This window comes from Chiloscyllium plagiosum, unplaced genomic scaffold (genome assembly GCF_037043375.1).
Source record: "Chiloscyllium plagiosum isolate Xiang-an unplaced genomic scaffold, Cpla_swu_hap1 HiC_scaffold_36, whole genome shotgun sequence".
Taxonomy (NCBI): Eukaryota; Metazoa; Chordata; class Chondrichthyes; order Orectolobiformes; family Hemiscylliidae; genus Chiloscyllium; species Chiloscyllium plagiosum.
In genome coordinates, this window is record NW_028270174.1 from 47,104,597 (window position 1) to 47,392,954 (window position 288,358).

Below are 288,358 nucleotides of genomic sequence, written 5' to 3' on the forward strand. Positions count from 1 at the left end.
TTATAAATCAGATGGGTTTTGTAAAATAAGGTCATAGATGTGCCCAAGCACCACAATGTGAAATCCTCCAAAAACCTTACTTATATTTAGTAAAATAAATTATGATTCAGCCCTTGACCTATCAAGGCAGGTTTCATTCAGGAATCTGACTTGTGCAGTGTTACCATTGGATGGGATCAGAGGGCTGGCTGGAATGTCATGCAGCTAGCAGATATAGATGCTAATCAAGAGTAATCATAGAATCCCTACTGAGCGGAGACAGGCCATTTGGCCCAGCAAATCTAAACAGACCCTCTGAAGAGTAACCCCCCAGTCCCATTCCCCGACTAATGCACCTGACTTACAAATCCCTGAACACTATGGACAGTTTAGCATGGCCAATTCACCTAAGCTGTACACCTTTGGACTTATGGGAGGAAACCCATGTAGACACAGGGAGCATGTGCAAATTACACACAGACCATAACCCAAGGCTGGAATCGAGCCCAGGTCCCTTGCAACGTAAGGCAGCAGTGCTAACCATTGAGCCACTGATGATTCTGATGAAGTACACTACACAGTACCATACAACAGGTCAGTTATACTACTTCGACTGTGCTATCATTTGTGTTAGGCTAACTATTATTTTTGTTTTGATTTCTACTGGTATTTTTGGTGATTCACCCCAAACCTGTTTTTCCCATAAGCTCCATTATTTTATTGTACGATTTTCTATAAAACGGTGTCACACAGGAACATAACTATGGCACTATTGGAGAACTACCTGTAGATTAACTCAGCGATTTATCTAGTGAGACGTTGCCATATACGAGTCGTCCGTCAATTTCACCTAGATAACAAAATTGCCTGTAAGAACGCTTTGGAACTATTATGTTTTTAACTTATGTCATAGACATTTTTTGTTCATGATTTCTTCACAATGAACTGTGTCTTTGCTTGGCCCAAGAGTTGAACAATTGAGAGCAAACTCAGAGTTGAAATAAGGAATTCTCCTCACTCTATTCTTGATTAGTAACTCTGTTATGTTTGTTGTGCCTAGATTCAAAGTGAGCTAAGTCTGATGGCATGGCCCATGTTGCAGGTCCGTTGAATCACTGTAACATAACCTCATATCACTGAAAGTTCTTTGAAAGCTATTTTCTGAGAGTTTATGACACTGGCAGAGTTTCCTAGGCAGTGAGTGGTTTAATAGAAAATTGCAAAGGCCCTGCCTGCAGATACACAATGTTGGCACTTCAGGTTGAAGCAGAGCTAGTATTTATTAATACTTTGAAAACTTCACCAGGGAAAAAGAAATTTAAATTGTAGCTCCAACTCAAATTAAGCTTGTCAAACATATATTCAAAATGCATGGCATACTTACATTTAAATTGAGTGAGATGGTTTTCCCGTTGATATTTCTTACAGATATAATAATGTAGGTTTGCATTTGTAGGCTTTAAGTGTAATGTATCCTTTCGCTGGAATGCAGAGAGGATTACCATGTTACCATAACAGACATCTTCTAATTTTTCTTCCTTTCTTTTAAGTGATAATGAATCATTTAAACTTGAAGAATACCAGTTGCCTTTCCTGCAGAAATTGCTGTGAGCTATCACTGTTGAATTGATAAATCAGACTTAGTTTCTAGTGCACTTCTGGTAGGAGCGTTATTGTAAAATTAGTTCGACATTACAATGTAAACAAACACAATCTGGAGAGATGCTCAAGCTGTTACAACTCACTAGGACAGTGTTCTGTACAATGAACCCCACTGGAGTTGTACCAATTTTTTTTTAAAAATTAAGATATGCACAGTACTTGAGGTCCAGACCATGGTTGATAGAAAGCACTGACTAGATTTGTGTACTAACCAAAGCTTATTAATTATTAGAAGTAATTAAACTGTAGCTACAAGTAAATAGATATAAACCATTGGCATATGATGTCACTAATTAAAACTCTAATCCTCTTGCACACACAAACAGAGAAAATAGATAATTGGTGGAGGCAAGGAAAAACTGGAAAGTCAGTTCTGTGATCTTTGCTTCACGATTCTGCTGTTGAGATGATCCTATTACAGTCTTCCAGGTTTTGGATATTCAGTTGTCTTTCTCTGGAAGCTTACCTTGATTTGTATGGAGTACAGAGTAATTGATTTACTCGAACAATGTTTCTGATTTATCAATTCAACAGTGACAGCTCACAGCAATTTCTGCAGGAAAGGCAACTAGTATTCTTCAAGTTTAAACTGAGTAGTTTTACAGCTGTGGAGAACAATAGCGCACCCTTTTATGTCTTCCTGTCCACATAAGTCTGTACCTCTGTAACTTGTTTCTACTTCCAACCTGATCAGTAATTTGGAAACCAATCAGCTTCAGTTGTAAACAGCCTCTTGCTGATCTGTGGGCCAGATCTTCAAAATTTCTCTGCTCCTGAGATTTCGAGTATTCTGGCAGTCATCGAGACTTCCTTGTTTTGTCACCTCTTCTGTCGTGCATCACTTCATACTTATCAGGGTTAAATTACATCTACCAACGATCTGTTCATGCAACTAATCCAACCTTCTTTATATCTAAGACCTTCTTCCTCTCTGTCAACTACCTAGCCAATTTTGTGACATTTGCAAATTTACTTATTATCCCCCACATTTTATTCCATATCATTTATACACATTCCAAGCAATAAGGGACCCAGCACATATACCGCCAAACATCAAATCCAGGCAGACAAAAAGCCTTCTAGCCCCATCCTCTGTTTTTACCACTAAGTCAGTTTTGGATCGAATTTGCTCAGTTACTTTGGATTCTATGAACTTTGACCTTCTATACCAGCCTGCCATGTGGAACCTTGGCTTTGTTGAAATCCTTATAAAGTACGCAACCTGCACTACCCTCAGTCTACATACCTGCTCAGTCTACAGACCTGCTCAAAAGATTCAATCAAATTTGTTAGACATGACCACCTTCTGATAAAGGATTCTGGATCAGTGGTGCTGGAAGAGCACAGCAATTCAGGCAGCATCCGAAAAGCTTCAAAATCGACGTTTCGGGCAAAAGCCCTTCATCAGGAATAAAGACAGAGAGCCTGAAGCGTGGAGAGATAAGCTAGAGGAGGGTGGGGGTGGGGATAGAGTAGCATAGAGTACAATAGGTCAGTGGGGGAGGAGATGAAGGTGATAGGTCAGGGAGGAGAGGGTGGAGTGGATAGGTGGAAAAGGAGCTGGGCAGGTCGGACAAGTCCGGACAAGTCAAGGGGATCATGTTGCTGGAGGTTAGAAACTAGGATGAGGTGGGGGAAGGGGAAATGAGGAAGCTGTTGAAATCCACATTGATGCCCTGGGGTTGATTCTGGTAAAATGATCATACCCAATAGATAAGGGTTATAGTGTGCTAACACTTCTGGCATGATGAAGAGCTGCTTGATTTATTAAACACTTTTCTTGTGGTTGATATTCCAATATTAATTTTGATTCAGTAACGTTGCTTGATGGTGGAAACAGTCTTAATGTTATGAGGGTTCCATTGTGATTCCACTAGCTTGAATTGTGTATCCAAGACACATCCAAGTGACAGGCAAACTATCACAAAAGTGAATAAAGAGCATGAATCTCAGAGTCAACGAATAGTTAAGATTGGAATTTACAAAGAGAGCAAAAGGATAAACCAAAATGCTCTGTATTTGAATGCAGTCAGCATTTGATATAAATCAGATGAATTGAGAGTGCAAATAAAAATGAATAAGAATGATCTGGAGCCATAGCAGAGACATGGCTGCAGGATGGCATGGATTGAACCCTGTATTCAAGGCTCAGGACATTTAGGAATAACAGGAAAGCAGGAAAGTAAGGTACCTTTGTTGGTTAATGATGTCATTGAGACCAAAGTTTAGAAAATCAAAATGTGAAAGTAATTTGGGGAGAAATGCTAAAGGTGAAAGTCCATTGTGGGATTGCCATATAACAGTAACCACACAGTTAGGTGAAGTATAAAGGGAGAAATAATGAGAGCCTGTCAGAAAGATATATGATAATCATGGAATATTTTTAATCTACGCACTGATTGGGAAAGTCAAATGGGCAAAAGAATTCATTGAAAATGTTCAGGATAGTTTCTGAGAACAGGATGTTCTGAGGTTAATGAATTAGCAGGTTGTACCAGATCCAGTATTGTGCAAAAAAAGGATTAATAAATGATCTCGTTGTGTAACCATACCTAGGTAGCAGCGACTATAATATGATTGAACTTTACATTCAGTTTGAGGGAGATAGTAGTGGGTCTGAGACTATTTTTGAAAATTTTAATAGGGGAAATTATGGAGCCGTGGAGGCCAAAATGGCTGAAGTGAGTTTGCAAATTATGTTAAAGGATAGGTCAATAGGGATACTAAGGCAGACATTTAAGTGAATAATTCAGAATGTACAGAATTGTGTCACAAAGCTAGTCCCTTTTTTTTCTAAAAGCTGCTCATTGGCTCAAGGAGACTCTATCCTTGTTTTTTTTCAGAGGGGTAATAAACTAGGCCGGGCTCCGATCAGTCTGGTTTGATACAGAGATGAAAAGGATTTTGAGAAGCCTTTTGTTTATATGTAAACCGACGAGACTTCAGGCCAAAGTGGTCATGGTTTAGAAGTGACCTGTATAATGAAAGGGGAGAGGTCAGCTCTCTAGTTGAGCAGGACAGTTTTAGTTCAGTCTTGAACTGGGAAGTTCAACAGTAGGCTATATGGAAACTTTCTCTCTCTCTCTTTCTGCCCTTCAAATGCAACCCTGTAAGCATGTGTTCCATTTATACTGGGTTTTAAAGGAAGTTTGCTTATTGGGACTTATTGCGTATATTCGGAATTGCATAATGAAGTCTAGTTGGATAGGTTGAGTTCTGTAAGGGTTCTTTGTTTTGTTCTTCGTGTTTCATTGTGTAATGTGAATACATTTTTGTCTGTTTTAAAATCTAGTAGTCAACCTCACTAACTTAATCCGGGTAATTTTCACTGTACACTCACCAAAACAAATTGCAAAGTTATGGCCTGAGCTGCCTGCTTACGAATGTTTTGAGTGGTCTGGCTTTGTCCATAACAACTGATACATTTCAATGAATGACAATCCAGGATATAAACCCACTATCCGTGATTTAGTACAAATGCAACAGTAGGGATCAAACTATAACAAAAAAAACATAAATTGTGCAAAGAAGGTGGCAGGTCAGAACATTGGACAAAATATCAAAAGAAATATCAACTTTGAATAGGTTCATATTACTAGTATTCTCATGAAGTAATCATTGTAACAATTGGTACTACAGAACTGGTCTTGGAGCTGAACTGGCTACCTCCTCCTAGTGGAGAAAGTGAGGTCTGCAGATGCTGGAGATCAGAGCTGGAAATGTGTTGCTGGAAAAGCGCAGCAGGTCAGGCAGCATCCAGGGAACAGGAGAATCGACGTTTCGGGCATAAGCCCTTCTTCAGGAAGAAGGGCTTATGCCCGAAACGTCGATTCTCTGTTCCCTGGATGCTGCCTGACCTGCTGCGCTTTTCCAGCAACACATTTCCAGCTCTACCTCCTCCTAGTTCTTTATATCATGATAGGTGGAGTTTATCTGATGATCTCAATTAACTTGTTCAGTTACTAACTATTTTAACCAACAAAATTCATTTGTGAATGAATTCATGCTTTTCCAGTCCTCTGCTTTCTTTGATTATAATTTATATGTTCTTTTGTTAAATTTCTCCTCATGCTGAAGTATACCTCATATGATGCAGTATTTTCATTTATGTCGTCTCTTACAAATACAGGTTTCAAGATGGTCCCCACAGTGCCCAGAAATATACTTAACTGGTCTTGAAGCCTGAATCTGGTTTTTACTCTATAAATCCTCTAAGAGTCGTAGAGTCATAGAGATGTACAGCATGGAAACAGACCCTTTGGGCCAACCCGTCCATGCCGACCAGATATCCCAACACAATATAGTCCCACCTGCTAGCACTCGGCCCATATCCCTCCAAACCCTTCCTATTCAAACACCCATCCAAATGCCTCTTAAATGTTGCAATTGTACCAGCCTCCACCACTTCCTGTGGCAGCTCATTCCATACACGTACCACCCTCTGCGTGAAAAAGTTGCTTAGGTCTCTTTTATAACTTTCCCCTCGCACCCTAAACCTATGCCCTCTAGTTCTGGACTCCCCGACCCCAGGGAAAAGACTTTGTCTATTTACCCGATCCATGCCTCTCATAATTTTGTAAACCTCTATAAGGTCACCCTCAGCCTCTGATGCTCCAGGGCAAACAACCCCAGCCTGTTCAGCCTCTCCCTGTAGCTCAAATCCTCCAACCCTGGCAACATCCTTGTAAACCTTATCTGAACCCTTTCAAGTTTCACAACATCTTTCCGATAGGAAGGAGACCAGAATTGCACGCAATATTCTAACAGTAGCCTAACCAATGTCCTGCACAGCCGCAACATGACCTCCCAACTCCTACACTCAATACTCTGACCAATAAAGGAAAGCATACCAAACACCTTCTTCACTATCCTATATATCTGTGACTCCTCTTGCAAACATCTCATTCCTAAGTCCTCTTGGAACTATTGATTTGAACAGATTTGGAGTGGCAGATTAACTGCCATGCCTGTTTGAGCTCTGGAGCTGCTCCTTCAACTATGGCTGTGGTTGTCCCACTGTTTACTGCATCAGGTGAGTGCTCACTGCCTTCTGGTCTCTAAGTCCATTCTTCCGCAAGGTCTGCCCAGGTAATGGTAACTTGTGCAAATGTTTTATTTATTTTCTCTGTGACACAAGGTTCACTTCAAAATTTACATCTGATGCCTATTGTAATATTTTGCTGCCTTTTCTACAATCACCATGTTTAATCATGTCTGCGGGGCTAACTGCAAAAAGGTTAGGGTTAGGCTCACAACTACTGCTTCTTAAGTCCTAAATTCTTTCCATAAAATAAAACCTCTTTATTTACAAAATAGTAGATGCACATATTCTGTTCAAAACCTGGGAGGCTCCCTTCCAATTCTCTCAACATAATCACATACAATTACATTATATCATTAAACATCATCGTCACTATATATTCTAGTGTAACCTTATTATTTCTAGTATAATGCTTCACTTCACCGATGACAAAGTCTTCACTGGATTAGAGCTAACTTACAGAGCCTGCAGGAAACTTTTCAACTACCATCACCTTCAAACCAAAACCAAAACCATCCTATTCAATGTCATCAAGCTGCAGTACGCAGATGATGTTTGCTTTTGTGCAGTCTCAGAGGATGTATTCCAGACCATCGTCAGCACTTTTATGGAGGCATATCAGAGCAAGGGTCTCACCATGAAAATCGCAAGATGTAGGTCCTCCATCAACCTAATCTGGCATTGTGGAGTGGACCCCCAATCATCAAGATCCACAGGGGGGCCTTAGAGAACGCTGACTGCTTCCATTAACTCAGCCATGTCCTTTCAGCCAAAGCAGCTATTGATGAGGAGATCCAGCACCACCTCCAGTTTGCTAGCACAGGCTTCAGCTGCCTGCACTAAAGGATGCTCAAGGGCAATGACATCAGATCTGACTCCAAGATGATGATTTAGAGAGCTGTGATGGTTCTCACCTTCTTATATGGCTCTGAGATGTGGACTGTTTACAGCAGGGATCTCAAGGCACTGGAGAGGTACCACCAATGCTGCCACACAAGATACTGCAAATCTGCTGGGAAGAAATATGCACTTCACCAGCATTCTTGACCAGGCTAACATCCCTAACATCAAGGCACTGACCACCTTTGATCAGCTGCAAAGGGCTGGACATGTCGTCGGCGTGACCAACATGAGACCCCCAAGCAGGTGAGACTCCCAGCTTTGAAACAGCAGGCAAGCCCCAGGTGGATGAAGGAAGCACTTTAGGGATATCCTCAGGGCCTCACAGGCGAGGTGCGGCATCCCCACAGACACCTGGCAATCACTTCTCCAAAACAGAGGAGCAGAGCATCTGGGAAGACAGTGAGCACTTTGAGACTTGCGTCAGCAAAAAAGCAAAATCCTGGCGAAAATAGCAAAAGGAGTGTGCTACCACACCAATGCCCCAGCCACCCCTTCCTGTGACCACCTTCTATTCCAAGCATAGCAGAGTGGCCTCACGCTGAGCGTAGATGAGAATTATCCTCACTGCCAATGAATGAATGAATGATTATTTCACTTACCTTTTAGACTTCTGCCAACCTGCACATTAAGATGTTTCTCTGTTTCTCTTCACTTCTCAGAATCTTTCCATTAATTATGTTGCTGCTTGCCATGTTTGCCCAATTTGAATGTAATATCCCACACAACTTGGGGTTCAATTCCATGTTGAAAAATGTGTTGCTGGAAAAGCGCAGCAGGTCAGGCAGCATCCAAGGAGCAGGAGAATCGACTTTTCGGGCATAAGCCCTTCTTCAGGAATGTGTTCAATTCCATGTGACAATATTCTCCCTGCCTGAACAGTCAAGTGATTGCTTTCTATGGTTTATCGCCTCCTTCTTCACTATCAAACACATGGTTGTTTTTTGGATCTTTGGAAAACTTCTCAACCGTACTTCCTACATTTAAATCCAAAATATTTGCATGTATGTCACATAAAGAAAGCAACCTGAACCTGAAACCTGCAAAACCTACTGGAAATGACTTTTCACAATTTTGCTTCCTTCACTGAGACTATTTGGAATTCAATTGTTCACTTTCTCTTGGATCCCATAGGCTCTTACATTTCTGATCAGTTTATCATGTGGGGGGCTTGTTAAAAGCCTCGCTAAAAATCCATGGAGACTTTATCAAATGTGCTACCTTTGTTAATGCTCCTTGTTATCGATACAAGAATTCAATTAACTTAGTCAGAGATAACTTTCCCTTCACAAAACATTGATTAAATAGTGTATTTCTATCAGACATTGAAGTTCCCTTCCGAATTTTCTCCAGTGATTTTCCCATTGCTATGATGAGGCTGACTGGACTTTAGTCACATTAATGAATTAATTAATTATAGCAGATCAGCAATCCTCAGGCACCACATTTACAGGCAAAGAGGTTGGGCACTTTATAGTGATTTGCTATATTTTCCACATTTTTTTTCTCTTTGCAGCTTGGGATATATTTTATACAATGATTTGTCAGATTTTAAAGATGCTAAACCTGTGAATATTTGTTATCTCACTGTGTTAATTCCATCCAGTGTTTAACCATTAACCACATGATCTGCATTATACCCCCCTCTTTTTTGACCATAGACACAAAACATTCATTAGGAAGTCTGTCAATGTAGTTTATCATTTCTTTTACTCCCTAATTTGCTTGGTTATTAGATTAGATTAGATTACTTACAGCGTGGAAACAGGCCCTTCGGCCCAATAAGTCCACACCGACCCGCCGAAGCGCAACCCACCCATACCCCTGCATTTACCCCTTACCTAACACTACGGCAGTTTAGCATGGCCAATTCACATGACCTGCACATCTTTGGACTGTGGGAGGAAACCAGAGCACCCGGAGGAAACCCACGCAGACACGGGGAGAATGTGCAAACTCCACACAGTCAGTCGCCTGAGGCGGGAATTGAACCCGGGTCTCTGGCGCTGTGAGGCAGCAGTGTTAACCATTATAGAGATATGCAAATTATTCAATGGGCTTTGCATGTCCAGCATCATAACAGCTGATGGAGTGCTTGTGTAGGTTCCCTTTTCATGAGGGGACACTGTACAGGTTCTCCAGGAAGATCTGCAGCATAGAAGCAGGCCTTTCAACCCAACTTGCCCAGGCCGCCCAGCCTTCACAATTCAAACTGGGTCCCATTTGCCTGCAAACGGTCCATATGTCTCCAAACCTATCCCATCCCTGTACCTGTCTAAATTGTTCTTAAATGATGAAATTGTATTCACCTCCACCACTACCTCTGGCAGCCAATTTCAGACACTCACCACCCTCTGTGTGACAAAATTGCCCCTCTGCACACTTTTGTATTTCTCCCCTCTCACCTTAAACCTATGCCCTTTAGTTTTAGACTCCCTTGCTAAGGGGAAAATGGCTATATACATTATCAATGCCTCTCATGATTTTACAGATCCCTATAAGGTCACCCCTCAGTCTCCTAGGCTCTGGTGAAAAAATTTCCAGCCTATCCACCTCTCCTATTAATTCAAACCTTCCAGTCCAGGCAGCATCCTTTTCTGTACTCTTTCTAGTTCAATAATATCCTTTCTACAATAGGATGACCAGAAGTGCATGCAATACTCCAAATGTAGCCTCACCAACATCTTGTACAGCTGCAATAAGATGTCCCAACTCCTATACTCAGTGCTCTGACCGATGAAAGCTAGCATGCCAAAAGCCTTCTTCACGGCTGTGTCTACTGTTCAAGGAGTTATAGACCTGTACCCCTCGATCTCTTTGTTCTATAACACTCCCCAATGCCCTAAATTTGACTGTGGAATTTGCCTTTTCAAAATGCAACACCTTGAATTTATCTAAATGAAACTCCATCTGTCACTCCTCAGCCCATTGTCTTTGTGTTGATATGGCACTGATGCCTTTGCTAATCTCAAAGGATGCAATGAAACTCCAGTCCGAGTCCAAGAATTCACCTTGAGAAACACTCTAAGATGCTTCTAAATGCTTGCATAAGCTATTAAAACTACTTTAGCTCTCAGCTGGATGCCTGTCTCATTAAGTCAAATTGGTGTGGAGCCCATTTTGTCGTACAACTCCTGATGTTTATAGAGATATGCAAATTGTTCAATGGGCTTTGTGATTCAATTGAAGATGTCCAGCATTAAAACAGCTGATGGAGTGCCTGCCGAGATGCCCTTTTCATGAAGGTTGACTGTATAGGTTCTTCCGAAAGTGACTAGTAGTTGGAGGATGCATATCCAGCACAGGGCAAGATTTAAGAAGGAAGAACAAATTTGCATTCACTATGTTTCCATATCAATCTAATGCTAAAATATTAATAACACTTTACTATACATCACAGACTAGTAGATCCCACTGCATATAACTGAAATGTGATTAGCCTTGGTTTGTCGCTGACAGTCCCATTAGGACCATTTGTTGTACGCGTGGATTATAATCATGGAATTGATTCCTGAGAAATACTTCACCTGAATATTAAACTGTCAATCTCAGATATGGTAAATTAATGACTACAGCATTACCATCCATGAAGCCCGCAACAGTGTATCAATTCTGTCATTTTCTGAAAAAAATGGAAAGATCTCCTTAAAGGAATGGTGGAGCAAAACAACAGGGAATTAATAATAATTCTCGGAGATTTCAAACTCCAGATAGATGGTGTAACCTGAAGGGATGGGGACATTGATTGCTCTAAAGGTTGTATAGTTGTTATAGATAAAAGAGCAGCACGGTATTTTACCAAAATTATAATTCAGAAACTTGTGTTTAAAGAATAATCACGCTTGTGAGTATATTGCTGTAATATAACAAATATCTGTTTTGAAATAAATATCAATCTAATAATTACAGAGTAAAGGAGTGTAATTTAATTGTCAAACTGAGTCTTTCTCTTGCTCCAGTCAGACATCAGCTTGGGGGAATTGGCAATCAACATTATGCAACCACTTATCCGTTTAGTTCAACTATTGATTCCTGACACTTGCTTTCAATTACTGCTACACAGGCAGCTTTTAAGATACGTGCTACATTTTTTGATTGTCACCAAGGAGGAATAATCAATCCATTAAAGTGAAGCCAAGGGAAATGTGAAGAAGAAATGTCATTCCAAAAAGATCACTTAACACAGACAATAATCAAGCAACACAGTGGTTAAAAAAAGAACTGTATGCTGGAAATCTGACATTAAAATGGAAAGCACTGTAAATGTTAAGCAGCTGATAAATTAATGATTTCAGCTTGTTTCTCCCCCTCAGAACTGGTTACTTTCTGTCTAAACTGTGCCTTTGCCCCTCCTTGATGACTTCTTCTCATTCATAGAATCCCTATAGTGTAGAAAAAGGCTATTCAGCTCAATGAGTAGCCTCTGAAGAGCATCCCACCCAGACCCATCCCGTACCCTAGTTCTGTAACCATGCACGTCCCATGGCTAACTCACCTAGCCTGCACATCCCTGATCACTATAGGACAATTTAACATGTCCAATCCACAAAATCTGCACATCTTTGGACTGTGGGAGGAAACTGGAGCAGCCGGAGGAAACCCATGCAGACACGGGGAGAATGTGCAAGTTCCGCAAAGACTGTCACCTGAGAGTAGACTCTAACCGGGGTCCCTGGTGCTGTGAGGCAGCAGTGCTAACTGCTATGCACTAACCTTTAAATACTCTCCACAACTTTAACAGTTTACATTTTCTTGACCCAAAGAGTCTCTTTTTCACCGTGGACATCTAATCTTCCTGGATCTCGACTCAACCAGAATGACCTAGAGCTCCTTACTTCTTCCTTGAATGGAGGTCAACCAGTCCCCATCCACCAGTAACCTTCAGCACCTGGTTGAACTCATTCTCACATGGGCCAGCTTTCTATTCCGCTCCAAAACCTTCAAATAGAAACCATTCTCATAGAAACTCTTATGAGTCCAGTCTTATTGTGAGATATGCAAACCATTTCTTTCCAGTCCTCGTTCCAGGCTTTTACTTGAGTATCCACCATTACATTATTTGTATCATTTCCTGCTCTTGCCGTGAATTAGGAAATTTCAACAACTTTGCTTCTAATTCCAGTTCTGTCTTGCTTTCACGTGTGCCACCTCCGAACTCTTCAGTTCCTTCCCTTGACATTTTAGTTTTCACTTCTGGGGATAGGCAGTCAACTTCTTTTTCAATAAGTCTACAAATGCCCATATCTGTTTGGACTATTCTTCCTCCAACCTGCTGTACTGTATCTGTAGAAGTTTCCAATTAAACCAGTGGAAATTTCTGGAAATCTCTTGTTGGTTAATTTAACATATGGAAGTTGGAGTGTAAAACACATACAAGCCCCCCCACAGGATCTTGTCTCAAAACTTACCTGAGGAGCTCATTAACTCTGGATAAGTAGGGTAAATTTATCCTATCTAGTTCACTGGCCTCAGGAATAATTGGAGTTCCTTTAGATTAGATTAGATTACTTACAGTGTGGAAACAGGCCCTTCGGCCCAACAAGTCCACACCGACCCGCCGAAGCGTAACCCACCCATACCCCTACATTTACCCCTTTACCTAACACTACGGGCAATTTAGCATGGCCAATTCACCTGACTTGCACATCTTTGGAGTGTGGGAGGAAACCGGAGCACCCGGAGGAAACCCACGCAGACACGGGGAGAATGTGCAAACTCCACACAGTCAGTCGCCTGAGGCAGGAATCGAACCCGGGTCTCTGGCGCTGCGAGGCAGCAGTGCTACCCACTGTGCCACCGTGCCGCCCATGAATATTTTCCGTAATATTCTTGGCTATCTGAAATGACCTGATGGATTTTCTTACAGTCATAGAGTCATAGAGATGTACAGCATGGAAACAGACCCTTCCGTCCAACCCATCCATGCCGACCAGATATCCCAACACAATCTAGTCCCACCTGCCAGCACCTGGCCCATATCCCTCCAAACCCTTCCTATTCAAATGCCTCTTAAATGTTGCAATTGTACCAGCCTCCACCACATCCTCTGGCAGCTCATTTCATACACATACCACCCTCTGCGTGAAAAGTTTGCCTCTTAGGTCTCTTTTATATCTTTCTCCTCTCACCCTAAACCTATGCCCTCTAGTTCTGGACTCCCCAATCCCAGGGAAAAGACTTTGTCTATTTATCCGATCATGCCCCTCATAATTTTTCAAACCTCTATAAGGTCACCCCTCAGCCTCCGACGCTCCAGGGAAAACAGCCCCAGCCTGTACAGCCTCTCCCTGTAGCTCAGATCCTCCAACCCTGGCACCATCCTTGTAGATCTTTTCTGAACCTTTTCAAGTTTCACAACATCTTTCCGATAGGAAGGAGACCAGAATTGCACACAATATTCCAACAGTGGCCTAACCAATGTCCTGTACAGCCACAACATGATCTCCCAACTCCTACACTCAATACTCTGACCAATAAAGGAAAGCATACCAAACACCTTATTCACTATCATATCTACCTGTGACTCCACTTTCAAGGAACTATGAACCTGCACTCCAAGGTCTCTTTGTTCAGCAACACTCCCTAGGACCTTACCATTAAGTGTATAAGTCCTGCTAAGATTTGCTTTCCCAAAGTGTAGCACCTCGCATTTATCTGAATTAAACTCCATCTGCCACTTCTCAGCCATTGGACCATCTGGTCCAGATCCTGTTGTAATCTGAGGTAACCCTCTTCGCTGTCCACTACACCTTCAATTTTGGTGTCATCTGCAAGCTTACTAACTGTACCTCTTATGCTCGTATCCAAATTATTTATGTAAATGACGAAAAGTAGAGGGCCCAGCACCGATCCTTGTGGCACTCCACTGGTCACAGACCTCCAGTCTGAAAAACAACCCTCCACCACCACCCTCTGTCTTCTACCTATGAGTCAGTTCTGTATCCAAATGGCTAGTTCTCTCTGTATTCCATGAGATCTAACCTTGCTAATCAGTCTCCCATGGGGAACCTTGTCGAACTCCTTACTGAAGTCCATATAGATCACATCTACTGCTCTGCCCTCATCAATCTTCTTTGTTACTTCTTCAAAAAACTCATTCAAGTTTGTGAGACATGATTTCCCACGCACAAAGCCATGTTGACTATCCCGAATCAGTCCTTGCCTTTCCAAATACATGTACATCCTGTCCCTCAGGATTCCCTCTAACAACTTGCCCACCACCGAGGTCAGGCTCACCAGTCTATAGTTCCCTGGCTTGTCTTTGCCGCCCTTCTTAAACAGTGACAACCTCCAGTCTTCCGTCACCTCACCTGTGACTATCGATGATACTAATACCTCAGCAAAAGGCCCAGCAATCACTTCTCTAGCTTCCCACAGAGTTCTGGGGTACACCTGATCAGGTCCTGGGGATTTATCCACTTTTAACCGTTTCAAGACATCGAGCACTTCCTCCTGTGTAATCTGGACATTTTGCAAGATGTCACCATCTATTTCCCTACAGTCAATATCTTCCATATCCTTTTCCACAGTAAATACTGATGTTCTCTGACAGGAAGACTGCTGTTGCCTTTGGGGGCAAGTCTCAAGATAGTGCTCACACCTACACACACTTACACACACCTACACACACCTACTCACACCTACACACACACACACACCTACACACACTTACACACACACCTACACACACTTACACACACACCTACACACACACCTACACACACCAACACACACTTACACACACACACACACCTACACACCCCTACACACACACCTACACACACACACACCTACACACACTTACAGACACACCTACACACACACACACATCTTTTTGACAAATTCCCACTCTGCCCTGTACAGGATAATGTTGAACAGATTATCTGGGGAAGGGGGTTTTAGGGTACACCCCGTATAGAACGGCAGGAAAAGTTTTGGGGGAGAGAGAGGGAGGGCGATCAGTCATTTGGAGACAGTGCCTGGGTACCCATCGATGTCCAGGACTGTTCTCGGCAGTATTTCAGTAAGCCAAGTTCATTTTTAATCATTTGTAAACAAAAGACACAATCAGTGTTGGAAACACCTCTTTGATGTAACGTTTCTATCGGGAGCTTGAGACCTTCTTCAGATAATCCGAAATTTGGATAATTGATATTCAGATAATTGAGGTTCCTGTGTATACTGGCCACTGCAACGAATAACGAACTGGCAACCGGAAACAGCAGGAACGAAACCGAATGAATTCCAAAAGACACAGTACAGCCGTGCTTCACAGGAGGATCCGAAGCACTGAGGGTGTCACCTAAATAGGGTCTCTGTGTGGAGTTTGCAATTCTCCCCGTGTCTGCATGGGTTTCCTCTGAGTGCTTCAGTTTCCTCCCACAATCCAAAGATGTGCAGGTCAGGTGAATTGGCCATGCTAAATTGCCCATAGTGTTCAAGGGCGTGTTGGTTAGGTGATTTGGTTAGGTGTAAATGTAGAGTAATAAGGAGGGGAATGGGTCTGGGTGGATTACTCTTTGGAGGGTCGGTGTGGGCGTGTTGGGCCAAATGGCTTGTTTCCTCACTGTAGGGATTCAATGATTCTTAGATAGCAGAACTGGTGAAAGACTTGATTTCAAAAATATACTGTACTCATACTTTACTCAAATCCTGTCTTTGTATGTATACATAATCAAAAACTGCAGTTCAGTTCTATATAGTATCATATCAAAGAAACAAGCAAACATTAGAGTTTCATGTAATCCAAACAAACCAAAGACCTCTCTTATACAGCACATACAAGACCATCTTTACACGCATTTTAGATTAGATTATTTAGATTTTAGATTAGATTACATTACAGCGTGGAAACAGGCCCTTCGGCCCAACAAGTCCACACCGACCCGCCGAAGCGCAACCCACCCATACCCCTAACCTAACACTACAGGCAATTTAGCACGGCCAATTCACCTGACCTGCACATCTTTGGACTGTGGGAGAAAACTGGAGCACCCGGAGGAAACCCACGCAGATACGGGGAGAACGTGCAAACTCCACACAATCAGTCGCCTGAGACGGGAATTGAACCCGGGTCTCAGGCGCTGTGAGGCAGCAGTGCTAACCACTGTGCCACCGTGCCGACCTAGTGCTGCATTTGAAGCACTAGCAGTTTCGTTAACTGAATGGACCCCCAATTAACTTCAGCAGGAAGACTTCAGACAGTGGTCTTTCCCAACTGTGCCTTGGTGGCAGCTGCCTCAAGCTTTAGTGCTTCCCTCCAGACGTAATCCTGGACCTTGGAATGTGTCAACAAGCTTTCGGCAGGCCAAAGAGCATCATTTACTGAGTTGGTGGTCCTCCAGGCACAGTCGATATTTGTCTCAGTGTGCATCCCAGGGAACAGACCCAGGGAAGACCACAGAGTCCTACACTCACAGAGCTGCTTGGGACAACTCCTAACAAAAATCACTCCCCCTTTCTCCAGACTTCATTTCAAAGGCACAATCCAGCAGGAGATGTGTGACAATCTTTGCAGCAGCTTTGAGGGCAGTGCGCGACAGGGCAGACTGACCCAGCATACATAAGAGACCTCACAGGTAGTGCCTTTCCTACCACCAGCCAAGCTTGTTGGGAAGTTCTGGTGATCAGGCATTCTGCCAAATGATTTTGATTGTCTGCTCAGAGAATCACGTGATAGGATCTAGGCTCTCCTTTGCCCTCAGGGTCTCGAGGAATCTACGTGCTGACCCCTTCCTGATGGACCTGTGGTCAAAGATGTTTTTCTTTGCAAATTTCTCCACAAAGGACAGGTGATATAGAATGGTCCAACTACTTGGACTGTTCCGCGACAATGAGGCCATCCCATCCTTCGCAACCATGGACTGGAAGAACCTTAGTACTGAGTGACACTTGGTGATGGTATACTGAGGACAAACTGGAACTTATGGAACAAACCTAAAGCATCAGAAGAATCATGAATGTCAGCACTTTTCATATTTATTTCACCAGTCTGGCCAAGGTAAATAAAAACAACTGCTCAAGTAAATATTTCTAGTAATGTTGGTAGCAAGACTGCTAGTCACAACTTCCAGGATCATGTGAAGGGCTTGAATAAGAGGTGTTAGTCACAAAAAAAAACCCTAACCACGACAAGAAAATTCCAGATAAAATTTCTTTTGTCTATTATTATAACCATGTGAGGTGGGGTTTCTCGGTTCCCACTTTGCAAACTCTTTGAACTTCTAGCATGTAGCTCACTTGAAGAAAAATGTAACTAACCAATTCACCAGCAACACTAAAGAGTGATTCCTTAAGAGAAAGAAGAGCAATAGTAGAAAATAGTAGAATCATAGGCTAGTCTTGCCAAGAGCAAATTTCTTCAACTTCAAGAGTAAGATTGGGATCCCATTTCTGATTAACACCTAGCCATTCGTGTTGTGATGTACAGAGCACATGTTGGGTTCAGCTTCGGTATTATGAGATGAATTCTGTAAATATCTGTAATAGAATATATATTTCTTTTGTACTGATTTGTGGGGATGTTGGCATTGCTGGCTGGTCAGCATCTATTGTCCATCCCCAGTTGCCCTTGAGAAGGTGGTGGTGAGTTGCCTTTTTGAACTGCTGCAGTCCACCTGCTGTATGTTGACCCACAATATCATTCGGAAGTGAATTCCAGGATATAGTTGCAAGTCAGGATGGTGCATGGCTTGAAGGGGAACTTGAAGGTGGTAGTGTTCCCATTTATCTGCTGCCCTTGTCCTTCTAGATGGAAATGGTTATAGCACAATTTATTAGCTAAGTGCAATAGTCTTAGAACATAGAACTATACAGTACTTGAACATGTTACAACATTGTTCAGCCCATAATGTTGTGCCAAATATGACGCCAAATGAAACTAATCCCTTCTGCCAGCCCTTGGTCCATATCCCTCCATTCTTTGCATATTCATGTGCTTATCCAGAAGTCCCCTAAATGACCTTATCTATCTGCCTCCATCCCCACCCTGGCAGTGCATTCCAAACTCCTACCACTCTCTGTGTAAAACACCTGCCCCTCACATTTCCTTTGAATTCCTCCTCTTACCCGAAGTACGTGCCCCCTGGTATTACACATTTCAACTCTGGGAAAAAGATTCTGATCGTTAACAATACCTATGCACCTCATAATGTTATAAACTTGGATCAAGTCTGCCCTCAGCATCTGCCGCTCAAGAGAAAACAAGATGAGTTTTTCTAGCCTCTCCTGATAGCTCATACCCTCTAATCCAGGCAGCATCCTGGTAAACGTCTTCTGCACCCTACCCAAAGCTTCCACATCCTTCCTGTAATGTGGCGACCAGAATTGAATACAATCCTCTGTGTGGCCTAACCAAAGTCTTATAAAGCTGCAACATGACATCCTGACTCTTGTATTTAATTCCCCCACCAATAAATGCAAGCATACCATACACCTTCTTTATCATTCTATCCACTTGCATGGCCACTTTTCAGGGATATTTTGCTTATAAGTAACAGATGCCATGGATATTAGCATCTGAGTGGGCCTGTGTAATAACAGCAAGACATTTGTTTTGGCTAAAGTTTTCAATTGTTATAGCTTTCAGTTATGGAGCTTCACTTGTTCTTCGATTTTGAATAACTTCCATGCATGAAAACTTGCCAAATTACTTTGTAGGGAATTAGTTGACACAGTAAAACTGTTCTAAAAATCATTGAATTTTGATTTCAGTTTTATCTGTGCCACTCCTGAAGTTGCTGATTTGCATCGAGATTGAATTCCCTGGGTGTTAGCCACACTTCTTTGTCTTTTAAAAATTATTGTACATAGTGGGCCTTTGTACATTTGTTAGGCTTTTTGATTGTGAATGGTATTACTGTAGAATCTGCAGCATATCTTCGCATGATGTTGGGTCTCTGAATGGTCCATGATATTTTATGTTCAGGCAAGCTTCCTAACTAAGTGCATTATAGTAGAACTAACCTTAAATTAAAGGGGGGTGGGGGGGTGGGGGTTGCATAATGGTGTTGTCACAGAGCAAATAATCCAGAACGCCAATCCAGTGTTTGAATCCTGTCATGGCAGATAATAAAATTTGAATTCATTAAAAACAATCTGAAATAAAGAGCTTACCTAGAAAGAAAATTTACTGTCCTAATCCAGTTGTCTTATATGTGACTCCAGACTCACAGGAAAATATTTATTTTAAACTATCCTCTAGGCAATAAAAGTTAACATACCCAGCAACACCCACATTCTGTGAGCATTTGGTGGCATGGTGGCTCAGTGGTTAGTGCTGCTGCCTTATAGCACCAGGGACCTGGGTTCAATTCTAGCCTTGGCAACTGTCTGTTTGCACATTCTCCCTGTCTGTGTGGGTTCCCTCCTACAGTCCAAAGATGTGCAGGTTAGGTGAATTGGCCATGCTAAATTTCCAAAGCTTTTATGGACGTGGAGGGTGGGTGCATTAGTCAGGATAGTAGGGAAATGGGTCTGGGTGGGTTACTCTTTGGAGGGTTGGTGGGGCTTGTTGGGCTGAAGGGCCTGTTTCCACAGTGTAGGGATTCTAGTCTATGTTATTTTTTCAAATTCAAACTAGACTACATTAAGGACAAAGGAATATCATATTGATCCTTATATGGTCATAAACAATAATTTTATCTCTTTACCTGTAATTGTTCTTCAGCAAATGCATCAAAAAACAGCTATCCTATTTCATAAGATTCATTTATATCCACTCTTCAATGTTATGAAAACAAGAAGCTAATTACCTTGTGACTGCAACACCTAACATTGATTTTTATGTTGACAATTGAGTTCTTAATTCAATCTCCAAACTTTTCTTGAAGATCAAAATCTCCTACTTCAACTTTGAAGAAAATGTATTAATGTTGCCAAGAGTATCTGAAGAGCAAACAAAGCTCAGGAAAACATGGATTATCAAAGGAACGTAAATAATTAATTCACAACAAGATGTTTGTGAGAAGGAATCTAAGAGAACTGAGGTCAAGTTGAAAAAATAGATGCAAGCTTTCAAAAATGATGCACAAATCCATAGACTGTAGAACAGAATTAAATAATGAATGTGCCTGGTAAAGCATAAAGAAATCATATTACACATCTTCACCAGGCCAAATTAACTTGTAATATCTTGTCAATCGTGTAAGGAAAGGAAACATTCAAAGGGAATTCTTGGGATCATTTTAACCTATCAAAGAGTATGCATTTGGGTGTGGATCAATAAGAAAACTGGGAAAAATGTGAGCATGTTGTAAAGCAATCTCCAGCTCTTGATATCTGGAATTGTTCTATAATTCTAGTTGGGGATGAGAACATCTCGGGCAAGGCCAGCTCTAATTGTTCTTTGGAATGAATTGCCTTGTTGAATCATTGAAAGCCATTGGGTATAAGCATATCCACAGAGCTATTAGGAAGGAAATTCCAAGAGTTTTGACTCACTCTTTGAAATGGTCAATGGGTGCTGGTGAAGTGGGCTAACTTTCCCTGAATGTGTTTTTTAAGGCAGTGTCTGCAACTGCACCGTTCCATATCCACGATGTCATGGCGTCATGTCCAAAGGCAGCATGTGTAGAGAAAAAATCCAATATTGAAATGGGATTCAGCACGGGGCAGTGAGGATATGGAATGCCAGGACAAGTGTAAGTCCCCTGGACAGCGCTTTCCAAACGTTCAACTTCTACCATCTAGAAATACATTACTGTTCCTTCACTGTCACTGGGTCAAAATCCTCCCTAACCTTCTCCCAAATAGCACTGTGGGTGTACCTACAGAACATGGAATACAGAGGTTCAAAAAGGCAGGCCACAACTTCTCAAGGGCCATTTGGATGGGCAGTTAAGGCAGACGTAACCTGAGATGCTCATATTTCATGACTGAATTATCAATCGCATCTATTGTGGTGGTCTGTAGTACACTACCCAACTTGGCACTAGATCATGATGTCACCTCCAAAGATTAGAATGGAGAAGATATAGTGCACTGTCACTTTCTTGAATATTTCTGCTCTTCTGTCTTTTCATTCATGATGGAAAGCAGGTGGAAATCTCCCTTAAGTAGATGTTGAGTCCCTTTCAATAATACTCTACAGCTTTGTCACTGATGCATCCACAATGGCACATGAGAGAATGGGCCTTAGACTAAACACCTAGAGGACAAATGTCCTCTACAAGCCTGATCTCTCTGCACAACACTGCCCTGTGAGGTCAAGATCCATGGCAAGATCACTTGACAATATAGATCAATTCCCATAGCTTGGGAGCCTGCTGTCAATGAAGGCAGATGTTGATGATTCAAGGGTATGATTAGGAGAAGAATTAGATCATTTGCCCTTATAAACTTACTTTGTCATTCAATATGATCATGTCACTAACAACATAGGCAAGGCTAGAAAGGAGGACCTGTTTGGGGATTATCAAGCACTAGGAAAGAAATTGAAGAACAGGTCCTCAAGGGTCATGATCTCTGGATTACTGCCCGTGCCATGTGCTAATTGGCATAGGGATAAGAAAATTAGGGAAGTAAACATGCGGCTAAGAGATTGGTGTGAGAAAGAGGGATTCATTTTCATGGGACATTGGCATCGGTTTTGGAACCGGAGAGATCTGTACCGATGGGATGGTCTCCACCTGAACTGATCTGGAACCAGAGTTCTGATGAAAAGGATAAACAGGGTGGTCACTAGGAATTTAAACTTGTGAGTGGGGGAAAGGAAAAGGGAAAGCAACGGGGAGTATGGAGCCAAGTAGAAAGATAAGCAGCAGGTTAACATGTGTGCAGGGTTTAAATTCAAGGCGGGCTAGGAATAAAGCAAAAAGGAAGGATAACTCAGGGGATATTACTAGAGGTGATGGAAATCATGAGGATAAGAAAATTAGCGTTAAGGCGCTTTATCTAAATGCTCGTAGTATTCGTAACAAAGTAGATAAATTAACGGCACAAATCATCGTGAATGATTATGATGTGGTAGGCATAACAGAGAGGTGATTGCAGGGGATTCAGGACTGGCAGTTAAACATTCAAAGATTTACAACTTATCGAAAAGACAGGGAGGTGAGCAGAAGGGGTGGGGTTGCCTTGTTAGTTAGGAATGAGACTAAATCTATGGCACTGAATGACATAGTGTCAGATGATGTGGAGTCTGTGTGGATGAAGTTAAGGAGCCACAAAAAACCATAATTGGAGTTATGTACAGACCTTCCAGTAGTGGTCAGGACCAGGGACTCAAGATGAACCAAGAAATAGATAGGGCATGTCAGAAAGGCAAGGTCACAGTGATCATGGGGGACTTCAATATGCTAATGGCCTGGGTGAATAATGTTGCCAGTGGATCCAAAGAAAAGGAATTCATGGAATGCTTACAGGATGGCTTTTTGGAACAGCTTGTGATGGAGCCCACAAGGGAGCAGGCTAAACTGGACTTAGTTCTATGTAATGAGCCTGACTTTATAAAAGATCTTAAAGTAAGGGAACACTTAGGAGGCAACGATCATAATATGGTAGAGTTCAGTCTGTAGTTTGCAAGAGAGAAGGGAAAATTGGATGTAATGGTGTCTCAGTTAAATAAAGGTAATTACAGGGGCATGTGAGAGGAACTGACGAAAATTGACTGGAAGCAGACCCTAGCAGGGAAGACAGTAGAGCAACAATGGCAGAAGTTTCTGGGTGTAATTGAGGACAGAGTACAGAGGTTCATCCCAAAGAAAAGAAACATTATCCAGAGTGTGTGAGGGGGGGGGGGGGGGGGGTTGGATTAGACAGCCATGGCTAACGAAGGAAGTCAGGAAATGTATCAAAGAAAAAGAGACAGCCTATAAAGTAGGTAAGAGCACAGGGAAATCAGAAGATTAGGAAGACTACAAAAATAAACAGAGGACAACAAAGAAAGAAATAAGGAGGAGTGGATCAATTATGAAGGTAAGCTCGCCAGTAATATTAGAAATGATAGTAAAAGTTTCTTTCAATACATAGGAAATAAACGAAAGGCAAAAGTAGAAATTGGGCCGATACTGGAAGTCTAGTGCTGGGAGATAAGGAAATAGCTGAAGAACTTAATAAATACTTTGTGTCAGTCTTCACAGTGGAAGACATGAGTAATATCTCAACAATTAAGGAGAGTCAGGAGGCAGAGTTGAGTATGGTAGCCATTACAAAAGAGAAAGTGCTAGTAAAGCTAAAAGGTCTAAAAAATCGATAAATCTCCCAGCCCCAACGGGCCAAATCCTAGAGTTCTGAGAGAGGTGGCTGAGGAAAGAGTGGAGGTATTGACTATGATCTTTCAAAAATCTCTGGAGTCAGAGAAAGTCCCAGATGATTAGAAAATTGCTGTTGTAACCCCCTTGTTCAAGAGAGGATTAAGACAAAAGATGGAAAATTATAGGCCAATTAGCCTAACCTTGGTTGGAGGCTAAATTCTAGAATCCATAATTAAGGATGAGATTTCTAAATTCTTGGAAGTTCAGGTTCGGATTAGAACAAGTCAGCATGGATTTAGTAAGAGAGATCATGCCTGACAAACCTGTTAGAATTCTTTGAAGAGGTAACAAACAGGTTAGTCCAGGTAAACCCAGTGGAGGTAATCTATTTAGACTTCCAAAAGACCTTTAATAAGGTGCCTCAGAGGAGGCTGCTGAGTAAGGTGAGGGCCCATGGTGTTTTAAGTGAGCTCCTGGCATGGATTGAGGATTGGCTGTCTGACAGAAGGCAGAGGTTGGGATAAAAGGTTCTTTTTCAGAATGGCAGCCGGCGACAAGTGGTGTCCCACAGGGTTCAGTGTTGGGGCCACAGCGGTTCACTTTATATATCAATGATCTGGATGAAGGTACTGGGGGCATTCTGGCAAAATTCACTGATGATACAACGTTAGACGGACAAGCAGGTCGTACTGAGGAGGTGGGGAGGTTACAGAAAGATTTAGACAGTTTAGGAGAGTGGTCCAGGAAATGGCTGATGAACTTCAATGTGAGCAAGTGCGAGGTCTTGCACATTGGAAAAAAGAATACTGGTATGGACTATTTTTTAAATGGTGAGAAAATTCATAAAGCCAAACTGCAAAAGGATCTGGCAGTGCTAGTCCAGGATTCTCTAAAGGTTCATTTGCAGGTTGAGTCCATGATTAAGAAAGCAAATGTAATGATGTTGTCATCTATCTCAAAAGGGTTGAAATATAAAAGCAGCGATTGCTTCTGAGACTTTATAAAGCTCAAGTTAGGCCCCATTTAGAATACTGTGTCCAATTTTGGGCTCCACACCCCAGGAAGGACATACTGGAGTGTGTCCAGCAGAGATTCACACGGATGATGCTTGGAATAGTAGGCCGAACATATGATGATTGGCTGAGGATCCTGGGACTGTCTTCGTTAGAGTTTAGAAAGTTGAGGGGAGATCTAATAGAAACTTACAAGATAATGCATGGCTTAGAAAGGGTGGATGCTGGGAAGTTGTTTCCATTAGGCATGGGGACTAGGACCATTAAGCACAACCTTAGAATTAGACGGGGTCAATTTAGAAAGGAAATGAGGAGACATATACCCTATGTCTTATGGTCTTATGGTCATATTCCAAATTCTAAATTCTCATCAATAACATTAGATTCCTTTGCCTAACAAGAACGTATCTACCTTTGTCAAGATCTATTTTGACCTTGACTCCAGACTCCATCATCTCCTGAAGCAGGGAACTCTAAAACTGCACAGTCACCCGACAGAAGAAAAATTATGATGTTTAATTTCGCCTCCAGTGAGTCAGCAAAGCTTTTGACCATCTGAGAAACAGGATATTTTATAACATATATTCTGCTCCATGGTACAGAAAACAGTAATGTTACCAGTTCTCCCTAGTGTTTCAGAGACAAATGTACAGCCGACATTTCAAATCTTCTGAGAAAAATCACAAACAATGCCTCTGGAAAATTCTGCAAATCCAGTATCCCCTCTTGGACCAACATCCCCAATATGGAAACATCACTTATGGTCAATCAGCTACGTCATATTTTCCACATCCCTGTTACAAGAATTCCAAAACATACTCTCTACTCTGAGTTCTATCATGTCGAATGGTTACTAGCAAGGCTTCAAGGATAGCTTCAAAGCCTCCATGAAAAAAAACATTTTCACCAATTCATGTGAATCCTGAGACTGTTATACCCAAAGTGGCAAGACACATCTGCAAAGGTGTCAAAATCTTTCAGCATCTCCGATAGACCCAGATGCACACCAAGGACAAACAGCAGAAGGGGGGCGTGTGAAAATATCGTAACTAGCCACTTAAATAAGCATCATCATCTGCTCCACCTATGGCAGGGGTTGTGGATTCAATATTTTGGCTATTTAATCATTTCATGACCCACAACCTGAGAATAGAAGAAAGTCATCTTTGATCTCAAGGAACTGCCGAATTAGAGAAGGCTCCTTTTCAGATAATTGACAACCTCAGAGATTGTTGATAGCTTCTTGACAGTAAATTTATCTTCTCTCAGCAGACACAGTCTTATGACTGGATCTTTTATTCCTATGATAATCCCATCTCAGTTCCCCAAATTTATGCCATTCAGCTGGACATCTCAGTGACACCACATACTGATCAATGTTCTCCCCCTCTTCCACAACCCTAATATTAAAAACATTTTGTCCAAAAATAGCATCAGTAGGGACTTGAAAAATTGGTTTTCAAGGCCTTCAATATTTCTCCAGTCTGTCTTTTCTGCTTCTTAATGAGGCCTAGGATGCAATATAGCTTGTGGTATGTTTTCACTCCTGCACTGATAACTGCGTTGTCACTCTTCTTTTTCAGGTTTTCAACTCTGGGACTAGCTTATAATTTTACTATTGAGACTGGGAGAAGTTGCAATTATGCCTTTCATCTCCACAGGAGCACAGCCTAGAAAATTCAAAGGGATCTTGACTCAACCAGTAGCAGTATGTTGCAGATGAAGTGCTAATTATTCCCTGTTGTTCCTTACAATTGCAGGTTTCCCTACAGCTCAAAATCCACACAATTTCAGCTGCACACTTCTGATATCATGTGTTGGTTTTTTACTTCTAAACTGACATTAACTACTTCCAAGGTCACATGATTATGCAGCTCACACGTACTGTGTGCAAATGCATTTCTCTACGCAGCCTACAAAGCAATGTTTGAGCTTCCATTAAAGCTAATAAGGCTTTGAACATTGACTCTTGTTGTCATGGTAATGCTGCAACATTGGAAGAGGTGGTCACATTTCTAAGGAAGACTGCAGAATATTACTACCGTGAAAGATTGGTGCTGAAACTCCTTGGCTTTCTTTCCAATAGCTACATTCTGCACCCCCCCAACCCCAGTGCACTTTCAGCAGAAGTGTTGTTGGACAGTGCTAAAAGTCCTGGGGCTTTTCGGTTTTAGTAGTAACTAATCCATTTCAATGAATATTGGCTTTTAGTTAAACCTCTGTGGAAATGGGCAGCCGGAGGATTTTTTCTATCATTTGCCACAGTTAATTTATGTTATCCAGTGCTTAATTTATTTACAGCTTTTCACACAATGAATAATCATAAGTTGAATGCAGCATTGCAATATTTGAATGATACATTTGATAATTAGAAACATGAATTGCAACCTTGATATATCTGAAAAAGTAAATCACAGGCAGAATTACATTTCTCTGTCCTCAGCAACATTGTGGGCTGTATTTTACCAAACATCAGCTACCTGTCAATTCCAGAAGCTTTCACGGACCGTTTGTCTGAATGAGGTCTAGCGTGTTTTCTCAAACAACTGTCTGCTGCCCACCTTATTACATACAAACCACATCTGCATGGCCCTGCTTTCACACTACCTTGTGCTCACCAGCTGCAGAAGAACTTGCCATTGCTAGAACCTTCCAGGATTTGAATCTCCAGTGGCATAAAATATCATAACTTTTACAGTCAATTTAGAATGTAAGTATTGAATAAAGATTTTAATGGGAAAAGTAAACAGCAGACATCAATTAATGAATCTTTACCAGGTTGTAACAACTCAGAAAGTCCAACCGGAAGGGAACATTATTTATTGTTGAATACCAAAATACAGCCAAAACTCATGGCATACATGTGCGAGTCACAGGCCGGGGCAGTCAGTTCTGCAGGCCATCTCTGGGTCTGCTCTTTTTTGCACATCCAGAAGTGCTCTTAAATATAGCCAAAGAGTTTTTTTCCATCATCAAATAATGGTGACTTTTTTTTGTTTTTAATTACTAACCACCACCAATAAATCACCTGTATAGCCAACTGGATATTTACTTGCAAAGCCCGTTACAGGAAATGCAAACTATTAGAATGTCGGGGGAAGTAGGGGGAAGGGGTTCTAAATCAAAATGGAGTTGGAGGGGGAAATCAAGTGCTCTATTCCTTGCGGTGCCCACCTCTCACTGAAGGTTTTGAGAGTATTGGTGGACACTGTGTTCTCCTTGTCCAAAGACACCCAGACACAAACGTAGTCATGGAAGACGGCAGGCAGTCAGCTGAAATAAGCCCCTCCACAGCCGCTTAATAGCCAACTTGGCCAGGCCCGAGAACAGACCCACAAGGAGGTCCTCCAATTTACATCCACCTTGCTGCATTGGATGACCAAAGGATTGAAGTGGGGCTGAAGTGCAACCAAACACAATATAAGAAATTGCAAATAATGAAAAGGGAAGCTGCAATGCCCTAGGTCTGGTTAACTTATTTTTTCTTTCTATTTCTATCCCAGAAGTGCTCTTATGCACAACTGTTGTTTTATCCCCATCACCAAATTACTGTGACTTTTTGTTTTGTTTTTATCCACCAACCAGCAGCAGTAAATCACCCATGAAGCCAATTGAATATATACATGAAGAGTGTCTCTTCACGAAGAGCTCAGATGATGAGTTCTCGCTTGCAGGCAATTGTCTGTTACCAAGGAAACTCATATTCATCGAGTTCCACAATTAATTACTGAGATCCCACTGATTTTTTAATTAATAAACCTTGGAGGGATTCTCATATACCTTCCCTTCCAAGTCCAAGAGATCCCCCTCACTCCTGTAATGTTAGTGCCTCTAGTGTTATTTTGCCCACAGCTCCATTCTTGTTGTTTTACACATTTGGTCAAGGGCTTATCATAACTAGGCAAATGTCTCTTCCATGAAGGGTGTCCAAGAGACTTGTCCTCGGTCTGTGTCCATCAAAATATTTGCCTCTGTGGAGGATGCTTGCCAGATGTGGTTGACGTGTTTCTTTTGTGACCTTCTCTCTGATTTTGTCAATAGCAATCGTGTTTTTTAAGGATAACTCTCAGGATCCCTGGAGAACTCTCTCTGAAGTTGTTTACATGGACCTATTTTCCCCCTATTAATTTTTGAGGCTGAGCAATAACTTTGACTCTGTTGTATCCTAGGAGTTGGAGCCGCTTTTTATGGTTTTTCTCCTGCTCTTTGACATAGAAACATAGAAGATAGGAGCAGGAGGAGGCCATTTGGCTCTTAGAGCCTGCTCGGCCATTCATCACGATCATGTCTGGTTGTCCAATTCAATAGCTTAATCCTGCTTTCTCACCATAACCTTTGATCCCATTTGCCCCAGTGCTATATCTAGCTGCCTCTTGAACACAGTCAATGTTTAGGCAACAACAATTTCTTGTGGTAATGGATTCCACAGGCTCATCACTGTTTGGGTGAAGAAATAGGTCATGGGCGGCACGGTGGCACAGTGGTTAGCACTGCTGCCTCGCAGCGCCAGAGACCCGGGTTCAATTCCCGACTCAGGCGACTGACTGTGTGGAGTTTGCACGTTCTCCCCGTGTCTGCGTGGGTTTCCTCCGGGGGCTCCGGTTTCCTCCCACAGTCCAAAGATGTGCAAGTCAGGTGAATTGGCCATGCTAAATTGCCCGTAGTGTTAGGTAAAAGGGGTAAATGTAGGGGTAGGGGTATGGGTGGGTTACGCTTCAGCGGGTCGGTGTGGACTGTTTCCACACTGAAATTAATCTAATCTAATCTAATATAATCAAAAATATCTCCTCACCTCCATCCTAAATGGTTCCCCCCGAATCCTCAGATTGTTATCCCTGGTTCTAGACACTCCCACCATTGGGAACATCCTCCCTGCATCTACCCTGTCTAGTCCTATTAAAATTTTACAAATCTCTATGACAGCCCCTCTCATTTGTCTGAACTCAAGCAAAACTAATCCTAACCTCGTCGATCTCTCCTCATACATCAGTCCCGCCATCCCAGAATCAGCCTGGTAAACCTTCACTGCTTTCCCTTGAGAGCAAGAACATCCTTCCTCAGAAAAGGAGACCAAAACTGCACACAATATTCTAGGTGGGGCTCATACAACTGCAACAACACATCCCTGCTCCTGTACACAAAACCTCTCACAGTAAAGGCCAACATCCCATTTGCCTTCTTTATCATTTGTTGCACCTGCACGCTTACCTTCAGCGAGTGGTACAGGAGGAACCCAAGTCCCGCAGTACACTCCCCTCTCCCAATTTACAACCATTCAAGTAGGAATCTGTCTTTTTGTTTTCGTTTCCAAAGTGAATAACCTCACATTTATCCAAATTATACTGCACCTCCCATTGATTTGCCCACTCACTTAGCCTGTCCAGATCATACTGAAGGACCTCTGCATCCTCATCACAGTTCACCCTCCCATCCAAGTTGATAGCATCTGCAAACATTGAGATTTTACATTTTGGCCCCCCATCCAAATCATTAATATATATTGTGAATAGAAGGGGTCCCAGCTCCAATCCCTGTGGCACCCCACTAGTTACTGTCTGCCAATTTGAGAAGGACCCATTAATTCCTACTCTTTGTTTTTGCCTACCACTTTTCTATCCATCTCAATACACTTCACCAATCCAATGTGCTTTAATCTTGCAGAATTATTTCTTATGTGGGACTTTGTCAAACGCTTTCTGAAAGTCCAGTGTACCACATTGACTGGTTCCCTCTTGTCAACTCAGGGAGAAAGTGAGGTCTGCAGATGCTGGAGATCAGAGCTGAAAATGTGTTGCTGGAAAAGCGCAGCAGGTCAGGCAGCATCCAGGGAACAGGAGAATCGACGTTTCGGGCATAAGCCCTTCTTCAGGAAGGCTTGTCAACTCTACTAGTTATGTCTTCATAGAATTCCAACAGATTTGTCAAGCATGATTTCCCTTTCATAAATCCATGCCGACTCTGACGTTGCCACTGCTTTCTTAATGCTCCACTATAAAGTCCTTGCAAATGGATTTGAAAATTTTCTCCACTCTCAATGTTAGTCTGACCGATTTATTAAACTCTGGTTCTCTCTACCTCCCTTTTTGACTACTGGAGAGTCATTAGCTTTCCTCCAATCTGCAGGGACTGTACCAGAGTCAATATAATCCTGGAAGATGATCACTAATACATCCATTATTTCTAGAGCCACTTCCTTAAGTACTCTGGATTGTAGATTATCAGGCCCTGGGGATTTATCCACCTTCAATCCCCTCAATTTTCCCAGCACTATTTCTCCACTTTTATTGATCTCCCTCAGTTCTTCTCTCTCACTAAATCTTACATTCTCCAACATTACTTGCATTTGACCTGTGTCCTCTTTTGTGAAGACAGAACCAGAGTATATATTCAGTTGCTTAGCCATTTCTTCATCCCCTATTATACATTAACCAATTTTCCCTTCTACCTACATTTGTTTTCACCAATCGCTTTCTCTTCACATATCTATAAAACTCTTAGTTTCCCCAACCAACTCTATTTTGATTTAATCCCTGCCCTCCCCGTCTCTGTTTGATCACACATCATTGCCCTTTGATGTGAAGGGCACTGCTTGTCACTGGCCACTCGGGTATTTCCTTTCATCCTGGTGGTGGACATTGAATAAAGATTTGTGCACCTTGTGTCTCTCACTGTGTCTCACACCTGCACACACACAACATGGGGGCTGGGGAAAAAAATAACACTACTGCAGTTAGGCGGTAGTGTGTGAAATATAAAAAAAACAAGAATGTCAGAGGTTTTGTTCACTCTGAGAGCTGGCTCTGAGGGAGTTGGATCAGTGTGTGTGTGTGCAAGAAAAAGGAAAAAGAAAAGAAAAAAGAAAAAAAAACGAACTCTTAGTATCAGTCTTTATGTTCCGTGCAGTTCCCTTGGTCGTTCTTTGCTGAATTCAAAACTGCTCCCAATTGGCTTGGCACTCTCAATATTAGTTTTCTTGGCCCATCTTTATGCCAACATGGTGTAATCCACCCTTGTCAACCCTGTAGCCTTGTGTGCAGGTGTGAGATATTTTCCCTTTTTAGTTGGATGGCAGCCTCAGAAAAATAGCCTAAGACCTCCTCCAAACGCCCCACATGTTTCTTTGCAGTTGTTTCTGAGATTGACAGTCTATCTGGATGACATTTTAATCTGGTCACCCCTCAGAGAATATTCTCCATTACCCTTTGAAAATGGCACAGGCTGACAATACCCTAAAGATTAAGTGAGTGTACTCAGAGTATTTATAGTAACATAATTCCTGGATGACCACTCAAGCTCCAGTTGAAGGTAGGCCGAGCTCATCACATTCAAGTTAAATAATATGTGACACCAGTTTCTATGTATGGCATAGGGTATCTATTTAAGCAGGAAGCTCTGTTGACTGTCAATTTATAAATTCCACAGAGATGAACTGAGTTTTCAGATATTACTAATGAGACTGCGAGTGTGGCCTATGCAGCAAATAGTGCTGGGAGTATGATGTTAGTTTCTCCAGGTGTTCCAATTCAGCCCTTACTCTGGTGCATGGGACATAGGGAACTGGTCTTGTCTTGAAGTATTTAGGTTGGACGTCTGGATATATATAAATCTTGGCACTGGCACCCTTTACCTTCCTCAGGCTCTCTTGAAACCCTTCATAATATTTCTCTATGACTGCATACGGACCACCAGTGTCCATTTCAAAGATCTGTTGCCAATCAAGGCAGATTTTCTATAGTCTCTTCCCAGAAGGTTGAGACCTGGCCTTTACACTACCACTAAAGGAGTCAGGCTAAAGAACAAATAAAGATCAAAGAACAATAAAGTGCAGGAATAGGTCCTTTGGCCCTCCAAGCCTATGCTTTTACCCTTCACCGACAGGATCCCTATCTCTCTATTCCCTTCCTAGTCATGGATTTGACCAGGTGCTTCTAGAATGCTGCTATTGTGTCTGCTTCCACCACCTTCTCTGCAGCGTGTTCCAGTCACTTACCACCTTTTGTGTGAAAAACTTGCCCTGAACATCTCTTTTAAACTCTGCCCCCCACCCACCTCCCACACACCTTGAGAAAAGCCTCATATTTTCAACGATATCCATATCATTTACAATCTTATAATTTTGATCAGGACACACCTCAACCTCCTGCAGCCCAGTGAAAACAAAGCCCTATCTACCTAACCTTCCTTCATAGCTAAAATCCTCCATCCTGAGGCAACATCCTGATAAACTTTTTCTGTACCCTCTCCAAAGTATCCGTCATCTTTCTGGTAGTGTGGTAACCAACATTGTATGCAACATTCCAAGGTGGCCCGAGCTAAAGTTGTATAAAGCTGTAGCATAACTTGTGTATCATTATACTCAATACCCATTCTAATGAAGGAAGCATGCCATAGGCCTTTTTTGCTGTCTTATCCACCTGATCGCCTTCAGTAACCTGTGCACACCCAGATCCCTCTGCATATTAATACTCCAAACGGTTCTGCCATTCACTGTATCATTTCCACCTGTACTTGACCTTCCAAAATGCATCACCTCACATTTGCCTGATTTAAACTCCATCTGCCATTTTTCTGTCCATGCCTCCAACTGATCTATATCCTGCTGTATCTTCTGACAATCTGCTTCATTATCCACAACTCACTAATTAGACCAGCCATGTTTTCCTCCAATTCATTATGTAGTCCACGAACAGCAGAGATCTCAGCACTGATCATCGTAGAACACTTCTAGTCACAACCCTTCATTCTGAAAAGCATCCTTCTATCCCTACCCTCTGTCTCCTATGACTGTGCCCATCTTGCCAGCTCACCCTTGATACCCTGTGACTTTACCATTTGACTGTGTGTGTGTCCCTGCCTAACTCGGGTTACAATAGTCCCAATAGCATGTCAAGACTCCCCAGTGCATGCAGCCAATGTAGCTTTGGGTCTCGCAGGTTTAAAGGCAAATACCCCATCAGAATTTCCTAAAGGTTTTGCCCTCCAACAATAAGTACAACAGTACCTGTATAGGGGGAGGCCATTTACTCAGAGTTTTATCTTAACTGGGGCTATTTTGGGAGCAGTGATGTAATTTTAGCTGTATCAATTCTTCAGCCCTGAACTGATTTATTTGCGAAGCCCTGTCTTGAGGTTATTTCATCCTTTAGCCTGGATGGTGCACACTTACCCTGTTTTGATAGCTTTGTCTGGAGCAGAGCCCATGACTACAATGCAATATTCTTGCTCCTCACTGTATTGTGGATAAACTTCCCATCCAATTCTGCAACATTACAGTCATTACATTCAAATTGCCATTCCTTGGCAACCAACGGAAGCTGAGCATTGGGAGTTGGCTGTACAGTATGGGGCTAGCCCAAAGTGGTACAATGGGACTATAAATGGACCCCGAAAGCTCCTGAGACCCTTTTCCTCCATTTTCATGAGGAAGCACCAGTTCTTGAGGTCTAGATCTGCTTTGGTCCAAAGCTTCCTTTGGGTCACAATAGTATTAATTCCTAAACTCAGTAGATTCCTTAACATTCCCCAAAATGCTGACCTGTACTCACAGTGCTCTGCCAATTTCTGCAGTCTTATCAAGAATTCAGGAAGTCTGTTTGCTTTGTTAAACCTGTAATGCTGCAAAATAAATATGGTTTGGCATTGTAGTGGTCCACTAGCATATCTATCAGTTTGCCAAAATGTTTTGACTTTGTGGCTGTCAGCTAAGGTAAACTTTTATGAACCTGAAAGTTAGGGCCCCCACAAGTAGTCAGGAGAATGACTTCCTATTGGTGATCCATTCAATTCTATTTGCCTGAAAAAAAATCTCATTCTATGGCATATTGGGACCAATTCTCTACATCTACAGCATAACGTTCCACTTTCCTAAACAGTAGCATTTCTAAATTTCCCTGTCTCGGTCTTATCCGGTTTGTTTGAAGGCAAGTCTGTCTGAAACTTTTCTTTACTCTCATCGCCAATGTAATAACTCAGGAAGCCGACCAAAAAGGAACATCATTTATTGTTGAACACCAAAATAGAGCCACTGCTTACGGTATGCCTAGGCTACCCACAGGCTGGGACAGACAGTTTTGCACACCCATCTCTGGATCTACTTCATAAAAGTGGTGAATTCTAGCTTGGTAGGCCATTGCCAATTGGCAAGGGAACTCACAGGCAGATTAATTAGTGATTCTCCATGACCCTTGTAGGCATTATTGTACAGATAACTTATTTATCCTAGAGGTTGCTGTCACTAGGACTCTGTGAGAAATCTTGTACAAAAAGAAGTTAATGTTCAAAGAAAATCCGATTGAAGATTTGAAGTCAGAAGAGATTTAGAAATATGGATAGAGCATGGGTAAAAACAACATCTCGGATAAGATTAGCTATTCCCTGACTGGGTGAAGGAGACATTAATGATATTAACCTGTGATTTAAAATGGACATGTGTCTTTTGTTTGCATAAAACAAGACTTGACTTTGGATAATAAGATGCTTATGCAAAAGGGAGATACTATGAAGGTATTCCATTTTTCTGTACTTTTCACCTTACTCTAGTCAAACTGGAATGCTGCTCACCCAGCATCATTTGAATAACATGATCATAAACCTGTACATAGTATCTGGTGTCAATTATTAGAAATTACCACAGCACAACTGTACACATGGTCAAAGACTGCAAGCCAGAAATTGCCATTCACAGTTGTACAATTGAATGGACCTCATTAAGACAGGGACATCAGTACTTGGGGGTCCTGCCAAGTGGGATGGTGGAGAAGAGCACTACCAGAGGAGATCATGTTACCAGACACTTCCAGCCTGGTCTAAACTAATTGCAAACATGGCCAATACAACATCCATGATCCAAAAATATGGTCAGCAATGCCACAAGAAGGTTATTGACCTTCTGCTCTCCACTGGCTTCTCTCTAATACATCACACTCATTCTCATTCTGCTTCTACACCAACCTCCCAATATGGATTATGATCTACCATTCTCACTATAATGAACAGCATCTACCCTCAATTACCCTCAATCTTTAGAACTGCCCCCAAACCCCCAACAACACTAACCCTACGTGCCATCTATGCTTTTTTGCGTACTCATTCAGGATACCTCACCACCTCTCCCCACCTGCCCCTGCACTATCAGCTGTGCCAGCCACTTCCATCTCACTCACTCACTCACTTGGTCTCATTCCAGGAGAAAAATACCCATAAAATGGCAGAGGGAGCCACGACAGGATGCAGGGTGCCCAACATTCATCTCTCCTCCTTCTATGAGGAGAGAATCCTTGCCGTCTTGGGAGAGGATAAAGACAGCTCCTGTGGTGATGCCAAAAACTCTATGCACCAGCAGCCAAGTAAGATTCATTGCAAAGTGCTAACTTGGTCTCTGATGACTAGCACTGTGAATGTATTCCTAACATATCTAAGGTTCCATACTTATTTCACAATCAGTTTCTTTATTATCCTCCTGCAGGCACCAGTGGTATCGCACAGTCTCCACCCTGAATGTCCAGCTCCTCATGATATTATCTCTTCATCTACCTCTGAGGAATAAGCCACAGACTCCTCAAAGGAAGCACCAGCACCTTACCACAACTGGCCGAAGAAGAAATGCCCAAAGTCACTGGCACTCAGATGACAGCCAGAGAGAAGGCACCTACTCAGCAGTAGGCAGGAGAGGACATTATGATGCCAACCATTAATAGCTTCTTCCAAACAGATCAGCAGACCCAGGAGTAGAAGGTACATTTGTTGGAGACACTTAGGAAACTCAACCAAATGTTGGAATATCCGTAATGGTCTCTGTTTCCTGTTAACTCTGGCATGTTTGTATCTGGCTGTCTCCATGAACAGATTAGCAGGTCCCATAGGGAACCCAGGTCCAGCTCACTCACTGTTGGACATGTGCATTGACCTGCCTTCCCTCACTCTGGACAGTTGTGTCCCTTACTATTGGCAAAGGATAAAGGGCATTGAGATCTGTCTTGGTGCCTGTCCTTTACCAAAAGACAAAGCAGTGCCATAGGTATCCAGCCAGAGGAAGCACATAGAAGGCACCCTCTCCTCCACCCCGTGTGCAATCTCTTTGGAAGCTTAACCTGAGGGAAGAGAACCTGCACCTCGCTAGGAAACACTTAAGGTTTTCGGATCCTTTAGCTACAACAACCCCCCCGCTTCTACTTGGGATCACCTGTCCAAAACTCCAAAGCCAACAGGTTCCATTATAAGATAGAGGCTGGGACTTCACCGAGATATAATGGCAAAGAAAAGAAAACAATAAACCTGTGAGACATTGGTGGAACATGTTTCAATATATGTTCACTTCTATCATCAGCTCTGTGAGTTACTGTCTTGGCAGCTGCAACAGCACGGAAACAGACTCTTCAGTCCAACTTGTCCATGCCGGCCAGGTATCCTAAATTAATCTAGCCAGCATTTGACCCATATCACTGTAAACCCTTCCCGTTCACAGACCCATCCAGATGCCTTTTAAATATTTTAGATTAGACTTGATTAGATCCCGTACAGTGTGGAAACAGGCCCTTCAGCCCAACAGGTCCACACCAACCCTCCGAAGAGTAACCCAGCCCCCTCTGCCTAATGCACCTAGCAACTATGGACAATTTAGCCTGGCCAATTCACCTGACCTGCACATCTTTGGAATGTGAGAGGAAACCAGAGTACCCCAAGGAAACCCACACAGACACAGGGAGAATGTGCAATACTCCACACAGACAATCGCCCAAGGCTGGAATTGAAGCTGGGACCCTGGTGCTGTGAGGCAGCAGTGCTAACCACTGAGCCACCGTGCCACCTATTTTAATTGTACCAGTCTCCACTCCTTCTTCTGGCAGCTCATTCCATACATGCATCACCCTTTACTTGAAAAGTTGTCCCTTAGGTCCATTTTAAATCTTTCCTGTCTCACCTTAAACCTATCCCCTCTAGTTTTGGACTCCACCATGCTGGGGAAAAGACCTTGGCTATTCATCCTATCCATGCCCCTTATGATTTTATAAACCTCTATAAGGTCACTCCTCAGCCTCCAATGCTCCAGGGAAAATAACCCCAATGTGTTCAGCATCTCCCTATGTGCAAACCTTGCAACCCTGGCAACATGCTTGTAGATCTTTCCTGAACACTTTCAAGCTTCACAGCATCTCTGCTATGGCAGGGAGACCAGAATTGAACGCAGTATTCCAAAAGTGGCCTAACCAATGTCTTGTACAGCTGAAACATGACCTCCCAACTCCTGATACTCAATGCACTGACCAATAAAGGCAAGTGTACCAAACACCTTCTTCACTACCCTGTCTACCTGTGACTCCACTTTCAAGGAACTATGAACCTGCACCCCGAGTTCTGTTTGTTCAGCAACACTCCCAAGGACCTTACCATTAAGTGTATAAGTCTTACCCTGATTTGCTCTATCAAAATGCAGCATCTCACATTCGTCTAAACTTTTAATAAATGTTAGGAAAAGTATTAAAAAGGTCAAACTGATAAGTTGCATTTGCAGTTGGGATAATACAGGGGGAGTTAACCTCTGCAGCATCAACATATTTACAGTCGAGGATTTCCTGCAAATCAGTTCCATTGATTAACATTCACAAAGTTATACTGCCTATTTTGCTTTGGCAAAGGACTATAGGATGCTGAAGATGCTGTTGAGTTTGAAGAATGTCTTACCTCGTACAATGCTGCAGCTCTCATCATCATCCATTAGATAGCCCTGTTGTGTCATTTAGTTATCTGGAGTAACCAGTGTTTTCTGTATGTGCCAAACAACACCAATTGCCTAGATGGGACCTACATGAGATCTTAATATAGAGAGGCATCTTATCACCTTTGCTGGCCCAGTGGAAGAAGGTGTTACATTGCTGATATGTTATCCATCATGACCAGATGATCTGATCACTACCACCCAGCAGAAGGTAGCACTACTGCCCTTCTCTCCTCTTTAGAGCATTCCATGGATATTAGCAACTGTGAATCTTCTCAACTTCACTGCATCATGAGGCCATCTATGGCAGGAATCTCCATATTAGAAAACTGCCCCACATTAACTGAAGGTTGATTCTGGTACTGGCCTTCCAGACACATGTGTTCCATATGCGTTCCTGTTGATACTTTCAGGCTGCAGAGATGAGAGCTTCTTCTGTGTCTGAGTCCACTAGGAATGATTTCAATCCAAATATTGGGAAATGGAAACCCAATGGAATTCCTCGATATGGACATTAGCCAGATTCAGATGTGTGCTGCTCATGCCTTTTGGCACATAGGTAGAAAGAAATTGTACATTTAGTAGCAAAATTGAGAAATTCACATGGCCCACACCAATCTCCATGTTATCCAAGAAATAACAATATAGCATAAAAGATAATGATATGGACTATAGTTGAAGATGTGAAGTGAGCAGCTACTGGATCTTATGCAACTTTGGAATGTGAGTACAACGTTTGGAACTAAGATGATCATTTACAGCTTGCCTGACATTACTTGTTCCTCATAGCTATCCTGATAATTAATTTATAATATTGAAACGATTTGAGGAATTTTTAGTCAAGACAGTTGGCCAATGCATTATGTCCACCTACAAAATGATGTGATAACAGATGTCTTTATTCTGTGCTATGTCAGTGTTTCTTTAATGGGTTTGAAGGGCTCACATTTCACCCACTCCCTCAGAGAAATAAAACACTTCTTTGTTGTCTGTGTTTTGAACACTTTGACCAGTTTCTACGTAAACTCACTCTACCTGGAGCAAATGCTTATGAAACGAACAAAAGGGGCAGAGTCAACTTGCAATTCAATGCAATTTTGATCAAAAAAAACATAAAGGAAGCTGTAGAGCTAAAATCCTGTTCTTTTGTCACAATCCTTAATCTGAACTATTGCTGGTTACCAGACTGGGATGACCTGTGCAGTTAAACCTGGCGAAGCTGCGTAGTCAGCTCTGATGACCTTGGCAAAGGTTGGTCTCACATATGGTCCTGTTCTATCTATCTAACTATCTACCTCTCTCTGGGGCTGCCCTTGGCATCCATCCATTGATGTGTTAAGGGTGCATCTCCTTCTCCATATATAGTTATAGAGGGAACCCATGCACAATACCCAAATAAGCCAGTTTCCCAGGCCAAGTCCAGGCCTGTCCTTGACTGCCTTTGTCTTGTTTTGATATGCTCCTGTCAGTTCCATTGGGCTTGACTCCTAAAAGGTTGTCAATTCTGGTTTCAGGCCCAGCCATTCAGCTCCTGGGCTATCTGGACACATACTGTACCCACACTGGATCTTGTGGCAGACATCTTTCATCTTGATTGTGCACTTTCCATTTGCATAAGGTTGGAAAGCAACACAAGTCATTCTTCATAGAGTGAATCGCAAGGTCTACCACTCAGCCATCAGTGCTCTTCCCATCAACCCCATCAGCTTTGATCTTCCCCACATTCCCATCCAACTCTTCCATTAAACAGTTCTCCCCATTTTACCCTGAGACCCAGGCATGAGGCTTTGATATGCCAAACATTTTGATGTTCTGACACCTTCCACCTCATCAAAGCCAGGGTGGTGCAGACTGTTTATGATATCCCTCCCAACCCTACAGACCCATTGTTTTCCATGGTCTGTTATCCTTAAATGTTGAGTAGCTTCACAAATATTATCTCCTTAATAGTCCAGCATGTTGCCTCCAATCTCCACTTCTGACTTAGCCAGTGACACCATCACAACACTGGTCTGAGATAGCCCCCTTGAGTTTCAATGAACAGACGCTGACTCAATTAGAAAGACAGCCCCAACTGATGAATAATTACACTCCTGACTGATGTCTATGCAGTTTTCCAACTGGCTTACTGCTGATTAGTTGAACTGGAATTGTAGTGCCATGGCACATTTCCCAGACTATAATGAAAAATGCCCCTAATCTTGATCAACCGGAGCATCCAAATGCTGGTGTCCATGCTCCTGGATAATATTGGGGTGATGTCCTTGACTTACTGTGCCCACTTATCCACTAACTGACAAACGTTCTTCTTGGCTTAACAGAGGATGAGTCCCCTTAGACTTTGAGATGTGGCCATTTGGTTGATGCACATGCAGTGTATTTGTCATCATGCTGGCATGTGCTGCAGGAATAACATTGATGTAGCATAGTGCTACACAAAACCGGTTCATCCTATTGACCGACCATTGTTAATAAACATGATAAGCTGCCTGGCTCTGTATCTGCACTAAAAAGCAAGGCAAGGCAAGGTAAGACAGACGTTTTGTGAGTCTGCATTTTCTGAATGAGGCAATAATGTGTAAAACGTGGAGGCAAAGTAAAGTTTCTGTGAATATCCAAGTAATGAGTGAGCTTGGAGAGAACAAATAAAGAACCATGAGATCACCATTTTCTAATACAAGTGTACAGTGGCCATTACCATGCAAGTTGCCAGTGTGCTCCAAAGTGCTTTATTAAACTGCATTCTGAGAGAGTCAAAGATGAACCATGGTGAACTGATGAGGCTGGTGCTAACTCCCACAGATGAAAGATGCAGACAGTCGTTGCCTATAAAGTGTGCCTGAGATTTTAGGGACTGCTGACCAAGATGGACGCCTGGAGGAACAAGCAGTGAACTGGAATTGTCAGATAGTTACTCCGACCTCCATATAGGGAATTGTTGCTGCCTAGTTTTTCTCCATTGCACTGAAGAATAGCAAATTGCATTTACATAAGGTGAGAGTAGGTTCTAATGAAATGTTAATCTAGGCAAATCGGCCTCCCTGCTCTCACTAATGAGATTTTCATCTTGCTGTTAAAATTTTGGGTGCAAAATTCATCTTTTTTTTTCTTGATGACAAAAATCTTATTTTTCTGATCTAACAATATATTTAATTGACTGGCCATTGCCCACACAGTTCAGCAGCTGGGAAAAGTTGATCCATTGTTTCAGGATTATATTTTCAGAAATTTGTTGTGAATATAGAATTCTTCTAATATAATTAAAAAACAACCATTTATGATTAGACATCTGCGTAGCCGATTTAGCTAATAATTAAACAGTCCGTTGGACACAGAATCTATCACAATTATGGATAGTGGATGCATTTGGTCCCTGCACCACTTTTACTACAGTTTAACAAAAAATAAAAACATTTGTCTGATGAAGTGAAGGAAGAAATTGCATTTTAAATGTTCAATTATATGCTTGGGTTATACTTACTCAAAGGAGATAAAAGGTTACATTTTAAAATCAACCACAGGCTTCCCAAAGCACTTCATAGACAAATAAGTACTTTGGTAGTGTGGTGCACAGCATGGTTCCAAAATCAACAATAAAATAATTGCCAAATGATCTGTTCTAGTGTTGCTTGTTGGGCTATGAACATTGATAATGATATTGACAAGAATGTCCTTGCTCTTTTAGATGTGTCTGTAATATTTTGTGTCCATGTGAACAGTTGGGCGTCAGTTTAACATCTCACCCCAAATTCTGCAAGTCCAAAGGTATAGTACTCCTCAGTAGTGCATAGATACTGCACTTTGTTGTCCAATTTAAATCTACTCTCTGAACAAGTCATTGCTAGTGTTTATACTTCACGGAAAGAATCAATTGCTCATTTATTAGTTTCATGTTTTCCCATCATAATCTTTTTTTTCTTGTTTCTTCCCATAATGATTCTTTGTGTGGTAATCACTAGACTTTTACATAGATATGTCTTACAAAACTTTATCTGTTTGCAACCTGAATCTGGTACATGGATTATGGAACTGGGCAGTGAAGGTTTAAAACTCAGACACGTGTATAGTTTGGGGAACAAGACTGGTTGCAATTATACAGCAGCTCCTGAACCCCAGTTAGAATGAAGACAATGAAAGCAGAATGTTTATATGTTGTCCCAATTTCGGTTAAATTTTCATTGTGACCTTTTTTTTTATAATGTTTATCTTAACCAAGGAGAAAAATTATTCATGTTCCACTCTTGTGATTGAAATGTGTTACAATAAAATTATACTAAAACATGAACGACCAATTTTCAGCTTTCATGATCTTATTTTAAGACCTGGGATATTCAATGACTGACATGGCTTCAGACTGCATCATCCCATCTGGGGCTAGCTGGATAATGCAACAGCAAAGGCACTCACAAAGCAGCAAGTTGGAAGCAGTAATTATATGATCATCAGAGAAAAAAACAAGTTAAGGTTCCATGGAACTACTGCCACTCTCCCAGAGTAACACCTTAGTAATCCTAATGATCTGTTGAAAAGAGATTGATCAACTGTCAATACCCGAAAAGCCACTTTGAATTATGTGATCCAGGATCGTGTTAGCAGCAGTCTCAACTTTGATTGCCGTACATTAATAGAAACTGTCAGTGTCACAATGCAAATTGCCACATCTGCCATCAGCCATTATCTCGCTATGGATGCACTGATGGACATGATAATATCTTGTATATTGAAAAGGATGAACTTCAATTTCATGATGCCACATGGCAAATTGGATCTGACGTCCTCTGGGCTCTGTAATCAGAGGCAGGTTTTCTGATTGATGTTCGAAATTGGGGTCCCTTTAAAACAGATTTTTTTCCCAGTATTCTCCTTGTAGCATCATATCTCTTCTAACTTTGTCACAGAACTATTTCCTTTGCCCAAGCATGAACAATTTCAAATAAACAAGGACAGAAGGAAGATGGCGCTAAGGTCACCAGTAAGGACAACCATAAGTTAATAGACGAGAGTGTGGTGCTGGAAAAGCACAGCAGGTCAGGCAACATCTGAGGAGCAGGAGAATTGACGTTTCGGGCATAAGCCCTTTTTTTAGATTAGATTAGATTACATTACAGTGTGGAAACAGGTCCTTCGGCCCAACAAGTCCACACCGACCCGCCGAAGCGCAACCCACCCATACCCCTACATTTACCCCTTACCCAACACTATGGGCAATTTAGCTTGGCCAATTCACCTAGCCTGCACATCTTTGGACTGTGGGAGGAAACCGGAGCACCCGGAGGAAACCCACGCAGACACGGGGAGAACGTGCAAACTCCACACAGTCAGTCGCCTGAGGCGGGAATTGAACCCCGGTCTCTGGCGCTATGAGGCAGCAGTGCTAACCACTGTGCCACCGTGCCGCCCACAGGAAATCGGGAAAGCTCCTCCTGATGAAGAGCTTATGCCCAAAACATCGATTTGCCTGCTCCTCGGACGCTGAACTTTTCCAGCACCACACTCTCGACTCTGATCTTCTGCATCTGCAGTCCTCACTTTCTCACAGAGAGAAACAGAAGTCTAAATATCACCAGCCTGACAGGAACTGGCTGGGAGACAGAACGACTGGTAAGATAGTAAAAGATTCAAATGTCTTCTCTCTGTCACACCATGTTACAAATAGGAACCATATAGGCAGAGCAATCTACCAGGCAACCAGTAGAGTCATATAAGTGCCAATCATGGGCACTTTACACCCCTATTGGCATTTTGTCTGTGTCAGCAATGGACAGTGCCACATGGTGAGATGTCTGATAAAAGAATGTTGGCCTCCCCATAAGAACATGTACGAGGACCATTGCTTTTTGACTGCTCCACTGCCCCAAAACATTCAAGCAAAACAAAAAAGGACCAAGGGTAGATTATAGTGAAGGAAGAGGAAAAATAAGAAGTGCACTATTTGCATCATCTGAACTTCATTATTATAAGACTGCCAGCTGGGGAAGCATTGGGAACCATTGCTTCATGCTTTACCAGGATGTTGCCTGGTATGATAGAAAGATCGTATGAAGAAAGGCTGAGGCACTTGGGGCTGTTTTCATTGGAGAAAAGAAGGTTTAGGGATGACTTGATAGAGGTGTATAAGATGATTAGGGGTTCAGATAGGGTCGACAGTGAGAATCTTTTTCCACGTATGGAGTCAGCTATTACAAGGGGGCATAGCTTTAAATTAAGGGGGGGTAGGTATAGGACAGATGTTAGGGGTAGGTTCTTTACTCAGCGAGTCGTGAGGTCATGGAATGCCTTGCCAGTAGCAGTGGTGGACTCTCCCTCATTATGTGCATTTAAGTGGGCATTGGATAGGCATATGGAGGATAGTGGACTAGTGTAGGTTAGGTGGGCTTGGATCGGCGCAACATCAAGGGCTGAAGGGCCTGTACAGCGCTGTATCCTTCTATGTTCTATGCTCTATGCTCCAACAGTGACCCATGACCTCAGCAGTGCCATTTCCAGGAAGGGTCAGCAGTTCCTCTGAGACAGGTAAGAAGGGGTAAGATTAAAGAACCTTGGATGAGCAGAACAGAGGAACTTCTTGTCAAAAGGAAGAAGGCAGCTTATGTAAGGTGGAGGAAGCAAGGATCTAGTACAGCTTTAGAGGATTACAGGCTTGCTAGAAAGGAGCTCAGAAATGGACTGAGGAGAGCCAGGAGGGGGCATGAAAAAGGCTTGGTGGGAAGGATTAGGGAGAACCCAAAGGCATTTTACTCATACATGAGGAATAAGAGAATGATCAGGGAGAAGGTGGGGCTGATCAGGGATAGCGGAGGGAGCTTGTGCATGGAGTCTGAGCAGATAGGGGAAGCCCAAAATGAGTTTTTTGCTTCGGTTTTCACTAAGGAAAGGGAACTTGTTGTGAATGAAAACTTAGAGGAGCTGGACCAGATCAAGATTGATGAAGTTGATGTGCTAGAAATTTTGGGAAACATTAAGATTGATAAGTCCCCACGGCCAGACCAGATTTATCTAGGCTGCTCCGGGAAGCGAGAAAGGAGGTTGCTAAGCCACTGGCAAGATCTTTGCCTCCTCACTCTCCACGTGAGTCGTACCGGAGGATTGGAAGGAGGTGAATGTTGTTCCTCTTTTCAAGAAGGGTAATAGGGAAATCCCTGGCAATTACAGACCAGTCAGTCTTACCTCTGTGGTCAGAAAAGCTTTGGAAAGAATTCTGAGGGATAGGTTTTATGACTATTTGGCAAAGCATAGTGTGATTAAAGGCAGTCAGCATGGCTTTGTGAGGGGCAGGTCATGCCTCACAAATCTTATTGAGTTCTTTGAGGAGGTGTCAAGACAGGTCAATGACAGTCGAGCAGTGGATGTGGTGTATATGGACTTCAGCAAGGCATTTGATAGGCTTCCACATTTGATAGCCCTTCCTGAAGAAACGTCGATTCTCCTGCTCCTTGGATGCTGCCTGACCTGCTGCACTTTTCCAGCAACACATTTCCAGCTTCCACATGGTAGGCTCATTCATAAAGTCAGGAAGTATGGGATACAGGGAGATTTGGCTGTCTGGATTCAGAATTGGCCGGCTGACAGCAGGCAGAGAGTGGTTGTAGATGGAAAGTATTCTGCCTGGAGGTCAGTGTTGAGTGGGGTCCCGCAGGGCCTCTGCTCTTTGTAGTTTTTATAAATGACTTGGATGAGGAGGTTGAGGGGTGGGTTAGTAAATTTGCAGATGACACAAAGGTTGGAGGTGTCATCGATAGTATCGAGGGCTACTGTAGGCTGCAGCACGACATAGACAAGATACAGAACAGGGCTGAGAAATGGCAGATGGAGTTCAACCTGGATAAATGCGAAGTGATGCATTTTGGAAGGTCAAACTCAAATGCTGAATATAGGATTAAAGACAGGATTCTTGGCAGTGTGGAGGAACAGAAGGATCTGGGTGTGCAAGTACATCGATCCCTCAAAGTTGTCACCCAAGTGGATAGGGTTGTTAAGAAAGCATTTGGTGTTTTGACTTTCATTAGCAGGGGGGTTGAGTTTAAGAGTCACGAGGTTTTGCTACAGCTCTACAAGTCCCTGATGAGATCACACTTGGAATATTGTGTCCAGTTCTGGTCGCCCTACTATCAGAAAGATACAGAGGCTTTGGAGAGGGTGCAAAGAAGGTTTACCAGGATGCTGCTTGGACTGGATGGTTTGCCTTATGAAGAAAGATTGAATAAGCTTGGATTTTTGTCTCTGGAGAGAAGGAGGAAGAGAGGAGACCTGATCGAGGTATACAAGATAATGAGAGGAATAGATAGAGTCAATAGCCAGAGACTTTTCCCCAGGACAGGATTGACTGGTACGAGAAGTCATAGTTTGAAGATATTAGGAGGAAGGTATAAAGGAGACGTCAAAGGTAGGTTCTTTACACAGAGAGTTGTGAATGCATGAAATGCGTTGCCAGCTGTGGTGGTGGAAGCAGAGTCATTTAAGCGACTGCCGGACATGCACATGGATAGCAGTGAATTGAAGGGTGTGTAGGTTAAGTTATTATATTTAACATTAGGATTAAACCTCAGCACAATATCGTGGGCCAAAGGGCCTGTTCTGTGCTGTACGTTTCTATGTTCTATGTTCTATTGTCTTGTCAGTGCTGTCTTGTGAATGGACATTAAAGCATGCAGACATGTTAATCCTTCTCCATTTCTCCCCAGATGCTGTTCTTGATCACGCTTTCCTCAAAAAGATGGAAGTGTGTCAGTGAATGTCCTGCAGTATGTTTGAGTAATGTGGCTGCCATTGGTGAATAGCTCCACCATATGTGAGTCTTGAGTGTGAGGTCTGCAGCAGTGCAAAATGTGAGAGGATGAAGTCAAGTATAAAAGATTGAATCCTGATTGATAGAGATGTTGGGTGACAACAGTGTGATGACTTGAGCACTGGTTAAGGCTGGTGGTGCAATTGGTAATCATTTGAAAATTAAGTTGACAATACCTGTGAGATCATTGTACTGCACATAGGATAAAAGCAAAACACTGCAGATTCTAAAGATCTGAAGTGAAAACAGAATGTTCTGCAGAAACACAGCAGGTCTGGCTGTATCTGTGAAGACTGAAACAGAGTTAAAGTTTCTAGACCAGTTAATTTGCTTTGGAACTGAAGGGAGCAGTAAAATAATAGATTTTATGCTATTGGCAAAGTGGGTGGACGAGCAAGTGGAACAGATGTGAGGTTGCCAGGGATGAAGAGAGTGCTGATGGTAGTAAAGGAGAAATATAGATGCAAAGTAAGTGTGAGTAGCTGGAATGCTGTAACTGCTGACACTAGGGCATGCATGCAATTCTCTGCTTTTAATCATGCTTGAGCATGCATAATGTTTTGAAAATTATGACCTGCGATCTGAGATGAGGAGACAGCATGGAGGGAGGTTTGAGATCAGGATGGGTGTGGAGGGGTGGGTGTGGGGGATCAATAGGGGACGGGAGGATGGGAGCAGGAACAGTGTCCACACCTGGGAGAGAACCAGTATTGATTGGGGATGGTGGAGGGGAGTGGCAGAAGGGAGCACGTGAGGGATGAGACATGAGAGGGAGACCTTCCTGGGTCCTCCTAATCAAACAACCTACTCCTCCAGGCTTTTTGGCCCTGCCATCATGGACAGAGTGAATCCACAGCATCTTGCATCCAATCTAATCACTTAACCCCATTTCAAAAGTTCATAAGTGTACTTCCCTGTGCATATACATTGCTTCATTTGCATATGACTTAACGTCTAAGTTCTACATGATGGCATTGTTTTTGGAATCTCACATATACACACTCACGTATTCGTGCCCATGTGCTGTTGCCCACTGTTATGGATGCCACTAAATACTACCTAGTCCCAAACAGGTTGCCTTTGCTGAGTACAGCCCCATGCAAACAAGATACTGGCTGGAGGGTCGGGAGCCTAATCAAGGTGGAGAACAACATTTATACTGTGAAGTTGTTGAATTCACCATTGCATACTGAGGACTGCAAAGTGCCTTAGTGGAGAATGAGAAACTGTTGCTGCAGCTTGTGTTGGGCTTTGCTGATGCACTGTAGCAAGCCCAGGATGGAAACATTAACATGACCGAATAGTAGTGTCTTGAAGGTTGTGATCTATGACATTAACCTCTGTCAATTGTGCTTCAGCTGAGTATGTCTGAAGAGCTGCCTGTTACTGTGTCGATAGAGAACACCTCTCCTTCTTTTACTTTTGCTTCTAAGGCTTCCAATTTCTTAGTGAAAAACCCTGGTGCATGTTCGGTCACATATTTAATCATTACTTTTTTTAAGCACCAAAATTCAGTACACAAATTATTCTATCACCATTACAGCAAGAAATGAGTCAGTTGCACTAAGTTACATGAAGTCTTTGCCATAATGGCTGGTTCAGCTGGTATCTTAATTGAGAATGGAGATCAGGAATAACCCACAGGGAATCTCAGGGCCAAGCTCTTCGTGGTTCAGTCTACCTGTATGATGCTTTTGATTTCCTACAATAATTTGATTTGCAAACGTTGAACGTAGTTGATCCAGAGACCTTCAGTACAAAATGATTTGGAGATGCTGGTGTTGGACTGGGGTGTACAAAGTTAAAAATCACTTAATTTAAAAATCATTCAATTCCTGCCAGGCACCACTTGTAACTAATGTGAATGAGACTGTGTTTCCACATCTTGATTAGTTATTTCGATATTATTCTTTCGTATGAAAATTATTTGCTTAGTGTCAGTTTCGCATTGACAGGACTAATAGTGATTGATCATCGTTTATATATTTACTATACCTGATAACCACCTAATGAAGGAGCACCACTCCAAATTAACCCTGCTTCCAATTAAACTGTTGGACTATAATCTGGTGTTGTGTGATTTTTAATTCAGTACAGAAGCTTGAGTTCTATTTCAGGCACCAATATTTGAGTTGTAATTACAGCATTCTTTTCAAAAAAGTTACATCAAATGTTTGCAAATGTGTTTCACGTGTGCTCACCAACTATTATTACATCACGCAGTTTCTGCTAGTGTGAGGAGGAGAGGTGTTCTCTATGTACACAGTGAGCAGGAGGCTCCTGCCATATGGACTGACAAGGACGTCCCAAAGTAGCCATGCCCCTATCAGCAATCCAGAGTAGGGTCAGTCCCTGATGGCAAAGAAAGAGAGAGAGGCAAAGGAGAAAAAGCCATCGAGAGAGCTGGGACCAGCTGGAATGGCCCACGCCTCCAGCTCGGATGTGGCAGTCACGGGATTGGTGATGGCAGAGGCCCGTTTCAGTGACCCAAGTAATGTCAAGCAGCAACTGCAAGAGAAGAGGAGGAGGAACAAAAGGAAAGGGAAAAGATGAGTTGTATTGCAGTAAAATCTTGCCTTATATTCAATGTTTCAAGATGGCACAGAAGCATGGCAACACGTTGCGCATAACACACAAATAAAACACTTTTCATTGTATTTTTACATACATGTAACAATAAATCTAAATATAATCATTTAATTCCTGCCAGGCACCACTTGTAACTAATGTGAAGGAGACTGTATTTCCACATCTTGATTAGTTATTTCGATATTATTCTTTCATATGAAAATTATTTGCTTAGTGTCAGTTTCGCATTGACAGGACTAATAGTGATTAATCATCGTTTATATATTTACTATATCTGATATGCTCTCAAGTTAAATTGCCTCCGTTAAACAGCAGCTATCCTTCCACCATTTCATTGCTCCCTTGATTGTCAATGTAATAACTCCACAGAGGCCAGTATCCCATCACCTTTATTCACACATGGAGCGCCGTTGTCTTTTGAGCCAGCTCTCAGAGTGAACACAACCTCTGATACACCTGTCAGCCAGGCCTCCCTGATTGAACCAGAATAATAGGCCAAATCAGGAAATTCATATTCTATGATGTCCAACTGGCTGACCTAGTTACATTCACTATAGTCATGTGCATACTTGAAAGCCATCTCAGACAAAATCATTTTTAAAAGCTACTGAGACATGTGTGTTGCTTTATTTCTAATTTTGTATTTATAATTGCATAACCATTTCAAATCTACATTTTTTCCAAATGCAATTATAAGAGAGAAAGAAATATCACAATTATAATTCCTTGTGCAGTCTCCTCATGCTATTCCGATGGGCAAAAAAGGATCAGGCAAGGGATTAACATCCTAACAATCAAGGTCCCATCTTAATCCTGTTGTGTTTCTGGCTGCCATAGCAGTAATGAAGGAGATTGCAGCCTTTTGCAAAGCTCCCATGTAATAGCAAATGGGGCTGTCTTAGAAAACTCGATGATAACATCAGCAGCATGTAATCAGCTCCGTGCAAATGCAAGACTTGTTGCTTGGTAATTGTAACAAATTAAGCAAAGATGACTGGCCAGAAGGGAAATATTACCTTCATTTGATTCCTTTGCAAAACAGTCAGAGCAAACCCGATGCATGGAGATACTGAACCTCCCTGGTATCCCCATAATTATCATTCAGGAAGGATAGCCAGTCTGTCCCTCCAACAAGGTGAGAAATGTGATTTGAAATATTATTGTCACATGTACCTACAAACAGTTAAAAGCTTTGTTTTGCATGATACAAAGTGCGTAAGGATAATAGAAGAGTGCGGAATACAGTGTTACTGCTGCAGAGAAGGTGCAAAAGAGCAAGATCAACATTAAATTTAAAATTTGAGAGGTCCATTCAAAATCCTAAGAATTGTGTGGAACAAGCTGTTCTTGGAACAAGCGCGTGTGTTTAAGTTTTTGCCTGATGGAAGACGTTGGAAGAGATTATAACCGGGGTGGGAGGAGTCTTTTATGATGTTGGTTCCTTCCCAAGGCAGCAAGAAGTGTAGATGGAGACAATGGATGGAAGGCTGGCTTGTGTGATGGACTGAGCTGTGTTCACAGCTCTGTAGTTTATTATGGTCCTGGGCAGAGCACTTGCCATACCAAGCCATGGTGCATCCGGAGAGAGTGCTTTCTATGATGCATCTATAAAAATCCTTACAGGCATGCCTAATTTCCTTAGCCTCCTCAGGAAATAGAGGTATTGTTGTGCTTTCTTGACTGTCACATCAACATAGAATGAGCAGGACAGATTGTTAGACATCATCACTCCTAGAAATTTGATGCTCTTGATCATCTCCACCTCAGCACCATTGATGTAGACAGGGGCATGCCGTCCACCTTGCTTCCTGCAATCAAGGAGCAGCTCTTGCATTTTGCTGCTATTCAGGGAGGGATTGTTATCTTTATACCATGCCAGCAAGCATTCTACCTCTTTCCTGTATTCTGTCTTGTCATTGTTTAAGATCCAGTCTGCAACAGTGGTGTCATCAGTGAACTTGTAGATGGAGTTAGGATGAAATTTGGGCATACAGTCATGAATGTACAGATAGTAAGGGGCTGAGGACACAGCCTTTCAGGGCGCAGGTGTTAAGGATAGTCGTGGAGGAGGTGATGTTGCCCATTCTCATTGATTGTGATCTGTGGGTCAGGAAGTCGTGGATTCAGTTGCAGTGGACAGAGCAGAGACCTAGGTCTCAGAGTTTGAAGATTAGTTTGGTTGGAACTATGTGTTGAAGGTGGATTGCAGTCAATAACTAGAAGCCATTTCTAGGTAACTTTGTTATCCAGGTTTTCTAGTGATGAGTATAGGGTCAGGGAGATGGCGTCTGGCATGGACCTGTTGTAACAGGAGGCGAATTGCAAGGGATCAAGGCAGATTGGCAGGCTAGAGCTGCTACAAGCCATGACTAATCTCTTAAAGCATTTCAATAATTATGGAGGTCAGAACAACTGTCTGGTAGTCATTGAGGCATGATGCATGAGTTTTCTTTGGTACCGAGATGATGGTGGTCTTCTTGAAGCAGGTGGGGACTTCAGATCGTAGTAAGAATCTGCTCTACTGATTGACTGCAGTGGACTGTTTCATGACAGTGGCCTCCTACCAACAGTTTCTCACTGCTGACCACTGGCCGAGCAGTTAACCTGATCAGAGTTTCAGGGTGATTCTACAATCTTTTTTAAATAAGACCTTGCCATGAAAACCACTTGGGCCTCCATTTCCTCAGAATTTGTCTTCTCACTTGATCCACAGGATGTTGGTATTACTAGTCAAGTCAACATTTATTCCTCAGAGAACAGTTAAGAGTAAGCTACATTGTTTTGATTGGAGTCACATGTAGGCAAGACTTGGTAGGAACAGCCGTTTCCTCACCCTAAAGGCATGAATAAATCAAATGTTTTTATCCAACAAACAGCAATGGTTTACATGCCGATGGAAGGCATGGTGGCTCAGTGATTAGTACTGCTGTCTCAGAGTGCCAGGTCCTGAGTTTGATTCCAGCCTTGGGTTCCGGTGTGTGTGTGTGGAATTTGCACATTCTTCCTGTGTCTATGTCTGTTTCTGCTGGGTGCTCAGGTTTCTTCCCATGGTCCAAACACCTGCAGGTTGGGTGAATTGACCATGCTAAATTGCCCATAGTGTTCAGGGATGTGTAGGCTAGGTGAATTAGCCAGGGTAAATCTGGGGTTACAGGGATAGAGTTGGTGACTGGGTCTGGGTGGGGTACACTTTGTGGGTCAGTGCATGCTCAGTGGGCCAAATGGCCTCTTTCTGCACTCTGGGGATTCTATGATTTTTCATTGGACTCTTAATTCCAGATTTGATTTTGAATTCCAGATTTTTATTGAATTCAAATTCCACTGTCTTCTGCAGCAGGATTCAAAACCGGGAGCCCAGAACATTATCTGGATCATTGGATTATTGGTTTAGCAATTAATGCACTATGATTAGATTAGATTACTTACAGTGTGGAAACAGGCCCTTCAGCCCAACCAGTCCACACCGACCCTCCGAAGAGTAACCCATCCAGACCCATTTCCTTCTGACTAATGCACCTAACACTATGGGCAATTTAGCATGGCCAATTCACCTGACTGGCACATCTTTGGACTGTGAGAGGAATGGTGACATTAACCGCCTCAACCTGTCGACCCCGCTCCCCAGTCCAACCTCTCACCCTTACAACACGCAGCCCTCCAATCCCTCTGCTCTAATCCCAACTTCACCATTAAGCCAGTGGATAAAGGGGGCGCAGTGGTAGTCTGGCGCACTGACCTCTACACCGCTGAAGCCAAACGCCAACTCGAGGACACCTCTTCCTACCGCCTCCTCGACCATGACCCCACCCCCCCATCACCAAACTATCATCTCCCAGACCATACAGAACCTCATCACCTCAGGAGATCTCCCACCCACAGCTTCCAACCTCATAGTCCGGGAACCCCGCACTGCCCGGTTCTACCTCCTTCCCAAGATCCACAAGCCTGACCACCCTGGCTGACCCATTGTCTCAGCATGCTCCTGCCCCACTGAACTCATCTCTACCTACCTCGACACTGTCCTATCCCCCTAGTCCAGGAACTCCCCACATACGTTCGAGACACCACCCACGCCCTCCACCTTCTCCAAGACTTCCGGTTCCCTGGCCCCCAACGCCTCATCTTCACCATGGATATCCAATCCCTCTACACCTCCATCCGCCATGACCAGGGCCTCCAAGCCCTCCGTTTTTTCCCCTCCAGACGTCCCCAACAGTACCCTTCCACCGACACTCTCATTCATTTGGCTGAACTGGTCCTCACCTTTAACAATTTCTCCTTTGAATCCTCCCGCTTCCTCCAGACCAAAGGGGTAGCCATGGGCACACGTATGGGCCCCAGCTATGCCTGTCTCTTTGTTGGCCACGTAGAACAGTTGATCTTCCGTAATTACACCGGCACCACTCCCCACCTCTTCCTCCGCTACATTGATGACTGCATTGGCGCCACCTCATGCTCCCGCGAGGAGGTTGAGCAATTCATCAACTTCACCAACACATTCCACCCTGACCTTAAATTTACCTGGACCATCTCTGACACCTCCCTCCCCTTCCTGGACCTCTCCATCTCCATTAGTGACGACCGACTTGACACTGACATTTTTTACAAACCCACCGCCTCCCACAGCTACCTGGATTACACCTCTTCCCACCCTATCTCTTGCAAAAATGCCATCCCGTATTCCCAATTCCTCCGCCTCCGCCGGATCTGCTCCCAGGAGGACCAGTTCCACCACAGAACACACCAGATGGCCTCCTTCTTTAGAGACCGCAATTTCCCTTCCCACGTGGTTAAAGATGCCCTCCAATGCATCTCGTCCACATCCCGCACCTCAGCCCTCAGACCCCACCCCTCCAACCGTAACAAGGACAGAACGTCCCTGGTGCTCACCTTCCACCCTACGAACCTCCGCATAAACCAAATCATCCGCCGACATTTCCGCCACCTCCAAAAAGACCCCACCACCAGGGATATATTTCCCTCCCCACCCCTTTCCGCCTTCTGCAAAGACCGCTCCCTCCGTGACTACCTGGTCAGGTCCATGCCCCCCTACGACCCACCCTCCCATCCTGGCACTTTCCCCTGCCACCGCAGGAACTGTAAAACCTGTGCCCACACCTCCTCTCTCACCTCTATCCAAGGCCCTAAAGGAGTTTTCCACATCCATCAAAGTTTTACCTGCACATCCACTAATATCATTTATTGTATCCGTTGCTCCCGATGCGGTCTCCTCTACATTGGGGAGACTGGGCGCCTCCTAGCAGAGGGCTTTAGGGAACATCTCTGAGACACCCGCACAAATCAACCAAACCGCCCCGTGGCCCAACATTTCAACTCCCCCTCCCATTCTGCCGAGGACATGGAGGTCCTGGGCCTCCTTCACCGCCGCTACCTCACCACCAGACGCCTGGAGGAAGAATGCCTCATCTTACGCCTCAGAACACTTCAACCCCAGGGCATCAATGTGGACTTCAACAGCTTCCTCATTTCCCCTTCCCCCACCTCATCCTAGTTTCAAACTTCCAGCTCCACACTGTCCCCTTGACCTGTCCGGACTTGTCCGACCTGCCTGCCACCTATCCACTCCACCCTCTCCTCCCTGACCTATCACCTTCATCTCCTCCCCCACTCACCTATTGTACTCTATGCTACTTTCTCCCCACCCCCACCCTTCTCTAGCTCATCTCTCCATGCTTCAGGCTCTCTGCCTTTATTCCTGATGAAGGGCTTTTGCCAGAAACGTTGATTTTGCTGCTTGTCGGATGCTGCCTGAATTGCTGTGCTCTTCCAGCACCACTGATCCAGAATGTGGGAGGAATGGTGCCATGTCATCGCTTCTTGTGATTCGTGTTGCACCCTTTCAGGCTATTGTCTAACACCTCAAGTATTGAGATCAGATAGGTTAAGCATATAACATGGAGGAGCAGTTTTAATCCATTTGGACCATTGAATCTGCTCTGCCATTTACGAGAGCATGGCTAATCGGAACATGAAAACATAGGAACAGGAGTAGTCCATTCAGCCTGTCACGCCGGTTGTACCATTCAACGAGATCATGGCTGATCTGTGGCCTAACTCCACGTGCCTGTCTTTGGCCCATATCCCTTAATACCTGACCTGACATTCCTCAACTTTACTACCCTATCTTTTCCACATCACATCATTTCATAATTAACTAAACTCTGTCCATCTCAGTCTTGAATATACTTAATAACATAACCTCTGCAGTACTGTGTACTAAAGGATTCCACAGATTCACTACCCTCTGAGGAAGAAATTCCTCAGTATCTCAATATTTGATGAATGAGTTCTTAAATGGTTTCAGATCCTGGACTGTCCCACAAGAGAGACAGCCTCTCTGGGTTTACCCTGTCAAGCCCCCAAAGAATCTTGTATGTTTCATTACAGTCTTTTCTCATTCTTATAAACTCCAATGTATACAATCTACTTATCCTTTCATCAGAGGAATATCATTCCAGACCAAGATCAAATTAGTATACCTTCTCTGGACTGCCTTCAATGCCAAAATATTGTTCCTTAAATAAGGAGACTGAGACTGCTCAGAATAATGTAGGTGTGGTCAAACTAGTGTCCTGTACAGTTTTAGCAGACTTCCCAATTTTTTAATATTCTATTCCATTTGAAATAAAACATTGAGTTGCCTTCCATCATACTTGTTAAACAAGTACACAAGCCTTTCACAATTTATGTATGAGGATCCCCAAATCTCTCTGTTCTGTAGTTTTTTTTCCTATTAACTAATGTTCAGCTCTTCAATTCTTCCTACCAAAGTGCATAACCTCACATCTTGCTCATCTGTCAAAGTTTTGCACACTCAGTTAATGTGTCTAGATCATACTGTGGACTGTTTTTTTCATCCTCACCACTTTATCCAATATATTCATGTGTCATCTGCAAACTTGGGATAACATGGTCACTTTCCTTGCACAAGTCATCATTAAAATATATTATAAATAATTGTCCCAGACACGGACCCCCCCCTGTGGCACTCCTCTGGTTTCAGGCTGTTGCCCTGGAAATGTTCCTCCTCCACCCAAGGAGGAACATTAGTTAGTCATTCCACAATCCGTGCAAACATACTACATCTAACGCGATGGGAATCTTATCTTATTAAGTAGCCCAACATACGATATCTTTATCAAAAATCTTTCTGATATCCAAACATGTTCCATTCACTGCTTTCCATATCCTGCTTTTATCTATTCTGCTTGCTATCTCCTCAAAGAATTCTAATAGTGTTAAGAATGCCACAGTGTTAAGGGTTTAGACGGAGATGAATTTGTTAGGTGTATACAAGAAAACCTTTTGATTCAGAATGTAGATGTACCTACTGGAGAAGGTGCAAAACTTGATCTACTCTTGGGAAATAAGGCAGGGCAGGTGACTGAGGTGTCAATGGGGGAGACATTTGGGGCCAGTGACACCACTTTTTTAAAATAGTGATGGAAAAAAGATAGACTCAATCTAAAAGTTGAAGTTCTAAACTAGAGGAAGGCTAATTTTGATGGTATTAGGCAAAAACTTTCAAAAGCTGATTGGTGGCAAATTTTGCAGGGTGAAGGGACAGCCGGAAAATGGGAAGCTTTCAGAAATAAGATAATGAGAGTCCAGAGACAGTATATTCCTGTCAGGGTGAAAGGCAAGGCTGGTAGATATAGGAAATGCTGGGTGACTAGAGAAATTGAGGGTTTGGTTAAGAAAAAGAAAGAAGCATTTGTCAGGTATAGACAGGATAAATCAAGTGAATCCTTAGACGAGTATAAAGGCAATGAGAGTATACTTAAGATGGAAATCAGGAGGGCAAGTAGGGTTAAGGAGAATCCAAAGGGTTTTTACAAATATATTAAGGACAAAAGGGCAATGAGAGAGAGAATAGGGCCCCTCAAAGATCAGCAAGGTGGCCTTTGTGTGGAGCCGCAGGAGATGGGGGAGATACTAAACGAGTATTTTGCATCAGTGTTTACTGTGGAGAAGGATATGGAAGACATAGAATGTAGGGAAATAGATGGTGACATCTTGAAAAATATCCATTTAACAGAGGAGGACGTGCTGGATGTTTTGAAACACATAAAAGTGGATAAATCCCCAGGACCTGATCAGGTATACCCTAGAACTCTGTGGGAAGCTAGGGAAGTGATTGCTGGGCCCCTCGCTGAGATATTTGTATCATCGATAGTTACAGGTGAGTTGCCAGAAGACTGGAGGTTGGCAAACGTGGTGCCACTGTTTAAGAAAGGTGGTAAGGACAAGCCAGGGAACTATAGACCGGTGAGCCTGACCTCGGTGGTGGGCAAGTTGTTGGAGGGAGTCCTCAGGGACAGGATGTACATGTATTTGGAAAGGCAAGGATTGATTAGGGATAAGAGCTGAAAATGTGTTGCTGGAAAAGCGCAGCAGATCAGGCAGCATCCAAGGAGCAGTACAATCGACGTTTTGGGCATGAGCCCTTCTTCAGGCTCATTAGGGATTGACTGATTCGGGATAGTCAACATGTCTTTGTGTGTGGGAAATCATGTCTCACAAATTTGATTGAGTTTTTTGAAGAAGTATCAAAGAAGATTGATGAGGGCAGAGCAGTAGATGTGATCTATATGACTTCAGTAAAGCGTTCAACAAGGTTTCCCATGGGAGACTGGTTAGCAAGGTTAAATCTCATGGAATACAGGGAGAACTAGCCATTTGGATACAGAACTGGCTCAAAGGTAGAAGACAGAGGATGGTGGTGGAGGGTTGTTTTTCACACTGGAGGCCTGTGACCAGTGGAGTGCCACAAGGTTCGGTACTGGGTCCACTCTTTTCGTCATTTATATAAATGATTTGGATGTGAGCAGAAGAGGTACAGTTAGTAAGTTTGCAGATGACACCAAAATTGGAGGTGGACAGCGAAGAAGGTTACCTCAGATTATAACAGGATTTTGATCAGATTGGCCCATGGGCTGAGAAGTTGCAGATGGAGTTTAATTCAGATAAATGTGAAGTGCTGCATTTTGGAAAAGCAAATCACAGCAGGACTTATACACTTAATGGCAAGGTCCTGGAGCGTGTTGCTGAACAAAGAGACCTTTGAGTGCAGATTCATAGTTCCTTAAAAGTAGAGTTGCAGGTAGATAGGATAGTGAAGAAGGCATTTGTTTGCTTTCCTTTATTGGTCAGAGTATTGAGTTCAGGAGTTGGGAGGTCATGTTGCAGCTGTACAGGACATTGGTTAGGCCACAGTTGGAATATTGCGTGCAATTCTGGTCTCCTTCCTATCGGAAAGATGTTATAAAACTTGAAAGGATTCAGAAAATATTGACAAGGAGGATTGGAGGATTACTAGGGTTAGAGGATTTGAGCTATCGGGAGCGATTGAATATGTTGGGGTTGTTTTCCCTGGAGCAGCAGAGACTGAGGGTTGGCCTTATTGTGATTTATAAAATCATGAGGGGCATGGATAGGATAAATAGACAAAGTCATTTCCCTGGGGTGGGTGGGTGAGTCCAGAACTAGAGGGCATGGGTTTAGCGTGAGAGAGGAAAGATATAAATGAGACACGAGGGGCAACTTTTTCATACAGAGGCTGGTGTGTGTATGGAATGAGCTGCCAGAGGGAGTGGTGGAGGCTGGTTCAATTGCAACATTTAAGAGACATTTGGATGGGTATATAAATAGGAAGGGTTTGGAGGGATATGGGCCGGGTGCTGGCAGGTGGGACTAGGTTGGGTTGGGATATCTGGTCGGCATGGACAGGTTGGACCAAAGGGTCTGTTCCTGTGCTGTACATCTCTATGACTCTATGTCTCTAATAAATTTGTCTGGCATTATTTCTGATTCAGGAAGCCATCCTGACTGCTTGATTATATTATGCACTTCTAAATGCTCTATTATCACATCCTTTGTAATATGCTCTGACATTTTCTGAAGACAAATATATGGCAATCTGAAGAATAGCTACCTGTTCCTTTTTGTATCCTCTTTTTGAATAACTCTGTACTTTTCCAGTTCCCTCTGACTTTCCCAGAAGCTTAGGTTTCCTGAAAAATTCCTACCAGTGTGTCCACGATCTCTGCAGTTATGACATTTAATATCCTATGATGCGTGCCATTGCATCCAGTGAAGACTTATTAGTCTTTAGTCCCATTAGCTTGTCTAGTACAATTTATTCTAGCAACAATTATTGTTTATATATACTCACCCCTTTTGCCTCTCAATTGTTTAGCATTTGTTGAACAATAGCAGTGTCTTTTACTTTGAAAACTGTTGAAAAGTGCCTATGAAACTTACCTGCCATTTCCAGTTCCACACTTTTACTTCCCCAGCGTCATTCTCGAATGGTATATAAAATGCATGGAAAATGCTTTATTGTATCCTGGGAATGTTTTGCAAGTATTTAACATGGAAGTGAAATTAATTCTGTTACATAAATAACCCCAAAGCATTTTAGATTCTGCAAGTCCCATTATCAAGATTAGATTAGATTACAGTGTGGAAACAGGCCCTTCGGCCCAACAAGTCCACACCGACCCGCCGAAGCGAAACCCACCCATACACTTACCCCTTACCTAACACTACGGGCAATTTAGTATGGCCAATTCACCTGACCCTGAACATCTTTGGACTGTGGGAGGAAACCGGAGCACCCGGAGGAAACCCACGCAGACACGGGGAGAACGTGCAAACTCCACACAGTCAGTCGCCTGAGGCGGGAATTGAACCCAGGTCTCTGGCGCTATGAGGCAGCAGTGCTAACCACTGTGCCACCATGCCACCCACTAAAATGCTTTGGGGTTATTTATGTAACAGAATTAATTTCACTTCCATGTTAAATACTTGCAAAACATTCCCAGGATACAATAAAGCATTTTCCATGCATGTTATATACCATTCGAGAATGACGCTGGGGAAGTAAAAGTGTGGAACCGGAATATCAAAATATTAAAGAATGTCCAATTTATGTTTTTAGTTGAATTGGTTATAGTCCAACTGGTTTTGGAGCACTCCTTCTTCCAGTTGAAGTCATCTGATAAAGGAGCAGTGCTCCAAAAGCTTGTGATTTCAAATAAACCTGCTAGACTATAAATCGGTGTCATGTGACTTCTGACTTTGTCCAACACAGCACCTCCACATCTTAGTTGAATTGCTCATGTGAAAAATAGCAGTCTAGGCACCATGTGAACTTCTACTCTGCTTTGATTTTTAACACTCCTCTGGATTTCAGGAGCATATAGCATAGTCTTCAATCTAATAAGATATCTAAAACACAGCAACTCTGTCATTCCCTCAGCCAGGATCTCATTTCTAGGATAATGACTGTATGTAATTTCAGGGAGATGTCAATGAGGACACCATTCAGGTAATATTTCCAAGTGGGTTCACAGCTGAGTGATTGTCTTGGTGTATTTATTTTTAGTTCACACTAATGAACATATATATTAAAAATGACGAGAGAACATTTTTCATGTTGGTTTTCACAATTGCTCCAAAAATAGCATTGGAAGTCTTTCTGTTCTGTATCTGATGTGATGTGAAAATTAAAGCTGCAATAAATCTACAAGCAAATATTAATTTCCAGTTAACCTCAAAAGTCTATGATTATTCTTTGTCTGGATTTGTGACTTTAGAATATCAATCGGCCTGCTTCCAGACAGTATATTACAGAAGAAAACCTCCTAGAGATATTGCAGGCTTGAGACTTAAATGCCTGGATTGCTTCACATTTTCAGTGAGCCTATCTAATATTTTTGCACCTCCATATCTACGTCTAAAAATTCAAAAGGACCAGAGGGAGCTTGACCCATTGTGAAGTGGTTCTGAGACCTCTCCAAAGGTGGACTGACTTCTTCAAATTACTGCAGCTACTTTAGACCTTTTGCTCAAATGTCTAAATCCCCAAAGTCAGTTTTTTTCACCCTCCACCAACTAATGTGGACCTGTTTTAAGGCATCTGTACTTTTAGACGTGTTGCTGCCTCTGTCAAATATGTATGTGAAAACAATAACTCGTCTCTGTTTACAGCCCCAACTCCAATGAAAATTGTGAATGATTGGTTCAAGGATGCCAGATCTGGCATGGGACTCCAGCACCATTTTTTTTAAGATTAATGAAAATATGGGTATACCCATGACGGCCTTGGCTCGAATCTAGTACATTTAGCTCTAGATCAGTCCTTGTAATCTCACTGAGATTGCTGTACTCTCACTTTGACAGGTAAATGTTCATCAGAACTCTGAGAAAATACTCTTGCACCTCAGGCGGAAATAAAAGATCCCATTGAATTATTGAACAACAGGTAAGGTGTTCTCAATGTGGCCTGGTCAATATGTGTCCTTCAAACAATAGTGGTAAAGAAACCAACTGTTCATTATCTAATTTCTTGATGCGGGGCCCTGCTGTATGCAAAATTCATTGCTATGTTGCACTGAATTCAACATCTACTGGAGTCAATTAGTTGAAAATTATTTGGAGGTTGTGACAGACATTCCCAGTATATTTCTGAATTCAAGCCTAAAAGAATAAGGCAGAGGCTGGGTAGCTCTTATTCTCTCAAACCCTCTTCTGAAGTGGAATACTTGCAATTAACTCTGGGTGGGTGTAGCTACAAGAATTTAACGCATTCCAGGGCAGAGTAGTTCGATTGATCTGATCCTCTGCCATTGGACTCGGTTTTTACCTTCACTACCACTGGTGCACTGTATCTGGAGTATGTATAAGATGCACTGCAGCAACTCTGTGGAATCTTGCAGGGACCTGAGCAATGTGAGCAATGATAGGATTTACTATAGAGTTGGACAAAAAGTCCAGCTGACTTATCTTGTCATCAGGATCAAGTCGCTACATCTTCCATATTGCTGAGTAATAAGACAGGCTTATTGCGAAAGCATAACAACTTGCCAACTAATGGGAATTGTTAAATGTCTGGCTAACGAGCCAATTCACTTCATTTATATTGAATTTTCTATCTTGCTGAATGCACCATCAAGCTAGAAGTCAAGGCAGTATCTGTGAGTTTAGCTAACCACTAGCTTCAAGAAGCTTCTATTTCATTCAGCACCAAACAACATCTCTAGGCATGATTCATGGGCACCAGCTGCTTGCACCCTTTGTCCATAGACATTGGCATCTGGCAATTGCCAAACCTTCAAAACCATCAGGGCATCTTTCCAGTCCACTTTTGGGCACAGATTTGAAGGGCACACTGAACTACCAAATAAAGGCAATAGCAGGGACACTCTGCACACACAGACATGTACCCATCCAATATATTAGATCAGGCTGCATCTCAGGACATCTCACTTGCTGTCTTTGTGTTTGCTGACTTTTTGTCTATCTACATACTCGTAGCATCTCTGCCTTGTCTACCATGCCTTACCAGTTAGAAGAATGTCACTTCAGCCAGAGCTAAAGGCTATTTCTATTGCCATTATTGACAAGCTATTTTGCAGAGACACACAAACTGGCTACTTGTCTGTGTGAATCTGTCCAGGGGTGAGGGAGAACATCTTGATAGTGGCACACTGAGACATTGGTCTCACATCTATAGCATGACACTAATAACTGGCTGTGCACTCAATGTCCATCCTGTCTGTCCCCTCCAATACTTGGAAGTTCAGTCTAAGAAGAATTAACTTGCCTCGAGCAAGAAGATCCTCAACATATCTGGCCTACCCAAACAAAACACTACTGGCATCACCCAAGCAAACCTCTTAGGCGATGGCCTCTGATATAGAGAAGGTTCCCTCCACCCAATCTGCAGAAAAGAGTGGTCCAGTATGGCCCATTGGAAGGTGAAGAGGGTAAAACTGCATTGACAGCACATGAGGACAATGATTGACAGTTAAGTATCTAGTTTGATTGATTCATTAACGGCTGTTTTTCAAGATTAATGTAGTTGTACCTGTGTGTGTAGGACATGGCTGCATCATTGCTTCCTGTGGCATCACACCTTGGGAAGTAATGAGGTGCAATAGTTCAAGATCTACCATGAATGTTAATTACATCAAATGGGAGCAGGGAGAGAAACATATGGACATAGCATCGGCTTACGTCGACACCTCAGATCACCCCCCCGCCCCGCTCCCCTCAACACTGTCTGCTTGCACAGAAATGTATATATCAGGCAGTTTCTCAGCAGTGACTGTGCTAGTGAGGTTCTAACAAACAGAGAGATTCAATGCTGTAGGAGATTCACTGTGCATACCTATGTCACTAACATATTATGCATTCAACCCCACTGTTCTTACCTTATGAATGCCCAGTGACTGGGTGCAGATGTAATCACCTAGCTCACACATTAACTCATTTACCTGCTTAGTGAAAGTGCATTCATGGCTATGCTCCTCAACATTCTCTTAAATATTCTCCTGAACATTATGCACTTTTCCTGTCCTTCACGATGGAAATGACCATGAGTGGTTTGCTCCCACTGGTTTTCCACTTTAGTCTTAGTGCGTCACTGAGTCACCCAACTCACTCTCTCCTGCCCATGCCTATTTTGTGAACGCCAAAGGCTTCGCACTTTTTGAGATCACCAGCGAAGCCATGTACATGTACAGACACCTGTCTACCTGCACCCTACAACCACCCTGTCCTTTCTCCTTACTTTCTATAAACTGGGGTTATGAGAATGGCATGACTCACTTCTCGACTTAACCTACCCGTGCTGGGCCAAATCCCTAGCTGCACTAGTCCTGACTACAGCAAATATCTCCCCTAGACTGCCCCCCACGTAGACAACAAACAGACTGTGGCCTGCTCCCTGAAGCACAGAGGTACGGTTGACCCTAATGGATGGGTGTAGGACCATTCGGCGCAGCCACTTTGGTGCGAGCAATTCGGCCCGGCCGGTTTGGCGCAGCCCATTTAGGCGCAGATCTGTTTCAGCGCAGCTCATATTTATTCCTTTTCAGGCTTGGTTAAAAGCATTAATGAAAGCAATAAAAAGAAAAATAATGTTTATCCTCATTAGTAAAAATGTTTAAAAGAAAATAAAAATAAAAAAAAACTTCCATCTACAGTTTCAGCAGCTCACACTTTTATCTTTGAAATGACAGTATTTCTTTCCACCTTAGATGCCGAAGCTGCATGCAAATGTTCATTAATTTGTTTCACTAGGTCACTATTTATAATGTGAATTTGAGTTTTGCAAATGTCCTTCCTCTCACATCTCCAAAACTTTGTTATCTTATCAGCAGCATATCTATCAAATACGTGTTGTATGAGCACTTTTCCTTTCCACCTTTTGACAACAAAATTGTTGATGGCATTTTAATGGGTTATATTTTATTTTAATAATAACTACAATGTACTGAATAACTACACAACAGCGACAAAATGGGTCTGCGCCAAAATGAGCTGCGCCGAATGGTCCCACTCTGCTAATGGACACCTGATGACAGCTGAAACCTGGGAAGAGGCTGTCTTTCACTGACTGCAGGAGACTCCATCGACTAACGGATGCCCCCATGGATCCCACTGCTGATTACGGCCCTCAGACATGTTGCACTGTTTGCTGCAAGTGCAGTGAGTTTGGTATGAATGCTGTTGCCACATGGTACAGCGATCAGACTGATATATGTGCCCTTGACTGAGAACTGCTGCAAAGCAGCTTCCTGGTTGTCTGACTGCACCAATTGGCACTGCACGGTACAGTAGGCATGCTGGTTGACACCAAGTGGATGTGAGTTGAGATTTCAAGGGGGCAGCCCTGGGTGGGCAGCCTGATAATGAGACAAGTTGGGCTATCAGGTTAACAAGTGGTAATTGCCATTGCCATTGCCAGGTGAGAATCTCACCTCCACAAGTGAGTGCTAAGAGGCCAAGTGATGAACCCAGAAATGCAACCTGATCCAGTCAATAAGCTGGGTTCCCTCTCCCTGCCTGCGAAAGTGTCACATATCGCCCCAATAGGCACTCACCTGTCTTCAGCCTATCTGGCTGCTCATGGCATTCCTGCCTTGCTGTGACTTACCTTTATTTTGTGTGCTTTGCTCCCTCAGCCAGTGATACCAGGCAGACAGTACTGTTGTGAATGTGGACTGCATGTGGCCTTTCATTGTGGAGTGTGTCATGAGAGATTGGTGCCTGATGTCCAACACGAAGATTCTTTGGAGCAAGCAGCAAGTTGAAGTCACCAGGTACCAGCTCTGATTTCCATGTCGAGAATTCTCAATACCTAGATTGTTTGGTATATTTTCAAGGTAGTAAATTGCATATTAAAGAGGTGAGATGTGACTTAGCATTCAGTAATCCTCTTAATTGGGAAGTTGTCGCTGCCAAGTGAAAACTCACCTCACCAAATGTATAAAAGAAGCAGTGAGTTGTTCCTTATGTTTGGATAGACCTTGCCAGACCTCTCACATAACTCTGCTGCAAATCCTGCCACAGCAATGTTACTCAGACACCTATTAGGTTCTGCCCATGTGTTCTCAGGCTAACTGATTTTAAAACACTGGATGGAGGAGAGAGTCCCAGAGAGATAGGCCGGGATTGCAGCAACTGTGGCCAGCAGAGGATAAAAAACTGTTTCTTCTCAAAACCACCGAACTCATGGAGATTTAAAGGCACATCAGGTTTGTCCAGGCATGGCCAGAGGAAGGAATCATTGTGGAGTGAGCCATGATGTTTCAGGTTAGTTGAGGACTGAAAATCTAAGTAAAAGACCATTGACAGTCAACGGATATTACTGCTCACCAAAACTTTGAGATACAAATCTTTAGAAGTTTGGAGTAACTTTGATGTGCCTCTTCAAAATAATGCAAGTCTGTAAAGAACAGGCTATATTGTTTGAGTGCAGCATAGGATTTCAAGAATATTAAAACACTAATAAGTTATGTTCTTTCGTAGCTTAATTACTATTAGCCCACTAAGTCATAGTTTATGTTAATTTTAGTTTGATAGTGTAAAACTTTCAAATCTTGAAATCTTTTTGTAAGATTCTTTTATGCTGGTCACTGAGAATTCAAATCTTTTTTAAAAAGTTATCAGTGATCGGAACATTATTGAAACAGAAGCTTCAGAGTTGCTGCAGTGCATCTAAATTGGGTCTGCAACTGCAAATTGGACTTGTTACATCAGGCCCAAATTTATCATTTATTTCTGAGGGACAATGTCACCTGAAAAATGTATGTTTGGCCTCACATATTTCAGAGTTAAAGATGTCTCGTGAGGCTGGCTACCCAGATGAGTTTCCAACCTGGTAAATGTAAACAGCAACAGCTTCACCAGACTCTGCAGTTTCACAATATAAATATACAATCAATACTGACTGTTCTGAGGAAGGTAACAGATGTTGATAACTGTAGATAATGTGCAAGGCAGGATAATCCTGATAAAAATGTCGATTGTCTTATTAAAATATTTCATGATGTATGGTGAACCAAGAAATAATGCAAATCACTGATGTATTTTATGGAGTTACAATTCTTCATGTCAATAATTTTAGTGTAAAAATTAGATTAGATTCCCTACAGTGTGGAAACAGGCCCTTCGGCCCAACAACTCCACACCGACGAGTAACCCACTCAGACCCATTTCCCTCTGACTAATGCATCTAACACTACGGGCAATTTAGCATGGCCAATTCACCTAACCTGCACATTTTTGGACTGTGGGAGGAAACCAGAGCACCCGGAGGAAACCCACGCAGACACGGGGAGAACGTGCAAACTCCACACAGACAGTTGACAGAGGCTAGAGTCGCACCCGGAACCCTGGCACTGTGAGGCAGCAGTGCTAACCACTGAGCCACCAAGCCACCATGAAATTGGTTGGATGGCAAAATGGAAAACCATATTCTGTATTCACATCACTGTTTTACTAAAATTAACCAAAGGATGATTGCCATCCATTCTATTCCTCAAGGGAATGTGTTTAATGTTGAAACAACAAAAAAAGCAAAGTGCTATGTGATATTGATTTTGGCAATAAAAATATTCAGGATTTTCAAATTTTCTGCTTGATGGATTCAGTAAGATTCATTGTCCAATTCACTGTCTGTGATTGAATTTGGAATTATCCTTTAAACCAGTAGTAAAAGTTTAAATTTATACCACACCTAAGTAGCTTGTAAAGTATTTAACTTTACAAATGGATTTCTGTTGAACAAACCTGATTGTTATGAACTAATATGACGCTGCTGTGGACATGTCTGCAAGCTGCTGAATAGAGCCACACTAATAACAGTGCACAAATCCATTCTTATTTTTATGTTTACATTTGGAGATATGTAGTTCAGGCTATATTTTCCATGACAAAGGCCCTGGATCTGTTGGTGTTTTTCTGGCTTCTTTATGCAAATTCACCAATCACATGCGCAGGATTGATACACTAAAAGTAGATTATTTACATCTAGGTGACAATATTTAGATGGGAGAAAGTGAGGACTGCAGATGCTGGAGACCAGAGTTGAAAAGTGTGGTGCTGGCCAGGCAGCATCCGAGGAGCAGGAGAATCGACATTTCGAGCATAAGCCCTTCTTCAGGAATGAGGCTGGTGTGCCAAGCAGGCTGAGATAAAAGGTAGGTGGGGGCGGGGGGAATTTGGGGGAGGGGCGCTGGGAATACGATAGGTGAAGGAGGTGAGGGTGATAGGCCGGAGAGGGGGTGGGGGCGGAGAGGTCGGGAAGAAGATTGCAGGTCAAGGGGGGGGTGCTGAGTCCGGGCGTTGGGACTGAGATAAGGTGGGGGGAGGGGAAATGAGGAAGCTGGAGAAATCTACATTCATCCCGTGTGGTTGGAGGATTCCTAGGCGGAAGATGAGGCGCTCTTCCTCCAGGTGTCGTGTGACCAGGGTCTGGCGATGGAGGAGGCCAAGGACCTGCATATCCTTGGCGGAGTGGGAGGGGGAGTTAAAGTGTTCAGCCACGGGGCTGTTGGGTTGGTTGGTGCGGGTGTCCCAGAGGTGTTCCCTGAAACATTCTGCAAGTAGGTGGCCTGTCTCCCCAATGTAGAGGAGGTCACATCAGTTGCAGCGGATACTGTAAATGATGTGTGTGGAGGTGCAGGTGAATTTGCGATGGATATGGAAGGATCCATTGGGGCCTTGGAGGGACGTGAGGGAGGAGGTATGTGCGCAAGTTTCTTTGATGTTCGAAATGGCTAGGAAAAAAACGTTTGTTCAGTGTATGAATTCTTCTGAGGATGAAGAACAGCAAAGGTCCTTTTCAGGTCTGGGAGAGTACTACAAACCGACCGACTCCCACAGCTACCTAGATTACACCTCCTCCCACCCCTGCCCCCTGTAAAAACTCCATCCCATATTCCCAATTCCTTCGCCTCCGCCGCACCTGCTCCCAGGAAGACCAATTCCAATACCGAACAACCCAGATGACCTCCTTCTTCAAAGACCACAATTTCCCCTCAGACGTGGTCGATGATACTCTCCACCGCATCTCCTCCACTTCCTGCACCTCTGCCCTTGAGCCCCGCCCCTCCAATCGCCACCAGGACAGAACCCCACTGGTCCTCACCTATCACCCCACCAACCTCCATATACATCGTATCATCCGTCGTCATTTCCGCCACCTCCAAACGGACCCCACCACCAGGGATATATTTCCCTCCCCACCCCTATCAGCGTTCCGGAGAGACCACTCCCTCCGCGACTCCTTCATCAGGTCCACACCCCCCACCAACCCAACCTCCACTCCCGGCATCTTCCCCTGCAACCAGAAGAAGTGCAAAACTTGCGCCCACACCTCCCCCCTCACCTCCCTCCAAGGCCCCAATGGATCCTTCCATATCTGCCACAAATTCACCTGCACCTCCACTCACATCATTTACAGTATCCGCTGCACCCGATGTGGTCTCCTCTACATTGGGGAGACAGGCCGTCTATTTGCAGAATGTTTCAGGGTACACCTCTGGGACACCCGCACCAACCAACCCAACCGCCCCGTGGCTGAACACTTTAACTCCCTCTCCCACTCCACCAAGGACATGCAGGTCCTTGGCCTCCTCCATCGCCAGACCATGGCAACATCTTCCGCCTAGGAACCCTCCAACCACACGGGATGAATGTAGATTTCTCCAGCTTCCTCATTTCCCCTCCCCCCACCTTATCTCAGTCCCAACCCCCAGATTCAGCACCGCCTTCTTGACCTGCAATCTTCTTCCCGACCTCTCTGCCACCACCTCCTCTCCAGCCTATCACCCTCACCCTCACCTCCTTCCACCTATCGTATTCCCAGTGCCCCTCCCCCAAATTCCTCCCCCCCACCTTTTATCTCAGCTCGCTTGGCACACCAGCCTCATTCCTGAAGAAGGGCTTATGCCCGAAACGTCGATTCTCCTGTTCCTCGGATGCTGCCTGACCTGCTGTGTTTTTCCAGCACCACACTTTTCAACGACAATATTTAGATGCATTTTACAGGATAGCTCAATAAACACATCCACCACAAGGACTGAGCGACCACCATTATACTCAGCAATAACTACAAGTCGAGCTGCATGAACTGAAAGCTGGTCATATGCTGTTTTTATCCTGGTTGCTATAGGAAATATATTGTGAAATCTGAAAGGGTTCAGAAAAGATTTCCAAGGATGTTGCCAGGATTGGAGGCTTTGAGCCATAGGAGAACCTGAACAGACTGGGGCTATTTTCCCTGGAGCATTGGAGGCTGAGGAGTGACCTTATAGAGGTTGATAAAATCATGACAGGCATGGATAGGGTGAATAGCCAAGGTCTTTTTCTTGTGGAGTCCAAAACTAGAGGGGATAGGTTTAAGGTGAGATGGGAAAGATTTAAAAGTTACTTAAGGGACAACCTTTTCATGCAGAGGGTGATGGATATATGGAATGAGCTGCCAGGGGAAGTGGTAGAGGCTGGTAGAATTATAGCATCTAAAAGGAATCTGGATAGGCAAATAAATAGGAAGGGTTTGGAGAGATATGGGCCAAATGATGACAAATGAGACTAGATTAATGTAGAATATCTGTTCAGCTTGGATGAGTTAGACTGAACATCATTTGCACATTCTCTTGAAGTGGTATTACAACATTGTCAGCACACTATGACAAAATCAAAGAATCATAGAATCCCTACAGTGTGGAAACAGGCCATTTGGCCCATCAAGTCCACACTGACCCTCCAAAGAGTATCCCACCAAGACCCATTCCCCTACCTATTACTTTAACATTTTCTCTAGACTATTGCAACTAGCCTAAACATCCCTGAACACTACAGGCAACTTAGCATGGCCAATTCACGTAACAAAAGCTCACAAAGTCACAGCAACCTCACCAAATATATTTTGATGGAAATAATTTTATACCATAATTGTTACCATAATAAACAGCTACATTTATTATCCACTGGTCAATTAAGTGGGTGATTTCCCTGCCAAATCTGTGATTCTACTAAATTATTCTTGACAACGTTATTGATCAATCTTTAATGTGTTTATAGGAAATGTTTTTGCCTACTTCATGATCTGCTTGAAATAGATGTATAAATATTTATACAAAATACAGGGGACAGAAAAGTGACAATTGCTAAAATTACTGTCAGCAATTTCTAGGCTGAGTATATAACTGTACAATGAAAAATTAAAGTCAAGTAATGTCTATTTTTACTTATGATGGGTCACGTGATTTTCTCTGTTGTCATTGATCCAGGTTATTGAGATTAATAAATTAAGGGGAGAGGTCTTGTATTTTAGTGGATATTATCCCTAAGCCAGAAGTTCAACTCTGGAGATTGGCATTTGAAGGCCAAGGAAAGTTCTTTTGTAACATGACAAAGAAGGTGCTTAGAGTCATACAGCATGGAAACAGACCCATTGGTCTATGCTGAGATATGATTAGATTAGATTCCCTATAGTGTGGGAACAGATCCTTCGGCCCAACAAGTCCACACCGACCTCTGAAGAGTAACCCACCCCGATACATTTCCCTCTGCTAATGCACCTAACACTATGGGCAATTTAGCATGGCCAATTCACCAGACCTGAACATCTTTGGATTGTGGGAGGAAACCAGAGCACCCGGAGGAAGCCCACACAGACACGGGGGGAATGTGCAAATTCCACACAGAGAGTCGCCCAAGGCTGGAATTGAACCTGGATCCCTGGCACTGTGAGGCAGCATTGTTAGCCACTGAGCCACCGTGCCGCCACTAAATTAATCTAACCCCATTTGTCAACATTTGGCCCATATCCCTCTAAACCCTTCCAATTCATATACCTACCCAGATGCCTTTTAAATGTTGTAACTATACCAGCCTCTACCATTTCCTCTGGCAGCTCATCCAATACTCGCACCACCCTCTGCGTGAAAAAGTTGCCCCTTAGGTTCCTTTTAAATCTTTGCCCTCCAGCTTTGTATTCCTCTATCCTTGGGAAAAGACCTTGGCTATTCAACCTATCCATGCATCTCATGATTTTATAAACCTCTATAAGGTTTATAACCTCCGATGCTGCAGGGAAAATAGCCCCGGCCTATTCAGCCTCTCCCTTTAGCTCAAATCCTCCAACTGTGGAAATGTTCTTGTGAATCTTTTCTGAACACTTTCAAGTTCCACAACACCTTTCCTATTGCAGGGAGACCAGCATTGGGTACAACATGACCGCCCAACTCCTGTACTCAAAGCATTGACAAGTAAAGGCAAACATACCAAATGCCTTCTTCACTATCCTGTCTACCTGGACTCCACCTTTTCCTTTGAAGCATGGATATCATGTTATGGAAAAAAATATTGGAGCCTCAATCACCACTATATGTAGCTTCAGGCCACAACATCCATGTGGGAGAGTATGTTGCCAGAACAATGTTTTTTTTATTTCAAAAATAAACTTTATTCATAAAATTATTTGGATCTCTTTACAATTGGTCATGCCATTCTTGTGCACACATTACATTGCTTTACTTACAAACATTGAAATTTATTTTTCCTATATACAAGTCTGTACATTTACTATCCAGCTCTTCTGCTGAGGCATCTGCGGAGCCCAGATGACTGGGTGGGCCCCCTGTTCTTCTTAGGCAGGCAGACGTTACACGGTGGTCTTTCCCCACTGCACCTTGGCGGCAGCTGCCCCAAGCTTCAGCGCGTCCCTCAACACGTAGTCCTGGACCTTAGAATGTGCCAGTCTGCAACACTCAGTCGGGGTCAACTCCTTCAGCTGGAAGATCAACAGGTTTCAGACCGCCCAGAGAGCGTCCTTCACTGAGGTGATGATCCTCCAGGCACAGTTGATGTTCTCGGTGGCCGGGGAACAGGCCGTAGAGCACGGAGTCCCGCGTCACGGCAGTGCTCGGGACGAACCTCGACAAACACCACTGCATTCCCCTCCAGACTTCCTCTGCGTAGGCACATTCCAGAAGGAGGTGTGTGACAGTCTCGTTCCCCCCGCAGCCGCTTCGAGGGCAGAATGCGGTGCGGCAAAGAGTCCGGGCGTGCATAAAGGATCTCACAGGCAGAGCCCTTCTCACCACCAGCCAAGCCATGTCTTGGTGCTTGTTGGAGCGTTCTGACGATGAGTCATTCTGCCAAATGACTTTGACAGTCTGCTCAGGGAACCGCTCGATAGGTTCCGCCCCCCCCTCCTTTTCCCGAAGGGTCTCAATGACACTACGTGCTGACCACTTCCTGATGGACTTGTGGTCAAAGGTGTTTTTCTTCATAAACTTCATTGCCAGAACAATGTAGACTACTTGGGGTAACTGGTTGACTCAGTTCCCTGGACAGCTAGCATGGATCAAATTGGTGCAAACAACATGGAATTCAATCCTTATTCTGATTGTAGTGGATTTGGGGCAAAAACAGAAATTGATGGAAAGCTCAGCAGGTCTGGCAGCATCTGTGAAATCAGAGTTCCCGTTTCAGGTCTGGTGACCCTTTCTCAGAACAGATGGTAGCTAGGAAAATGTTGGTTTTTATGGAGAAGATAGGGTGGAGGGAGAGTGTAAGGAGTAAATGATAGTGGAGATAGAGCTCAAAGAGAGAATGGTTGGACAGACAAGGAGTAGATAATGATCTGGCTTGGAAGGAGAATAGCTGTTAATGGAGACTGTTAGTAGTTCACAATGGGAATTTGGGACCTGTCTCCCTGCAGATGATCGACGTTGTAGCTCCTTAGGCTGACCTGCTCCAGCTAGAGAGCTCAGTCAGAAAATGAGCATATTCATATATCAGAGAAAACATTAATGTATTTGGAAAATGACCATTCCAAAATGTTGGAAACAAACAAATAAATTCCTCAAAGTTTTCAAAATTTACTGAAGCTTTGGGAATGCAAAAAGCCATTTATCCTTGCTTTTCTGTGGTCATCCAGCAAAATTACAGCGACAAGCTAAGAGAACCTCAAGGAATTTCAAGATCAAGGTATCCAAAATCTATATTTTCTTGGAAGACTTTGATGTTAGACTCTTCTTAAAAAAGGGCAAGCTCGATCTAAAGTATATTGTTTTTCAGAAGCCCACACAACACTAAAGCTGATATATATATGAAAGTACATTTCCTTGGAAAATGCAGGAATTTACACAGGAAATTAATATGTTAAAAAAATGGATGAATAGGCCCATTCAGGTCAAGCGATTAAACCTTCAGAAATACATTAAATCGCATACAAGTATTTCTGGTATACTGTGGGTTTCATCAACGCAAATTGGCTAAAGTATGATTGACAAATTGTGGCCATTAGGCGAAAGTGAGGACTGCGGATGCTGGAGATCAGAGTCAAGATTAGAGTGGTGCTGGAAAAGCACAGCAGGTCAGGCAGCATCCAAGGAGCAGGAAAATCAACATTTTGGGCAAAAGCCCTCATCAGGCTCATTCCCGATGAAGGGCTTTTGCCTGAACTGTCAATTTTCCTGCTCTTCGGATGCTGCCTGACCTGCCGTGCTTATCCAGCACCACTCTAATCTTGAAATTGTGGCCATTGTTTGGATAATGCAAACTTTCGACTGTACCGGTATAGCAATTTTCTGTAGCATGATTTTCTGTCGTGTGAGGTTTCACAAGAAGGCATCTAACACGTTTTACCAAAAATACCTATATTACACATTTAAGTTCCATACTCTCTGCCCTTTATCTGCAGCCCTGGAAATTCTTTTCTGTCCACATGCTTAGCTAGTTCACCATTTAAATCTCCATGATTGAATCTGTTCCCAGTGCACACTCAGACAGGACATTCCAGATCTCACTATGTAATAAAGATTTCCCTTACGACACCTCTGGTTCATTTGCTAATCACCTTAAATTGATATTAGAGTCATAGAGTCATACAACATGAAAACAAATTCTTCAGTCCAATTGGTCCGTGCTGACCTTTGAGGGGTGACCTTATAGAAGTTCATAGAATCATGAGGGGCATAGATAAGGTGAATTAGATTAGATTAGATTACGTTACAGTGTAGAAACAGGCCCTTCGGCCCAACAAGTCCACGCCAACCCGCCGAAGCGCAACCCACCCATAATAGCAAAGGACTTTTCCCTAGAGTGGAGGAGTTCAAACTAAGGGACATATTTTTAAGGTGAAAGGAGAAAGATTTAAAAAAGATATGAAGGACAACATTTTTACACCGAGGTTAGTATGTGGAATGAACTGCCAGAGGAAGAGGGGATGCAGCTACACTTACAAAGTTTAAAAGACATTTGGATAAGTACGTGAATAAGAGAAGTTTTGGGGATATGGGCCAAATGCAGGCAAATGTTCTCTGATTCTTGGGAATAGTTACTGCTCATCCACTCTATCCCATTCTCCCAATTCCTCCATCTCTGTCACATGTGCTCTGATGAGGAGACATTCCACTCCCAAGCATCCCAGATATCCTCCTATTCCAAACAATGCATTTTTCCTCCCGGTGTCATCCAGACAACCTTCCAATGCACCTCCTCCATTCCCCACTCCAATACTCTAAACACTGTCCCTTCAAACATGATAATGTCCTCTCTTTCCATGCCACCAGCCTTCACATACAACATATCATCTTCAAACAGTTCTGCCAACTCCAATAAGACCCAACTATACCTTACCCTCCCCAGCCCTCCATGCTTTCTGCAAGGACCATTCCCTTCACCACTCCCTGGTTCGTGCAACATGCCCCGCCAACTCCTCCAACCTCCCCCCCACTCCCAGTATCTACCCTCACCTCCATCCAGGGCCCCAAACAATCCTTCCAGGTGAGACAGAGGTTCACCTGCATTTCTTACAACCTAATCTACAACATCTGGTGATCCCGATATAGTTTTCTCTACATCGGTGAGACCCAATGTATACTCGGTACTGTTTTGCCGGGAATCCTCACTTGGCCCAAAGGCTAGCCTGACCTCTCGGTCACTGCCAATTTCAATACCCTCTTCCATTCCCCCTCCAACATGTCCATCCTCTACCTCCTCTATTGCCGCAGTGAATCAGACCGTAAATCAGAGGAACAACATTGCATCTTCTGCCTGGGCAGCTTTTAGCCCGGAGGAGCTATAATTTCAAATAATCCTCCCACCCATCCCCAGGGTCCCTTTCCAGCCCTGCCTCCTCCCTTCTATTTCACCTACCGACCCTTCCTTCCAGCTACCAACCAGATTCATCCTCCCCATCGACCAACCAGGTCATACCCACTACCTGTATTCACCTATCACTACCTCATCATTCTGCTACCCTCCCCACCCCACTCCCACCCCCGCCTCCACCCCTCACTGTCTTTATCTGTAGCTCCTCTATCCCCACCGCCAGTCCTGAAGAAGGGTTATACCCGAAACATTGACTTCTCCATTACCTGATGCTGCCTGGCTTGCTGTCTACTTCCTGCTTGTCTAACCAGGGAACAGGCTATCCTGTACCTGCTAATAAGTGATGAAGCAGGTTTAATAATTGACCTCCAAATAAAATATCTGCTGAGAAGTAGTTATCTTGACATGATAGAATTCAATAATCAATCTGAGTGTGACAAATTTGGGTCAGAAATCACTATGTTTAACTTAACTGAATAGTATATAATGAAATGAGGATCGAGTTAGCTAAAGTGGACGAGGAAGATAGATTAAAAGCAAATACAGTGGCAAACATTTAAGGAGGTAATTCACAACTCTCAGCAAAAATATATTCCAGTAAGGAGGAAAGGATTCCAAGTGAGGAATAAACCAACCATGGCTAACCATGGAAGTTAAGGAGAGTATGAAGTTGAAAGTAAAAATATATAAGGAGGTAAAAGTCAGTGATTTCCGTGAAGATGGAATAAATTCACTATCCAGCAAAAGAGGACAAGCAAATATAATAAAAAGAGAGAACATAAACTACAATGTCAAACTGGCAAGGAATATAAAAACAGATAGTAAGAGATTCTTCAAATAGTTAAAGAGGAAGAGTCATGTCAAAGTGAACATTGGCTGCTTATGTAATGAATCTGGGGAGATAGTTATAGAATCCCTACAGAGCACATAGAGACCATTCAACCCATTGAATCTGCACCAACTCTCCAAAGAGAATCACAACCCCCACCCTACCCCATAACCACACTTTTACCATAGCCAGCTTATCTAGCCTGCACACTATGGAACAATTTAGATCGGCTAATCCACTGAACCTGCACATCTTTGGACTGCGGGAGGAAAATGGAGCACCTGGAGAAAACCCACACAGAGACGGGGAGGACATGCAAACTCCATACACCCAGTCACCCAACACTGGAAGTGAACCTGGATCTCTAGCCCAGTGAGACAGCAGTACTAACTAAAAAGCCCTGTGGTTATGGGGATAAAGGAAATGGCAGAGGATTAAAACAGATATTTTGCATCAGTCTTTGCAGTAGAAGGTGTTTTGAAAATCCAACTAATACAGTTTTGAATCCCGTGAATATGGATAAGGAATTAAATGGCACCACCATCACCAGAGAATCAATATTAGGCAAACTAATGGAACTAAAGACAGATAAGTCCCCTGGTCCAGATGGTTTGCATTTGAAGATACTAAAAGAAATAGCTGTAGAGATAATGGATGCATTGGTTACAATTTTTCACAAAATCTTGGATTCTGGTGCCAGAAGACTAGAAAACTGCCAATGTGACACCCTTATTTGAAAAGGGAGGGAGGCAAAAATTAGTTAACTATAAGTTGATTAGTCTAACAGCTATCATTGGAATTAATTACGAAGGAAGTAAAAGCACCATATTTGGAAAATCATAATCCAACCATGGGGCGCAACAATCGCCAGACAGGGATGTTCCCTCCCCTTCAAGGAACACTTCAGTGGTCTAGGACATGTGGCCTTGGATCTTTGGGTGACTATCCTCCAAGGAGGACTTCAGGATACGCAACAACGCAGAGTGGCTGAGCAGAGGCTGATAGCCAAGTTCGATACCCCTGGGGATGGCCTCAACCGGGACCTTCAGTTCATGGCACACTACAGGTGACCTCGCTACATTATACTCTGTCTCACACACACACACACAAGCACACATACACAGACATTCTTATATGCTCACACACTCACACAGACCCTCTCTCATACACGCATTCTCTCTCACACACACGCACACACACACATATACGCACACACCCACACTCACAACCATGCACACACCCTCTTACAGGCTTATACACCAACACACTCATACACACACTTTATCAAGCATGCACACATGCAAACACACTCTCTCTCACGTGTACTCACACTCACATGCACATACTCACACAGTCTCTTTCATACACGCACACACACATATAAGTATAAGGGAAGCTAATGCTTCTAAATAAACCTGTTGGACTGTAACCTGGTGTTGTGCAATTTTTAACATAATCTAATCACATTGATTCTCTAGTGATGGCTTCATGAAAGGGAAAACATATCTAACTAAATCATTACAGTTCTCCCAGGAAGTTCCAACATGAGTATATTAGAAGAGAACCAGTGGATGCATTGTATTTGGACAGCCAGAAGATACTCACAAAAGGCTAAGTCATAAGAGTCTATGATGTTAGTAAATTGGCGTGGATTGAGAATCAGTTAATGGACCAGAAACAGCAAATAGAGATAAGGAGCTCTTTATCAGGTTGGCCACCCCCTGTAACTACTAGTGTTCCACAGGGACTAATACTAAGACTGCAACTGTTTACAATATATGTTAATGATATTGGGGAAAGGAATCAAATGTTTTGTAGCCAGATTTGCAGACAACGCAAAATAGGGGGAAAAGCAAGTTGTGAGAGGATACAGACAGATAAGTTAAAAAAGTTGGCAAAATTTGGTAAATGGCGTATAATGGGGAAAATGTGAAGTTATTCATTTTGGACTGGAGAACAAAAAGCAAGTTTTAAAAGAGAAAGTTGCAACAAGCTGCAACACAAATGGATTTGTGCATGAAACACAGAAATGTAGCACATAAGTCAGCATATAATTAGGAAGGCTATTGGAATGTTAACCCTTATTTCAATGGGGTTGGAATATAACAGTATGGAAGTCCTACTGCAAATGTACAAGGTGCTGATACTCTACATTATGATTAGATTCCCTACAGTGTGGAAACAGGCCCTTCGGCCCAACAAGCCCACACAGACTTGATGGACCTTTCTTGTGCTGTAATTCTCTATGACTCTATTAGGTTAGATTCCTTGCATTAATTTGGGGTAAATACAGGGTAGGGGAATGGATCTGAGTGGGTTACTTTTCAGAGGGTTGGTGTGGACTTGTTGGGCTGAAGGGCCTGTTTCCATACTGCACACTTCTTTAGTTGTAGGTGTCCTTCATAACACAAAGTGTTTCGTTGTCAACAATGGTTACAGTATAAGGATGCACATTGTCTGGCATACGCAGCCTAGCCAGTAAGGGAGCCATGGTGACTGATCCCAGCAAACCAGACTGGGCAGGCAGGAGGGACTGAAAACAAAAAGGGTTCAAAACAAAAGGGACACAACAGAAAAGTTACTGATAGGAGTCTAAATATATGGCAGAGAAATAAACTTAAGGTATGTGGTTGTTTGGGGTACCAGAACGTTCCTGGGAAAGAGAAGAAACAGCAAGGCAAAGGGGAGAGTTACAGTGAAAAGACAAGAGTGAGAAGGAAGAGTGAGAGCTTCACACTGAGAGTGGGGCATACACCATTCCTGGGAGAGCAAGACTGATGTATGAAAAGAGACTCAAACAGTTCGGACTATATTCACTCATGTCCAGAACAATGAGGGGAGGATCTCATAGACACCTATAAAATTCAAACTGGATGGCACAGAGTACATACAGGAAGGATGTTCCAGATGACCAGGGAGTCCAGAACCAAGGGTCACAATCTAAGGATACAGAGTAGGCCATTTTGGACTGAGATAAGCAGAAATGTCTTCACCCTCAGACTGATGAGCTTCTGAAATTCTCTGCCGCAGAAAATGTTTGGGGCCAAAACATTGGATATTTTCAAGTAGGCGATATATATATAGATTTTAGGGCTAAAGAAATCAAAGGGTACAGGGAGAAAGAAGGGGCAGGGTACTTATTTGGATGATCAGCCAATGGTACATAGACTCAGCAGTCCGAATGGCTGACTCCTGCTCCTGTTTTCTATGTTTCCAAGTTTCATTGGTGTCATAAGGTGCACCAGCAAAGTTAAAGGAGCAGAAGAACTGAACAAGGGGCAGTGTAAAGTTAAGTGTGGGCATAGGAAACTGAATGTGTCTGGGTTCAGGGGAAGCTCAAGAAGGTCAAGGGAGATCAGATGATGACCACAGCAATAGGGGAGATAGAGGGATGAAAGCAGGGATGTCAAGGGAAAGGAGAGGTCTATCTGCAATGTTGGTGGGGAGTACTGCGGGTCAGAGGAGTGGTGTTAAGGGTGAAAGAATTGAAAGGAAAACTCACACTTGCTATTGTTCTCTTCAGATTGGTGAAAAATATTGATGCACAAGAATGTGCAAATAAAATGGGGTGGCGGGGGTGGGGTGGAAACGAAGCATCTAAGGCTTGTTCCTATACCCGCCCCAGAAAGTGAATCAAAACAGAAACCAAAGGAAAAAAAGGGTCTACAAGTGTGCAGTTAGGGACTTAATGCTGAAATGAAGTACTCACACAGTTAAACGGCTAACAATCTCTCACCACTTATAGCACTAACATGCTAACCCTTTTGCCTAATGCTTTGACCTCTGAACTAAAGGATAACTCAAACTTATCAGGATTGATTGTAGCGGTGATGGGGGTGTTGGTCTATATAAGCTGTGCAGGAATGCTCACTATCCTGGAGTTGAGGTTGCAACAGAACCTGCAAGAGAACATTGCAAAGTAGGAGAACATAAATCCTGGCCAAAGCTTAGAGCCCACATGACTTACCTTGGGGGTTGAGGATACAGTGAGATCTTTGAGGGAGCAGCTGGTGCTGAGTTTGAAACAGAGTGGAAAGCAGAAAAGCTGTAAATTCATTTGTTAGTAAGAAACTTCTGCTAGGAATTGTCTACAAATTGCTGTAAATTAGAAAATCCTATACTTCTTGAAACAATCAGTTTCACTTGTATTTAACTAACAATGTTAGGACCAATATAACAAGGTGATAAAAGTAACAGATGGGAAGAAAAGGTTAGATTTAAAATAAGGTCTCCTAAGTCTTAAGGCAAGGCCTTGCAATACAGCAGGAGCATTCCGAGTTACAGGAGGTGCCCAGCATAATTTTACTTCTTTAAATGGAGTACCTAACAAGCTTAATCTAAAACAAAGTCATCGCAGAGGTACTTGTACCTGTGATAGTCCTTCCTGAGCTATGTGAGGTCATGAACACTTCCTGTGTCCCTAGTCCCTAGTCACCATATTTACAGGAAGTGTGTTCAACTGCATTTACTAGCTAATCACACATCTGAGCTGGTGTGGTGGGTGGTCTCACTGTGGAGCATCTGTGATGCTGAGATTATACTGAGCACAGACAGTGAGATGGTCACACTGCAGGTAAACACTGAATACCCTGTAGACAGAAAGTGACCATTAGGCAGAGTAGAGGAAGACAGGAACTGCAGGCATCTCGTGCTGCAACCCTGTCTTTGTTATAGTGTACAAGATACTTCTAGGAATGGGTATTTGTCAGGGATAATAACAAGTGCCAGGTTCATGCACCACGGGCGGCTCTGGTACACTACAGGGGAGGATAAAGAGTGGCAAGGCTATAGTGATAGGGGATTCATTAATAGGGGGAACTTCAGGTACAAAACTGCAGGAGGTTATGACAGAAATTCATTAATGTTTGTTCAAAAACGCTTTCTGAATTTATGACCTCTTCCACCTAGAAGGGTAAGGACAACAGATACATGGCAACACCATCACATTGTTCTATTTATTCCTCACTCCTCATTGCCTGTGAGAATGTGATGGTGAGCTGCCTTCCTAAGCTGCTGCAGTCCATCTGTTGTAATGTATTCCCACCGTGCTATTTGGGAGTTAGAGGATTTTGATCCAGCCACAGTGAAGGAATGGTGATGTGGTTCCAAATCAGGATGGTGTGTGGCTTGGAAGGGAACTTGCAGCTATCCAAGTAATCTGCTGAAGGACGAATTGCCAGACTGTGGTGAGATTGTGACAAATTCCCCTGAGAACTGTCACCTTGTCATTCAAGTATTGACTATGATGAGATACATTTGGGGAATGTGTTTGCCACACTTCAACAGCTAGTGTTACGTTCAAATTATGACATACGAATGTGGGGATTGCAACCCTGCTATGAGTGTAAGGGTGAGGTCAAGCTATGTATGCAAGACTTGATTCACAATTTCTAAATCTTAGCGAGATGTGAGTGAAAGTCGTCTTGTGAATTAAGTATTGTGTGAAGTTAAGGACACATGAGGATGATTTCACTGATTTTGACCTCATGTAAGGTTGTAAAACCATTTTTGTTGCCATACCTAGACTTTTGAGATTGGTACTACTGACAATGATCACTGCTATCATTTACAGTCTCAGCTTTCTTGGTATGTGCCCGCAGCGTCTACCAGTGCCCTAAAGGAAGAGAGCCTCTCTCTTCCTGTCCACATATTATACCATACCTTCCAGTGCTGCATCAGATAAATTTGGACATTCTCCTTGGCCTGTTGTACTATTTCTTGAGCTTCCACTTGGTCCTCCACTTTTACACACTCTCTTTTTAAGGAACATCCTAGTCTTAAGTTTGTAGGCTGTATTGAAGCGGTGGAAGCTAAGATGCACACTACAATCATCAAAATCAATAGGTAAAGTTTATATGTTGTTTTTAATACAAAGCAATTAACTTGCACATTGGGATTGCCATGCCCAGTTTCTGGAACTCTCCAGTTTAGCTCCTTTTATAATCTCAGTTCTGGTCTCACCCTTATGAATCATTGATGCACCGGAATGCTCTGCTTCTATGTCATATGGAACTCCAGAATTTGCATAATAATTTAAGTGTGGTCCAACTGCTCAATCTTCTGTAAAGTTGAAGTTTCAGTGTTTTAGGGCCCTTCACATCTATCACTGTGTTGCATGGTTGTTATTCTAGTTTTGGAGAGATTACTGAATTGTAATCTGCATGTTCAAACAATAACAATAATAGTTAATTATATCTCAGCAATCTATGTAGAGTTTAACTTCAATATAGCTTACTTTCTGAAGCCATGGTTATTCTCCTCCAAGTTATGTATTTTCTCTCAGTTATGTATTGTCTTATGTTACTATTATGGAAGGTACTATTCACACAGTTCCAGATATTACTCTTTACAATCTTACGATATATCACAATTTTCAATTCTACTCTTCTCGCTGTAGTGCACTGTTTGCATATTTATGGATTTATGAAGCTATCTTGCAAATTTTAGTAACTATTAAAACTATACCTTTCACCTTTTTTCATTACATTTAGACCTTGACAAACCAAATTTCCCACATGATTTCCATCCAAATAGTACTAAAATTTGGAGTTTCAGCAATTTTTTTCTACTTTAAAATCTTTATGCCAGAATTGTCCTCGCATACAAAACCTGCCAAACTCCAACTTGACTGAAAGAAGCTCCCATGAATACTCCCATTTGGGAATGTTTCTCATATTACCCCCAGAATTCTAGTTGCCAAGGTCACTTATGGTCACATTAATGCATTGCTAAAAACCTTCAGCTGTAGTCAATTGATGGTTAATTGATGGCTCAGTCAAGTACTACCATGACACTGTTGTGGCACAGTAGTAGTGTGAAAAAAGAAGTACAGTGCCTCAGAATCCGAATTTAATTCATCCCGGGAGGCTGTTCGGATTACGAAAAGTTCGGATTCCATAGAACATAGAATATAGAACATAGAACATAGAACAGTACAGCACAGAACAGGCCCTTCAGCCCACGATGTTGTGCCAACCACTGATCCTCATGTATGCACCCTCAGATTTCTGTGACCATATGCATGTCCAGTAGTCTCTTAAATGTCCCCAATGACCTTGCTTCCACAACTGCTGCATTCCATGCTCTCACAACTCTCTGTGTAAAGAACCCGCCTCTGACATCCCCTCTATACTTTCCTCCAACCAGCTTAAAACTATGACCCCTCGTGTTAGCCATTTCTGCCCTGGGAAATAGTCTCTGGCTATCTACTCTATCTATGCCTCTCATTATCTTGTATAACTCAATTAGGTCTCCTCTCCTCCTCCTTTTCTTCAATGAAAGAAGTCCGAGCTCAGTCAACCTCTCTTCATAAGATAAGCCCTCCAGTCCAGCCAGCATCCTGGTAAACCTCCTCTGAACCCTCTCCAAAACATCCACATCTTTCCTATAATAGGGCAACCAGAACTGGACGCAGTATTCCAAGTGCGGTCTAACCAAAGTTTTGTAGAGCTGCAACAAGATCACACGGCTCTTAAACTCAATCCCCCTGTTAGTGAAAGCCAAAACACCATATGCTTTCTTAACAACCCTGTCCACTTGGGTGGCCATTTTAAGGGATCTATGTACCTACACACCAAGATCCCACTGTTCCTCCACACTGCCAAGAATCCTATCCTTAATCCTGTACTCAGCTTTCAAATTCGACCTTCCAAAATGCATCACCGAAACTATTTTCCCCATAAGAAATAATGGAAAGTGAATTAATCCATTTCGGGACCCAAAAAAAAAACATTTTCAAGGCACTTTTAACTGCAAATACACATGGTTAAGGTAAAATAAGATGAGTAAATGACCTAAATATCAAGTAATAATAATAAAAGAAATAAATGTAATAACATGGAAATAACTTCATTTACCTTAGTGCTAATGATGAATGCACTTATTTGCTTCACTGCTCTTTTTGGGTGCCATGGTGGTGCAAAAGGGTGATAATTAAAAAAACAGCACAAATCATGGTGGAAACACGAGGTAAACTAGTGATGGACACACGAGAGGTGCTTTCACGACTACCTCCCAGGACGAACTGAACAAACAATGTCCGACCTGAACAGCACGTGGTGTTCGGATTCTGAAAATGTGTTCGGATTTTAGGGCAAAATTTTCTCGAAATAATTGTTCGGATTCCTAGTTGTTCGAACAATAGGGCGCTCAGATTCCGGGGTCACCACTGTACTACCATTAGGAGAACGTCTGTGCCTCAATGGAGTGTGCATTGGACCTTTATGAAGTAGCTGAAGTTGCCATTCAAACGTTAAGGGTTTGAGTCTCACCAGAGACAGGTTTGCCTACTAGTCTGAAAATGTCTGATCTTGGAAGCTAGGCAGACTCAGGATGGTTAGTGCTTGGATGAGTGACTGCCTGGGAATACCAAGAAAGGGCACTATTGAGGTTCAGTGGTAGTGTTCCTATCCCTGGACTGAGAAGCCTTGGTTCATGTCCTACCTGGTCTGGAGAGGTATAATAATATCTCCAAATAGGTTGATTTGGAAAAACAGGTTAAATAAAGAACAGGTACCACCATTGCTTCAAATTCAGGCTAAATTTGTTCAAATTGAGTCAATTGATTTGTCCTTGTTGTATCAGATTTGTGATCTGTTTAACTTCACTGCTTACTTCAACTAATTTTCAGTTTAATTCAGTTATCTTCCGGCCTTATAGGCCAAATACCAGGCAATAATTGATTAAAACTGATAATGGAGATTTTTTTTGTACTGATTCATACAAACCTTTCTATCTTGTGTGATGTTGATGAGTTTGAGAGATTGGTCTTACCGATGGGGAGCAATGCTTAACCTACTTAGGGCAGGAATTTTCCCAGCAGCTGAATTACCTCAGCATTTTCAAGAAAGTTTGAAAAATGCACAAATTTGTGAGATCAATAGAAAGGAGGTATCTAGCAGCTAGACCAAACACTCCCAATCTCCCAACACCACATAGAAACAAGATGGCAACTGTTCCTAACGTAAAATACATAGCAGGAACCTGGCAATTCCAGCTCAATCCTTGATCCTCTGAGCCTCCATTCTGTAGGATTGAGCAAAAGTACACATCATCTAAAATTCTAGACAAGACCCTGCCTTTTCAATCTTTTAAAAGTAAAGGGGACAGCTGGGCTGAGGTCTGGGAAAAATACATAGATACAGAGATGACTGCTTGAAACCACTGTTCAGCCTGAAATTCCAATATACACCTCTTCTCTAACAGAACAATCAACTCAACATAACATTCTAGATTGAGCTAAAAATCATATAACACCAGGTTATAATCCAGGTTTATTTGGAAGCATTAACTTTTGAGGCACTGCCTCTTCATCAGGTCATGGTTTGGAGATGCCGTTGTTGGACTGGGGTGTACAAAGTTAAAAATCACACAACATCAGGTTATAGTCCAACAGGTTTAATTGGAAGCACACTAGCTTTCGGAGCGACAATCACGTGATGAAGGAGCGTCGCTCTGAAAGCTAGTGTGCTTCCAATTAAACCTGTTGGACTATAACCTGGTGTTGTGTGATTTTTATCTTCATCAGGTGGTCGCGAAACAGGTCTATAAGACACAGAATTTAAAGCAAAAAGGTTACAGTGTTATAGAGCTGTAATGATATATTAAACAAATTTAGATTAAGTCTTTCATCTCTTAGAATGGGATATGCTAGTTTCGGCTCTTTAATATGTAAATCCCAGAACTCCTTTTTAAGTTACATTCTCAAAACAGCTTCAGCTTTTCTACCAATAGGTGCCATCTCAGCTCAGACAATGCACTAAAGGTGTGAGGTTAAAGTCTGCCTGTGTCCCAATGTTGAGTCAGACTGGTTCGATTTCTAAAGTGGGGCTTAAATAATCTTACATGGATTCATGCAGTTTTTGAGCAAGACAAAATGTAATTCTGCAAATACAAATTCGTCCCATAAACTTATATGTGTGTGTGCAGGAGAGACAGAGTGTGTGTGAGAGAGAGAGAGAGAGAGATGGGGTATTAGCCTGTGAGAGGGTGCATGCGTGGGTGTGAGTGCAGGGGGTGCATGGTTGTGCGTATGAGAGAGAGCTTGTGTATGAGACAGGGTCTGCGTGAGTGTGTGTGCGCGCACGCGTGCACTGGTGTGTGTGCTCTCATGTGTGTGTAGTGTAGTGGGGTCACCTGTAGTGTGACATGAACCCAAGGTCCCGGCCGAGGCCATTCCCACGGGTACTGAACTTGGCTATCAGCCTCCACTTGGCCACTTTGCGTTGTTGTCTGTCCCAAATTCCACCTTGGAGGATGGTCACCCGAAGGTCCACGGCCAAAATACTCAGACCTCTGAAGTGTTCCCCGACTAGGAGGGAGTATTCCTGGCTGGAGATTGCTGTGCTGTGCCCATTCATCCATTGTTGCAGCCTCTGCTCGGTCTTGCCAATGTACCATTCCTCAGGGCATCCTTGCCTGCAGCGTATAAGATAGACAGTGTTGGCCGAGTCACATGAGCACTGCTGCATACATTGGTGGTGTCCCCAATGGTGGTATCCATGTCGACACTCTGGCATGTCTTGTAGTTCTTATGAGGGCATCCTTCAGGGATCTGTCATGTTCCTCCTCATCTGAGCAGATCCTGTGTGTGTGTAGGGTTTGTCCATAGGGGATGGCTGTTTTAGTATGTTTCAGGTGGAAGCTGGAGAAGTGTAGCATTGTGAGGTTATCATTGATTTTGTGATCGAGTGAGGTGCTGAGGTGCCCATCCTTGATGGAGATGCATGTGTCCAAGAATGAAACAGAAATTAAAGAGTAGTCCATGGTGAGTCTGATGGTGGGATGAAACTTGTTGATATCACTATATAGTTGTTTCAGTGACTCCTCTCCATGGGTTCAGGGGAAGAAAATGTCATCAATGTACCAGGTAGAGTGTTGTTGGAGTCCTGCATAAAGAAGAAGTCTTGTTTGAGCCTGTGCGTGAAAATGTTGGTATATTGGGTGCAAATTTGGTCCCCATGGCTATTCTGTGTCTGGATGAAGAACTGACTGTCAAAGGTGAAAATGTTATGGTTGAGGATAAAGCTGAAGATTTGTAGGATGGTGCTAAGAGATTGGCAATTTTTGGTGTTGAGTATTGAGGCTGACACATCATGGGGTACGCTGGTGTAAAGTGCTGACACATCCATTGTGACGAGGAATGTTCTTGGTTTGACTGGTCTGTGGATGCTGAGTTTCTGTAATAAATCTGTAGTGTTGTGACAGAAGCTGGGGGTCCCCTGTACAATGGGGTCACAGGATGCCTTTGACATAGCTAGAGAGATTCTCACACAGGGTCCCATTGCCGGATATGATGGGATGTCCTGGTGTCGGCTTTGTGTATCTTCGGAAGGCAGTAGAAGTTGCCTACACGAGACGTATGGGATGAGAGTACGTAGGGAACCCTGAAGGACTGGATCCAAAGTCTTGATCAATGTTTTTAGTTCAAGGGTGAGCTCTTTGGTCAGATCAGCAGGTAGTTGCCTGTAATTTTCCTGGTTGTTCAGTTGTCGGTACACTTCCTTGCTGTAAGCTGTTCCTTGCTATGTCAAAGGCAGCTTGAAACTCATTGTACAGGGGACCCCCCCACCCCCAGATTTCTTACAGAAGCTCAGCACCCACAGACCAGTCAATCCGGGAACATTCTTCATCACAATGGACACTTCAGCACTCTACACCAGCATTCCCCACGATGATGGCATCAAAGGAACAGCTTCAGTATTTAACTGCCAATCTCTGAGCACCATCCTACAACTCATCCACTTTATTCTTGACCACATTTTCACCTTTGAAAACCAGTTCTTCATCCAGACACACAGAACAGCCATGGGGACTAAATTTACATCCCAATATGCCAACATTTTCATGCATAGGTTCAAACAAGACTTCTTCTCTACACAGGATCTCCAATCAACACTTACACCAGGTATATTGATAACATTTTCTTCCTCTGGATCAATGCTGAAGAGACATTGAAACAACTACACAGTGATATCAATGAGTTTCATCCCACCATTAGATTTACCACAGACTACTCTTTAATATCTGTCTCATTCTTGGACACATGCATCTCTATCAAGGATGGGCACCTCAACACCTCACTCTACCACAAACCCACGGACAACCTCATGATGCTACACTTCTCTCGCTTCCACCCAAAGCAAACTAAAACAGCCATCCCGTACAGACAAGTCCTGTGCATACAGAGGATCTGTTCCAATGAGGAGGAATGTGACGGACATCTCAAGGTGTTCAAGGATGTCCTCAGAAGAACAGGGTATGATGCTCAACGCATTGACCACCAGTTCCAACATGCTCAAAAACTTCATGAAACCATGTAAGATTATTTAAACCCCACTTTAGAAATCGAACCAGTCTGACTCAACATTGGGACACGGACAGACTTTAACCTCACACCTTTAGTGCATTGTCTGAGTTGAGATGGTGTCTATTGGTAAAAAAGTTGAAGCTGTTTTAAGAACTTAAAAGGAGTTCTGGGATTTACATATTAAAGAAACAAAACTAGTATATCCCATTCTAAGAGATGAAAGAATTAATCTAAATTTGTTTAATGCATCATTACAGCTCCATGCTATAAATACTGTGTCTTATGGTCCTGTTTCACAGCTACCTGATGAAGGAGCAGCGCTCTGAAAGCTGGTACTTCCAATTAAACCTGCTGGACCATAGCCTGGTGTTGTGTGATTTTTAACTTGTCCACCCCAGTCCAATGCCAGCACCTCCAAACCGTTCTGGACTAAAACTAACATTTACACCACGGGTTACCCAGCACAACCTACAGAGATACTGAACATTCAACTTTAATCAAAATCAATTTACACATTCTCTTGTCTATCAGGAATCCAATTGACTTCAGAAGGAAACACAATGGGCAACAAAGATTTGAGAGGAGATAACAGAGCACACAGTCTATATAACTGCCAGCTTGACCTGAACTGAGAAGAGAGCCTTTTTTTCAAAAAGAACCTTCTGCACAAACAGTTTCCCCACAGGCTTCCAGCACCAAAAAACAGCGTCACAACCAAGGAACCACAGACAGAACAGAGAAAGGAACCACGGGGAACCAGAGGGGACCAGAGGGAACCACAGGGGACCAGAGGGAACTACAGGGGACCAGAGAGGACCAGAGGGAACCACAGGGGACCAGAGGGAACTACAGGGGACCAGAGAGGACCAGAGGGAACCAGAGGGGACCAGAGGAAACCAGAGGGGACCAGAGGGAACCAGAGGGAACCACAGGGGACCACAGGGGACCAGAGGAAACCAGAGAGAACCAGAGGGGACCAGAGGGAACCACAGGGGACCAGAGGTAACCAGAGGGGACCAGAGGGGACCACAGGGAACCAGAGGAAACCAGAGGAAACCAGAGGGAACCACAGGGAACCAGAGGGGACCACAGGGGACCAGAGGGGACCAGAGGAAACCAGAGAAAACCGGAGGGGACCAGAGGGAACCAGAGGGGACCACAGGGAACCAGAGAAGACCACAGGGGACCACAGGGGACCAGAGGGAACCACAGAGAACCAGAGAGAACCACAGAGAACCAGAGGGGACCAGAGGAAACCAGAGGGAACCAGAGGGGACCACAGGGAACCAGAGGGGACCACAGGGGACCAGAGGGGACCACAGGGGACCAGAGGGAAACAGAGGGGACCGGAGGGGACCAGCGGGGACCACAGGGAACCAGAGGGAACCAGAGGAAACCAGAGGGGACCACAGGGAACCAGAGGAAACCAGAGGGGACCAGAGGGAACCACAGGGGACCAGAGGGGACCACAGGGGACCACAGGGGACCAGAGGGAACCAGAGGGGACCACAGGAGACCAGAGGGAACCAGAAGGGACCAGATGGGAACCAGAGGGAGCCAGAGGGAACCAGAGGGGACCAGATGAAACTAGAGGGGACCACAGGAGACCAGAAGGAACCAGAGGGGACCACAGGGAACCAGAGGGGACCACAGGGAACCAGAGGAAACCAGAGGGGACCACAGGGGACCAGAGGGAACCAGAGGGGACCACAGGGAACCAGAGGGGACCACGGGGAACCAGAGGGAACCAGAGGAAACCAGAGCGGACCACAGGGGACCAGAGGGGACCACAGGGAACCAGAGGAAACCAGAGGGGACCACAGAGGACCAGAGGGAACCAGAGGGAACCAGAGGGGAACCAGAGGGAACCATAGGGGACCAGAGGGAACCAGAGGGGACCAGAGGGTGCCAGAGGGAACCAGAGGGGACCAGAGGGGAACCAGAGGGAACCAGAGGGGACCAGAGGGGAACCAGAGGGAACCAGTGGGGTCCAGAGGGGACCAGAGGGAACCACAGGGGACCACAGGGGACCAGAGGAAACCAGAGAGAACCAGAGGGGACCAGAGGGAACCACAGGGGACCAGAGGTAACCAGAGGGGACCAGAGGGGAACCAGAGGGAACCACAGGGAACCAGAGGGGAACCAGAGGGAACCATAGGGGACCAGAGGGAACCAGAGGGGACCAGAGGGGACCAGAGGGGAACCAGAGGGAACCACAGAGAACCAGAGGGGACCAGAGGAAACCAGAGGGAACCAGAGGGGACCACAGGGAACCAGAGGGGACCACAGGGGACCAGAGGGGACCACAGGGCCCACAGGGAACCAGAGGGAACCAGAGGGGACCAGAGGCAACCAGAGGGGACCAGAGGGACCACAGGGGACCAGAGGGGACCACAGGGGACCAGAGGGAAACAGAGGGGACCAGAGGGGACCACAGGGAACCAGAGGGAACCAGAGGGAACCAGAGGAAACCAGAGGGGACCACAGGGAACCAGTGGAAACCAGAGGGGACCAGAGTGGACCACAGGGGACCAGAGGATACCAGAGGGGACCACAGGAGACCAGAGGGAACCAGAAGGGACCAGATGGGAACCAGAGGGGACCAGAGGAAACTAGAGGGGACCACAGGAGACCAGAAGGAACCAGAGGGGACCAGCGGGGACCAGAGGGAACCAGAGGGGACCACAGGGAACCAGAGGGGACCACGGGGAACCAGAGGAAACCAGAGCGGACCACAGGGGACCAGAGGGGACCACAGGGGACCAGAGGGAAACAGAGGGGACCGGAGAGGACCAGAGGGGACCACAGGGAACCAGAGGGAACCAGAGGGGACCACAGGGAACCAGAGGAAACCAGAGGGGACCAGAGGGGACCACAGGGGACCACAGGGGACCAGAGGGAACCAGAGGGGACCACAGGAGACCAGAGGGAACCAGAAGGGACCAGATGGGAACCAGAGGGAGCCAGAGGGAACCAGAGGGGACCACAGGAAACTAGAGGGGACCACAGGAGACCAGAAGGAACCAGAGGGGACCAGCGGGGACCAGAGGGAACCAGAGGGGACCACAGGGAACCAGACGGGACCACGGGGAACCAGAGGGAACCAGAGGAAACCAGAGCGGACCACAGGGGACCAGAGGGGACCACAGGGGACCAGAGGAAACCAGAGGGGACCAAAGGGGACCAGAGGGGACCACAGGGGACCAGAGGGAAACAGAGGGGACCGGAGAGGACCAGAGGGGACCACAGGGAACCAGAGGGAACCAGAGGAAACCAGAGGGGACCACAGGGAACCAGAGGAAACCAGAGGGGACCAGAGGGGACCACAGGGGACCAGAGGGAACCAGAGGGAACCAGATGGGAACCAGAGGGAGCCAGAGGGAACCAGAGGGGACCACAGGAAACTAGAGGGGACCACAGGAGACCAGAAGGAACCAGAGGGGACCAGCGGGGACCAGAGGGAACCAGAGGGGACCACAGGGAACCAGAGGGGACCACGGGGAACCAGAGGAAACCAGAGCGGACCACAGGGGACCACAGGGGGCCAGAGGGAACCAGAGGGGACCACAGGGAACCAGACGGGACCACGGGGAACCAGAGGGAACCAGAGGAAACCAGAGCGGACCACAGGGGACCAGAGGGGACCACAGGGGACCAGAGGGGACCACAGGGGACCAGAGGGAACCAGAGGAAACCAGAGGGGACCAAAGGGGACCAGAGGGAACCAGAGGGAACCAGAGGGGAACCAGAGGGAACCATAGGGGACCAGAGGGAACCAGAGGGAGCCAGAGGGAACCAGAGGGAACCAGAGGGGACCAGAGGGGAACCAGAGGGAACCAGAGGGAACCATAGGGGACCAGAGGGAACCAGAGGGGACCAGAGGGCACCAGAGAGGCAGAGCAGAGAATCTGAAATTGGGAAACCAAACCAAGGGCATCATCAGAACAAAAGACATCCAAGAGGGAGAGAAGCCAACCAAGCGCTATCCAAATAAGAGCTTCCAAACACTGGCCTGTTCCAAATCAAGAGAACCAACTGCAAGAACCTCAGCGATTGGAAACACTTTAAAACTGTGTTTCCCTCAGTGGTGAGTGGAAATTTCCAAGGTCCCAAAGTTCCGACCTAACCAGCAGGGAGGGGAAGGTGCGTGGTGACAGTGCATGGAACCCCAAGGGTAGGAAACCTGATTAAAGTTTCTGTGAGTGAAACTGCTGTTTAGTTCTGATAGTGTTTAACCTGTTTAATTTAATAGCATATTTCATTAATGTCCTGTGCTAAATTGATAATATTAATTTCACCTTTTATTGACTTTATCCATATTTCTTGTATTATACTTATCTTTTGTCATTGTAACTGAATGCAGAGATTCTTTTGCCCTTAAAAACTGGTTTACTGCCTTCTTCATTTCAGTGTCTAGTGTCCAGTGTCTAGAACAAGGGATCTGGGGGTGGTTTGAACCACCTAAAATCAGCAAATTACTGAGTGCACACCAGAACCCTACAATCCTGGACACCAAGTACCAGCATCTCAGGGCATACTTCATGGGCATGACCCCAACTCCCTTCCAGCAAGAGGTCATACCGATCACCAGTACTCCAACCTGCACTAAGTTGGAAAAAATGACAAGACAGGAGCCATAACAGTGTGCTGCATAGGTTATCAGGCAGCTTTAGTAATATGGTGTGAGAAAATTCAGTACAGCTCAGTGAAAGAAACCCTCTGTGAAACTTACCAAAATTGATACCTTCGACATTTTCCAGTGGACTCCAATGTTTAAGGCACTTTGTCCCAATCACCCCAGTGCAATCCAGAATAGTCTAATCTAGACTCCAGATTATATTTTTAAATGCACCCTGGAGCATAAACATGTTGACCAGACTTTAGGTAGATCTATGATGGTTGGCAATGGAAAGTCAGGTTGGTCATGTTCTGACTGCTTCCCTTGCTCTTCATAATGCCTGAAAATGGGTGGAAGGATTATAACAGGGTGGTAATCACAAGAATATTTCAAAAGGCAATCCATCAATTACACCATAGTTATGTTGGGTATCTCTTGTCCTCACATCTGAACTGTTAGCTCCCCTCATAACCTCTCCAAATTCATGTGCAGCATCATCTTTATGGATAGCTTTCCATCACTTATCAATAATGTAGCTTTCTCTTTATGCATGCATACTCTGTGTCCCACAGTCAGTGGCATTTATAAAACTCATAGCCTTCTCAGTAGTTGCTTCCAATTCTACACGTATCCATTTTATTATCTGTGTGTCTTTGTATTTTGTTATATAATGCATCCAAGAAACATCATGACGTGTTTTAAACACAATATTTTTGTCATTGAATGCAAGGAATATAATCCATTCTTTGTATTCACAGTTAGTTTTGGCTCACATTGGCATTTAAAGGTTCAAGGGTTGCCATGACTACTATAATTGATCATCGAGCTGCAGATTAAAAAAAATTTACATTTAAGCCATTTTAAGTTTCTGCGAGTACTAATTCCACCAGTTTGTTCCCTTCCACCTCAGGCAGTTGACCTGTTTGAATCACTACTGGGAGGCTACAAAGTTTATTCAGTGCCCATGACCACAAAAAACAAGGGCTGGTGTTACAGTTGGAGTCACAGGGTGAACTAAAATCCCAGCAGTCTGAATTTAGGTCACCCCCTGCAGCCAGAGAGCAAATATTGACTTTTATAACGAGGTAATGTTATCGTACCTTCATGACATTAAGTTGAAGTTTTTCTTCTCATTGAAACAATACATAATACAATACTTTTCATCCTTTATTTTTAGTTTTGCTGCTTTTATTTGATCTACCTACTTAACTCAAGTTGCTCACTATCTGAAATTGGTGATAATAGCATCTCAAAATTAAATACCTTTGTGGAAACAAAATTCAGGGGGTGTGATAAATGAGTAGGCAAGCTAACTCAACCCATTTTACAGTTACTCCAAAGTCAAAATGAATCCCTAGGTGTTTCATCTCAAATGTTTTTGCACGGTTCACATTAAAGTTAATCCATGTGTCAAGACCAGCTGAGTGGAAGGGAATGTGCAACCTCTCACCCCAGGTTTCTCAGCTTTGCACAGATGACCCAGTTAAAGTTAATCAAATTCACCAGATGGAATTCAAAACAGATTGTTACTTTTAACAGGAGTTCAACATTTCAGTGTTATGGTGAGCAGGCAACCTTATTTACACCATCTGTCTTTCAACTTCACTGTTTATCAACTTTTTCATTAATATTTAAGCTCAAGCGTTTTGGTTAGCATGGGTTCGTGAATAAGAAAAAAGTTTGCTCATGTGGAAATAAATTTTTACATTGACTCAAGTCCTTTGAATTTGTTGTTAATGCTTGAAAAACGTTTAACAACTTCAACTAGAGTTAGTGTGACCATTTGACAGCACTCATCTAAGTTAGAATGTTGCCTTAAAGCCCAATGGCAAAATTAATGACATAAACTTGACTGTTTTTTCTATACATTTACTTATGAGTTGTAGTTTGTTGCATCCCCTTTTTCCAAAGCTGAAACTATACTCTTGAATCAAGAATGTCCACAGAGCCACAATTAGGATTTCCACTAAACTGATGTTGAAATTACATCTTTTAAATGGGGTCATTTCTGAGGCCCTGGACACTTATTATTAACAGGAACACAATGCCCTTCAAGACTAAATTGGGAGCCATGTATTCTGTGATTCTGTTCTTCCACTCAGTCACTTTCATCTCCACTTGTAATCCTACCTGTTAAACTTCAGGACTGTATGTCAGTCAACTGCTGGTATTACATATGTGTTCGATCCTGGACAGAATGTTTTTGTTTCCAAACTGATTTCTCGGGACTTGTTTTAGTTTGTTCTTGGGATGGCAGCATCACTGCCTGAGCCAGCAGTTATTGCCCATTCTTATTGCCATTTGAACTGACTGGCTTGCTTAGGCCTGTTCAGAGAGTAGTTAAGACTCAGATGCTTTGCTATGGATCTGGAGCTATGTGTAGGCAAGTCAGATAAAGGATGGCAGATTTCCTTCCTAAAGGACATTAGCAATTCTGTTGGGTTTCTGCAACAATTGATAATGGTTACATGGTCATTATTTGTCCAGCTTTTAGTTAATTCCAGATTTTCAGTGATTCATATTTCACCATTTGCCATAATGGGATTCAAACCCTTTCCTCAGAGTATTAACCTGGGTTCTGGATTACTATCCAGTGACCATACCACAAGATCACTGCCTGTCCAAAACCAAAACTATCCAACCAAAACAGCTTCTAGTTCTATTCCTTCTGATCTGTATAACTGTCATTACATCTCTCTCTCTCTCTCTCTCTGTCTTTGATGCAGTCTGCATTTTTGCTTGATCAAGCTGTTATGAAACATCTTGGGTAATTCTCCCATATTAAAGGTGCTAATTACAAGATTTTCTTGTTATTGGGTCATTGCATCATTGAAGGTGCATATTTCAGGTGAAATGTTGAATTGGTAAAATAGTTATTTAATGCATTCCTCTCATCAAACGAGAATAGAAACTGCCTTATATGGTAATTTGTTGCCCTCTTCTAGTAACCATTCCTGAGTTCTGGTGCTGATTGGACTGTGAAAGCTACCAGCTTATCAGCACTTTTTTTAGCAGTATTTGAGGCTAGTCCTCCCGTCCACTGAAGGGCAGAAGTCAGATCTTGATTTGCTTAAGGCCACCCGTAACATATTAACATTGTGGGACTATCATTTGATACATTATCGACGTTCCTTCTAGCCGGGCCCCATAAAATTCCACCCTTTTTATAAATTTTTTAGACGCTGTTTGAGCCTTGAGCCCCCACAATTCATATCATTACCTCCAGCCAAATGCAATGCCTTTCCATGCCACAATATAACCTCACTCACATGCCACACTCCCGATGCCACCCCATGCCCCGATCACTCCTATATCCTCTCTATCAACATATTCCCTCCATATCAATTTATTCTTCCACCTGTCTCTATTTCACTTATAGCCACATGTCTCTTCAATGTCAAGTTATGCTCACTTTATGTGCCTGCTATTTCACCTCATACCCTCATACCATCTCCACTGTCCTTGACCTTGTGTTCATTATAGACAGTAGCCATGAAAATTAAATTTCAAAGTTCTAATAGTGCTCTTGTTTACTTATGTTCAATATTCAGAAAAGCTCCCATTTACAAATCTGTTCAAAAATGTTAAGTCTCCTTAAGTGTAATATCTGTTACAAAAACAGTTTATTCAGTTACCAGATTGATGGCAGAGTTACAATAGCCATACAGAATGATAACTTCATTAAAATTTTTAAAAATCAGATATTTTATTGATCGCTAAAAGGATGATATGATGACATTTAGTGTTTTACAACTTTTATAAACAAAATACAAGCACTTTTATTGTTGGCAACTTATACTTTAAACTACCAAACAGAGCCTTTCCTTTATGTTCACTTTTCCTGGAACCCTAAAACATTTTATTTTCATTCCTTTCCTTTCTCTGTCTGGTAACTTTAACACCACAACTGCCTTTCATTTTGAGGGATTTCCCTGATGACTTGCTCTCTAGCATAAGCTGTATGAATCTTTCAGATTTATTTCAAGTCCTCATAAACTTAATCTTTCCAATCCAAACATTTGTTTCCATGCACATTCCTGAGCAGTGAACCATGGAAATTTTTATCCTCTAGCTGCTCCCTTACGAGGGGGTAACTAGTTTTGTCTGTGAGTTTCTGGGATGTTTTAGAAACTCTTCCTCTCAAAGCCCATTTTCACGGTACTGTGAATCAGGTAAGCCTTATAACCATGCAGAAATAGATCTGCAGACCGTGACATCTAAACATCAATGCTGCTGTCATTATCTCGAGGTGTGAACAGCTTATTCCTTCTTTCTAGCCCTTCAATCTTTAACAGCGACATCAACCAGACCTGATACCAGGCAGACTTCAGAAAGTCTCATATGAACAGCACAATTAAAGAAAAGCACAATTTTATAAAATCTTATACTTGGAACAATAGTAATCCTTTAATAGCCTCTTTAATATGTCAAAATATGAACTAAACTCCTCTGCTTGAGCTTTTGTAATTCAGCCAAAAATTTATAACAATCTCCACTGCAATAATAGCCCTTGGAAAATATGAACAAAGAACTCTATTGAAATTATTTGAACTGAGGTCATTTTTTTTTCTAAAGTACATGACATTGTCTGACAATCAAAGCAGTCCATCAGAAAATTTTCTTGCTTTCAAACTCTCATTAACTGCTACTTTATAAGATTTTGGATTCCAAAACCTTCAGATCATGACATTTAAATGGGCATCGTCCATCCTTCACAAGCCTTTGCGTCTGCTTCACAAATATTTGATTCCCACACTGAGTTACTACTCTGGATCAGCACAAGGAGGGTTTGATTGAACTCATCACCACTGTCAAATGGCCTTGCTGAGTTGAGACTTCCTGCCAACAATGATTCACACCCCATCTCCCTCTCTTGCCACTATAAAGTGGAGTTTTGTAGGAAATGTCATTAGCTGGGTCTCATTTATCATTTTTAAAGGCCTCTTGAGATGGTCAAGATCTTTAAAAATCCCGAAGTGTCATTTTTACTTGAGTTCGTTGATTGTTAGGTCAGTCTGCTAGATAATAAAAGAAACAAATTTGCATTCTATTTAAGAAAGTTCAATTGACAAACAATTTGCATTCAAATAGGTTCATGTGTTCATTTGCATTTCACAAATTCAATCTTAACATTTCCTACATTCTTAGCCCAGACAGTAGTTGGCAGTGAATGAATGCAATAGTGAGAATTTTAATAAAAATAAGCATAGATTTAAGCACGGAATTGAAAACATTGCTTGAGCAATTAGAATTTTGAGGGGAGAAATTAGGTATCCCAAAACAAGTGTCAGGTTTATAGTGCACAATTATGGAATTGCTGGCAACAGATTTATTTAGTTCTGCTTACTCTTGTAACTGATTAAAGCATACAGCCCATGCTCTCCTGCTGTTCATTCTCTGCATGCATCAACTGGATACCAATACCATGAGTGACTTGAACTGCTTAAAGGCAGTCTGAAATTGTTAAAGGAAAGATGAAGGAACAGTGGGAGTTTTTATGCATGTGATACATTGACCAATGATTGAATATACAAGTAAGGAACACATGGGCGGCACAGTGGTTAGCACTGCTGCCTCACAGCACCAGAGACCCGGGTTCAATTCCTGCCTCAGGCGACTGACTGTGTGGAGTTTGCACATTCTCCCCGTGTCTGTGTGGGTTTCCTCCGGTCCTGTTTCCTCCCACAGTCCAAAGATGTGCAGGTCAGGTGAATTGGCCATGCTAAATTGCCCGTAGTGTTAGGTAAGGGATAAATGTAGGGGTATGGGTGGGTTGTGCTTCGGCAGGTCGGTGTGGACTTGTTGGGCCGAAGGGTCTGTTTCCACACTGTACTGTAATGTAATGTAATGTAATCTAAATGTTTTCAATCAATACACTTGATTCCTTAGTGAGAGAGATGCAAAGAAATGCATCTCTCCTGTATCCACAGTAGTGCAGGATGTCTCCTCAAGCAACTTACTCAAAGGTCAAACTTGACTTTTGTTCCAAGAGCTTGGTTACAGTGCATGACAATTGATAATCCCACATGGGTTGTCAAGGGGAATGAGTTTCACCCAGGATGGGTTTCTGACCTAAAACAAATGCTGGTGAGATGAAAAGTCAGACCATAATTTTGAATCTGTTTGAAGTTATTTCACCCATCTTGGTCTTTGGCTCATCTTGAGCTACCTGCTCTTGAGCGACCTGCCTTTCCTGCCGCACATGCAGCTGTACTTGGATCCCTCAGGAAGAACAGAATGAGCAGCACTGGGAGTACCAATGGCAATAGCAGCACCATTTCTCCATGACACATTGTTGACATGGCAGAGAAGGTGGACTCACTTAACTGTGTGGGAGGTCTTGTGGCTCAGTGGTAATGCCACTGATTCTGAATCAGAAGCTTTGTGTTCAAGCTCTCCTCCAGGACTTGTTGGCCGTAGAAGGAACATTCATGATGCAGTTAAACAGGCTGATAATTAGCCGAACAACATGCTAATTGTTTCAATACCTTTGGCAGATAGTAAGAGTGAGAGACATTCATGGTCAGAATTGATCCATTTGGAATGTTGCACCTTAAGCTTTGAGGACTTGTCTTTCACTCTGAAACACAAAGAGATCTCTTTGTTCTGTATGAGCTGACATTGAATGAATGATACAATTCCTTGTAGAGCATTCAATCTGTAGCCAAGTATAGGAAAAGTCCAAATCAGTACAGTGGCAGTTAGAAGAAATAACACAGGAATGAACTTGTAAATTACTCATAGCACTGACCAAGGGCGGGTAGGTGGTTAGAACACTCTACACCATTTAATGTCAACTCAGCATTGTACACTGATTTCTGTCTCATCTACTTAGACTATACACTGCAAACACTGCAAGCACCCTTTCCTATGATGGTGCCTACTGCACATCTGTCAGTATTCTGCATGTCCTATTTGGAAGCCAATTTGCAGCATATGGAGGTCACCCAGCTCTTGTAAAAAGGGCACCACACAGCCTTATTCACCCTCAATGCCTCCTGACAGTTCCAAATGCCTCTTTCACTGTACGTAAGGCAAGGATCAGACAACGCATAATTTGTTGTAACGAACAGCTAAAATCAGAAATAAAATCTTGCTTTAAAATCCAAGACATCTTTTTTCTTAGCTAAATAATGATCACTGATTGGGTAGCAGCAACCTACTTCATAATAAGGACACTAGCAAAGCAGCCTTGCTAAAAATAACGGTCGCGTGAAGTATTTAGGCCACTCGCCACTAACATCTCAGCTCTTTCACAACTGTCCAAGTAGAATGACAGTAAAGTGTAAATTTTTCCAGAATCTTAAGTGGAATTTAAGGCAGTGTTCTGCAAGAATAAACAACTCATTTATGGATAAAAAGTTTTATCATAATTTCATCATGAAAATACTTAGTTTTACTTACAAATCATATTTGTAAATTAGAGGTTTTTGTCAGGAGTATTATTTTAGATGTTATGCACAAATATGGATAGATCAGCTAAACGTTGGTAGCAACTGTTTTCTGATGATATACTAACTGAGGATGACAATGCTGTATCAATATCACAACTAAACAGTTGATTAGAAATGAACTGGAAAAAAAAGTCAATCGACTAGCTCTAGGCAGTAAGCGTAGGTTGAACTGATGAATAGACAGTTGGTTCAATTTTAACTTGTTACCTTTTGATGCTGGTTTGGGACAAATCAGAACTACTTGGTGAAAGCTAGCATGGACTTAGAGTCATAGAGATGTACAGCATGGAAACCTAAATTAATCTAGTCCCATTTACCAGCACTTAGATTAGATTAGATTCCCTACAGTGTGGAAACAGGCCCTTCAGCCCAACCCAGCCCTCCAAACAGCAACCCACCCAGACCCATTTCCATCTAACACTATGGGCAATTTAGCATGGCCAATTCACCTGGCCTGCACATCTTTGGACTGTGGGAGGAAACCCACACAGACACGGGGAAAATGTGCAAACTCCACATAGACAGTCACCCAAGGCTGGAATCGAACCTGGGAGCACTAGTGCTGTGAGGCAGCAGTGCTAACCATTGAGCCACCAGAGAACACAGGGGGCTAACACCTTCAACATATTGTCTAGCTATCACCATTGTTAACAGCTAACCTGAGAATGCAACTTTAAAAACAAGGTTTTGTGATTTACACATGAAAAAAGTGAAACTATCACTGTATTCTAACAGATGAAAGGCTTAACAGACAATCAATTCTTCAATGTATAATTTCAGTTACATCACACTGCAAATTTTTGCTATAAATTTTGTGTTACGATCGAGCCCTCCACTATCACCTGATGAAGGAGCGTCGCTCTGAAAATAATTGTGCTTCCAATTAAATCCCTGCACATGCACCAGCTCTATGATGCAGCCTAGCACAGGTGACTTTACAGCAGATTGTACCTCAGCATCTGCACAGTTGCTGTCCCAGACCCTGAAAGACAACTTCCCATTATCACTGCCAGGTGGCGTTTCAAAGATGTGCAGAGATAATTGGCAAAATATTCATAACGTCTTCGAATAAAAATCAGTCAAATTCATCTTCAAAAATTTTAATTGGTATCAACAGTCTTTTGAGGGAGAAAGCATCAGAATGTAACTACCTTTTATATTCAAAAATGTTTCTTTAATTTTGAATGGCATCCTTCTAATATTAAGGTTTAGCCACCTTCCTTCTAATTTACCCACCAGAAGAAATAGCTATTCCTGTATAAGGCCTATTGTACCCTATATCATTCATAAATCTTTATTAAATCACATTTCATCCTTCTAAACTGAAACGTGGAAAATAGGAATAGGAATAGGCCATTTGGCCCTTTGTGTCCGCTCTACACCTTCCATATGATTGTGGCTCATCATTCAAATCAGTTCCTTGTTCCCATTTTCACTCCATACCCTTTGGTTCCTTTAACCTTAATAACTATAGGGAAAACACGCAAAAAGCTGACTTCACGATTTAACTCATTAACTTCTAAAATCTAGTTAATCTGCACTGTACTCCTTTTCAATTCAATATAACCTTCTTGGCCTGATTATCAGAATTAGTAGTCTAGAATGGGCCTATCCAGGATATTTTCCAACTGAAGCAAAAAGTCCTCCAGTTTTCATTCAACCCCTGGACACAACATTTCTGCTGTTACTTTGCATAGCTCTGCTGCAACTATAAATGATTCACTTACCAGTTGTTGAATTTAAACATGCAGATGCAGGAGACGATGAAGAATGCAAATGATATGTTAGAATCATAGAATTCCTATAGTGTGGAAGCAGGCCATTTAGCTGATTGAGTTGAAGCCAACTCTCCAAAGAGCATCCCACCCAGACCCACCCCCCCCCCCCCCCCCCCCCCTCCCCTCCCCTCCCTAACCTTGCCCCTGTAACCCTGCATTTCCCAAGTGAAGGCTTCAAGATCTTTTTCCGAGTGTTGAAATGTCTAATACAAGACAGCATGCAGTTAAGGTGAGAGGGAAAAGACCGAAGGAGATGTGAGGGACAAGTTTTTTTTAACACAGAGTGTCATAGGTGCTGAGACACACTGCCAGGGTTAGTGGTAGAAGCAGATACGATCAGGGTATCTAAGGGGTTTTTAGATAAGCATTTAAATAAGCAAGGAATGAAGGGATATGGACCATGGGCTTAGTCTGCATAAAAAAAACTCCAAATCTATTATTGTCTAATCAACTTGTATACCATGATCACTTCAGATTTAATGTGACTGGAATTGATATTGTTTTTGAGTTCTCTGTGTTAAATTTGCACAAACATCAAATTAGAATGCTGGCAAAATTCTCATAATATAAGCTTAAAAGAGAAAGGGAATGGTCAATGATTGTCTCCTACATGGTTTAGTGATTCATTGGACAGCAATGTGAATGCTGTTATTCAACAGTCATACCTCTGGTAATGATAACTTGCAGTCCATTCTAGCAAGGCTTATCCCTGACTGTGAAGCCAGTCTGCACAGTGACAGCTTCAGCATAGTTAGTAGAATATTTGCCTCTAAATTTGAAAGTTGTGAGTTCAGGTCTTATGTAGAAAAACTTAAAGGTAAAATCTAAGTTGACAATGGAGTTTATGACAGAGAGGTGTGCTGTCTTTTGGATGAGATAAACCCTCTCAAACTGATGGAAAAGATCCTTTGGCCCAATTTCAGAGAAGAGCAATAGAGTCCTCCTTCACCAATATTAATTGCTCAAATATCTTCCACAACAGATTATCTGATCATTATGAAATTGAAGTTAATATGTACACACTGGCTGCCACATTTCTTACATTACAATGATTGCTTTTCAAAGGTACTGCATTGGCTGGAAAGGTTTTTGGATGTCTAGAGGTCATGAAAGGCACTGCGTAAACACAAGTCTTGTTTCAATTGAATCTAGCAATAAATTCACTGAAGCTATAAATTTAGTGCTTTAATGAATGGAAGTGAGCCTGCAGGCAAAAGTGACTCTCAATGTTCTGACCATAAAGACCATAAGTTGCTGACTGTAATTAAGTCAACACACAGCCAATTGCCTTCAGAAAAGACCCAATAAAAAAAATTAAATGAAATTATGTATTTGTTGGTCCAAATAAAAATACAACTTATTACAATCCATAAAATATGATAGGATTTAAAGTCAATCTACTGGATTTTCACACTGGTAATGCTCTCCCACATGACCTTCAGGACAGTATAGTTGAGGAGGGACTGGAGACAGGACTGCCACCTCCTGCACCAGCAGAGAAGCGCAAGTGCCCAGAACCAGACCTCAGGTTTGCAGCTCCTGACAACAACAATTGCTGAGGCCAAATGCTGAGTAATCACCTGGTGACTCCTAGCCTGACTTTATTCTCTTCAAGACCTTTTTCCCAGTGTTGAATTGTTTAATAGTAGAAGGCATGCATTTAAGGTGGGAGGGGGAAGTTCGAAGGAGATATGAGGGGCAAGTTTTTCATACAGAGGGTGGTAGGTGCCCAGAACGCACTGCCAGGGTTAGTGGTAGAAATAGATACAATAGGGGCATTTAAGGAGTTTTAGATAAGCACATGAATAAACAAGGAATGGACGGATATGGACCATGGACAAGCAGAAGGAATTAATTTATTTTGGTATCATGTTCATTACAACATCGTGGGCTGAAGGGCCTAGTTATATGCTGTACAGTTCTATGTTCTGTGTTCTATGAGTGTTGACAGATCATTCCACATAATAATGGCACTCATACAGCAATGATGAGTTCATCAAACCTGTACACAGTAGACTCATTATCAGAAAACACAATCCCCTAATGATTGTGTTATTGCTCCCAGCTAATGATGTATCACACACAAGGACAATACACGAAACCACATACTTCAAATATTCCAGTGCAGCAAGTTCTGAAAGCTGAAGGAGAGGCCGGCCACACAACTCCTCACATCAGTGGCCATCACCATGACTTCCTGATGCAGCTGATCAGTGACAGGAGGGATTTATTCTTCTCTGCAGGGCTCAGGTGTCCCTCATCATCACCACGGGAGTATGTGTAGAGTTAGCACGTTTAGGCAGCACCTCGAGGGGAACCAAAGTGAACCCAGGCACAGTGTGACAAATAGTTTAAGTGTTCTGCTGCCTTCAAAACATGTCTCTCCACATCTTTGGAGAAGTGTGTGCCTAATTCACTGATGTAACATTCAGTGCTACGAGGCAAGGTTGACAAAGAATCCTTTTGCCTCATGCATTATAGAACCATCCCATCATCATCTCCCTATTGTCCTCGTAGGAGAAAAAATGACTTCCCCCGCAAGAAGCCCATCTTTTCTCCTCCTTTTGACCTCTTGAACTAACATCTCAGTACAGCATTGAGTGGCCTGAATGTATTTAATCTTGCAGAGGGGTAGACTGCCTTTAGGAAGTGCTATCTAGATCTAAGTTCTGCTAAACCACCACCAACATCCCCCCCCCCCCCCCCCCCCACCACCCCACCCAGCCCAAGCATATAGGCAGCATGTAATGTATTTTGGAATGGACTGCACATTTATTAATTGAAATGAGCAAGAAGGACAACATTCATAAGTTGTCTGCATCACTTCAAGCAGGAATGGGATTATCCTGTATTATGATTTCTGTGCCAGTTTATGGGCAAAATTGAACTTTCTAGCCCTCTCTTTCTCACCCATTGAATGAGAAGCTGACCCAGTTTTGATGAATGTGTTATATTGTTCCCTGCAGTCTTTATCCCCTTCACTGATCAGATACATTTGTATTGCTGTGCTTAGCTGTTGTAGAGCTGCACAACAGTGTCTGGTGTGAATGCTGTTTGGTTTAATATAAGTGTTTGTATCCATGGTAATGTACTGTGCTCCAATAAACCTTTGCTGGTAAATTAAAAACTGCATTTATTTTCTACATTTGCTGGCATATAGCTTAATAGAATATTACACAATAAAACCCCAATTGTTTCAGCTTTCTTGTTGTTATTGATAATTTTTTTAAAAAAAAGATTTAACAGGAATTATTCAGTACAGGAATGTGAGTAACTTGCAGAGTGAGGAAAAGTGAATGATAGAAGAACAGCTCTTTGTTCTACACCCCAGTCGATTTTCAAATATCATTCTGCCAGTTTTCTGTCTGACTGCTATGAAAATTACCCCCATTTTTAAAGACCTTTCCAAAAATATAGAGACCTTGAGATGATATTAAAGAATAATGTGTGAGGCATCTTTGCTGCATCAACACCTGTCACCAAAAAAATTATGTAACCTATTGCAGCCACAATCTGAGCTTCAAAACACATGACATTATTGCCCCTGGTTGTCAAGATAACCTCTTACACCATGGACTCATTCCAAGCTGCAGCAGATGATACTGGTAGCAGCTCTTAGTACCTCATGCATGCTCAATCAGAGAAATTATTGCATCCCAATGAGCAAAGCAAAATAGAATAAGAGCAATATGTTTTGCCTGCATTGCAGGCACCTTGAGGCTTTAAGGTTGTATTTACTGTATCAACATTGTCCTGCATGCTTTCTAAAAACACCTTGGCATCTTTCTTACTGAAAGAGGATCACTAAATCCCTGTTTGTCAACATAGATCTATAGCTGGTCTCCAGGCAATATTCATAATATTGTGTCATCTGCATTCTTAGTAGATCATCAGGTTATGGGATAGTTATAAGCAACAAAAGATGCCTTCTTCAACCAAAGCCCATGTGCCCTGTCAGAAACCTGGGACAACTACAGAATTAGAGCTGAAAATGTGTTGCTGGAACAGCGCAGCAGGTCAGGCAGCATCCAGGAACAAGAGAATCGACGTTTTGGGCATAAGCCCTTCTTCAGGAATGAGGAAAATGTGTTCAGCAGGTTAAGATAAAAGGTAGGGAGGAGGGACTTGGGGGAGGGGCATTGGAAATGCGATAGGTGGAAAGAGGTCAAGGTGAGGGTGATAGGTCAGACTGGGGTGGGGGCGGAGAGGTCAGGAAGAAGATTGCAGGTTAGGAACGCGGTGCTGAGTTCGATGGATTTGACTGAGACAAGGTGGGGTGAGGGGAAATGAGGAAACTGGTGAAATCCGAGTTCATCCCTTGTGGTTGGAGGGTTCCTAGGCGGAAGATGAGGCGCTCTTCCTCCAACCATCGTGTTGTTGTGGTCTGGCGATGGAGGAGTCCAAAGACCTGCATATCCTTGGTGGAGTGGGAGGGGGAGTTGAAGTGTTGAGCCACAGGGTGGTTGGGTTGGTTGGTCCGGGTGTCCCAGAGGTGTTCTCTGAAACACTCCGCAAGTAGGCGGCCTGTCTCCCCAATATAGAGGAGGCCATATCGGGTGCAGAGGATGCAATAGATGATGTGTGTGGAGGTGCAGGTGAATCTGTGGCGGATATGGAAGTTTCCTTTTGGGGCCTTGGAGGGAGGTGAGGGGGGAGGTGTGGATGCAAGTCTTGCACCTCCTGCGGTTACAGGGGAAGGTGCCGGGAGTGAAGGTTGGGTTGGTGGGGGGTGTGGATCTGACGAGGGAGTCATGAAGGGAGTGGTCTTTACGGAATGCTGATAGGGGAGGGGAGGGAAATATATCCCTGGTGATGGGGTCCGTTTGAAGGTGGGAGCAGCAAGTAAAGGAACAGAATAAATAGCAGCAGTAAGAGCATCCAACCAGTGATTCTAGTTTCCACAGCTTTATAACATCAAGTTAACCAAGATGGCTTCACAGAAGTAATCTGTGCCACCCCAATTTAGTCACAATCCTGCAATTACCATTGCCAACATCTTTACCATCAGTTTATGTTTGCATTCCAATGTCATAGATCTTATCCTGAATTTCTTACAAATATGAACACCAAAACAGAATGCAGAAAGCTAATTTTGAGTTAATTCTAAATGAAGAACTGCAGATGCTAGAAATCAGAAACAAAAACAGAAAATGCTGAAATAACCAGCAGATCTGACAGTATCTGTGGAGGTGAAAGATAACTCTGCTTTCACTTCACAGATAGCAGTACTGCTGAGTTTTCCCAGCAATTTCTGTTTTTATTGTTGGTTTAATAACTCACTTTAAATTTGAAAAAAAAATTTAACTGGAATATTTGAAATTCAACTTCACAGAATATTTTTACTGTCAGGCTTGAGTGCGTGCTTAACCAAATTACTACTCCTGTGAAGTGCAACCTAATGTCTTCAAAGCACAAGGTCTCTTTTTGGTGAAATTCTAGGCTACATTGTCAGGAGTAATCTAAATTTAGTGTAACGGATGGTACAATGCAGGTGCAATGAAATCTTTGCAAAAAATAGAACTGGCCATGGGATAGCAAACAATGAGGATACTGAAATATAAGGATAAAAGGGAGTATTGACAGTGAAGGCACCCTGTTTATGTAATCAGGCTAATGATATTCTGTTTATGTCCTCAGGCAGCTCTCTGCAAAGCACCAAACAATTGACATCTGTTAAAAGATGCAGTGCAGCAACACCAGATTCATTCATAAACTTGCAAATTATTGGACCATGATCCAAATATATTAGACCCAGCGATTGCTCTATAGTCAATGTTAGAATCAGAAGCATAGTTAGAAGTATAATATATCCTTTCTGCAGGATGCTACATTTGTAAGTAATGTTTATAAGGAAACAAGACAGTTCCTGGAAATCAATAGAGATAGCGTTACTTGCACCATAATCTGATGGGATCCTTTTCAAACCATTATCAGAAACAATATTTGCTTTCTGTTCAGAAGGACAAAAGGGAAAAGGAAGTGCTATATTTGGATCAAAGGTTAACTCCTTGAGATTTGGCATGATAAAAGAAAGCAGAAAAAAATCAATTGCTGATGGTTTCAACAGTCCTTTCAACCAGTAAACCTATCAACTATATTTTGTGGTCCTGAAAGGCAAACATCATTGACAATAAAACATTCAAGGATTTAATTATATTCTCCACTTACTTTCATTTGGAATAGAAAGATAATATTTCGAACTAAATCTACAAACAATAATGGAGACTGTTTAAAAATTAATTTTAAGAAGGACTATTCACCCCAGCTAAATTGCCTTCATACCTGTTTTTCATTGTATCAGTTTTTCTTTAGCACCATGAAGAAGTGTTCCCCCTGGCTATTCTCCTGATATCCTATAGAGCAAGGGAATGCCAGCAAAATATAGAAGACTGACCACAATCAATAGTCTCCATAATTTCTTTGGAGTTTCATCAGTGTCCTAGCCAAAATAGATAAAGCAAGCATGGATTTTCCAAAATCTTTGTATTTTTCTCTCAGTTTTTCATGTGTTTTGTTTTTCTCTGTGTTATTTCATCGTCCTTTTGGGAAAAAAAAACAATCCTATGTTATTTTATCTTTTCTGTGGAATTTAGCTCAAACTACAAGATTGAACTGCTGATTTAAAGCTACCTGAGCAAAGCCCATCCCTGACACAGCTTAGAACATAGAACATAGAACAGTACAGCACAGAACAGGCCCTTCAGCCCACGATGTTGTGCCAACCACTGATCCTCATGTATGCACCCTCAAATTTCTGTGACCATATGCATGTCCAGTAGGCTCTTAAATGTCCCCAATGACCTTGCTTCCACAACTGCTGCATTCCATGCTCTCACAACTCTCTGTGTAAAGAACCCGCCTCTGACATCCCCTCTATACTTTCCTCCAACCAGCTTAAAACTATGACCCCTCGTGTTAGCCATTTCTGCCCTGGGAAATAGTCTCTAGCTATCGACTCTATCTATGCCTCTCATTATCTTGTATACCTCAATTAGGTCCCCTCTCCTCCTCCTTTTCTCCAATGAAAAAAGTCTGAGCTCAGTCAACCTCTCTTCATAAGATAAGCCCTCCAGTCCAGCCAGCATCCTGGTAAACCTCCTCTGAACCCTCTCCAAAGCATCCACATCTTTCCTATTATAGGGCGACCAGAACTGGACGCAGTATTCCAAGTGTGGTCTAACCAAAGTTTTATAGAGCAGCAACAAGATCTCATGACTCTTAAACTCAATCCCCCTGTTAATGAAAGCCAAAACACCATATGCTTTCTTAACAACCCTGTCCACTTGGGTGGCCATTTTAAGGGATCTATGTACCTGCACACCAAGATCCCTCTGTTCCTCCACACTGCCAAGAATCCTATCCTTAATCCTATACTCAGCTTTCAAATTCGACCTTCCAAAGTGCATCACCTCGCATTTATCCAGGTTGAACGCCATCTGCCACCTCTCAGCCCATCTCTGCATCCTGTCAATGTCCCGCTGCAGCCTACAACAGCCCTCGTTACTGTCAATGACACCTCCAACTGTCAACGACACCTCCAAGCTTATTAGGCATTTTATTGTGCTCTTTTGTGTTTGCTCTGATTGGTTGCTGTTGATTTCCATCCTGCTCTGACTCCTTTGTCCTTGTTGCTGAACAATCTCTGCTTTGCTGTTTTATGCTGGTCTCAGACTCCACCCGTCCTTCAGAATACCTTTGTCTCGCTTTGCTGAATTGAATTGCACAAGCTCAACAAGCCACAACTGCCAATCTGTTCTTGCATACTTTTTGTCCTCTGATGTCAGTTTCTTGGAGAAGTTTCCTTATCTGCTTTGATCATGTAAATTCACTTTTTGCGCTCTTTTCCTTTCACTGCTTTGCGATTCTCTACCAATATATCTGACCTGCTAAGGTTCACTGTTGACCCTGAGGCCACTTCATTTCTTGACTGGCAAAATTAATACCAGGTATCTACTGCAATAAAATCTGTAAATTCAGGAAATACTTGGCAGGTGTACCTTTTGTCAGAACTGGAAAAATGTTTGAATATTGACTGTTTATCACCACAGATGCCGACTGGCTGCTGACAATTTCTGACATTTCTGTTTTGTTTTCAGGTTTCCAACAGCTGCATTTTTGCCTCTTTATTCAGAATTCATTCATTGAATCTTTGTTTTCGACTCAGCTTATTGTTTTTACGAGACAATATTCAGCACTGCGCCCATTGATACCCCACCCTGAAAAACTCCTGGATTTAAAGCTGGGTATTGGTTTGGCAATTCTTTGAGTTGGTATCAATTGTATCCGGCCAGAGGATCGCTTAGCTATAATTTCCTCAACCAATTTTCAGGCCAAGCCTTTCTCCTTATTTCTGCCTTTCTTGTCTACTCTGACTTCCACTCACACACTCATTCTCAAGCTTGTTACTTAGACATCCCCCTTTCTATCAGCCCTCCTGCGCCATGTTTTCATTACCTTAATGTCACGCAGCCATGCAAACTTTCAGTTTTCTACACTTTGGATACAGATGTATTCCTGTTTATTCTGTGCCCCTGGGAATGGTGAATTATGGTTTTATGCCACTTATTTATCCTGCTCAATTATGAATAAATTCTGGAATTCACAGTTCTCCAGTGAGCTCTTTCTATCTAAATCGGTTGACCTAAATGTGGTGATTAAAATTAATTATTTGCATATTTTAGGATTTGAAATTGGAACATTTGATTTATTTTCACTCAAAAGCAACTAAAATCATGCGCGAAAGCACAATTGTTGCCTTGGCAACTGGATTGTTACCATTGGTGACACAAACCAACCAATTAAAATACCCACTACAATCACAGCCATGACAACCAGGATAGAGTCAAAGAAAACTATACAAATTAGCAGCAACTTCTTTAAGGAGACAATAGCACATTGTTCTGTATAAATGTCTCTATTTTAACACTTCTATTTGTCAATTAACGCCTTGACAGACTATTATTTAAAATATTATCAAGCCGTTTTCTGCACCAAGAATATGCTATTGTGACTTCCTTTCAAAAGGAATGGATACATTATTGTATGGTTGAGGAAATTATAGCTAAGCGATCCTCTGGTCGGATACAATTGATACCAACTCAAAGAATTGCCAATACATTGTATGGATACATACAATGAAAGAATTGAAGCATCGTCATACTTTTATCTGTTGTAGGGCATACTGAATTATAAAACTAGATATATGGGTAGAAATAGAATGCGGCATATCGATTCCTGGATTTACTCTGTTTCTAATTTTAGAAAGCAATATCTTCGAACTGATCTGTCCAGGGACATTTCGGTATCAGGCTCTAAGCAGGTGTTAGATCTTTAATCAATCCTCATGCCAAATCAATGTTCTAATACTGTCAGAATACAATCCATACAGTGTGGAAGTAGGCCATTTGGCCCATCAAGTGTACATCAATTATCTGAAGAGTATCCCACCCCTCTATCCCATAACCCTGCATTCTCATAGCTAATCCACCTAGCCTGCACATCCTTTGAACTGTGGGAGAAAACCAGAACATGGGGAAAATATGCAAATACCACACAGGCAGTCGCCCAAGGATAGAATCAAACTCGGGTCCCTGACACTGAGAGACGACAGTACTAATCACTGAGCCATCGTTTCCAATGACAAACAGAAGAAAAATTGATAAGAGTTCAGGCTCCTGCAACTGTACATGCCCGCCTAACCCCATGACAGTTACATGCCCTGCTAACCCTATGTTAGAAACAAAATTCAATAAAATTTAGACAAGACCACCAAAGCTGGAAACAAGACAATTTATTCTACGATCTTGCAAGAAAGGACCCCAATTGCAGAGAGCAATTGAAGTAAATTAGAACTTAGGTTAGTGTACAGTTATACCCTTTGAGCTGAGTGAGGTCATCTCTCCAGACTCCTAATTACCCAATCTCTCTTACTGTGCCAGACCACTGCCCAGCTGTGCTCCACCCTTATTACTTCCCCCTTCCCCAGGTTGGTAACCTTCCTTTCTGTAAGTGCTGACACATACATTTATTTTGTCAACAGTACATCTAGATCTGGTTTAACATTTTGTATCAATTCTGCTGGTACAGTCCATCCTCGGACATTTCATTAACTTGTATAGCTCAAGCATTTCGGCTATCTCAGCTTTTTGCTGAAAGCATAATTTTTGTTATAGTAATTACACACCAAAGTTAGTATTTAATTAACCACAATTATACACTGAAAAGTCCCTAAATACCTGCAGGGTTAATAGTTCTCTTGCTGTACCCCTTTTCTGTATGTTTTTTCTATATCTGCAAAAACAACACTTTACCCCATTTCTAACAATTCCCCCATTTCTTTTCTTAACCATTTGTTGTTTTTACAATCTTATTTTCTGCCCTCTTTTCACCCTATGGTGTCGAGGTTCACAATCTAGTCATTTCTGTCCTTCTAAGTTTGTCTTTTTTTTTCAAACTCTAGGAGTATTCTGTTAGTTTCTCTTTCTTGCGCTTGTGCTACTGTCATGACCATTATTGGTTGTTGTCCTCCCAAAGACATTACTAGCTTAATCATTATCCATTTTAACACATTAAACCCTATCAGTAAACCTACAATTATTAGTAGCACATAAATGCCTAAATACACTAACCATTTTCCCCACCCGGTCAATCTCCGGTTACCCCATTCCCATTCCCATCCTTCATCTTTTTGGAGTTCATCTCCAATTTCTCTTATATTGCTTATCTTTTTCTTTACTATTTCTGCCTTGTCTTCCACTATGGAAGAGGTGTCTGGGATGAAGGTGCAACATTCTTTACCAATCAGAGCACAGGTTCCCCCTTTTTCGGCCAAAAGATAGTCTAAAGCCATTCGATTCTGTAAAGCTGTCAGTCTTGGGGCAATCATTTCGGTGTGGTTATGGCTGATATTTGGGATTAAGTTTCTCCCATCGCGCCAGTGGTATCATTAATTAAATTTTCAAGGGCAGCCGCTAGTTTTCGTATTTCCACCCCTGCCCTTGCAGTGCCATAACTTGGGAGTAGTGTCCACAGCAGACGGTCTCCTTCAGGGACTTCTCGGGTCTTACGCCTTATCTCCCCTTCTTTTCTCAGGTTGGGCTCTTGTTTTTCTATTCGGAGGTGAGGGACTATATAAGCAAGGTAACAGCAACCACTCCAGCCTTTCTTGTTTTGAGGCAACGCTTCATCAATTTCATAACATTGTATTTATTTCCACACATTCGGTCACACGAGCGTACTTTTCCCCCGGGAATAAATGGATAGGCCTTCAGACCACATACCCAATATGTCCTGTTCAATACTTGGGGACTGTTCGTGGCAGTGGCTTGGTTGGTGTAGACGCAAGATGATTTTCCTAATTGGAAGGGTGCCGCGTCATTTTGATTACAGAAACATTTGTATTCGCCACTCCTTTCAGTGGGGAAATTCTGAGGCTATTGATAACACCCTGAGTTTTTGGGGCTGGTCTTGGGAACCATCCCGCATACTTATAGGTGCTTTTTTTAGATTCCTACTTTGTATTATTTGAGTCCGAGTCGTTGTACATCGTACACTTCCTCTTTAGTGAGCGGTATTACCGAGGTGGGGATTCCAGATTCACCATGGTGTGGAATTTCTGCACAGACCCAACAGTCGGCAAGTCCCTTTTGTTTGGCATAATTTTGGCATAGAGTAGTAAAGTGATTTTTCCTGCTTCCTTGAACAGTTAGTACTATTAACGTTATAATACTATACCAGTACCCACCCATCTCTGAACCCTGCTTATCTTAACCTTTTAGGCGCCAGGGAGAGGTGAGTCCACGCAACCCTTACAATCAATACAATATATATCATCAAACATTAAAAGAGTCTTTTGTCTTAGTTCATTCCCTCTTTCTCAGCTTAACTTGCAGAGGGTTGTCTGTAGGATGAGCGTGCCTCTCCGCCAATGGGGCGTTCACAGGACCTTTGACGCGAGTGTGATGACTCCACCCTTTCTCAGCAGTTCAGACAGCTGTCTCAGTAGTCAGGAGGGTAAGGAATGATCCCTCCCAGCTCGGGTGGAGTTTGGTATCTTTCCAGGTCTTGATCAGGACCCAATCACCCGGTCGTATCCAATGTGCTGCGAACTTGAGTGGCGGTGTCTGCACCAGCAGGCCTTTGTTCCTAAGATAAGATAATGAAGAGCCAAGTGCCACAATATAGTTTTTCATAAACTTGTCATTAAACTCAGCTGTAGGCACCTCTCCTTTCCCTCCTAGAAATGGTAGTCCAAACATCATTTCATAAGGAGAAAGGCCGATATCATGTCTTGCGGCAGTCCAAACATGTAATAGCACAATAGGCAAACATTTGGTCCATGGTAATTGAGTTTCTAGGACCAGCTTAGATAATTGTTTCTTTAAGGTCTGATTCATTCGTTCCACCCGTCCAGAGGAGGGTGGGTGCCAAGGGGTGTGGAATTCCCAAGAGATCTCTCATCTTGCCATTACTTCTTGTAGAATCTTGGAAGTAAAATGGCTACCTTGATCTGAATCTATACTTTCCACTATTCCATATCGTGGGATGATATGTTCAAGGAGGGTTTTTACCACTCCTTTTGAGGTGGCTGATGACATTGGGAAAGCTTCCACCCACCCGGTTAAGTGGTCTACTAAGACCATCAAGTACTTCTGTATTCCCACCGGGGGTAGTTCAGTGTAATCCACCTGTATACTTTGGAAAGGTCTCACTCCTGGGTTCCTTCCTCCTTTGAGCTCTTCCTTTATTATTTTCTTATTGATCTTTTGACAAGTTATGCAACCTGCACATATTTGTTTTGCTAACATATATATTCCTTTACATCCATATTTCCTCAATACTATGTCACACATGGCTTGTGAGCCCCAATGGCTGCCTTGGTGTAAGGTGGCCAAAATATATCTCATGACTGATTTACTCAGCAATTCCCTCCCATCAGAGAGAATCCATTTCCCTTCAGTTGTCTTAGTGGCCCTTATTTCTTGGAACTCTTTCTCCTCCTCTTCCGTGTATATGGGGTTGACGGGAGAAGATTCAATTAGGAGTAAAAGAACCTGTATCCTTGTTACTGTACAGTTCATAGCTGCCTCTTTGGCTATTTCATCTGCTAGTCTGTTTCCCTTTGCTTCTAGAGTACTCCCCTTCTGATGTCCAAGTATATGGACTATAGCTATTTCTCGGGGTAATTTCAAACTTTTTAATACTTGTCCTATTAACTCTTCATGTACTAACTCCTTTCCCTGACTATTGATTAGTCCTCATTCTTGCCATATCTTTCCGAAGGTATGGACTACTCCGTAAGCATATTTAGAGTCAGTGTAAATTGTTCCATCCCGATTCTCTAAGTGTTTTAAAGCTTGATTTAATGCGTATAACTCATAGGTCTGGGCTGACCATGTGTTAGGCTGCCGGTCTGCCTCCACTATTTGGTTTTTGTTACCGTCCACTACTGCATATCCATTGTGTCTTTTTCCTTCCACTACTCTCGATGAACTATCTATAAACAATCTATCCCCGTCATGTAAAGGTAGATCTCTCAGGTCCTGTCTAATTTTGGTTTGAGACTCTATGATATCTAAACAGTCATGTTCTAATTCTCGTTTGTCTAGGGGTTCTCCCTTCCATAAGGTTTAGACAGGTGTCTGTTGCTAACACCAGGTCATCTTTTTTCCATCAGGATGGCCTCATATTTTAAAATTCGCGAATCTGTTAACCATCTCCCTGCCTTTTGGTTTAACACAGTTCTGACTTGATGGGGGGTACTAACTACTAGCGCTCCTCCAAAAGTGAGCTTCTGGCTTTCTTCTCCCAATATGGCAGTTGCTGCAACTGCCTGTAGACATTCAGGCCATCCCCTTGAAAAAGGGTCCAGGATTTTGGACAGGAAGGCTATGAGCTGTTTCTTCCCTCCCCCTTTCTGGGTTAACACTCCTAAAGCTGCTCCATAATTTACTGTCACAAAAAGGTGAAATGGTTTCTCTAGGGAAGGAAGGGCCAATACTGGAGCTTGTGTTAAACTACGCTTCAATTCAAGTAACCCTTCCTTTTCTTCTTCTGTGCAATACAGTTTTTCATGTTCTGATTCTGTCAGTTTGTAATATAACCCTTTCATTTTCTGGGCATAGGATTCTATCCATAATCTGCAATAACCCATCAGCCCCAAGAACTTCCGTAATTCTCGTTTGGTGTTTGGGAGGGGCAGTTCTACTATCCCTTGAATTCTTTCGGGGTTAATGCGCATAATTCCCTCACTAATGAGGTGTCCTAAGTATTTTATTTCTTTTTCTACATACTGTAATTTACTTTTGGATACCCTTTAACCCTGTTGCTCTAGGAAATTCAACAATCCATTGGTGGCTGAACTTACATCATTTCTCTTTTGCCCTGACACTAGTAGATCATCCACATATTGTAACAGTGACGTTTCCCGGGGCTTTTTATATTGTTCCAGGACTTCTTCCAGTACTTGCTCAAATAAGTTTGGTGATTCTGTGAATCCCTGGGGAAATACTGTCCATCAGAATTGTTGTTTTCTGCCCATGTATGGGTTTTCCCATTCAAAAGCGAACATGGCGTGGCTCTCTGGGTCTAAAGGACATGCCCAGAACGCATCCTTCAGATCTATTACACTAAATCAGCGGTGGTTACACGATATTCTACTAAAAAGGGTGTATGGGTTGGGCACTACTGGGTACCGTGTCCAGACCAGTTGGGTCACTGATCTGAGATCATGTGCCAGTCGGTAAGTCCCATCTGGCTTCCGGACCAGTAGTATTGGGGTATTAAAGGGCGACATGCATGGTTCCAGTAATCCTTCTTTTACGAGAGAATCTATTATAGGTTGTAAACCCTTGTGCCCCTCTAATGAAACCGGATATTGTTTAAGCCTGATTGTTTTATTCTCTTGGGACAGTATACTTACGATGGGATTGACGTTTAAATGACCCATGTTGCCGGGTCTCGTCCACACATTAGGATTTATCTGTTCTTCATCACTAACCATCAGTTTATTTATTGTCACAGTTATTGAACTATTCTTTACTCCAATCTTTAAATTTAACAAAATTATTAAATCTCTACCCAAAAGATTACTTCCAACATCAGGAATATATAATAGTTGTCCCGTCACTTCTTCATTATTTCCCTTTATCAGGGTCGGCTCAAAAGTGGGTACTAAGAATCCTTCACCCTTTACTCCAGAAACCTTAAGACTTTTATTAGTTAATTTAACACCGTTAGGTTTAAAACTTAGGATGACCGTGCTCTTCCCCTTCAGGTCCCACTTTCAAATTTAACCAGGGTTCCCGGTGAGTCTCGGGAGGAAGGAGCCCCTGACTCACCTATTCTTCATCAAAAGTCATCAATGAAATAGCTTCTCTTTGTTGTCCTAACTTTGGACATTCCCTTTTAAAATGTCCTGTTTTTCCGCAGTTATAATATCCTGCCTGTTGCCTTCTCCCCTTACCATCCATTGCTTTTCTTTCTTGTCCTAACTTTCTATTCGTAATTTCCTCGACCGCTGTGACCATTATCCTAGCTTTCTGTTTTTGGTTTTCATCTTCTCTTTTCACATATACTTTCTGTGCTTCATGTAACAATTCTTCCATCTGTTTTTCACTGACATTTTATCATTTGTTTTTTATCCTTTCCTCGTGTCCGAGGATTGTACTTCCAATCTCTTAACATTTTTCCTAAAGGACTGTCCATTGGGATGTGGTCCTCGGACATCCCTCTCATATCCCCTTCTAAACTTAAATCACTATTTTTATTCCCCATTTCTATGGTCGGCCGTTTCTTCATGTAATTTAGTTAACCTTACTGAGGTCTGTTGTCACCTTCTTCCACACCCACTTCAGGGTCCTGACCTTCGCGTGGGGGATTTCCCCTCTTAACAACCGGTCTAAGGCTGGGTGATCGAATCAGGTAGACACCTTACTCATCAGATTAATCTTAGGCAATTAAACACTTTAATTTAAGAGTTGCCAATTACCCGAAATTCTCGTACATCCCCGACTACCAAGGCAATACTTAAAGGTCCCTTTTCTTACCTTGGTCTGTGCACAAGAGTTAACTGGTCGAATTTGTGCGCCCTTATCCCGCGGCAATACCTCAGATATATCCACCTGGCAACCGTGACAACTGCTACCTACCCTGGTTGATCGGGTTCGCCGAACCCGGTCGCCCAGATATGTGGACGCATCCACCCGGCAGCAAATACCGCTGCCGGTCTTCCGGATATATCCACCTGGCGGCAACTACCGCTACCAACCCCGGTCGACCGGAACCTCGGTTCCCCAGATCCCCAGATATATCCAACTGGCAGCAACTACCGCTGCCAGCCACCCGGATACAACCACCTGGCAACAGTATCAACGGCTATCCACCCTGGCTGACTGGATTAGCCTATTCCAGTCACCAGCACCCCAGTTCCCCGGATCCCCGGATATACCTGAGTGGCAGCAAATACCGCTACCTATCCCGGTCGCCCGGATAAATCTTTTAAGACCTTTCTTACCCGGGTCTTGTGCACACAAGAGTCACCCGACCGAACCCGCCGCGTCTGCCCATCTTGTTTCCAGGGTCTCCTAGTCCAGATCACACTCGCCCAAAGCCGCCTCGGCAACAAGGGGAAACTTGAGATCGCCAAAATCAGCGAGGTGCACCTTCTCCGTTTCTCCAAGAATGCCGAGCGACCAGAGCTTGGGATCCCGGATGAGCCCCCAAATCTGTTAGAAACAAAATTCAATAAAATTTAGACAAGACCACGGATCCCGGATACATCCAACTGGCACCGGATACGTGGACACATCCACCTGGCAGCAAATACCGCTGCCGGTCTCCTGGATGTACCCACCTGGCATCAACTACCGCTACCAACCCCGGTCGCCGGTACCCCGGTTCCCCAGATCCCCAGATATATCCAACTGGCAGCAACTACCGCTGCCAGCCACCCGGATACATCCACCTGGCAACAGTATCAATGGCTACCCCACCCTGGCTGACTGGATTAACCTATTCCAGTCACCAGCACCCCGGTTTCCCGAATCCCCGGATATATCCGAATGGCAGCAAATACCGCTGCCTATCCCGGTCGTCCGGATAAATCTTTTAAGACCTTTCTTACACTGAGAGGCAACAGTACTAATCACTGAGCCATCATTTCCAATGACAAACAGGAGAAAAATTGATAAGAGTTCAGGCTCCTGCAACTGTACATGCCCGCCTAACCCCATGACAGTACATGCCCTGCTAACCCTATGTTAGAAACAAAGTTCAATAAAATTTAGACAAGACCACCAAAGCTGGAAACAAGACAATTTATTCTACGATCTTGCAAGAAAGGACCCCAATTGCAGAGAGCAATTGAAGTAAATTAGAACTTAGGTTAGTGTACAGTTATACCCTTTGAGCTGAGTGAGGTCATCTCTCCAGACTCCTAATTACCCAATCTCTCTTACTGTGCCAGACCACTGCCCAGCTGTGCTCCACCCTTATTACTTCCCCCTTCCCCAGGTTGGTAACCTTCCTTTCTGTAAGTGCTGACACATACATTTATTTTGTCAACAGTACATCTAGATCTGGCTTAACATTTTGTATCAATTCTGCTGGTACAGTCCATCCTCGGACATTTCATTAACTTGTATCATTTTGTATAGCTCAAGCATTTCGGCTATCTCAGCTTTTTGCTGAAAGCATAATTTTACAAAAAGAACTTTTTGTTATAGTACTTACACACCAAAGTTAGTATTTTACTAACCACAATTACACACTGAAAAGTCCCTAATTACCTGCAGGGTTAATAGTTCTCTTGCTGTACCCCTTTTCTGTATGTTTTTTCTATATCTGCAAACACAACACTTTACGCTTTTTCTAACACCCTACCACAGTACATCGGCTGCTAACTCTGTGACTGTACTTAGGCTGCTAACCTTGGTATTACATATAGGAATTCTTGCCCCAGGACTGTAATGAGAATTCCAACCATGAGCTGTACATGGGGATTCCAAGCCCAGTTCTATACATGAGGAATCTAACTATGGCTTTGCACATTCAGTCCTTGTGCCTGGACATGGGGATTCTAATCCTGGATCTACATATGTAGGGATTCTAACTCTGGACCTTTAGATGGGGATTCTAGCCTGCAACTGTACATGGGGTTTCTAACCTAGAGTCTGTTGATAAATATTCCAGGGGCCAAAATAATTTCCTTTCTCTGTGACTTCTCATATGATTTTCTCTAGGGCTACCTTTTGGTTTTTGAGCTCTTTTTCATTCTGGCTAAGTCAGTAATTAGGTGATGTAAACAGAAAGTAACAAAGCTAATGTGTCAACATGTGAGGAATGTAGACTCATGGAGAACCAGAATTAAAAGAATTCATCAATAGTCTCAAAAATAATCAACTCTCCACCAATTGTAAAGGCATAGAATAAAGAAAGTAATAATTTTCGACATGCCACCATATTCAAATTTTTAAAAGCGACAAGCATAATTTAGCAGCAAAGTTTTGTTTTTCAATATAACTGACACACTATCACATACAAAATATTTTCTTCCGCAAAACATTTTCACAGACTGGTGAGGTCACCAGACACAAAGCTGGAACATTTTAACCATGTAGTTCTTACTCTTTTTACTGTACCACAAATCTCAATCTCAGATTTAAGTTGAACAATTAATATTGCAGTTCCCTTCTCCCCACACAGCCCTCTTTTAGGGTTCTTCTTTCCTTCTTGTTTTTGTATTTGTACACAGAGATGTCAACGCTGGGACTGGTCATAGGAATACCCCAATCCTGGTGCTGTCCTCGGTTTGCGTATCTTTTCTTTATGAATTTAGAACTTGGAGAATCACTGCCAACCAACGTTTACCCTCCCCTCTTATTTTTCTCCTTGCCCAAACCACCTGATGGCTACTGCCAGTGTCACAACTGGTCAAAATTGAATATTAGCAAACTAGCAATCAAGCCACTTGATCAGCGTCCACAGTTTCTGGATCAATGTGTTTTGATGCTCCTGTTAGACTTGACAAAAGTGTGGCCCACCTTGTGCAGCAATTGCACTTTGGCTTACTACCCATTTCAAGGCAAAGTCCTACTTCGAGTCTTCAGTATCAAAGGCCGTCCTTACTGCAGGTGATAAGGTAGGACTAATTTTGTTCTCAGTCTCGTTTGGATGTCTGAATGTTTAACTAAATTTGCGCTCATCTTATTCACGACTTGATTAGGGTTGGGTTATCAGTCTGATGGCAGAGAATCAGGAGAGGAGGAGGGAAATTTTGTCAGTATATGTATGGAAGTTCTCATTCTGTTAATTACATTAAAAATGAACAACTTGTAAACCTGTAAAAAGGGGGAATTCAAGGATATAAATGTTTATGAATCCACAAACAGGCAGTATGAACTGTAATAAGTGAGTTGAAAGGAAAATTGTTTTCAAAATAGGGCAAAGTGAGCACAAAATCCAACCTGGCAGCTTCTGTGGTTAGCACTGATGCCTCACAGCGCCAGAGACCCGGGTTCATTTCCTGCTTCAGGCAACTGTCTGTGTGGTGTTTGCACATTCTCCCAGCGTCTGCGTGGGTTTCCTCCGGATGCGTCGGTTTCCCCCCACAGTCCAAAATGTGCAGGTTAGGTGAATTGACCATGCTAAATTGCCCGTAGTGTTAGGTGAAGGAGTAAATGTAGGGGAATGGGTCTGGCTGGGTTGCTCTTCAGAGGGTTGGTATGGTCTTGTTGGGCCGAAGGGCCTGTTTCCACACTGTAAGTAATCTAAATCATCATCTAAATATAAGGTTCTGAAAGATCTGTGTTGGCCATATGATTTGATAAACTCAGTAATTACACTATGAACAATCTTATTGGCTTTCTCCAAACATCCACGTCACTACATTTTTGTAGGCATGATATTTGTTAAAATTGTTTAGTGTTGAGGAAGTTAAATTGGAATAGTATAAGAAATATAGACCATTGGCCAGGTCCCAGTTTCACTTCAGCAGATTTCTGGAGCTAGCTGGGATGACTGCCAAGAATTTTAACATTATTGTCAAGACAAGAGCAAATACTTTAAGAAGTATTGTGATGCAAACTAAATAGAAATAACTATTCAGCAAACAACTTCACTGAAACTGTTCAGTAAAATAAACTCAGAGTGTGCATTGACAGGAAAGAGTGCCATAACGATGTTACCACAAGGCTAAATTGGACCCCATCTTGTTGAATTTGATGTAAAATAGCATTCAAGCAGTTCACCTCCCAACAACATCAAGGCACACTTTAAAAAAATCAAAGCTTTATCTTCAATTTATACATAATATTTTGCTGCTGTGTATTGCCTAATTCTCACCTGCTTAATTTTCATTGCAGCAATTTTTTTAAAAATTTGTTCGCTTCTACAATGAGTTGGCCAATCTCGAACATATTTTACAGGAAGGAGATAACATGTTCCCATAATATGCACGTGCATATTGTTCTTAATATGATAGTGAGAAACAATATCGGTACATGAAAATTTAGGAAAGAAAAATACAACTGAATCGTTCTGCAATGCTCAATTGCCTTTTCTTATCTGTTTGATTATGTTAATCTGGTAACTGATACTTGCACACTTGTAGTTGTTTAGATTTCGAACTGCACTGATGCAAGATAAAATTTACTGCAGCCCAATGAAAGTATAACATATTCCTCCTTGCAAACTAGCAATCCACCCTATCAGATATCTTACCAAATTTAATCAACTGGAACTTCATGTCACAACCTTTCCGCTTGATCCAAAGATAGTCAAGACAACTTACACAGTATTTATCTAGATTTGAACCTGCATAACTCAAGCCAAACACTTCATATTCTAGGACATGATTGATCACTGTTGTCCATTCTGGACTCTACTTTTCATCAATCTGAATTCCATAACACATATTTACCCAGCTGTTGATCGCTTAGAAGCAATCCACTAATAAAACGCTAACTTTTTCTGATTTGGCAGATACAGTTAAAGACACAACATCAGGGATGCTTGGTAATTTTTTTGTGGTTATCATAGCAAGGGACATCACCATTGAGAAATGAAAGGTGCTTTCATTGTGTGAACAACATTCTCAGAGCAAACATGATGTGCTCAAAGGGGCTGAATTTTCAATTGATATTTGGGGACAGAAACAGCTATGCATATGATTTAACAATTGCAATGCTGGAAGGCAGTTCTGGGTTCATCTGCCTTTAGATTGAGATAAATGTTTCCATGGGAAAGTAAAGGATGTGAATGAAAATAGCCATGCCTCTAAATAAACGTCTTTTAAGCTATTATGGAGCTACTTGAAAGGCCTCACTGGCCCAGTTTCAGATTTTCAATTTGCAGCCATGGGAAACACACAGAATACACAGTCTGACAAAGGTCAGGAAGAACCTGCCATGCACTCAGCAGGAAGCTTTCAGGGCTAATAGAGGCATGGGCCAACTCATTTTAAAAAGAGATGGATAATTTTGCTTAAAAGACAGACAATCATACTCAGCTGCTCAACCAGTGGCACAGTATTGCTATTCCTTCTGCTGAAAAGCTTACTATTTCTCAACAATGAGTGATGGAGTCCTGACAGTGGGATTGGTCTGATGGCAATGCCTGGGGAATAGAGGTTGGCAGAAGAAGCCATACCACACAAGCCATTGCGAGCTCACGGAGTGGAGATGAGAACAATATCCAATGACATTGCACTGAGTAGAAGCATCCATCTCATCAGAAGCAGGCCAGAGGAGAACAGAAACTGAATTTAGGTTTGCTTGCTGAGGTGGAAGGCTCATTTCCAGATGTTTTGTCACCTGACTAGGTAATATCTTCAGTCGGCCTCCGGGCAAAGCATAGCTGATGATTTCTGCTTTCTATTTATATGTTTGAGTTTCTTTGGGTTGGTGATGTCATTTCCTGTGGTGTGGAACAGAGACTGGCCACAAAGGGAAGAATGCTCTACCTGGGCATCAGGCATATTGCCTAAGAGTCAGCTCTCAGATGCCTTCAGATGTCAGAAAACTAACACTGGAGAAGATTGTGCTAATGCAAACAGTTGGTCTCACAGACTTGTACTCTTGTCCACAGTGACCTAATGCTATGTAGCCTTCATAACAGCCCCTTACATTTAGTCATCAAGGTCACCATTGTGAGATTTTATGCATTAAGGTTAGTCCAGTGATTAACCTTGGACTTAGTTGACATCTCACAGTCAGTGACTTATTACGCCATCTGGCATGTTCTCTCTCCCAAACATTAGATTCATTTTCAGAGAGATGGGCTAGAGCAGTACAGAGGGCAATAAATCTTTGTGCCATGAATGTCCTTCGCAACTTCCAGGTGGTTATTGAATACACCCACATCACCATTAAGCAGACCAGACAGCTATATCGCTGAGCAGAAAAGGTTTCTACTGACCAAATGTCCCATAGCTCTGTGATGACAGAAGGTACCTCAAAACATTAGCACTCTCTTCCTGAGCAGCAAGATTGTTTTCGCCTGAAAGTGTGACAGGTGGCACAGCTGTCAGGCTAACATCCAGATTCCATGGGTGGATCTGTTCATGCCACTCCTTTTGGTGCCTTGCCTTGTAGTGAGGCTGCGCATTGCGAAGATGGGCTGTTCCGTTGTATCTGCATCCAGCTGAGGTGCTAATGGTTTCTGCCTTCATCTTGGATGTGACCAATGGGGCTTCTTCACAGGTTATTACATTTGGGTGATTCAGATGCAGCCCCTATCATAGGGGCCTTGGATAAGGATTGCTCATGTGTTAGAGGGGCTGAGGAGGTGAAGGAAGACATCTCTTTCCCCTGATAAAAGGTCCCCTCATCAGCCTCTTTGACTGCCTCAGTCTTTTCATGACACCTTTACATTTCATACAAGACCACTTGTTGGTACACAGTTGGCACCCATTTCATGTACATCAGTGTCAGTGCACCAGAAACTGTCCTTCCTTCTGTGCACACTGTTCCTATATACACACAGAGTGGTACTGCCTTTCACTCAGTAAAAGGGTAGCCGATCTCTGAACTGAGCTCATGCACTCAATTCCCTGAGCCACAACAGAACACAAACACATTGGCTTCCTATGGCTCCACAATACTTCGGTGATCTCAAAAATAGAAAACTAATCTGCAGCAAAATGCTCCAGAAAAACTCTCTATTATTGTTGACACCAAAGGCCCAGCACCTTGCAGTAGTGGAGCATGATGGGATTGTCCACACAATCTGCTTTAGTCTGCTCCGCCTGATGGTGTGCAGCTCATCCAGTGCCTCCTGCCTGGAGCCAGATTTTGAACCTACTGAAGCAAGTGTGTCTGTTCTGCTGGGTAACGTGGTGATGCTATTGTGAAGCATCCCCTCTCCATAACAAAAGGCTAGTAATATCTGCATTTTTCTTCTTTGTGGATTGGCCGCTGCCAGCACTGTAGTTAACAGCAGACAGCAGTCAACAACCACAGCTCATATTGTGCACATGTCTCCTTGAGATCTTTCACCTCAGGGTAGATCTTGTATGTTAGTAAGTGATATCCCCTCTTCCTACGTAGAAGCTCTGCATTTAAGTCCCATTCCAGGAGTTGTTGGTCACGAAAGGAGCATTCATCATATAGTTCAACAAATTGATAATTACTGCTAAACCTTCCCATACTTGGTGATGATGCTTTCAAATGACATGTTCTTCTTGGTTCTGGTCTCACTATTGCCAATGATCTGCTATGAAGTCATTTAGCAATTTCAGTGTCACCTCTTTCTTGGCTGTGAGGTGATGCCTGCACCATTTCCTGGATATTGTGAGCTTTCAACTTTCCGTTCATATATTTGTTTTGTGTATATTTTTTATGATGAACTAACTCCCACAAAGTCTCCATTCTTCTGATTTACCTTTGCCAAACAAGTTACATCTACCACGTTGTTCCTTGAGCTAGCCTTCTTTATATACTCATGCAAAGTATAGATATCTGTGTCATAGCACTGGAGTTCTGGGACTATGATAATGGTATGACAATCAAATTGTTCACAGACAGAATTATTAATGACAGTCCTGAAGGGATTTGAAGCTGTAGATTCTTTTGATGTGAGGTGACTGTTGTGCTAAGGGAAATAATCAGAGTCTAGGTTTGTCTTCCTGACATCTTGCCCACTTGTGCTTCAGCTGCTGCCACTCTGTCCTAGTGATCTCTTCTGGTAGTCCCAATCACCCAACTCAGAGGAGAGAATTCTGTCCATGAGTAAAGGCTAACCATCAAGGCATAAGTGCAGACATTCTTCAAAAGAAAAATGGTGGAAGATTGAGCTGAAACATGTTATGGAAAAGAGACTTTAATGGCTTTTTAATTCTAGTGCCTACGGGATTATGGCTTTGAATTCCACATTGTTGTACTGACCTCCCGTTGTTAATTTGGCAGAAGATCAACAGAAGCCTTCATGAAAGTAGATCAGAAGAACCCAGAATGCTCACGGCAGTTATCTTAGTGTATTTTTATCTTATGTGGAGTTTATTTCACTTCTGAGTTTATTTCAATCATGCTAAATGTTTATTTAATATTTGTGAATGGTTTAATCAAAAAAGAAAGAATCACTGAAGGTGAACAGAAATTCATACAAGTTATTTTCATCAGAACTTTCTCTTTTATTTATGAAGAAAAACAGCCTTTTGAGAACAAGGGTAATCTATTCTCACTGCTTCCAATACAAAGCTTGGTTTGCAATCTCCTGACTGAAGTATTTGTGAGTTTCTGCAAGTTTCTCTGCTCCCTGAAGTGAGATGAGCTGGCAGCTCAGAGAATCAGGCTGTGATGCTATACAGCTACATCTGACCTGTACTTGCTTTGACTGCAGGGTTGTGAACCTACCCTGATACATTCTCCCAGTGTGTGGCAAACCGTGTGTCAGAGATGCTGCCAAAATGGAAATTTGAAGAAAGGCCAGATATAACATCCATTAACAATCTTTTTGACACCTCTCGGGTTATAGGTTCCTTTTCCATTTCAAAAGTGCAATTTATGAATACCTATGCCATAGATAAGGAGTGTACTAATTGGTCGATATATGTATATACTATACCAGTGTGAAATTGCATCTTGTCAAATAGCGTTTCCAAATTTTGACTCCAACCCGCACCAGGAATCAAAAGATAGACTTTTAGTCAAGTGGTGGTTATCATGGAGCTTGACAGATCCCTGATAGCTGCATGGACCCTTTAAAATACGCAGTTTTTATGATAGAGAGAGTGACCGAATCAACTATTCACTGAGGCCTAATTCCCTGCTGTGTTGAGAGCCTGTGTGACCAGGTAGGTGTTCATTCTACCTAACCTTTCCCATGAGGAGTATGGAAAGAAGGTAGGAGGTGAAGAGGGAAATGCAATGGGAGATGGGGGCGAAGGGAAGTGGAGATAGACGCACGCTTACCTTATTTCGTCCCCATTGTTACTACTGAAGCGCCCCCACCTAAGCAAAACTTTCACCTGGTATCAATGGGAAGTATGAAAATGTGGTCATACCAAAAGCAATTTGGAAAGCACTGTTACAGAGAATTGAGATCATAAAATCAAACCCTGACTATGCTGAATTAATGCCAACAGCAGGAACAATGGAGTAACGGTCTTCAGGTGGTCCATAATTAGAACATACTGAACAGCTTCCTGACAGAGTCAACAGAGGACCCAAACTGTTTGGAAGGTAAGTCCTCATTAATATAAGGAAAATGGGCTTCAGCTGGTTACACAAGCTGCCAGGAAAATCCATTGCCTCCAAACCATGGATCGACATAATAAGCCTCTGACCATAGGCAATGGCATGTTCAGGTGATGGCCTTGAGTAGCAGCCCAGATAGTTTCTGTGGAGCTCAATGGAGCATTTTTGCTCAACTTCATGTCCATAATCCAATGAAAAAACTGAAATTTTGTGCCCCTCGTGAATTGAACAAACTACTGTTGTCATATGGATCATGGTCAAAGCATTTTCTTACTAGTTTTGAGTGCTAAAATGGCAATTGGAGTCGATGCAAGTCTTTATTGCTAAAGGGTCAAAGTTAAAAACTTCCCATGGTCCTTAGTATGATCTAACTGTGAACAGTTTTGGGCTGCTTTCTTAAAGAAGAAAATAGTTGCCTTGAAGTGGGTACAACAAAGTGTTCGCCAGGTTAATTTCCAGATGATAGTGTTGTCTTCTGAAGAGAGATTGAGTCCAATAAACCTATACCTCCCAGTGTTTAGAATGTAAAAATCTTAAGGTCCTTGTCCAGCTGGATGCTGGCAGGACATTTCCCTGACTAGATGGCTACAACTAGGGCCACAGTCTTGGGATAAGGAATTTGCAATTTACGATTGAACAGATTATAAATTCCTTCACTCAAAGGGGTGTTAATCCTTGGAATGCAAAAAAGGTGTGGATACTCATTTGTTGAGTAAGTTAAAGATATAGATTCATACATTTTTAGTGCTGGGGAAATAAGGGATAGTTAGAAAAGTTGTAGCAGTGGTCAAAGGTAAGCCACAATGTTGTTGATTTGCAGCACAAATAATTAGCGGAATGACCTGCTGCTGCTGCTCAAGGATAGTGGTGAATGGTTCAGAGTTGTGCAGTGGGGTTCACAATAAGTCCTCATGACTTTGATTTCAGTATATAGGGCACAATTTCAAAATTTGCAGATGGCAAATAACTTGAATGTATTGTGAACTCTGAACAGGATAATTATAAATTCCAAGAGTACATTGACATGTGATATGGCTGGCAATGTGGCAGATGAAATTTATTGAAGGTAAGTATAAAGTGATACATTTTAGTAGAAAGAGTGAGGACAAGCAACTTCAAATAAAGGACATAATTTTAAAGAAACTGATCAGCCTGAATAGACAATCATTGAAGATGGTATGCCAGCTTGAGAAAATGATTGAAAATGCAAATGAGATCCTGGGCTTTGCATTTGTATTCTATGCCTTAATTTGCAAACAAGTTATGTGTTATTAAAAAGCACTCTTCAGCCTTGGCTGCTGTTCTGTACCCAATTCTGGACACTGTACTTTGTGAAAGACATAATGTTGATCTCTGAAAGCATGTTGGAGGCAGAGTCAATGATGGCTTTAACAAAAGAATGTGATAAACATTTGAACAGAAAACATTTGCAGGACCATGAAAATAAATATGGAAACGGACGAGCTGTATTGCTGTGGCAGAGAATAATCATGAACACGATGGGCCAAGTGATCTCCTTCCTTTGTAATCAATCTATTATTAAAGGCTTCCAAATTTTTAAAATTCTCATGATTAAGGTTAGAATCCAAGCTCGAAGGTTGGCATCAGAAGTTAGGGCTTAGAATTTGTAGATGGAGGTTAGGATTATGGCTAGGTTTGTTCAGGGCTAGATTTAGGGCTGGGGTTGGTAGATTAAGGTTGAGCATTAGGGTTACAATTATTGCTAGGGTTGAGGTGAGGGTTAGGTTTTGTTTAGGGGTTGATTTAGGAATAGGGCAATGTTTAGAGCAAGGTTAAGTCTAGCTCATTCGGTTGAGCTAGGGTTATGGCTTGGACAACTGTTAGTATTAGGAGGAAAGATTATTATTTGAGTTAAGATTAATGTGACAGTTAGGGATAGAGTTAGGTTTAGTGTTCAGGCTAACACTAGGGGCAGGGATTAGGGTTTAGATTTGAGTGAGTGTTAAGGTTAGGGCTGAAACTATCATTAGCGCTCAGGTTCAGATTACAGTTTACGTTAGAGTTAGGGTTAGGGTTGAGAAAGGCAAGAGGTGACATTAAGATTAGGGTTAGGATTATTCTTAGGTTTAGAGCTAGTGTCATAGGGCTAGGGTTAGTGCTTGGGTTAGGGCTGGTGGTACTGTTAGCACTAGGGCTCAGGTTATGGTTAGGAATGGGGCTAGCATCAGTGGCTAGAATTTGGTTTAGGACTGGGTTTGGGATTATGTTTGGTGTTGGGTTAGGACTCCTGTTATGGTTAGCCTTAAAGTTAGGAATTAAGATTTGGGTAAATTTTAGGATTATGTTTAAAGTTAGAGATGTGATAGGATTATTTTGAGGATTAGATCTAGGGTTAATCTAGGATTTTGGCTAAGTCTATGGTTAGGGCAAGTACAAAAACATGGAACTTAGAACAGAACAACACAGGAACAGGCCATTTGGCCCACCATGTCTGTGCTGCCATGGTGCCATTCTAAACTAATCCCATCTGCCTGAACATGGTCCACGTCCTGTTCATGACGGCATGGTGGCTTAGTGGTTAGCACTACTGCCTCAGAGCTCTGGGGACCCAGGTTTGAACCCTGCCTTGGGTAACTGTCTGTGTGGAGTTTGCACATTCTCCCCGTGTCTGCGTAGGTTTCCTCTGGGTGCTCTGGTTTCCTCCCACAATCCAACGACATGCAGGTTAGGTGAATTGGTCATGCTAAATTGCCCATAGTCAGGAGTGAATATGGGGAATGGGTCTGGGTGGGCTGCTTTTCGGAGGGTCGGTATGGACTTGTTGGGCTGAAGGGCCTGTTTCCATACTGTAGGGAATATAATTTAATGTGTCACTCTAAATGCCTCTTAAATATTGCTATTATATCTTCTCCTACCACCTCCTCTGGCAGCAGCCTCGAGGCACATTTAACCCTTTGCATAAAAATCATGCCTTGCACATCTCCTTTAAACTCTCCCTCTCTCACCTTCAACCTATGCTGCCAGGTATTTGATATTCTCAACCTTGGAAAATCACTCTGACCCTCCACCCTATCCATACCCCCCATAATTTTGTACACTTCTATCAGGTCACCCTTTCGCTTCCAAAGCTCTCATGAAAGCAATCCAAGTTTGTCCCACATCCCTATTTAGTTAAACACTCCAAACCAGGCAACATTCCAGTAAACGTCATTCGCACCCTTTTCAAAAGTGTCCACATTCTTCCCATGGTTTGGTGACTAGAACTGCACACAATACTCCAAACTATCTGGCCTAACTAAAGTTTGACATAGCTACAAAATGACTTTCCAATGTTTACACTCAGTGCCTTGACTGATGAAAACAAGCATGCTGTACACCTTTTTTTACCAGCATGCACCCCGAGATCCCTCTGTATATTAATTCTCCTAAGGGTCCTGCCATTTATTATACATTTTCCTCTTGCATTTCACTTCTGAAAATGCATCACCTCATACCCGTCTGGATTAAATTCATTTGCCATTTCTCCATCCAACTTCCCAACTAGTCTCTGCCCTGCTGTTTCCTTTGACAACCGTCCTCACCATCCACAACTCCACAAATTCATTGTGTCATCTGCAACCCTATTACATAAACTACCCAACTTTTTATCCAAATAACTTATACATATATTAAAACAAACAAAGCTCCTAGCACTGATCCTTGTGGATTACCACTGGTCACAGAGCTCCTGTCTGAAGAACATCACTCCAAAACTATATTTTGTCTTCTATGGCCAACTTAAATTGTATCCTTGTAACATCTCATAGCGGATCCCATGTCACTTAATCCTCTGGACCTGCCTACCATGAGGCCCCTTGACAAATGTTTTAGTGAAGTCCATGTAGACAACATCCAATACTCTACATTCAATCATCTTTGTCATTTCCTCAAAAAACTCAAATCAAGGTGTGAGACAAGATCTAACTGACACAAAGTCATGCTGCTGATAAGTTCACTCTTTTCCAAATGTGAGTAACTCCTGTCCCTGAATATTTTCTCCTATAACTTGCCTACCACTGAGAAAAGGCTCACCGGTCGCAAATTTTCTGGATTACCGGTTTTTGTCTTTGGGTTCAGGTTTGTGCTAGAGTTCGGCCTAGGGCTAGTGTTAGTGCAAGGTGTTCAAGTTAGGTTGTAAATTTGCTCCCTGAGCTGGTAGATTTGTTCTCAGACTTTTTGTCACTATGCTAGGTAACATCATCAATAAGCCTCTAATGAAGCGCTGGTGTTCTGTCCCACTTGTTATTTATTCGTCTTGGTCTGTTGTGGTGGGTGATATCACTTCCGGTTCTTTTTCTGAAAGGTTGGTAAATGGGGTCTGATTTGATATGTTTGTTAATGGAGTTCTGATTTGAATGCCAGGCCTCTAGGAATTCCTGTGTATGTCTTTGCTAAGCCTGTCCCAGGATGAATGTATTGTCCCAGTCGAACTGGTGTACCTCTGCATCTGTGTGTATGGATACTAGTGATAGTTGGTAATGTCTTTTGGTGGCTAGTTGGTGCTCATGTATCTTGGTGGCTAGTTTCCTGCCAGTCTGTCCGGTGTAATGTTTATTGCGGTCCTTGTTGGTGTTTTGTACATGACATTCGTTCTGCTGGTTGTTGGTACGGGGTCCTTTACAGTCATCAGGAGCTGTTCAGGTTAGGGCTGAGGTTATGGCTAGGAATAGCACTAGGTTGAGGGTTAGGGTGAGAGATGGGGCTAGGGTTTTGGCTAGTATTAAGATTAGATCTAGGGTTTGGTGTAGGGGTAAGGCTAGTGCTAGTGTCAGGTTTAGAGTTCTGGTTAGATTTATAGTTAAAGTTGGGTTTGGGCGAAAGTTAGGTCTAAGATTCAGTTTAGTGCTCTGGTTAGGGCTAGGGTTAGGTTTTGGGGTAGGACCTGTATTAAGGTTAGAATTAGGTTCAGAGCTAGGGCCAAGCATTGGGCTAAGTCTAGGGTTACGGTTAGGGTTACAGTTAGGAATGGGTTATGTTTAGGGTTAGGTCTATGGATAAGTTTAGTGCTGGGTTTAGGGCTAGAGTTAGGGTTATGGTTAAGACTGGGTTAACAGCTAGAATTTAGGTAAAGTTTAAGGCAAAGGATTGTGTTAGGATTAGTTTTAGAGCAAGGCTAAGTTAGGATTGGGCCTCAGTTTAGCGTTAAGGTTAGGGATAAATTAAGAATTAGCATTAGGGGAATGAATAATGCTATGGCAAAGATTAATGTGAGTATTAAGTTTTGTTTAGTGCTAAGTTTAAGACTAGGCAAGGTTAAGAGTTAGGGTTAGGTCTTGGCGTATGGATAAGGTTCACATTACAGTAAGGGTTTGGGACTTGGGGGTTATTGTTCAGAAAAGAAGATGGGATCAGGCTTATGTTTAAAGGATGGGTATTAGGAGTTGGTTGTTCATGTTTGAGTTCAGTGTTAAAGTTTGGGGATTAGGGTTCAAGTTATAGGTGTTTCAGCATTAGGGGTAAGGTTAAGGTTAGACTGAGGATTCAAAGATTGGGGATTGAGTTAAGGTTGCAGTTAGGGATTAAGGGTTATTTCATAGATCACACAACCATTGTGTGGAAGCAGGCCATTCGGCCCCTTGAGTCCACACCAACCCTCTAAAGAGCATCCCACCCAGACCTACCCCGCAACCTGTAACCCTGTGTTTACCATGGCTAATCCACCTAATCTACTCATCCCTGGACACTATGGGCAATTTAGCTTGGCACCTAACCTGTACATCTTTGGACTATGGAAGGAAACCAGACCACTTGGGGGTAACCACAGGAGAATGAGCAAATTCCACACAGACAGTCGCCCAAGGGTAGAATTGAACCTGGGCCCTGGTGCTGTGAGGCAGCAGTGCTATACATTGAGCCACTGTGCCAACCAAATTTAAGGTTAGAGTTAGCATTAGGGTTAGAGATATGGGATTTGGGTTAAGGATCAAGGATGGATTAGGGTTAGGGTTAGGGTTGGAGATAAGGAATTTGGGTTCAGGATCAGGGATGGTGATTTGGTTAATGTTTAGGAGTGGCCTTTAAGGTTAGGAATAGGGCTTGGATTTATTGGTGTTCAAGATGGAGGTCAGGGTTAGGGGTTATGGATAAAGATTAAGCTTTAAGTTAGAGTATTGGGGATTGAGTTTAAGAATAAGGATAGGATTACCATTAGGTTAGCACAGATTTGAGGTTCAGCGGTTAAGGTTAGGAATAATGTTAAGCCTTGAGTGGTTAGTGTTAGAGGTTGGAGGTTGGGGCTAGTCGTAAGTGGTCTGGGGCTGGTGTTTGAGATTAGGATTGGAGTTAGGATGATGAGATTGAGGAATGGGGATAGAATTTGCATTGGGTTAGTGTTAGGTCTAGGATTTGGTTAGTGCCAGGGTTAGGATTGAGTTTGGCTGATGGTTAGATTTAGATTTGGGATTGAAGACATAAGTGTGAGGCTGTAGGTTACAGTTAGAGTTAGGCTTAGGTTTCAGTTTAGGGTTAAGTTTGGGGCAAGAAATGGTGTAACGGTTAGAGTCAAGACTAGGCTTAGTTTAGGCTTGGGTTAGTATTCAGGCTAGGGCTGGGGCTAGTGTTATCAGTAGGGTTCAGGGTATGACATGTGATTTTACTAGCATTAAGGTGTGAGCCAGGGTTTAGGTGAGGAATAGTTTTCGGGTTTGGACTAGCATTCAGGTTTGGGCTAGTATTGGATTAGGGCTATGTTAAAAGTTAGATTAATGGTGAAAGTTAGGGTTATGATTAAGATTAGACTGACAGTTTGTCTTATGGTTAGAGCTAAGGTTTGGGCTAAGGTTAGACTTAGGGTTAGGTCTTATGATAGGGTTAAGGAAAAGATTACTGTTCAGGCTAAGGCTATGGTTAGGCTTTGTTTAGTTTTAGCGCTTTGGTTAGGGCTAGGCGTAGGTGTTAGGGATTTGGATTAGATTTCGTGGGCTAGTTTATAGTTCATGGGTTAAAGTGTAGGGTGGGAAAATTCTGCCCAACATCTCTGTTTCTCCCTTCACGGATGCTGTCAAGTGAGGTGCCGGAAGACTGGAGGATAGCGAATGCTATGCTCTTACACAAGAAGGACTGCAAAGAAAACCTGTGGACTATAGTCCAATAAGCTTAACATCTGCATTGGGTAAGTTCCAGAAGATTCTGAGAGATAAGATATACATGCATTTGGAAAGACAGGGTTTGATTAGGAGTAGTCACCATGGCTATGTGTGTAAGAAATCATGTTTCACAAAGTTGTTGGATTCTTTGATGAAGTGACCAGGAAAGTTGACAAGTGCAAGGCAGTAGATGTAGTCTTTATGGGTTTCATTAAGGCCTTTGATAAAGTTCCACATGGTACGTTGCTCTAGAAGGTTAGATAGCATGGAATCCAGGGTGAGCTGGCAAATTGGATACAAAATTAGCTTGTTGGTAGAAAGCAGAGGGTAATCATGGAAGGATGCTTGTTGGACTGGAGTTCTCTGAAAATGGAGGCACAGGTAGACAGGGCAGTGAAGAAGGCTTCATCAGTCAGGGCAAAGAGTATAGAAGTGGGAATGTTTGTTGCAGTTGTACAGGATGTTGGTGAGGCCGCATTTGAAGTACTGTATTCAGTTTTGGTCAGCAAGATATAGGAAGGATATTATCAAACTGGATAGAGTGCAGAAGAAATTTACAAGGATGTTGCCAGGACTCAACGGTCCTGAGTTAGCGGGAGAGGTTGGACAAGAATAAGAATAAAAATAAAAATAAAACTGAATAAAAACAAGGTAAGAATAAAAGGGATCCTGAGGGGCAACATTTTTACACAGCGAGTGGTACGCATGTGTGATGAACTGCCGCAGAAGGGGTTGAGGCAGGTACATTAACAACATTTAAAAGGCATTTGGACAAATATATAGATAAGAAAGGATTAGAAGGATGTGGCCAAGTGCAGGGAAATGGGGTTAGAGTGAATGGCCATTTTGTTTGGCATGAACCAGCTTGGGCCAAAGAGCCCGTTTCCGTGCGGTAGGACTCTATGACTTTACGACTTTATGACTCTATGACCTGTTGAATCTTGCCAGCATGTGCTGTTCTCATAACAACAGCAGAGTTGAGTTAAATGGGTCATTGTTTTTTCAAATTTGCAGACTTAATAATATAGAGGGATCAGTGCTGGGACCTGAGATATTTGCAGACAGCACTGATGACTTGAATGAAATGACTGACTAGCCTGCTTGTTACAAATTTGATATGATACAAAAGTAGAAAAGCAAGGAGGAGGAGAACACATAAATGTTGCAAAAGAATCTAGATAAAGTAAGTGAACAAAAATTAGGCAGATGCGGTATAATTGTGATAATGTGAGGTTGTCCATATTAGCAAGATATGGACAGAAAGATCGGGTATGATTTTTGAACATAGAACATTACGGCGGAGTACAGGCCCTTCGGCCCTCAATGTTGTGCCAACCTGTGGAATCAGGAACCTGTGGAATTTTAAAGGGAGAAAGATTGTAGAACGCTGCAATATAGCAGGATCTAGATGTCCTTGTATTTGAATCATTTAGCATGAGGCACATCAAGGAATTATTAAACGGGAGAGGCTTCAGAAAAGATTTACCAGAATGTTGCCAAGAATGGAGGGTTGGTGAAATAAAAATAGACTGGAAAGTCTGAGACTTTTTTCACTGCAGTGTAGAAAGTTGAGAGGTGAACCTGTTGAGGTTTATAAAATCAGGAGGGCATAGTTAAGGTGAATGATAAGAGTGAGGGAGTTCGAAACTAGGGGCTTATTTTTAAGGTGAGAGGAGAAAGATTTAAAAAGGACACGAGGGACAATCTTTTTACACAGAGAGTAGTTCATGTGTGGAGTTAACTACCAGAGGAAGTGATGAGTGCGGGTATAGTTATATTTAAAAACATTTTAATAAGTTCATGAACAGGAAAGGTTTGGAGAAATGTGGGCAGGTGGGATAGTTGAGTATGGGAACATGGTTGGGGTGGATTTGTTGGACTGAAGTGTCTGTTTCCATGCTGTATGACTCTGTGACTCTATGGCATGTATGATCTGCAACATATTTTAGGGTATATTTTTAGCAGTTAAGGTTAATGACATTGCTGCAGGCCAGACCAATAAAGAAAAGTAGATTTATTTCCCTAAAGGACATTAGTGAAGCTGAATGAGTTTTTTTCCCCCTGAGAATTGACATTGCTTTCATGGTCATCATTAATCTTTAATTCCAGATTTTCATTGAATTCACATTTCCACCATCTGTCATGGCAGAATATAAGCAGGGTCCCCAGAATATTACCTTGGCCACCTGATTAACAATAATATCACTGGACCAATACCGAGATTAGGATTAGAGTGAGGGGGTTGGGAATTAAGAAAAAGGAAAGGGATAGGGTCAGCCTTGGTGTTAGGGTTTGAGTTTGGGTTAAGGTTAGGTTTAGGGTTAGGGTTGGTGTTGGGGCTAGGGTTAGGGCTATGTTTGGGTTAGGGCTACATTTTGGCTTGGGCTGGTAATGACTCAAGCTAGAGATAGTACAATAGTATTAGAGATATAGTTAGGGTGAGGTGGGGTTTGGAGTTAACAGTTTGGGAGTAAGGGTTAGGTGTTGAAGTTTGGCATTTATGTTCTTGTTAAGGGTTGGGTAAATAATTTTTTTGGGTTGGGGCAGGGTTAGGTTTAAGGTTGGGTTTAGATTAATATTAGATTATGGGTTAGGGTGATGCAATATAGGTTTAAGGTTTAGATTAGATTAGATTAAATTAGATTACAGTGTGGAAACAGGCCCTTCAGCCTAACAAGTCCACACCGACCCGCCGAAGCGAAACCCACCCATACCCCTACATTTACCCCTTACCTAACACTACGGGCAATTTAGTATGGCCAATTCACCTGACCCTGCACATCTTTGGACTGTGGGAGGAAACCGGAGCACCCGGAGGAAACCCACGCAGACACGGGGAGAACGTGCAAACTCCACACAGTCAGTCGCCTGAGGCGGGAATTGAACCCGGGTCTCTGGCGCTGTGAGGCAATAGTGCTAATCACTGTGCCACCGTGCCGCCCACTAAGGATAGAGTTAACATTAAGGTTAGGTTAAGGGTTTCACTGTTAGCGTTAGGGAAAAGGGTCGGAGTTTAGTGGGTAGTGTTAGGATTGGAGGTCATGTTTAGTGTTAGAGTTAGGCTTTGTCTTTAGAATTATGGTTAGGCTTAGTGTTAGGGTTACAATTAATGGTTTATCGTTAAGGTTAGGCTTTGTTTCAGGAGAGAGTTGTGACTGGGGCTACTGTTGGGTTAGAGTTGGTGTAGGATTTGGACAACATCTATGTTTAGAGGTAGAGTGAGGATTAAGGTTAAGCTTTGAGCTTGGGCTGGTGGTAAGGAGTATTAATTGTAGATATGTTATTCATGCACAGAATGAAAACATTGTTGGGCCAATATTTAATGCCGATCCCTAACTGCCCAGAGGGTAGTTAAGAGTCAACCACAGTACATAGAACAGAGAACATAGAAGAATACAGCGCAGTACAGGCCCTTTGGCCCTCGATGTTGCGCCGATCCAAGCCCACCTAACCTACACTAGCCCACTATCCTCCATATGCCTATCCAATGCCCGCTTAAATGCCCATAAAGAGGGAGAGTCCACCACTGCTACTGGCAGGGCATTCCATGAACTCACGACTCGCTGAGTAAAGAATCTATCCCCAACATCTGTCCTATACCTACCACCCCTTAATTTAAAGCTATGCCCCCTCGTAATAGCTGACTCCATACGTGGAAAAAGGTTCTCACGGTCAACCCTATCTAAACCCCTAATCATCTTGTACACTTCTATCAAGTCACCCCTAAACCTTCTTTTCTCCAATGAAAACAACCCCAGGTGCCTCAGCCTTTCCTCATAAGATCTTCCTACCATACCAGGCAACATCCTGGTAAACCTCCTCTGCACCCGTTCCAGTGCTTCCACATCCTTCCTATAGTATGGCGACCAAAACTGGACACAATACTCCAGGTGCGGCCACACCAGAGTCTTATACAACTGCAACATGATCTCAGGACTCCGGAACTCAGTTCCTCTACCAATAAAAGCCAGTACGCCATATGCCTTCTTCACCGCACTATTTACCTGGGTGGCAACTTTCAAAGATCTGTGTACATGGACACCAAGATCCCTCTGCTCATCCACACTACCAAGTATCCGACCATTAGCCCAGTACCCCATCTTTTTGTTACTCCAGTACTCCAGTACTGTGGTCCTGGAGTCATATGTGGGTCACCAGGTAAGGGTGGCAGTTTCCTTCTCAAAAGTATATTAGTGAACCAGACAGGCTTTTCTCACAATCAACAATGATGTCATGGTCACGCTTAGACTCTTAATTTCAGATATCGATTAAATTCAAATTCCACCATTGGCCACGACAAGATTCAAACACAGGATCTTGGAACATTACCTGGGTCTCTGGATTAATAGTCCATTAATAAAAGCACTAGGCCATTGCCTCCCATCATGCTCAGGTAAGTGTTAGCATTAGGGTAAGTTTGCAGTTCGCATGAGGTTACAGTTAGATTTAGGAGATTACAGATACACTTACTGTTAGTGGGTTAGCACTATGGTTAGGATTACAACCCATGAGTTAATGCTAGGGTTTGCATAACACTTTATTTAGGGCTAGGGTCATGGCTGGGGCTAGCATTCGGGTTAGGATTAGAATTAGGGTTAGGATTAGGGTTAGGATGAATATTCTATCAGCATTAGCAATAGTGTTAGTGTTGGAGTTAGGTTTATGGTTTGGGCTAAGGCTCAGGTTAGGACAATGGCTGTATTTAGGTTAGTATTAGTTCTAGGGCTAAGGTTGGGCTATTGTTAGGATTAGGATTAAGAGTGAAGGCCAAGGTTGGATCAAGGCTTTGTTTAGGTTTTAGTTTGAAGCTGAGTCTTGGTTTAGATCTAGTATTAGGATTAGTGCAACGTTTAAGGATATGGTTAATAGAGGAGTCTCAGATCAGGGCTATACCTATGCTTAGTGCTAGGATTAGAATCAGGCTTTGAGTTAAGTCAATGGTTTGCACTCAGGCTAGGGTTAGGATTAATGTTAGAATTTCAGCTTGATTTAGGCATAGTATTTGGTCTAGGTCTAGCATTAAGGCTACCGTTAGGACTAGACTTAGGGCTAAGGCTAGTGTAATGGATAGACACGATGTGGAGGTGCCAGTGTTGGACTGAGGTGGATAAAGTTAAAAATCACACAACACCAGGTTATTTGGAATCACTAGCTTTCAAAGTGCTGTTTCTTCATCATATTGTTGTGGAGCAGAATCACAATGCATATGGATAGGGATAGTGTTACGACACAGGTTAGTTCAAATGATTCTGTTAGTGTTTGGGCTGGGTCTAAGGTTAGGTTTAGAATTAGTGTCAGTGTGTGTAGGGTATGGTTAGAGGATTTTGTGTTGAGGTATTAGGGGTTGGAGGCTATGGTTGGGGTTTGAGTTGGGAGATTGGATGTTTGGAGATGGGGCTATGGTTAATGGTTGAGGGTTCGTGGTGGTGGGTAAGGATTAGGGATGGGATTCTGGGTGTGGGGGTTAAGGCTAGATTTAGGACAAGCAGGTAAGGAGTTAGGGTGTTAGGTTTTAGGGTTGTGTTAGGTTTAGGGTTTGGGTGTTATAGTCAGGAATGGGATTTCAGGTGATAGTAGGCTAGGGTGTTGGGGATGTGCGGAATTGGGTTGTTGGAAACTGAGAGTTGGATTTAGGGGTAGCCAGGTTTAGAGCTCGGGCCTGGGGAAAGGGTTAGAGGAAGTATTACTAATTAGTTAGGGAAGAAGGCACCAAAAATAGGAGGCCTCAACTTCTCCATCTATGAATGGCTTTCATGACTTTAAAAAAAATGCAAGGAAAAGTTTATGGTTCAGGGGTCGGGAGTTGGGACTGAGTTTTGGTGGGGGGTGGGGTGGGGGGGTGTGGGGGGGGGATGGATGGGAGTAGTTGGTTGGGATTTGTTGGTTAGTGCTAGGTTTAGAGTAATAGGATCATACAGTATAGAAACTGGCCCTCAGCCCACCATGTCTATGCCAATCAACAAATATCAAACTATGTTAATTCCATTGACTTGCACGTGGTCCCCAGCTTACTCTGCCCTGACATTTTAAGTGCTTGTCCAGATGTTTCTTAAATGTTGTGAGAATATCTGCCTGCACCAGATACTCTCAGGCAGATCATTCTACATTTATAACACATTTCAGGTGAAAAAGTGTTTCCTCAGGTTTCCTCTCAACAACTTACTCCTCATATGACTCTATGTCTCAATATTAAATTTAAGCCATCTGGTCTTAGACACATCTGCCATGGGGAAAAGATTCGCACAATCTTTGTGTGACCAGAACTGCCCACAATAGTCCAATGCTCTGTAAGGTTGCAAGAAGGTTTCTTGCTTCTATATTCTATATCCTGGTTAATGAAGGCAATAATCCCCTTTGCCTTTCTCTACACTATCAGCCTCTGTTGACATCTTCAGGGATCTTTATGTGGACACACAAGGTCTCTTTATTCCTCAGTATTCTTGAGGGACCTATCATTTATTGTGTCTATCATTCCCTTAATTGACCTCCAAAAGTACATCACTTCACACTTATCAGGATTAAATTCCATGAGCCATTGATCTGCCCAATTTACTGGCTGATCAATACCAAACTGTAACCTGAGACCTCCTCACCATCAATAACATTGTCAATTTTTGTGTCATCTGCAAGCTTACTAATTATACCTTCGACATTCATATCCAAGTTGTTAATGCACATAAGAAACAGCAAGAGTCCTAGTATGAATCCATTGCTCGTCACAGGCTTCCAATCACAAAACACAAAACACTGTGGCTTCACAGCACCAGGGACCCAGGTTTGATTCCCGCCTTAGGCAACTATCTGTGTAGAGTTTGCACATTCTCTCCATATCTGCATGGGTTTCCTCCCACAATCCACAGATGTCCTCGTCAGGTGAATTGGCCATGCTAAATTGCCCATAGTGTTAGGAGCATTAGTCCGGGGTAAGTATAGGGTATGGGAATAAGACCATAAGACCATAAGACATAGGAGCGGAAGTAAGGTCATTCGGCCCATCGAGTCCACTCCGCCATTCAATCATGGCTGATGGGCGTTTCAACTCCACTTACCCGCATTCTCCCTGTAGCCCTTAATTCCTTGTGACATCAAGAATTTATCGATTTCTGCCTTGAAGACATTTAGCGTCCCAGCCTCCACTGCACTCTGTGGCAATGAATTTCACAGGCCCACCACTCTCTGGCTGAAGAAATGTCTCCGCATTTCTGTTCTGAATTTACCCCCTCCAATTCTAAGGCTGTGTCCACGGGTCCTAGTCTCCTCGCCTAACGGAAACAATTTCCTAGCGTCCACCCTCTCCAAGCCATGTATTATCTTGTAAGTTTCTATTAGATTTCCCCTTAATCTTCTAAACTCCAATGAATACAATCCCAGGATCCTCAGCCGTTCCTCATATGTTAGACCTACTATTCCAGGGATCATCCGTGTGAATCTCCGCTGGACACGCTCCAGTGCCAGTACGTCCTTCCTGAGGTGTGGGTGGTTTACTGTTCAGAGGGTCTGTGTGGACTTGTTGGGCTGAAGGGTCTGTTACCATACTGTAGGGAATCTAATCAAAAAAAACCCTTCACCATTGCACTTTGCATCTTATTTGCAAGTCAATTTTGGATCCAGTTTGCAAACTGCCCTTGGATTTATGGGCCCTCACCTTTTGACCAAGCTTTCCTGATGGGACCTTGTCAAAGGCCTTACTAAAGTCCATGTAAACCACATCAACTGCATTAACCCAATTAATACATTTGGAAACTTTTACAAAAAGAAATTCAATTAAATTAGTCAGACAGGACGCCAATCCAAAAAAATCTGTGATGACTATTCTTAATTATTCCCAGCCCTTCCAAGTCAGCTATTACGAGGGGGCATAGCTTTAAATTAAGGGTGGTAGGTATAGGACAGATGTTGGGATAGATTCTTTACTCAGCGAGTCGTGAGTTCATGGAATGCCCTGCCAGCAGCAGTGGTGGACTCTCCCTCTTTATGGGCATTTAAACGGGCATTGGATAGGCATATGGAGGATAGTGGGCTAGTGTAGGTTAGGTGGGCTTGGATCGGCGCAACATCAAGGGCCAAAGGGCCTGTACTGCGCTGTATTTTTCTATGTTCTATGTTCTATGTAAGTATTGATTATTCCTGTCCCTCAGAATTATTTCCAATGATTTCCCTATTACTGACTTTGAACTAACTGATCTTTAATTACCTGTAATTACTTCGAACAAAAGAATAGCATTGTTCTCCTCCTGTCATCCACCATTTCACCTGTGGCCAGTGCAGTATTAAATATTTCTGCCAGAGCCCCAGCAATCTCCTCATTTGTCTTCCATAGCATCCTGGGATGTATCTCAGCATAACTTGGGGATCTATGCACCTTTATGCTCACTAAAACACCTCCTTATACCTACGCTTCATTAAACTTAGCATCTAGGGTTAGGCTTAGTGTGTAAGGGGTTAGGGTGTTGAGAGTTGGACGTTACAGGTAGGATTAGGGTTTAGAGTTGTGGGTTGAGAGTTTTGGGTTATTGTTTGGGTTAGGATTGGAGATTTGTGAGTTAGAGTTTTGGGGTTAGGGTTTGGGCATTACAGTTGGGTGCTTGGAGTTGGGTTTAAGATGAGGGTTTGGGCTAGGTTTAGGGTTAGGGTTAGAATAAGGGGTTAGGGAGTTGGGGTTAGAGTTAAGAGTTCAGTGGTTTGGAGTTGAATTTGGGGAAATGGTTTAGAGATCAGATTTGGGGTTTAGCAGTCAAGGCTGGGTTTGGCAGTCAAGGCTAGGTTTAGGTTTAGGGTTTAGGGTAAGGGATTAGGCTGTTAACTCTAACTCCATTTGGTATTCTCCATTAGAGATGAAGTTAGGGTTTGGGAGTTATGGTTATGTTGGTATTAGAGGTTAGGGTGTTAGGGCTTGGGATTTAGGGTGTCAGTGTTTGGGGTTATGGTTAAAGTTAGTTTTGAAGTTTGGAGTTTAAGGTTTGGGGATTAGGATTAAGGTTTGGGGGGTACGGTTGGGTGCTTGGAGTTTGATTTAGGGATTTGGGTGGTTAGTGTTAGGGTTAGGTTTAGGATTAGGGTTAAAGTTAGCGATTGGGGGGTTAGGCAGTTGAGGGGTAGGAGGTTGGTGGTTTGGGATTGAAGTTGGAGTTTGGGGGTTGAGAGTTGTGGGTTAAGGGTTAAGGAATTGGTGGAGTGTTGCCAACAGGTGGGAGGCCTCAACCTTTCCCTCTATGAATAGCTTTCATAGCCTAAAAAATATTACAGGCAATCATCCAAGACTCATCTCTTCTTAAGACTGGAACCTGGAACTACTATGATGCTGCAGCAGTTGAATTGCTTGCAGCTATCACTACCACAGATTACTCATGAAAAATAATTACAAGGGGTATTTCTGCAAGCAGCCCTTGGGCTGCCATTGCCTGTGGAACTGTGCCAAAGTGTGAATCATGCACTGACATGAGGAGACTGAAAAATTAGAGGAGGCATTATGTAAAAATAATATAAATTATGACAAAATTATATACAAATAATTGTGTCCTAATTCATGTAGTAGCTGGTAGAGGAACATTGACGGACTGATGGTAAATACAAAAATGAAAGAGAAATTTTCTTGGGGAACAACTATTATTCAATTGTGAATGAAATACGTACTAATGAAACTAGATGTCACAAGCACCAGTAAACTCATTATCCTTCGTGGAACAAAGATTTGCCATGAGTGTCACATTTAAAAAAGATACGGCTCAATTAGTCAATAATTGAAGCTTTGCAATGAAATTCCACAGCCAATTCCAGACAACAACCTGGTCAGGCTGTTGCATTTTGCTCTACATTTCCAGACTGAGATCAAAAACTGTACCCTTTGTAGGGGAGGATGGAGTCACTTTGCAACCATTGTCTGAAATAATAGTGTTATTGTCAATGGTACAACAAGTAATTTTACAGTGCACATTGCAACAGTTTCGAGAGGAATCTGGTGGAAATGAATCTGAATTATTGAGCAGTTTTCATCTACATCAGTGACATTTGGTCGAGACTCTGCTGCGATTAGACAGTTGAAGAAACAAGAATAGCCAGAAGCAAGAAATGAGAAATAGCATTACAAATTGGACAGTGAAATATTCCTGAGGTTGCTTTGCATCCGAGTGAACCTCTACATTAACTGCTGTTCATTGACTATTTTCTCAACTGGACTAGCTTAAGATTTATTGTAGTATAAAAGCTGGTCAAAGACCAAAAATTCTCTGCAGACTAACTCAAGTTTTAGTTCCCCAAAGTCTCTGTCTTACCCAGAAGACATACATCAAACAACAGAAGTGACATAAAATATTCTCCTCTCGCCTGGATTATGGTGTTCCAGCTTTACTGAAGAGGCTCAGTAGCATTCAGGGCAAAGTGGCTGGCTGCCCATTCACCTCCCTCAGCATTCACTCCATCCACCACAAAGCAGCAGCAGCATGTCTCATACACAACATGTACTAGTGGCTACCAAGCTTCCTTCAAAAGCACCTTTTCAGCTCACAGATTCTGCCATTTGAAAAAGGACAAGGGGAATACCATTCTTTGCATTGAATTGAATTCTATTATTGCTTCATTGTACATGAGAAAAAGGAGCAGAAATAGGTCATTTGGCCCATTGAGGCTGCCCTGTCATTCAAAAGATCATGGTTGTTCTGATAATCTTCAACTCCACTTACCAGTCTTCCCCATAACCCTTGATTCCCTGACTGATTAAAAATCTGTTTCTCAGAATGCACATGTTCAATGATCCAGCCTTGAAAGGCCCTCTGCAGTAAAAAATTCCACAGATTCACTACCTTCTGAGAGAAGTAATTCTTCCCGATCTGTTTTAAATGAGCAACTGCTTACATATTATTCACTCTGGGTTTAGATTCTCCTCCAAGGGTCTCCACATCTACCCTGTCAAGCTCCTTAAGAAATCTATACATTTCAATCAGATTTCCTTTCATTCTTCTTGATGACAAGGCCTGGTGCGTATGGGCGAGGGCAAAGACATGGGAGACGGTGCCTTAAGCCTTAAAATTGTTGGACTCAATATTGAGTCCAGAAGGTTCTAGAGTTCCCAAATGGAAAATGCGGTGCTATTCTTTCAGCTTCAGCTAAGTGCATGGCATTTTCTGTGTAAAAAAAACTTGAGGAAAGGTCACTCAACCTGAAACATTAACTCTGATTTCTCTCTATTGATGCTGCGAGATCTGTTGAGCCTTTCCAGTAATTTCTGTTTTTGATCCTCATTTTCACTAAAATAAAGGTTAATATTTCATTTGACTTCCCCAGTACCAGTTGAATTTGAAGACAGCTGTTTGTGATTCACGTAGGAGAATGCCGAAATTCCTCTGTTTTTCAACTTTCTGCAGTCTTTCTCCATTTAAATAAAGTTCAGCTCTTTTATTCTTCCAGCTAAAATGCATAACCTCCCACTTTCCCACATTATATTCAATTTGCCATGTTTTTGGCCTATTCACTGAATCTATCTATATCCCTCTGTGGATATTTCTGTCATTCACAGTACTTGTCTTCCCACCTACTTTGTGTCATCTGTAAACTTGTAAATTTCCCTTATCCAAATCAATGTATATTATAAATGTTCGTGGTCTCTGCACTTTTCCCTATTGCTGTCCTAACTATTCATTAGGCATCGTTTTTCCATGCCAAATACTAACCCCAACATTAAGCTGCCTTATGTGTGGTATTTTATCAAACATTTTTTTTGATATCCCAACATAATCGATCTATTAGCTGACCTTTATTTATCCTGCTTGTTATCTCCTCAAAGAACTGCAGTCAATTTATCAGACATGATTTTCCTTGCTGAAACCATATTGACTCCACTTAATCAGATGGTGTATTACTAATTGCTGTACTATTACATCCTTTATAATGGACTATAGCATTTTGGCAATGACTCATGTCAAGCCAACTGGCCAATAGTTGCCTGTTTCTTTGTCTCCCTCTCTGTTTGAATAAGGCTGTTACACTGGGAGTTTTCTAATCCTGTAGGACTTTCCTGGAATCCAAGGATTTTGGTAGATTACTACAAACAGATCCAAATCTCCTTTCCGAACACCAAATGGGCCACAGTAGTTCAAGAAGGCAGCACCACCACATTCTCCAGGGCATTTAGGGTTATATAAACAATCCTGGCCTTACCAGTGATGCTCACATCTCATAAATGAATAAAGCAATTGTATTTATGCTAGTCACTGTGGGTGTCAGATCAAGTAATGGTATTCCAATCTCCTCAGTCTGTTCTGTCTTTAAGTCATTAAGTGTCTGTACCATTGCCGAGACCAGTTAACAGTTCTTTTGTATCGGAATAAATAGAGCAGGGCAGAGAAAGAAACGAAAGAGTTTCCTTACTACACCATCATGCATCACAATAGATTAAGGAAAAATATGACATGAAAAAGTCGATGATACTGCTAGTCATGACTTCAGTGATGGTTGGTCCAATTTATTCCAACATTATAACCTCCACAGGTCTCAGCATTGACTGTCCCCCACCACTTCACCTTCCAATAAGAGATGGACATGTTTCCTTTTATGTGGCAGGTTGACACAGTGGTTAGCATGGCTGCCTCACAGCGCGAGGGACACTGGTTCAATTCCACCCTCAGGTGGTGACTGACTGTGTGGAGTTTGCACATTCTCCCTGGCTCTGTGTGGGTTTCCTCTCTGTGCTACAGTTTCTTCCCACAGTCCAAAGATGTGCAAGTTGGGTGGATTGGCCATGCTAAATTACCCTGTAGTGTTCCTGGCCTGCTTAGGTTAAGTGTATTAGCCAAGGGAAATGCAGGGTTACATGAATAGGGTAGGGGATGAGCTTGGGTGGATGCCCTTCAGAGGCCTGGTGTGGACTTGATAGGCCAAATAGTCTGTTTCCACACTGTAGATATTCTATAAAGTTTGGATGATGTGACTGCCACAATAATAGAGTCATAGAGATGCACAGCACAGAAACAGACTCTTTGGTCCAACCCGTCCATGCCGACCAGATATCCCAACCCAATCTAGTCCCACCTGCCAGCACCCGGCCCATATCCCTCCAAACCCTTCCTAATCATATACCCATCCAGATATCTTTTAAATGTTGCAGTTGTACCAGCCTCCACCATTTCGTCTGGCACCTCATTCCATACACGTACCACCCTCTGCATGAAAAAGTTGCCCCGTTGGTCTCTTTTATATCTTTCCCCTCTCGCCCTAAACCTATGCCCTCTAGTTCTGGACTCCCCCACCCCAGGGAAAAGACTTTGTCTATTTATCCTATCCATGCCCCTCATGATTTTATAAACCTCTTTAGGGTCACCCCTCAGCCTCCGACGCTCCAGGGAAAACAGCCCCAGCCTGTTCAGCCTCTCCCTGTAGCTCAAATCCTCCAACCCTGGAAACATCCTTGTAAACCTTTTCTGAACCCTTTCAACTTTTCCAACATCTTTCCAATAGGAAAGAGATCAGAATTGCACGCAATATTTCAACAGTGGCTAACCATTTTAACAGCCACAACATGACCTCCCAACTCTTGTACTCAATACTCTGACCAATAAAGGAAAGCATACCAAATGTCTTCTTCACTATCCTATCTACCTGTGACTCCACTTTCAAGGAGCTATGAACCTGCACTCCAAGGTCTCTTTGTTCAGCAACACTCCTGAGGACCTTGCTTTCCCAAAATGCAGCACCTCATATTTATCTAAGTTAAACTCCAACAGCCACTTCTCAGCCCATTGGTGCATCTGATCAAGATCCCATTGTAGATTAGATTACTTACAGTGTGGAAACAAGCCCTTCAGCCCAACAAGTCCACACTGACACTCCGAAGAGCATTCCACCCAGACCCATTCCCCTACACCTAACAATACAGGCAATTTAGCATGGCCAATTCACCTAACCTGCACATTTTTGGATTGTGGGAGGAAACCGGAGAACCCAAAGGAAACCCACGCAGACACGGGGAGAATGTGCAAACTTCACACAGACAGTTGCCTGAGGCGGGAATTGAACCCAGGTCTCTGGCGCTGTGAGGCAGCAGTGCTAACCACCATGCCGCCCAATGTAATCTGAGGTAACCTTCTTCACTGTCCACTACACCTCCAATTTTGGTGTCATCTGCAAACTTACTAACTGTACCTCTTATGCTCACATCCAAATCATTTATATAAATGATGAAAAGTAGTTGACCCAGCATCAATCCTTGTGGCAATCCACTGGTCACAGGCCTCCAGTCTGAAAAACAACCCTCCACCACCACCCTCTGTCTTCTACCTTTGAGCCAGTTCTGTATCCAAATGGCTAGTTCTCCCTATATTCCATAAGATCTAACCTTGCCAACCAATATGTCATGGGGAACTTTGTCGAACGTCTTACTGAAGTCCATATCGATCACGTCTGCTGCTCTGCCCTCATCAATCCTCTTTGTTACTTCTTCAAAAAACTCAATCAAGTTTGTGAGACATGATTTCCCATGCATGAATCCATGTTTACTATCCCTAATCAGTCCTTGCCTTTCCAAATTCATGTACATCCTGCCCCTCAGGATTCCCTCCAAAAACTTGCCCACCACTGACGTCAGGCTCATTGGTCTATAGTTCCCTGGCTTGTCCTTACCACCCTTCTTAAACAGTGGCACCACGTTAGCCAACCTCCAGTCTTCCGGCACCTCACCTGTGACTATTGATGATACAAGTATCTCAGCAAGAGGCCCAGCAATCACATCTCTAACTTCCCACAGAGTTCTAGGGTACACCTGAACAGGTCCTGGGGATACATCGACTTTTATGCATTTCAAGACATCCAGCACTTCCTCCTCTGTAATCTGGACATTTTTCAAGATGTCACTATCTATTTCCCTACAGTCTATATCTTCTATATCTTTTTCCACAGTAAATATTGATGCAAAATACTCATTTAGTACCTCCCCCATTTTCTGCGGCTCCGCACAAAGACTGCCTTGCTGATCTTTGAGGGGCCCTATTCTCTCCCTAGTTACCTGGGACAACACTACTCTTATAGGACAAGCCAAACAGAGAACAGCCAGGGAATTCCTAGAGGCACGGCACTCATCCACAGATTCAATCAATAAGCACATCGACCAATATACCGGCCACTGCAATGGACAGCCGGAACTGACAACCGGAAGCGGTAGATACAAACCACTATAAATGCTGGAGAAAACATCACAGAAGCACTTCACAGGAGGCTCCCAAGCACTGAGGATGTCACCTAGACAGGGGACAAAACGTCTGCAACTCAAATTCCCAGCTCAGCGAACAGAACCACAACAACGAGCACCCGAGCTACAAATCTTCTCACAAACTTTGAATACCTTTTTGTCCTTAATGTATTTGTAAAAACCATTTGGATTTTCCTTAACTCTATTTGCCAAAGCTATCTCATGTCCCCTGTTTGCCCTCCTGATTTACCTCTTAAATATATTCCTATTGCCTTTATACTCTTCTAAGGATTCACTCAATCTATCGTGTCTATACCTGACATATGCTTCCTTTTTTATCTTAACCAAAACCTTTGAATCAATGCAGTGTGTTAACTGTGATGTATGAATGTGTGGTTGTCAGCAGTGCTAGGCTTGTGAGGAACAGCTGAGACAAGGAAGGTGATGTATAACTAATGTTTGAGAAAGATTTTTGGGAGCATGTGAAGTTTGCTATGGTGAATGGAATAGTGTATGAAGTGAGTTGTGCCATTTGTAGGGTTTGTCATATGAATGTGCATGCATAGACATTAGGTCACTCGTGTGAATTCATTACACCTCTTTTGGCACTGTAAGTCTTCAGGGCTTAAACTCTTACATTGACCATGCCTACCCTCTGTCTTCTCAGGATTATCTAGATGGCTCTCTGAGGGAAGAAGACCCTCCTGCTCCAAGACCTACAAAGCTACATCAACGATCCTGTTACCTGGCCAACATCTCAGTCTCAGGCTTGCTGCAGTGCTCCTGTAAAGGAAGAACAACACCTCAAATTTCCACTTGGGAAGCCTGCAGCTTTCTGGACACAATGTCAAGTTCAATAATTTTAAGGCTCGAATGCTTCTATGTCCTATCTCCAAACCACACACACCAAGTCTTGTTATCACAGAGTTTGCCATAACATACTAGCCATTGTTATCCACTAACAGTCTCCATTTACAGGTATTCACTCTCCTAGCCAGATCGATATCTAGTCCTTTGTCTGTCCAACTGTTTTTTTCTCTCTCTTTGGGCTCTATGGTCACCTATCATTTAATCATTACACCCTCCCCTCACCCAACCTTCTGCATACAAACTGACATTTTCCTCGCTACCATCAGGTCCCTGGAAGAGTCAACAGACCCTTGCTGACCTCTGATTTCTCTTCACAGATGCTGCTAGACATGCTGAGCTTTTCCAGCAATTTCTGTTTTTGTTTCTGAGTTATAGCATCCCACAGTTCTTTCAGATTTTATTTAGCAGAGAGAGGATAGCCCTGCCTGATCAGAAAACGTTCTGAATTCCACCCATTGATCAAGACTGCACACCCAACATTGGTGTAAGCGATTTTTTGAGAAGATTTGTAGCTCAGGTTGTGAGTTTGCTCACTGAGCTGGTCGTGTCCCGGCCTGCTTAGGTTCGGTATATTAGCCATGGGAAATGCAGCATTACGTGGATAGAGTAGGGGGATGGACCTGGGTGGGATGCCCATCAGTGTGGACTTGATGGGCCAAATGGTCTGTTTCCACACTGTAGGGATTCTATAAAGTTTGGATGATGTGACTGTCACAGTTGAATCCATGGCAATGTGCTGACTGTGATATATGAATGTGTAGCTGCCAGCAGTGCTAGGCTTGTGAGGTCAGATCCAATTGTGGATTCCCTCTCCAAAACCCATTTTTGAGAACATGCCCTCATATGGGTGTGCACTTTTCCATTAAAGGTCTTCCTTGGTCCAAGAGGATGAGGCAGGTATCCACACCCCTGTCCTGTGGACCATGAGGTATAGCACAGGTTTGGTCTGTCCCAGACCAGACCTGACCCAGTTAGCAATGACATCTGACAGGATTCTGTCATCTGCATTCAGCAGTGAAATTGATTGCCAATTTCTAATTTCCCCCTTCCACTTTAGATGAGGGCGGTGATGGCTTTCCTCAAGAACTCGCACATGGTATCAGCCAGAAGCATATTGTCATACATCCCCAGCAGCTCACGGCCCATTCAGTCCCATGGAGCTGAATACAACTCTGCCAGTAAGCTGTCACTTCCAGAAGTTTTATTCTTTTCAAAGGACTTGGGAGCCTTGGTCTGGTCCAGCCTTTCCTGTGTACTGCTATCAAACACCTCTGTAACACAAGAATCACTGGGAGGCCTTGCTATCTATGGGCTGCATATCATATCATCTGGCATAAATGGATTTGCTGATCTTCAGGATGTCAGACTGAAGTGACATTATTAAGCCATCTTCTTCCTTTAGGCTGCTGAGCACAGAGATCTCCTTATTGACCTTCTGAAAGAGAAAACATGAGCATGTCCCATCCTGCTCCACGGGGCAGACCTTGGACCAGATAACTATCTTGGAAGCTCCAAGTCAAAGAGCAAGGCTTGCTGGTTCTTCACCCTCTGGAAATCCTCCATGACATTGACCCCCATCGTTTGCAGCAGGAGTCAGTTCTGCATACTTTTCTGGAGTTTGATCTGTTTTCCTCATTGTTCTCTCTTGAAAACATTTGAGGGTAAAGAGCCTCTTGATGTTCCCCTTGAGTGTTTCCTTCCTGTGCCCCTCAAAGAGGAGTTTCATGGTTCTCCAACCTATGTACTCGCTTCTGAGTTCCTCAGCTTTCTGGGATCAACAGTTTCACATTAAGCTTCCACCTTGCCTTGCTGGCCTGCTGGTCATCCTGTAGGTGACAGTCAGTTCTCAGGAAGTAGTGGTCAGAAAGGAACTGGCTTGATATCAATGGATTTGACCAAGAACATTCAGAATCCAGGCAGAAAATCTATTCTTGAGCAGATAAAGCCATCTGGCCATCCGGCATCTATCTGTAGAGGTGCTGAAGATATCATGCAGCTTGGAGAATTAACCATTTCCATTTCTCTCTCACTGTGTTGCACAGAAATCCTCTGCTGATGTGGATGGAGCCTGCTCCAAAGTGAAGCTCATTGATCTTAAAGATTTGTAAGGCAGATCCCAGAGTCAGACCCAAGTTGACATTCCTCACCTGGAACTTGGCAGGGGTAGGAGCCAGCAGGCAACGTAGCCCAGCCACCTCTTCAGTCTCGTGAATGGAGACTATCAAGACTCTTGTGTTTGACTCCTCTTCCAGCTCAATGCCTCCTGGCAACATCTCACCTCTTTATGAGAAATGTGTCAAGGCTCCCTGTCTCATTCTTGCCTTGCCTTTGTCAATGCAGGACCAATGCATGTGACAGAGAGCATGTTAAGGTGATTTTCCAGCAACTTCTGAGGGTGCCAGGCCTATCTCTGGATGGCAATTGCCAACCTGTCCACAAAGATAGATGGATGACTACAGGACTGGCTGCACTACGGCCAGTCTGGATAATAGCATACAGTGTGTCCATAGGCTGCCTGCATTGCTGCAGTGTACAAGCAATCATGAGCAGACTGGCCACATTGTTCCAGCTTCTCCACTGTGAGTATCAGTGTCTCTTGTACGCCTGCTGCTTGTTCCTGTATATCTGAATAAAATCTGAGACCACTGTCCAGCTGGTGGTCCAGTCGTTGCCTGGTATCTGGCAGCCCTCTGAGTTTTTCTCTCAATAAGCTATGGTACTGTCTGTCTGTATAACTCAGCAGCTTGCAAACCCAGACAGTATCCACATATGGAATCTAGTCAGGCCTCATCATCCAAGCTGCTGGGTGGTCCAGGAGGCAGATATTTCCTTTGTTGCCTTGAAACTCCTATCTGGAGAGGTCAAGGACATGTCCTCTGGAGCATATGGACAGGTCCTTGGGATGAGGGGTACATCTGTAAGACACAAGAGGCAGAAGAAATTGCAGCCACACTGACCATCTGGTTAATCCAAGTGCTGCACTCGGGTGTTGGGACAAGGATGCTTCTGCATTCGTGCAAGAGCAATTCCAGTCTTCTCCTGTGACAGCACCATTCCTGCCTTGGAGAACGGAAGGACACAAATGTCCAGCAACCCCAACTCCTCCCCCTTCGCCCTCCCCCATGTGCACCCATCTATCTGATGCTGCTTTAACCAGTTACTGGCTGTCTTCTCCTGTAATGACAAGGATGAATAAGAACAACCTGTGGATGGCACAGCTGTTAGGCTGCTGCATGTGGCAGAAAGGTGTTGAGGAGTTCCAAGGGAGTATAAACTCAACATGGAGACCATACAGTGTTACTGGAGGGGGAGCATGGGGGTAAGGAGAGCCAGTGAAGAAAGGTCCTGCATGTGACAGAGTAGGTGTCAGATCATGAGTCTTGCTGCAAGGTAGGTTCGGTTTCAGAGATAGAATAGGTGTGAGGTAGCAGAGAGTACAGTATGGCACTTACCCTGACAAAGCTAAGATGGCCATTCATCTCTTCCTGCACTGTAGCCCAGTCTTCTTCATCATGGAGATGTCACTGACCCAGGCTGATATGGTGTGCCAGTCCTCCACGAACAAGTCTCCTCACCCTCAACCAACCCTTGCACAAGAACCTCCAGGTGTGTCTACGAGAAGTGTGGCACTAGCTTTCCCTTCTCCAACACCTCTCCTCAGTCTTTCCACAGCTAAGCAGCACAACTTAGAGGTGTGCATTGGATCTTGGAAGATGGCATGGTCCAAGGGTCCTGGTGTTAGGATGCATATCCAGTGTGTGATGAGTTGATCTGGAATGGCACATGGTTAGATAGGGAGGAAATCAGACGTGATACTCACCACAAGAGCTAAACCACCAAAAAATGTAATGATTTTGGTGAAATACAACAGCCTCCTGCTCAGCCTCCTGACACAAATCACTTCCTCCAACTTAATGTAACTTGAATAGACAAAAAAAACTGCAACATTCAGCCTCAGTTTGTTGGTCTGTTAGTCTGTAAACCAAGCATTTCAAAAATAAATAGTTGGATTTTGATAAAACTTAGGTGATAATAAAGTGTGGAGCAGGATAGAAGCACAGCAGGTCAGGCAGAGTCTGAGGAGCAAGAGAGTCAACGTTTCAGGCATATAAGGACCATAAAACTTGGGACAGAAGTTGGGTGGACCCAAGAAAAAACTGATTAAAATTTGGTAAAGATGCAGATTCAGATCCATTTCCTGGAAAGGAGGAAATGAATGGGAAATAATCAAAAGAATTAAATAGAATGCAACTGCTTAATTTTCTTCTTTTAGGAATCCTTCACTATGATAAAGTCTGGAGCAGTGTTATTGAACATTACATGCAATTTTCCAATGTAGAACTGTGCCTTGGAACATTTCACTGCATTGAAGATGTAATATTATATACTCCAAGTTAGTCGATGAATTGTGTAGCAAACAGTGATTGCAACACATTGAGTAAACGTTACTTAAAAACAAGTTACAAATCTGTTCCACACATCTAAGGATGTTAAGCGCTTGACAGGAAGGGCATTTTTGAAGTAATTCCCACTGTGGCACGATTTTCCATAATAACCAAAATATTTCCAATCCCAAATAAACAATACAATTGGTAATTTCCCCCATCTCAAATAATAACTAAGAAGAGAATTTAACTTACAAACCTAACAGAAACTGAGAGTGTCCACAGTTCAAAAAGGAGGTAACTTATCCTCCTGAAACAAGTGGTAAGGGTGTCTTTGTAAAGCTGGGCAGCTCCTATTTCACATCAGCCCGTCAGATTCCAATAACGTTATTGCTACCAAACTGCCATTTCAACTTAACGACCTGTTGCTAAACCAAGCTAGTGACGTAACACATCAGGGCCAATGAAGCACAACAATAAGTTTTCAAACTGATTTTGACTTCTTAAACTGCAACTCTGGGCCCCGTGTTAAAGCCCAAGCTGTTGATTCATGTCACATCATTGAATGTACAACCAATTTGAAACAGTGCTGACACTTGTACGATCTTGGTGTGTGATTGATGAGTTCTGGAACTTTCAGCCACAGAAACCAGTAAGATGTTAGTTGGAGGGATTAACTGAGGTCTATGAATTAGAATAACCTGGGTCATGGGGGCAATGGGCTGGTTTTAAATTGTTGATCTGGTTTTGTTTCTCCATTTCTTTCCTATGTTTCTGCCACTCTTATCACCTCATCCTCTATTTTTCAAGCCTCTTCCTTTTCTAAATCTCCCATCTCTCCTTGTCCCTTGGTCTCATTTTCCATTCTTCTCATCTTCTCCTCTTCTCCATCCTGCTTCTTTTAAATCTTCTGTACCTCCTATTTCATCACACTATCCCTTCTCAATTGTTCTTCCACCCATCAGTTGCTTCCTCTCCCCTCCAGTATCATTCGCAAGAATCTTACTCCCGATCTCGGTTCTCACACCCTCTCACCCTTCTTAGGTTGATGTTGCACTGATCTTGCCATTCCATTTACAATTCCAAGGAGAATTAGCCAAAGTACAGTTAAAAGTATTAATTTTGGCATTGTCATTTATATTTCATTATTTTAGAAAGGGCGTTGTAGGTAGAAATAAAGGTGCATCTCGCTGTGCAAATTGCTTTTACTTCATTCTTACTATCAATAGTGTTTGAAAAATACATTCTTTAGACTTCCTTCTCTTGTATGAGAGGCTAGGAAGAGATACTACTATCATCACATAAACCCTATTTTGAGGAAGGGTCACTGGACCTAAAACATTAACTTGGATGTTTCTTCACAGACACTGTCAGACCTGTTGAGTTTTTCCAGCAACTTCTGTTTTTGTTCCTTATTTCCTGCAATTTGTTTCACAACAACTTAATGTTGGCACAACTAATTATATTTATTTTTGTTATCTAATAACAGGTGAAAATGTATCTTCAGGCTGTGGTTGGCTCCACAAGGAATGACTCACACATAAATTGTTCTCATACGTAACATTAAAATTGACATTAAAAATTGCTGATACTAATGTTCTTCAGATTTTGGCAATGATATTTTGAGATTATAAATGTTTCAGTCTTTCACTCATGTTTGACTAGAGAGCTGAATCTGCAGTCAGAAAAGAAATGTATCATGTGACTTACTTGAATCTTTTCAGTAAAAATCAATAATAAAACTGCAGAAAATTACAACAAAATGTGAATGTGAAGTGGTTTATGCACTATAATTAGTTAAAGGATTTGTTTCCATTTTCTGTCCTGTTCTCATGGCAGTTGTGCTTTCTTGCAGGCGTATATCTTCACAGACAGCAGCAACGCAATGGCACTCCAACAAGTGTTCACTCTTTATACCTGAACCTAGACAACATACACAAACTATTCACAGAACAGAGTATCACCATATTGTCTGAAACATTCTTATTTGATGTGGGTGTATGTAACAAACTTGCAAACACAAGTGCAGTCCCCAAGTAAACAACACAGGCACGCAACACACATGCATCACACACTCACATGCAAACAGACTTCCATTCATGATCTAGCAAGGAGCATTGGATATCGAAATCAATGGCTGACTTACATTATTCCCCACCACACCAATATTCTTTCCAGTAAACTGCACTACATAAATGTTAGCTCCAGCTGAGACAATCTATCTCACATCGATTTCAAATTTAAGTTCTGAGGAATGTATTTAAAGTGTTTGTCTCAAAACTGACTTTTTCCTGGTAATTTCAGGGCTGGAGCAGTCAGAATTATACAAGCTCATAATTACAGTAAAACGTTCTGAAGTGCTAATGAAGAATGGAGCAGCAAAATTTCAAATATTTCAAGGTTATAGCCTTTCTTTCACCAAGAAATGATCATATTCCAATACAATTTACACTGTTCCTGCTGTTTCAAACACCTCTATTGACTCTCCCACTGTCTCTTTGATCTGCCATCTGTTGATGTGTGATGGGAACAGACCTGGCAGTGCTCGTAGCCCAGAGTCATTAAGAACGTAAGTCTGTCCCATACACAAAACTAAGATCTTATCACAAGCTAATCTGCTATTACATCAGTCAATTAAATGCAATGCTCTTGAAATTAATTGCAAGCTTTTGAGCAAAATTCTTTTATCCGCAAATTTGATAGAATTGTTACTTTCAGTACATATATAATTATGGCACAAATGGTATAAACTGTTGAGCTGAGTAACATTTGTCAGAAGGCCATTTTATTATATACTCAGTTTTAATCATTTTAAGAGCATAAGACCATAAGACATGGGAGCAGAAATTAGGCCATTCAGCCCATCGAGTCTGCTCCACTATTGGCTGATAAGTTTGTCAATCCCATTCTCTTGCTTTTTCCCTGCAATCCTTGATTTCTTCATACTCAAGGACCTAGCTATCTCAAATTTAGATATACTCAATGACCTGGCCTCCACAGCCTTCTGTGGCAACGAATTCCATAGATTCCCCACTCTCTGGGTAAAGAAGATTTTCCTTCTCTCCTTTCTGAAAGGTCCTCCCTTTACGCTAAGGCTGTGCCCTTGGGTCTTCGCCTCTCCTACCAATGGAACCATCTTCCCAACATTCACTCTGTCCAGGCCATTAAATGTTCTGTATGTTTCAATTAGAAATCCCCTCACACTTCTAAATTCCATTGAGTATAAACCCAGAGTCCTCAAACATTTCTCATGTGTTAAGCTTTTCATTCCTGGGAGTACTCACGTGAACCTCCTCTGAACATGCTCCAGGGCCAATTCATCCTTCCTGAGATATGGGGCCCAAAATTGTACACAATTCTCCAAATGTGGTCTAACCATAGCCTTATAGAGCTACAGGGCTTTTTCCTCTGCTTTTACATTCACGTTCTCTCAAAATAAATGCCATTATTGCATTTGCCTTCCTAACTACTATCTCAACCTGCAAGTTTACTTTGAGAGAATCCTGGACGAGAACACTCAAATCTCTTTGCACTTCACAGCTCTGTATTTTCTCCCCATTTAGAAAATAGTCCATGGCTCTATTCTTCCAACCAAACTGCATGACCTCACATTGTACTTCACCTGTCACTTCTTTGCCCACTCTTCTTCTGCAGCCTCCCCACCTCCTCAATACTATCTGTCCCTCTTCCTATCTTTGTATTATCTGCAAACTTAGCCAGAATGCCCTCACAGTTCCTTCATCTAGTTCGTAAATATATAAAGTGAATAAATTGTAGTCCCAACACTGAGCCTTGCAGAGCACCACTTGTCACCGTCTACCATTCTGAGAAGGACTGTTTTATCCTCTCTGCTTTCTGTCAGACAGCCAAGCTTCTGTCCATGCTAACACCTTGCCTCTAACACCATCTTACTCAGTAGCTTCCTTTATGTCACCTTGTCAAAGGCATTCTTGAAGTCCAGGTAGATAGCATCCATTGGTTCTCCTTGGTCTAAACTGCTTGTTTCTTCCTCAAAGAATTCAAGCAAATTTGTTAGGCATGACCTCCACTTGATGAACATGCTGACTTCGATCTATTTTACCGTACACATCCAAGTATTCAAAATCTCACCCTTCACAATGGATTCCAGAATCTTACCTACGGCCGAGGTTAAGCTAATTGGTCTGTAATTTTCAGTATTTGCCTTACTCTCTTTCAAAACAGGGGTGCCACATTAGTGACTAGGGATGCTAGGGACCCTCCCTGATTCTAGCGATTCTGAAAGATCACCACTAACATCTCCACCATCTCTTTAACTATCTCCCTTAGAACTCTGGGGTGTAGTCCATCTGATCCAGGTTATTTATCCGCCTTCAGTCCTTTCAGCTTCTCTAGCACCTTCTCCTTGGTGATGGCCACCATACGCAGCTCTGCCCCCTCTCTTGAAGTTTTGAGACATTACTTGTGTCTTCCATCATGAACACTGATGCAAAGTAATTATTCAGTCCCTCAGCCATTTCCTTTTCCCCACTACTATCTCTCCACTGTCACTTTCCAGCGGTCCAATGCCAACTTTTGCCTCTCTTTTGCTTTTTAAAACCTAAAGAAACTCTTACAGTTTTCCATCATATTACTGGCTAGCTTACCCTCACATTTAATCTTCTCCCTCCTTATTTCTTTTTTTTGTTACTACCTGTTGGTCTTTGTAAACTACCTAATCCTCTGATTTCCCTTCACCATATTATATGCTTTCTCTTTGCTTTTATGCTGTCCCTTATTTCCCTGGTCAGCCACGGTAGCCTCATCCTTCCTGTACCATGCTTCTTTTTCCTCGGGATGAAGCTCTGCTGTGTCCACTGAATTACTTCCAGAAACTCCTGCCATTGCTGTTCCACTGTCTTTCCTGCTAGGCTCCTCTCCCTGTCAATTCTACCCAGCTCCTCCCTCGTGCCTCTTTAGTTGTCTTTATTCAGCTGTACTTGAATTTACCTCTGAATCTATTACCTCGGATTCAATCTTCTGTCTCTCAAATTGTGGGATAAATTCAATCACATTGTGATCACTGCCTCTTAAGGTTTCCTTCACCTTAGCTCCCTTATCAAGTCTGCCTCATTGTACAACACTAAATCCAGTATGAGAACATCGAACATAGAACAGTACAGCACAGCACAGGCCCTTTGGCCCACGATGTTGTGCCAAGCATTTATCTTAATGTAAGATTCACTTAACCTACACACCCCTCAATTTACTGCCGTCCATGTGCTTGCCCAACGATCACTTAAATGTCTCTAATGTCTCTGACTCTACTTGTTGTTTTATGTTAAATGAACACATTGTTTTTCTCACCACCACCCTAATCCTAAAGGCTTCTCAGTATTTGATATTATACCCTGAAACAAAGATAGATGGATATCTGTGAATTGGCACATTTCTGTTATTGTTGCCTGCATGGCTAGCCATTAGAACATCCACAAGGTTAACTGGGATTACTGTCTTTCCCTGTAATTGTTGGAAAATGATTGTCAAAAATCATATATTTATAGTGACAATGGTCAGATCAACACTACACCATTGCGAAACATCTCTTGTGCTTCTGTTTATGCCAAGGGGCTGAGAGGTTACTGGTAGTAGGTGGGAATGTAGAGTAAGTAGAGCGGCCATGATCTTATTAAGTAGCAGTCAGAGCTTGAGGGGCTGATTGGCCTACTCTTGTTTCTAACTTGAATGATCAGACATGTATTCATAACATTGAGTTTCATGTTCAGTTCTTTAATAAAATTAGTTGTATGTTAGAATTTATGTTGTTTCGCATTGCTTCTTATATTGTTAACTTGAAAACCTAACTCCAAACTCTTCTTGCGAGACATTATTTTACCAAGGAGAAGTTCAGACTTTAATAATACAATAAAAATATTGTAATATCACAATAAAATTATAATCCAAACATTAATTTACCAAAAGGATGTTCAGAGGATGGCTCTTTTCGTTTGAAGAAGGATAGATTAAGTTAAGGAGCATCGTCTAAAAACGAATCCTCTTCTGGCATTATCCCAGTGGCACAGGTAAATTATGCTAAAGGAGAATAAAGTGAAGAAGGATAATAGAACGCATCCAAAGAATTCTGAAGAGATTAGCAGAAAAGATTAGCAGAGGTCCTCGAATTATGTTGTTCTGTTCCCAAAGCAGGAGAATAGAAACTATCATGAAAATTTTCAGAAAGAAACACAGAGCCATTTACAGTTAACAATTTAGCCTGTGTGGTTAGGGAATTATGATATTTTCAAAATGAAAGTATTAAGTATCTAAATAAAGGTAATGATTAGAAGCAGGCAATATGAATTTCAGAAAGGAGGATGATGTATGACAAATCTTTAAGGAATTGACTGAAATTGTGAATATATGGGAGTTGCAATGGACATGTTTGAATCAAGTCCTATTTACTCATCACATTTGAGCTTGCAGATGCTTCACTAAATCCTAATTAGTCTTCCTGCTATCAAATCTTGCCCTCAATATTTCTATAATCTCATCAGCCCAACAACATGATAAGATTTCTTATTCCCACAATTCTGAACCCTTGTTCATCTCTGATTTCTTTTGTTCAATCATTGGTCCAAAGCACATGAATGTCCTCCCTAAAACTCTTCACAGATATAACTCTCATTCCTTCAAACCTCTCTCTCTCTAAGCTATTGTTCACCGTACTGAATATGTGGCTCAGTATCCAGTTTTGCCAAATCCTGCTCTTGTGAAGCTGGTTTGAATATTGTACTGCATTAAAGTGGCTATAGAAAGGCAAATTATTGTTCAAAGTAGACCATAGAAGGAGGAGATTACAGAATATGAATTTGCAGAACGGAAAAGGAATTGAATGAAAAGCTGAGTAGAAGGAGGAAAGAGAAGAAAGAATTAGGGGTAGTTTCGCATAATTGTTTTAGTTGGATAACAGTATCCCAAAATTCTATTCATTGTGTTATCAATTAAATGAAACAGCAACATCTGGAAACTCTCAACAGCTCAGGCCATATTTGTGGTAATAACATTGGAAAAACAGGTTAAACCTAAATCAGACAGGAAGGAGCATGAGGCCAAAGGCTGAGAATGATTCACTCCAGCTCTCAACAGGACCGAAGTTGGCATTTTGTTGGAAGCAGCTAACTAAATAAGTGTGCTAGGGCTGTAGCCCCTATTAAGGATGGTGGTCTGCCCCCTAGAGCTGCTGGTCACACAGAGAGCCTTCAACTCAGCAGCACCACTTCGGGCTATGGCCACTGCTGGAGGATGAGGGGGTATTGATGGCCAGGTACCCTTGTATTCTAGTCAAGCAGGCCTTAGAGGAGGTGGGAAGGTTCGCTCAGAATAGGTTGCACTATTCCTGCGAAGGTGGATATTTCCATTCTGTAACATGCTAGGGTATAGGGAGTGTTGCTCAAAGGAAGTGTTTGCTCAAAGCCTGCCAAGAAATTACCTGTCAGTCTCCTACTGGTGATGGGCCCCTCATGAGTTGGTAACAAAGCAGCAGATTGAGTAATCGATTTATACAGTCATACAGCATGGAAACACACCCTTTGGTCCAAGTTCTGTGCCGACCATAATCCCAAATTAAACCAGTCTCACCTGTCTGTGCTTGCCCATACCGTTTCAAACAGTCCTGGCTATCCAGCCTCTCCTTATTAACCCTAACCTCCATTCCCAGCCACATCTTGACAAATCTGTTCTGAATCCTCTCCAGGTTAATAATATCCCTCCTGTAACAGGTGGCTAGAAGTAAGCACAGTACTTCAGAAGAGACCTCACCAACATCTGGAATAATCTAATCATAATGTCCCAATTCCTACTCTCAGAGGTCTGAGCAGTGAAGGCATGCTTGCTAAATGCATTCTTAACCATCCTGTCTACTTGTGATGCAAACGTCAAAGAGACCCCTAGGTCTCTCTGTACTACAACACTACCAAAAGCCCTCCCTTTAAGTCCAGCCCTTGATTGTTTTACCAAAATGCAATACTTCGCATTTATCCAAATTAAACTCCACCTGCCACTCCTCAGCCCATTGGCCCAACTGATCAAAATGCTTTTCAATTTTAGATCATCTTCATCACTGTCCATAAAGCCACCAACTTTGGTGACATCCACAAACTTAATAACCATGTCTTTTATATTCTCATCTAAATTATTTATGCTGAAGGACACTCTTAATTGGCCACTTAACTGGTTTAACCGAGCTCTGGGTTGGTAGACTTGTCATTAACGTCCTTGTACCCTGTCTAACCAGCAGACCAGACTTGACCAGCATCTCACCATATGCCGATCCCTCCTCAAAGCTATCCTCCAAAATGTGTCTGGGATTAGAATTTGGACTCCTGTTTGTGAGTGTGAGATCACGTCACAGTGTTTCTTCATCAATTCTCACTTTTTTTCTCTGAAACTATTTGATCTTCTATCACTACATTGAGTGTTTTCTATTCTTGAGTACCTGAAAGGAGGAGGGCAGGCAGTAAAGTTGTGGTGAGGAATGATGGTAAACAAGAGATGCTTGCTTATACCATTGGCAGCTTTTAAATCAGAAAAACATGAGTTTTTCATAGCAGCTCCACTGGTGAGTCCCCATGACAATGATGACATGCATCTGTGTCTCTCCACCACGAGGTAGGTTGTGTTACATCTGCTGATATACCATTTTGACATACAGGGCTCGTGTAAGTGTGTCAGTGAGTGTGGCTGCAGTGTCATGATATTGTCCTGGTTGGATCACTGCCAGTGTGTGCAAGCTGTGAGATGTGAGTGTAAGGTGTGAGTGATGTAAAGATGTGAGGGCATGGTGAAGTTCCGTTATGAATTTTAAATTCAGATAGATAGAAACTGTTGGTAGGAGAATGAAGGAATGAACTGAACAGTGTGTGAGACTGAAGCAAAAACAGGGGTTGCTGGAAAAGGTCAGCAAGTCTGGCAACATCTGTGAAGAGAAATCCACGTTAACATTTCGGGTCTGGTGACCGTTTCTCAGAGGAAGAGTTTTGAGGAAATGTCACTGGACCCATAATATTTACTTGGATTTCTCTCCACTGAGGCTGCCAGACCCGCTGAGCTTTTCAGAAACTCCTGTGTTTGTTTCTGGTTTACAGCATCCGCAGTTCTTTCAGTTTTTATGTGAGACTGAAGGTTCACTTATAGCGATTGGGCAGTGAAAGATTCATTGACAACTTATGCGAAGTCATACTGATCTTCTTGCAGTGGTGAATCCAGGTCCTCAACGTTTCAGTGCTTGAATTGACCACATTGGCTCATTGCTGCCATTGTATTTGTACCAAAACTTCCAGTGTTGCATCTGGGAACCTTGGAGCTCACTAACTGATGTTGCACCCTCAGTATTCTTCCTGCCTGGACAACCCTATGCAGCCATTTCCTGTATCTGTGGTGCCAGAATGTGCTCCCTTTAATAGATACACACGGACTTTAATTCCTGGGAGCTCGCAGAATGTTGTTGCCAGATCTGCCAAGTACACAAACAGAATCTCCCAACTGTTTTCTGACTCACAGTTTTGGTGGGCAAATGCCTATCTCGGACATAAATTTCTTGACTCCTCACTAGTGTCACTGACAACGTTTTCATACAATATTCGTTATCTCCAAGGAATCATCTATTAACCTTGATGCAGGATGGCATCATTACAACTGGGTTAACAGGAGTGGATTGTAAGTGGTTTCTGTGAATAAAATCACAACACACATCTGACGCACCCTGATCACTTCATGTGTAGAATGACTCTTTGAACCTGTGGGAAGTAAATTAGAGATTTTAGCTAGCTATGGCCGCATTGGTTGAAAAATACATACCTATCCTAATTCCAGAGAAAGTGTCTTCAGTACAACGTATGTGTGGGCAACAGACAGTAAACTTCAGCAAATACTACTTCCGGCTAGTGTTACTGCCTCTTCTGCTGGTATTATGACCTTTCTTATTGTTTATGCTTCTCCTACTGGTGTTACCGGCTGGCCTGGTCTTCCTGTTACTGCCTTTCTTTCTGGTGTAACCACCTCTCCTGATGCTTTACTGCCACTCATACTGGGTGTTGACCCCACGCACACTGTTTCTGATGCTCCTGCTGGTGTTATTGCCTCTCCTGCTGGGTTTACTACCACTCCTACTGGTGTTACCATCTTTCCTTCTTTCCTGGTGATTTTACTGCCACTTGTGTTACCACTTAATACTTCTGCTGCTGGTGCTGCCTTTTCTGCTGCTGCCAATACAGACACTCCTGCTGATGTTATTGCCTGATCAGCTCCTGCCACTCGTGCTGCTGGTACTATCTTTCCTGCTGATGGTCTTGCCTTTCCTGCTGTTGATGTTATTGCTGCTCATTTTATTCTTCATCTGAGGTGTGTTAAGGAGAAGCTGCATGATTGAATAGAAGTCTAGGCTAGAGTGGTGCTGGAAAAGCACAGCAGGTCAGGCAGCATCCGAGGAGCAGGAAAATCGATGCTTCGGGCAAAAGCCCTTCATCAGGAATAGAGGCAGGATGCCTGCAGGGTGGAGAGATAAATGAGAGGGGGGGTGTGGGTGGGGAGAAAGTAGCATAGAGTACAATAGGTGAATGGGGGTGGGGATGGAGGTGATAGGTCAGAGAGGAGAGTGGAGTAAATAGGTGGGAAGGAAGATAGGCAGGTAGGACAGATCATGGGACAGTGCTGAGCTGGAAGTTTGGAGCTGGGGTGAGTTGGGGGAAGGGGAAATGAGGAAACTGGTGAAATCCACATTGATGCCATGGGGTTGAAGTGTTCCGAAGCGGAAGATGAGGCGTTTTTCCTCCAGACGTCGGGTGGTGAGGGAGCGGCAGTGGAGGATGCCCAGGACCTACATGTCCTCGGCAGAGTGGGAGGGGGAGTTAGGAGAAAGTGAGGACTGCAGATGCTGGAGATCAGAGTTGAAAAATATGGTGCTGGAAAAACACAGCAGGCCAGGCAGCATCCAAGGAGCAGGAGAATCGACATTTCGGGCATAAGCCACTGATTCTCCTGATGCTGGGAGGGGGAGCTGAAATGTTGAGCCATGGGGTTGATTGGTGCGGGTGTCCCAGAGATGTTCCCTAAAGCGCTCTGCGAGGAGGCGTCCAGTCTCCCCAGTGTAGAGGAGACCGCATCGGGAGCAACAGATAAAATAAATGACATTGGTGGATGTGAAGGTGAAACTTTGATGGATGTGGAAGGCTCCTTTGGGGCCTTGGATGGAGGTGAGGGAGGAAGTGTGGGTGCAGGTTTTGTAATTCCTGCGGTGGCAGGGGAGGGTGCTAGGAAGGGGGGGTTGGATTGGTGGGGGGCGTGGACCTGACCAGGTGATCACCTTCCGCCTTGGAACACTTCAACCCCATGGCATCAATTCTGGATTAGTGGTGCTGGAAGAGCACAGCAGTTCAGGCAGCATCCGAGGAGCAGCGAAATCGATGTTTCGGGCAAAAGCCCTTCAACAGGAATAAAGGCAGAGAGCCTGAAGTGTGGAGAGATACGCTAGAGGAGGGTGGGGGTGGGGATTCCCCCACCTCACCCTAGTTCCAAACTTCCAGCTCAGCACTGTCCCCATGACTTGTCCGGACTTGTCCTACCTGCCTATCTCCTTTTCCACCTATCCACTCCACCCTCTCCTCCCTGACCTATCACCTTCATCCCCTCCCCCACTCACCTATTGTGCTCTATGCTACTTTCTCCCCACCCCCACTCTCCTCTAGTTTATCTCTCCACGCTTCAGGCTCTCTGCCTTTATTCCTGATGAAGGGCTTTTGCCCGAAACGTCGATTTCGCTGCTCCTTGGATACTGTCTGTACTGCTGTGCTCTTTCAGCACCACTAGTAGTACATTTCTGGGTGGTGTGTAGTAGGTTTCTGGATGCTGTGAAGTAGGTTTCTGGGTGGTGTATAGTGGGTTTCTGGGTGCTGTGCAGTAGGTTTCTGGGTGTGGTGCTGTGGGTTTCTGGGTTCTGTGCAGTGGGTTTCGGGGTGGTGTGCAGTGGGTTTCTGGGTTCTGTACAGTAGGTTTCTGGGTGCTGTGCTGTGGGTTTCTGGGTGCTGTGTAATGGGTTTCTGGGTGCTGTGCAGTAGGTTTCTGGGTGCTGTGCTGTGGGTTTCTGGGTTCTGTGCAGTGGTTTTCTGGGTGTTATGTAGTGGGTTTCTGGGTGCTGTGCAGTAGGTTTCTGGGTGCTGTGCAGTAGGTTTCTGGGTTCTGTGCAGTGGGTTTCTGGGTGCTGTGTAGTGGGTTTCTGGGTACTGTGTAGTGGATTTCTGGGTGATGTGCAATGGGTGCCTGGGTGCTGTGCAGTGGATTTCTGTGTGCTGTTCTGTAGATTTCTGGGTTTTGTACAGTAGGTTTCTGGGTGCTGTGTAGTAGGTTTCTGGGTGCTGTGCAGTGGGTTTCTGGGTTCTGTGAGTGGGTTTCTGGGTTCTGTACAGTAGGTTTCTGGGTGCTGTGTAGTAGGTTTCTGGGTGCTGTGCAGTGGGTTTCTGGGTTCTGTGAGTGGGTTTCTGGGTGCTGTGCAGTGGGTTTCTGGGTGATGTGCAATGGTGTTCTGGGTTCTGTGCAGTAGGTGTCTGGGTGCTGTGCAGTACGTTTATGGGTTCTGTGCAGTAGGTGTCTGGGTGCTGTGCAGTGGGTTTCTGGGTTCTGTGCAGTAGGTTTCTGGGCGCTGTGCAGTGGGTTTCTGGGTGCTGTGCAGTAGGTTTCTGGGTGCTGTGCAGTGGGTTTCTGGGTTCTGTGCAGTAGGTTTCTGGGTGCTGTGCAGTGGGTTTCTGGGTACTGTGCAGAAGGTTTCTGGATTCTGTGCTGTAGGTTTCTGTGTGCTGTGCAGTAGGTTTCTGGGTTCTGTGCAGTGGGTGTCTGGGTTCTGTGCAGTGGGTTTCTGGGTGGTGTGCAGTGGGTTTCTTGGTGGTATGCAGTGGGTTTCTTTGAGGAGAAAGTGAGGTCTGCAGATGCTGGAGATCAGAGCTGAAAATGTGTTGCTGGAAAAGCGCAGCAGGTCAGGCAGCATCCAGGGAACAGGAGAATCGACGTTTCAGGCATAAGCCTTCCTGAAGAAGGGCTTATGCCTGAAACGTCGATTCTCCTGTTCCCTGGATGCTGCCTGACCTGCTGCGCTTTTCCAGCAACACATTTTCTGCAGTGGGTTTCTGTGTTCTGTGCAGCGGGTTTCTGGGTGATATGCAGTAGGTTTCTGGGTGCTGTGCTGTAGGTTTCTGGGTGCTATGCAGTGGGTTTCTGGGTACTGTGCTGTGGGTTTCTGGGTTCTGTGCAGTAGGTATCTATGTGCTGTGCAGTGGAGGTCTGGGTTCTGTGCAATAGGTATCTAGGTGATACGCAGCGGGTTTCTGGGTGATATGCAGTAGGTTTCTGGGTGCTGTGCTGTAGGTTTCTGGGTATTGTGCAGTGGGTTTCTGGGTGATATACAGTAGGTTTCTGGGTTCTGTGCAGTGGGTTTCTGGGTGCTGTGCTGTAGGTTTCTGGGTTCTGTGCAGTAGGTATCTGGGTGCTGTGCAGTAGTTTTCTGGGTGCTGTGTAGTGGGTTTCTAGGTGCTGTGCAGTAGATTTCTGGCTGCTGTGCAGTGGGTTTCTGGGTGCTGTGCAGTGGTGTTCTGGGTGCTGTGCAGTAGTTTTCTGGGTGCTGTGTAGTGGGGTTTCTGGGTGCTGTGCTGTGGGTTTCTGGGTGCTGTGCAGTCGGTTTCTCGGTTCTGTGCAGTGTTTGCCTGGGTGCTGTGCAGTAGGTTTCTGAGTGCTGTGCTGTGGGTTTCTGGGTGCTGTGCAGTGGGTTTCTGGGTGCTGTTCAGTAGGTTTCTGGGTTCTGTGCAGTGGGTTTCGGGGTGCTGTGCAGTGGGTTTCTGGGTTCTGTACAGTAGGTTTCTGGGTGCTGTGCTGTGGGTTTCTGGGTGCTGTGTAATGGGTTTCTGGGTGCTGTGCAGTAGGTTTCTGGGTGCTGTGCTGTGGGTTTCTGGGTTCTGTGCAGTGGTTTTCTGGGTGTTATGTAGTGGGTTTCTGGGTGCTGTGAAGTGGGTTTCTGGGTGCTGTGCAGTAGGTTTTTGGGTGGTGTGTAGTGGGTTTCTGGGTAGTGCATAGTGGGTTTCTGGGTGCTGTGCAGCAGGTTTCTGGGTGCTGTGCAGTGGGTTTCTGGGTGCTGTGCAGTAGGTTTCTGGGTGGTGGGCAGTGGGTTTCTGGGTGCTGTGCAGTTGGTTTCTGGGTGCTGTGAAGTGGCTTTCTGGTTGCTGTGCAGTAGGTTTCTGCGTGCTGTGCAGTAGGTTTCTGGGTGCTGTGAAGTGGGTTTCTGGGTGCTGTGCAGTGGGTTTCTGGGTGGTGCGTAGTGGGTTTCTGGGTGGTGCATAGTGGGTTTCTGGGTGCTGTGCAGTGGGTTTCTGGGTGCTGTGCAGTGTGTTTCTGGGTTCTGTGCAGTAAGTTTCTGGGTTCTGTGCTGTGGGTTTCTGGGTTCGGTGAGTGGGTTTCGGGGTTCTGTGCAGTGGGTTTCTGGGTTTTGTACAGTAGATGTCTGGGTGCTATGCTGTGGGTTTCTGGGTGCTGTGTAGTGGGTTTCTGGGTGCTCTGCAGTAGGTTTCTGGGTTCTATTCAGTGGGTTTCTGGGTGATGTGCAATGGGTGCCTGGGTGCTGTGCAGTGGGTTTCTGTGTGCTGTTCTGTAGATTTCTGGGTTTTGTACAGGACGTTTCTGGGTGCTGTGTTGTAGGTTTCTGGGTGCTGTGTGGCAGGTTTCTGGATGCTGTGCTGTGGTTTTCTGGGTTCTGTGCAGCAGGTTTCTGGGAGATATGCAGTAGGTTTCTGGGTTCTGTGCAGTAGGTTTCTGGATGGTGTGCTGTGAGTTTCTGGGTTCTGTGCAGTGGGTTTCGGTGTGCTGTGCAGTGGGTTTCTGGGTTCCGTACAGTAGATTTCTGGGAGCTGTGCTGTGGGTTTCTGGGTGCTGTGCAGCGGGTTTCTGGGTTCTGTGAGCGGGTTTCTGCGTTCTGTACATTAGGTCTCTGGGTGCTGTGTAGTAGGTTTCTGGGTGCTGTACAGTGGGTGTCTGGGTTCTGTGCAGTAGGTTTCTGGGTTCTGTGCTGTGGGTTTCTGGGTTCGGTGAGTGGGTTTCGGGGTTCTGTGCAGTGGGTTTCTGGGATTTGTACAGTAGATTTCTGGGTGCTATGCTGTGGGTTTCTGGGTGCTGTGTAGTGGGTTTCTGGGTGCTGTGCAGTAGGTTTCTGGGTTCTGTGCAGTAGGTTTCTGGGTTCTGTTCAGTGGGTTTCTGGGTGATGTGCAATGGGTGCCTGGGTGCTGTGCAGTGGGTTTCTGTGTGCTGTTCTGTAGATTTCTGGGTTTTGTACAGGACGTTTCTGGGTGCTGTGTAGTAGGTTTCTGGGTGCTGTGCGGCAGGTTTCTGGATGCTGTGCTGTGGTTTTCTGGGTTCTGTGCAGCAGGTTCCTGGGAGATATGCAGTAGGTTTCTGGATGGTGTGCTGTGGGTTTCTGGGTTCTGTGCAGTGGGTTTCGGTGTGCTGTGCAGTGGGTTTCTGGGTTCTGTACAGTAGATTTCTGGGTGCTGGGCTGTGGGTTTCTGGGTGCTGTGCAGCGGGTTTCTGGGTTCTGTGAGTGGGTTTCTGCGTTCTGTACATTAGGTTTCTGGGTGCTGTGTAGTAGGTTTCTGGGTGCTGTACAGTGGGTGTCTGGGTTCTGTGCAGTGGGTTTCTGGGTTCTATGCAGTAGGTGCCTGGGTGCTATGCAGTACATTTATGGGTTTTGTGCAGTAGGTTTCTGGGGGCTGTGCAGTAGGTTTATGGGTTCTGTGCAGTGGGTGTCTGGGTTCTGTGCAGTAGGTTTCTGGGGGCTGTGCAGTAGGTTTCTGGGTTCTGTGCAGTGGGTGTCTGGGTTCTGTGCAGTAGGTTTCTGGGTGCTGTGCAGTGGGTTTCTGGGGACTGTGCAGTGGGTTTCTGGGTTCTGTGCAGTGATTTTCTGGGTGGTGTGCAGTAGGTTTCTGGGTGCTGTGCAGTAGGTTTCTGTGTTCTGTGCTGTGGGTTTCTGGGTGGGCTGCAGTGGGTATCTGGGTTCTGTGCAGTAGGTTTCTGGGTGCTGTGCAGTGGGTTTCTGGGTTCTGTGCAGTGGGTTTCTGTGTTCTGTGCAGTGGGTTTCTGGGTGGTGTGCAGTAGGTTTCTGGGTGGTGTGCAGTGGGTTTCTGGGTGCTGTGCAGTAGTTTCTGTGTGCTGTGCGGCAGGTTTCTGGGTGGTGCGCTGTGGTTTTCTGGGTTCTGTGCAGCGGGTTTATGGGTGATATGCTGTGGGTTTCTGGGTTCTGTGCAGTGGGTTTCGGGGTGCTGTGCAGTGGGTTTCTGTGTTCTGTACAGTAGATTTCTGGGTGCTGTGCTGTGGGTTTCTGGTGCTGTGTAATGGGTTTCTGGGTGCTGTGCAGTAGGTTTCTGGGTGCTGTGCAGTGGGTTTCTGGGTGATGTGCAATGGGTGCCTGGGTGCTGTGCAGTGGGTTTCTGTGTGCAGTTCTGTAGATTTCTGGGGTTTTGTACAGTAGGTTTCTGGGTGCTGTGTAGTAGATTTCTGGGTGCTGTGCAGTGGGTTTCTGGGTTCTGTGAGTGGGTTTTTGGGTCCTTTACAGTAGGTTTCTGAGTGCTGTGTAGTAGGTTTCTGGGTGCTGTGCAGTGGGTGTCTGGGTGCTGTGCACTACGTTTATGGGTTTTGTGCAGTAGGTTTCTGGGGGCTGTGCAGTAGGTTTCTGGGTTCTGTGCAGTGGGTGTCTGGGTTCTGTGCAGTGGGTGTCTGGGTTCTGTGCAGTGGGTTTCTGGGTTCTGTGCAGTGGGTTTCTGGGTTCTGTGCAGTGGTTTTCTGGGTTCTGTGCAGTAGGTTTCTGGGTGCTGTGCAGTAGGTTTCTGTGTTCTGGGCTGTGGGTTTCTGGGTGGGCTGCAGTGGGTTTCTGGGTTCTGTGCAGTGGGTTTCTGTGTTCTGTGCAGTGGGTTTCTGGGTGCTGTGCGGCAGGTGTCTGGGTGCTGTGCTGTGGGTTTCTGGGTGCTGTGCAGTGGGTTTCTGGGTGCTGTGCAGTAGGTTTCTGGGCACTGTGCTGTGGGTTTCTGGGTACTGTGCTGTGGGTTTCTGGGTGCTGTGCAGTGGGTTTCTGGGTGCTGTGCAGTAGGTTTCTGGGTACTGTGCTGTGGGTTTCTGGGTACTGTGCTGTGGGTTTCTGGGTACTGTGCTGTGGGTTTCTGGGTACTGTGCAGTGGGTTTCTGGGTGCTGTGCAGTAGGTTTCTGGGTACTGTGCTGTGGGTTTCTGGGTACTGTGCTGTGGGTTTCTGGGTGCTGTGCAGTAGGTTTCTGTGTGCTGTGCGGCAGGTGACTGGGTGCTGTGCTGTGGGTTTCTGGGTGCTGTGCAGTAGGTTTCTGGGTGCTGTGCGGCAGGTGTCTGGGTGCTGTGCTGTGGGTTTCTGGGTGCTGTGCAGTGGGTTTCTGGGTGCTGTGCAGTGGGTTTCTGGGTGCTGTGCAGTAGGTTTCTGGGTACTGTGCTGTGGGTTTCTGGGTTCTGTGCAGTAGGTATCTGGGTGCTGTGCAGTGGAGGTCTGGGTGCTGTGCAATAGGTATCTGGGTGATATGCAGTGGGTTTCTGGGTGATATGCAGTAGGTTTCTGAGTTCTGTGCAGTGGGTTTCTGGGTGCTGTGCTGTAGGTTTCTGGGTGCTGTGCTGTAGGTTTCTGAGTATTGTGCAGTAGGTATCTGGGTGCTGTGCAATAGGTATCTGGGTGATATGCAGCGGGTTTCTGGGTGATATGCAGTAGGTTTCTGGGTTCTGTGCAGTGGGTTTCTGGGTGCTGTGCTGTAGGTTTCTGGGTGCTGTGCTGTGGGTTTCTAGGTTCTGTGCAGTAGGTATCTGGGTGCTGTGCAGTAGTTTTCTGGGTGCTGTGTCGTGGGTTTCTGGGTGCTGTACAGTAGGTTTCTGGGTGGTGTGCAGTAGGTTTCTGGGTGGTGTGCAGTGGTGTTCTGGGTGCTGTGTAGTAGGTTTCTGGTTGCTGTGCATTGGGTTTCTGGTTTCTGTGCAGTAGGTAGCTGGGTGCTGTGCAGTAGTTTTCTGGATGCTGTGTAGTGGGTTTCTGGGTGCTGTACAGTAGGTTTCTGGCTGCTGTGCAATGGGTTTCTGGGTGCTGTGCAGTGGTGTTCTTGGTGCTGTGTAGTAGGTTTCTGGTTGCTGTGCATTGTGTTTCTGGATTCTGTGCAGTAGGTATCTGGGTGCTGTGTAGTGGGTTTCTGGGTGCTGTACAGTAGGTTTCTGGCTGCTGTGCAGTGGGTTTCTGGGTGCTGTGCAGTGGTGTTCTGGGTGCTGTGTAGTAGGTTTCTGGGTGCTGTGCTGTGGGTTTCTAGGTTCTGTGCAGTAGGTATCTGGGTGCTGTGCAGTAGTTTTCTGGGTGCTGTGTCGTGGGTTTCTGGGTGCTGTACAGTAGGTTTCTGGGTGGTGTGCAGTAGGTTTCTGGGTGGTGTGCAGTGGTGTTCTGGGTGCTGTGTAGTAGGTTTCTGGTTGCTGTGCATTGGGTTTCTGGTTTCTGTGCAGTAGGTAGCTGGGTGCTGTGCAGTAGTTTTCTGGATGCTGTGTATTGGGTTTCTGGGTGCTGTACAGTAGGTTTCTGGCTGCTGTGCAATGGGTTTCTGGGTGCTGTGCAGTGGTGTTCTTGGTGCTGTGTAGTAGGTTTCTGGTTGCTGTGCATTGTGTTTCTGGATTCTGTGCAGTAGGTATCTGGGTGCTGTGTAGTGGGTTTCTGGGTGCTGTACAGTAGGTTTCTGGCTGCTGTGCAGTGGGTTTCTGGGTGCTGTGCAGTGGTGTTCTGGGTGCTGTGTAGTAGGTTTCTGGGTGCTGTGCATTGGGTTTCTGGGTTCTGAGAGTGGGTTTCTGGGTGCTGTGTAGTGGGTTTCTGGGTGCTGTACAGTAGGTTTCTGGCTGCTGTGCAGTGGGTTTCTGGGTGCTGTGCGGTGGTGTTCTGGGTGCTGTGTAGTCGGTTTCTGCGTGCTGTGCATTGGGTTTCTGGGTTCTGAGAGTGTGTTTCTGGGTACTGTGCCGTGGGTTTCTGTGTTCTGTGCAGTGGGTTTCTGGGTGTTGTGCAGTAGTTTTCTTTGTGCTGTGTAATGGGTTTCTGTGTGCTGTGCAGTAGGTTTCTGGGTGCTGTGCTGTGGGTTTCTGGATGGTGTGCAAGAGGTTTCTTGCTGCTGTGCAGTAGGTATCTTGGTGCTATGTTAATGGGTTTCTGTCAGCTTCTTGGAGTACAGGCATTTCTAATCCTGAATAATCATCTGCCCACTGATAACTCTGTTCATTTCTTACAGTTCAAATCCCATGTAGTCTTCCAGGTCAATGCTCTTTCATCAAAATTTGAAAAAGCAATGAAATATGACTTAAACCTGTATAGCGGGAAAGGCTGGTGGAACAAGTTTAAAAATTAATGATTGGGTAAACACAGATTAAATTTAAAAAGGAGATAAGCACACAAAGAGATAGCAATGGGACAACTAAAGGACTAAACGATAGATCTGGAAGAAGTATAAATGAGAATAGCAATATAATCACCGATATTTGCTGTCTGACAAAGGACAAAGTCTGCAATTACTTAAATCATCAAATGCAGAAGACTCACAAGCACTTTAGATTAGATTCCCTTATGTGTGGAAACAGGCCCTTTGGCCCAACCAGTCCACACCGGCTCTCCAAAGACTACTCTTCCCAGACCCATTTCCCTCTGAATGATGCACATAACACTACAGGCAATTCACCTGACATGCATATCTTCAGACTGTGAGAGGAAACCCACACATACACGGGGAAAATGAGCAAACTTCACACGGACAGTTCCCCGAGGCTGCAATTGAACCTAGGACTCTGGTGCTGTGAGGCAGCAGTGCTAACCACTGAGCCACAGTGCCACCCCTAACCTTTTCCCCATGATGGCCCCATTTTTCCTTCTCTAGGACAAGCATGCAGCCAATCAGCATCCCTCCGAAGGAAAATGGGAGGAGTGTGGAGGAAGTCAGCATTTCTGTGAGGTAGGAGAAAGTGAGGACTGCAGATGCTGGAGATCAGAGCTTAAAAATGTGTTGCTGGAAAAGCGCAGCAGATTATCAGGCAGCATCAAAGGAGAAGGAGAATCAATGTTTCGGGCATAAGCCCTTCTTCAGGAATGAGCAGGGTGTGCCAAGCAGGTTAAGATAAAAGGTAGGGAGGAGGGACTTGGGGGAGGGGTATTGGGAATGCGATAGGTGGAAGGAGGTTAAGGTGAGAGTGATAGGCCGGAGAGGGGGTGGGGGCGGAGAGGTCGGGAAGAAGATTGCAGGTCAAGAAGGCGGTGCTGAGTCTGAGGGTTGGGACTGAGATAAAGTGGGGAGAGGGGAAATGAGGAAGCTGGAGAAATCCGCATTCATCCCGTGTGGTTGGAGGGTTCCTAGGCGGAAGACACTATCAGGCAGCATCAAATCCAGCAATACATTTCTGTGAGGTAGACTGAGCAAGAGAAAAGCTGAGTGTTTCTGCAACAGCTGGACGGAGTGTGGTGTTTGGTAGTTTCATAAAGAAAGCTAGACAGCAGCTTACCAAACAACTTGAGAAAAAGGGTCAGTAACTCCATTATAAAAAAAGCAGACCTGCAGGAAAAGGCCAGCAATCATGGGAAATAAAAGCTGGCTGCGGAAAGCCATAGCACCATTGTCCAAAGTGCCATTCAAACGGGAGAAGAAAAGAGCCATAGCATCATAGAGTACTACACTACAGAAAAAGGCCCTTCAGCCATTGCATCTGTGCTGGTCAGAAACAGCCATCTAACTATTCTAGTCCCATTTTCCTAGAACGTTCTTCCCATTAGTGTCTTGTTTATCTCTTATATTTGGGATGTTTCGTGTGTCGTCAGTTATGTGCCATTTCTCTGCTCCCTGTAGCAATTCGTCAATTGCATCCTTCAATTTGACTATTTTCTTTACTTTTATATAACTCATACAAGTTCTTGCTGTTTGTTTTTCTTTATATTTCTTGCTAATTTATTTTTGTAATTAATTTTCTCACTGTTTATTAGCTTTTTAGTTAACCAGTAGTAGCTCATTAAAAAATCCCAGTCGTCTGGTCCACCATTAGTTTTTGCAATTTTGTATGCTTTTGATTTTGACTGGATACTTCACTTGACCTTCTTTGTTTACCACCCATGGTTCAGCTTTCTCAGCTAAACCTTCATTTTTAACCGAAAAAAATTTATTTGCTGAGCATTATGAGATATTTGCTTAAATGTCTGGCACTGGTCATTCATTGATATTTTCCTTAGCCTATTTTCAGTCTACTTTGTCAATTCTTTTCTCATACTGCCTCTGTCATTGCCTTATTTAAGTTGACAGCATTGGCTTAAGACCTGAGTTGGTCCCCGTTAAACATATACCTGCTCCTTTTTCTTATTTTTTAAATTTCTGCTCACAGAATCACAAAATGATTACAGTGCAGGAGGGAGTCATTCAGCTATTGCACTTGCAGCTTTTCTAGGTCTGAAAATTGTTGTGAACTTACAACAGGAATTCTGAGAGTGATTTGGTGGGGAAACTGTGAGAGAGAGAGAGAAGAGCCTGTTGGAGAGGAGGCGGAGCCATTGTAACTCACACAGACTTGACAGTGGCCATTGCAGCCTCAGATTTTGGGACAGGTGAATGGAAACCCAGGATCCGGCTTCCATACTGAATAAATGTGCTCTACAAAACAGCAACAGTATCTTCTCCCAAAGCATGTGAGTGCAAATTGAGCAAAATACAAATAAATGACGATATTGCCTGAATTGAGTGTTGGCATGCTTGGTAGTGAGAATCAACGAGATAATAAGGAAGACATTGCAACTTCTGTGCTTGCTTCAGAAGATGCATTTCTGATGCACTAGAACGTTGAGGAAAGTACAGTTTATCTTGAATGGTGAAACTGAAGAGTGGGGACAATACAGAGAATATTTAATTAGGGATGGCAGCATATTGGAGTTGGCGAATACAGCATTGGTGTTTTCACAGCAGCTGGTGGGGGAGAAGGTGAGGACAAGTGGAACACCATAATGATTCTAGCAGAGGAATGGATCAGAGAAGAAGTGCAAGAAATTGAAGATACAAAATTGAAAGCCTTGTCAATCACGGTGTAGGTTGAGGAAAGCAGAGGACAGATCAGAAGCAGGAATATTAAAAATTTGCATCATCTGAACAGATCTGACATTGGCAGAGAAACTGTGAAAACAATGGAGTCCTTATAGAAAACAGTGTTGAAGGAAGTATGGAAGCAACCTTGGTTTCATGGGTTTATAGCTATTATTGGTCAGTAGACATCACCCCAAATATAGAAGCAAAGAAATGGAAGAGGTGAAATTAGGCCATGAGAAGGTGGTAACAATTAGATTAGATTAGATTACAGTACAGTGTGGAAACAGGCCCAACAAGTCCACACCGCCCCGCCGAAGCGCAACCCACCCATATCCCTACATCTACCCATTACCTAACACTACGGGCAATTTAACATAGTCAATTCACCTGACCTGCACATCTTTGGATTGTGGGAGGAAACCGGAGCACCCGGAGGAAACCCACGCAGACACGGGGAGAATGTGCAAACTCCACATAGTCAGTCGTACTGAGGCGGGAATTGAACCCGGGTCTCAGGCGCTGTGAGGCAGCAGTGCTAACCACTGTGCCACCGTGCCGCCCAGTTGTCTAGTTAGAGAAAGAGTCAGATGTGGTAACAAAATCAGCTTTGATTGTACAGAAAAGAGAGGTGAAGAAGAACCTGAATAGAACTGGATTAAAGAATGTCCCATATATCCTAGAAAAAGGCAGGTTTAGCTGGGAATCTCATGGTCTCCCACAACAACAACCTTTATTTACATGAAATAAGAGGAATTAACATAAACGTTTTTCAACATGAGTATACGCTCAGCCAGATTATAGAGGCTGTTAACATATGGAGACTTGTTGGGTCATTCAAGGAGGAAGCATCATCTCTCAAAATGTGAGAGGGAATGGAATCGTGGCAAGAGAGAAGTTATTTGGTGAAAAGGTTATGACATTTGTCAGAAAATTGCAAGCTGTCAGTTCATGAAGGTCATTGGAAAGAGTTGAAAATATAAATGGGAAGAGACTGGATAAAAGGAGAAAAATAGAGTTGAGGGAAGAAGGACACATTCAGGTGGGGAAAAACAGACTGAAATAACATCTACCAGGGTTGAGAATGAGGTGGAAGAGAATTGTGCAGGTTGCGGGACTTGGAAGTTACATGTTATAAAGAGAAAACTTTATAGAACCTCAGATCATTAACAATCTTGAAAATAAAAGCTCCATGGTTGATGGTGAGGTAATGGTCAAGGAGAAGGTTCATCAAATGACAACAGCAGCACACTGTCGGCAGGTTTGATGGCATTGTGATCATTGAAGTTGACAGGTGGAATGCTACAACTTCAAAGGGAAGAAGGTTAGAGTAAGTGAAAAATTATGATGGCTGATTTCACACCAGTAGTTCTTGATGAAAAGATCTCAACAGGAATAGAGAACAGAGAGAGGCTTACACGTGTAGTGAGTCTTAAAGATGGGAGAAGAGGTCCAACATGAGAGAGTTATTAGAATTGATCATTAATAAGGTACTTGGAAAAACTCAAGGAAAGAGTCCGATAGTTTTGTGAATGGGAAATCAATTTAAGACTTAAAGTCAACCTATAGCCACAAATGTTGGCACATTAGCAAATGCTCAGCAAATGTAGCATTCATTAATATGAAGATATATATAGCTGAAGCTGAAGCCTTTGCAGAAGACTGAATGTCCAGGGTGGGGGAGGAAGGTCAGACATAATATTGAAAACATGGTAAAAGGTGAGATTGGATGAAAACAGCAAAATAAAGAGAAAACAAAATCTACAGAGATCCAAAGAGTAAATGTTGGACTGTGGTCAACATGGCCCTCAGTCATTTCAATTTTAATTTGCTGCTTACAATATGGTGCCCGCTACCGTGGAGATATAAAATGCAGACTGGGTGAATGCTTTGCCTAACATCTCTGCTCTATCCATAAAAATGACTTGAGCTTCCATTTGCCTGCCATTTCACCTCTCCCCATGTTCCCATGCCAACATTTCTGTCTCAAGCTTACTACAGTTCTCCAGTGAGGATTCAGTTTACCTGGAGGAACAACTTTTCATCTTCTACCTCATCTTCTGTACAGACTGTATAGATTTCCCTTTCACTAAATCATGTAGGGTCCTCCTAGTTACCTTGAGTTCTACCCCTCCCCCCCCCCCCCCCCCCAAGTACACTGTTATAACCTTCTTCATGATCAATTCTAATACCTTCTTTAGTTAACGACAGGTGATGAGTCCGCCCATTGGAATTTTTCTTTATCAGAGAAAGGTTATTCTAAATATTCTGAAATGTCCCTTTAAATATCTGCTACTGCTTCTGTACTGATCTATCTCTTAGCCTGTTATCCCTGTTCAGTTCAGCTCATTCAGCTTTCATACTCATAGAGTTCCTCATATTAAACTTGAAATATTAGTTTTGGACCCAGTTTTCTTCCTTTCAAACAGGATATGAAATTCAATCACATTATGCTTGATGTTATTTAGAAGTGCCTTTACTTTGAGGTGATTGATTAACCCTATCACACACTCCATCTTCTGTGTGAAAAAGTTGCCCCTTAGGTCCCTTTTATAGCCTTCACCTCTCACCCTAAACCTATACCATCTAGTTCTAGACTCCCCCACCACAGGGAAAAGACTGCCTATTTCTCCTTTCCATGCCCCTCATGATTTTCTAAACTTCTATGAGGTCACCCTTCAGCCTTCGACGCTCCAGGGAAAACAGCTGATTCAGTCTCTCCCTATCCGTGCTGTACATCTCTATGACTCTATGACACTTCTATATTTAACTTTCTGTCAGTTACAGAACATGCTGCTCTAAGAAGGTATTTTGAAAGCCTTCTTTGAACTCCTCATTAAGGCTTCCATTAACATTTTGATTTTTACAGTTTATATGTGGATTAGTATCATCTACTTCTGATTTATTTGCTTCCTGTTCTGTCTTCTCCAGTTTCCTGCATTTCCTGTATTTCTCCACCTCCATACGCTCTTTATTGCCTTTTATCGTATATCCTCTTTCCTCTGTTCCCTTTTGCCTTCATGCCTTCTGGTTCTGACACCTTCTTTTCCTTTGCCTTTCATTTTCTTTTTCTCAATCTCTCCATTCTCCTCCTGCCAACATACCTTATCCACTCCACACTCCTCTTCCTCCTCTCCAGATATGGCAGTGATTGATCCAGCCTTTTCCAATACCTGTCCAGGAACTGGTGATGTAGATATCTTGGTGATCCTCAAATGATGATGCGATTGAGTAAATGCCAGTGTTTGGATGATGGGTGTTCTATCAATGATGGGACAAGACATTAGTTGTGACAAGTCCATATTCCTGACATATTGTTAGGAGGATATTCCATTATAGTATATTTCCTTCTAATCCCCCTTTCAGAGACCTATCCTTCTTACTCTGGCTTTGAAATCCGTGATTTGGATCATTTGTTGCCTCCTGGGGCTCTGGGCAGGGAGTGCTCTAGGTCAGTGTAGGACCTCACCTTGGTTGTTTCTATTGAATCAAGTAGAGGAATGTGTGCGCTGATGGCAGAGCCCTACTGCTTCCTCATCAGCACGATGTGGACAGCCATGAGACACCTTTTCTCTTAATAACCATTCGCAGAATGTCGGCATTGCTGGCAGCTCAACGTCTACTACCCATGCCAGTTGCCCTTGAAAAGACAATGGTGAGCTGCTTTCTTAAACCACTACAGTCCTCCTGCAGGAGGAATCATTGAGATACCACACAAGCCAATTTCTGCTCATGAAACTTGTGTATTTACAATCAAAAGATGCAGCCACCATTCCTCGATCACTGATGGGTCGAAGGGTTTATTTGGTTTACAATAGTACAGGCATAGCCACAAGTGCATATTAACAAGGCAAGGCTCATGTCTCAGCAAGGAGTAATATTAGTCGTAATAACAATTGAGTACAAGCTAATTAACTAGGGAGGCACCTTGATTACCCGACAGACACGGGCAGGCAATATTTCGTTCGGTTAATCGAATTCCAAATAATCAAATGCTAATAACATCGTTTAGCCGAGCATCGGGACCTTGTGATCTTGCCTCATAATCCGATATTCAGATAATCAAATGCCAGATAATCGAGGTTCCTCTGTACTTAGATATTGTTATTCACATGAGAGCCAGAGCTATTCTCCCAAATCCCCCACTGAAGACTGAATGATATCATCAGACTAGGTAGAGCCTAATGCAGTGTCTCACAGCAACCTTTTCAGAAGCATGACCTTGTACCACAACGGATGCTTATCTTGTGGATAAAGGAAAAAGCCGCACATATCACCTTAGCCATTCTGCACATTGTGCATTACCTAAAGCAGCAATATTGATTTTGAGGAGCCAGCTATGATGACAGTGTGTCACTCAGATCTATCACTGATGGGACTTGGCACTGGTGTCTGTCACTGTTGATGTGTGTCTCTCAGGTCTGTCACTGTTGGAGCATCACTGTTACAACACAGTAACATCTGTTACTGCTGTGTTGCGTCACACAACCTGTCACTGTTGGAATGTGTTACTCAGTTTGTCATTATGGGGTTCAGCACTCAGAACTGTCACTATTGGGATGTGTATCCTGAGTCTGTCACCATTGGTTGAGGTGTCACTCATGTCTATCACTGTTGGAATTTATCACTGTTGAGGTGCATGTGATTTGTGGTCTGACATTGTTCTGGTGTCACTCAGTCTGTCACTGTTAGTGTGCGTAATCCACTTTTCGGGTGTGTTGCTCAAATTTGCAGTTTAACCTAAACTTCAAGTGAACTGTTAGTTTGAAAGACCACTGTCTGACAGTTCAAAGTTGATCCACTAATCCACCATGTTTGCCCTATTGAAGACCTGGAAAAGACTTGGCTGTATATTGTCTCAAATTGATCCTCAAATTTCTGGATTTTTGAGACCATGTTTTTGTATTGGAGGAAAGAAAGAAAGGCATTGCTTCTACTCAGTCTCTGATATTACTTTTGAAAACCTTATTCTTTGATCTGCAACTTATAGAATCATAGAGTCATAGAGATGTACAGCATGGAAACAGACCCTTCAGTCCAACCTGTCCATGCCGATCAGCTATCCAACCCAATCTATTCCCACCTGCCAGCATCCGGCCCATATCCCTCCAAATCCTTCCTATCCATATACCCATCCAAATGCCTTTTAAATGTTGCAATTGTACCAGCCTCCACCACTTCCTCTGACAACTCATTCCATACACGTACCACCCTCTGTGTGAAAAAGTTGCCCCATAGGTCTCTTTTATATCTTTCCCCTCTCACCCTAAACCTATGCCCTCTAGTTCTGGACTCCCCAATCCCAGGGAAAAGACTTTGTCTATTTATCCTATCCATGTCCCTCATAATTTTGTAAACATCTATAAGATCCCCCCTCAGCCTCCGACGCTCCAGGGAGAACAGCCACAGCCTGTTCAGCCTCTCCCTATAGCTCAAATCCTCCAACCCTGGCAACATCCTTATACATCTTTTCTGAACCCTTTCAAGTTTCACAACATCTTTCTGATAGGAAGGAGATCAGAATTGCACACAATATTCCAATAGTGGTCTAACCAATGTCCTGTACAGCTGTAACATGACCTCCCAATTCCTGTACTCAATACTCTGACTAATAAAAGAAAGCATACCAAACGCCTTCTTCACTATCTTATCTACCTGCAACTCCACTTTCAAGGAGCTATGAACCTGCACTCCAAGGTCTCTTTGTTCAGCAACACTCCCTAGGGCCTTACCATTAAGTGTATAAGTCCTGCTAGGATTTGCTTTCCCAAAATGCAGCACCTCGCATTTAACTGAATTAAACACCATCTGCCACTTCTCGGCCCATTGGTCTATCTGATCAAGATCCTGTTGTAATCTGAGGTAACTTTCTTCCCTGTCCACTATACCTCCAATTTGGTGTCATCTGCAAAGTTACTAACTGTACCTCTTATGCTCACATCCAAATCATTTATGTCATCCCAAATTTGGTTTCAAGTTTCTGGACTTGAAGAAAATATTTTCTGCTTTCAACTACATTGGCTATGCTGTGAGATATAAATTCTGTCTCTCTGTTCTGATGATTTGCTATGTCACTCTTAGCTCCTTTCATCTCTCATATTTGCCAAGATCTGTAATTATGTAATGCAGTCTTGTCTGCGTTTACTTTAGTGCTGCTTCTTATTTGGATTATTTATTGGAAGTTTTGATGAATGAAATGTAAGCAGGTCCTGTATTGTGCCAAACTATTTTTGAACACCTTCCTTTGATGTTCTGTCTTCTTGGCCATGCATTCATTTGCCCAGTTTTTTGTGGTCAGTCTCTGTTTCACCCTTACTAAATCTAGAGCTTTCATAACAGTTTCACATTTTGTCCATTCTGTTTTGAACACAATGATATTGTACTTATGTAAAAGGTAAAGTCACCATAGTCATACCAGACCATAGCACTGTGCTCTCTTTTGAGAGAGACTACGGGTGATGGTGGTGACTTAATCTGAAGGTCACTGCACATCAGGTGTGGGGAGAGGCAAAGAAGGAGCATCCTTGATGCTAACCTCAGCAAGTGAAGGAATTGAAATTACACTGGCATCACTCTATATTGCAAATTCAGTTGCCCGGTCAACTGAGCTAATGGACCCTTAAAACCCCCAGAAGACCATAGTTTGCTCTCTCATTGGAAAGAGAAACCTGGTGATAGTTTAACCTGAGGGTTACCATTAGGTGACCGAAAAGATTGAGAAAGAGGGGCCTTCATGGTCACCCCAAGCAGTGGAGGACTTGAACCTGCTCTGCTGACATCATTTTTCATTGTAAACCAGCAATCGAGCCAACTGAACTAAGCAAACCCTCCCCAGCACTGCTTTCATGTCGTGGATTATAAATGTAAACAGAAACTTTGCAACCTGACGTGTGACATTCAGTAATAGCTTTGTAAAAATAATATTTATCCATTAAGACATAAATTTCTGATGAAAATTGCTTGGAAAGTTAAGTATTGTGGTAAATAACCTTCTATGAGGTAATTCTTGTTATTAAGTACCGGTCAATCACACTGGTATCAAAATTAAACAATTATCGAGTATGGAATTCATTCCTTCAGCTTTGAAACTTTGGAGAGATTTTAGATTTGTAATGTTTCCTTACTTTTCACAGCTGCTTCTTTGCCACCTTTATAATAGGCATTATGACAGCTATTGCCATGTTGCAGATGCCACACAGTGCAATGCCCAAAAGCTATTGCTCACAGTTTGTATCTCTCTTTGTACTGTCTTCCCACAAATCACTCAAAATGTTTTCAGAAATTACTTTAAAGCTCCAATCTTTTTCCCAGTAAGTGAAATTTCCATTATACAAAAAAAAGTTTTAACATACATTGCAGTAATAATGTGATTCCATTTATCAGTTGAACTGTCTTTTGTGTAGTTTGATGCTTTCTTTAAAGATTTTACTTTTAGCCATATCGTCTCCTGAACGTCATTTGTGCCCAAAGTTGTGACTCTGTGAACTGAATTGAAAAATGTCATCTGAGAATGTGAATGGCACTTTGTACCTCAGAATGGATCAACACTAACGAGTCAATCAAATTAAAGGGATATGTTCTTCAACTTGTTTTTCTTTATCCAAGGAATGGCCAAAATGGGAAATAGTTGAGTTCAGCACAGATACATTTAAGAAAATGATAGATAAATACAAGCGGTAGTGAAGCAGCCAGTTATTTGAGTACATGATGAGGATAGATAAATGGGCAGTTGGAGGAGTCTGATCTGAAACCACATGTTCTTTTTGTGTCATAAATTCTATGTAATTCAGCATTTTCTAGACAGATTAATTTTGAAACCAAAATAGGATTTTTTTTTAAATGAAGAGTGTATATAAGAGAGAACAAAACAGAGAGACTATATATTCCAGTGCATTATATCATACAACAGTGTTTCATAGAATTCCTGCAGTGGAAGCAGGCCATTCAGCTCATTGAGTCCATACTGACCCTCTAAGAACATCCTACCCAGACCCCTACCCTAAATTTCCTATGGTTAATCAACCTGGCCTGCACATCTTTGAGCTGTGGGAGGAAACCGGAGCACCCAGAGGAAACCTATGCAGACACTGGGAGAATGTGCAGACTCCACACAGACAGTCGTCCAAGGCTGGAATCAAACTTGGGTCCCTACACAGTGAGGAGAAAGTGAGGACTGCAGATGCTGGAGATCAGAGCTGAAAATGTGTTGCTGGAAAAGCACAGCAGGTCAGGCAGCATCCAAGGAACAGGAGAATCGACGTTTCGGGCATGAGCCCTTCTTCAGGAGGGCTCATGAAGAAGGGCTCATGCCCGAAACGTCGATTCTCCTGCTCCTTGGATGCTGCCTGACCTGCTGCACTCTCCCTACACTGTGAGGCTGCTGTGCTAATCACTGAGCCACATTGGGACCATCATTGAAGCTTGAAAAATGCTATGACTTCAGAACGAGATTTCAGAGAGAGAAGGTAGAGCTAGGAGATTGAGGATTGTTGCAGGAGGTGTTACTGAAGGGTGTTGGATCACGTTGGGATATGTAAGTCTGTCAGAGGAAGAGATTTGAGCTGTGAAAGCATCATTGGATAGAGCGTTGAATAAGAGGCTGGAAGTGATGATTTCTACAGCAACCATTTTTCAGGCTGCAGAATGAACATTGGGCCTCAGAGCTCATTTCTTTAGAACCACATTTTTCAGACCAAGACAAGACAGGAAAACATGTCAATGGACTTTGGAGCTGACCCCACAACTGCTCCATGTAAGTCATAGAGAGCGGACTGGTCACACTCACAATTACTGAGCTATAAGAAAGAAAAAGGTGTCCCTACAAATATGACATTTAGTCATAAAAATTCTTTATAAATATTGATCAGGACTTTGTATTAAGTATAACAGACACTATCAGCATTCACTGTTATTTAACCATGTGTCAGACACAATTTCAGGGAGGGATGCTTCATGTGGTTAAGGCCTTAGTTCTCACACCAAGAGTTCTGGTCAGACCACTTTCTCATGGTTACAGGGACTATCATTATGATCCTCTTTGTTTGAAAAAGTGATTGTAGAGGCAACACAAAGGAAAACCAGCTTTTAGCTGAGGCAGGAGGAGAATGAAAGGAAGAAAAAAAACAGGAGCTCTTATACATCTAGTGTTCAAGGAATCTTTCTGATAGCCAAAGACAATGGTCAGACCAAGTCTGTAAATTAGGGTTGTTGGAGGGAGAGGGCTAAAAATGCAGCCAGACCACAGTCATGACATCACTTTCAAATTTTACAAGCATCAGGAAAGATGTGATAGATATAGAACAAATGTCAGAGATAGTTTCTTTACTCAGAGAGTACTGCCTGCAACAGTAATAGACTCGCCAACTTTAAGGGCATTTAGATGGTCATATGGACGAAAATGGAATAGTGTAGGTTAGGTAGGCTTTAGATTGGTTTCACAGGTCGGTGCAACATCGAGGGCTGAAGGGCCTGTACTGCGCTGTAACCTCACCCTAACCATAACCCTGTTTCTCTCTACAGATGCTGCCCAGATATGCTGAGTTTCTCCAATGCTTTCTATGTTTATTTAGTACATCAATTGAGATACTTCAAATGCACTTCACTTGCATTTAAAGGCAATTGGCTGGAATTTTATACTGAATTTTTCTTTATGAATGGTGCTTGAGTTTTATTTGGCTTTCAGATGCTAACCAACTGTGATGAAAGGCAACGTGCATGTGAAAGGATACAATGGTGAATGGAGGTCATTGTCAAATAGCAGTAGAAATCATGTGAAGTGCCATTACAATAGGTCAGAGATCATGTGACAGTGTCAATGTTGTTCTGCAATTCGACACCAGCTGCAGCAGAGTTTGCAAAAGGCTGTTGATCTTTCAGAGGGAGTGACTTTAGATGGTCTTTTACAACATTCTCAATTTAATTCAGGTCTGCAAGGTCCAATATTAAGCTTCACTGCAGATATTTGCCAAAAGTAAGGATTGTGATTAAGAATTAACTCAGACCAATACCAAAAGTACATTGGGGCAGAAGGTAGTCTAGCCTTGAAAATCTCCAAATGGACCTGGAAAGTTCACTTTTGAAGCTGACCAAACAATAAAAAGTTAGGAATAGGGTGAGGAGCTGTTCCAATTATAGAAGCATTCTTCTCCATGTTGCTATTGATGGGTTCACTGATGGTCTGGAGAGGATGAAGTCCAGGAGTCACTCATGATTTTTTGAGAACTGGTTTGGAGTTCAGAATCATCTTTCCATCCTAATGAATTGTAGGTGAGGGCTAAATGATAGGAGGAAGGCTGCAAGTGGACTGGTGAGTGAGATGGGGACTGCATAGGGTTGAGTGGGGGTGACAGCTGGGTTTCAGGGGGCTGGGGGAGACAAGTATCATGATGGGATTGGGGCAGATAGTTGGGGGTGTTATGGGGAGACAGACTGTGAGATGTAGGAAGGCTGCAATGGATTCTGAAGAGGGAGGGGAATACTAGGAGCCTGAAAGGAGACAAAGCAACTGAAAGGAGACAGGGGATTGCAAAATGGTTTTGGGGGGGGGGACAGGTGGGCCACAAGAGGACTGAAGAGACACAGATCATAAGGGGAGTGGGTGAGATTGTTATTGTTTATGTTGAGGAGCTATTATCGGGGGAAGATTATAGTAGATGCCATCATAATTAACGTTGTGTTAATTGTTAGGTTTAAATATGACTTCAATATATTAAAAATATAGTAACTGATCTTTAAAAAATATTCAACGTTTGTGTTTATGCAATCAAAACACATCCATTGTAACCTCGTCAGTTTATGAGGAAGGTGTATTCAGGGTGATGTCTTTTTTTATGTCTAGAAGTATATATCAGTTTGTTGAAAAACAGTTGCCCTCAAAACTATTTTGTTTCTTGACTCTCACCCATTTTTTTAATCCAATATTTTTTACCTGGAAATGTGTGTAATCCTATACCTATATAATAGATGCCCTAAAAACCTGCTAAAGCAAGTTCAGGCTTGTCATTCCAATGTCATTAAATTTTTGATGCTTTGCCATATAACACACTGCCATAAAACTTCTGTGGCACTGAAAATGAACTTTAACATTCGTGGAGTTCCATCCCTTCAGATATTGGTTGTGTTTAATATTTTAATTTTAAAAACTCTTTCTGCCTCCTTTTTCTCTCTTACTTCCATATTTCCTTTTCTTTTCTGCTTTCTGTACATGATTTGGCATTGTATTAACTGTTCTAACTGACAGTTTCAGACATTGCAGCCTTGATGTTCGTTAAGGTGAGTTTCCAGGTTAGGTATTGACTCCACACTATGCTTGCTATGTACTTAGTAGGGTATCCACCTGAAAGCAAGCATGATCACAGTTGAAGGGGACAGCATCATTAATGGGAGAGGTCAGTGGTGGGAATCACAATCACTGTGAGGTCTGATGGAAAGATGGTGGGTAGCTGTGGATATAGCTCAGTTTGGAATTGGTGGTAGGGGAACGTATTCATGTTCTTCCTGCCCACGTTTATTTATGAAATGCAAACAATGCTTTGACAGTCTCATTCAAATTATGTTTGTGAAGCTGGCCTATTGCAGGAAGACAAAAATAGTTCTTCTTAGAGATGCTTGACATTTTTAGAATGTTAGAATGCAATTCATCACTAGTGCACTAAAAGATGCATACACCAAATTAAAACCAAGCAAAATGACAGTCCCTTATTTCCCTAAACACCAAGCAATAGGCCAAGGACAAAATGTACTTTGTAAGTGAGAAATATTTGAGGATTACTTCTCCTTGTCATTTAAAGTTGCATTGGCAACACCATGAGGAAACAGTGGTGTCGTGGCAATATCACTGGACAAGTAAGTCAGAAGACCATCCTAGTAATGCTATTGGGACAGAGGTTCACATTCCCATCATAATAACAGGTAGCATTTAAATTTGGTTCATAAAGATAGAATCGTAACGTAGTGTCCTGGAAAATATCATTGTTGTAAAAACACTTCTAATTCATGAATGTCTTTCAGGGAAGGAAATGTGTTGTCCTCACCTGGCCTGGCCTTTTAGTTTAAGGACAATTTGGAATAAACAACAGATGCTGATTTTACCAGTGACACAAAATCAATAAAGGAATTTTTATTTTTTCTTATTTTATTTATGGAAGAGAGATCAAATGTGTGTGTGAAGGTGGTTGGGTTAGTTCATCTTACAAGCTCCATCACTCTCAACTACATATTTTTGGGATGGAATGAGAGCAGGAGAGAGTCATAAAATCTACCCCCAGTTACAAAGTAATAGAATTAATCTAATAGGGGTGGCACGGTGGCTCAGTGGTTAGCTCTGCTGCCTCACAGCGCCAAGGACCCTGGTTCAATTCCAGCCTCGGGCGACTGTCTGCGTGGAGTTTGCACATTCTCCCCATGTCTGCGTGGGTTTCCTCTGGGTGCTCCGGTTTCCTCCCACAATCCAAAGATGTGCAGGTTAGCTGAATTGGCCATGCTAAATTGCCCATAGTGTTCAGGTATGTGTAGGTTAGGTGCATTAGTCTGGGGTAAATGTAGAGTAGAAGGGGAATGGGTCTGGGTGGCTTACTGTACGGAGGATTAGTGTGGACTTGTTGGGCTGAAAGGCCTGTTTCCACACGGTAGGGGTTCTATGATTCAACGAAATAGAAGCAAAATACTGACAATGCTAGAATACTGAAAAAAAAGCTCTATAGCAAAATGTGCAGACGACACAAAAATAGGTAGGATGGTAAATTGGAATAAGGAAATAAGAACCTTAAAAATGAATAGGTTAGGAGAGTGGGCCAAAATGTGGCAGATGGAGTTTAACATGGATAGGTGCAAGGTCATGCATTTTGGTTGAAAAAATGGGAAGGCGACCTATTATCTAAATGGGTGCCCTGGTGAAGAGTCATTGATGAGTCACAGAAAGCTAGCATGCAGGTACAGCGGAAAATAAAGAAAGAGAATGGAATATTGGCTTTTATAGCTAAAGGAATAGAATATAAAGGTGAGGAAGTATTGTTGCAGCGATACAAAGCATTGGTGAGGCCACATCTGGAGTATTGTGCATAGTTTTGGTCCTCTTATTTGAGGAAAGGTGTGGTGGCATTGGAGGTAGTTCAGACAAGGTTCACTAGATTGATCCCAGAGATGAGGGGTTTGTCGTATGAAGAGAGATTGAACAGTTTAGGCCTATACTCTCTGGAATTGAGAAGATTGAGGGCAGATCAAATTCAGGTACTCAAGATGATAAAACGTGTGGATAAAATAGACATGGAGTGACTGCTTCTTCTTGTTAGGTATTCTAGGATGAGAGTTCATAGGCTGAGGATAAGGGGGAGCAAATTTAGAACAGGATTGAGGTGAAACTACTTTTCCCAAAGGGTTGGGAATCTGTGGGATTCACTACCCCAAAGTGCGGTGGATACTGGGACAGTGAGTAAATTTAAGGAGGAGTTGATTATGGGTTGAAAAGATATGGACAGAAGGAAAGAAAATGGGGATGTGGAGCATATCAGTCATGATCAAATGGCAGCGTAGACTCGATAGGCCGAATGTCCTAATTATGCTCCTATATCTTATGAACTTATGAGGAAATGTTGCAAATACTCAGGAGATCTGGCAGCATCTGTGGAGAGAAAAACAAAATTAATGAGCTGAAATTTCCCAAAAATCACCTAAGTGCCAATGTTAGTAAAGTGCACAGAAGATTTCCTCTTGTGAGCCCCAGATAATTTGTCCTCCAGTTTTATCTGCTGACCTCATTAAATATGCATCATATGGTTACAGTGCCATGGCAGTGGGAAAATACTCACCAGTACCAGACCTTCCAGTTCATCCTACACGTGCCAGCTTCATGCTATGACAAATGCTTCCAGCCTGGCCAGAAGTAGTCACCTCAGTGTTTGCAGCCTGGAGGAGCACTAGCTGTAACCCAAGAAGTTTAATGACCTGTGCTCCTCAAGGGTGGTGCTACCATCTTCACTCTACTACATTGCACTCATTCTAATGCTGCCATTACACTGACCTCCCATAGAGGCTCATGGTCTACCACTCTCAATACCACATGCAGCAAGGGCTATCACCCTGTTACTAACTGTTCCTGCCCTCTGCACTTCCAGCTCACTCATTCAGGGAAAACTATGGCTTAGTGGTATTATTGCTGGACTATTAATCCAGAGACCCAGGTAATATATGGGGATATGGATTCAAGTACCATCCATGTCAGATGGTAGAATTTGAATTCAATAAAAATCTGAAATTAAGAGTCTACAGATGACATGAAACCATTGTCAATCATTGGAAACATCTCTCTGGTGTACTAATTCAGAGAAGGAAATCTGTTGTCCTTACCTGGTATGGCTGACCTGTGCCTCCACACCCACAGCACTCTGGGCAAATAGAGATGGAAAATAAATGCTGGCCTTAGCCATCAACACCTGCATCTCATGAATAAAGTCTTCAAAAAGAAAGCCTCATGACCAGACCAGCTTTCCAGTCTCTTGAGTGTTTATTGCTGCCACTCATGAAAACTAGCAACCTTTCTACACAAAAAGGCAAGACAGAGATGCTGTGAGCATCCAAGTTAGCACAAAATAAGTGAGCACCAAGAAAGCAAGATAAAGCCATTGAGGTACGTTCCGTTCTGAAGCGTGGGATAGATCCCTGTCGGCAGCAGCATTGCAACATACGGTCCTGAAGTGTGCACTCAGTTTCTCTGTATCCACAGATACTGTAGAGTGTCAGTGAACTCCAAGGAACACTATTGAAGTGCTGAACTGTCTTATAATTGAATCTCAAAGGGCCAGTATCCATCTCCATGGACTGAGGAAGCAGGCAGTCACTGCCCTTGAAGGCTGCTCTGAGGTGTTGGGCACGATGGAGTCCCAGAGAATATGCAGAAAGTGGCAGCCACCCCTTCTGACTTCATGTTTGGTATTGTCATCATCTAGTTTCTTCCTGCTGCCTGGAAAAATGAAAACCTACATATAAGTGAGATTAGGTAACAATGAGATTTTAATGCATGCAAATATGCCCATCACTGTTCACTAGCATGATTCTCATCGAGCCATTAAAATCTGGAGTAGAAAACTGAACATTTCTTTTTCAATGTTGAGAACCTTAGTTTTCTATTCTCACCATATTTTCTGAACTGACTCATCATTGCCGACGTCATTCAGGGCCTTGGAAAATTCAGTCTAGTGTTTTGACTAGGATATGGAATTTTCTTCAGAAGTTATTCCATTTTTGAATTACAAGATTAGCAAAGTAAAACAGTAACTCACCGCTCATATTCAGACAAATGTCTAATCCTCAGTGATATGTAAGTTGCAAATCAAGTCATGTTTTGACTTACGTACACAATTTGCAGTTTATCATATTGGTGTTAACTACTTAAACTAAATTGAAATACATGTTCTAATCCATTTGACATGTTCTTACTGTAGAGATGCAAATACTCAGAATGAACATGTGCACAAAAAAACTGAAAGGAGGAGAATTACAGTAAGCAAGTATAAATCTAACTGATTCTTTCAGCAAGACATTTGCAGAGAGATAGTGAGATCACAAAAAGTGGTCTTGATGAATTTCATGGCTGGGCTCCTCTTCCTTTTGATTGTATTTCCCAGTTGGGAGTTATCCAAATTGGGAGGTTTGTAGGCCGGCCATATCAGCCAAAAGGCGGAGAGAAGGTGTGGAGCATGAGCAGAATGTTTGTTTTTGTTTGTTTATGCAATGTCGGTGTTGCTACCAAGGCCAGCATTGATTGCCCATCCCGAATTGCTCTGAAGAAAGTGGTAGGGACCTGCTTTCTTAAGGTGCTGCAATCCATACAGTGTAAGTAAATCTATAATGCTATTAGGTATGGAGCTCTAGGACTTTTACCAAGTAACAGTGAAGGCTTGGTGATTTAGCTCAAAGTCAGCATAACTTGGAAGGGGACTTGCGAGTGGTTGTGTTTCCATGCATCTGTTGTTCTTGTCTTTTTACATGGTAGATGTCACAAATTGGAAGGGGTTGTCAAAGGTAACTTGGTGAATCACTGCAGAGCCTTTGTAGAAGGTTCACAGGCAATGGGAAGACAGGAGGTGATTTACTCTCCATAGAATTCACAGCCCCTGGCCTGCTCTTTTAGCCACAGTATTTATATGGCTGATCCAGTTCAGTTTCTCATCAATGGCAGTGAGGGATTCAGTGATGCATCAGGGGCAATGGTTAGATTATTTATTGTTGGAGATAATCATTGCTTGACAATTGTGTGATGCGAATGCTATTTGTCACTTATGACAAGACTGGAGTTGCACATAGCCTATTGCAAATGGACACAGACTGCTTCAATATCTAAGAAATTTGAATAGTTCTGAACAATTACGAGGCAAGTTTTTCACACTAAGGTTGGTGATTGCCTGGAACACGTGGAAGCAGACACAATAGCAGCATTCAAGAAGCACCTGGATGAATGCCTGAAAAGGAAGGGAATAGAGGGATCCTATAAGTAAAGACAGTTTTAGTATGGAAGGGAAAAAACTGTTGGTGCAAGCTTGGAGGACCAAAGGGCCTATTGCTGTGCTGTAATGTTCTTTGTTCACTATGCAATGAATATTCTATGAATATTCTCACTTCTGACAAATATGATGGAAAGATGCCTTTGAAGCAGTTCAAGATGTTTGGCCCTAGGACATTACCCTGAGAAACTCCTACAGTGATGTTCTGAGGCTAAAATAATTGACTTCCAATAATCACAACCAACTTATTTCCCTTCTGTAAAAGTTGAGGAAAGGCACAAGGGTTTGGTCAGCTGGAGATGGCATACTTAGATTGTGTTCCATTCTGATTTGAGGGAGGGGAAATCTGAGAGCTTGGTCAAGGACTGGAAAGATTAAGGCAATGTGCCGTGGATGGTTCAAAGCAATTCAATTATGAGGGCCCTGAATGTAGTGAGGGCTTTGTAATTGTAGAGAAAGAGAGACAGGCTTTGGGGTGGTAATCTTGGTCCTTGCAGCCCACCTACAGTGCTCCAAAGCCACTGACCTTCAAAGATAGCTATTCTTGCCTACCTTCAATTGCTGATTTTTAATTTGCCTTAAAAAACTTCACCCACAGCCAATAAACTGAAAACAGCTTAAATCTGAGCCACACAGCCTCATTACCATATTTGAAATAGGATCGGCTTCTGGAGAGCCAATTAGTCGCGTCTTCTTGGATCTACCTTCATGAAACCAGAACTGCATGGGGGTTGCAATTGGGTTTACCATTTTAAAAATTGTTTCCTGCCCATTATCAGGGAAGAGGGTTTTAAAATTGTTCCCCTTGCCCTTGCTTGATATCAGTTCCATTTTTCTGAATAATTGGCCTCAGTCACCACAGCGACTAAGTAGGTTTTACAACAGGACTTGCTCTGACACACAGTTGGATGATGTAATCACACCCATGCAAACATGTCTTATCCAATTAGACACACAATCTTTTTGCAGCTGACAAACTGCTGTCAGCAACATGGATGGATTTTAAAACATTGCTAACCTCTGTGAAGCTTGAGGAATGTTAGCACTAATCCTCACCTGGGACTTACAAATTCTCTGCCAAGCAGACAACCATTCTGTAAATGAAAATTTACAAACTTCATTAAAATAGGAAAAAATAGTGGAGCGATTGGCAACATTACAACATAAATGTAAGAGCCCATTTGCAGTGATTGGAACAAGGGCCATGTCGATCAGGTCAAGTGTGAAATCCCAGATTGGGGCTGTTAACCTGGACCAATCAGGGAACCCTCGCTGACAGATAGAAACAGATGTCTATTTTCAGGGAGAGATGGGCACCGCAAGGAGTGGAGTGTATTATTCCCCCCTCTAACTCTATTTTGATTTAATCCCTGCCCTCCCCTTCACTGTTTGATCACACAGCATTGCCCTTTGATGTGAAGGGCACTGCTTGTCACTGGCCACTCGGGTGTTTCCTTTCTTCCTGGTGGTGGAAATTTGAGTAAAGATTTGTACACCTTGTGTCTCTCACTGTGTCTCACACCTGCACACACACAACATGGGTGCTGGGGGAAAAAAAGAAAAAAAAAGAGTAACAGGTATCTATTTTCAGGGAGAACTGGGCACCGCAGGGAGTGGAGTGTTTTATTCCCCCATTAACTCTATTTTGATTTAATCCCTGCCCTCCCCCTCACTGTTTGATCACACAGTATTGCACTCTCTCAAGAAGGGCATTGCTTGTCACTGGCCACTTGGGTGTTTCCTTTCTTCCTGGTGGTGAAAAATGAATAAAGATTTTCATACTTGTTTTTCTTCACTGTGTCCGACACCCGCACACATGGGTGCTGGTGAAAAATAAGCTCTACTGCAGTTAGGTGGTAGTGTGGGGGAAAAAAACAAAAACCAGGAATGTCTAAGGTTTTGTTCACTCTGAGAGCTGGCTCTAAGGGAGCGAGATCATTGCCATGGCATCTCTGTGTGTAAATAAAGGATGATTTGGTGATGGGGAACCAGCTTCTGTGGAGTTATATCAGAAAGGAAAACAATAGGACTTATGTAATTAAAGGTGGGGCTTTGGGCTGTGTTGTAGAACTGTGAGACCTCGGGGTTTAGGTACATAATTCTTTGAAGTTTGTGTCACATACAGATAGGGTGGTTAAGAAAGCATTTAGCACATGTGCCTTCATTGCTCAGACCTTTTGAGTATCAAAGTTATGTTGAGATTGTTCAGGATGTTGGTGAGGCCTGCCCTGGAGTACTGTATCCTGAAAAGAAACAATAAACAGGAGTATCAGGGGTTCTGCTCACCCTGAGAGCTGCCTCGGAGGGAGCTGGATCAGTGCGTGTCAGACTCTCAAAAGAAAAAAACAGGAGTCTATTTTCAGGGAGGGGTGGGCACCACGGAGTGTGGAGTGGTTTATTTCCCCCTCCAACTCTATTTTGATTTAACCCCCTTTTCACTTGTTTGTTGATCACTGAGCATTGCCCTTTGATGGGAAGGGCACTCCTTGTCACTGGCCGCTCTGGTGTTTCCTTCCTTCCTGGTGGTGGAATATAAATAAAGATTTATGCACTTGTTGTTCTTCACTGTGTCCTACACCTGCACACACACAACATGGGTAGTGGGGAAAAATAAGCACTACGAAGAAAAAAACAAAATATAAACCGAAGATGTAGAATCTCCTCAGTTCAGGGGACTGACTCTGAGCTGGCTGGCAAAAGCCAGTGTGTACAGCTGGTGGTTTCTGTTGTTTGGGGAATCTGATTCCTAAAATGGCTAATTTACACATCCAGTTTGTTAACTGGTATTCCTTTTAAAAAAAAACAAATAAACAGGAGCCTCAGCATGGGGGGAGTAGAGTTCTTTACGTTTCCCTCCAACTTTATTTTGATTTATCCCCTGCCCTTTACCATCACTTTCTTTCATGTAAGCATTGCCCCTATTGGACCTTGTCTGTTGGTGGTTCCCTGGCCACATGGGTGTTTTTCCTGGTGTTGGAAATATTAAATAAAATTATTTACGCAAGTGTTTTCACAGAGTCCCGCATTTAGACAACATGGGTGCTGTGGGGAAACATTAGCACTACAGCTGTGCAGCAGTGGCAAGGCGGAAGAGATAAAACAAGAAGTGAATTAATAAAAGAAATCAACAAGAGTATCAGAAGTTCTTATCATTCTAGGGACTGGCTCTGAGCAAGCTGGTCAGAGTCTATGTACTGAGGACTGGAGGAAGGCAAATGTAATTCCTCTCTTCAAGAAAGGAAATAGGGAAATCCCCAGCAATTATAGACCAGTCAGTCTCATGTCTGTCGTCTGCAAGGTGTTAGAAAGGATTCTGAGGGATAGGATTTATGACCATCTGGAAGAGCATGGCTTAATTAAAGGCAGTCAGCACGGCTTTGTGATGGGCAGGTCATCCCTCACAAATCTTATTGAGTTCTTTGAGGATGTTACTAGACAAGTTGATGAGGGTCGAGCGGTGGATATTGTGTATATGGACTTCAGCAAGGCATTTGATAAGGTTTCCCATGGTAGGCTCGTTCAGAAGGTCAGGAGAAATGGGATGCAGGGAAATTTAGCTGTCTGGATACAGAATTGGCTGGTCGACAGAAGACAGCGAGTGGTAGTGGAAGGAAAATATTCTGCCTGGAAGTCAGTGGTGAGTGGTGTTCCACAGGGCTCTGTTCTTGGACCTCTACTCTTTGTAATTTTTATTAATGACTTGGATGAGGAGATTGAAGGTTGGGTTAGCAAGTTTGCAGATGACACAAAGGTTGGAGGTGTTGTTGACAGTATAGAGGACTGTTGTAGACTGCAGCGTGACATTGACAGGATGCAGAGATGGGCTGAGAGGTGGCAGATGGAGTTCAACCTGGATAAATGCAAAGTGATGCATTTTGGAAGATCGAACTTGAAAGTTGAGTACAGGATTTAAGACAGGATTCTTGGCAGTGTGGAGGAACACCAGGATCTTGGTGTGCAGGTACATAGATCCCTTAAAATTGCCACCCAAGTGGACAGGGTTGTTAAGAAAGCATATGGTGTTTTGGCTTTCATTAACAGGGGGATTGAGTTTAAGAACCATGAGATCTTGTTGCAGCTCTATAAAACTTTGGTTAGACCGCACTTGGAATATTGTGTCCAGTTCTGGTCGCCCTATTATAGGAAAGATGTGGAAGCTTTGGAGAGGGTTCAGAGGAGGTTTACCAGGTTGCTGCCTGGAATGGAGGGCTTATCTTACGAAGAGAGGTTGACTGAGCTCGGACATTTTTCTTTGGAAAAAAGAAGGAAGAGAGGGGACCTAATTGAGGTGTACAAGATAATGAGAGGCATAGATAGAGTTGATAGCCAGAAACATTTTCCCAGGGCAGAAATTGTTAACACGAGGGGTCATAGTTTTAAGCTGTTTGGCGGAAAGTATAGACGGGATGTCAGAGGCAGGTTCTTTACGCAGAGAGTTGTGAGAGCATGGAATATGTTGCCAGCAGCAGTTGTGGAAACGAGGTCATTGGAGATATTTAAGAGACTGCTGGACATGCATATGGTCACAGAAATTTGAGAGTTCGTACATTAGGTTTACCTTACATGAGGATCAATGGTTGGTACAACATCGTGGGCTGAAGGGCCTGTTTTGTGCTGTACTGTTCTATGTTCTATGTTCTACTGTGCGCACATAAATAAAAGGTGACTTGGTGACAGGATACCTGCCACTTTGGAGTTATTTCATCGTCGCTTCCATTTTAAATGAAAGAGCTGGCTTATACATATTTGCCCAAGTATTACAACCACTGCTTACTTGACCACTGTTTTGGTAGCTATTTTAATTATAAGCCTGAAAATCACTGTAATCAATACCAGCAGGCAAAAAGCTATTTATTTTTCCTTTGTTGTTGTTATCATTCAAACAAAGAGTCCAGGAATTTCATATATAGGGCCATTTCCTCCTAACATAGACAGCTAAGCTATGATGTTTGAGAGCAGCACTTTCTAGTATATAGGTTGAGTAATGACTCTTATCAACCTTATTACCTTCATTACTGAAGGTGGCCGGAAAGTATTTCTGCCCCCGTTTAGTTATCTGTTTGTTGACAGTATGTTTAAAAAACTAACACAGGAATTTCAACAAAAATGTACAATAGACAGGTATGGAGCAATGAATAGCTGGTTGGGTTTTGGGAAAGGTACAGATCCATCGCTGGATCCATTAACATTGAAAGATGAGGTGAATTATTTTATTTTTAAGGATGTTGCATGTTATTTTGTTAGAATATTGTTTTAGATGCAGTTCCCCAATCTTTGCCATCATCTCAAGAGTTTTCCACTGGAAATAACAACAGATATAGGATATTCCTTTCTGCATACAGCTAAGTGATAGGTTAATAATGGCAATACATCATCCAATACCATTCCTGTCATTTACATTTTAGCAATACTCTGCATAACAGCACAGATGATGAGAACTGCTGAAGCAATAAGATACTCAGCAGCAGGGCCAGGAAAGTGGGGCTGATTAAAAGTTAAAAGGTCACATTGGACAGGCTGTAGCTTAACAATTAATAACTTCCAAAAGAATAGATTTTGGAAGCTTCAGCTGCAACACTGAACACACAGACACTGCCATCGTGGCCAACGATATGGCTGCTGCCACTCCATTTGCCTCTTGACCCCCACCACCCCAGTGCAGGTTACACACCAGCAGCTTAGCAATTAGGATAGGATACCATCAATCCCCACCATGGGGTATCTGCCAGGGTCAACTTACAGAACAGTAGTAAGTTAAAAGACTAATGCTTAAAGGCCAAGAGGATTCCAACCTACTCAGAAAATCATTAAATATAACATTTGATTAATAGTAAAGTGTGAAAAGTAATTTAACAATGCAATTTGGAAAGGACACATTTGCTGCTATTACAGCTGCAGGTGGCACTGTCACTGCTTAATGTTGTGACATTACTGCCAGAGATGTCTCAGTCAGCTTTCTGCATCAAAGATCAGGGTCAACTTTGACCAATTTAAAGCTACTTTAACAACTGCATATGTCTGCACCACGTCAATAGCATACTTCCGCTACCAATGAGGTAGGAGGAGATTCTCGACTTTAGACATTCCTTCAGATAAACATGAACAATCTTTCATGACTTTGATAGAATCAGAAGGGCTTAGATAAAATGAACATGTCTTGCTGAATCTTCCATAAAAGGTGATATGAATATTGATGAAAGGTCACAACCTAAAACATTAACTATGTTTTTCACAGTCCATAGATGCTGTCAGATGTGCTGAGTATTTCTAACCATTTATATTTTCAACTTCAGATTTCCAGCATCCACAGGATTTTCCTTTTAGATTCAATATGCAAATGTTATTGCAAATTTTGAAAAAAACTGAAATGTGATTCAAAATATTGTAATTGGAAATATTATGCTTGTATATTAGAAAGGAGGCAATGATATTACAGATGAAATACATGAGGTCGTTGTAACTTGATGATCATTTTAAAGTTCTGGAATCCTTTAACCTTCAAGTTTCCATAGCAACAAAAAGCAGACTACATAAGAGCAAAGCCAGAAATAATTTGCACAGTTTATGAGAATGTTTGGATGAGACTCTGTGCCAATCTAACTCTTACACAAGAAGCCATGACAAGAGAATTGAGCTCCCTATTCATGGAGATTGGTGGAAAGAGACCACCTTGTCATGCACAGGGACGACTCTGAGTTTTCAGCACCATCTCTCTCTACCTCTAATGCCTCCTCTTCTCTTATGTCCTGCTCCTTCTCTGATGAGTTGTTTCTTTCAAGGGCATCTTTGTCCTCAAAGTTCACACCACTCTGGATGGTGTTGTTATGGAGTATACAGCCAACAACTACAATGTCTCAGACTTTTGCAAGAGGATAATATTGGATGGTACTACTTTACTGATCCAAATATGAGTATCACATATTCAGATGTGAGATGAGCTCCTCATATTTGTTGTCCCACTGTACAGATGAAATTGGTAATATCGTGCTGTACTTCAAATTCTCACACAGATGCTGGTATCCATCCCTTTAAGGAATTTCCCTAGCATGCAAGGAACCATCCACACACATTTGAAGTTGGAGTAAAAATCAGAGGCAGTTGAACTAGTGGAAGATGAAAGAGTTATGGCAGCTTCAGGAAAGTGAGCATACAAAGATATAAACATTTGGTGTGGTCACAGACTGGTTGGATGTTTCTTATTAAAAGGTTTCACTGGTTTCAAGGTGGCTTGATGTTAATGGATGGTGCCAAGGAGAAGCCAATGGTGGCAAAAGGCAATATCCTCTAAGTCTGGGATGCCCTATCATTTGTGAATCTTAAGTGTTGACCAACCTTAACAGACAATATCTATCACCCAGCATCATTTCAGCGTTCAGCTGCCTGTGAGATGCAGCGGAGGTCCAGAGCAGATCCTTGAAAGGCAAAAGTGATGAAGGCCACATTTTGGATTAGTGGTGCTGGAAGAGCACAGCAGTTCAGGCAGCATCCGAGGAGCAGCAAAATCGACATTTCGGGCAAAGGCCCTTCATCAGGAATAAAGGCAGTGAGCCTGAAGCGTGGAGAGATAAGCTAGAGGAGGGTGGGAGTGGGGAGAAAGTAGCATAGAGTACAATAGGTGAGTGGGGGAGGGGATGAAGGTGATAGGTCAGGAAGGAGGGTGGAGTGGATAGGTGGAAAAGAAGATAGGCAGGTAGGACAAGTCATGGGGACAGTGCTGAGCTAGAAGTTTGGAACTAGGGTGAGGTGGGGGAAGGGGAAATGAGGAAACTGTTGAAGTCCACATTGATGCCCTGGGGTTGAAGTGTTCCGAGGCGGAAGATGAGGCGTTCTTCCTCCAGGCATCTGGTGGTGAGGGGGCGGCGGTGAAGGAGGCCCAGGACTTCCATGTCCTCGGCAGAGTGGGAGGGGGAGTTGAAATGTTGGGCCACAGGGCGATTTGGTTGATTGATGTGGGTGTCCCAGAGATGTTCCCTAAAGTGCTCTGCTAGGAGGCGCCCAGTCTCCCCAATGTAGAGGAGACCGCATCGGAAGCAACAGACGCAATAAATTATATTAGTGGATGTGCAAGTAAAACTTTGATGGATGTGGAAGGCTCCTTTAGGGCCTTGGGTGGAGGTGAGGGAGGAGACGTGGCGCAGGTTTTGCAGTTCTTGTGGTGGCAGGGGAAGGTGCCAGGTGGGTTGGAGGGGGGGCATGGACCTGACCAGGTAGTCATGGAGGGAACGGTCTTTGTGGAAGGCGGAAAGGGGTGGGGAGGGAAATATATCCCTGGTGGTGGGGTCTGTTTGGAGGTGGCGGAAACGTCGGCGGATGATTTGGTTTATGCAAAGGTTGGTAGGGTGGAAGGTGAGCACCAGGGGCGTTCTGCCCTTGTTACGGTTGGAGGGGTGGGGTCTGACGGTGGAGGTGCGGGATGTGGATGAGATGCGTTGGAGGGCATCTTTAACCACGTGGGAAGGGAAATTGCGGTCTCTAAAGAAGGAGGCCATCTGGTGTGTTCTGTGGTGGAACTGGTCCTCCTGGGAGCAGATACGGCGGAGGCGAAGGAATTGGGAATACGGGATGGCATTTTTGCAGGAGGTAGGGTGGGAAGAGGTGTAATCCAGGTAGCTGTGGGAGTCGGTGGGTTTGTAAAAAATGTCAGTGTCAAGTCAGTCGTCATTAATGGAGATGGAGAGGTCCAGGAAGGGGAGGGAGGTCTCAGAGATGGTCCAGGGTGGAATGTGTTAGTGAAGTTGATGAATTGCTCAACCTCGCGGGAGCATGAGGTGGCGCCAATGCAGTCATCAATGTAGCAGAGGAAGAGGTGGGGAGTCGTGCCGGTGTAATTACGGAAGATCGACTGTTCTATGTAGCCAACAAAGAGACAGGCACAGCTGGGGCCCATACGTGTGCCCATGGCTACCCCTTTGGTCTGGAGGAAGTGGGAGGATTCGAAGAAGAAATTGTTAAGGGTGAGGACCAGTTCAGCCAAACTAATAAGAGTGTCGATGGAAGGGTACTGTTGGGGACGACGGGAGAGGAAAAAATGGAGGGCTTGGAGGCCCTGGTCATGGCGGATGGAGGTGTAGAGGGATTGGATATCCATGGTGAAGATGAGGCGTTGGGGGCTGGGGAAACGGAAGTCTTGGAGGAGGTGGAGTGCCTGGGTGGTGTCTCAAACGTATTGGGGAGTTCCTGGACTAGGGGGGATAGGACAGGTGTCGAGGTAGGTAGAGATGAGTTTAGTGGGGCAGGAGCATGCTGAGACAATGGATCGGCCGGGGTGGTCAGGCTTATGGATCTTGGGAAGGAGGTAGAACCGGGCAGTGCGGGGTTCCCGGACTATGAGGTTGGAAGCTGTGGGTGGGAGATCTCCTGAGGTGATGAGGTTCTTGTATGGTCTGGGAGATGATGGTTTGGTGATGGGGGGGTGGGGTCATGGTCAAGGGGGCGATAGGAAGAGGTGTCCTCGAGTTAGCGTTTGGCTTCAGCAGTGTAGAGGTCAGTGCGCCAGACTACCACTGCGCCCCCTTTATCTGCTGGCATGATGGTGAGGTCGGGATTGGAGCAGAGGGATTGGAGGACTGCGCGTTGTGAGGGTGAGAGGTTGGAGTGGGGGAGGGGGGTCGACAGGTTGAGGCGTTAATGTCCCGGCGGCAGTTGGAAATGAAGAGGTCGAGGTCGGGTAATAGGCCAGCGTGGGGTGTCCAGGTGGATGCAGTGTGTTGGAGGTGGGCGAAGGGGTCCTCGGAAGGTGGGTGGGAGTCCTGATTGTGAAAGTAAGCTCGGAGGTGGAGGCAGCGGAAGAAGTGTTCGACGTCACAACGTGTATTAAATTCATTGATGCATGGACAGAGGGGGATGAAGGTGAGTCCTTTGCTAAGGACTGATCGTTCGTCCTCAGTGAAGGGAAGGTCTGGAGGGATGGTGAAAACTCAGCAGGGCTGGGAGCTGGGATCTGGTGTGGGTGTGGAGCTGGGAGTGGGTTCGGAGCCAGTAACTGGAGTGGGTGTGATGGTGGGGGGAATGGGGGTGGACTCATGAGCAGGGGTGGTGTTCCCCTCTGGGGGCCAGGAATGGTGACAGTGGGATCTGTGGGGGGCGTGTCAGCAGAATGCAGGTGAATGGCGTTGGTGGGGGCGGAAGTGGTGGCAGACACGGCAGTAGGGGTGGCGGAAGTCACTGAGTGTGTGACATCAGCGATGATGTGAGGGGCAGAGGTGATGTCACATGTGATGTATGAGGAATTGTGAGGGGCGGAAGTGGTTGTGGGAGTGGCCATGATGGGGGCGGAACTGAAATCATCAATCAGCATGGGGGTGTCAGCTGCACCAGCCGCATGGCTAATGGAGTCCAAATAGTTCCAGAGGTCGGGGGAATCTTCTGGAATGTTTGAGGAGCGCTGGTTATGGAGGTGGGTAGATAAAAGTTTGTTGTACTTACAGTTTTTGATGTTTAAGATGGAGTTGAAATACTGTTTGTTGAGAGTATGAATTCTCCTGAGAATGTAGTACAGAGTGGGTCCTTTGCAATTCTGAGAGAGTGTGGCCCTCAGCTGAGGCAGGGCTGACTGTAGAGAGGTTAGGTGCTGGCGCATTGCTGCAAGCGTGGAGCAGAGGATCTTGAAGGAGAACTGTTGCTGGTGTTTTTGAATCTGTAGTCTGTACTGTTTGTCCTGTTCGGGTCCAAACTCTGCTGGTTTAAAGGTGGTCCGGAGTCTGTGTGGGATGAGTTGGTTACGGAGGCAGGCACTGAGGAAGCAAATGTGGCTGTAGTAGCGAGTTTGTTTCAGGACATGGTTGAAGAGCTTCAGGGCAGAGGAAATGACCTGGGAGTTGCAGTGGGAGAGGGACTCCCTGAGATTCTTGTAGAGAGAGGAGGAAAACTTCTTCAAGGCAGGCATCCTTGCAAGGGGATTCGCAGTAGGGTTAAAATCAACGAGGTAAAAACAATGACTGCAGATGCTGGAAAGCAGATTTTGGATTAGTGGTGCTGGAAGAGCACAGCAGTTCAGGCAGCATCCGAGGAGCATCAAAATCGACATTTCGGGCAAAAGCCCTTCATCAGGAATAGGCAGGTAGGACAAGTCATGGGGACAGTGCTGAGCTGGAAGTTTGGAACTAGGGTGAGGTGGGGGAAGGGGAAATGAGGAAACTGTTGAAGTCCACATTGATGCCCTGGGGTTGAAGTGTTCCGAGGCGGAAGATGAGGCGTTCTTCCTCCAGGGGTCTGGTGATGAGGATGTATTAGTGATCAAGGTGTGAGGTTCACCATCCACACTTACAAGGGGATACATGTGATCAGCTGCTCAGAAATCACAGTTCCCTTTGGCACTAGTCTTGTCCAGTTAGTCTTGCCTCAACCATTATGGGTGCTGCCTCACAGCACCAGAGACCCAGGTTCAATTCCCACCTCAGGCAACTGCGTGTGTGGAGTTTGCACGTTCTCCCCGTGTCTGCGTGGGTTTCCTCCGGGTGCTTCGGTTTCCTCCTACAGTCCAAACATGTGCAGGTTAGGTGAATTGGCCATGCTAAATTGTCCCATTGTGTTATGCAAAGGGGTAAATGTAGGGAAATGGGTCTGTGTGGGTTGCTCTTTGGAGGGTCGGTGTGGACTTGCTGGGCTGAAGGGCCTGTTTCCACACTGTAAGTAATCTAATCTCATCTAAACCAATAGATCCTGTGTTCAAGGTAGTGTCTCCATCTTCTTCTCCTCTCTTGGATTTCCTGATGCCTGCTGCTCTTCCCTTCCTTTGCAGGCCACTGCTTCTTATCTCCAAAGGCTTTAATTTCTGAAAGTGCAGCATTTATTTCCACATGTAGCTTATCTGGTTGTCATCTGATCTGTGCCCAATGCTATGATGCCCAGGTAGTGGGATGAATACTGCCAGAACTAGCAAAATTCCTAATGTGTTCTCCTCCCCTGTCTATCACAGACTGCATACAGCTATTCCTTCAAAAGGCTAAGCTGATTCAGGTTTGATCAACCTTTAATCCTTCCTGCAAAAGTTTGTCCTGTCCCTCTGCCTGCCTGCAGCTAGTTTGAGGAGATGGAGCACTGGCCGTCTCCACAAAATTTTAAAGCAGGAGGAACTTGGGTTTTTTTTTTCCATCCCTGTTTATTTTTTTTTTCTTCAAAACCCTCACACTACCACCTAAGTGCGGTAGTGCTTATTTTTTTCCCAGCACCCATGGTGTGTGTGTGCAGGTGTGGGACACAGTGAAAGACACAAAGTGCACGAATCTTTATTCAATTTCCACCACCAGGAAGATAGGAAAACACCCAGTGGCCAGTGACAAACACTGCCCTTCACATTAAAGGGCAGTGCTGTGTGATCAAAACAGTGAAGGGGGAGGGTAGGGACTAAATCAAAATAGAGTTGGAGGGAGAAATGATGCACTCCACTCCCTGCGGCACCCACCTCTCCATGAACAACTCCAGGGTGTTGGTGGACACCACGTGCTCCTTCTCCAAGGACACCCGGGCTCTAACGTAACCGCGGAAACTTGGGGTTTTTAACAAGCTTCTTAATGATCATAATTGACCAAAACTTTGATGCAGGTGAGTTCACAGACCTACGCACCAATCCCCGCCCTCAAACAATTTTCAGACGTTGGGAATGGAGCCAGGTGCCAATATGTCCAGTTTCACCAATACTAGTGGTCAGCTACCTCAGTTTCAAAACAATTCATCCTCACAGCGCCAGAAACCTAGGTTCAATTCCCGCCTCAGGCGACTGACTGTGTGGAGTTTGCACATTCTCCCTGTGTCTGCGTGGGTTTCCTCCGGGTGCTCCGGTTTCCTCCCACAGTCCAAAAATGTGCAGGTTAGGTGAATTGGCCGTGCTAAATTGCCCGTAGTGAATGAAGATTAGATTACTTACAGTGTGGAAACAGGCCCTTCGGCCCAACAAGTCCACACCGACCCTCCGAAGAGCAACCACCCAGACCCATTCCCCTACATTTAGCCCTTACCTAACACTACGGGCAATTTAGCATGGCCAATTCACCTGACCTGCACATCTTTTGGACTGTGGGAGGAAACCGGAGCACCCGGAGGAAACCCACGGAGACACGGGGAGAATGTGCAAACTGCACACAGACAGTCGTCCAAGGTGGGAATTGAACCCAGGTCGCTGGCGCTGTGAAGCAGCAGTTCTAATCACTGTGCCACCATGCCACCTCTGGTGTTAGGTGAAGGGGTAAATGTAGGGGAATGGGTCTGGGTGTGTTGCTCTTCGAAGGATCGATGTGGACTCGTTGGGCCAAAAGGTCTGTTTCCACACTGTAAGTAATCTAATCTAATCTAATCCCATGATAATATGGCCCCTAGTTCATACATTTGGAAGTCATACTGCACCTTGATTACTGGGTTCATAGAACATAGAACATAGAAGAATACAGCACAGTACAGGCCCTTCGGCCCTCGATGTTGCGCCGATCCAAGCCCACCTAACCTACACTAGCCCAATATCCTCCATATGCCTATCCAATGCCCGCTTAAATGCCCATAATGAGGGAGAGTCCACCACTGCTACTGGCAGGGCATTCCATGAACTCACGACTCGCTGAGTAAAGAACCTACCCCTAACATCTGTCCTATACCTACCCCCCCTTAATTTAAAGCTATGCCCTATTGTAATAGCTGACTCCATACGTGGAAAAAGATTCTCACTGTCGACCCTATCTAAACCCCTAATCATCTTGAACACCTCTATCAAGTCACCCCTAAACCTTCTTTTCTCCAATGAAAACAACCCCAAGTCCCTCAGCCTTTCTTCATACGATCTTTCTACCATACCAGGCAACATCCTGGTAAACCTCCTCTGCACCCGTTCCAGTGCCTCCACATCCTTTCTATAGTATGGCGACCAAAACTGCACACAATACTCCAGATGTGGACGCACCAGAGTCTTATACAACTGCAACATGACCTCAGGACTCCGGAACTCAATTCCTCTACCAATAAAAGCCAGTACGCCATATGCCTTCTTCACCGCACTATTTACCTGGGTGGCAACTTTCAAAGATCTGTGTACATGGACACCAAGCTCCCTCTGCTCATCCACACTACCAAGTATCCGACCATTAGCCCAGTACCCCATCTTTTTGTTACTCTTACCAAAGTGAATCACCTCACACTTAGCTACATTGAACTCCATTTGCCACCTTTCTGCCCAGCTCTGCAGCTTATCTATATCCCGCTGTAACCTGATACATCCTTCCTCACTGTCTACAACTCCTCCGACGTATCATCCGCAAACTTGCTCACCCAACCTTCTTGCCCCTCCTCCAGATCATTTATAAAAATGACAAACAGCAATGGTCCAAAACAGATCCTTGCAGAACACCGCTAGTGACGGCACTCCAAGATGAACCTTTGCCATCAACTACTACCCTCTGTCTTCTTCCAGTCAGCCAACTCCTAATCCAAACCTCCAACTCACCCTCAATGCCATACCTCCGTATTTTTTGCAGTTCAGTTCAGGGTTAGTTAGCTTATTTGGCAGGACAGTAGGTTGTGATACTGGGTGATGCCAACAATGCAGGTTGAATTCCCAGATTGGCTGAGACATGAAAGCCCTATCTTCTCATCTTTGTCATTTTACAGAAGCATGATAACCCTTACATGAAACTCCCAACCTCTCTCACTTCATATATACTGAGACAACAGCCTCTGGGACTATGGTAGCTTTCACTTCCAGGTACCACATCTTAATATGGATATATTGGCCTTGGGTAGAATGTACTGTTGCCATCTTAGCATGAGTTGACTCAAAGGTTTGAATATGAGGGAGAAAATATGCAAATTAAGAATGTACTCCGCAGAAGTTAGAAGAAGAATAATAAGAGTAAATCTGGAATACTGTGTACAATATTGGTCACCTGTGTCACCAGAGATGTAAGTGGATTGAAAGCAGTTCAAAGAAGGCTTGCCAGACTAGTACCTGGAATGAGCAGGTTGGCTTATGAGGAAAGGTTTGACAATCTAGGCTTGTATCTTCTCGACTTGAGAAGAGTCAGGTGCAACTTTATTGAATATTTAAGAGTCTTGAATATTTTTAAGGCAGAGAAGGTAAATTTTTGTTAAGCAGGGGTCAGAGAACATGCGGAGTTGAGGTTACAATCAAATCATTCCTGATCTTAATGAATGGACATGCTCAAGGAACCAAACGGCCTATTCCTGCTCCTTGTTTATATAGATGGGTGGCCTTGGTTGTCACAGTATTAAGCAAACATGATAGAGGTGTTGGAGATAAATTATTTCTGTTGTTTAGGAATCTAGAATGCAGGAACATAGTCTCACATAAGATGCAGACCTTACCAGAGTGATAGGAGTTGAAGTTTGGATCTCTTTACTGCGAATGATATTTGATACAAAATCAATTTTTAATTCCAAACCTGAGGTTGATAGCTTTTTGTTAATCAAAGATATTAAAGGATAAAAGGTAAAAATATATTTGGAGTTAAGTCACAGTACAGTCCTGATATTAATGAATCATGGCAAAGAGACTTGAAAAGGTAACTTGTTGAATCTTATTCCTTTGTTCCGAGGCCGAGTGAATAAACACTTCAAGAAATTTGGGTTAATTAGAGAGATTTAACATGGATTTATAAAGTGCAAGTTTTGTCTCAGGGAATTATTTATTTTAAAGGAATTAACTAAAGTAGCAGACCAGGGAATGTTTGTGAATATAGATTATGTGGACTTGCAAAAGGCATTCAGTAAGATTTGAGAAATTTTAGCTAAAAATCAAATGAAATTAAAGGAAAATATTGACCTGATATACGGGTCTACATTTTTAAAAATATTTATCATTAAAATGTAGTTGTTGAATACAAAAATGATCAGAACAACAAATGAATTATTGGTCTTTATAAAGTATACAAATCTCAGAAGCTTGTAGAAGAATAGAAATTTTACAGACGGATTTTCGTGGAATTGGACTAACTCCAATGACTGCGTAAAATGGCACACAGAGTCAGAGGATCCAGCAGAGGATTCAATTTGTGCTGGTGAGGGGAAGGAGCTAGGCCTCGATTCAGACAGATATGATGCTCAAACTCAGCAGGACGTGGGAATTAATACTGAATTCTAAAGGACTCTATTTTCATCATTTAAAAGCTTTTAACCCATAAAATGGGATTCACAAATTATTGGAGGAGACGTAAACGTTCTTGAAGAATGAAAAATTTTTTTTTAGTGTCATGATCAAACGTTATTTAAATCTCCAGACCTTTAAAGAGAGTAAAAGCAGGCTGGATCTATCAGAACTTTTAAAAGCATCATCACTTGTTGACCTATATTGATTAATGGGTTATCAAGTCGAGTTTAGGAAAAAAAAGTTATAAGCTATCAGTTCCTACAGTTTCATAAGACATCTTTGTTGACAATTCTGATATACTGTATTGCTGCTGAGACTACTGAGAAGATTTCATTTAGTTTCAAAACTTCACATTTTGATTGAAATTTTTAAGAAGTTATTGAAGAATGGTTTTCTTTGATTTTGTTACTGTCTAGAAGCTGAAATGTTTATAAAGGTTGACTATATGAGGGTATTTAAATATTGAACTGGATATTATGAATGAGATTTTTTAATCAAATGGGCGAGAGCTTTATTAGACCAAAATAATTTGTTTTTAATTTCCATATGGTTCCTGATGTCTACCTATATTGGGATAACAGGAGAGTGGAGAGTGTGGCGCTGGAAAAGCACAGCAGGTCAGGCAGCATCCAAGGAACAAAAGAATCAATGTTTTGGGTATAAGCCCTTCATCAGAAACAAAGGGCCTATGCCTGAAACATCAATTCTCCTGCTCCTTGGATGCTGCCTGACCTGCTGCGTTTTTCCAGTGCCACACTCTCCACTGTCCTGTTATCTCAATAATAGTTCTGATAATATATTCATAAAACTGCTCTGTGCCCGTTATAAGTGATAACATCCTTCCTGTAAAATAATGATTACAAATGGTACTCTAGCTGAAGCTTAACTAACATTTAACTAACAGTTCTTTCTACTGTTAAGAACTCTTTTTCCCTAAGCTTTTCCTTTCCTGAATGACTGCCTTGTCCACCCTTGTCTGTGATTGCCCCACTCTCACATTGGCCCTCCATACTGCAAAATCAACCCATTCTGGCACATACAAGCTTCATTCTCCTTCATTGACTGTTCAACACTCAACTGCAAGTCAACCTGACAAGCAATGATCAATAACATCACAATATGCTATGGATTAAAACATCTTCTGGAGGAGTAAGCTTGCTGAGCAGAATCAGGAGGGAGTGATTGACTGTCCTTTGGGAACTGTTAAGTGTGGAGAAGGTTGTGTGAAAAAGGTGTAAAATCTGTTGGAACAGCTCAATTTGTCAAGTGCTGTTCAGACACGTTTTTCCTCAAACTTGCAATATAAAAATTGAAATGATGAAAGGACATTTTTTTTTCTCCTTTGTACATGGGGTATTCAACACTTCACACATTGGCATAGTAGATGAGGCATAGTAGGAAATGAAGGGATGAAGGGACTGGGGGCATTCTGGCCAAGTTCACCGATGATACAAAGTTAGGTGGACAGGTGGGTGGTACTGAGGAGGTGGGGAGGCTAATGGCTGATGAAATTCAACGTGAGCAAATGCAATGTCTTGCACTTTGGAAAAAAGAAAAGGGCATGGACTATTTTCTAAGCGGTGAGAAAATTCATAAAGCCAAAGTATAAAGGGATCTGGGAGTGCTGGTCCAGGATTCTCTAAAGGTTAACTTGGAGGTTGAGTCCATGATTAAGAAAGCGAATGTAATGTTGTCATTTATCTCAAGAGGATTGGAATATAAACACAGCGATGTGCTTCTGAGACTTTATAAAGCTTTATCATGCCCCATGTAGAATACTGTGTCCAATTTTGGGCCCCACACCTCAGGAAGGACATACTGGTACTGGATGATCCCTGGAATGATAGGCCTGAATTACGATGAACGGCTGAGGATCCTGAGATTGTATTCATTAGAGTTTAGAAGGTTGAGGGGAGATCTAATAGAAACTTACAAGATGATGCATGGCTTAGAAAGGGTGGATGCTGGGAAGTTGTTTCCATTAGGCGAGGAGACTAGGACCCATGGGCACAGCCTTAGAATTAGAGGGGGTCAATTTAGAACTGAAATGAGGAGATATTTCTTCAGCTAGAGAGTGGTGGGCCTATGGAATTCTTTGCCACGGAGTGTACTGGAGGCCAGGACGTTAAATGTCTTCAAGGCAGAGATTGATAAATTCTTGATCTTGCAAGGAATGAAAGGCTACAGGGAGAGTATGGGTAGCTAGAGTTGAAATGCCCATCAGGCATGATTAGATGGCAAACTGGACTCGATGGGCTGAATAGCCTTAATTCCACTCCTATGTCTAATGATCTTACGGTCTTATGGAAATGTAGCTGAGCCGAGGACATGGAGGTCCTGGGCCTCCTTCAGCGCGGCTTCCTCACCACCAGACGCCTGGAGGAAGAACGCCTCATCTTCTGCCTCGGAACACTTCAACCCCAGGGCAACAATGTGGACTTCAACAGTTTCCTCATTTCCCCTTCCCCCACCTCACCCTAGTTCCAAACTTCCAGCTCAGCACTGTCCCCATGACTTGTCCTACCTGCCTATCTTCTTTTCCACCTATCCACTCCACCCTCCTCCCTGACCTATCATCTTTATCCCCTCCCCCACTCACCTATTGTACTCCATGCTACTTTCTCCCCACCCCCACCCTCCTCTAGCTCATCTCTCCATGCTTCAGGCTCTCTGCCTTTATTCCTGGTGAAGGGCTTTTGCCCGAAACGTCGATTTTGCTGAAGCTCTTCGGATGCTGCCTGAACTGCTGTGTTCTTCCAGCACCACTAATCCAGAATCTGGTTTCCAGCATCTGCAGTCATTGTTTTTACCATAATGATATGAGGAGCCAAGGGATGGGTTGGTATAGGTAGGGCATGAGTAATGTTTTAGGTGAAGGTAATGGGACAGGAGAAGGCTAGACAAATGTTGTGCACTCTTTTCAAGCGGTAAGGAATCCTTTGGAAGAAGGAACTCTTTAAAACTGTGAAAAGGTATGTGCTTTTACATAAAAATGCATCAAATCATTGGAACCAGCACGGTTGTCAAAGAATTGTTTGAACAAAATGTGTGGAGTTGAAATAAGAAATATCAGATCTTCAAAAATACCTGTTCATGTAAAACAATTATGAGAATATGACTTATGATGCATTGGCAATGCCCCTCTCTCTAGGCTACAAGATCTATGTGTAAGCCAATCCTGCCCTGTGTGTCATAATATATTCAAACAGTTGGATTCAAAAAGTAAATCATTATAGGAGCGGCTTCGTGGCTGATTTCCCCAACTATCATTTTCACAACGCAGTAACTATAAATTGAATATTTTGCAGGACAGTTCCAACTGTTGAATTACAATGTTTGATGACATAAGTGTTTATCACTTAAATGTTTAATAGAGTCTACAAAGGGACCTGCTTAGCATTGTTTCATAAGAGGTTGTAGAAAATGGATAAACAGAGAATGTTTTAATTTTTATATGTAAACTTTGACCACAGTGTTGGAGCCTCAACACAGGACTTGGATACTCAAGCAGGAGGCTGGAAGAACACACTAAGACTGGCAACATCAGGAGGTGAATAAGTCAACATTTTAGGTGTAACCTTTCTTCAGGACTGGGAGTAGGTGTAAGGGGAGCTGCAAATAAAGGGAGTGAGGGGACAGGGTGGTGAGGTGGGAGTAGGTGAAAATAGGTGGAGGGTACGACCTGGTTGGTCAATGAGAAGAATGAATCCAGAAGGTGGCTAGCAGGAAGGAAGGATCAATGAGAGGAATGGAAGGAAGGGGTTGGGCTGGGATGGGAGTCGGGTGATGGGAAAGAAGGCGATTTCAATTTGGAGAACACAATGATGAGTCTTCCAGGCTGTAGGCTGCCCAGGCAGAAGATGAGGTGTTGGCCCTTCAACTTGAGGCCAAGGATGGTCATGTCAGAAAGGGAGTGGGAAGGGGAATTAAAATGGTGGTTAGGAGGTCTTGCCTTGCGTATTGGCAGCCACTTCAGTTCTCTCTGGGTTGTCTGACTCTACTCCCTATTTAGTCCAATTGCTTGGACTAAAATTCAGATGTTCATTCAGCTATTTTAAAAGTTAAGTTCAAAGAGCTGAAGTATCTCCTGCACCTGAACACCCAACCAGAGAACAAAACATTAGACCTGAACTTCAAATCATGTACAGATAGCATAATAAAGGAGAGAAAAATAGATGGATTAAATGAGACAGGTGAAAGAGAAAATGGGCAGAACTTTCCCATTTTCAGTTTGTGACTTGACAAATGAGACTCACAGCATCTGGACTGCCATGGCTTAGAATAACGTTTTCGTGCAGTATTCCAAATGGCCTCATTAACTACACAGCTGGGCATTTGTGTCCCCTCCTCGGGGTATCATGTGGCAGGAGCAGTGGTAATGCTCGTCACTGGCAGAACTTCCAATATTTACACCATGATGTCATGTTTAAAGTCCAACTGCACACCACTACAGGCATTGCAAGCTAGGAATTGCCTCTCACTTTGTTGTTCCACAGTTATTAGCAAACACCTGGCTATAGGGGTGGCCTGCAGGTTTGGTGAATCGACTCTGTAAGCTGGTTTGCAGCGCAGATGAGTCCCTCTACATAAGGATTTGAGTGTGTTTGGCTGCCTCCATTAACATGTCAGCATGGGTAGCCGGGTTCAGCATCCTCTATGTCAGCTGGATATCCAAATGGATTGTCCTAACCATGATGCTCGTTCTTACTGAGATGATATGGTGAAGGGGGACCTTGACATCACTCTAGATGCCCTTTCAGGGAGAGAGAATGGTGTCAGCAGGCACCCATGGGGAGGAAGAGCAACACACAGGACCCTCAGAAGCTTCCTCTCAGGATACTCCAGAAGTGTTGGTCCTTAAAAGCTTGCAGAAATATAAGGAGAGGAAAATGAGCATGTTTCTGGGAAAGGGGCCCTCAGCAGGTAAACCATTTTAATTAACCAGTAATAAAAATAAAATATTGTGTTGGAAGCTGTTGGAAAGAGAAACACAGTTAACATTTCAAGTCTGGTATGAGTCTTCTTCAGAACTGATCTCACAACATATGCTGCCAGACATATGCTGAGTTTCTCTAGCATTCTCCATGATTGTAAATAAACTTTCACTTTTGTAAATATATACGGGGCGGTTGGGTTGGTTTTTCTTTTGGTGCTGAACACTTTAACTCCCCCTCCCACTCCGCCAAGGACATGCAGGTCCTTGGCCTTGTCCATCGCCAGACCATGGCAACACGACGCCTGGAAGAAGAGCGTCTCATCTTCCGTCTAGGAACCCTCCAACCACAAGGGATGAATGCAGATTTCTCCAGCTTCCTCATTTCCGCTCCCCCACCTTTTCTCAGTCCCAACCCTCAGACTCAGCACTGCCTTCTTGACCTGCAATCTTCTTCCTGACCTCTCTGCCCCCACCCCCTCTCCGGCCTATCACCCTCACCTTAACGTCCTTCCACCTATCGCATTCCCAACGCCCTTCCCCCAAGTCCCTCCTCCCTACCTTTTATCTTAGCCTGCTTGCCACACCCTCCTCATTCCTGAAGAAGGGCTTATGCTCGAAACGTCGATTCTCCTTCTCCTTTGATGCTGCCTGACCTGCTGCGCTTTTCCAGCAACACATTTTTAAGCTCTGAAAGGAAAAGTTGGGGAACTACAGACTGGTGAGCCTGATGTCAGTGGTGTTGGAAGGAATTCTGAGAGACCCAGGATCTACTTGCATTTGGAAAGGCAAGGACTGATTAGGAATAGTCATTGTGGCTTTGTAGGTAGGGACTCATTTCTCACAAATTTGATGGAGTTTTTTGAAGAGGTGACCAAGAAGATAGATGAAGACATAATGGTAGACATTGTCAGCATGCACTTTAGCAAAGTCTTCAACAAAGTATCGCATAGTAAAATGATTAGTAACGTTAGTTACATGGGATCCAGAGCTAATTGGATACAAAATTGGCTTAATGGTGGGATACAGAAGGTTGTTGTTCAGACTGGACGCCTGTGAACAGTGATGTGCTTCGAGGAACAATGCTAGTTGTTTGTCATTTACACAAACAATTTGGATGACAATATTGGAGGCATGGTCAGTAAGTTTGCAGATGGCACCAAAATTGGTGGTACAGAGGACAATGAAGAAGGTTACCTAAGAGTACAACTGGATCTTGATCAACTGAACCAGTGGGTTATGGAATGGCAGATGGATTTTGCGGATAACACCAGTGTTAGTAGTGGACAGTGAAGAACGGGACTTTGATCAAATGGGCCAATGGGCCAAGGAATGGCAGATGGCATTTAATTTAGATAAATGAAAAGTGTTGCATTTTGGTAAAGCAAAGCAGGGCAGGACTTATACAGTTAATGGTAATGTCCTGGGGACTGTTGCTGAATGAAAAGACCTAGGGATGCAGTTCATTGAAAGTGGAATCGCAGGTGAAGAGGGTGGTGAAGAAGGTATTTGGCACACTTGTCTTCTTTGGTCAGAATACTGAGTATTGAAGTTGGGATGTCATGTTGCAGCTGTATAGGTCATTGATAGGGCTACTTTTATAATACAGTGTACAATTCTGGTTGCCCTTTTGTAGGAAGGATGTTGTTAAACATGAGAGAGTGCAGAAAACATCTACAAGGATGTTTCCAGGACTGGCGGTTTTGAGTTGTAGGGAGAGGCCGAATAGGCTGGGGCTTTTTTCCCTGGAATATCAAAGGCTGAGGAGTGATCACACAGCTTTATAAAATCATGAGGGGCATGGATATGGTGTCTTGCCAAGGTGTTTTTTCTAGGGTGAGGGACCAAAATTAGAAGGCATAAGTTGAAGAAGAGAGGGGAAAGATTTACAAAGAATCTGATGACTAACTTCTTCATGCATGCATGGAACAAGAGGACATGTTGAAGGCAGGTACAATTACAATATTTAAAAGGTATCTGGATGGATATATGACAAGAAGGGTTTAAAGGAATATGGACCAAATGCTGGCAATTGGGACTAGGTCAGATTAGAATATCAAGTTGGACTGAAGGGTCTGTTTCCATGCTGTATGACTCTGTGACTCTCTGAGTTTAATTCAGATAAATGTATGGTGTTGCATTTTGGTAAGAAAACAGGGATAAGAATTACACAGTTAGCAGTGGGGCCCTGGGGAGTGTTGTCAAACAAAGAGATCTAGGGGTACAGGTACATGATTCCTTGAAAGTGGCGTCACAGCTTGAAAGGGTGGTGAAGAAGGAGTTTTGCAAACTTGCCTTCATTGGTCAGAGAATTGAGTGGAGAGGTTGGGATGTCATGTTACAGCTGTACAAGACATTAGTTAAGGCCACATTTGGAGAATTGTGTACAATTCTGGTTGTCCTGCTGATCAGGTTTTCTAACCTGAACTAGTCCCATTTGCCTCTAACTGTTTCCTATCCATACGCCTATCCAAATGTCTTTTTAATTTTGTAATTGCACCCGCTTCTACCACTTCCTCTTGCAGCTCATTCAACAAACAGAGCACTGTCTATGTGAAAATGTTGCCCCTCAGGTCCCTTTTAAATCTTTCCCCTTTCACCTTAACAAATGGCCTCTCATTTTGGACTTTTCTTATCTGGGGAAAAGACCGAGATAATTCATCTCATCTGTGCCCCTTGTGATTTTATAACCCCCTATAAAGTCAACCTCACCCTCCTATGCTCCAGGGAAAATATACCAACCTGACCAGACTCTCCTTACAACTCAAACTTGTCAGTCTTGGTAACATCTTTCTTACACCCTTTCCAGTTTCTGTGCTGCATACCTCTATGACTATGACAAGATCCTTTAATGTTGACAAAAGCTAAGCAAAATGTGCAAGGATTGTGCTAGGGCCTAGCCTGCGCACATCATTCCAAGCTCACACATATCTTGTGAATCAGAGTATGGGCGGCACTGCAAAGCTCCATTGTAGTGGTCCAGGCACCAAACCTATCTTTGAGGTGGTCAGTGGTTTCTTCCATTCTGACAGTAATGGGAGTATAAGCAACATTGTCTCTTCATTCTCCTTCAGTCTCAGGTTCCATTAAGGCAACAAGAGATATATTTGGAAGGAGTATTCCTTGTCTATATGGCCTGAGGATCTCAGAAGGATGCAGGGGTCTGACTGCTTCAGTAAATAAGACACATGCCAGCTCCCAGGACAGCTGATGCAGACTTCCAAATTTGCCATCAATGGCACCTGTTGACCAAACAGGTGGATGAGGGTAAAGCAGTTGATGTGGTGCACATGGATTTCAGTAAGGCATTTGGTAAGGTTCCCCACGGTAGTCTATTGCACAAAAAATGGAGGCATGGGATTGAGGGTGATTTAGCAGTTTGGATCAGAAATTGGCAAGCTGAAAGAAGACAGAAGAAGGTGGTTGATGGGAAATGTTCATTCCTGGAGTTCAGGTACTAATGGTGTACCGCAAGGATCTGTTTTGAGCCCACTGCTGTTTGTCATTTTTAATAATGACCTGGGTGAAGGTGTAACAGGATGGATTAGTAAATCCATCCTTTACTAATGGATGACACTAAGGTCAGTAGAGTTGTGGATAGTGTAGAAGGATGTTGTAGGTTATAGAGGGACATGGATAAGCTGCAGAGCTAGGCTGAGAGGTGGCAATGGAGTTTAATGCAGAAAATGTGAGGTGATTCCCTTTGGAAGAAGCAACAGGAATGCAGAGTGCTGGGCTAATGGCAAGATTCTTGGTAGTGTAGATGAGCAGAAAGATCTTGGTGTCCATTTATATAGATCGCTGAAAGTTGTCAACCAGGTAGATAGGGTTCTTATGAAAGCATATAGTGTGTTAGCCTTTATTGGTCAAGGGATTGAGTTTCAGAACCATGAGGTCATGCTGCAGCTGTACAAAACTCTGGTGTGGCCGCACTTGGAGTATTGCATACGGTTTTGGTCACTGCATTGTAGGAAGTGTGTGGAAGCTTTGGAAAAGGTTCAGAGGAGATTTACTAGGATGATGCTTAGTATGGAAGGAAGAGTCTTTTTCCTCAGATGGTGATGGCTAGCATGAGGGGACGTAGCTTTAAATTGAGGGCTGATAGATATAGGACAGATGTCAGAGGTAGTTTCTTTACTCAGAGTAGTAGGGACGTGGAGTGCGCTGCTTGCAACCGTAGTAGACTCGCCAACTTTAAGGGTATTTAAATGGTCATTAGAGAGACATATGGATGAGAATGGAATAGTGAAGGTTAGATGGGCTTCAGATTGGTTTCACAGGTCAGTGCAGCATCGAGGGCCGAAGTCTCTACTGCGCTGTAATGTTCCATGTTCTATGTTCTAATGGTGACTATAATTTGAATATTTGATGAAGTTAAAGTCTTTCTGTTGATAAACTCTGAAAGTTGGCGGATAGGATAGTTTCAAAGCAAAGCAGGTGCAATCTGTTCTGTGCCTGCAGGAAGACAGCAGTTATGGAGAATCTCACTGTCAGAGCTGTTTGATTGTACTTGTCAAGGATAAAGGATATGAACAATTGTGCTCTGGGAAAATGGCATTCTTAGCATTCGAGTTGTATTCATTGATGAAGGATTGAGAGATGTCACACATGTCCCCAATTTCTCATTGAAACAAGCTGCCATTACAAAACCTCAGTACAGTTGTGACCTTGACAGCCATAAGAATGAGTTTGGATCCTAGAGCTTCTGGGTGAAATCTGTTCCAGCAGATGACACACTTTGGTAATAATGACCTGGGACATTTTTAATTGGCAGCTGCACTTTCAGTAAGGCATTTGATAAGGTTCCCCACAGTAGACTATTGCACAAAAAACGGAGGCATGGGATTGAGGGTGATTTAGCAGTTTGGATCAGAAATTGGCAAGCTAAAAGAAGACAGAGGGTGGTGGTTGATGGGAAATGTTCATCCTGGAGTTCAGTTACAAGTGGTGTACCGCAAGGATCTGTTTTGAGTCCACTGCTGTTTATAATTTTTAATAACAACCTGGATGAGGATGTAGAAGGATGGATTAGTAAATTTGCGGATGATATTTTTTCTATGTTTTCTTCGGAATTGAACCAAGGCCAAAGTGACTCCAACCATGGTGATTTTCATGTGAGGTAGGTGAGCAAGTAATCTGTGAGGAAGGTCAGAAAGATAACACCATTTTATTGAACAAATGTCTGAGCCCTCACATCCATCACAATCAAGCCTCACATAGAGTGGTATGGAGACTTCCCAAGGAGGTTCTTGTCATACCTCCACAAAAGGCTCTGAGATATGCCATCTTATTTAATGTACGCTGTGCAACCAATGTTCTCATTCTAGAGTGGGACAGTAGAACTTTGCCAGAAAGCCATCACAATAGGTCCTCCATCTAAAGGAGAGGTATACGTTATATAGCTGTGAGGAAGTGAGTACTGCAGATGCTGGAGATCAGAGTCAGAGTGTAGTGCTGGAAAAGCACAGCTGGTCAGACAGCATCCAACGAGCAGGAGAGTCGACGTTTTGATGAGAGAGCATATTTTTGCATAGTTCCAATTCAGTTTGCAAATGTGGCTCTCATAAACATTGTCTTCCAATGCTAGCTCTGGAATATGTTAATGAAATGAAAATTTTCGATCCTTTTTTAAGTGTTTTTGTCTGATTAGTTGACATGACAAGGAGACAAAAATAAATTTTGCTGGAGAAACTCTGAAGGTCTGGCCGTATCTGTGGAAATAAACACTCTGGGTCCCTTCTTCAGACCCTTCTCTTCTGAAGAAGCGCCATTGGACCCAAAAAATTAACTCTCCTTTCTCTGCATAGACATCTCCAGTCAGGCTGAATTACTCCAGCACTTTCTGTTTTTGTTTCAGATTTCCAGCGTCCACAGTTCTTTGGTTTTTATGGCAAGAAGATAACTTTGCCACAACTAAGCATCCTCAAATCAACAAAGCATGATTAGGAAAGTAATAGTGGGAGTGACTGATAGCGTCACTAAAGTGTGTGCTACCTACAATTTTTTTAAAAAAGTAATATTGATTTCTTTGGCTTGCTTTGGAGACTTCAGTGATTTAAAGACTTCTATTCAATTACATTGTCGCTGCAATGCAAGTAGTAAATTAATGAGATGGTCTCAATCAATATATTTTATCTGAATGCTCAGCAACTTACTTAGTGCAATGGAGCACTCAATCATTGTTTCAGCTATAAATATTACTGATAAGTATTTGCATTATGCCATTTTTGTAGCCATCATTTGTAACAAAAACTCAGACATGAGTCACAGTGGCATAAAGTAAATGACTTCAAAGGAATTGGGGATATATTTCCCTAAATGGAAAAATAGCGCTTTCCTTTCCAGATATAGATGATATTTAATCATACCAGTCTGTTAACAAAAAAACTTGGGCTAGTGAAAAATTGTCTTGAAATCTGGTCAGAATACATATTTCTAATGAGGTAATTTGGGTTAATGTTCCTTTTACCTGTCCATTTTGGATCTACGAGACAAGTTGTTTCAATGGAATCAGCAGTTATCACCTTTGCAGATGGTAATAATGTATTTATTTCTGTTCAAGTACAATTAATGACATGTGTGAAAAAACACAACCTGAAATTAGAATTGAAGGCACAATGAAAACAGGTTAGCCGATGGCAATGAGTAAAAGGGGAAATAAGCAGTTCTAAAGAATTCTGTTCCTAGATTTGATTACCACTTTCCATCATCTATAAAAAGATGTTGTTATGCCAAGTGAAAGTGTGCCCTATTTATAACTTCAAAGCTGCATTGTGCTTCTGTGGTAGCCTGTGTAGAAATCTTTTATCATTCTGATAGACTTTTTTAAAGCCAGGTAGTGATTGCCATTTCTTGCCTTAAATATTCCGGAAAGTTCCTGTATGAAAAATCATGCACGGGGTTGTCCTCATTGACATGACAAGCATGCTTCTGTGGAAGTCACATTGCAGAAAATTGTTGGCACCCATTTGTGACTGAGAAATGTCGATATCCTCAAACTATCCCAAACTACTTTCCGAACTTGAATGTGTCTTTTCAGAAACAAAGAGTAATTGTCTACGATCTGTCGCTGTGGTGTGGCTGGGAATGCGTTAGGTAGATTCCTTGTAGAGGGAGGAGAAGAATTCCTTCAAGGTAGGCATCCTTGGAAGAGGCTTTGCAGTAAGGTTATAATCAACAAGGAGAAAGTGAGGACTGCAGGTGCTGGAGATCAGAGTCGAAGAGTGTGGTGCTGGAAAAGCACAGCCAGTCAGGCAGCATCTGAGTTGCAGGAGAATCAATGTTTCGGGCATAAGCCCTTCATCAGGAATGAGACTTGTGGCCAAAGGGGCTGAGAGATAAATGGAAGGGTAGTGGGGCTGGGGGGAAAGTAGCTGGGAAAGTGATAGGTAGGCTCCAAAGGATCCTTCGACATCCAACAGAGATTTATCTGTATTTCCACGCACGTCATTTACTGTCTGACACATTGGGGTGACAGGACGCAAACTAGTGAAACGTTTCAGAGAACATCTCTGGGCCACATGCTCTAAACAACCCCACCACCCTGTGGCTGAACATGTTAACTCCCCCTCCCACTCTGTCAAGGACATGCAAGTCCTGGGCCTCCTCCACAGCCAAACCCTAACTACCCGACACCTTGAGGAAGAATGCCTCATCTTGCGCTTTGGGACCCTCCAACCACACAGTATCAATGTGGATTTCACCAGTTTTCTCATTTCCCCTCCCCCCCATCACATGCCCAATCCAATCTTCCAGCTCAGCACCGCCCTTTTGAACTGTCCTACCTGTCTATCTTCCTTCTAACCTATCCGCTCTACCCTCCTCTCTGACCTATCACCTTCAACCCCAACCTCATATACCTATCGCATTCCCAACTACCTTCCCCCCAGCCCCACCCCCCTCCCATTTATCTCTCAGCCTACTTGGGCCACGAGCCTCATTCCTGATGAAGGGCTTATGCACGAAACATCAATTCGCCTGATCCTCGGATACTGCCTGATCGGCTATGCTATACTAGCTGTGAGACTTACAATTGTCCTCTCTTTCCAAGGTCAGAAAATTATCCCAAAGAGAAACACATGAGCACATGTTATCAATTTGATAATTATGCAAATGAACTTAAAAAAACACTCATAATATTAAAGTATTCAAACTTCAATGTGACGGTGTGAAGGTTTTAAAGTTAATTTAAATCTAGTGATATTATTCCTGACAGGAGAGGGACATGTTGTCCTCCATTGTTTTTGGTGGGTAACATGGTTGCCTTGCTCTGGTTGATGTCACAATCATTGTCAGATCTCCGACACTCTGTACATGATTGACATTTCGTACATCGGTCTAAGTTGATGTTTGTTCCTTTGCCGTGTTGCACCATGGTCATGATGACTCTTTATGATCCAAGCTTTAAGGTTTCTGTGAAGATCTGTGGCTCGGGTTGTGGTTGAAGTTGTCAGTCAGTTCGCCAAGTTGGTTGATTTTTTCATCTCCCGACTGGGGGACATCTTCAGCATTGTGTAGCTTCTGGATGACATACTGCTGTTGTGATCTGTCCAGATTTTATATGGTTCTGTCTGTCAAGGCAGATGGTTCTATTTTCGGTTTCGGTTTTGTAGTGGTCAGTAGACATTTTGGAAACCTTTGCTGGTATCAAAGTGCAATAATCTTTTTTTATTAACAGGCACCTCTGAGACCGGAGGTGCCTGTTGATCAAATGTTCCAATTGATTTAAAATATCCACATAATCAATGTGAAAACAAACATTAAGCCATAGAAACGTAGGAGTGTAGACATCACTGTTTTTGCCAGTTTGTCAAGAGTACTAGTTCATAAGATCCCAGTTAAAACATTTACTGTATTTTTAATCAAATTTCTAACTCACACTCTCTATCGAGTCAAGAGGCCTAACGGGGAAGGCAGATGAACTCAGGCCATGGTTAGGAACATGGGACTGGATATCATAGCAATTAAAGAAACATGGCTCAGGGATGGACAGGACTGGCAGTTTAATGTTACAGGACACAAATGCTACAGGAACGATAGAAAGGGAGGCAAGAGAGGAGGGGGAGTGGCGTTTTGATAAGGGATAGCATTACAGCTGTGCTGAGGGAGGATATTCCTGGAAATACATCCAGGGAAGTTATTTGGGTGGAACTGAGAAATAAGAAATGGATGACCACCTTATTGGGATTGTATTATAGACCCCCTAATAGTCAGAGGGAAATTGGGAAACAAATTTTTAAGGAGATCTCAGCTATCTGTAAGTGGTTATGGTAGGGGATTTTAACTTTCCAAACATAGACTGGAACTGCCATAATGCTAAGGGTTTAGATGAAGAGGAATTTGTTAAACATGTACAAGAAAATGTTCTCATTCAGTAAGTGGATGTACCTACTAGAGAAGGTGCAAAACTTGACCTACTGTTGGGAAATAAGGCAGGGCAGGTGACTGAGATGTCAGTGGGGGAGCACATTGGGGCCAGCGACCATAATTTTATTAGTTTTAAAATAGTGATGGAAAAGGATAGATCAGATCCTGTATTAAGTACAGGAGTTGGGAGGTCATGTTGCAGCTCTACAGGACATTGGTTGGGCCACTGTTGGAATATTACATGCAATTCTTATCTCCTTCCTATCAGAAAAGATGTTGTAAACTTGAAAGGGTTCAAAAAAGATTTACAAGAATTTTGCCAGGGTTAAAGGATTTGGGCTATAGGGAGGGGTTGAACAGGATAGGGCTGTTTTCCCTGGAGCATCGGAAACTGAGGGGTGACTTTATAGAGGTTTAAAATCATGAGGGGCATGGATAGGATAAATAGACAAGGTCTTTTCCCTGGGGTCGGGGAGTCCAGAACTAGAGGGCGTAGGTTTAGGGTGAGAGGGGAAAAGATATAAAAGAGACCTGAGGAACAACATTTTCATGCAGAGGGTGGTACGTGTGTGGAGTGGGCTGCCAGAGGATGTGGAGGAGGCTAGTTCAATTGCAACATTTAAAAGGTATCTGGATGGGTGTGGTGTAAAATTCCAAGCAGTGGAATGTGGTGAAACGGTTAAAAATTATATCCCAATACATGTGTGAATCTAACCGGAATGGAGGTGTTGCTTAGTCCCGTGTGAATCTTCTTATCTGTATGTAACCAGAATGGAATGTGTTTTTTTAGCCTTGCTCTGCTGTTCACATGAATGTTTATATCTGGAAAAGAGTATATCAGCTGAAAAAGTCTCCAGTTCGGTGAGTCTGCTCCGGGGTTACGTTTAACCGCCGAGCGTGGGTTGTTGGCAACCGCTCTACGAGAACTGACGGCTCCCAGTTTTTGTAACATGTAGAGTGAGTATAAGCCAGACCCGTTGTGCGACGCTGCAGGGAATAAAATGCCCATATTCTAGCAGTCTCGCCTCTTGGTCGTTTGTTCTGTGTCAGACTACTCTCCTACGAACCTGACCTTGAGAATTTTTTAAAACATTTGGCGTAGTCGGCAGGATCAATCGCAATTGAGGAGAGATTTTGATACAGAACAATGTTTTGGAAAACGACTAAGAAACCAGAAGAACAAACTGTGGAGGTCCCGACCGTCCCGGGATGGCATGGATGTGGGCATGTACGTGGCAGTTTGTTTGAGAAAGGATCCCAGTCCTGCCGAAGAACCCCTTGCCTGGGGTACAGCGGAGGATGTGGGCATGTCCAAAAGGCTGAAGCGGAGTTAACAGAATTGAATGGGATTGAACTGAACTGAACTGAGTGGAACTGAAGTGAATCAAATTGAACGGAACAAAATGGAACTGAGCTAAATTGAATTGAAATGGACGGAACTGAATTGAACACAATTAAATTGAACTGAACAGACCTGAACTGAGCTGAATTGAATTACACTGAATTGACTGAACTGAAATTAACTGAAACGAATTGAACTGAATTAAGCATAATGTAACACATGTATTGGGCCAAGCAGTGGAATGTGGTGTAAAATTCCAAGCAGTGGAATGTGGTGAAACGGTTAAAAATTATGTCCCAATACATGTGTGAATCTAACCGGAATGGAGGTGTTGCTTAGTCCCGTGTGAATCTTCTTATCTGTATGTAACCAGAATGGAATGTGTTTTTTAGCCTTGCTCTGCTGTTCACATGAATGTTTATATCTGGAAAAGAGTATATCAGCTGAAAAAGTCTCCAGTTCGGTGAGTCTGCTCCGGGGTTACGTTTAACCGCCGAGCGTGGGTTGTTGGCAACCGCTCTACGAGAACTGACGGCTCCCAGTTTTTGTAACATGTAGAGTGAGTATAAGCCAGACCCGTTGTGCGACGCTGCGGGGAATAAAATGCCCATATTCTAGCAGTCTCGCCTCTTGGTCGTTTGTTCTGTGTCAGACTACTCTCCTATGAACCTGACCTTGAGAATTTTTTAAAACAATGGGTATGTGAATAGGAAGGGTTTGGAGGGATATCGGCCGGGTGCTGGCAGGCGGGACTAGATTGGGTTGGGATATCTGGTCAGCATGGATGGGTTGGACCGAAGGTCTGTTTCATCTCTATGAGTCTATGACTCATGAATAGTTTTGTAGTCTGCCTGCTGGTTGGGCACTAACCACTTTCATTTTTCTTTGCTGACACATCTCACTAAGTTTTGATAATTGTTTGCTGAGCAGTTCACAAAAGCTTTTGACAGTGAGGATGATGATGGCCTGTTGTGTGCTGTATTGTTCTATGTTTTATGTTCTATATATTTAAGTCACGCTGGGCATAGTAATGCCTACTCCAGCGGTGTTGCACAAAAACACAGTAAAGGAATGCAAAAACCTTGTTCCATTGCTTGATGATCATTGACTTGATAGTACACACCATATGTCCTGCTTTAATGCTTGAGTGAGAATAGTGGGGTGACAATATGACATGGATCACTCCCCGTTTAGCACACATGTCTTGAAATGTTTTTCCAGTGAACTGCAGTCCATTGTCAAACACTATTTGTTCCAGTACTTGGAATAAACTGAAAATAGCTGTAACTGTGTCAGCAATGGTTGCACATATTGTGTTTCTAAATTGAAGAAGGGCTCATGCCCGAAACGTCGATTCTCCTGCTCCTTGGATGCTGCCTGACCTGCTACGATTTTCCAGCAACACATTTTCAGCTCTGATCTCCAGCATCTGCAGTCCTCACTTTCTCCTTGTGTTTCTAAATTGTCAAACAATGCGAAATTTGGAGCAGTAATCTGTCATACGAATGTAATCTTCCCCATGCACGTGACTTGGTCTGTTACTATGGGTGTGATTCTGCAGTCCAGCAGAAGCAAACTAGGTTTAGGTGACATGTATATAGTTATCTGTAACTGCAAAGTTGTATACTGAGCTATTAAATAAACCTCTGTGAGATTTTCACGTGAACTGAACACACATAACTTAATCAGTAATACAAGAAATACAACAATTCTGGGCAAGTCAGTTCATTTCTTCTCTCTTGTCTTCAATAAAATGACTGGGTTAACTTGGATTTCTGACCTGGAAACCTTAGTGGAGCACGTGCCAGTTAAGAGGGAGTGATTAACTTTGCTTGAGATCAGCTTCTTCCACTGGATGCAGAATAATGACAAAGGAAACAGACTTCAGTTTCTCAGTACAACTAGAGTTACATGTGCCGGAATATTATATAAAATCTTGCTCTAACATGATAAAAATTCTGATTCTTACATTAATGACACTATCAAATACAGTGTTAATTCTTTGTTCCAATCCTTATCGAACTACTACTGGTTACCAGACTAGAACAAGGCATTATCTGTGTAGTTAAACTTAACCAGGCTGTGTAGTCAGCTCTTGAGTCAAAGAGCGTGTTGCTGGAAAAGCACAGCCGGTCAGGTACCATCTGACGAGCAGGACAATCGATGTTTTGAGCATAAGCTCTTCATTAAGAATGAGGGGGGTGGCCCAAGGGGACTGAGAGATAAATTGGAGGGGGGGTGGGGCTGGGGGGAAGATTAGATTAGATTACATTACAGCGTGGAAACAGGCCCTTCGGCCCAACAAGTCCACACCGACCCGCCGAAGCGCAACCCACCCATGCCCCTACATTTACCCCTTACCTAACACTACGGGCAATTTAGCATGGCCAATTCACCTGACCTGCACATCTTTGGACTGTGGGAGGAAACCGGAGCACCCGGAGGAAACCCACGCAGACACGGGGAGAACGTGCAAACTCCACACAGTCAGTCGCCTGAGGCAGGAATTGAACCCGGGTCTCAGGCGCTGTGAGGCAGCAGTGTTAACCACTGTGCCACCGTGCCGCCCACTAAGGTAGCTGTGAATGTGATAAGGAGATGAAGTTGGGGGTGTCAGGTCAGATGGGAAGGTGGAGCAGATCGGTGAGAAGGAAGATGGACAGGTAGGACAGTTTAAGAAGGCGGTGCCGAGTTGGTTCTGATGAACTTAGTGAAAATTGATCTCACTCATGATTGTCTTCTCTCTCTCTCCCTCCAGGTGGTCGAAGCTCTGCTCTTGGGCCAGATTGAGTCTTTGGTAAAGAAATGGCTGACAGGTTTCCCTGTGTATCCTTCCATGCCACATTCTTCCAGAATGTTCACTGGGCGTCAGCCAATCAATCTTCCAGGTCAAAGTACCGGTTCTCAACAAGCTCTCAACATCTTGTGTTGATGGGGTTACCTTTGGCATCCATCCTCCAATGTGTCAAGGGCACAACCATTTCCATATATGGTCATGGTGGGAACTTGGGCTACCAGTGAGTTTGCTTGCCATATTCCAATACACAAACCATCTTCATTTTCCAGGACAAATCAGACTTGTGTTTGCATGCCTTTGTCTTGTTTGGATACTTTGTATCCTGAAAGTCCCATTGGGCTTGGCAGCTCAAAGGTTGCCCATTCTGGTTTCAGGCCTAGCCATTCAGGTCCTGTGCTAAATGATAAAAACATGAAAATGATAGAATGCTGAGAAATAGGAATGATTAATGTTTAATTCTTCATTCTGTAAAGAACAAAAACACAGATTTTATGTTAAACCACCTAATTCATAATCGATGCAGTTACAATAGGCTAAATATTCCACTATAATTGTGAAAATTTCAGTTTTAAAACTCAAGTAAGGTTCACCAGAAATGTAACTGATGATTGAATTTTCATCAGATAGAAATCACTTACCAAACAATTATTATTGAACTGAGACTATATATGAATCAGGATTTTAAGCTCTGCAGATCAAATAAGTCATAAGATATACTTCTGTATTATTGCCCATTTAAGTATTAATTCATCAAGTCTAGCTAATCAAAAACAGGAAGATAATAATTCAAGTGAAAAGTAAGTTACATTTGCTGGAAATCTGACCAAAACCAGAGTAACTGGAGAATCTCAGAAGATTTGGCAGCATCTGTGGAGAGGAAGCCAAGCAAACATTTCAAGTCCAGTGGCCCTTGCCCTAGAAAGCCAGTGACTCCCACAGTTAGCTGGACTATACATCCTCACATCCCAGGTGCCTGTTATTTGAAGAGACTACTGTGTTCCCTGGCTAACATTGCTGCAGTGTTCCAGTGAAGGTCAGTGCAAGCTGGAAAAAAAGCATCTTATTTTCCGTTTCAGAACCCTGCAGCTTTCAGGATTCAATATCAAGTTCAATAACTTTAGGGCCTGAGCATCTCTCCTATATCCTTACCCCAACCCCCACACATCTGGTCATGTCATCACATGGACTGCTTTCACTAAAGACAACTCATTTTCACCCATTGATGGGCCCTATTAGCAGCTTCACTTTCTCGCTAACTCACCATTTTCCATTCCTTTATTTGCCCAACTGCTGTTCTCTCTGTTTGGCTCTATCAACAACTATTTGCACCCTGAATCCCACTATCTTCAGCATTTATACCAATCTTTTCTGAGCTTGTCATCAGTTCTGAAGAAGGGTCACTGGACCAAAACATTAACTCTGCTTTCCACAGATGCTGCCAAATCAGCTGAGCTTTTCCAGATATTTTGGTTTTGTTTCAAATGAGAAGCATTTTCACAGACAGGTTAAATCTTTCTGTGTAAAACTTTGACAAGAAATTGGAATGTATGAAGTATTAGAAAGTGAATAATTTAAAAATATCCACATTAATTAGCAGGAGTGCATCAGAGGTTCACCAGGCTGATACCAGGGATGATAGGACTGTCTTAAAAGGACAAATTGGTTCGACTGGGCCTGAATTAACTAGAGGTTAGAAGGATCAGAGGACATCTATTGAAATGTGTAAAATTCTGACAGTGCCAGGCAGACTGGATGCAGGGAGAACATTTCCACTTGTTGGGGAGTCTTTAAGACAGAGATGAGGAAACATTTCTTCACTCAAAGGAAATGAACCTGGAGAGTTGTCTAGCACAAAAGGCTGTAAATCCATTCAAGAAAGGGATAGATACATTTTTAGATTTTAAAGGCATGAAGGGTAAGGAGAGGGAGCAAGAATATAGGATTGAGATAGATGATCAACCATTGTCATATAGAATAGTCAGGCTCAAAGGGCCAAATGGCCTACTTCTGTTCCTTGTTTCTATGTTAAATAAAGAGATTTTGGTTAACTGTGATGCATTCTGTAAAACATTAGATTCCTGAATTTTTAAAAAATCAAAAATTGTTCTAATATTGTTAGTGGGAAGATCTTGCACTGATCTGCAGTGGGCAAATGATGGACACAATAATTGAAACTGTTTAGAGCTTTATTCTAGTGAGTCCTTACATTGGTTGTACTAATCTAAATGTTTCACCATTTACTTACACCATTTTATACCCTCAAGGCAGTAACAAGGGGCTAAATGCTTTACTATAATGTATTTTTATTCATATTATATATAATGTATATAAAGGAACTTTTATACAAAAAACAACTATAGACACTATACATATCTTTCCAGAAAGTTCATGGAATTAAGGGATCAAGTTTGTCAATGAAAATAACTTGTGTCAGAAGGTGGTGGGGCTGAGAGGATTTTCCATTTAAATCAAAAAAAATTCTGTGGATCAAAATTACTTCCTCTGTCTAAATCCATGTTGAATCAGAGAGAAAGATGTCTTGCCTCTCAAATCTGTGTTATTTCTTGGAAAGAGTAGAATCATAGAAACCCTACAGTGCGGAAAGAAGCGCCTTGGTCCATTGAGTCTTCACCAACCCTCCAAAGAGCATCCCACCCAAATGCAGATCCCTACCCTATCCTCTGAACCTGCATTTATCATGACTAATCCACTTAACCTCCAAATCCCTGGACACTATAAACAATTCAGCTTGGCCAATCCACTGAGCTTGCATGTCTTTGGACTGTGGGAGGAAACCAGAATACCCAACAGAAACTGACCTAGACATAGAGAGAATGCACAAACTCCACACAGACAGACACCCAAAAGTGGAATTGAACCCAGGTTCCTGGCTTTGTGAGACAGCAGTGCTGGCTACTGAGCCACAGTGTTGCCTGTAGGCATTCCTACTTCAACATCTACATTTGTTTGTGACCCTATAATCGCCTCAGTTTCAAGTGCCTGGTCCATCCACTTATTATTTTAGTTACACATTCAGCTTCTTTTTCAAATGGACTGTCCCAGATTCTACACATTTTCTGAGCTTTAAAAACATCTCATCTCTTTTCCAGATCTTATGCCAATTACTTTCACTATATAACCTCTGGATATTGATCCACTCACCAGATAGGTTATTGTTTCTGTATCAACCGTCTGAAAATCTTTCATCCTGAAAATCTTTATTTGGCCAATTCTTAACCTTTTCAGCTGTTCACATTTCCTCATAAACTGGAAATAAATGAACCTGCCTAAGTTTCTGATTTCTGAATCAACACATTGTGAAGGCAGAGCAGTGTATGGATTTTGGCAAGATGTTTGATAATGTTCCCCATGGTAGGTTCATTCAGAAAGTAAGAAAGCATGAGGTACAGGGAAATTTGGCTGTCTGATTACAGAATTGATTGGCCTGTAGAAGACAGAGGTAGTAGTAGATGGAAAGTATTCAGCCTGAAGCTTGGTGACCCGTTGTGTTCCGCAGGAATGAGTTCTGGGCCCTCTGCTCTTTGTGATTTTTTTTATTCATGACTTTGATGAGGAAGTGGAAGGGTGGGTTAGTAAGTTTACCAATGACATGAAGATTAGTGGAGTGGTAGATAATGGGGAGGGCTGTTGTAATTTACAACGGGACATTGACAGGATGCAGAGCTGGGTTGAGAAGTGGCAGGTGGAGTTAGATCTGAAAAAGTGTGAAGTGATTCATTTCGGAAGATCAAATTTGAATGCAGATTACAGGGTTAAAGGGAGGATTCTTGACATTGTGGAGGAACAGCGAGATCTTGGGGTTAATGTCCATAGATCCCTCAAAGCTGCCACCCAAGTTGATAGGGCTGTTAAGAAGGCGCATGGTTTGTTTGTTTTCATTAACAGGGGGATTGAGTTTAAGAGCCACAAGATGCTGCAGCACAATAAAACCCTGGTTAGTATGGAAGCTTTATAGAGTACAGAGAAGATTTACCAGGATGCTGCCTGCACTGGAGGGCATGCCTTTTGAAGATAGGTTGAGGAAACTAGGGCTTTTCTCATTGGAGTGATGAAGGATGAGAGGTACAAGATGATGTGAGGCATAGCTAGATGGATAGCCAGAGACTTTTCTCATGACAGAAATGGCTATCACGAGGGGGCATAATTTCAAGGTGTTAGGAGGAACATTTAGGGGCGATGTCAGAGGTAGGTTCTTTACCCAGAGAGTGATGGGTATGTGGAAGGTACTGCCAACAATGGTAGTAGAGTCAGATACATTAGGGATGTTTAAGTGACTCTTAGATAGGCACGTGGATGATAGCAAAATGAAGGGTGGATAGGTGAGTTTGATTTTAGATTAGAATAAAAAGGTTGGGATACATCGAGGGTTGATGGACCTGTACTGTGCTGTACTGTTCTATGTTCTATGTTGACTCTCATTCAGGTTCTATAGAGTCAATGCCACCATAGTATATGGGCATACTGCATTCACAGGATAGCTAGTGAGTTAAACATACTTTTTCTGACAGTTTTGTCTCCTAATGATGTCTGAATTAGTTTGAAAGACACATATTGTGTCTCTTGTTTTAATGCAGTGATTTGTTTAAAAGTCCCGTTGCCGTCCAAAGACCCCTCCCACTCTGGTCATGCTCTCTTCCAACCTTTTTTTATCAGGCAGAACACACAGACGCTTGAACACTCAGGCCAACAGGCTCAAGAACACCTTCTACTTTGTTGTTATTAGACTGCTCAATGGACCTCTCCAACTTCAAATAACGGTGATCTTGCTGTTGTGCACCTCCTGTGCAACCGTAACCTTGTGTGCCTCCCTCTGTCTAAGGACCCGGTGATCTGTTTGTCCTTGCTTGCTGTTATCTGCCTGTACTGCTCGCAAAACACAGCTTTTCAATGTACTTAGGTACATATGACTGCAATAAATCAAATCAAATAAGCCTGCTCTGTACTCTATCTGATGATTTTACGTCTTCTCTGAAGTGCATTGCCTAGAATCATGTATAATACAACAGCTAAAGCCTAAACTGTGGCTGAAGAACTTCTAGCAAGTCAGATTTATCTCCATATCACGTTTATCTCGGGTTCATGGTCTGATCAGCTATACTACGTTGAGCAGGCAAGGACATTTATAAATAGGGTAAAATTCTGCTGGTTTCGTGTTAAAATAGTGCGTGATAATCACACACGTATTCTGCAGATTTGTGCAAGGATTCCTGCAAATTGCTATGACACTTCATTTTAAAGGAATGGGAAGTGCTACAGGTGTTCATACCAAGATAAAAACTAGCTGAATGGCTCTTCAGGAACAAAAGTTATCTTTGATGGAATTGCTGTTGATAACCTGTGCCCAAGATAAAGCAAGAGGTATGGGTCTTTCAGCTGCTGTCATTCAATACATGGGCCAAAAGATCATCAGATTCCTAGTGATGTGCTTCAGTTGTTTGACCAGTTTGGAGAATGCTCTCCAGAATGCTGATCAGTGTTTGCATTGTGGTATGGCTCTGCCCTGCTCAACATGACCATCCAGAGACATGTTGGCTTTGAAGAGGAGAACGTGATAGAATGGCAAGAGGGCTTTTTCGGTTCCTTTTTCTGAAGTTCTTATGACATAGTATAACACGATGACCCTGCATTGGGGGGAGATATTGGTTAGTGGTAATGTCACCACACTAGCAATTCCAGCTAAGGCTTTGGGAACATTGTTCAAGTGGGCGGCACTGGTGGCCCAGTGGTTGTGGGCGGCACGGTGGCCCAGTGGTTAGCACTGCTGCCTCACAGCGCCTGTAGACCCGGGTTCAATTCCCGACTCAGGCGACTGACTGTGTGGAGTTTGCACATTCTCCCCGTGTCTGCGTGGGTTTCCTCCGGGTGCTCCGGTTTCCTCCCACAGTCCAAAGATGTGCGGGTCAGGTGAATTGGCCATGCTAAATTGCCCGTAGTGTTAGGTTAAAGGGGTAAAGGTAGGGGTATGGGTGGGTTGCGCTTCGGCGGGTCGGTGTGGACTTGTTGGGCCGAAGGGCCTGTTTCCACACTGTAAGTAATCTAATCTATCTAATCTAATCTAATCTAATCTAATCTTGCCATGGTAGATGATTGCATGAAATCATGCAATCTAGAATGAAAAGCTTATTTATTGGCAATTACTACTGTCAATGTCATCAATATACAAAAATTACAAGCATCTAGAATGAAAAGCTTATTTATTGGCAATTATTACTGTCAATTGTCATCAATATACATCCGATTCATCAATGTCCTTTAGGGGAGAAAACCTGTCTTCCTTACCTGGTCTGACTTATTTGTAATTCCTGATCAATTGCTGACTCTCAAGTGCCCTTTAGGCAATTGGAATGGGCAATAAATGCTGGCCTAACCAGTGACACCCAGATCCCTTGAACAAATATCCCCTCAAAATTATGTCTGAGACCAAACTACTGATCATGATGTATTACAGGGAAGCTCAGAGCACACTGATACAGACATGATTCCTGTGTGAACAGTTCATCCTGGAATTAGTACCACGCCTTTCAAACAAGGAAGAGATATAGCTAAAAAAAATTTGTCATTCAGCACTCTTTCTTGCTTCCATAAAATACCTTGAAAACATGTTGCCACAGATCAAACTGTACCTACAACTGCTCATCTTTGTGTGGCACACCTATGTCAATTAGTTAGTACCCTCGAAATAGTATTACTGTACATTTGTCCTCGGTTAACAGCCATACAGTAATGTTCGAAGGACACAGCTCTCATAAATCATTGTTTTGTTCCTAACGGTCACCTTTATGTTGTCATGTGTATCTTTTCAGCTGGCTTTATGTGTGTACATAGCAATTGCTTACTGTGAGTTGAGTTCTAATGGTCAAAAGACACATTGTCTGTCATTGTGAAGCTAGGGTAGCAGAATTGCTAACCACATCCTGCAGAACATTGTTTTGTGAGATCAACAACAGGGACGAGACACCCTCTCCAAGAAACACAGTTTTAATGATGCTTAATAACAAAGGGCAACAAATTGCAGGCATTGAAGAACAAAATCATTTAGTTTTTGTCGATGAATTTATATGTGCGCAACTTTTGCAGGATGATTAAAGTGACGATGTTCTCTGGTTAACATGAACAGTATTGATGTATTTGATTTCAGCATGGACCAGATTGTAGAGATTATGGTCGAACCTAGAATTTGGATAGACTCCCTCCTTACCTCCAAGGGAGACAACAGTCAGGAGAATGGAAAAGAAAATACCAAGCAAAGTGAATGTTAGGACTTTTACATTTACACTCCATTATTCACTCTAAAACTGTTAGAATTATAGAGCTTTAGTAGTCAATCAATTTTCTTCAATAACTTATAAAGTCCAGCCATGCTGATGATAGGGAATGTTTTTGTTTAACCTACAAAAGGAAGAGTAAGAGGCTTATTCTATTTTCCAAACTTGTCTTCAAGCAGGTATGTGGAGAAGACCATGCCCATTGTAAACCCACTGGCAGAGAAACCACACTGTGCTTCTGGATGCACACAGTCTGCGAGTCTCTGAAGGATGGCTCTCACCAAAGCCTTCCCAGTGATTTTGAGGAGTGAGATCACCTATCGTTGTGATCTCCTCTGTCGCCTTTTGTTTTTATAATATGATAACTTCTGCACATATTCTGTGGGCAGGCCTTGCACTTTGATCCAAAGCAGGAAGTCATGAAAATGTGACAGTAGGTGAGAATTTCCATGCTGGAGGAACTTTGCTGTAATTCCTTTCTTACTAGTTTCATTTTAATGTTGATGTTAACAGTATGACTGAAATAACAATGAATGACAACCTGGGCTTATCCTTCTCATTAGATTTGTTTTGCTTTGTATTAGTTCAGAATTGAATGATATCAAAACACAACATCCTTAACTGTATCTCTCAAAATACCCTTATTGGTTGGACTGGCGTATGTCACTTGACAAGATGAAAACTTCATATAAATGGCGTAACAAGGCCAAACACTAGTTTAAACACCTAACCACTAAGTAAGCATTTCACTAAATGATTAAGCCTAGAAAGATACTTAGGGGAACAACTGTAAAAGCTCAATCAATTTATTTTAACTTACCAACTTCATTCTGGTGGAGTGGGCTGCAGGAATGTTCCTCCTGAACTTGTTTTCAAATTAGTTGGGATACCACTGACATTCATTGCTCCTCATTCCAGCTTTCAATTGCCACCATTACCTTCCCCAACTGCAACTGCTCCCTCCCCCATCAACTGGAGTAAGATTATGTGTCTAGGTCATTGATAGCCTCATTATTACTCAGAATGATCCATGTGTTGGCCCCGGGCTATTGGAATCTTCTTCCTCTCTGATGTTGACTGGCAAAGGTGAGTCTCGCAGGTCAGGGTGCATTAACTCCTGGGTCTTCTTGAGTCTCCACATGAGCTTCCACCATGAATCTGGCTGTGACTCTTTTCACTGAGAAGGTGGCTTCCAGGTGCATGTTCTTTATCCCCCTTGCACCAGACCTTCCCGAATGTTCTGTGGCCTCTGGCCAACTGGGTGATGAGCAGTTTTTAAAGCATCCAATAAAATTGTGCCAACATCTTCACTATTGGCATGCTGGGGAGATGTTAAGTGCACATCCTCAGGTACTGACTAAAAGTCAAGATGCCATAAAATCTGACCGACTCTTCTCCAATAAATAACCATTGGAATGGTTGCAACTGGGTCCCCCTCAACTGTTGCAACCTTGATCTTGGATTCCACTGCCCTCTGTAGCCAATAGCTGTTGGCTGTTGTTGAATTTAGTTTGACCAATCCTCTATCATGCCTGATTTGTCTGGCTTTGGGTCAATTTAAATATTCAATTTTGGTGCCTGTGGTCATTGGACCACACGAGAAATCAAGAAACGGCTGAAGGTACTGGATATTGCAAAGGCTATTAACCTTGAAAACATGCCAGTAATTCTATTGAAGACTTGTGTTTCAGCATTAGCTGCTCCCCTAGCCAAGCTGTTCCAATGCAGTTATAACACTGGCATTTACCTGACAATGTGGAAAATTGCCTAGGTATGACCTGTACACAAAAAGCAGGACAAATTTATCCTGGCCAAGGACTGTCAGTCTACTTTTGATCTCCAGTAAAGTGGCAGAAGGTGCCATCAGCAGTGCTATCAAGCAGCACTTGTTTAGGGGTTCACTATTGCTCAGTTTGGGGTCTGCCAGGGCAACTCAGCTACTGACCTCATCCCTCCTTAGGTTAAAACATGGACAAGCTTACTGAATTCCAATGTGAGGTGAGAATGACTGCCCTTGATATAAGGCCACACTTGACTTAGTATGGCATCAACGAACACAAGCAAAACTGGACTCACTAGGAATCAGGGGAAAACTCGCTGTTGATTGGAGTCATACTTGGCACAGGAAAATGGTTGTGGTTGATGGAGGTCTGTCATCTCAGCTCCAGGATAACTTTGCAGGACATCTTCAGGGTACTGTTCCTCTACTCAACCATCTTCAGCAGCTTCATCAATGACTTTCTGTCCATCATAAGGTCAGAGGTGAAGATGGTCATTGATTATTTCACTATGTTCAGCATAATTCACATTCCTCAGATACTGGGAAACTCCATGTTCAAATGCAGCAAGACCTGGACAATATCCAACCTTAGACTGACAAGTAGCAAGTGGCATTCACTCAGTATGTGCCAGGCAATGACCATCTCCAGTAAGAGATAATCTAACCACTGCCCCTTGACATTCAATGCTGTTGCCATCACTGAATCCCCCACAATCAACATCTTGAGTATTACCATTGACCAGAAATTGAACAGGACTAGTCATATAAATACAGTGCCTACAAGAGCTGGTCAGAGGCTGGAATCCTGTAACAAACATAACTCTTCACTCACCCCCAAAGCCCATCACCATTTACAAGGCTGTGAAAGCTTGTGATTTCAGATAAACCTGTTGAACTATAACCTGGTGTCAAGTGATTTCTGACTTTGTCCACCGCAGTCCAACACTGGCATCTCTACATCAAGTCAGGGGTGCGACGGAATACTGCCCACTCGTGTGGATACGTGTAAGTCCACCAACACTCAAGAAACGTTATATTATCCAAGGCAAAGTAGCCCACTTGATTGACATTACGTCCACAAAATTAACTCCCATCACAACCAACACTCAATTATAGCATGGTGTACTCTGTCCAAATGCATTGCAGAAATTCACCAAGCATCCTTTAACAGCAACTTCCAAACCCGCAACCACTATGGAGTATTGTGTGCAGTTCTTGTCGCCTCATTACAGGAAGAATGTGGAAGCATTGGAAAAGGTGCAGAGGAGATTTAACAGGATGTTGTCTGGTCTGGAGGGAAGGCCTTCTGAGGAAAGGCTGAGGGACTTGGGTCTGTTCTCATTGGACAGAAGAAGGCTAAGAGGCAATTTAACAGAGACATACAAGATGATCAGAGGATTAGATAGGTTGGACAGTAAGTCTTTTTCCGAGGATGATGACATACTCTTGTACGAGGGGTGATAGCTGCAAATTGAGGGGTGATAGATTTAAGACAGATGTTAGAGGCAGGTTCTTTACTCAGAGAGTGGTAAGGGTGTGGAATGCCCTACCTGCCAATGGAGTTATCTCAGCCACATAAGGGGCATTTAAACATCCTTGGATAAACACGTGGATGATGATGGAATAATGTAGGGGGATGGGCTTAGATTAGTTCACAGATCAGCGCAACATGGAGGGCCGAAGGGCCTGTTCTGCACCATATTGTTCTATGCTCTATGATCTAAAATATCATCAATTCTCTAAAGCATATAAAAATTATATCAGGGGATTTCAGCAGCCTTTATATTAATTGGGATAGTCATAGTGTAAAGGGTTAGAGGGAACAGATTTCTTGAAATGGGTAAAGGAAAGTTTTTTCTATCAAAATATAAATGGTCCTACATGGGGCAATGCTGGGTATAATTCTGGGGAATGAAGCTGAACAAGTGTCCGAGGTGGCAGTGGGAGAGCATTTCAGTGATACTCAACACAACACTGTATGTTTATATTTGTTATGGAAAAAGAAAAAGGCAGTCTGCAAAAAGGTGGTCTGAATTGTGGTCTGACAGACTTTATCAAAATAAGACAGCATCTCGCCAAAATTGACTGAGATAAGCTGCTTGAGGGCAAATCAAGCACAGAATAGTCAGAGGTGTTCAAAAAGGTACTGGAGGGGAGACCAGACCCAACATCTTCCCTTTATGGTGAAATACAGGCGCAACAAACCCGGGGAACCATGGACGTCTGGAAAGAGAAATGCATAAATGGTATAAGGGACCAATATTGAAGGCTGAGAGAAGTATAGCGGAGTACTCAAGAAAGTATTTAGAAGAGTGAAGAGAAGGCCTGAAACAAATGTTGGCAGGCAATGTTAGGGAGAATCACAAGGTATTCTCCAAGTATATCAAGTGGAAGAGAATATCCATGGAAAGAGTAAGGTGCATTAGGGATCAAAGGTGCAATCTGTGCGTGAATCCAGATGATGTTGGTTGATTGTTAAATGAGTATTTCACATCTGTCTTTTCTTAGCAAAGGAGGATGCAAGTACAGAAGTCAAGAAGATGGACTGAGAGCTTCTTCAGCAGATTGATATCAGAAGTGAGGAGGTATTGGAGATTTTGATGAATTTAAAAGTGGACAAATTCCCAGATACAGATGTGTTGTATCCCAGGTTGCTGTGGGAAGCAAGGGAATAAATTACAGACTTTGTGGATGACACATTGACTGGCTGGGTGGTAGACAGAGAGGAGGAAGGTGTTAGATTTACAGGAGAAGATAAACAAATTGGTCATATGGGCATATCAGTGGCAGAAGTAATTTAACCTTGATAAATGTGACCTTGAACTTTGGAAAAAGGAACCGACAAAGAATGAAAAGAGACTAGGAATCTCAAAGGAACAGAGGGACTGAAGAGTGCTTATCTGCAAATCCCTGAAGGTGGCAGTACAGGTTAATAGAGTGATTAAGAAGGCATTTGAGGCACTTGCCTTTATAAGTCGTGGTATAGATTCTAAGAGTTGGGGGGTCATGTTGGAGCTGTACAGAACTCTAGTTAGGCCACAGCCAAAATACTGTGTGCAGTTCTGGTCATCAGACTATAGATAGGATGTCATTGCTCTGGAGAAGCTACAAATGTGATTCACCAGGATGCTACCTGGAATAGAAGATTTCAACTATGGAGAGGTTATGTTCTTTGGAGCAGAGAAGTTAGAAGAGGAAGTTTGTTAAGATTATAAGATTATGAGGGCATGGACAAGGTGAATGGAAAGCAGCTGTTCCCCTGATTTGAAAGGTCAATAACAAATTTTCATCCAGAGGGAGGAATGCACTACCTAGAAGGGTAGTTGAAGTGAGAAAACCCACATCCTTTAAAAAGTACTTGGATGAGTGCTTGAAGTGTCATACCATTCAAGGCCATGTGTCTAGTGTGAGAAAGCTGTTCTGTAGTTTGTAATTTATGGGCAGCACGGTGGCACAGTGGTTAGCACTGCTGCCTCGCAGCGCCAGAGATCCGGGTTCAATTCCCGCCTCAGGCGACTGACTGTGTGGAGTTTGCACATTCTCCCCGTGTCTGCGTGGGTTTCCTCCGGGTGCTCCGGTTTCCTCCCACAGTCCAAAGATGTGCAGGTTAGGTGAATTGGCCATGTTAAATTGTCCGTAGTGTTAGGTAAGGGGTAAATGTAGGGGTATGGTGGGTTGCGCTTCGGCGGGTCGGTGTGGACTTGTTGGGCCGAAGGGCCTGTTTCCACACTGTAAAGTAATCTAATCTAATCTAATACTTTTAGTGGTACAGACCTGATAGGCTGAAGGGCCTTTTCTGAACTGTATTATCCCGTGGTTCTGTGAGCACGCACGATTTCACTACATTGAGGAGAATTCCTGAATGACTCATGAAGTTCTAATCAGTCAGCCCTTGTGAATTTCTGACAAGCTCTTGACAATTGACAATTGTCATATGCCCCACTGATGACCTTATGAAACTACCACTGCTTAACAAAAGAACTATAAATTGGTGTTATTATTCCCCATGGGATCTAGAATGCCACTGAGAGAAACCAGCAGTAGGATTATGTTTTGAGCTGCTTGAGCAAAGATTCAAAATAGACATGCGAGGAAGAATGGTCCAATTTGGTGCTGCACATCTCAGGGCTTCATGTTCTGAGCCAACATCAGTATCTGTCCTGACATGCTGGTTAACATCAGCTTTGTGAAAATACACTGAAGACTAAACTTGGAACATTCAGTTGTCAGTGAAGGTATTGGTCTTGCTCTTTAATATTGTGTCAGCATTCAAAGATTCTGACATTCAGTAACAACAAGGTCTTATGTTCCAGCATAAAGCTTGCTTTCGTAATAGAGATGTTTAGTAATGTCCAGACTTGGAATCTCCCAGTCGTCAAACATAACCATGTATGTGCTGCAAATCAAGCCGTAACAGTGGAATCAATGATGCTGGAAGGATAACAGATTCATGTTTGTGTCTTTCCCTACTGAGTATTTAAAGGTTGTGCTGTGTTCTTCCTCTGGCAGTATTATTTTCCCAATGAAAATTATAGACTAGAAATAACCATTTTATAGCTATCAAGGTTTTAACTGACCATTTATAATGTCATTACCAATGTGTGAGCACACAGTTGTGTGTTTTCCTGAACTTATGATGCATCTTCCCTATTGTTCCTACTGGGAGCTATCAATGGTGTAGCAGAGTCAATAATTCAGTCCAGCAGCTTTAAGCCATATGAAGCAGGCAGCAAAAGCTCCAAAACAACACACAAGGGACCAGTGTGGCTGTGAACGTCCTACAGATTACAAGAAATCTCATCCCTAAAATAATTTGAATTTGCTGAAGAAGCCGTAAAGTAATAAGGAAGAAAGGAGACTGTTGAACAGTGAGGTCAACACTCCCATCAAATCAGGGAAGGGCTTGGTTTCTGCCTGATCCAAAGGAAAGCCTCATGAAGGAAGACACCCAGCACATTAAGAGGCTTCATGCTGAACATATAGAGGTGAAATTGAGGCATCAGAAGGAGCATGCAATCCTTTCAACAACTTATCCACCAAAACCCTTCATCCCAACTTCCTCAACATGCAGCAGGGGTTGGGAAAGTTGCATTACTGATTAAATAGCTTCATAAGAGAGGACATCTTTGAGGGCACATTGATCAAAACCATATAGGTAGAACCCAGGAATATGAAAGGTGCAATAACTATAATCAGATTATACAGTTTGGCCTCACAATAGCCAGTGTGAGATAAAGGAACAGATATGTAGGCAAATCATGGAAAGACATAAAAACTTATTGTAGTGGATGATTGACTTTGACTGCCTTAGTGCTAGAAGCTTAGAATCATTGAATTTTACAGTACAAAAAAAGGCCATTTGACCCATTATGTCCATGCCAGCTCCCATCAGAGCTACCCAGCTATTCCCACTCTCCAGCTCTATCTCCAAAACCCTCGAAATCCATCATTTGCATTTGTACATTCAGCACTCTGTTGTAGCCTCCAATGGAATCAGCCTCCACCGTTCTCCTGGGCAACACATTCCAAATCCTAACCATGCTCTGAGTAAAGACGTTTCTTCTCATCTCACTCTCAGTTCTCTTTCTGACAAAAGTTTCTGTCAATTGCTCTGCAATTTGCTCCCTTACCTCTCTCAGCAATCTATGATTCATCCTGTCCACCCTGGCAACTTCTTTACTTGGGTGCTGCCAGCCCTTTTAGCACCTCTTCATTATCTGTCACGACATTGCTCAGTTGCTTAACACCACATTGTTAAACGACCATTGTCACCATTTTCTAAGTTGATAAAGACAGAAGAAAACTACTCATTTTGAAGCTCTGCCATGTCCTTTGTTGCCCCTTGGCAGCAGAAATGTTTGTCGCATCCAGGAGGGTTTCTGGAAATATTGGACGTTGTATTGCAGAATAAGCCGGGCAATTGAAGCGTCAGTGGGAGAACATTTTGGAAACAGTGACCATAATTTTGTAAATTTTAAGATAATTTTGGATAAGAATAAGACTGGTCCTTGGGTAAAAGTGATAAACTGAGGGAAGGTTAATTAATAACTGTATTAGGCAGGAACTGGAAACATTAGATTGGGGGTGGCTGTTGGAGTGTTAATCAACATCTGACATGTGGAAGTCTTTTAAAGGCGAGTTGATCAAAGTTCAGCACCAGAATGTTCCTGTGAGGATGAAAGCTGACAAAGTAACCATTCTTTGACAACTCAGTTCTGATTATCTTTCATTTATCTGTGGGTTTCTAATTTTAGATTTTTGCTGCTTCTCAAAATGTTTTCATTGGTTTTCTAACAGCCAAGGTTGGGCTGACTGGCTTGTAAGCATTTATTCCATTTTCTTTTTCTAAACAATGACTGTAGCTGTCCTCCAATCATCTGGTACCACTCCTGTAGCCAGGGAAGGATGCAAACTGATAGCAAGAACATTCAATGCTTCTTCTTTGGCTTTTCTTAGCAGCCAATGAATCATTGTATTCAGGCCTTAGGGGCCATATGTCCATATTGCTCAGTTAAGGGTCTCAAATGGCTTTGGATGGGAGGACCATCTGCCATTTTGCCTGTCTCTGGTAAAATGCCAGTGCCCGCAGGAAGGTTATGAGCAAGTCAGTTCTGACTTTCACATCTGAGGTTTTTTGCCTGTCATCATCACCCAGTGTGCTCCTTGAGGCTCTGCAAAACCCCAAACACTAACTCTGCTTCTCTGTACATAGATAATACCCGTTACAAATAAGAACCAAAGAACTAAGAGCAGAGTAGGCAATTCAGAGTCTCAAGCTTTCTCCATAATTCAATTTTGCAATAAAACTCCAGCAAGGCTGGTAGCCCGTCACCAAGTCACCTTTCATTTACACATGGAAAGTCTTGGGCACTGATGTAACTCCCTCAGAGCCAGCTCTCAGGTTGACAGGATGTCTGACGATCCTGTTTTTATCTGTCAGCCCGGACCCCCTGATAGGACCAGATTAAGATCCCCATCAGGGAACTCATGTTCTATGAGGTCCACCTAGTTAACCTCATTCAAATCCTCTTCTGAGTCTGAGGACATAGACCTGGTTTTTTTTGTAGCTTCTCCTGGAGCATTTAAGCACCAGGTCAGGTTCCTCCACCTCTGCAGTTTGTAACACACAGAAGCGCACCTCTAATGCCCAGAGCATCTCGGAGGTAATTCAATTTCTTCTTCAGACAGCAAAAACATTGAGCGGTGACATCCATCGTGACCATCTTGGATCCCGGGGTATCTTCAATTTTTGATGAACAGGGTGAACAGCCTTTCTGATTGTTCCAAGGAGCCAGTCACATTTGCTCCAGCCCTATGTGTGAGGTTGCAGCTTTTATACGGTCCACATGCTTGTTCAGGACTGTCGCACCTACCTGAACTTTACATGTTATTGGACCCGAACTCACATCCACCATGACTCTTACCCAGCCAGGGCCATTCCAATTGCTTTTTTGTAAGTTTAGATTCCCTACAGAGTGAAATCAGGCCCTTTGGCCCAACAAGTTCACACCAACCCTCCAAAGAGTAATCCACCCAGACCCATTCCCCTACATTCACCCCTGACTAATGCACCTAACACTATGGGCAGCTTAGCATGGCCAATTCACCTGACATGAACATCTTTGGATTGTGGGAGGAAACTGGAGCACCCAGAGGAAACCCACGCAGACACGGGGAGAATGTGCAAACTCCACACAGTCACCCGAGGTTGGAATCGAACCCAGGTCCCTGGCACTGTGAGGCAGCAGTGCTAACCACCAAGCCACCATGCCGCCAAGTAATGCCAAATTTCATCCCCTGAAGTAAAGTATCTCTCCCCCTCCGCAGCAATGTGTCCGGCATTAGAGTTCCTGATGCCATTTTACCATAACCTCCAGGTCCAGGAAGATCAGATTTAACCCAGTGAAGAGTCTTCATCTGATTAGCAACTCTGCTGGAGCTACCCCTGTAGGTGCATAAAGGATGGTCCAATCATGAAATAGGAACCAGGTCAATTTGGGATCTAGTGAACCTGTAGGCTGTTTCTTTAAGCCTGTCTTCAAGGTTTGGATTGCTCTTTCTGCCAGACCATTGGATGATGAATACTATGAAGCTATCATTATGTGTCGAATACCATTCAACTTTAGGAAATATTCAAATTCCCTGTTGGTAATTGATATCCCATTATCAGTGATCAACACTTCCAGGAGTCCATGTATTGCAAAAGATGCATGCACTGTTTTTATCATCGTCGCGTGTTTGACAAATGAATGTATGCATATCCTACCACTTTGAGTGTGCATCCACAATGACTAAGAACATTGAACCCATGAAAGGACCTGCATGGTCAACATGTAACCAAGTTGAGGATTTACCCGGCCATTCCCACAAATGTGGCGGAGCTGCTGGCGATAGCTTTTGTTCTTGCTATCACTCCGGGCACTGCCCCATCAACGCAGCCATGTCTGCATCCAATTCTGGCCACCGGACATACCTTCTCAACAACATCATCATTTTGGATACCCCTGGATGACCCTGGCGGAGATCAGCTAGTATCTGATTTTCATTGCTCGGGGTAATCACTCTTGCTTCCCCCTAATGATATGCTGCCCTCTACTGTGATCTGGTCTCTCCAGATTCAAAAAGGTTTCAATTCTGGTTGCAATGGCTCTTTGATTTCCCCCAACCACCACTAGCCTTTTCAGTTTTGCCAGGACTGGATCTTTCCACATCCGAAGTCTGATATTGTCAGCTGTGATTGGAAGCGTGTTGAGAAAATTTAAAATTATTATGGATTCTTCCAGTGGCAGTACCAACAGTGGCAAATCTGTCAGTGGGGAGCAATTCAATGTGTCTGTATTCAGTACTTGGCCTCCCAGCCAGTGTTCCAACTTGTCATTATATGTACTTCGCATTAGAACCAACCACTGAATTCAGCCTGAAGCTATGGGTGGTATTGTCTTGCTCTTTTTAAGTAGACCTACAAGTGTACGTCCGTAAAGGTTTGGGCAGAACTTACTGACTCCAACTATGACCACCAAACCTTCTCTCTCTATCTGGGTGTTTTTAAGATCTACATTAGCCAAAGTGCTGGCTGCAAACACTATTGGGCGTTCCTCTTCATTAGCCACCTATGAGCTAATACTACCCGATGTTGTACAGGGATGCATCAAGTGTCAATATCAGATCTCGCTTCAGGTCACAATATACCAACACTTAAAGGATGATAGCTGTTTTTGACTACACTGAAACCTATGGTTTGGCCGCATGACCATTTCCAAGGCTGACCATTTTTTAGGAGTTGATGCAAAGGTGCCAGGATGGAGGCCTGATTTTGTGCAAACTTCCATAACAATTCACCTACACAAAGCTCCAGTACAGATGTGGGAATCGGGGCACCTTTGATCACTCTCACTTTACCTTACAACAGTTGTAGCCTGGTCATGTTATATTTGTAGCCCAAGGAGGTCAACTGGGGTGAAAGTGAGGTCTGCAGGTGCTGGAGATCAGAGCTGAAAATGTGTTGCTGGAAAAGCGCAGTAGGTCAGTCAGCATCCAGGGAACAGGAGAATCGACGTTTCGGGCATAAGCCCAAAACGTCGATTCTCCTGTTCCCTGGATGCTGCCTGACCTGCTGCGCTTTTCCAGCAACACATTTTCAGGTCAACTGGGGTGCCTGGAACACACATTTCTCCCTTCTAAGGTTTACGTCTGCCTGGGAGAAATATCAAAGGAATATGTCCAAGTACTCTAAGTGCTCCGTATTGGTCTTCCCAGTTTTTGGAGCAACAAATAAATGGCGACCTGGGGTAGATGTAGTAAAATGTTCTCCATAGTCTGCTGAAAAACTGATACCTCAAATAGAAGTCTCGTATATTGCACAAGCCTTTTGGGTATTAGTTGTGGTATATTTCTGAGAATCCTCTTCTAACCGCAATTGCAAGTATGCATGGCTCATGTCTAGCTTTGTGAAGGATAGTACCCTGCCAGTTTTGTGTATAAATCCTCTATGCAAGGATCTAGCTGTAAAAAGTGGTTTACAGTTTGTTTAAAATCCCCACAAAGGTAAAATGACCTCCACAGAGCTTCACAATCAGCATGACTATTGCTGCCAAGTCTGCAAGGTGGACTGGTTGATGATTCTTTCACTTTCTAGCCTTCTGATTTCTGCCTATATTTTTACCTGTAAGACAAATGGCATTGGGCAGGCCTTGAAGGATCATGAAATTGCTTCCTCATCAACTTGCAAGGCGGCTTAGGTTCCCTTGATAATCCATAGTCTTTCTCGAAAACATGCTGGGTATTTAATTAAGACCTCACTCAATCAGCCATTTCTAATTGAAAAATGTTCAGCCAATCTTGCTGAATCTTTGTCAATGAATATCACCTCATCAAGCTTGGGCCTGAGCCCTTTAATATAATCAGCTGCTGTACCTTTAATCTGTAAAGATTCCCTGATTTCAGTCTAGCCGAGGTTTTGTGTAAATTTAAGGGTTAGAATCCAGAGTGAATTTTGTTAAAGACTGGTTCTGTGATCACTGAAACAACTGTGCCAGTATCGACCACCATTAGAACTGGGTAACCAGGTGTTTATTTTGATTGGTTCTGATTTGGATGTTGCTGAGCATGCAACTGTTCAAGACTACATGTTGGTTGACTTTCCAGGGTGTGCACTCTTCCAGATACCAGCCGATGAGTTCTTTTACTCAGTTTAGTTCTGGTGGAATTCTTCTGCTGTCTCGAGTCTGCATACCAGCAGCGACTACAATGGCGTGCCAGCCTGGACCCTGAAGAAACTTATAACTGTTTGGCCAGAGGGCCTCTGTAGAGAATATGACCTGAGTGAGGCTATGCAACTCTTTTCAGCCAAAGAGTTCCCCAAGCTCAGTTGGACTGGATCTGATATCCACTTCCATTGGAATAGCCTGCAACTCATATGCTCCATTTGCATATTTTCCAGTGACAAAGCCAGTTGTAGTGCCTGTTTGAAGTCCAGTTGGGCTTCAGCTATTAGGTGCTCTTGCATGGACACATGATTAATCTCACATACCAATGGTCTCTCAGCATCTAATTTAGAGCTAAGCAAAGTCACATCCTTTGCCAGTTGTCTGAACCTACCTCCAGAGATCTTCCCCCCCACTGCCTCCAACCTTACCGTTCCCAACCCCAGACAGCCCACTTCTACCTCCTTCCCAAAATCTACAAACCAGACTGCCCCAGTAGGTCCATCATGTCAGCCTGTTCCTGTCCCACTGAGCTCATTTCCTCCTACTTTCACTCTATCCTCTATCCACTTGTCCAGAATCTGCCCACCTACATCCATGATTCCTCTGATGCTCTGCACCATATTGACAATTTCCAGTTCGCTGGCCGTAACTGCTCACCATGTATTTCCAATCCCTCTATATCACCATTCCCCACCAATTTGGCTTGAGAGTTTTCGGCTTCTTCTTCTCGACCAGAGACCCGAAGAATACCCATCCACCACCACTCTTCTTCACCTAATTGAACTTGATCTCCTAATGAACAATTTCTCCCTTAATTCATCCCACTTCTGCCAAATCAAAGGAGTGTACATGGACACCCACATGGGTCCCAGTTATGCCTACCTCTTTATGGCGTATGTAGAAGAATCCTTATTCCAGTCCTACACTGGCCCCCTTCCACAATGCTTTCTTTGGTACACTGACAACTGCTTTGGTGCTGCTACCTGGTCCCACTAGAACTTCGAAAGATTTGTTCACTTTGTTTCCAATTTCCATTCCTCTATAACTTTCACATCATCCGTTTCCAACACTTGCCTTCCTTTCCTTGACCTCTCCATCTCCATTTCAGGGAATAAACTGTCCACTGCTATCCATTACAAAGCCACTGACTCCCATAGCTACAGCTCTTACCCCATGTTCTGCAATCCCCATCCCATTCTCCCAGTTCCTTTGCTTGTGTCACATCTGTTCAGGTGATGGCACCTTCCAAAACAGCACAGCTGCCATGACTTGCTTCTTCCATACCCATGGTTTCCTACCCACTGTGGTTGACAGGGCCCTCTACTGCACCTGAAGTATCATCCGTCCCTTCCCATCACTCACAACAGTTTGATCGGGTTCCCCTTGTCTTCACATTTCATCCCACCAGCCTCTGCCATTTCAGACAATACCAGCAGAATGCTACCACCAAACACATCTTCCCCTTACTGTCCCCCTCTGCATTTCTCAGGGATTTTTCCGTCTTGGACAGCCCTATCCATTCATTGACCATGAGCACCAGCTCCCCTTCCCACAGCACCTTGCCATGTAATTGCAGAAGATGCAATGCCTACCCCTTCACCTCCTCTCTGCCCACCATCCAAGGGCTGAAACAGTCTTTCCAGGTGAAGCAGCATTTCTCCTGTATCTCCTCCAGCCTGATCGATTGCATTTGCTGCATTCAATGTGGCCTACTCTACATTGGAGAAACTAAACGCAGGCTGGGTCACTGCTTTGAAGAACACGTCTATCTGTGCATAAGCAGCACCCTGATCTCCCTGTAGCCAGTCATTCTAACACAGCAGCTCATTCACATCCCATTTGTCTGTCCTCGACACGCTGCAGTGTTCCAGTGAATCACAGTGCAGGCAGGAAGAGCAACATCTCATCTTCAAACTAGACACTATACAATCTTCTGGACTTAATACTGAGTTCAACATCTTCAAATTGTGGACTAACTTCCAATCCTTCCCTTTCTTTTGGTTTTCCTTGTTACATTCCCCATCACCATGTCCTGTCTCCCCTCCCCTCACCCCAGTAAGACTAAGTTAAAAATCACACAATACCAACTTATACTCCAACAGGTTTATTGGATGCACTAGCTTTCAAAGCACTGGTTCTTCATCAGGTGGTTGTGAAGCAGGACCACAAGACACAGAATTTGTAGCAAAAGATTACAGTGTCATGCAGCTGAAATGATATATTGAACAAACATAGACTGTTAAGTCTTTAATCTTTTAGAGTGGGTTTGCTGGTTTTGGTTCTTTAATATGTAAATCTCAGAACTTCTTTTAAATCATATTCTCGAGATAGCTTAAGGTTTTATAACAAAAGGTGACATCTCAGCTCAGACAATGCATTAAAGGTGTGAGGTTAGAGTCTGTCTGAACTTGAGTCAGACTGGTTTTACTTTCAAAGTGGAATTTACAAAATATTACATGGATTGACTGCCTGCAGGTTCTGCATTTTTGAGTAAAATAGAATGTACCTGTAAATACAATTTCACCCCATAAACTTATATGTGTGTGTGCGTGCAGGAGAGAGACAGAGTAAGTATGTACATGTGAGTGTGCCTGTGTGGAGTCTACATGAGACAGTGTATGTTTGTGTGTGTGCAAGCTTGGTAAAATGTGTGTGTGTGTGGAGCGTGATGAAGCATAAGCCTGTGAGAGGGTACGTGGGTGTGAGTGTGGGGGATGTATGTGTGCGTATGAGAGACAGCTTGTGTATGAGAGAGGTTCTATGTGAGTGTATGAGTATGTAAGTGTCTGCGTGAGTGTGTGTGAGAGTGTGTGTGTGAGAGTGAGTGTGTGAGAGTGTGTGTGTGTGTGTGTGTGTGTGTGAGCGAGAGAGAGAGTGTGTGAGTGTGTGTGTGTAGTGCAGTGGGGTCACCTGTAGTGTGACATGAACCCAAGGTCCCGGTTGAGGCCATCCCCATGGGTACCAAACTTGGCTATCAGCCTCTGCTCAACCACTCTGTGTTGTTGCCTGTCCCAAAGTCCGCCTTGGAGGACGGTCACCCAAAGGTCTAAGGCCAAATGTCACTGACTTCTGGAGTGTTCTCTGACTGGGAGGGAACACCCCTGCCTGGAGATTGTTGCGCGGTGTCCATTCATCTACTGCCATAGTCTCTGCTCGGTCTCGCCAATGTACCATACCTCAGGGCATCCTTGCCTGCAGCATATGAGATAGACAATGTTAGTCGAGTCACACGAGCACCTGCTGCATACCTGATGGGTGGTGTCCCCATGTGTAATGGTGGTATCCACGTCGACACTGACACTTCTTGCAGTGGTTGCCGTAACAGGGTTGTATGGTGTTGCGGTCGATGTTGTCCTGAACGCTGGGCAGTTTGCTGCAAACAATGATCTATTTAAGGTTTGGTGGTTGTTTAAAGGCGAAAAGTGGAGGTATGGGGAAGGTCTTGGTGAGGTGTTCATCCTCATTGATAATGTGTTGCAGACTGTGAAGACCATGGCATAGTTTCTCAGCTCCTGGGAAATACTGGACAACGAAGGGTACCTTGTCGGTTGCAGCCCGTGTCTGTCTCCTGAGGAGGTCATTACAGTTTCTTACTGTGAAATTGGCTGTTGATGAGTTGCGCATCATACCCCATTCTTATCAGGGCATCCTTGAGGCACCTTCAGGTGTCTGTCACATTCCTCCTCATCTGAACAGATCCTGTGTATGCGTAGAGCTTGTCCGTAGGGGATGGTGGGAGGCACCACATGTCGGCTCGAGCTCTCACTTCAGATCATAGTGGGCTAACATCTTAGGAGACAAAAGCTGCTTTTTCACTTCCCTAAGGATTGTTTCGTGGCTTTATGACCATTTCCAAGGCTGACCTTCTTTTAATAGCAGGTAAGGGTGCCAAATTGGAGGACAGGTTATGTATGAATTGACCTTAATAAATCACTAATCCAAGGAAAGACCTAAGCTCCAGTACAGATGTGGGAGGCGGGCACCTTTGATCACCTTCACTTTCTCTAATGGGTGTAACTCAGTTTTGTTGACTCCGTAACCCAAGTAAGTCACTTGGGGTGCCTGGAACACAGTTTTTTCCCACCTAAGGTGTACGCATGCCTGGGAAAAACACTATGTCCAAGTTCTCCAAGTACTGTTTATTGTTCTTCCCTGTTATTAGTACGTCATCTAGATAAACGGCAACCTGGGGTAGCCCTTGTAAAATATTCTCCATGGTCCATTAGAAAAGGGTGGAGGCTGATGATACCCTAAATGGCAGTCTTGTGTATTGGTGGATACTCTTATGGGTTTTACTTGTAACGTACCTCTGGGACTCCTCATCCAGTCGCAATTGCAGGTATGTGTGGCTCATGTCCAGCTTTGTGAATGACAGACCCCCTACCAACTTTGTATACAAGTCCTCTATGTGAGGGATCAGGTATTTATCCAGCTACAAGAAATGGTTTACTGTTTACTTAAAATCCCCACAAACCCACCAAGCCATCGGGTTTCACAATCGATATGACTAGCGCTGCCCACTCTGCAAACTGCACTGATTTGATGATTCTTTCTATCACCAGCATCCTGATTTCCAAATTCACTTTTGCTTCCAAAGCAAATGGTATTGGGTGGGTCTTACAAGATCTCGGAATTGCATCCTGGTTAACATGTAAAGTGGCGTTGGTCCCTTTGATAGTCCCAAGCCCTTCTTGAAAAGCTCCTAGGTACTTCACTAGGATTTCACTGAGGCAGCCATTTTCCAATCAAAAGATTCATCAAAAGGTGAATCTTTCTCAATATTTCCACCCCAATAGGCTTGGGCCCGAGCCTTTTACTACCATCAGTGGTAACTGCATCAAATGCTTCTTATAGGAGACAAAACTGAAATTGTACACTTAATCTGCAACCGTTTCCCAGTGTACGTGCTCAGTCTGGCTGAGGTCTTGCGCAAGTTTCAAGGTTGAAGTCCTATGTGAATCTTGTTAAGGACAGACTCTGCCACCACAGATACAGCTGAGCTGGTATCACCTTCCTTGGGAACTGGGTGACCATTCAACCAAACCTTAGTTTGAATTGGTTCCAATTTGAGTGTCACTAAGCAATTTAATTGTTCCAACCCACTCTTCTCTTCTGGGGACCAGTCTAAGAGTTTTCCTTCTCCAGTCATGCCTTGTTGAACTCCAATGCTGTGTCGAGTCTGCATATCAGCAACAACTACAATGGCTCACCGGCCTAGATTCTGAGGGACTGTTTAGCCACTTGGCCAAGGCTCTTCTACTTTGACAATTCCCTTTAGAATCATACATACCTCAACTAAATTAAATGTTCCTGGTTGAAAACCAATTATATACATGCTTACTGGAGAGGCTCAGGTTCAAGTCCAACCTGCTTAAGGAGCATGTAATAACATCTCCGATCAAGTTATCATAGAATCTGTAGAGTGCTGAAGCAGGCCATTTGGCATATCGAGTTCACACCAACCCTCTAAAGAGCATCCCACCCTCACACTCCCCCAACTTTTTCCCTGTAGCCCTGCATTTCCCAGGGATAATCCATCTCAACTGCATATCCCAGGACACTATGGGCAATTTCACACAAACCACCTCATCAAATCTTTGGACTGTAGGAGGAAACCAGAGCACCTGGCAAAAACCCATGCTGGCACCAGGAGAATGTACAAACTCCACACAGGCACTTACCCAAGGCTGGAATCAAAACTGAGTCCCTGACACTGTGAGGCATCAGTGCTAACCACAGACCCACTGTGCCACCCAGTTGATCAGAAAACATATATAAACACAGTGATTGATAGATCCTATGAGAGTCATTGCATACTCGTGTTAATTTGGAAAAAAAGTGTGAATTTGAGTTCAGTATCCATTATATCTGCAATAATAACTTTAACAATCTAAGCAGTTTATAGCTCCCAGAAGTAATACAGCAATTTGCAATGAAGAAGTGCTAAGTATGTGCTATTTTACACTGCATATCCACAGACGTGAGACCAACTGTGTTTAAGTTGGCAAGTGGAACATGTTTCAGTTCGAGACAATTGGGGACACATGATGCCATTACACTTTGAGTTTCTGTAAAGGACCAAAAAACAATCAAATGTGCACAGGAAGTAAGCTAATTTCAGTAAATTGCAAGGTGTCTGGCCCAAATAGTAATTAAACAAAAATTGCCAGCAAACAATAAATGAGCAATGGGAGGCCTTCAAGAAAGAATATTATTTGAGCACAGAGTAAAAGCATGCTCAGAGGGAAAAAGCCAAGATGGTGGGCGGCACGGTGGCACAGTGGTTAGCACTGCTGCCTCGCAGCGCCAGAGACCCGGGTTCAATTCCCGCCTCAGGCGACTGACTGTGTGGAGTTTGCACATACTCCCCGTGTCTGCGTGGGTTTCCTCCGGGTGCTCCGGTTTCCTCCCACACTCCAAAGATGTGCAAGTCAGGTGAATTGGCCATGCTAAATTGCCCGTAGTGTTAGGTAAAGGGGTAAATGTAGGGGTATGGGTGGGTTACGCTTCGGCGGGTCGGTGTGGACTTGTTGGGCCGAAGGGCCTGTTTCCACACTGTAAGTAATCTAATCTAATCTAATCTAATCTAACCATAGCCCCCTGGAGGATTAAAGGCAATGAGACTAAAATTAAACTGGTCAAGGAGACTCATGATACGTATTCGAGTTATAATTGATGAGAGAATCAACCAAAACGCAGAGTGAAAAGGAGAACTGAAAATGAAAAAAGACAAAGATGAAGCATGATGTAAGATTAGTCAGAACCATTATAGGGAGCTCAAGGTGTCACATAACATATAAATTGTGAAATGAGAATGGAAGTGGAGAATGGAAGTGGAGCCCGTCAGGATTGAGAAAATAAATCCCTTGTGGGGACAGAAGCTATGACTGAGGTATTCAATGATTACCTTGCTTTTATCTTCACAAAAGAGGATGCTGACCAACATCAGAACATCAGAGATCAGTTGGAGAGATTGGTAAGGATAAAAGTAGACAAAGATAAGGTACTGAATAGGCTGGTGGCACTCATTCAGTCTGATTTAAGGTGCATCATAGGTTGTTGAAGCAAGTAAGGATTGAAATGTTGGAGAGCCCAATCACAAAATTTCAAGATGTAAAGGTGGTCCAACAGAGCTTGAGGGTCACAAATGTTACACCTCTGAGCAAAAGAGAGAGAAGGAAGAAACCCAGTTATATGTAAGCTGTAGCAATCACCCCTCAGTGTAGGAGAAGATTATAGGTTCAAGTGTCACTGCACAACTTGAGCATGAAAAGCAAGGCCAGTGTGATGGGTGGGAGATTGGCACTGTCAGGGCACTGTTTTTGGTTTGACGCGAGGCCCTGACTCCTTCTCAGGTTGTTGTAAAAGATCTCTTGACACTACTTTAAAAAAAGAGCATTGGGATAATTATTATATTGAACAATATTTATCCCTCAATCAACATTATGGAAAGAGATGATCAAGACATTAAGATTGACTACTCATGGGAGATTGCTGCATGGAAATTGGCTGCTGTGCTCCCTACATGGCAACAGCAGCTGCATTTCAAAATGACTTCATTGTAAATCACTTCTGGGATATTTAATGATTATAAGAGACAACAAAAATTCAAGTCTTTTTTTTCTCATTTTAATATTCGTGTTGGGAGTAAATGACTCAACATCATTTGGGAAATCTGGAAATAGATCAAACATATTGCAATTTTTTTAACACAGCAATTCCATTTGAATTTAATTTTATGTTTGCACATGCAATCAGTATTAGCAGGTATGTTGTTCTGAATTCTAATATTTAAAAGGACAATCCAAATTGACAAGTTGAAGAAGTTGAAGTTGGAAGGAAGAGAGACAATTAGAAATGGAAGGGAGGCACTCACTTCATAGGCACCTTCTTGCATATACTGTTGTGGCTGGGAGACCCCCAAAATCTCCACGCTTTCAGTTCCCTCCAAACCAATAGGAGGAAGAATCCTACTTGGGAAATTAAGAAGATGTGGCCAAAGATGACAGAAGAAGCCATCGTTGGAAGCATACTGACACACTCCTGCATCCAATTCAGCAAAAGCATTTGATGAATGAACAAGAGCAAGAAAGATGAAAGTGTTTCATCCACAACCTGATGTGCATGTTGTCCATATTCCTTCACAGTGCCTTCTCAGGACAAATGCAATACACCACACCTCAAAACCCTTTCCTCAAAAGTGCATTTTTCCCTCTGTTATACATTTTCTTATAGGTCCACCTGTCTATCCATCACTCCTACTCACACTTGACCTTACCCATGGCAATATCCATTGTATAGTTATCATTAATGAATGTTCTCCACCTATTAGATAAATATGTAATTATGCTCACATGCAGATTCCTCGATCTTCTGGCAGAAAAAGAAAGGATGGAAATCAAGTGACAACAAACAAATATAAGAAGTCAGCCTAGGAGTCAGCTATTCAGCTCCTTGAATCCCACTGAATAAGATCATGACTGATCTGATTGTATCGTCTAATCTGTATTCCCCTATTGCCCTGAAAACCTTTCACCCCTTGCTTAACAAGAATCTAATGCCGTTTGCCCTAAAATTTATACTTAAGGCGTCTGTTTCAACCACCTTTTTGAGAAGAGAGTTCCAAAGACTCATGATTCTCTGAGAGAAGAAAGTACCTCATCTCTGTTTTAAATGAACAATCCCTGATTTTAAACAGTGAACCTCCAGCTTTTATTTACAGTGGACAAGGAGAGGATTTGGAATCAGCAGATTCTCAGCATAGACAGTTACATGGGGGGAAAGTGAGGACTGCAGATGCTGGAGATCAGAGCTGAAAATGTGTTGCTGGAAAAGCGCAGCAGGTCAGGCAGCATCCAAGGAGCAGGAGAATTGACGTTTCGGGCATGAGCCCTTCTTCAGGGGAAGGGCTCATGCCCGAAATGTCGATTCTCCTGCTACTTGGATGCTGCCTGACCTGCTGCGCTTTTCCAGCAACACATTTTCAGCATAGACAGTTACATGTCATACAACATTCAGTCACGCTGACTTAATGTCAACAGCAAGTGAGATATGATCATATTCATGATCATAATGCATTTGTGAATGGGAAATCGTATTTGACAAACCTGAAGATTTTTTTGAGGATGTTGCTAACAGAATTGATATAGGGGAATTGATGGATTAACATTCTTGGACTTTCAGAAAGAATTTGATAAAGTCCCCCACATGATGTTGTTCAGTAAGATTAAGCCACATGGGTCATCAGGTAACATAGTGACATGGATTAAGTGTTGAGTGACTGACAGAAAACAAATATATGAATAAATCAGTCATTCTCATGTTAGCATGCTGTGACTCTGATGTACTACAAGAATCAGTATGAGCTATTCATGATACAGAACAGCCCCGCCCCTCCCCCAACAATGATTTGTATGTGGGACCAAATATAATATTTCAAAATTCGCAGATGACACAAAGTTGGTTTGGAATATGTGCTGTGGGACAGATGCAAAAGCATCTTCAAGAGGATTTTGATAGACTTACTGATTGAACAAGAACATGACATTGGAATATATTGTGGAAAAATGTGGAATTATCCATTTTGGTTGGAAAAATAGTTGTGCAGAATACCTTTTAAATGAAAAGAGCTTACAAAGTGCAGATATACAAAGGGACCTCTAACAACTGGAGGCTACTTGCAAATAAAGAGCCTTAATCTTCAGAGACAGAAAGAACATGTACATGCATTGTACTTGTTTCAATTTAACAGCATAGCTGTTCACTGGTTCATCACTCAGGGCATTTCCCAAATAATCAGGGTTATCCAGCCTTCATTCAAAATTTAAACAAAGCCTTACAATTAAACTGTCAATCGTAATTAATGGATGCACTCTCCATGGCAACTTCCTGACCAATCTGAATTCACTATGCAAACTCATTAGTATTCTTCTCGCATTCAGTATGAATTTTTTTTGGTGTATGGTGACCAGATTTCACTCAATATTCCAACTGTGGCCGAACAATTATTCTCTGCAAAATTAACTTGCTATCTTTTTCTTATACTTTATGCTCATATTGACAACACCAAGAACAGCATAAAGCATAAGGACTGAGAATCTGAGACTTCAAAAACCTGTTCATTGAGCATCCATTCCCATTCATTACTTTTTGTCCCAATTGTGTCATCATACTGTTCTCCACAGTAAATTACATCTTCCACCTCATTAATGACTGTGTTAATTAATATTTCACAATCCTGTTTACAGCCTTGCATCTACAAAATTTCAGATTAAAAAAGGGAGCAATAATCAGATAATAAGAACCTAACAACTGTATTCGGTTCAGTAGCAATGAGGTCTTCAATACGTCTGACATAGACTCCAGCTTGGCAAAAGTGAGGACTGCAGATGCTGGAGATCAGAGTCTAGATTAGAGTGGTGCTGGAAAACCACAGCAGGTCAGGCGGCATCCGAGGAGTAGGAAGATTGGCATTTCGGGCAAAAGCCCTTCATCAGGAAAAGACAGGAATAGTCAATGAATAGACTCCAGTTTTCTTCATCCATTTTTACAAAGTTCTGCAGGTATCTTAAGCGAACTCTGAGTAGTAACTTTCTAAGTAACATTTAAGGGAACTTTTGATATTGCATTAGCTTGATAATTAGATAAAGCTATGGTGTACCACCAAATGTGCTAGGTCAGAAATACATGACACCAGGTTATAGTCTAACACGTTTATTTGAAATCACAAGTTATCAGAGCACAGCTCCTTCATCAGGTGAAGTAAAATGTCCTAGGTCACAGAATTCTCAAATATCAAACAGTTTGAATTTAACTTCTTAATGAGTGAATGAAGATGTTCAACAGTGTTAGATTCTGGGATAATCTAGGGCTGGGAAAGATCCAAACTTACATTTCACAACTGTGAATATCTCTAACAGGTTTGAAACGATTTAAGTACAGTTGAGAACAGAAGTGAGTCAAACAGTCAGGGTAGTCAGGGACAAGGTGGGACTAATAAATTAAACTGCATTTATTTCAATGCAAGGGGCCTAACAGGGAAGGCAGATGAACTCAGGCCATTGTTAGGAACATGGGACTGGGATATCATAGCAATTACAGAGACATGACTCAGGGATGGGCAAGACTGGCAGCTTAATGTTCCAGGATACAAATGTTACAGGAAGGATAGAAAGGGAGGCAAGAGAGGAGGGGGAGTGGCATTTTTGATAAGGTTCATTACAGCTGTGCTGAGGGAGGATATTCCTGGAAATACATCCAGGGAAGTTATTTGGGTGGAACTGAGAAATAAGAAAGGGACAATCACCTTATTGGGATTGTATTATAGACCCCCTAATAGTCAGAGGGAAATTGAGGAACAAACTTGTAAGGAGATCTCAGCTATCTGTAAGAATAATAGGGTAGTTATGGTAGGGGATTTTAACTTTCCAAACTGCCATAGTGTAAAGGGTTTAGATGGAGAGGAATTTGTTAAGTGTGTAGTAGACAATTTTCTGATTCAGTATGTGGATGTACCTACTAGACAAGGTGCAAAACCTGACCTACTCTTGGGAAATAAGGCAGGGTAGCACTTTGGGGCTAGCAACCATAATTCTACTAGATTTAGAATAAAGCTGGAAAAGGATAGACCAGATCTAAAAGTTGAAGTTCTAATTTGGAGAAAGGCCAATTTTGACGGTATTAGGCAAGAACTTTCGAAAGCTGATTGGGGGCAGATGTTCCCAGGTAAAGGGACGGCTGGAAAATGGGAAGCCTTCAGAAATGAGATGACGAGAACCCAGAGAAAGTATATTCCCGTTAGGGTGAAAGGAAAGGCTGGTAGATATAGGGAATGCTGGATGTCTAAAGAAATTGAGGATTTGGTGAAGAAAAAGAAGGAAACATATGTCAGGTATAGACAGGATAGATTGAGTAAATCCTTAGAAGAGTATAAAGGAAGTAGGTGTATACTTAAGAGGAAAATCAGGAGGGCAAAAAGGGGACATGAGATAGAATTAAGGAGAATCCAAAGAGTTTTTACAAATACATTAAGGACAAAAGGGTAACTAGGTAGAGAATAGGACCCCTTAAAGATCAACAAGGCGGCCTTTGTGTGTACCCGAGAACTCTATGGGAAGCTAGAGAAGTGATTGCTGGGCTTCTTGATGAGATATTTGTATCATCGATAGTCACAGGTGAGGTGCCAGAAGACTGGAAGTTGGCTAACGTGGTGCCACTGTTTAAGAAGGATGGTAAGGACAAGCCAGGGAACTATAGACCGGTGAGCCTGACCTCGGTGGTGGGCAAGTTGTTGGAGGCAATCCTGAGGGACAGAATGTACATGTATTTGGAAAGGCCAGGACTGATTAGGGATAGTCAACATGGCTACGTGTGTGGGAAATCATGTCTCACAAACTTGATTGAGTTTTTTGAGAAAGTAACAAAGAGGATTGACGAGGGCAGACCGGTAGACATGATCTATATGGACTTCAGTGAAGCGTTCGATAAGGATCCCCATGGGAGATTGGTTAGCAAGGTTAGATCTCATGGAATGCAGGGAGAACTAACCATTTGGATACAGAACTGGCTCAAAGATAGAAGACAGAGGGCGGTGGTGGAGGGTTGTTTTTCAGACTGGAGGCCTGTGACCAGTGGAGTGGCACAAGGATCGGTACTGAGTCCACTACTTTTTGTCATTTACATAAATGATTTGGATGCAAGCATAAGAGGTACAGTTAGTAAGTTTGCAGATGACACCAAAATTGGAGGTGTAGTGGACAGTCAACAGGGTCACCTCAGATTACAACAGGATCTTGACCAGATGGACCAATTGGCTAAGAAGTGGCTGATGGAATTTAATTCAGATAAATGCGAGGTGCTGCATTTTAGAAAAGCAAATCTTAGCAGGACTTATACACTTAATGGTAAGGTTCTAGGGAGTGCTGCTGAACAAAGAGACCTTGGAGTGCAGGTTCATAGCTGCTTGAAAGTGGAGTTGCAGGTAGATAGGATAATGAAGGCGGTGTTTCGTATGCTTTCTTTTATTGATCAGAGTATTGAGTACAAGAGTTGGGAGGTCATGTTGCAGCTGTACAGGACATTGGTTAGGCCACTGTTGGAATATTGCATGCAATTCTGGTCTCCTGCCTGTCGGAAGGATGTTGTGAAACTTGAAAGGGCTCAGAAAAGATTTACAAGGATGTTGCCAGGGTTGGAGAATTTGAGCTATAGGGAGAGGCTGGACAGGCTGGGGCTGTTTTCCCTGGAGCGTCGGAGGCTGAGGGGTGACGATAAATAGACAAAGTCTTTACCCTGGGATCAGGGAGTCCAGAACTAGAGGGCATAGGTTTAGGGTGAGAGGGGAAAGATATAAAAGGGACCTAAGGGGCAACTTTTTCACACAGAGGGTGGTACGTGTATGGAATGAGCTGCCAGAGGAAGTGATGGAGGCTGGTACAATTGCAACATTTAAGAGACATTTGGATGGGTATAGGAATAGAAAGGGTTTGGAGGGATATGGGCCAGGTGCTGGCAGGTGGGACTAGATTGGGTTCGGATATCTGGTTGGCATGGACTGAAGGGTCTGTTTCCATGCTGTACACCTCTATGACTCTATAACAAACAACAGAACTATATGAATCACAGTTGCTTTTGATTTATTTTGTGTCCTTAATTATTTTTCCTAATATAATGTAGGAAGGGAGCATGATCCTGTGGAAAGGAGAAACACAACAAATGTCAACAGTATAACATCAAAAATAACCTTCAGGCTAAGCAAGATCATGTTTTTAAAGAAGTTTAAATTGGAAAACAAATTGGAATTCAATTAAGATTAGGAAAAATTCAAGGTAAGTGTAAATGGATTGTAGTGATTAGAACAAGCTCAGTCAGGTGGACCCCTTAGAATATGAGTTCCCCGATTGGGGCTGTAATAGTAACAGACCATAAACCCCTGCTCAAGCTATTTAAAGAGGACAGAGCCATGCTGCCCATAGCTTTAGGTCGAATTCAGTGGTGGGCTCTTATTCTGAGTGCATACAATTAAAAGTTGGAACACCATCCGGGTAGCCAAGTGGCAAATGTGGATGTCTTGAGCTAACTCCCACTGGCAGATGTACCACTGGAGGTGCCACCACTAGAAGAATGCGTTCTGGTTTTATACTTTCTAGACACCCTTCCAGTCACCACTGACAAGATCAGACTGTTGACATAAAAAGATCCTGCCTTGGCAAAACTAAGACATTTGATGGTGATGGGGAAAACAAAAAGGCCATCACAACCAGGATTAAAACTTTCCTGAACCCGGCGAGACGATGGAGATAAGTATATTATTATGGGGAGCAAGAGTAATTGTCCCGAGTAAAGGCTGAACTCCACCAGGGTCGTGCAGGGATTTCCAAAATGAACATTCAGCCAGAAGTTATGTCAGCTGGCCAGGATTCGATGCAGACATAGATGCATTGGTCGGGCAGTGCCCAGATGCCAATAAGGACAAAAATTACTGCCAGCAGCTCCCCACATTTGTGTGAATCTCCAGTTAACCCTAGACTCGGTTACACCTTGACTATGCCAGTCCTGTCATGGGATCTATGTTTTTAGTCATTGTGGATGCTCATTCAAAGTTAGTTCGTCAAACAGGGACAATGATTGAAAAGTTGCAAGCATCTTTTGCAATACATGGACTCCCGGAGATGTTGGTCACATACAACGGACCATCATTTATCAGCAGAGAATTCAGGTGTTTCCGAAAGTCGAATGGCATTCAGCACGTAAGACCATCTCCATACCAACCATCATCGAATGGTCAGGCCAAAAGGGCAGTTCAAACTTTGAAAACAAACTTAAAGAAACAGCCTACAGCTTCCTTTGATAACAAACAGTTCCTATTTGATGATAGGATCACCTCTCACGCAACTACAGGGATAGCTCCAGCAGAGTTGCTTATGGAAAGAAGACTCCACACCAGGTTTACCCTGAGCTTCCAGGAGCTGGAGAGGAGGGTGAAACCACATCAGGAATGCTAATACTGGACACAAGACTCCTCTAAGTGAGAGAGGCGGTTTAATTCAAGACACAATGTCTAAACCATAGGAATGGTCCTACACGGATAAGAGGCATGGTGGACTCTAGGTCTGGTCCAGTGATGTACAAAAGTTTGGGTAGGAGAGGCAATCCTGAACAAGGACATGGGCCACATGAAAACTTCAAACAGGGCAACTTCAAAGCATACCTGGCCTCTTAGAATATCCGGCAAGGCTGTCAGATTCCATAGGTTCTTCCTGTTCTGTCTAGCATCAGAAAAACCTCTGAGGATGAAATGGACACAGCAGATGTTGCAGACTCGACACCATTACAGCCTGAAGAAGAAGATGAATCTTGTCCGAGATGCTCCGGATGCAAGAGGCAGGCTACTGCCCGGTACACACCGCCAGTGACGGGGGCAGAGTCAAAGGAACCGGACCTGGTGCGAAAACACCCCAGGAGAAGCTACAGGAAAAAGAAGGGATCTACATCCCATGGCTTAGAGAGGGAGAGATGTCATGACTGGAACAAGGTCAGCCAGGTGAACCTTCTAGAATATGAGTTCCCTGATTGGGGCTGGTCCAATCAGGGAGTACCAGTTGACAGATATAAACAGGAGTGTGAATAAAGATTCATGCACCTTGTGTCTTTCATTGTGTCTCACACCTGCACACACACAACATGGGTGCTGGGGAAGAAGAAAAAAAGAAAAGAAAGAAAAAACAAATAAACAGGAGTGTCAGGGGTTCTGCTCACTCTAGTTTCTGGCTCTGAACTAGCTGGATTTACGCACATATAAATAAAAGGTGACTTAACAATGGGATACCGGCCTTCATGGAGTTATTTCATGGATTAACTTCAGTTTGCGGATAGAAATAAATAGATTCAATTATATTTGACTGACAGCACAATCACGTGGACTATGAAAGATTTGGTAAGATTCTTCAAAAACAAAAGTTTGAAAAATATGCAGAAATCATGAAATGGCATATTTATTGCAAGCATTGTTCTCATAATTTTCTTAAGTCAGGTATAAATCAGTTTCCAGGTAGAATTAAATTGTTTCAAAAGTCTATTGTACTTTCATAAAATATTTCATGAAGAAACTTTGGAATTAAAAGGAGGATGCCCTCTGTTGAGGACATAAAGTCCATTTAGTTATGAGGTGGTAGGTACACTCACTTATTGTTCAGACGGGATTATTATAAAGTTTAAAGCACATCTAAAGGAGATTGCAACACAGTAATAGAAGCCATACAGTGTGGAAGCAGGCCATTTAGCCATACTGACCCTCCCACCCAGACCTACCCCATCCCTGCAACCCTGCAGTTCTCATGGCCAATTTACCTAACATACACACCCCTGGATGTTATGGGTAATTTAGCATTACCAATTCACCTAATTGCACATCTTTGGACTGTGTAAGGGAACCCACACAGACAAGGGGAGAATGTGTAAATTTCACACAGACAGTTGTCTGCAGGTAGAATCAGACCTGGTTCCCTGGTGCTGTGAGGCAGCAATGTTAACCACTGAGCCAGTGTGTCATCATAAAATGCTTTTCTGTATTTCAGATGTAAGCTGAAATTGGGAATCGAAAACTGCTTTTTGAATGGTTTTATAGTCCGAAAAAAGAATATGAACTGGATGGGCCATCTGACATAACCTAAGCACTGGAAATGACAATTCCAAAGACATGGCTATTGACTCTATAATTTCTTCCTAATGAACATCTGGGGGATTGTGCTAAAATGGGGAGAGCTGTCTGACAGATTAGTCATAGTCATACTCATGGAATCATATCTTACAGACAATGTCCAGACACCATCATCACCATCCCTGGATTTGTCCTGCCCCATTGACAGGACAGACCCAGTAGAGGTTGCAGGGGCACCAAATGTACTCTGAGTGAGATTTCAATGTTTACCCCTGAGACTGGCTTCGCAGCAGCATTGCTGACTCAGCTGGTTGAGTCCACCTGAAAGAGCAGACAGGGCCACAGTTCAATGTCTCTTCTGAAAAATAACGGCACTAGCACTACAGCACCACCTCAATTAACATGAGATATATCTATTTAGTTTGTGCTTTCTCTCTCTCTCTTTCTCAATCTCTCTCTCTGCATATATATATGTATTAGCACATACCACATAGAACATATAACATTACAGTGCAGTACAGGCCCTTCGGCCCTTGATGTTGCGCTGCCCTGTTATACTAACCTGAAGCCCATCCCACCCATATGCCTGTTCAATGACGACTTAAATGCACTTAAACTTGGTGAATCTATACCGTTGCAGGCAAAGCCTGTCCACGTACTGCTCTCTGAGTAAAGAAACTATCTCTGACATCTTCGAGAGAAAGTGAGGGCTGCAGATGCTGGAGATCAGAGCTGAAAATGTGTTGCTGGAAAAGCGCAGCAGGTCAGGCAGCATCCAAGGAACAGGAGAATCGACGTTTCGGGCATTCCTGAAGAAGGGCTTATGCCCGAAACGTCGATTCTCCTGTTCCTTGGATGCTGCCTGACCTGCTGCGCTTTTCCAGCAACACATTTTCAGCTACCTCTGACATCTGTCTTATACCTATCTCCCCTCACTTTGAAGTTGTGTCCCCTCGTGTTTGCCGTCCCCATACTTCATGATTCAGAATTACTTTTCAAAGACAGTTCAATAAATGATCGAAATCAGTCTGGAAAACATTAAATTTAATCACAAAGTAAAGTCTTTGCTAATACCTTTTAAAAGAAATATTAGAGATGATCAGTTTATCCTCTTCCTAGGTGACAATTTTTGTCACAAATCATTAATGATGATCTCTGAAGAGCCCATCTAACATTAAGAATTTATTTTCACATCAAATATTTCATCAGCTTGCTTGTTAAATTTGAATAAATTATCTTAACAATACTTTGATTAAATAATAAGAAATAAAGTGCAACATATTCAGAATTTATTGTACAAAGCAGAATATTCTTGTAGTCTAAGATGCTACCTGAATACAAAAAAGGCATTTTGATCATCTGGCTGTTGAATATTGTTATTAGATGTCTTGAAATGGTTTTAAAACCCACAGTCATGACTTGCATAATTGAGTTAGGTGCATTTTAGTTATTCTGAGAATAATTGATGAATTTACTATCCACACCAAACAGAATTGCTTATTGTAGCGACTAAGACTATTTGTGCTGTGGTATGAAATGAAAACATGCAGGTCTCCACTAGAAACAAGTATTTTGCAAAGGTAGCTATAAAAGAGAAGGTCATAATGACATTGAATGCATAAAAATTTCATAAAGGGAATGAATACAAAGATTGGACTTATTCAAAGTCGGCAAGTCATTGTTGTATTACTTTAAGTAACTGAAGGAGGTAAGGGTGCAAATTATTTTAGGTTTGATCACAATTTTCCAATCTGGAGATTAGCATAACTCAAATCTTTGTTCAAATCAAAAAGGAGAAAGGGACAAATGCAGCAATTATAGGTCAGACATCCTAACCTTGATGGAATTACAGAGAATTAGAACTCCTTTCTGAGGGTTCGGTATATCAATATGTACACCGCAAATGCCTGGTGTCTGTGCCAGATGACTTTGCCGGGATATGCTATTGTACAGAATTGAACTGCAATTGTGACTATGTATCTATACAAAGAGATTTTTTATGAGCAAAACATGTTTTTGAATTTAAAAAAGGAAGCTTTCAATCAGTGCTACCTGGATATCACACAGCACAGCCTGCTACTGTAATCCAGGATCTCAATTTGGGACTAGCATATTCTATCCACGTACTATTCTTCAATGGTCGGGCAAGAGGCTAGAAGGTCAATTATGAATCAGTGTTTCTCAAAGGATTAAGGCAGTGGAAAAGGTAAGTCCTGCTCCATGACCTCTGCTAACTTGAAGCCACTGGTCTGCCATGTCTTTCACAGCAACAAGAAGATGATGGTTAATTGCTTCCAAACCAACCTCATGCTTTCCAGCTTTCCCTTGTGTTTTTCAGCCCAACCCAACAGTGGTACCTTTGAAGATGGAGAATTAACTATTGCAAGAAATAAAAAGATTATGAAAGAAGGCAGGGATGTGGACTGGCCACCCTTATAAGAGATAACGTGAAGGCACCAGAAAAAGTGAGACAGCTATCAGTAAATCAGAAATAGAATCCATGTGGACCGAGGTAAAATACATCAAAGGATAAGTGTTAGCAATAATTTACAGAACAACAAATAGTGATAGGAAGTAGAGGAAGAAATATGGAAGGAAATTCATGAACTGAGTTTAAAAAAAATCTCTTGGTGATTTCAAGTGGCCCAGAACAAATTGGTCAAAATTGGGTGATAATGTGGAAAAAGGAATAAAATTCCCTTCTAATCCAATTAGTAAGTAGGATAACAAAGGAGAATTCCTTACTACACTGCACAATGGAGAATGAATCAAAACATATATGATATACAAGATTAGGGGAACATCTTGGCCCTCCAAGTCTGCGCTGATCTAGATCCTCTATCTTAACCCATTGCCTATTTTCTAAGTGTCTGTACCCCTCTGTTCCCTGCCCATTCATGTATCTGTTTAGATACATCTGGAATGATGCTATCATGTCTGCTTCTATCACCTTTGCTCGCAATGCGTTCCACGCCCCCACCAACCTCTGTGTAAAGAACCTTCCACACATATCTCCCTTCAACTTTTCCCCTCTCACCTTGAACTCATGACACCTAGTAATTGAGTCCCCCACTCTGGGAAAAAGCCTCTTGCTATCCACCTGTCTATACCTCTCATGACTTTGTAGACCTCAATCAGGTTCTTCCCTCAACCTCCATCTTTCTAATGAAAATAATCTAATCTACTCAACCTCACTTCATAGCTAGCACCCTCCATACCTGGCAACATCCTGGTGAACCTCCTCTGTGTCCTCTCCAAGGCACCCACATCCTTTTGGTAATGTAGCGACCAGAACCCCAAATGTGGCCGAACCAAAGTCTGCTCACTTTGTCCATGTCTGCGTGGGTTTCCTCTGGGTGTTCTGGTTTCCTCCCACAGTCCAAGTGCAAGTTAGTTGGATTAGCCATGGGAAATGTAGAGTCATAGCGTGGAGGGTGGTGCCTGGGAGGTCACGTTACGGCTGTACAGGACACTTTTGGAATACTGCATTCAATTCTGGTCTCCCTGCGATAGAAAGGATGTTGTGAAACTTGAAAGGGTTCCGAAAAGACTTACAAGGATGGATTTGAGCTATAGACAGAGGCTGAGTAGGCTGGAGCTGTTTTCCCTGGAGTGTCAGAGGCTGAAGGGTGACCTTATAGAGGTTTATAAAATCATGAGGGGTGTAGATAAGATGAATAGCCAAGGTCTTTTCTCCAGGGTCGGGGAACACTTGAGAGCAATAGGTTTAAGGTTTAAGGAAAAGATTTAAAAGGGGGAACTTTTTCACATGGAGGAAGCTGAGTGTATGGAATGAGCTGTCAGAGGAAGTGGTGGAGGCTGATACAATTACAACATTTAAAAGGCATTTGGATGGGTATATGAATAGGAAGGGTTTAGACAGAGATGGTCCAAATGCTGGCAAATTGAACGAGATTAATTTAGGACATCTGGTCAGCATGGACAAGTTGGACCAAAAGGTCTATTTCCGTGTTGGACAGCTGTACGACTTTAACATCTTTCCAATAGCAGGAAGACCAGAATTGAATGCAGTATTCTGAAAGTGGTCTAACATGACATCCCAACTCCAATACGCAATGCACTCATAAATATAGGCAAATATATTAAACACCTTCTTCAGTACCCTGCCTACCTGTGACTACTTTCAAGGAATTATGAACCTGCATACCAAGGTCTCTTTGCTTGGCAACACTCCCCAGGAACGTACTATTAAGTGTATAATCCGTGCCCTGATTTGCCTTATTAAAATGCAGCATCTCACATTTATCTAAATAATACTCCCTCTGCCAATCCTCAGCCCATAGCCCATCTGATCAAGGTCCCATTGTACTCTGAGATAATCTTCTTCGCTGTCCACATCATCACCAATTTTGGTATCAGCTGCAAACATATTAATTATTCCTTGTATATTCACAACCAAATCATTTATATAAATCACAAAAAGCAGTGAAATCAAATGTTCACTACACTTATCAATGATGATGAGATAAAAAGCTGCAAGTCCAACTTGCAGATTGAATAAAGGGAGTTAGCATTTTCAGCAATCTAGATGGAAGTGCAGCATTACAAGAAGAGATTGGAAAGATAAGTGAATGGTCGAAACTAGCAAATAGATTACAATGTAGACAAATATGAGGTCACCACATTGGATCTAAAAAGAATAGAACAGGAAATTGCATACAAAAGTGTAAGGGGCAACAGTGGACCTCTGAAGAATCTCGGTTGTCCAGGTTACATAGATCATGAACATGTCAAGAAGGGAAAAACAGTAGTCATGTTGCAGATTTACAAACTCTGTTTAAATCACATCTAGAGTCCTCTGGGCACCGCACATTAGGAAAAATATGGTGACCCGAGAAGAGCTTAGAGCTCCAAGCTGATGCCTGGATTCTATGAATTAAGTAAAGCAGGGAGATAAGAAAAACTAAAGCTCTAATCCCCGAAATTTAACAAGTTAAGAAGTGGTTTCAAGATGTTATAGGGAGTAGACTTGGTAGATAAAGAGAAATTGCTTATGCTGGTTGGGCAGTCAAGGGTGAGCGAGTATTCTCTAAAATGTAGAATTAGACATCACAAGAATGAAAATAGGGAAATCAGAAAAGACCAAATACTCTTCTCCAAATAACAGTTGGTGCTAATTCAATTATTTTTAAGGACAAGTTAAACACTATTTTGCTAATCAAAGTTAGTAAAGGATATGAGACAAAGGCAGGTACAGGGAGATCGATTATGGCTCAGTCATGATCTCATTGAAATGCTAAACAGGCTGGAGAGGCTAATCATGTAGTAAAAGATTCAGTTGCATGAGGCATTTACAAACAGCATGAGCATGAGGAATTGTGTTAGTTGCCCCGACATCCTCCTCATCCTCCTTCCCCTTCTTATTCTCAGCTGGTCACCATATCACTGATGATGGGCTTGTGTAATATTAAGCAGATAGCAATGAATCTTGATGTGCAGGATCCAATGCCCAATGGCCTGCTAGATCATGTTGTGTGGTAGTGTAGTTTTCACCGGATGCTACCTTAGTGTACTTGGGTTGTGTAACAAAGTCATGTATAATGCTTTCAAATAGGGGAGATTGTGGAAAATAAAAACAGAACATGCCTGGAAACACTCAACAGATCTGAAAGCATGTGCAGGGAGAAACAGTTAATATGTCAGGTTGATGAGATTTCAATAATACTTATGGTATGGAAAGGCCCTCACATTGAATCGTTCACTCTATTCATTCTTCACAGATGCTGCCTGGTCTGATGTTTCAGTATTTCTGATAATTGCCAGGTTGTCATTCTCTATCTTGACTTTATGGTTCAACAGCAGTTATGATAGTGGCCTGTTACAGAATTAAGGCATCATGACTGTTGTCAGACATAAGGCTTGACAGCATAATATGCCAATCGCATGTAATATATCAACCGGATGCTGTATAAGGTTCTGAAAGGTCAGTGTTGGAGACTACATTATGTCCTACCAAATCTGGAGATATTATACAATCTTAGATGAGGAAATTGGGAGAATAACACTGGATCTAGAATGTGACAGACAGTTCATGTATATTTTCTAATAGCCCAATATCTAATTAATACCTAACTAATGTTGGTTGCAGTTGGTTTTTAGACTTATTGAAGGAATGATGGTGGTATCTTTTTACCTAGAAAGAGCACATGGTTATCAGTTATGGGCATAGTTGCTTAATAATACAAAATATAATGGTGAAAAATTCTGCTGGACCCAGGATAAGAAAGTTCCAGAAGACCAATTAAATTGCTAGTCCAAAAGAATTTACCACTTTAAAAGCAATCACACTGTCAACACAAGCATTTGAACAATCAAGTAGTAAGGAGGAAGTTTTGGAAAGACTATCCAGGAAGAAATAACACTTCAAGCTGTAACCATTAGGCTGGAGCCCATCACATTCTGCTTCCTAGGGGAAGCCAGCAATGTTGCTGAATCAGAGTGTTCAGGCTGCAGCACTGACCTGGTCACAGGGAAACAAGGTGAAACACTTTGATGACTGACACAAATGGCATTGGTCACAACCTTTTGTGGGTGAACGATCGAAAATTCTACACGTCACCAAAGACTCCTTGAAAGAAGGCAGTCGTTTAGAAGTTTAATACAGCTGTCACCTAGAAGGCCACTGTGATTGGATGGCCACTCAGCCCTTCGTGTGACAGATCCCTCTCCAATAGCTGATATAGTTCTGTGACAGTGTCCCAAGGCATCCTCACCCTGCACCAACACTGCACCTCTTTCATTAGGAGGAAATGACATCGAGGACAAAAGACTCTAGCCTTGCTGTACTCCCTGCACACCCTGAGGGGACCTTCAACTGTGACATCTTCATGTAGAAGCTGTTCAGCATCTACTGCTGCTGGTCCTGGGCTTGCTGTTCATATATCTCTTCTGTATTAATTCTATTAAGAAATAGAATATATCCTTAGTAACATGAGAGGTCAGAACTCACATCACACTCAAATGACAGATTAGAATACTACTCCATATAGTGGGACATGGTGTTCTCCAACAATGAGAGCCAGGAATGCTTAAGTACAATGCTTTGATATTGGTTTGTATTCCAATGATATCAGGTATTTCATAAAGAGACTTTAAGTGCTGTACGAGCTCAATGATCAAGTCACCAACCTCCCCGAACCATCATGTTAGTTTCTATCTGACATTGCCTGGACATCCCATCATTACTGATCCCCCACATGTTCCCACCCGCTACCTTGAAGTATGACTTCACCCCTCGCCTTTACCCACTGGGCCTGTCCACAATCAGCACACACACTCTCCTCGAAGAGGCCAAGATGGAGGTGATCACCTATAGCATCTCTTGTCCTCCTATTTGCTTCCATCTACTCCCTTATATGTTGAATTTCGCCCTTCACTGTTCTTGGCCGTCTACATCTCAGGTTGTTGCATCCAATCCCCAGCACAGAGTCCCCACTCTTCAAACATAGCAGTACTCTCAAGTTTCTTTCTTGACTTTCATTCGGCTGACCCCCAGGATTGACTGTGGCCCATCCCAGAATCTGAGGGTGGCACGAGTAGTTAGTCATACTAATAGGCCTCTCCGCCACTCACTAGTGAGAACCTCAGCTTGACATCCAGCACTTAGTTGGAAAACAGTACTTTTTGATGTAAAGAAGGCCCTTACTGGATATTTCACCTAATTTTCCCATATTTCTCACCAAATGTTTCTCCAAGTTAATTCTTTCCAGAAGGTGTTAAATTCATTAAATATTGCACTACTTACACATCTACCACACCTCCCACCCCCCTATCCTGCCTTTACAACCAGTCCCACCCCAGATCATCAAAGTTCCATGGCTTTACAAGAATGTGCACAAGGGAGTGATCATCAAGCTCCCTGAAGGTGAATGGCATTCCTTTAGAGACTGTGCACTAAATTGCCTCTCTCTGAGTTTTCCACCACCTTCATCTAGCTATCATTATCGGCTTGTTGTCATTTCCTACTGAGGATCACAGTGTCCAGGCCATCCATCTATTGGCTTCCCCCATTCAGTAAAATCATAGCACTCCAGCTTATTTGACCAATTTCAGATTGTGGAAGCTTTGCAAACATGATGCATTTGGTTTAGAAACTGCCATCGCAGGAGAGCACTACATAGTCAGTTGCATCACTTTTGAAGTTACCTTTGCATCATGCTCTGCAAATCCAGCAGCGATTTACTGTACTTTCACCATCCTCATTTATTGCACCCAGTGCTCTCAATGTGATCTTCTCCACACTGGAGAGACCGAGCGCAAACGTGCGGAAAGGTTCACGGAATATCTATGGTCCACATGCACCAACCAACCCCACCTCCCTGTAGCCATTCACTTCAAATCCCCCTCCCACACCCCTGAGGACGTATCCACTCTGGGCCTCCTCCACCACCTACACAAGGCCAACCACAAACCTCATCTTCCGCCTCAGGAGCCTACAACAGCACAGCAGGAACATTAAATTCACCAGTTTCCAAATCTCCTCTACCCATGCAATCCCAGATCCAACCCTCTGACTGAGAGCTGCCCTCTTGACCTGACCTACCTGTCCATCTTCCTTCCCACCTATCCACTCCACACTTCGCACTGACCTAACAGCATCATCTCCTACCTTTGCCTACCTATCGCTATCCCACCCACCTTTCCCCAGCGCCTCCCCCTATTTGTCCCTCAACCCCTTTCCCCCTCCCCAGTCCTGATGAAGGGTCCTGTCCAAAACGTCGATTCTCTTGCTCCTCAGATGCTGCTTGACCTGCTGTGCTTTTTCCAGTGCCATTGAGCATGATCTCAATTTCAATTTGTAAGTTTTGCATAAGCAGATACAGGAAGATAAGAGAGTTGGTTAGCTAGCTGGCTCAGCAGCTGGTTTGTGATGCAAGGTGAATCCAATAACATGGGTGTTGTTGCTATTCTGATAAGGTTACCATGAAGATCTCAATTTCTCAACCTCTTGCTTTGTCTTGGGTGTGGTGACCCTCAGGTTGTCTCTCTAAAAAGAGAGAAGACCTGTGGCCCACAGTGAATTTATCTCTACCTTCACAAGCAATCGAGCCCACCTGCCATTGCCATGAGGCCCACACTGGGCCCACTCATCGCCACCACAAGGACCACGCTGGGCCCACTCATCGTCACCATGAGGACAACGCTGGGCCCACACATCACTACCATGAGGACCACACTGGGCCCACTCACGTCACCACGAGGACCACGCTGGGCCCACTCATCGTCACCATGAGGACAACGCTGGGCCCACTCATCACCACCATGAGGACAACGCTGGGCCCACTCTTCACCACTATGAGGACCACACTGGGCCCACTCATCGTCACTATGAGGACCACACTGGGCCCACTCATCGTCACCATGAGGACAACACTGGGCCCACTCATCGTCACCACGAGGACCACGCTGGGCCCACTCATCATCACCATGAGGACCACACTGGGCCCACTCATCATCACCATGAGGACCACACTGGGCCCACTCATCACCACCATGAGGACGATGCTGGGTCCACTCATCACCACCATGAGGACAACGCTAGGCCCACTCATCACTACCATGAGGACAACGCTGGGCCCACTCATCGTCACCATGAGGACCACGCTGGGCCCAAATGTCACCACCCTGAGGTCATGCTGGGCCCAGTCGAGTTTGTGCTGGGATTACTTGCTGCCACCAATGATAAGTGAAAGGAAGTAAGTAAGCTAAGTAAGTAGTGTAAAGGAAAAAAACAAGAAAAGAGGAAAAAGGAAAAGAAAAACGGGAGAAGCAGATGACTCCCGACACAGAAGCCCTACACGACCATCTGCTGATATACATCGCTGGTTTTGTATTCTATACCTTATCCAACAGAAGAAATTATTCTATGTGCTTTCTTTACCACCTTATCAACCTGTCTAGTCAACTTCAACAACCTGTTGCCATGCATTTCAAAACCTGTCATTTTCTCTACTCTTTTGAATTTCTTCCTCTCTATTGTGTATTCCCTGACTTTGCCTGCCTTCCTCAAATGCACTTCTCCAGACTGAAATTCCACCCACTAAATCAAACATGGACACCTCTTTGAAGTAGACAGCTACTCTCTTCATTATCAGATACACCATTGAAAACCACTTCTCATCTGCAAAGACATTCATCAACATCATATGTTGCTTCCTGTCACCAAGCCAATTTTGGATCGAACTCACCAAATTCTCCTGTATACCATGGGCTTTTCTTTTCTGACTAGTCTGCCCTCTGGGGCCTTGTCAGAGACCTTAATAAAATCCAAACAGACCATACCTACTGCACCACCCTCGACAATCCTTACCGCTACTTCCTCAAAGAAATTCAATGTAATAATTCATGTCCTTGCCTTCACAAAATCAGAGTGGCTATCCTTGATCAACCTATCCTGTCCAAGTGATAGAAGAACTTCTCAACTGATTCTTATAATTTGCCCCCCACTGATATCAGATTGTCAAGCTAATCATTATTTGGCCAATTACTCACATCTTTCTTTAAAAAAAATGATACAATGACTACAGACCTGCAATTACTCTCACAGTATCCATCGTTTCCTCCCTGGTTTCTTGAACAAGCCTTTCAGTCCGATATTTTATCCATCTTTAAGGATATTGGTCCCTCCAATGTTTCCTCTCACGTTAAGCATATCATGGCTAATATTTCACAAGCTTACTCTTCAAGTAGAATGTCTGCATCAGTTATCTGCTATGTGCAGACAGATGCAAAGTACTCATTCGGAACGCCATCGATATAGTTTGCATCCATGCATAAGGTATGCTGCACAACTCTGACAGGTCCTACTCTTTTTTTTAGTTGCCCTCTGTTCTTAATGGACTGATAAAACATCTTTGGGTTTTCACTGATTTTATTTGCCATTTTTTTAATATTGTCCTTTTGCTTTCCTACTTTCCTCATCATTTCAACTCTGTAACTTTTTATATTCCTCCAGCTTTCTACAATACTTTGTGACAGTCAATAAACTTTCTGTTCCTGCTCTATTTTATCCTGTATGCTTCTGGAAAACCAGTGAACTCCACATTTGTCTGTACTAATCATTGTATTTATGGTCACTTGCCTGGCCATAGAGTCCCAGCTTTGAATACCTCCTACTGATTTGTCCTGAGTTTTTCTCCAAGAAGTTCTGACCAGTCACTTTCACCAGATCACTTCTCACTTCCATAAAATTTGTCTTACTCAATATCCTTTACCATAATGAAACGAGGTCGAGCAGCATTATGATCACTACTACAATGATAGTCATCCACAGCCATTTCAGTCACTTGCTCAGTTCCACTTCCTAAAGCGTCTTTCATCAAGCTTGGATTGTGTTAGCTAAAGAAGAGTTGTCTTTTTTTTCTGCTCTTTTTGCTTCTAACTTAGCCCCACACTACCGCCTAACTGTGGTAGTGCTTATTTTTCCCCCTGCATCCATGTCGTGTGTGTGCAGGTGTAAGACACAGTGAAAGGCACAAGGTGTAAAATCGTTATTTAATTTTCTTTTTGAGAAGAAAAGAAAACACCCGAGTGGCCAGTGACAAGCAGTGCCCTCCACATCAAAAGGCAATGCTGCGTGATCAAACAGTGAAGGGGAGGGCAGGGATTAAATCAAAATAGAGTTGGAGGGGGAAATAAAACACTCCACTCCCTGCAGCGCCCACCTCTCCCTGGACAACTCAAGGGTGTTGGTGGACACCACGTGCTCCTTCACCAGAGACACTCGGGCTCTAACGTAACTATGGAAGGCGGCAGGCAGTCGGCCCTAATGACCTCCTCTATGGCCCGCTGCCTAGACCTGTTTATGGCCAGTTTGGCCAGGACCAGGAGCAGACCAATGAGAAGAAGAGTTGTCTTGAATGTAGCCCAAATTAGCAAGTCCAATCAGGGACTTCACATTCTATGAGTCCACTGAGTCCAATGGCTGACCTCATTACAATTACTACAGTTAGCACGCCTCAGAAAATCTTGTTCATTAGTATCATTGAAGTGATCAATTATTATTGTTTATGAACTCAGAAGAGAGCCTATATATTTGTTATTCTATTTTCATTCCATTACATGGGTGTCTATTGTATACTTCGAGCACTTGGCTGTCTGCTTTTTATTTCTGAGCTCAATCCATCTCGCCTCAATTAATGAATCATTTAGTGGATCATCCCCCCTCACAGATGTAATTCGTTTCTCAAACAATAAGGCTACATCCCCCTCTCTATCCTGCCTGAAAACTCCTTCTCCAGAGATATTGAGCTGTTATTTTTGGCTGTTTATAAGCCAAATTTTCATTATAGCAATAATATCAAACTGTCATGTACAGATCTGTGCTCTCAGCTCATCAGTTTTATTTACTAACTTCTTGTATTTCCATGCATAGTTTTTAAATTACAAAAATCATATGCTGTGAACTTTTTTTCACTTCTTCTGCCTTTCAGAATCACTTTAGTTAACATACAGTATTTCACCAATTTCTTTGTTTTTGCATCTTAACATTGCCTGCAGACGACCTTTGACCTTGAGGTTGGTTTTTCTTGGCACTGCAGCTGGATGGATGAAGGCTGGAAGGTAAGCTTCTGCTGCTGTCCAAGGCTGTCTGACAGAACAATAACCTTAGCCCCTCTACAGAGCTTAATGTGTGAGCAGTAGCCATCGACAGTGATGGTAGCGTTCCAGTATTAACCATCCTTGACTGTGACTTCACCAAGAGACAAGTCTTGCAGTGCCAGTTTGCCTTTAAAGGCAGCCTTTTGTTTTCACCATACTGATTTTTGTAATGAAAAGGAACTATTGTGTCTTCAAAACTGGCTATCTATCATTTGGGCGTTGTCATCTTCCCAGAAATAGACTTTTTTCAAGCCATCTCATCTGGCTTGCAAAATGGCAGTTAGTGCCTTTTCCACAGGCATCCCCACATTACTGTCAGAGTGCCCTTATGCTTTATACCCTCGATGGCAACTCTGTCCCTGGTCATTCTGTATATTTCATCTTGAAATTTTTGCGGGTGGATTACAGCAGAATTCATGGCTTACGTAAGTCAATCTTTGCTTCTCACCATACTCTCTGTGATGTTTGGTAGTCTGGCCCAGTGATCAGATTGGTCTGAAAGCCCTTCGTCTGCTCAACTTTATTGCCACTTTGCAGGTTTCAATCTTATTTCCATTTGCCTCCTGCATCTGGATTCTGCATCTCATTGCCATTGCCATGGTGTAGTAAGATCAGGTCTATACTCTGGTGAGTGAATATCAGCAGGTTTTATTGAACATAACCATGCATGAGGAACTGTAAGAGAAGACATCTTCTGAAACAGCCCTAGGTTCCAATTCCATGTAATCTGACATCACTAAGATTCCTGCATGCATGCTCAGGAACCTTTCTTCAAGTAAACTATTAGTTACCCCTTTGTTTCAGATTATTCAGTACGTAAATGAAATTATGTATATTCTCATGGTGACATCAGCAGTATCCATCACTGACTGCCTTATGTCCTAACCTAAAGCACGATAGCATGCTATTATAGCTCTGTGAATTTTTGGGGTTCTTGTACATAACTACAGTTTAAGTAACAGTCCTGTTTGATTATTTGTTCTTTCAGTCATAGACTGATGATCAAGGCTTTTGCTGATTTATCAGCGTTTTTGGGGCTGTGTCAGCTTGTTTGAAATTGCTGTTCAGCTTTCTGTAGTTCTCCAGATTGTTCTATATTTTATATCAAACGAATAGATTGCTTGAAGTTATTACAAGGAGGTTTAATCTCATCTCACAAATTAGATGATGTTACAAATTCCGAGAACTTTGGTTTTGTGATGTCATCTAACTCCCTGTTGGGACTGCTGGCCTATAAATCACACACTTGCATTTTTTATTCCCCATTTTCTAAGTTGGAAAACTAACCCACTTACTTTTTATTTTTGGCATTGATTTCCTACAAGGACAGAGCCAGTGATGAGGAAAGTAGGGCAGCTCTGAATTGCACTGACATGAATGCCTATAACTCTTTGGCAGCAAAGTATTTTAGTCTTCTTTTCAGATAGTTAGCTATGGAGAAAGCTTGTTGTAATTTGTTTCCTGGTGACTAACAAAGAAAACACCAGGGAAATCTTCTATTCAATAAATATTCCTACAAGGAGTGTGAATTTCTTTCAGGCCAGTAGCCTGAAAAAGAACAAAATACAGCAACAAATCTTTGGCTTGTGTCAGCCTTAGACCTTGAGGGCAGAAATTATTGAAGTACTCAAATGTGCTATAAATACGATGACCAATTTGTGAACAAACATGACCTTTATAGGTGCTGTAAATACACTGAAGAAATAGTCCAATCACAAAAGAACTAGAAGAAAGACACACACAAGTCATAGCTGTTCAAGATGAAATTATGTCAATTACTGCACTTTCCTTCAAGCTTTCAGTGTTCCCACTGAGCTTAAACCACTGGAATTACCTCCGTGGCCATTAGATCAGGTCATTAATAGTTATGACAGCAGGTTTCAAACAGCTTAAAGAACGATGGGCATGTCAGCTTCTGATTGAGGTGCAGCAAAGAACCAAAGGTGAAATCAAAGCTTTCGAAAAACCATTACATCTCCTTTCTACTAAGTCAATTGGATAAGGTAGTAGGGGATTATTTTGTCTTATGTTAGAGTTTGAGTTATTATTATGGTAAGTTCTACTGAATGTATTGAGAAATTAATGTTTTTGAGACAATATGAAAATTAAATAATTGTCATCCTAGTCGTTGGGAGCAATGACATGTTTTACAATGTCACCAACACAGGTTCAGAAGTGGCCTGATAACGTATTAGAAAACAAATGACCTTGTTACAGTTACTCTGTAACATTCAATGCAACTTCCTTCATTAGTATTCTGGGTACATGCACTTGACATTATCATTGCTCCTCCAGTGACATGTTAAGGATGAAAATGGTCTCTGGTCGTAATGAATCACTAGTTCATTTGACATTCCACCTAGTTTTCTTGGGGAACTTAAAGCACGCTGTCAATTTGCTTTCACTCATTTTATATAACTGACACAGACTGACCAAAAGCTGTCCCACTCTTTGTTCATTATTCTGCAAATTAAGTTATTGCAGGCAGGATATTTGATGCATTTTCATAACGGCGAACATTCTTTGCCACTGGCTGGAGATCAGCAGCTGGTATTGAGGGCTCACACTTACTCTTTTTGGCCTACAATAGGAGTATGTTCATTACCAGCTTGAACTGAAGTCAGTGAACGCAGTATTCAACAGCAATGTTACCTAAAGCTGTTTGGTCCACACTGTTCAGCTCCCAGCCATCCTTAAAACTGAATGAGAACACTATGTATTTAGTCACAGAATAAAATAACCTCAATTTCTTAAATTATTTTAAACTAAATTGTCATTGTCAATGTGCTAAAGCGAACAATTTGGTTGGTACCACAGAGAGTCAGTTGGCATCTTCACAATGTTTTAAACAATGCATTTACAAACAAAATAGCTCACCCTCCTTAACACCCAACCCAGGTAAGGACTGTTTGCCAAGCATCCATGAAACTAAGGTGACAACAAGGATGCTGAGCAGGGGTTACACAAACTCTACACATTCTTACCTGAAATTGAATGTGCTGCCAATGATTTTCCAAAATTTTCCTGGATTCTGGAACAGATTTGGAAGTTAGCAAATCAAATACTGCTAAAGAAAAAGGAGGAAGGGAGAAAGCATGGAATTAATCACAGTATGATCATAAATAATGAACAGATTTATTGGACTTTTAACAATACAAATAGTGGGTAGATAAAGGGGAACAAGTAAATGTCGTATACTTGGATTTCCAAATGATGGTCAGTAGAGTACCAATTAGATGATCAGTAAGATCAAAATATTAATATGCAAGATGAGGGCTAATGGAGTTTGTGGCAATAATGTTCACATGGACAAAGGATCACTTGCTGGGTCTGAAGGAAAGAATATGGCTAAATAGTGAATTTTCAGATTGGCAAATTGTGAAAACTAGGGTGTCACAAGAATCTTGTAGGAGCCACAATCATATGTAAGGAAAATCAATGACTCTGAAGAAGAGAAAGGGAGTAACATATGTGAGTTTAATGATGATACAGATCTGAGTAGGACTATAAATATTTTTAATTGACCTGTTCAGGCATGTTATGACAGACATCTGGACTGGTGAGACTTGAATCCAGGTCCTTTGTGTTACAAGGCCTGTAGGTAGAAATATGAGAAGGCTGTTGAAGAGATGTAGACAAGTTAAGTACATTGTGACTGAAGTGATCGATGGAATAAAATGAGGCCAAGTGGGAGGCTCTTCACTTTACTCACAAAAATATAAAAGAATATCTTTTGCAAGTTCTTAAACGTGTAAGTTTTGATGTTCAGAGGAATTAAAAATAATGGAACACAAAAATTAACATGAAGATACAGGAAGCAATGAGGAAAAGAATTGGCACATTGACCTTTATTGCAAAGCGGTTAGAGTACAAGATTGAGGCAGTCTTGTACAATTGTGCAAAATTTTGGGGACACCACAGCTGGAGTACTCGGTGCAGTTTTGGTCTTTATATTTAGGGAATGTTATACTCTGATTGGAGGTGATACAACAAATGATCACTAGATGATCACCGGGGGGGCACAATGGCTCAATGGTTAGCACTGCTGCCTCATAGCACCAGGGTTCGATTCTAGCCTCGGGCGACTGTCTGTGTGGAGTTTACACATTGTCTGCGTGGGTTTCCTCTGGATGCTCCGGTTTCCTCCCACAGTCCAAAGACGTACAGGTTAGGTGAATTGACCATGCTAAATTGCCCATAGTGTTAGGTGCATTGGTTACGCATTAAGTTACATTCTTCAACGGCTACTGTCTACCAACAGCTGGTTATTTTCTAAATTTCGTTCTGCGTGATATAATAAAAATCACGTGGTTTCACAAAGGACCCATGGTCTTCCTTATTCCTGGTTTCATAAGACTCCTTTTTTGACTTGTTCAAAGGCTATGTTTAACCAGAGGATCTCAAACTGTGAGCCTTAGTATCCACCATCTCAACCCCAATTTCCCCAGTCACTCCTTGAAGTCAGTTATTTCTTGTACCAGTAAAGATTGGTCTTGTTGGCAAGGACACTGTGTGTACATTGGAGAACCAAGATGATAAACGTCATGATAATTGACAGAATTTGCAGTTGACCTGGAACTGGTCAAAAACTCTAACTCCTGGTTGCAGTGGGTTTTAAGAATCTGCACTTTCTCTAAATAAATATGCACTTTTAATCATTTATACTTTAAAAGGTAAGTGTGTGACATCAGGTAAATAAGCTGTCCATGTTACCTACAGATTTTCTCTTTCTGGCAAAATTTCTACCAATTTCTTCTGATTTGAAGTGATGATTTCTTGCTGATGTGTATTTTTGTTATCATCTTGTACTTCACTCAAGTGTCCAATTTTCATTTGTGAGCCTAAACACTATGCATTTCAGTTCATTTAAACAGACTGATCCTAATTGATCCTAATCTAATTCCAATTTGGTTTCAGAATATGTGCATTGCTAGCAGACATTATTTGTGGCAGTAAATGAGAAGGAAATGTGATCAGCTTTCTCTTACTTTTTGAGGTCTATTCTATGGCCTTTTACCAACACTCAGATAAAACATACCAGGATCTAACATGGAAGTTTTTGATATTTTCTAAACAACCTGTTCAGAGATGTTGTGATGCACCTTTGGAGCAGGTGCAATTTGAACCCAGGCATCCTGATAAAAGCAGAAGGTGTATTGTCTATGATTTGTTTTCTTGCTTTATTTCTGGAATTCCATTATACACATCCAAATGGTTTTCACAACCAAATTACCTATGACAGTTTTCACCTATTAACCACCACCAGTAGATAACCTATGTTCCAACTTGTCAATTTATGAGCAAAACCCATTAACCACGATGCAGAAATGCCAAAAGAGAGGAAGAGGGCAAAATCAAAATGGAGCTGGAAGGCATCAGCACCTGGCCTGTTTATCCTTTTGCATCTGGAACTGCTCTTACACATAACTGAACTTCATCTCTACCACCATGGTACTTTTTTAATCTTTTAATCACCAACATTAAATCACCCACCTTTTCCAATTGATTAAATTACACACAAAATCTTGCTCCCATATCCAAGTTTCCTTTCTCCTCCAAAGGAGGGGTTCATGGTTAAAAAAATACATTGTCATTACCTAAACCAGTGTAGCCACATGGATTAGAGCTGGGTTAATCATTTTTCTTAATATTATATCTATTAGATATAATCCCCTTTAACCAAACAGCCAACATTATGGGAAACAATTGTGACACAACAGATTTGAATCCATTGGAGTAAATACAGAAATGATTTACAAGAACAGTTCCAGGGATGAAGAACTTCAATTTGGAGGAAAATAATGGAGAAGTTGGGATTGTTTCCCTTAGCTGGGAGAAGATGAAGAAGAGAGTTGATAGAAGTTTTCAAATCATGAGTAGCTGAAGAGAAAGTGTTCCTGATTATGAAAGGAACAAGAAATGCTTTGCAAAAGAAGCAAATATGAGATGCAAAAAATCCTTTTCATACAGCAAGTTAGGATATGGAATGCACTGCCTGGAAGGGTGGTGGAAGCAGCTTCAATTGAGGTATTCAAGTGGGCATTTGAATAATTATTTAAATAGAAACAAAGTGCAAGGGTTTGAGGAAAAAATAAGAGATTGACACTAAGTCGTAATGATCAGAGAGCCAGTGGAGACAGAATTGGCTGAAAGATCTCTGTTTGCATCACCGCAATTCTGTGATTTGTGATTTTGAATGGAGGCTGTTCAGAGGTCTGACAGGAGAGGTAACCAAATTGAAGAGATTCAAGCATGGGGCTGCAGGGAAGATTGGCCAGGACTAGGGAGGCAAAAGTATATTCAAGGTCTTTGGAGGAGAAAGGAAACTTGGATATGGGAGCAAGATTTCAAGGACAGAGAGTATAAGTGATTTTGAAAGGATCTAAACAATTGATTCTTATCAGAGAAATAAGTCTTTAAATATTTGACAAAGGGGCTACATGCAATTGGAGGAAGGGGAGAAAAAGGATTGAAATCTGTTTTAAGCACTGTTGTAGTCAATTTAGGCATAATGGCCAATGTTGTTTCTGTGTTAGCTTTTATAATACTATGATTCCTCCAATGTTTGATATCTCATTTTTTTTTAATCACAATTCTTTTGTGTATTCATAACATGAAGATAAAGGCTCTTTTGGTCAGTGTGTAGACTCTAGATCCTTCCAAGAATGAAAGACTTCATTCGACTATTATTAATAGGATAGAAAACACATCAGGATGAACGAGGGTAATTTGGCTTTTGGTGATAATGTACTTCATTGGAATTCAGCCACCTATAAAGCATCTCCATCAAAATGAAGCACTATTATCAAAATTCGGAATGATTCCCAATTTATCTACAGAAGATAAGAGCAAGCATGGAGCTCTTGTTCTGGTTTCTATTTGTAAACTGACTTCAGAGCCAGTTTGCCAGGTGAGTAAAAAGGACAATCATTGGTGTTCCTCAGTTAATTAGTTTCCTAAAGTTTTTTTTTTATTTTATTGTTATTTGATCATCAGAAGCTTCTGAAGTCAATTAAATTGTAATTAATTGAGCTGCTTGGCAAGATGATGGCCTGCAATCCAAGTCTTGCATGCATAGAACACAATGGGCAGTATTATTGTTTCATAGATTTTTGTGTAGACAGATTTATTTACCATTGTTCCAAGACTGGTGTCTGATGTCTGCTGCAGGCCACACTGAATTTGGCAATTCTTGTACAGGTGTCGTCAAGAGATATCTCAAGCGAGTTTGATATTGAAATGAAATGTAAGTTACAGCAGTACGTGTTCATGGACTGAAATCACAGACTAGGCTGGTACACTACTTCAGATATCTTTGTGCTGATTGTAAGGTTGAAGATGACCCATTAGCTGAAGACTTGGTCCATGTAATATTGCATACCCAGCACTGAACCAGCAGTTAGTGCATAGTCAATGGCAAACAAAAAATTGCGATGTAGACTTTGTAGACTTTGCTTAGAGTCAAATCAGACTGAGCAGCTTTCTGTCCATTTGATATCTGATTTTGATGCCAGTATCAGAATTATAAAACACATTAGAAAGCATGGCAAAGAGGAAAAAAAGTGCTCAAGAGGGTTGGTGTTTGCACGTGGATCTGGAAGGCTCACTACCACCTAGGGAATGCATAAGCATGCCGTCGTAAAATTGTCAGCGTATTGGGATTGGTTTCTCAGGGAAACTGAACTTCTCATTAACATACAAAGGTCATTATAGAGACTGAGAAAATGACTTTGGTCAAGACAAAAACTTGGTGCAGAGGTCCACATGCTATTCTTGGCATTTCCCTTGGTGCTGTATAACTACAAACATTATGTCAGTGGTTCCTCAACCTTTTCTGAAACCACTCTGACCAAGCAAACCTTGGTTAAAATGTTAAACCAAATGGTTCAGCAGGATTCAGGCTGTTGATGGAGAGGATTGTAGTCCTTCCATGATTGTTGCAGAATTAACAAATTCCTTTCCATTGAGCAGGTTGACAGTGAGGCATGTTTGTGCTCTTGTACCCATGCAGATTGAATAGCATCAGTCCCTGGAGGAGGGTCATCAAGACAGAAATTGATTGCAAATTGTGGATAGTTTCTTCATTGACCCATGAAGGCAAAGCGAGCACGAGATTAAAATGTTTTGACTATTTTTCTCGAATTAATTTTTATCTCAAAGCAGTATTGATCTGTCTGCATCAATGATTAGTGGTGACCCAGCAGATTTGTTCTCCTAAATGGATTTCACTGTCTTTGTGAGCTGCAAATGCCTGAAGTCTTTCTGTTTTCTGATTTAGCCAAACGTTTTGCAATTCTCTGAGCTTGCATTGGACAGTCCTGTGGATGTTTGGTGGAAACTGTATTTGGATAGTGATGGCTTGTAGAATCAATGTTTCTCCCCAGTAGCTTCTACATTCCCTCATTATTTTCATCAAACTGATCTTATTGCTTATCAAGGGCCAAGGGTCAAGGGCCAGGATCAAGGGCCTCTTAGAATTATGAAGTGTCCTGTTGGTTGTCTAGTCATCCTCAATGCAGTGAGTGTTCATTTTCACTGTACAGACGCGATAGTCATGTTTCTTTCAATTAAATTTAATTTTGACTGGTTGTCTGTAGCCATTCTTTGATTCTATGGTAGAAACTTAAATCGTCATGGTATTATTTAAAAAAAGGTAATTTTTCCCTGTGTTCTGCCAGTGTTTATCCCTCTTAATATCTTTTTAATGCGTCATCATTTATTTCAATCCTATTTTGGTGAAATTGTTGCACTCAAAATCTCTACTTTGCAATAACAACTCCTTTTCAGAAATACTCATTGATTGTAAAGTGTTTCTGCCAGACCTGAAATTGTCAGAGGTAAGATGGAAATGTTTTCCATTTGTACCAGTTGATTGATGAAATGGGACATTTAAATCTGTGAAATGTGACCTCTCTCTTATGCAGAAGTACTCTGACATCTCCTCAAGTTGAAATCAATATTATTTAAAGCTTATATTTGAAAATTTGAAAAATAGGGAAGTGTTAAAAATGTATCATATGTTAGTCTATATAATTCTTTCAGAACTTCAAGATTTCAGTGATATTGACAAGGTCACATTTACTTATCACAAGATATTCTGTGGCAATGGACCTTTAGCATGAATATTGCAGTTCTGTAATACTGCTGCAGTGATGCAGGTAGAGAGCAAATGCCCACATGCTGAACCAATGAGTGGTGATACATGTCCAAAACAGGACAGTTATAGGATCAGGCCTTCAACAAAATATGACACAAAAGGAAAATAGAATGGCTACTAGAAATATGAAATAAAAATAGAAAGCATCAGAAGGTTTAGGTTTATCTCCATCAACTCATGTAAATGTACAAAATTTCAGAGTCTATTACTGGGTTTGCCAACTGAAAATATCTTGGACAATATTTGCCCCTCATTGAACAACACACAAAAAGATTTTGTCTGTTCATCATCACATTATTAAATATGGTTTTGGTCACTTTACTCAGTGAGTTTAAAAGTCTTTTTTTTAATGTTCAATTTATGTTTCAAACTGATGGATTAAAAACTATTATTTGACGTAAGTGTGCTTTTGTGACATTACTAATATTTCATAGCAAGGGATGTTATAGCATCAAATGAACAGATTCTCTCCATGACCATAAGGAGTTTGGTTTCAGCATCTGCAT

The 288,358-nt window shown here is 42.9% G+C and overlaps 1 long non-coding RNA gene and 1 pseudogene across 1 annotated transcript; one reads left to right on the forward strand and one right to left on the reverse strand.

Moving 5' to 3' along the window:
- Positions 1–50,784: 50,784 nt before the first annotated feature.
- LOC148139940 (uncharacterized) lies at positions 50,785–152,236 on the forward strand. The gene is made up of 3 exons (XR_015753243.1): positions 50,785–51,011; positions 65,872–66,009; positions 151,926–152,236. It is a non-coding gene; the product is annotated as an uncharacterized LOC148139940 (long non-coding RNA).
- Positions 109,605–115,054, reverse strand: LOC148139941 (uncharacterized; annotated as a pseudogene).
- Positions 152,237–288,358: the final 136,122 nt, after the last annotated feature.